This window comes from Macaca mulatta, chromosome 9 (genome assembly GCF_049350105.2).
Source record: "Macaca mulatta isolate MMU2019108-1 chromosome 9, T2T-MMU8v2.0, whole genome shotgun sequence".
Taxonomy (NCBI): domain Eukaryota; kingdom Metazoa; phylum Chordata; class Mammalia; order Primates; family Cercopithecidae; genus Macaca; species Macaca mulatta.
The window spans coordinates 12,977,371-13,265,728 of record NC_133414.1 but is presented as its reverse complement, the minus strand read 5'-3'; the positions used below and the strand labels follow the sequence as shown (position 1 = coordinate 13,265,728).

The window sequence follows — 288,358 nt, the reverse complement described above, 5'->3', positions numbered from 1 at the left end:
ATTCGTGTCTAAGCTGTTTTGAAGATGATGGGGCTTCTTTGAATTCTGTCTCACAGGAAAGAAATGTAAAGGATGATTGAATGGGCCACATAAGAGAGTAAGTACATCAAATGCAGAGACAGCCTCCCTTCAGAGAGAAAAGGCGACACGTGCTTTCTCTGAGCCAGGGCCCTGCGACCACAGATGTGGATGTAATACTGCAATCCTGGACCTTCCAGGGAGGAAGGGCTGGAGGCGGAAGGGCTGGGGGCCGCAGGGGGTGCCTTTCCAGCTCTCCCCACCGACCCTATTTGCGGAGAAATTGCCATTTAGATGAGAAAATGCTGAAATGTATGTTTGGAACAGGCAATAGGATTTCAATTCCCCCATCAGATACTCTGATTTTTTTTTTTTCTTAAAGTACATGTGGTATTTTGAAGATGTGTCTTACATATAATAAAAACTCTTATCGGCCGGGTGCAGTGGCTCACGCCTGTAATCCCAGCACTTTGGGAGGCCCAGGCAGATGGATCACCAGGTCAGGAGATGGAGACCATCCTGGCTAACATGGTGAAACCCTGTCTCTACTAAAAACACAAACATTAGCCAGGCGTGGTGGCGGGCGCCTGTAGTCCCAGCTACTCGGGAGGCTGAGGCAGGAAAATGGCGTGAACCCGGGAGGCGGGGCTTTAGTGAACCGAGATCACACCACTGCACTCCAGCCTGGGCAACAGAGCGAGACTCCATCTCAAAAACATAAACAAAAACAAACAAACAAACAAAAATCTCTTACCATTCTCTTTTAATTGCAGGTGGGTTGGTGGCAAATCTCTTTCATTAGTCTGCTTGAATTAGAGTTTTATTTCTATTTTTGAATGTAATCTTTCTTTCTTTCTTTTTTTGTTCGTTTGTTTTCGGAGACAGGGTCTCATTCCGTCGCCCAGGTTGGAGAGCAGTGGCATGATCATGGCTCACTGCAGCCTTGACCTCCTGGACTCAGGTGATCCTCCCACCTCAGCCTCCTGAGTAACTGGGACTATAGGCATTGCCCACCATGCCTCGCTAATTTTAAAATTATTTTTGCAGAAAGGAGATTCTCACTATGTTGCCCAGGCAAGTCTCGAACTCCTGGGCTTAAGCAATCTTGTCATCTCAGCCTCCCAAAGTGCTGGGATTATAAGCATGAGCCACTGAGCCCGGTCATCTTTCTCTTTGTAATGATGGGACATTATGTGGGAAATGGGCTGTGACAGCTTCATCAGCTGGGCTAAATGGAATTTTAAAAATTCTCAGTCTAAATGCGCAAAGCAGTAAATATAATTAACACAAGGCTGTCTATACAACAGTAGCCACATTTGCTGCTACCTGGGGCACTCTGACAGGCTGAATTTACATGTGTCAAGCCACGACTTTCCTGACACCTGTTTGCTTTCTGCGCTCCTGTAAGACATTTCCATTTTAGAATTTCCATGTTTATTTATTTGAACAAACTGAACTTCATGTTGAATAAACTGAAGAAGTTGGCGAAATTCAAAGGCATGTAGTGAACAAGTGTAAGGTGAAATTTCAAGTGGCTGACAAGGTTGAAATATAAACTCCTTCTTTCTTTTCTCCACCTGTCCACCCACCCAGACGCTTCGTGCTTGAGTGTGTGTGTCTGTACGTAATCGTATATTTGTATAAGTTAAAGACGGGGCTGAGTTTTATGTCTCGGTCAACACAGCACAGCCATAATAACGTGTCTTCTCTCCAATCCCCACACGTGCAAATCATGGGCATCCCCAGAAAGTCTTTGAACTTGCACAACCCAGGGAATTGGTCAGGAGGGATGGACCAAGTATAACTAGATTTGGAAAACAGAGGCGCTCCAGTTTCGACATAAATTCCACATATGTTCTAAACATATATATTTTATAACATATAATATAAACGTGGAATAAATTCCACATATGTTCTAAAAGTACATATTTTATAACATATAGTATAAATGTGGAATAAGATAGCGTAGTGCTTTGTAACCTGCTTTTCCCCCAGTGCATTATTAATCCTTCCATGACACTAAATGGTACAACTGTGTGATAAAATAGTGTGATGCCTTTCAGGTCATTTGTAGGAAATATTTCCTACCTCAGTGGACAAACTTTTACATAAATCTCTCTGCACGTCTCTGATCTTTCTCTTGGATGAATTCCTGGAAGTGCTGTTGCTGGGTGAAAGGATAGGAACACAGTTGATAGCTTCTAAGTGTTTTTAAGAGAAAGGGTGTGACTGGCTTAGAAATTACCTATTGGCCGGGTGTGGTGGCTCACACTTGTAATCCTAGCACTTTGGGAGGCTGAGGTAGGAGGATCACTTGAACCCAGAAGTTCGAGACCAGCCTTGGCAACATGGCGAAACCTTGACTCCATAAAAAAATACAAAAATTAGCCGGGGTATGGTGCACGCACCTGTGGTCCCAGCTACCCAGGAGGCTGAGGCGGGAGAATCACCTGAAACCAGGGAGGTCGAGGCTGCAGTGAGCTGTGATCGCGCCACTGCACTCCAGTTTGGGTGACAGAGTGAGATCTTGTCTCAAAAAATAAAATAACCTATTGATGTGGTTGAATTTGCTCCACAAAGATGTCAGTACCCACCGGATGCCTTACACTGTACACGCATGCACAGCCTTTACAATGAACAGCTTTTCAGGCAATTTCAAGACCTCCTCTGCATTTGCAATTATAACTAAGGGAAATGTGGCTGCATTAGTCAGGGTTCTCCAGAGAAACAACCAATAGGAAATGTTTGTATAAAAATATTAAAATATGTTACAAATGTAGAGAAGGAAATTTATTATGGGGAATGTGTTCATGTGATTATGGAAGCTGAGAAATCCCCCGGCTGGCCATCTGGGAGCTGGAGACCTGGAGAGGCTGGTACCGGCGTTCAGCCCGGGTCCAAAGGCCTTAGGGAGCCAGTGGCCTAAGTCCCAGTGGGGGGAATTCCAGGCCGAGGGCAGGAGGAGAGGAAAGAAGACAACCCAGTTCAAGGAGTGAGGCAGGAAAGAAGGGGTGCGTTTTTTCTTCCTCTGTTCTATTTAGGTCCTCAACAGATTGGACGAGGCCCGCCCACGTCGGGGAGACTAATCTAGTTTCCTGAGCCCACTGACTCCAATGCTGGTTTCTTCCAGAAATATCCTCGCAGACACACCCAGAAATAGTGTCAAATCTGGGCACCCAGGCCCAGTCAAACTTACATGTAAAATTAACCATCACGTGGCAGAGATGAGGATGGGCAGAGGGAACAGAACAGGAAAATCTCAGAATCACTGCAGCCGTGCTGGGCTGGTTAACCTTTCCCGGCATTCCACAGATTGGTTAGCATTAACTCCGGCGAAAGACCCATGCATTGCAACACTAAGGTCAGATCACCAATGAGTTGAGAAATAGCACCTTACAGAATGCCTCTTTCAGTATTATCCAATCTCAGTTCATTTAAGTCCTTTCATAACATAAGAAATGCGGTCTATAATCCCAACATTTTGGGAGGTCAAGGCAGGAGGATCTTTTAGCCCAGGAGTTAAAGACCAGCCTGGACAATATAGTAAGACCTCATCTCTATAAAATATAAAAAAGATAGCTTGGTGTAGTGGTGCATACCTGTGACCCCAGCTACCTGGGAGGCTGAGGTGGGAGGATCACTTGAGCCCAGGAGGTAGAGGCTGCAGTGAGCTATGATCATGCCACCGTACTCCAGCCTGGGGGACAGAGTGAGACCCTGTATCTCTCTCTCTCTCACACACACACACACAGACACACACACACACACTCAGAAATATGCTCCTCTTGTCCAAGGGACTGAAGCAGAACGTGGTGTCATCTCCCCTCTCCCAGCTCACAAGAAAGAGGTCTCCTTGCTTGGTCTGCACTATCCTTTGTCTATGAGGAAACTACCTCTGACCTCCATCAGTTAGAAACACGTGCCCTTTTTTCTTTCAGAGGTGTTGCTCATATCCCTCTTTTGCATGGCAACTCTCTTCCTGCCTGCCCACCTTGATTCCCTCATCACCACCACCATCACTGGACCATATAGTGAGATCTCGTCTCTACCAATGACTCTGCCATTCTTGGCATGGAGGAAGGGGAAATGAACTGAGCCTGGAATCCAGACATCTAGATCTGTCTAGATTTGTCTAGAATTGTCTCTAGATTTGTCTACTCACCTGTCAAATGGGAGAGTTAAGCTCCTTGAGATGTTTTCACACAGTTTGTTGGGAAGTCCTAGGGCTTCTAAGGAGAAAGCTTAGAACAATGAATTGGAAGGAGGTGGTGCTGAGAGGCCCGAGGGGACAGGTGCCAACCTCAGAGCTGGCCTCAACAGTCCCCCCTTACCTTTCTGATATATTGAGTTCTGTCCTTTTTTTTTTTTTTTTTTTTTGAGATGGGGGTCTTGCTATGTTGCTCAACCTGGTTTCAAACTCCTGGCCTCAGGCAATCCTCCTGACTCAGCCTCCCAAGTAGCTGGAATCACAGGCACACACCACCACACTGTCCAAAATTTGTTTGAAGCCTGAGTTCTACCGATTAAATACAAACCAATTTTGAAGGTCATTAAACAAGAAGTGCGGCAGAGGTGGAGGAAGGGCTTTTAGATACGACATTTTAAGATTTTGCATCAGCCTAAAGAAAGGGAAGAGCTTAATTTTTCTCCCAGGGAGCTTCGCATGAGGAGGAAGGAGAGATTTTATGAATGACAGAAACTTACTACGCTGAGTCACTTCTTTCTTTTGTCGGAGATGCATCCTTCAAGGAGAGCTTTCAGCGCTTGTGCACAGCCAAGACTGCGGCTTGGTGTCTGAACGCGTCTCCCCCACTTCCCAGTGATCAGTATTCACTGCCACTCCTGACTTCGCATTTTGGGGCATTTGTCCTCTGTGGGAGGCCCTGATTATTCATCCATTTCCACGACACATGGTGTAGTATGATTAGTGCCTGTTCCGCAGAAGCAGAAACTGGGGCGCAGAAAGGATGAGCCACTGACTTCAAATGGCCCACATTGTCTCTCCGAGCCAGTGCATCAGGATCTGAGCTTCCTAAAAACAGTTCCCTTCTGCCAAGTGCTCCCCTGCCACAGAGAGACTTAGTTCTCTTTTCTGATCTCTTGGTGGCCCCCGGACTGCTGCTTTCTCTTTCTGTTTTCTTTTTCTGGGAAACCAGTGCGTTATCGTTTGTCAGGCTGTGGGCTGGGAAAGGCGGGGCCTCCGAGTCCAAAGCCCACCTCGTGGGTGCAGGTGAGAGGGTGAGGACACCACTCCTGTGCGGCTGGAGAAAATGAGGAGGTGGTTGTTAAGGTTCACCCTTGTTGCCTGACCCCCATCTCATCGAGCCTAGAGCCCTTTGTTGCCCTGGGGCATCCATATGTTGAAGTAAACGGCATAAACAATGTTACAGAATAATCCAGAAAGAACAAAGCAGGCAGTTGAGTTTCAAGATACTATTTAAACGTATAGGACAGTTCATGACGTGATAGCCCAGGTCTATTTCATTCGCAAGACTTGAGCTTTTAGGAAAAGGATTTTCAAGTTCCAGAGTCTTTTTTTTTTTTTTTTTTTTTTTTGAGACGGAGTCTCGCTCTGTCGCCCAGGCTGGAGTGCAGTGGCGCGATCGTTCACGCCATTCTCCTGCCTCAGCCTCCTGAGTACCTGGGACTACAGGCACCCGCCACTGCACCCAGCTAATTTTTTTTTTTTTTTGTATTTTTAGTAGAGACGGAGTTTCACTGTGGTCTCGATCACCTGACCTTGTGATCCTCCCGCCTCGGCCTCCCAAAGTGCTGGGATTACAGGCGTGAGCCACCGCGCCCGGCAAGTTCCAGAGTCTTAACTCTGAATGCTAATAGGGAAAGGCCAAGGAACTCGCCACCCAAAGCTTATACCATAAGGCCAAGCTTCCCAGAGGAGGGGCGATGACAACACCGTGTTTGTCAAGCATACCGAGTCATGCTCTGCCTCCACCCAGGGTGAGTGTCCACTGTGCCCTACCTGGCCATCTGAGGCTGAAGGGGTCAACATCCTCGTTGCTACTCAACACGGTGTAGTTCTGCCAGGTAAACCACAAAATGCAAAGAATCCACGATGTAAGAGCTGTGTTTCCCATAAATAAGAGATAAAAATAACATCTAGGCTGGGCCCGGTGGCTCATACTTGTAATCCCAGCACTTTGGGAGGCCGAGGGCGCGGATTGCTTGAGGTCAGGAGTTTGAGAGCAGTCTGGCCAACATGGTGAAACTCTATCTCTACTAAAAATACAAAAATTAGCTAGGTGTGGTGGCACATGCCTATAATCCCAGTTACTCGGGAGGCTGAGGCAGAAGAATAGCTTGAACCCGGAAGGTGGAGGTTTCAGTGAGCTAAGACTGTGCCACTGCACTTAAGCCTGGGTGACAGAGTGAGACTCCATCTCAAAAAATAAAAACTGAAAATCTTTTAGACTGCAGAGAACAGAGCGAGACTCTGATGTGGATACCCTACAAAGGGCTTTTCCTCTGGTAGAGTCTGGAAGGGACTAGAAATAAATTTTTTAAAAATTCAAGATTGTGATGAGAAGCCGCTGCACACTCATGAGGATGGTTACTACCAAAAAGACAGAAAATAACAAGTGTTGGTGAGGAACAGAGAAACTGGAACTCTCACGCAGCGGTGCTGGGAAGGTAAAATAGTGCAGCCCCTGTGGAAAACAGCACAGCTCTTCCTCAGAAAACTGCACATGGAATTACCACGTGATCCAGCAATTCCGCTTCTGGGTATGGACCCAAAAGAACTGAAAGCAGAGACTCAAAGAGATATTTGTGCCCTGATGTTCATAGCAGCATTATCTGCAATAGCGAAAAGGTAAAGGCAACCCAAATGTTCATTGACAGATGAATGGATAAACAAGCTGTAGTCTAGCCATACAATGGAATATGATTCAACTTTAGAACAGGAAGAAATTCTGCCTCGTGTTACAGCATGGATGAACCCTGAGGACATTATGCTAAGTGAAATAAGCCAACACAAAAAGACAAATGCTATACCATTCCACTTACTGGTTCCCATTCTTGTGGCTGTACCTAAAGTGGTCAAATTCATAGAAACAGAAAGTAGAATGGTGTTGGCCAGGGGCTGTGGGCGGGGGAAATGGAGAGTTGTAGTTTGTTTTTGATGGAGGAGTTTCCCTCTTGTTGCCCAAGCTGGAGTGTGATGGCGCAACCTTGGCCCACTGCAACCAGGTGGCCCACTGCAACTTTGGCCCGCTGCAACTCCACCTCCCAGGTTCAAGCGATCCTTCTGCCTCAGCCTCCTGAGTAGCTGGAATTACAGACGCCTGCCACCATGCCCAGCTAATTTTTGTATTTGTAGTAGAGATGGGGTTTCACCATATTGGCCAAGCTGGTCTCAAACTCCTGACCTCAGGTGATCTGCCTGCCTCATCCTCTCAAGTGCTGGGATTACAGGCGTGAGCCACTGCGTCCAGTCAAGAGTTGTAGTTTAATGGGTACAGAGTTTCGGTTTTGCAAGATGAAAAGATTTCTGGAGATGGATGATGGTGAAGGCGGCACCACGGTGTGAATGTGCTTCGTGCCACTGAACTGTAGACCTCAAAATGGCTGAGATGGTAAATTTTATGCACTATGTGTATTTTACCGCAATTTAAAAACAATTCAACACATACGATTTTTAAAAAGTTCAAGATAGATTTGGGAGGATCTGGGAAAAGCTCAAGTCTTGGAGAAGTCACCTCTGCCAGAGCCAGTGGCATCTGTGCAGATGCCTGGAGGACAGAAGGTGGCCCCTCCTCACCCCACCCCTGCAGCAATGGCTTGCCCTTCTGGGAGAGAAGTGGGGACAGGAAAACCCTGATCTGACTGATTCAAAATGACTGGGAAGTCAGTAATATGACTTGGGTTTTCCTGGAAGTGACAAGATTAATTTCCGCTGTCAAGACAGAAATGACATTATCATAGAAAAATACAGAAAGCCTACATCTGCATGCTTGAGGTTTGTGACCATAAAACTCACACTCCAGGAGAAAACAGACGAGCACAGAACTGTGGAAACAATATGGCTTTTCCTCAAACAATTAAACAGAATTACTATATGATCCAGCAACTCCACTTCTGGGTACAGATGGAAAAGAATTGAAAGTAGAGGGTCAAGGAGATATTTGTACCCTGATGTTCACAGCAGCATTATTCACAGTAGCCAAAAGGCGGAAGCAACCCAGATGTTCATTGACAGATGAACGGATAAACAAAATGTGGTCTATCCATACAATGCACTATTATTCAACCTTGAAAAAGAAGGAAATTCTGCCACATGCTACACCATGGACGATCATAAAACCCACACTTCAGGAGAAACAGAACACACACAAGAAGACAGAGCCACGGCTGGATTTGCCCCCAGCACTCAGGCTTCCTCATAAGATGGCAGCAGCTCAGCCATCTGGCCACTACTTTGAGAGTCACTTCCTTTCTTCAGCTGGTCTCACCCAGGCTGACTTCCTCAGGAAAGCTAACTGGGAAACAGCGTTCTGAGTCACCTGCCAGTACAGACCCTTCCGCATTTTACAGGGTTCAAGTGTTGTAGATTTATCTATGATGGATCCTGACATAAAGTTTGAGATTTTTTGAAATTTGGTCAGAATGTAAGTTTTAAAAAATATATTGTATTTGACTGTATTGCTCGTCCCCTCGTCCCCTCTCCTATTCCTTCTGAAACAAATTATCCTGTTTGTTACCGCAACTGTATCCCACTTATCACTGAGCAGGGCCGCACATATGTTCATACTGACACTGCTGCCTGGCTATGTTTTTATCTTGCTTTACTATAAAAGTAAGCAAGCCCCTTTCCTGGGGTCACTTCCTGAGTGTTTCTGGGACTATTCAAGGATGCCAGTGTGTCTCACACCCCTATCCTGGCTGTTGCTCACCCTGCTGTTTGCTCCAGCACTCTGAGGTGTGCCTCGGCCACCACCAGCCACGGCTCCCTCCCCTTCCCATGGGAATGCCTCCCACAGTTTCTGGAACAAGGAATTCCAGGGCTCTCGCCCAAGTGTGGGCACGGTTCAAGTCAGTGGTAACTTTCAGTGAGACTTTATTTTTAAGAGACTGTTCCACAGAGAATGACAGCACAGAGACTGGCCCGGAGCAGTGCTGGGTAAATATTTGCTGAATAAATGAACTACGCTGTCAGCCCACAGGCCTAGAGTGAATGACTCTTTGTCTATCAGGCTTCTGTGAGGCAAGAACCAACTCACCCTTGAACCATCCTAACTTTGACCTAGCAGTCCAGCTCCACTTTCTCACCCGGCGGGGACCAGAAGAAGGAAGTCGTTTTGCTGTTTCTCTTTCTCCCACCTCCCTCTCTGCCTTTGCTTCCTAGCCCCAGCTTGGGTCTCTTCTAGAATGATAGATGGGGAAGGGCCACCCCTTACTCATGCCCAGTGGGCTGCCAAGTAGACACTAAGAGGATTCAGTGGCCCAAACTTGGCCCATTCCAAGTAATTCAGTTGTGTGCACACTGTGGCACCTGCCAGACAGGCACGGCCAGCCCAAGAGCTTCCACAGCCTCCGGGGTAGCAGGAGGTGAGGCTCCTTCCCCCAGGGAGAATCAACAACTCACATAACAAAACACAACAACAACAACAAACAGAAATGACCTCCTCCCCCATTCGTCACCAAAACATTGTGCTTTGGTTCCTGCCAAGTGTCCTCCAAACCCAGGCAAAGAAAAGAGGCAGTCTTGAGACTCAGAGCCTCAGAGAACCCTCTGAAGTTTTAAACCACCAAAGTCAGCTTCTCAGCGAACAGCATCTCCCAAACAAGGGGGCATGTTTTAGCTTTACACAGTTTTCTTTTGTACAGAGATTAGGGGGCAGAAGGGGTGGGGGTTCTTGCCTTGTTGCCCAGGCTGGTCTCGAACTCCTGACCTCAAGTGATCTGATCCTCCCGCCACAGCCTCCCAAAGTGCTGATTGCAGGCGTGAGCCACCATGTTGACTGAGCTTCCCACTTTGCACACCAGGCACCACAAGGTGATTTTCCCAAAGCAGAGGCAGTTCTGCCTGGAAGGGAGGATTCCAGTGTCTCTCCAGGATGTTCAGTGACAGTTTAGGCCTCACTGGGCCCCTTCTTTCTCCCTCTTTCCCTCCTGTGGGCACTTTGCTGCTGTCTTTGTGAGGTGGGGTGCAGGCACACTGCAGAGAAGCTGCAGCTCCCTGTCTGGTCCTGTGAAGTGGGGCCTGCTGTGTCTTTGATCTTGACTGGCTCCTCCTACCCCAGTTCCCCAGATCAGTTCAGCTCAGGGTCCAGATTTAGCTATGACCTGCCCCTCTCACTGGCTCCCCGCAACTCCTGCCTGCCTTCCCTCTATTCTGATGGGACCTCCATGTCCTCTGCACCTGACACGCTCTCTTGCATCCAGCCTGTTCTTTCTGGGCACGGGTGTCAACAACATCCCCCTGCTTTTTTTTGAAACAGAGTCTTACTCTTTCGCCCAGGCTGGAGTGCAGTGGTATGATCTCGGCTCACTGCAACCTCCACCTCCTGGATTCAAGTGATTCTCTTGCCTCAGCCTCCTGGTAGCTGGGATTACAGGCATGCACCATCACGCCCAGCTAATTTTTGTATTTTTAGTAGAGACAGGATTTCGCCATGCTGGCCCAGCTGGTCTAGAACTCCTGACTCCTTGGTCTCCCAAAGTGAACAGCCCCTTTCTTAATCCGGGCTCCATCCACTGTCTGGAGTTTTCTCTGCAGGCATCCTGTGTGGTTCCAACCACTCTCCTGAACCAGCTGGAGAGAGAAAACAAGTTATTCGCCATATATTTTCCCTTTCCTGTCCATCTTTCCCAGTCCCTTTCTCTCTCTCTCTCTCTCTCTGAGATGGGACAAGTAGCTTCCAGCAGGCACAATGCATCTTTTGCATTGAAACAGAGAGTGTGCATTGCTGCTGTGAGTTTGGATGGCCGAGGTCCCAAGCAGCCTCCCCTTTCGCTCCTCGTAGGCTCTGACCCTTGGTCAGCCTGTCCCACAAGGGAGGGAAGCAGGGTCCCCGGGGGAGGTGGCTGATACAAAGATGGCCCTTCTGTCCAGCCAGACATTCTGGGCCTGCTGGCGGCAGGGATTGGAGCATAGAGGTCCCTCCCTGTCCCCAGCGCCAGCGGGGCCTTTGCCTCCCTCGCCCCCCTCGCTCCCTGCCATGCCAGCTCCGTTTATGAAAGGACAGTTCTTTATTCAGGTCTAAATGTAGCTTCCACTTCACCCATCCTCAGAGGCGCTTCTTAGTCTCGAGCATGTCTGTGGTGCAAAGGCATCACCCCCGTAGTTGTGGGTGAATTTTCAAGCACATTTGCGGGGGGACTGGGACCAGAGCCCGGGGTTCCGCATGGCTTCTGTCCTTGGACTGAGGTTTCCTCCTGGGGACGGGCGCTCAGTGCTGGGCTGAGGCTGGCCTTACCAGCCCCTCTGTTAGGGATTCCAGAGAAGGCTTTCCAGACTTTTCAGGCCATCACGTCAGAGGAGAAGATCTGCCCCGTGTCATTCAGAGGCTGGGACATAAGGCTTCTGATGAATCAACATCTTTATTCTCTAAAACTCCCCCCTCCTGAACTGGCCCCTGCAAAACCCAGCAGGGATTTTTCCCAATCAAGACCTTCAAGTCTTTCAAAACGTCCATACTTTCTTTCTCCACCACACCCAATAGTAGATGCCTGCTGTCTCCTGTGACTTTTGCAACAGTTCCTCATGAGGATAAGGGAATTCCAGAGGGCTAAGAACAGGCTTGGGGTGCCCACGCCGTATCCCAGGCAAACACCCTTGGCTCTCTGGGCTCCCTTCTCCCCAGGCGTGGCTGGAGTCTGGCAGATTCTTCGAAGCATGCGTGTGGTCCTGGTGCACGGGAGTGCGTGGGAATGCGTGGGCGTCCTTTTATCTAGATTGCCATGGCTACCCAGGTTTCCTTTCACTCGTGCATGTACACTCAGCGGGAGAGAGTTCAAACACATCCCCTCCCAGCTGAGGCTTCACGCCAATTCCAATTCTGTTTCTTGTGATTTCATACAAGCAGGGCGCATACTGGCTCTTTGTGCCTGGAGTTCTGGAAACACCCACACCTTCACCATAGTAGACTTCTCATGGGAGTTCAGCAGAGAGAAAGAACCGGAGCTGCAGGGTGCCTGGGGATGCCCCAAATAAGAGATGTTTCTCAACGGCAACAAAAGCAGCAAGGATTCTGTGAGTTTAAGGTGTCTTTCTGGGATGAGAGGAAACATATGTTGATGTTTATAGTGATTCAGTGGCAGAGATGCCTCCATGCAAATGGAAAAAAAATGCATGGACACAGCCTTGTCCCACGTGTTCTTGGAGTTACACCGAAGTGGGTGAGAAAGTGACCAGCCTCCTGGGAGAGCCCCGAGGTCCTGATTGGAGCAGACCCTCCCTTGTAAGGGACAAACCCCATGGTCCTGGCCTCTCTGCTGGAGCAGCTCTGGGTGTGGGATGCAGAGAAGCTGTTCATGTTCAGAGATCTCCTAAGACGTTCCTAAGGGTCTCCCCAGACATAGGTGGATCCACGAGCTGCCCTGCCACCGCTCTACACCTGCCTTTCTTTCTCGGGGTGTCAGAATCCACTCTTACCTCCCACCCCTCACCCCTGCAGAAAATGTGGGGGCAGGGAGATAGTGACTGTGGAACACCAAGGGGCCTCTGTATAGGAATCACGGGACTCCATCATGCTTCCAAGATGTGATGACACAGTGGGCAACTTTTCTTCCAGCTGGCGCAGGTTTGGGGGATCAGGAGTTCTCCCTGGGGGTCCCAGCAGTCCTGAGACTTTTCCTCTGATCCTCGGGTGTCTTAGTCCACTTCGTGTTGCTGTAAAGGCATGCCCGAGACTGGGCACTTTAGAAGGAAGAGAGGTGTATTTTTGGCTCACAGTTCTGCAGGCTGTACGAGAAGCATGGTGCCAGCATGTGCTTCTGGGGAGGCCTCAGGAGGCTTTTAGGGGTGGAAGGCGAAGGGGAAGCCGTAACTTCGTGGTGAGACAGGGAGCGCGCGAGAGAGAGAGAGAGAGAGAGAGAGAGCGCGAGGTAGCGGGGAGGTCCCAGACTCATTCGATCTCATGGCAACTCATTACCAATGGGGGATAAAAGGGTGGGGACACCAAGCCATTCATGAGGAATCGGGCCCCATCAGACCCCACCTTCAACACTGGGGATTACACTTCAACATGAGACTTGGAGAAGACAGATATCCAAACCATATCACCAGGGCAGGCTTCTGCTGTGGAGTTCCCCTCTCTCGTGTCCTCTTTTCTCCCACCATAAATAATAACGATAGCAGAGATTTTTCTCTCACTGGGTGAATACTGAGTGATGACTTGCTAGGCACCAGGGATGGCCTACGTCTGGGACGTGTCAGTCACCTTGTATGTGTAGCGTGCCTTCCAGTTTACAAAGCACTTGCTGTTCAATCGCCTCATCTTTTTTTGTTGTGGTTTAAAAAAAAAAAAACACGTGAAATTTGCCAGCTTAGGCAGGCATGATGGCTCACACCTGTAATCTCAGCACTTTCGGAGGTGGAGGCAGGAGGATCACTCGAGCTCAGGAGTTCTAGACCAGCCTCGGCAACATGGCGAAACCCCATCTCTACTAAAAATACAAAAAATTAGTTGGGTGTGGTGGTGGGCGTCTATAGTCCCAGTTACTTGGGAGGCTGAGGTAGTAGGATCGCTGGAACCCAGGAGGTGCAGACTGCACCACCATACTTGAGCCTGGGTAGACAGAGAAAGATTGTGTCTTTAAAAAAAAAAAAATGCCAGCTTAACTTTTTTTTTTTTTTTTGAGACGGAGTCTGGCTCTGTCGCCCAGGCTGGAGTGCAGTGGCCCCATCTCAGCTCACTGCAAGCTCCGCCTCCCGGGTCTACGCCATTCTCCTGCCTCAGCCTCCCGAGTAGCTGGGACTACAGGCACCCGCCACCTCACCCGGCTAGTTTTTTGTATTTTTTAGTAGAGACGGGGTTTCACCGTATTAGCCAGGCTGGTTTTTTTTTTTTTTTTGAGACAGAGTCTTACTCTGTTGCCAGGCTGGAGTGCAGTGGCATGATCTCAACTCACTGTAGCCTCCACCTCCCAGGTTCCAGTGATTCTCCTGCCTCAGCCTCCTGGGTAGCTGGGATTACAGGCACGTGCCATCATGCCCAGCTAATTTTTGTATTTTTAGTAGAAACAGGGTTTCACCATGTTGTTCAGGCTGGTCTTGAACTCCTGACCTCAGGTAATCCACCCGCCTCAGCCTCCCAAAGTGCTGGGATTACAGGCATGAGCCACCACGCCCTGCCGGGCTTAACCATTTTTAAGTGTACAGTTCAGTAGTGTTAAGCACATTCACATTGCAAACAATCTCTACAAGTTTTTCAAAAAAACTGAAAAACTTGCAAAACTGAAACTTTATACCCACTAAGTGGTAACTCCCCATTCTAGAGGTTACCCTAGCCCCTGGTAACCACCATTCTCCTTTCTGTTTCTATGAATTTGACTACTCTGGGAACCTTAGATAAGGGAAATCATACAGTTCTTGTTTTTTTGTGGCTAGCTTCTTTCACAGCATGATGTCTAAGGTTCATCCCCATAGTACCATGTGATCCTAATGTTTTTAAACCTCCACAGCAACACTTTCAAGTTAGATTTCACATTTTACAGGTGAGAAAATGGAGACTCAAAAAGAAAAAGCAATTGTCCATAGGTAGTGTCATGGGTTGACACTAGCTTTGAAGGTTGGTCCCCACCTCCAAAGACATGCCCAAGTCCCAAGTCCCAGTACCGTGAATGTGGTGTTATGTGGAAATAGGTCTTTGCAGATGTAATTAAGTTATGGATCTCGATATGAAATCTTCCTGAGTTTGGGGTGGACTCTAAATTTTACGACTGATGTCCTCATAAGAGAAGGGAGGGGGAGGTCAGGCGCAGTGGCTCACACCTGTAATCCCAGCACTTTGGGAGGCTGAGGCGGGCAGATCACCTGAGGTCGGGAGTTTGAGACCAGCCTGACCAACATGGAGAAACCCTGTCTCTACTAAAAATTCAAAATTAGCCGGGTGTGGTGGTGCATGCCCGTAGTCCCAGCTACTTGGGACACTGAGGCAGGAGAATTGCTTGAACCCTGGAGGCGGAGGTTTTGGTGAGCCAAGATCGTACCATTGAACTCCAGCCTGGGCAACTAGAGTGAAACTCCATCTCAAAAAAAAAAAAAAAAAAAAAAAACAAAAAAGAAGGGAGGGGGAGATTTGAGATACCTTGACAAAGTTTTTCAGGGAAGGAGAGCATGTGGTTATAGAGGTAAGTTATGCTACCATAAGCCAAGGACTAGCACGGTCCACCAGAAGCTGGAAGGGCCAGAAAACGTCCTCCCCTGGAGCCCTGGGAGGGAGCCTGGCCCTGCTCATGGCTTGATTTCAGACTTCTGCCCTCTAGAACCATGAGACCATACATTTCGGTTGTTTTAAGCCTCCCAGTGTGTGAGAATTTGTGACAGCAGCCCAAGCAAAAGAACACAGCGAGCAGGTCGGGCACGGAGGCTCGCACCTGTAATCTCAGCATTTGGGGAAGCCAAGGTGGGAGGATCGCTTGAGCCCAGGAGTTTGAGACCAGCCTGGGCAATATAGGAAGACCCTGATTCAATCAATCAATAAATAAAAGTAAAGAGTGCAGCTAGTGAGCTGAAAACAAAAAATGACTAAAATCCAGATGCTGCGACTTCTAGTCTAGAGTTCTTTCTATGAACGTGGGTCAGGAGAGAACTCTGGCTGGGGTACGAGGGTTCCTGCAAGATCATGTTTGTAGGAGAGAAAACAACTAGTTTGTGAGACTGTTCCTCCTAGCTCCCATCTCCCTTCCATACCCAGCCATCCTCCTCTCTCTTCCCCATGCTTCCTAAACTTGCAGAGGCTCCAGAATTTAAGCTGTGTGGAGGATGGATTGAAAGTGCCATCCACGTGCCAGACAGCTTTTGTCTGCGCCTGCAGATCCTCTCTCCCTTGTCCACCAGGATCTCTGACATAAGCAACAGGCTCTCTGGCCTGCTGGCTTCCAGGTGAGGCCAAGGAGTGTGAGGTCAGGGGGCTTATTACTCCAGCTGGCTCCCCTCCTAGCAGGGGATGTCTTTGGGTAGGCTGGGTCCCTTAGCTGGAGGCCACCACTCCTCTGAGCCTCTTCCCGGGGTCCCTAAGCAGTCCCTGCTTTCTCCCTTGCACCTTGGCAGAGAATCCTTTCATCATTCCTACTGGGCACGTACAGCTATTTCTTGCTGGAATCCACTGGAATGTAAACTCCACGGGAGCACCGATGTTGGTCTATTTTTGTTTACTGCTATATCCCTGGTGCTTAGAATAGTTCCTAGAAAATATTTCAACAGGAAATATTTGTTGAATGAATGGGGCTGGGTGTGGTGGCTCACACCTGTAATCCCAGCACTTTGAGAGGCCAAGGCAGGTGGATCACTTGAGATTGGGAATTCAAAACCAGCCTGGCCAACATAGTGCAACCCCATCTCTACTAAAAAAATAAAATAAAATTGGCCGGGCGCGGTGGCTCAAGCCTGTAATCCCAGCACTTTGGGAGGCCGAGGCGGGTGGATCACGAGGTCAGGAGATCGAGACCATCCTGGCTAACATGGTGAAACCCCGTCTCTACTAAAAATACAAAAAACTAGCCGGGCGTGGTGGCGGGCGCCTGTAGTCCCAGCTACTTGGAGGCTGAGGCAGGAGAATTGGCATGAACCTGGGAGGCGGAGCTTGCAGTGAGCCGATCGCGCCACTGCACTCCAGCCTGGGTGACACAGCGCGAGACTCCGTCACAAAAAAAAAAAAAATAAATAAAATAAAATAAAATAAAATAAAATAAAATAAAATACAAAAATTAGCCAGGCATGGTGGCAGGTACCTGTAATCCCAGCTATTTGGGAGGCTGAAGCACGAGAATTGCTTGAACCTGGGAGGCAGAGGTTGCAGTGAGCAGAGATTGCACCACTGCACTCCAGCCTGGGTGACAGAGCGAGACTCTGTCTAAAAAAAAAAAAAAAGAAAAAAGAAACAGAGAAATATGTGTTGAATGAATGGAATGAAATACCCAGGTAGGCTCTAGGTCTGTCTGTGTTATCAATTCCTAGCATTAATTTTTCTCTTCACCGAGATAACATTTTTAGGCAACCACCAATTTAAAATATTACTTAAGGATTGTTTTTCTATTATTATGAATGATTACTCATCAACTGTAAGGTCATTTTGTGAGGCTCCTCCACCTCACCCCACATTTGGGTCAGACAGCAGGACCCGCAGGAAACCTGGTGGGTCCATATCATTTGTCTGGAGAAGATTGGGCAGGCATCTCCCTAATATGAAAACAATCTGAACTTGAACCCACTGCCCCTCTGCCTTCTGCCCTTTTCTCTTCTTCCTTTGCAGCCGGAGCGGATGGCATCGGCTATGCTTGTCACCTCTCTGCCCTTTCCTCAATGTCCTTCCTGTTTCCACGCTCGGCAGCAGCAAGTCTTCTGCTTCCAAAGGTCACAGATGGCGCCTTTATTGACAGAGCCAGCCAGCCGTCTTCCTCCGCCCCCTCCCCCTGAGCCGGGTGTTCACCCTTGATCCACTTTCCACTTCTTGGACAGCTTTCTTCCATGAGCTGCCTTCAGGCTCTGCTCCTGGTCCAGGTGCTGCAGCTGCAGCCAGCAAAGATATCAGACAGACACAAACCACCTGCTGGCCAAGAAGCAGCTGGCGCTTCCTGGGCACCCCCGCCCCTCCAGCGGGGTCTGATTTCCTAGGCAGTGCCAGAGATGGGTATTCCTTCTGGCTCTCCTCCCCGCTCTGCCTTGTTCCTCCCGGTTTCACGTTGCTGCAGGCTGGTCCCACCCCGAACCCGACTCCTTGGCTTTGTTTCGTCTCCCATGCATAAGCGAATCATCCAGGCATTGTCTGGCACCCCGATACTGTCCCTTTGTGGGCCCTTGGCTTCCTCAAACTCTCATGATCACTTCCAATATCTGCCTTCCTCCTCCGTGCTGATTGAGAGCCTGACCCTGCCCTGGCCTTAAGGAATTCATGATCAATGCTAATTTCACTGTCTGCCCTCTTTGAAAGAGCTGCAGGAACTCAGGGAGGCTGAGGCAGGAGGATTGCTTGAGCCCAGGAATTTGAGGCTGCAGTGAGCTATGATCACACCACTGCACTTCAGCCTGGGTGACAGAGTGAGGTGAAACCCTGTCTGTAAAAAAATAAAAAATAAAAATAAATGAATAAATAAAATGAGATGTGACCATATGCACACACCAAGAGGAGCACCTCCTGCTGGCCACACAGTGTCGGACCTGCCTGGGTATGTCTGTGTCTGGTAGCTGCCTCTGAAACTGGAGATTCTGCACACTTGTTTCTGTGACCACCTTATTGTTGAGTCCTAAATTCTGCAGATCTATGAGATCTGAGAGTGCAGATCAGGGAAGGAAGGCCCTGCACTTTCTTTTCTCGGGCAGCCATGGGAACTGTGGTTCGAATTTGTTTCCATCCCTGATGCAGAAGCCACGTGCAGTGCTCTCTGGGATGAGGGACATGGAGCGCCAGCAGTGTTTTGTGTTTTGCTTTTGTTTATTTTTTGGCAGTCTGCAACTAGTCCAGCACAGCATTTTCCAAAGCGTGTCCTTGTTCTATGAATAGATCTAGCTCCTCAGACTGTCACTGTTTCTCAGGAAAAGTGATATGGTTTGGCTGTGTCCCCACCCAAATCTCAAATCGTAGCTCCCATAATTCCCATGTGCTGTGGGAGGGACCTGGTGGGAGGTAACTGAATCATGGGGGTGGATCTTTCCCATGCTGTTCTCTGATAGTAAGTCTCATGAGATCTGAAGGTTTTTTCTTTTCTTTTCTGTTTTTGAGACGGAGTCTTGCTCTGTTGCCAGGCTGGAGTGCAGTCTTACAATCTCAGTGCACTGCAACCTCCAACTCCCGGGTTCAAGTGATTCTCCTGCCTCAGCCTCCCGAGTAGCTGGGACTACAGGCGTGCACCACCACACCCAGCTAATTTTTCTATTTTTAGTAAAGGCAGGGTTTCCCCATGTTGGCCAGGATGGTCTCGATCTCTTGACCTCATGGTCTGCCCTCCTTGAGCTCCCAAAAGTGCTGGGATTACAGGTGTGAGCCACCATGCCTGGCACCCAGTTTTATACAGGGGAGTACCCCTGCACAGGCTCTCTTGCTTGCCACCATGTAAGATGTGCCTTTGCTTCTTTGCCTTCCACCATGATTGTGAGGCCTCCCCAGCCACGTGGAACTGTGAGCCCATGAAACCTCTTTCCTTTATGAATTACCCAGTCTCAGGTATGTCTTTATTAGCAGCGTGAGAACAGACTAATACAAAAAAGTATATTAGTAAGTCTGGGAAATGTGAAATTAAAGCAAAGTTACGTAGGCTTTACTTTTTTTTTTTTTTTTTTTGAGACAGGGTCTTGCAGTGGTGCAATCATAGTTTACTGCGGTGTTGAATTCCTGGCCTCAAGCCATCCTCCTGTCTCAGCTTCCCAAAGCACCAGGATCATGGGCATAAGCCACCAGCACTGCCCTCTTGCAGAACTTCTTTCAGTCCTTAATATGCAGGTTCAGCCATCAAATCAGCACGCATTGATGAACTGCCTGCTGTATGCATAGTACTCTTGGGGTGCTGGGAACAGAGGCATGGGAAAGACGTGGCTTGCCTGGAGTTTTTAAGTTAGCAGCAGATGGACATTAACGACTAAGTACTCATTAATGATGCAATTATATGTGCTCCAAAAGAGAAAGCGGGTGTTGAGGGAACATTCATCACTAGGTCCTGCTCAAGTCTGGGGAATCACAAATGACTTTTCTGGGGAAATGATGTTCAAGTTCAGATCTGAAGAAGAGAACGATGTTTCCTAAGTGAAAGGGGCATGGATTTGAAGGATTTCAGGCAGGGGGACAGTGCCTGCAAAGGCCCTGAAAAGGAAAGTTCTTGGAGTCTCTGCTCTGTTTCTAACCAGGAAACCCTTTCCTCATACCCCTTCCAAGTCTCCAGCCTGTTGGGGAACTATAATTTGGCTTTGGTATCATAGAAAAACCTGTGCAGGGACTTGAGACTGTCACTGATTGTCTGGATGACAATGGAGCTGCATTTTTTGAGCCTTGTTTTTCTTATCAGTAAAACTAGGGGTAGACAACGGTAAGATGGCTAAGGTTCCCTCCAGCTGCGGCAGGCTAGGATTTCATGCGAATCCTCTTCCATTTCTTAGGGTAGGGAGAGAGGGAAGTAGATCTAATTGTAAACAGGGGAATTTTTAGTCTGGAAGGGAAATAATTCAGCTCGCGGAGGGTGGGGTAGAAAAATGCAGTGTGGCTGCCATCCTAAAGCCTTAGGTGACCCAGTTAGAAGCCATGTATTCACGGCGTCCGCACATCAATACACACTTATTCACCAGCTGCTATTGACTAAGAGCTATGTGCTAAGGGCAGGGGACTCGGGGCTCTTGCCCCGAGCCCGGCAAGAAACCTGGAGACAGCACCCCACACCGAAGTTGCTCTCTCCTTTCAAAGGCAGGACTTCCAGGGCCTGGAGCCTCAAGGCCTCTGCGGAGGGGACAAAGGGCTCTTGAGGTCACTGGAGAGGCCAGAAGGTGGCTCTTTAAGTGGCTGGCATCACTTCCTGCAACCCCTGCCCCGTTCTAGGGAGACAGAGCAGGGACAGCAGCCTGGAGTCTTGGAGAACCCAGAGGACACTCGCTGGAATACAGGACCCCTTCAGAGGCGCATTGATTTTATAAAGGAACACGCTCGCTCAGAATACCAACAAAGGGTCCTGTTTTTGAAACTCCTGCAAGTAGAGAAAAGAAGACCTCTGCCCCGCATAGCCAGACAGTAAGTTAGGAACAAATAATGAATGAAAACTATTATCTCCTGAGATCCCGGGTTCCCCCTGCTTTTTTTTTGCCTTTTAATCTTTTCTTCTTTTTTTCTGACTTTTAATCTTTCTCTCTCTCCCCCACTTTTTTCCAGCTCCTCAGGCCAGACCCTTTTGTTCCATTTGTTCCTCTCTGCCCCAGAAAACAGACCTGTGTCACCCCGGCTGGTTTTTCTGCTGTTCTCAGATTACTTCACTCGAAGAACTTCGTGTGAGCTGCTTCCTCCCGTGCTCGCTGGAGAGTGGATCCTAATTCCTATCTAGGCTTTGCAGCTCAGAAGATTCTGGGTGTCCAGGCCCTGCAGCCCTGTGGTAGTGAGACAGACCGCCGAGATCCTTCCCTCTGCAGAGCCAGTATTTTAGCTCAGGCTGCTGTAGCAAAATATCACAAGCCAAGCGGCTTCAACAATGGAAACTGATTGTCTCTCAGTTCTGGAGGCCAGAAGTCCAAGGTCGAGGGGTCAGCAGCGCAGGGAGGGGAGGACGCGTTCCAGGCCTCTCTGCTTGGCTTGTAAATGGCCATCTTCTCCCTTTGTCTCTTCTCATGGTCTTCCTTCTGTGCATGTCTTTGTGTCTAAATGTTCCTTTTTATAAGGACACCAGTCATGTTGGATTCAGGCCACTCCAACGACCTCACTTTAACTTGATTATGTCTTTAGAGACCCTATCCCCAAATAACCGCACGTTCTGAGGGACTGGAGGTTAGGACTTCATCATATGAATCTAGGGGGAGAAGACACGATTCGATCCGTAACAGCCAGTAAGACTACAACTTTGGCCGGGTGCGGTGGCTCACGCCTGTAATCACAGCACTTTGGGAGGCTGAGGCAGGTGGATGATGAGGTCAGGAGTTTGAACCCAGCTTGGCCAAGATGGTGAAACCCCGTCTCTATCAAAAACACAAAAATTAGCCAGGTGTGGTGGCGTGTGCATGTAATCCCAGCTACTCGGAGGCTGAGGCAGAGAATTGCTTGAACCCAGGAGGTGGAGGTTGCAGTGAGCCGAGATCGCAGCACTGCACTCCAGCCTGGGCGCCAGGGTGAGACTACGTCTTAACAACAACAACAGCAAAAAACCTAAAACTTCAGTGTGCCAATGGCTTACATGGGGGCTTGTCAAAAATAGAGGTACAAGGCTGGGCGCAGTGGCTCATGCCTTTAATCCCGGCACTTTGGAGACCAAGGTGGGGAAATCACTTGAGCCCAGGAGTTTGAGTTCAGCCAGGGCAATACAGCGAGACCCCATCTCTACAAAAAATACAAAAATCAGCCAGGTGTCATGGTGTGCAGCCGTGGTCCCAGCTACTCGAGAGGCTGAGGGATGGGAGGATCACTTGAGCCCAGGAGGTTGAGGATGCAGTGAGCCGAGATGGCACCACTGCACTCCAGCCTGGGCAACAGAGAGCAATCCTGTCTCAAAAACAAAACAAGGCCCAGTGTGGTGGCTCACGTGTGAAATCCCAGCACTTTGGGAGGCTGAGACGGGCGGATCACTTGAGGCCAGGAGTTCGAAACCAGCCTGGGCAATATGGTGAAATCCTGTCTCTACAGAAAATACAGAAATTAGCCTGGTGTGGTGGCACGTGCCTGTAGTCCCAGCTACTCGGGAGACTGAGGCATGAGAATCACTTGAAGCCGGGAGGTGGAGGCTGAGGCTGCAGTGAGCTGAGATGGTGCCACTACACTCCAGCCTGGGCAACAGAGCAGATCCCTGTCTCAGAAAAACAAAACAAAACAAAAACTAGAGGTATCAGTGGCCATCCCACAGATTCTGATTTAATAGGTCTGGGGCGGAGGCCAGGACTCTGATTTTTTAAAGCACCCTGGGATAAGTGTGATGGAATAGCCCACCCTAACTGCCCATTTGATGCTGCGAACCAGCGCGTGGCCTGTGGAAGGGCCTATAACATGAACGTTGTGCTAACACTCTCGTGCTGCAAAGAAAAGACGTCCTCTTGTGTCTAGCTTTGCCTTAGTCCCTGTGCAGGTTTCCCTGCAGGGATCCTGGTGGCATCTGCAGGCCTCCAGAGGACCTTCCTGGCCAGGCAGCTTGTCAGTCACCGGCTCGGTAGGTGGCAGGCAGGCAGCAGGACAGGTCAGGTTTTGGAGTCCGAGGCCTGGCTCTGGCATTTCATGGCTGACTAACTTTGGACGGATCACTTGGCCTCTCCAGGGCTGAGCTTTTTTGCCTTTGCAATAGGGGACTTCCTCGTCTGTCTCAGAGGGCTTCCATAAGGACTGAATGAAATGATGTTTGTCAAAGGTGTGTGACATAGTGCCAGGTACTAAGAGGGGATAGGGTGAGTGGATAGGGTGAGTGGTGGCTCACGCCTGTAATCCCAGTACTTTGGGAGGCCAAGGTGGGCAGATCACTTGAGGTCAGGAGTTGGAGACTAGCCTGGCCAACATGGTGAAAATACAATCTCTACTAAAAATACAAAAATTAGCCAGGTGTGGTGGTGAGCCCATGTAATCCCAACTACTCGGGAGGCTGAGGCAGGAGAATCACTAGAACCCAGGAGGTGGAGGTTGCAGTGAGCCAAGATCGTGCCACTGCACTCCAGCCTGGGTGACGAGCGAAACTCTATCTCAAAAACAAGGAAAGGGTGGGGGATAGATATTAGTTAGTATTATTATCCTTCACTTCCATCAGATGGCAAACCTAGGCTTAATGCACTTCTGCAACATAAATGCACCAAGGAGAAACAAGGAGAGACTCGATCCTAAAGGGATCAGAGGCTGTCTGACTGTTCTGAGGATGAAGAGACAGGCTTGCCTTTGAATTCTACAGTCACTGTGTGGGCAAGTGAGATCTGTCAGGCATGCTGTGTAAACCTAGATTCGAGTTGCGTTACCCCGATGTCTGCCTTCTTGCTGTAAAGAAACCTGCCCACTCCTTCCCCAGATGTAGAAAATGGGTGTGTTGCTGTATCAAGGTTTGTTTTTGTTTTGTTTTGTTTTGTTTTTTTTGTTTGTTTGTTTTCCCCCAGGATGGTGTAATGGTTCCCAGGGCAGGATCTGGAGCCAGACTGACTGGCTCTGAGAGTTCAGCACCCTCAACTCCTAGCTGTGCTGCCTTTTGTAAGTCACTCAACTCCTCTGTGCCTTAGTTCTCTTCTTTGTAAAACAGGGAAATAATATACCTACCTCACAGTGAAAATGACATGACTTTTGATGAATGCAACCCAGAGAAGTGCCCAGCACAGAGTTAACTGTGTTAGCCTTTATCATTAGCTATAATTTTATTATATTTCATTTCCCCTTTATGCCTCATCCCCAATTCCATTCCCTTTCTTCCCAAAATCTCCCATTGTGCTTTGAATCCATGTCCATACTTGTCCTCTAACGTATGTAAATATATAGCATTTGTTATTTTGTGAATGCTTTCAAAATATTTTTTAAAAGATATTGTGCTAGCTGGGCGTGATAGCATGCACCTGTGGTCCCACCTACTCGAGAGACTGAGGTGGGAGGATCACTTGAGCCCAGGAGGTTGAGGCTGCAGTGAGCCGTGATTGTGCCACTGTACTCCAACTTGGGCAAGAGAGCAAGACCTTGTCTCAAAAAAAAAAAAAAAAAAAAAAAAAAAGCATTACGCTATAACAAATCTTATTTTAGTTTTACATTCATTGCTATTAGGTGTTTGTTTGAGACGGAGTCTCGCTTTGTCGCCCAGGCTGGAGTGCAGTGACACTATCTCAATTCACTGCAACCTCCACCTCCCGGATTAAAGTGATTCTCCTGCCTCAGCCTCCCGAGTAGCTGGGATTATAGGCATGTGCCACCACGCCCAGCTGATTTTTGTGTTTTTAGTGAAGACGGGGTTTCCCCATACTGGCCAGGCTGGTCTTGAACTCCTGACCTCATGTCATCCGCCCACATTGGCCTCCCAAAGGGCTGGAATTATAGGCATGAGCCACCACGCCTGGCTGCTATTAGGTTTTTGCCCTCAAACATGTTGCTATAGCCCATTCTAGTTCATTTCTTTTGTCACCTACATAGTATTCTGTCGCATGCCCATGCTACATTTTACTTACCCATTCCCCTACTGATGGACACACAGGTTACCCAAACTCTTTGCTACCATGAATGGCACTGCAAGGATCATCCTTAGACAGGCCACCTGTGCCTGTGTGCAAAGCTTCTCTGGGGACAGATAACCTTTGCACCATCCTCACAGTCATCAGCCATTGCCTCTCCCTATATCTCTTCCAAAATATTTAGTGACCCAGTCAGTGTTGTCCCAGAAAATACATGTGGGAGTAAGATCTGAAGCCAATACTCCCTGTTTTCTTCATAACATGTTATTTCATCTTGTGGCCTGTGAGTTTAATAAGTGGAAGAAGATAGTCACTTTCTCACTTCGTCCTCACATGATCTTTCCTGTGTGTGTGCCCCTGGTGTCTCTGTGTCCAAATCTTCTCTTCTTATAAGGACACCAGTCAGACTGGATTAGGGCCCACCCTAACTGCCCCATTTTAACTTTATCCCCTCTGTAAAGGCCCTGGCTCCAAATATAGTCACACCCCAATGTACTGGGGTTTAGGACTCTAACATATGAATTTTGGGGAGACATAGTTCAATCCATAACAGCCTTTTGCTTTTTTTTTTTGAGACAGAGTCTCACTCTGTTGCCCAGGGTGGAGTTCAGTGGCGCAATCTCGGCTCACTGCAACCTCCGTCTCCTGGGTTCAAGTGAATCTCCTGCCTCAGCCTCCTGAGTAGCTGGGGTTATGGGCACCACCATCAGGCCTGGCTAATATTTGTATTGTTGGTAGACATAGGGTCTGATCATGTTGCCCAGGCTAGTCTTGAACTCCTGACTTCAGGTGATCAGTCCGCCTCAGCCTCCCAATGTGCTGCGATGACAGGTGTGAGCCACTGCACCCAGGCACGCCTCTTGCTTTTGATCCTCTTCCCGTCTGATATCTCTGGGTTAGAGCTTGAACTTGTCTGCAAACAGAAGACTTCTAGAAGGTGAGTGATTAGGCCATGTGGTCCCTCCAGTTTCAGTGTGGGCTCCCGGGAGCCCAACCCTGTATCATCTGCTGTCTCGTGCCCCAGAGGCCAAGGGCATGGTGGTTAAAATATAACAAGCTCTAGAGTCCAACAGTCTGAGTTAGCGTCTCCGATCCTGACGTTTATTCACGTATGACCCTGGCAAGTTTATCTCGCTGAGCCTTTTTTTCCCATCAGCAAATTGAGATGGTCGGCTACCTTGTAGAGTTGTTTTAAAAATTAAGGAACTAGAAGAACAAGACTACTTCCCTGCTCAATGCCACTTCTGGACAGAGGACTGGAGGGAAGATGACCCTCCAGGAACTCTTAAGTTACTCTGACCCTTACAAAGAAGTACTTCTACATTTTAGCAGAATATCCTAGTCTGGCTGCATCTAATTCAGTAGTCACTAGGCCTGTTCTTGATTTGTAGCAGGTACAGGAGCTTGATTGACATGGAGTGGGGAGGAAATAGAATGTGTGGCCTGCTCCACTGTGAAAGGCAATACTGCAAATTATGGATGCCATTAGGAAAATGTCACTTCCTCATTGTGGGTTTACACATATTACTTCTGAGAATTAATATTTGTCATTAGGGATGTGTTTGGGTAAAACCCTGATTGTCAATGCAAGCTGCACATTAAAATAACCTAGGAAGTGTAAAGAAAAAGATACTGATGTTCAGACCTCACCACCAGATATTCTATTTGTTACTGTCCTTGAGGTTGGGGTTTTGTTTTGTTTTGTTTTGTTTCGAGACAGGGTCACGCTCTGTCACAGGCTGGAGTGCAATGGTATGATCACAGCTCACTGCAGTCTTGACCTCCCTGGCTCAAGCAATCCTCCTGCCTTGGCCTTCCAAAATGTTGAGATTACAGGCATGAGCCACCATGCCTGGCCTGAAGTTAGTTAAAAAAAAATTCCTTTGACTGGGCATAATGGCTCATGCCTGTAATCCCAGCATTTTGGGAGGCTGAGATGGGAGGATCAATTGAGCCCAGGAGTTGGAGACCAACCTGGGTAACATATCCAGACTCCATCTCTACATAAAAATAATTTTCCTAGGTGATGGCGCTGTGTAGCTAGGGCTAGAGAACCGTTCATCCTAGGTTCATACCAACAGCTTCCCATACATTCAGTAACTCAGCCAACAAATAATTATTGTGTGCCTACTGTGTGCCAGGCACAGTTCTGGGCTCTGGGATACAGTAGTGAATATGTCAGGCAAAATCCTTATCTTTATGGACGACTTACTAGAATTTAAGAGGAGATCCTCAATAAACAAAACAAGTACATGACGTAGCCTGTTATATACTTTCCAACTGATGAGTGCTTAGAAAAAAATTAAGTGGGAAAAGGAGATAGGGAGTCGGGTGGGGGCACCCAGGTGCCAACTGAGCAGAGGCTAGCAGGTGAGATGAAGTCATATAGCCATCTAGAGGAAGACAGGGAGTCCCAGGCAGAGGGCACTGCCCGTGCAAAGGTCGCGAGGTGAGCATGCATCCTGTGTGTTTGAGTGACGCAAGGAGGCCACTGTGGATAAAAAGAGGGAGCCGGGGCAGCAGAGCAGATGAGTTCGTGATACTGTGACTGCATTTTACTCTAAGGGAGCTGAGAAGCCACTGGCAGATGTGAGCAGAGCAGTGAGAAGCTCTGACCTGCATTTTCAAAGGATTGTTCTGGCAGTTTTGTTGAAAATGAACTTAGGAGGGAAAAGCTGGAAGGAAGCAGACCAGTAAAGAGGCTGTTGCACATTTCGCTAAGGGAAATTAGCCAGACGCAAAAGGTCAACTATTGCACGATTCCGTGTACATGAGGTATGTACCCAGAACAGGCCAATCCATGGAGATAGAAAGCAGAAGCGATGTTACCAGGGCCTGGGGAGGGGAGAATGGGAGGTTAATGTTTAATGGGTACAGAGTTTCTGTTTGAAAAGATGAGAAAGTTCTGGAAACAGGAATGATGTTTGCCCAATACTGTGAATGCACTTAATGCTACTGAACTGTATACTTCAAAATGGCTAAAATGATAAATTTTATGTTATTTTACTGCAATAAAAAATTAAATTAAAAAAAGAGCACTGGCTGCGGTGACTCACGCCTGTAATCACAACACTTTGGGAGGCCAAGGTGAGCGGATCACTTGAGGTTAGGAGTTCGAGACCAGCCTTGCCAACATGGCAAAACCCCGACTCTACTAAAAATACAAAAAAATGAGCTGGGCATGGGACAGGCACCTGTAATCCCAGCTACTTAAGAGGCTGAGGCAGGAGAATTGCTTGAACCCGGGAGGCAGAGGTTGCAGATCGAGCCACTGCACTCCAGCCTAGGAGACAGAGTGAGACTCAAAAAAAAAAAAAAAAAAAAAAAAAAAAGAGAGAGACTATTGTAACTATCCAAGTGAGAGATTATGAAGGCTTGGAACAGGATGTTGGCAAGAAGCCGGAGGTGGTGGGGGTGATAGACGTGGTAAGGGTACAGCTGTGTTTTGTAGGCAGCACACACAGAATTTGCTGATGCATTGGAGGCAGGGTGTGGGGGAGAGGAGTCAAGTTCAAGGCCAAGGTTTTGGAGCTGAACAACCAGAAGGATGAAGGGTACATTCACTGAGAAAAGTAAGGCTGGGAGCACAGGAAGTGTCATTGGTGGGGAGATGAGGAGTCTGGTCTTGGCCATGGTCAGCTTGTGATGTCAAGTTCACCATCCGCATGGACCGGCTGGAGTGGCAACTGAGCCATGGGTAGAGGCTGGCTAGAGGCGTTCTTTGGGGAGTGACCTGTGTGTGGATGGTGTTCTAGGCATAAAAGGACTCTCAAGCATTAGGCTCTGGGGATAGTCCTAAGATACAGGGAGGAGAGAAATTAGCAAGGACAGAAGGATGGGGTAGAGAGAGAATGGTGAAGGCAGAGAGCGAAGCGTAGTGGCCTGGGAGTCAACTGTAGAAAGTATTTCAGGCTGAGCGCGGTGGCTCATGCCTGTAATCCCAGCACTTTGGGAGGCCGAGGAGGGCAGATCACTTGAGGTCAGGAGTTGGAGACCAGCCTGGCCAATATGGTGAAACCTCGTCTCTACTAAGAATACAAAAATTACCTGGGCATGCTGGCATGCGCCTGTAATCCCAGCTACTTGGGAGGCTGAGGCAAGAAAATTGCTTGAACCCAAGAGGCGGAGGTTGCAGTGAGCCGAGATTGTGCCATTGCACTCCAGCCTGGGTGACAGAGTGAGACTCTGTTTCAAAAAAAAAAAAAAAAGAAAGTGTTTCAAGGATCTATTGGGTGAAACGCTGCGGACAGGCCAAGTAAGATGAAGACTGAGAACTGACCATTGGTTCTGCAACCAGGAGGTTGCAGTTTAAATGACGTGCAGGTGAGCAAGTGAGGGCAGAGCCTGGCTGGAGTGGGCATAGGAGACAATTGTAAGAATAATGAAGTGTGTTGGGGGTCCACACTCATGGAAAGATCCCAAAGGGTACAGGACCAAGTGGCCCATGGCCACTCTGGACTGTTCTGGCTTGGAATGTCTTGCTGGAGCCTGGGGTATTATTAAAAATAGAGTAACTCTTATTTGAGGAAATTATACTAGATTGGGGGATGCTGAACCCAGAAGACCATTGTGCATTGGCGGAGTGGGGAGGGTTTTACCAAGCAGGGCAGAAAGGTCATACGCTGGAATCTGTGAGAAGAGGGTCCTCTTGTAGAAAGGGCCCCTGCCAGTAGGCGACAAGCCAGAACTGCAGCCCAGGGAGGCATGTTCATTTCCTCTGGCTCTGTAACGAATTACCACAGGTTTAGTGGCTTCAAACAACACTCATTTATAACTCTGTAGGTCAGAAGTCCACACAGCTGGGCTGGATGGGTGGCTGAGGGTCTCCCAGGCTGAAATCAAGGTGTTGACTGTGCTGGGCTTTAATCTGAAGGCTATGGGGAAAAGCTACTTCCAGGCTCATTGCAATTCTTGGCAGAATTCAATTCTGTGCAACTGTGGAAGTGAAGCCCCCATCTTGGTTTGCTGTCAGCCTAAGTAGGGCCAGTCTCCGCACCGAGAGGCCACCTGTGTTCCTTCTCGTGTGGACTCTTCCATTCTAAAGCTAGCAGAGGCACATCCAGGCCTTCTTGTGCTTTGAATTTCTCTGATTTCCTCTTCTGCCTCTGCCTTATCTGGGTGGGCCAGTATAACACAACAACATAACATTAACATAACATACCGGGCCCGCCCGGATAATCCAGCATAATCTCCCTATTTGAAGTTCAACTGGTGACATCTGCAAAGTCCCTTTTGCCCCATTAAAGTAACATGTTCAGGGGCACCATAGCATATGGACAGTCCCAGAAATTAGGGCGTGGAATTTCCTTGGCGGGGGCCATAATTCTGGCTACAACAAGGGTATTCCTTAAAGAATCTTCCCCTGGATCACTGGACAAGGCATATTTTACATACATACAATTTTCCTTTCATGTTGTCATTAGACTTTGTTTGCTCCACCCCCCCAGCGAAATCTAGTAACTCCTGTCGTGAATGACAAAGCTGAGCTCCCGACATCTGTGTCAAGCTGCCTTCGTGGCCCAAGTCTTTAAGCAGTCACGTGGTTCTGGGTGGGGCGGAGGTTCTGCCGCCACTCTCCCACTCCGGAAACGGGTCCTTGTTTTTCTGAGCCATTGGGGTGGTCCCACCTTATCCACAGCCACACTGATTGGTTCAGAAATGAACATGTGACCAAAGATGGTCCAATCAGAGGCATGCTGAGAACTGCTGACCCAGATGGGAGAAGGCTATTATTCTTCTGGCTTAATCAAGAAGACGCCAGCGGCCATCTTGTAACCAAAGACGGGAGAGAGCATTTGAAGGAAACCAATACCAGGAAAACAGAGACAAGAGATGGAAAGAAAGGTGAGTTCCTATCCCACTATCCATGATGTGATTATTACGCATTGCATCCCTGTATCAAAAGCAACTCATGTCGGCCTGGCGCAGCGGCTCACCGCTGTAGTCCCAGCACTCTGGGAGGCCGACACAGGCTGATCGCCTGAGGTCAGGAGTTCAAGACCAGCCTGGCCAATATGGCCAAACCCCGTCTCTACAAAAATACAAAAATTAGCCGGGCATGATAGTGGGTGCCTGTAATCTCAGCTACTCGGGAGGCTGAGGTGGGAGAATGGCTTCAATCCGGGAGGTGGAGGTTGCAGTGAGCAGAGATCTGCCACTGCACTCCAGCCGGGTGACACAGCGAGACTGTCTCAAACAAACAAACAAAACCTCATGTGCCCCAGAAATATATATACCTACAATGTACCCACAAAAATTAATTAATTTTTTTTTTTTTTAAAATGGAGCCTCACTCTGTTGCCCAGGCTGGAGTGCAGTGGCGCGATCTCGGCTCACTGCAACCTCCGCCCCTCCAGGTTTAAGCAATTCTCTGCCTCAGCCTCCGGAGTAGCTGGGATTACAGGCACGTGCCACCACACCCGGCTAATTTTTTTGTATTTTTAGTAGAGACGGGGTTTCACCATCTTGGCCAGGCTGGTCTTGAACTCCTGACCTCAGGTGATCCACCTGCCTCGGCCTCCCAAAGTGCTGGGATTACAGGCGTGAGCCACCGTGCCCGGCCAAAAAAAAATTAATTTTTTTTTAAAAAAGCAAATGGAGCGAAGATTTATAGTTGATGAAAAAAATAGTTTTTCATCAGTAAATAATACTTTTTTAAATGTGAAGATTAAAGACATTTTCACATTAGAAAAGAAAAGTGAGGCCGGGCGCGGTGGCTCAAGCCTGTAATCCCAGCACTTTGGGAGGCCGAGATGGGCGGATCACGAGGTCAGGAGATCGAGACCATCCTGGTTAATATGGTGAAACCCCGTCTCTACTAAAAAGTACAAAAAACTAGCCGGGCAAGGTGGCGGGCGCCTGTAGTCCCAGCTACTCGCGAGGCTGAGGCAGGAGAATGGCGTGAACCCGGGAGGTGGAGCTTGCAGTGAGCTGAGATCTGGCCACTGCACTCCAGCCTGGGCAACAGAGCGAGACTCCGTCTCAAAAAAAAAAAAAAGAAAAGTGAGTTCCAAGTGGCATTGTTGAACAGCTGGATCAACCCTTGCCTAAAGCCCACTCCATCTGCAGGCTTTTCATTTATGTCAGCCAATACATTCCTCTTATTATTGAAGCCACTTTGACTTCGATTTGCTCTTACTTGCCACCAAAATTACCCCAACAGACAGAACTTGTTTAACAAGGTGATGATTTTACAGAGCGGAGTCATGGATGGGGCCACAAAGACAGGTGTGGTCTGCCCTATATCCACCTCCCCCTCTGCAAAGCCTTGTAAAAAAGCAGGCATGTGGTACTAAGGGGACTTCAGTCCAGGGTTTCTCTGGATCATGGTCAATAGCAAAGCAAAGAGTGGCCCTGGCAGAGCAGGAGGAACAGCTAGTGTGAGGAGGAGTCGTAAGATAGGGACCTTGGGAACAGTTGTGGGAAAACCTGTCGCCCTGTCTCAAACACACTGAAGAGAGGTGACATGTAAGAGGGGAGGAAAGACTGATGTTGGTGAATATATGCAAAGTGCTGAACAGTGACTGGTGCCTGGTAGCCCTTGGTACAGAGTGCCACTTCGCACCCAGGCCCTTCAAGGTGGGAAGGAACGCCAGGATGGGAGATGAATCACTAGAGGATAAATGTGTGTTTCTTCTCTTCTTTAGCAAAGGCTGTGCTTGAAAATAACCTTCATTCATTGTTATGGCCTGAACTGGCTCCCACCTAAATTCATAGGTTGAGGTCCTAACCCCCTAGCACCTCAGAATGTGACTTTATTTGGAGGTAGGGTCTTTACAGAGGTAATCAAGTTATACTGAGATCGTTAGGCTGGACCCTTGTTCAATATGACTGGTGTCCTTATAAGAAGAGGAAATGTTTGCTGGGTACAGTGGCTCACATGGGTAGTCCCAGCACTTTGGGAGGCTGAGGCAGGAGAATCACTTGCTAATTTCTCTCCTCCCTGTATCTTAGGACTATCCCCAGAGCCTAATGCTTGAGAGTCCTTTTATGCCTAGAACACCATCCACACACAGGTCACTCCCCAAAAAACGCCTCCAGCCAGCCTCTACCCAGGGCTCAGTTGCCACTCCAGCTGGTCCATGCGGATGGTCAACTTGACATCGGGAGCTGACCACGGCCAAGACCAGACTCCTCATCTCCCCACCAATGACACCTCCTGTGCTCCCAGCCTTCCTTTTCTCAGTGAATGTACCCTTAATCCTTCTGGTTGTTCAGCTCCAAAACCTTGGCCTTGAACTTGACTCCTCTCCCTCACACCGTGCCTCCAATGCATCAGCAAATTCTGTGTGTGCTGCCTACCAGCCTGGGCAACATCGCAAGACTCCATCTCTACAAATAATTAAAAAATCAGCAGGAGCATGGTGGCGTGCACCTATAGTCCCAGCTACTCAGGAGGCTGAGGTGGGAGGATCACTTGTGCCCAGGAGAGAGTGAACCTGCAGTGAGCCATGACCATGTCACTGCACTTCTGTCTGGGTGACAGAGCGAGACCCCGTCTCTTAAAAGAGAGAGAGAGAGAGAGAGAGATAATTCGAGCAGACAAGAGACAGCAGGGGCACACACCCACAGAGCCCACAGAGGAAAGGCCACACGAGGACACAGGGAGAGGGTGACAACCCACAAGACAAAGAAGAAACCAAGTCTGCCAGCACCTTGATGGTGGACTTTTCGCTTCCAGAACTGTGAAAAGATAAATGTCTGTCACTTAAGCCCCCTAGTCTGTGGCATTTTGTGACAGCAGCCTGAACAGACTGGGACACCTGGGTTCAGTGGCGCCCCTTCCTGAAAGATCTGTCCACCAGCACCTGTGAATGGTCCCGGATTGGGAACAAGTGTCTTTGCAGATGTAATCACTTTTAGGATCTCGAGATGAGAACATTCTGGGTGAACTGAGTGGGCCCTAAACTAAATGACAACTGTCCATATAAGACACAGAAGAGAAGAGGAGACACAGAGAAGGCCAGGTGAAGAGGGAGGCTGAAACTGGAATGAGGAAGATCGCCAGTGGCCGCCAGAAGCCAGGATAGAGGCACGGGATGGAGCCTCCTCAGAGCCCCCAGAAGGGGCCGGCCCTGCCCACATCTTAATTCCACGCCTCTGGCCTTGAGAACTGCAAGAAAATTAATTTCTGTTGTTTTGGCTGGGCACAGTGGCTCACGCCTGTAATCCCAGCACTTTGCGAGGCCGAGGCAGGTGGATCACCTGAGATCAGGAGCTCGAGACCAGCCTGGCCAACATCTCTACTAAAAATACAAAAGTTACCCAGGCCTGGTGGCAGGTGCTTGTGATCCCAGCTACTCGGGCGGCTGAGGCAGGAGAATCGCTTGAACCAGGGAGGCAGAAGTTGTAGTGAGCCGAGATCGCGCCACTGCACTCCAGCCTGGGTGACAGAGCAAGACCCTGTCTCTAAAAAATACAAAATAAAAATAAAGTGAGATGTGACCATATGCGCATGCCGGAAGGAGCGTCTCCTAGTGGCCGCACAGGGCTGGACTTGCCGGGATATGTCTGTGTCTGGCAGGGCTGGAACTGCCGGGGTATGTCTGTGTCAGGCAGCTGCCTCTGAAAGTGGAGATTCTGCACGTTTCCGTTTCTGCGACCACCTCTCAGACAAAGCCTTATTCCAATGCAGGAATTCTGTTGTTTAAAATAAAACAGGTATAATTTAAGCCGGAGATGGAGGGGTGGAATACAGTGGTATCCCCTCCCCCAGCCCCCACGGCACGTGCCCTCCCTGAAAGCCCTGAGCCCCGAGCCCCGAGCCGCACACATACCACATGCGCAGAGCCAGGTGGCTCCCAGGGCAGCAGGTGGAGGAGCCATGGCTTGTTACAGGAGCACCTGCGGTGGCGAGTCAGGTGAGGAATTCCTTCCATCTCTGGCAGACAGGAGTGGGGTTGCCAAATAGCGGCTCTCTTTCCCCCTAGCCTTTCTTCTGGCTTCCAGAGCGTGACAGCCCCAGGTCCGTTCAGCAGATTCTTCCTTGGCTGTCTCTGCTCCCATTTCCAATTTGGGAATCCGCGATAAGCCTCCAGAAGCGGAGGCCTGGTGCCCAGAAAGGCTGGCGCCGACCCAGCCACACACAGGAGTAGGCCGAGAGCCTTCCTTGGAAAGTGGAGAGTCCAAATCAGGACAGGGAGGCTGTGTTTTGCCGCAGTACGCCACAATGTAGAGGGGGCTGAGTTTTGAAATAACGCTTTTCAAAGATTGTGCATAGTTGTCGGTTGACTCCCAAAGAAATACCCTACCATGCTTCTCCCCATCCCGTCCCCACCCTGAGGGGAGCTCTCTGGTAGGGGTGGCAAGGGAACCCCTGTCCCCGAGTCAGCCACTTTAGATGTCAGGGTGCTTGAAAAGCGTTGTGCCCGTGCAGGGGCCACTCACACCTCCCCGTGCTCTTCCATGGACTCAAGGGACTCTTTAACTCTTTGTTTTGTTTGTTTGCTTGTTTTTGATTTTTGAGATGGAGTCTTGCTCTGTCGCCCAGGCTGGAGTGCAGTGGCGCAATCTCAGTTCACTGCAACCTCTGCCTCCTGGGTTCAAATGCTTCTTCTGCCTCAGCCTTCCAAGTAGCTTGGATTACAGGCACCCACCACCCTGCCCGGCTAATTTTTGTATTTTTAGTAGAGATAGGGTTTTACCACGTTGGCCAGGTTGGTCTCGAAGTCCTGACCTCAAGTGATCTGCCCACCTCGTCCTCCCAAAGTGCTGGAATTACAGGCATGAGCCACCGTGCCCAGCCACTCTTTGTTTATTTATGTTCAGACACAGGGTCTTGCTCTGTCTCCCAGGCTGGAGTGCAGTGGAGTGGAGTGAAATGCAGTGGCGCAGTCATGACTCACTGCAGCCTCAAACTCTCAGACTACCTTCCCACCTCAGCTTTCTGAGTAGCTGGGACTACAGGTGTGCACCACCACACTCAGCTAACTTTCTAAATTTTTCGTAGAGATAAGGGTCTTGCTCTTTTGCTCAGGCTGGTTTTGAATTCCTGACCCCAAGCAATCATCCCACCTCGGTCTCCCAAAGCACTAAGATTACAGATGTGAGCCACTGCACCTGGCCCCCAAAGGTACTCTTCATATTCCTACCCCTAGACACTGAAGTCGGGAGTTACTGTCTTGGGAAAGGATTCTAAGAGGAGATAGACTCTTGAGTGCCTGGAGAAGGGAATGGCAGAGGAATCAGGGAATGTGGGTTCCTTACAAGGTCACACTGAGGGGACGGCCAGTGAAGTCATTCCTGTGGGTAGAGTGTGCGCAGAGAGATTAGTGGTCAGGGCAGAGGCTTCTGAAAGAAATGGAGGGACTTCTTGTTCTCCAATGTAAATTCCATCGAAAGCTGGGCCTGTATCTTCTGGCTCTGGCTGGGGGTGAAGTCCAAGGCTATCTCCAGGTTGGGGAGGAAAGGCTCGTGAAGGAGTTATGTGGATGGCTGAGCCGCTCGCTCCTCCAGAACCACGAGGCAACCCCACAGCCTGCTGCTGCCCACACCCTACCAGGCAACGCTGGCTGCTGTATCCGTGGGCCTGTATTTTCTCAAGAGTAAATAACGCCAGAGCACAGCTCTCTCTCTCCCCAAAGCCTAATAAATTCAGCAAAACATGGTCACGTCCAGCAAAGAAGATCACTCTCAACGGCCGAATGTGGAAACAAGCATAAGCCCACATTTAAAATGTTGAAAATCGGTCGATTGCGGTGGCTCACACCTGTAATCCCAGCACTTTGGGAAGCCAAGGTGGGAGGATCACCTGAGCCCAGGAGTTTGAGACCAGACTGGGCAACATGGTGAAACCCTGTCTACAAAAATTACAAAATATTAGCTGGGCATGGTGGTACACGCCTGTAGTTCCAGCTACTCATGGGGCTGAGGCAAGAGCATTGCTTGAGTCCAGGAGGTCGAGGCTGCAGTGGGCTATGTTTGTGCCACTGCCCTCCAGCCTGGGTGACAAAACGAGATCCTGTCTCAAAAAAAAAAAAAAAACAAAAGTGCTGAAAAGTGTTGTCGAAGAAAGAAACACGATTCTGGCATAACCCAAAGTAGCTCTGGACTCCACTTTCATTAGCCCCCTCCAATAAAGCAGGACTATATATAGGAAGGTTAAACCTCCACTCTAATAAAGAAAGGTTAATCCATAAAATCCCGAGATTTCTTACGAACTCTCTGGAACAAATGAAGCAGCCTAATGAGATAGGAAATGTCATAGGATAAAAGCTCTGACATACTCCCAGGCTCTCAGGATCCTGGCCCCTTTTCAGAGTTCCACAAAATGTAAAGCAATGACTGGAAGACTTGAGGCCTCCATATGGCAGTAAGAATGCCCTAATTAAGTAAAGTGAAATCTGGAACAAGACATTTCACAAAGTCTCAGCCGGAAAGGCAGGACGCAGCTTCTCCAGCAAAGGCAACGCCAGCCTCCAGTCGAATCTCTCTGAGATTTCTTCCTGCCAAGTTACTAGGTAGAGGAAAGTGGCTCTAACTTCAAAATCCCTGTCCCCCAACTGTCGTTCAGAAGGGTAGGCACAAGAGCAACAAGATAAGGAGTGAAGTATGTCAAGGAGAATCCAACCTCCCTCTAAGACAGAAACAGAAGGTTGGGACCCCACTGCAGACCTGCAGGCATAATAATGAGGAAAAGGGCCGGTGCGGTGACATGACTCATGCCTGTAATCCCAGCACTTTGAGCGGCCGAGGCCGGTGGATCACTTGAGCCCAGGGGTTTGAGATCAGCCTGGCCAACATGACGAAACTCTGTCTCTACTAAAAATACAAAAATTAGCCAGATGTGGCGGTGGGCATCTGTAATCTTGGATACTCAGAAAGCTGATGCAGGAGAATCTCTTGCGACCAGGAGGCGGAGGGTGCAGTGAGCCGAGATTGTGCCACTGTACTTCAGCCTGGGCAACAGAGTGAGATTCTGTTGAAAGGAAGGAAGGAGGGAGGGAAGGAGGGAAAAAAGGAAGGAAGGAAGAAACACCCATGCCAGTGACAGATGCAGAACCCTGCCTGAAGGAAAACCTGACGCTGAAGTCACTTGCAGTGCAGTGCCCTATGGCATGTCATGCTGCCGCAGATACTGCTGACCCCCAGATCTCCTTGGACAGGCAGCATCGCTGCTGACAACTCAGCTGCCCACCTGCCTGGGAGGCGTCCCTGCCACAGGGACATTCTGCAGCCAAGGATGGCTGAGGGCAGACGGATGGCCGCTGGCCCTAAGGTGGGACCGAGCCTCCAGCATGGCTCAGGCCCTAAGTGCTAACTTGTGGGGTCTGCAACTTGGGGAACCACTTTGTGAGCAAGCTAGAGGAGGAAATGGAAAAGATTGTCCCTACAGCTCATCTATTTCACATTCTTTCCCCACCCAAGATAAAATATTTCAGAGGCCCTGGTGTGGCTGTCCGGGGAGGCATTTCTGCCCAGGAATTGGGTCTCACTGAGGCTTTTCCTGGGCCTGCCCTCCAAGCAGCTGCAGGCAGTGGGCAGGTGGAACTGGTTCTCCAGGCAGAGCTGGTGATGAGACATCTTCCTGTGTATTTACATGGCACAAGCCCAGAACACCTGCAGACGGGGCCACGTTGGATGCCTTCTGATGCCATTTTCTATCCCCAAATACTCCCCTTGACCCTATGTCTGGATTGTTTTTGGAGGGAAGACTTCTCTTCTGTGAGTCAGAGCCCTCCCCCTTCCAACCTGGAGCACTACTGAGGCCACATCGGAAGAGCTGGCAGCGGTCGGGGTCACTCTTGTCCACTAGATAAGTAGTCGATCAAAGGGGTTTAAGGAGACAGAGCCATGGTCTTGAACAGCAGTTTCTCCTGAGCAACTGGTCTACCCCCTGCACTGGCCTGGTCTCACATTAGGCCTCACTGTGACTTCATTCTGTATCTTTCTTCCCCATCAAAAAGTGAGGTTTTGCCCAGTGCCTCCCTTTCTTCTGACATCTGAAATTCGAGTTAGAGCGCATTCCATGTCCTGAAGTAGCAAGACGCAGCTGCTACTCAGAGAGGCATGGCCACATTCCTCCTCAGTGTCTGGTTTCTAGGAGGACACAGGACTGGGAGGACCTGTGGGAAGAAGGAAAGAGTGAGACAGTGACCAGGCAGGGAAGGCTGAGGAAGCTAAGAGTCGCTTCATCTGCTTTACAGTTTGGCCCTGGGCTTTCATCCTGCTTTGGGCCAGATGTGGGAAAGAGGGTGACTAGAAACAGGGGTCCACAAGGACCCTCTGCTCCTCTTCCTCTGCCTATGCCAAGTCTAAACCTCACTTTAAATATTAGATCAAAATAGACGTCACTTCTCTGTGGAGTCTAGTCAGATGCATAGAAGTAGGGTGTCAAATGGTGGTCACCAGGGGTGGGGCAGTGGTTAAATGATACAGAGCTTCAGTTATGCCACAGAAACAAGTTCTAGGGATTTACTATACAGTATAGTTCCTAGAGCTAACCCTCCTGTATTGCATGCGTAAATGTGCAGAGGGTAGATCTTAAGTTGCGTTCTTTTTTTTTTTTTTTTTTTTTTTTTGAGATGGAGTCTCGCTCTGTCACCAGACTGGAGTGCAGTGGCTCAATCTCGCCTCACTGCAACCTCTGCCTCCCAGGTTTAAGCGATTCCCCTGCCTCAGCCTCCTGAGTAGCTGGGACTACAGGCACCCACCGCCATGTCCAGCTAATTTTTGTATTTTTAGTAGAGTTGGGGTTTCACCATGTTGGCCAGGGTGGTCTTGATCTCTTGACCTTGTGATCCATCCGCCTCAGCCTCCCAAAGTGCTGGGATTACAGGCCTGAGCCACCGCACCTGGCCCTGTGTTCTTTCCTTTTTGGAGACAGGGTCTTGCTTGGTTGCCCAGGCTGGAGGACAGTGGTGCAGTCATAGCTCACTGCAGTCTCGAACTCTTGGGCTCAAGCGATCCTCCCATCTCAGCCTCCCGAGTAGCTGGGACTACATGTGTGCATCACCATGCCCAGCTAATTTTTATATATTTTTTCATAGAAATAGGATGTTGTCCAGGCAGGTCTCGAACCCCTGAGCTCAAGTGATCCTCGCACCTCAGGCTCCCAAAGCACTGAGATTACAGGCATGTAATCACTGCGCCCAGCGTTGCACTGTGCTTTTAACACAAACAGAGATGTGTGCACACAAAATAATAAATAAACAGGGCAGGAGGCGTCTTTGAGAGGTGATGGATGTGTTCATAGATTTGAGGTGGTATTGGTTTCACCATTGTATAATTTATCCCCAAACTTGTTGAAATGTAGACATGAAATATATACACCTTTTTTTTTTTTTTTTTTTTTTTTTTTTTAACATGCCAACCAGACTTCAATAAAGTGGTTTTAAAAAGTAAGATCAACCCAGTGGTAAACATGGTGAACCCAACCCCCGTCTCTCTAGCTTGCTGAGCTGTGAAAGAGGAAGAAGCCAGGAGCACAGCCGCTGTTGGCTCCGTGCCTAATGACTGAAGCCTTCTATGAGTTGGGTTTGTTATCATGTTTGGCTCCTGGACTGGATTGTTTTCTTTCCTTTCTAAGACATTTGAAGTCCTTTGATGAGCTGGTGTTTATAGTTCATGTTCTTTCATGCCAAACGAGCACTTATTATTATCTAGAATTACAAAAGCATTTGGTGTTTTCCAAGCTTAGGTGGCCAGCTTCAGAATTCAAGAAGGGATGACTTTATACCGTACAGGGGGGTTGGAAAAAGTCAGAAGTAAATCAGATTTCTGACAGTTTAGTAATATTTAAAATTTATTAGAGAGGAGACCAAAAGGAAACTTCTGATGAATTTTCTTTCTTTTTTTTCTGGGTAAAATGAAATCATTCACATTCTGCCATGAGTATAATTGCCTCTATTCTAGGCAATTTCTGTATTGTAAATTGAGCTTTTGTGTTGGTGATTTTAGAATAAGGCATGCCTGTAACATAAATGCATACTTGCTTTGGATCCTCTGCATAGTTTTCCTGTTTTTTCCTTCGATTCTTTTTCCTTGGCCACTTTTATTTTAATTGGACGGTGACTCATAAAGCAAGTGCATTCGAAGCTAGACCAAGATATTCAGGGACTGTCCCAAGAAACCCGGGGCTGGCAGCCTCCCCAGCTGTAGGGGAAGCCATCGGTTTCCTCAACCAGTCCAACTGGCAAAAGGTAATGATAGTCTGCAGTGCTTTTTAACGCACTGGCGTGGTGAGAACGGGTTGTACGTCCCTTTGTTGCCAGCCCCGAGCAAATGAAACAATCTCTGTTCACAGCCTCATCCTACAGAGCATTCAGAAACCACTTCCCCTAGAGATCTTTAAAAATAGACCTGAAAACAGGCCTCTACCGCCTTGAGGGCTTTGGGGTGGGTCCTGCCTGGAAGCTGAGGAGGCCCTGACCCAGCCGGGAGCTTCTCTATCCTGGACAGCAGTCTCGGAACTCTGCCTTCAAGATTCCATCAGATCCTGAGGGCAGCTGGAGCCGCTGAATCCTGAATGACTTGGCAGGGAAGAAGCAATGACTCGATGACTCCATCGTAAGATTAGGCAGGACTTAAAGGTGTGAGGCTGTTGGCTCATTGAGATGAAAGGTAGCCTCCTTCTCTCTCCCCCGCGAGGTTTCACGTGGGCCTCCCTTGCCCAGAAGAACTAGGTGCACCAGCTGTAGATCTGGCTTTCATGCTGCTTGCGCAAATGGCCAGGCAGGGCCACTTCCGGGTCTTGGGGCCCAGCCCTCCCCGCATGCTTGTCCCAATGGTCACTAAGGATGTGAATCTCCAACTATAAGGCAGGCCTGGAATATCAAAGGCAGATTATTATTATTATTATTTTTCTTATTGGGTTTTTCTTTAAAGTAATATGTACAGGATGTGCAGGTTTGTTACGTAGGTACACAAACATGTGTCATGGTGGTTTGCTGCACCTAACGACCCATCACCTAGGTATGAAGCCCAGCATGCATTAGCTCTTTTCCCTGATGCTCTCCCCTTGCCTGCCCTCCCCCAACGGGCCCCAGTGTGTGATGTTCCCCTCCCTGTGTCCATGTGTTCTCATTGTTCAGCTTCCACTTGTAAGAGAACATGCGGTGTTTGGCTACCTATTCCTGGGTTGGTTGGCTGAGGATTATGGCTTCCAGCTCCATCCATGTCCCTGCAAAGGACATGATCTCCTTCCTTTTTATGGCTGTGTAGTATGCCATGGTGTCTATGTGCGATAGTTTCTTCATCTAGTCTATCATTGACGGGCATTTGGGTTGATTCCATGTCTTTGGTATTGTGAATAGTGCTGCAGTGAACCTACGTGTGCATGTCTCTGTGGTGATTCCTCGAAGACTGAGAATCGGAAATACCATTTGACCCAGCAATCCCATTACTGGGTATATACCCCAAGGCAGATTCTTTTTCTTATGTGATTCTGGGAGGCGCCAAGCAGAGGGCCTCTGATCGGAGGGTTCTAGAAGTGAGGGGGCTTCTGGATTTCCACGCAGGAGATGAACATGAAGGAAGGCTTACCAGGGACCCCATTCTGGAGACGGGACATTTTGGGTCCTGGGATCCAACCTTCCCCACCTTCCTAGCCCACCACTCCTCAGTGTTTATCTTCTACCATTCAGGTTCTTGTCTCCACGTTTCCAGGGCCCCACTGAGAAAGGCAGGGGCCACTCCAACAGCAAATTCACAATTGAAGGGGAACCGAAGCTCACATTCCTGTTCAGAGGTGGATGTCTTTTCTGCTTCTCTGTGCATTGTCATCCATGGATGCATTTACTCAACAAACAGCTATTAAACACCTACTGTGTGTATAGCCCAGACTCTGGGAGGGCGGCTGGGAGTCCACACCCCTGCCACTGGATGTGTGCGTGTGTGTGTCCATCTGTCTGTCTGTATAAGAGAGAGAGAGAGGAGAGAGGAGGGGTGTGCAGTAAATGCACCATTTGAATCTGGTTTTAGAGGCAGTGGGTGCTGCCTACAAATAGTGTGGGTTCAAGTAAGTCCCCCTGGGCACATCCCTTCCTTGGCTGACCATTGAAGTTGAAGGTCACCATAGATACCGCTGCCTCTAGAAAGGAAGAAGCCCCTGAAGGACGCAGCATATTTAAAAGTCGCATGTGGAACACAGTGGGGCGGCGAGAGTTCTTTAAGGATTTATTGTACAAATTTACCACCTAGGTCCGTGTACGTGTTTCTGTATGTACACCGTGCTCTAAAGGAGTCTTTCTCAGTAGCAATAAATAGCAACACCTCCCTGTTTAGTCCCAGGGCCTCCAGGATCCCCTGGAAGGGAGGCCGGAGCGGGGCTAAGTGAACAGAGCTCTGTCCTGGGAACAGAGCTTGTTCCATCTGGCTGTGACGTACGTTTTAATAACTCTGTTTCCTGCTGTCCTCAATCCGGTAGGTTAGGCTTCCCCTGTGGGCTGCCTGTCCTACATGGAAGCGCCTTGTACCTCGTTCTAGGCAGTATTTCAGGCTTAAATATCACCCTTCTCAAAGAATGTAAATGCTAGCGTGAGAGGACGCAGAGTTAGACAGATTGTGGATTTAAGTAGTGATTATACCACTTCTCAGAAATGCCTGCACAATGATTAGTACCACATATATATTGTATGGGGGTGGCTTAAATCTCTTGGGAAGAGAGACTTCAAATGCGGCGGCACTGGTTTTCAAACAAGATTAATGTAATGTCTGAGGGCCCATTCTAGCACTGGGAAGTCAAAGCTATCGTGACATGGATTGGACCATTTAACCCTGAAGTCATGGGCAGACACTTTTTCTATTTCTAGAATGATTGAAAAGGAGAAGGAGGAGGAGGTAGAGGAGAAGAGGAGGAGGGGGAGGGGGAGGAGGAAGAAGAAAGAGAGAAGAAAAATCACACAAGTCCCTGCGACTGTTTTGCCAGGAGGAAAGGACTTCCCTTGGCCTCTTTACACCCTCTGGTTGAGCCCAGAAGAGACAGAGCTCTCCGGAACTGGGGTTTCTCGGGGCTGGGCCAGCCCTGCTAGGGTCCTCTGTGCTGGCTCACATTTTGTTTAAAGTTCCACCCTAGCTGGGATTTGATTTGCAACGTGTGTCGCCCCTAATGTGGTAATAAACACCCCAAAGTCATTAACAACTGTTCCCACGATAATTTGTTTTCTCTGTTCTTTTTTTTTTTTTCTTTTCCTGTGACAGAGTCTTGCTCTGTCACTCAGGCTGGTGTGCAATGATGTGTTCACAGCTCACTGCAACCTCTGCATGCCAGGCTCAAGCCATCCTCCCACCCTGGGCCTCACGAGTAGCTGGGACCACAGGCGCACATCACCACATCTGGCTATATTTTTTGGTATTTTTGCTAGAGACAGGGTCTTGCTATATTGCCCAGGCTGGTCTCGAACTCCTGAGCTCAAGCAATCCACCCGCCTTGGCCTCCCGAAGTGCTGGGATTATAGGCATGAACCACCGTACCTGGCCTTTCCCTGCATTCTTTATTCTGCCTGGTGTCTGCCTTAGGAAGTTCACTGACTAATGGAACAAACATGCACAATCATACAAGGAAGCTGGGGGTGCCAGGAGGGCTGCACTAAGGCCTCGAGGCCCCCCACATCCAGGGTCTGCCCAGACCCTGCATGGCCTCCGACTGGGTGGGTAAATCCAATCTGGGGTTGGTATTAGGAAACCACTTGTTTGCAAGTATTATATGCCACATTCTCCAATATCAATTTTGTAAAGAATAGAGCTGATGCATTTGTTCTCAATCTGTCTAGATTCTTTGTCTCATCTCTCAATGGGCTCAGAACTTAGAATGGCAGGGTGCTTTTTTGGGGGCCACACTGAACTCCAGTAGTGACAGTTAGGTCAGCCCTGAAGTCTGACAGTTGAAAGAAAAGGAATGTCAGGCCAATGCAATGTATCCAAAATGACGGCCTCCGAAGTTGGGAAATGGTGGGTGAACTTTCCTGGCACAGGGAACCGAAAACACAGAGGCTTAAAAGTGGGAAGGCACAAGAGTGTTTGAAGACTATGAAACCCCGAAGCTGCTGGAATGCGGGGTGAGGAAAGAGGGGTTGAGATGAAGCTGGAGAAATAGCCTGACCAATTCACGCAGGGGTTGCAAGGCCACAGAAAAGTTTGCATTGTATTCTAAGTGCTATGGGAAGTCGCTGAAGGATCTTAAGCAGGGCAGTGATGCAGGTTTATTCACTCCTTCAGAAGTCATTCTTTTAACTCTGTAGAGAATGGTCTGGCTGTGGGCCTTGAGAATAGATGAAGAGAGAACACTCAGGAGACTTTTGTACTAGTCCAGGGCAAGTCTAGATGATGCTAATACAGACTATGATAGCCGGAATGAACCACTAGAGGGAAATCCTCAGACGGGAGAGATCACTGGGAGAGCGAAGCCCCAGAATCTGCTGATGAATTGGATGTCAGGGGAGAGGGAAGAACTGGGGAGGAATCCTAAGTTCTGGCTTGATGAGTGGATGGGTGTTGATGCCATTGATAGGGATGTGAAGACAGGGAGGAGCCTGGGGAAGACCTTTATATTTCAGGCGTTCTAAGACTTCTTAGAGGCAAGGTCAGGTAAGCAGTTGGATATAGGAGCCGACACTCGGGGGTCTTGAGGAACCTTGGCATTGAGAGGCATGTGTGGGAGGACACCCATGCAGATGGGACAAGTGACCACATCCATGTTATCCTGCCTGGACAGTCATTTGGCTAGAGGACACTAATGACGCAGCTATTGTGTATTTTTCAGCAGGGCTTGGGGCTGGGTGATATAGACAGCTTCCTTTGGAAAATTCTGTCTAGCAAGCCTAGCATTATAAAGGATTATTGCATAATTTCATTTTGGGGAAATTTTTATAACTTCTAGGATATTTTTCCTTCTCTGTACCATAAGTAGTTGTCAGTCATTTTCTCATTGAGGGCAAAAGTCGTGGAAGGCTTTTTATTCGTTATAATTAATGTCCTTTGAGAAAAGACCCTTTAATTAATATTCCCATCGGGCACAGAGCTTTTTAAAGACCCATTCCCTGCCTAACACACACACAGCTGTGTTTTATAGTCTAATTGTCACCTAGCCAAGGGACCCCACTGGGATCTGCAATTTGTCCCACCTCTGCCCTGCCACACTTCCCTGCAGCGCTCCTGACTGCTGAATCCCGTTCAGCCCCATGAAAGGGATGGCCGATACTTAAAGTTCATTTCAGGAAGGTTTCATAATAAGAACTGGGGAAAATAACATAATCTCGTTTTAAAACATTTCCTTCCTCTGTTCTGCTGATAGAATCAAACAATCCAGAGTTCCATCTGTCCTGTCACAGGTCCAGATTTTAGGATGTGGTTTTGAAGTTATTTGTTTTCTTTGTTTCTGGGCCCCTCTGGTGGGATTCCCTCCCCTTCTGGATGGGCGCAGGCTGTACCACTTGACCCTTGGATTTGCAATTCCAGGAGGAAAATAATGAGCCAGCACTGTCGGAAAATGTCACTCTGTCCCAATGATCAGTCTCTAAGACTGGAGAGGGAAGTCAAGCTTGAAACAGCAGAGTGGATTTTTTCTTCAAGGAGCACTTTTAAAGGTAATAGAGGCCGGGCACTGTGGCTCATGCCTGTAATCCCAGCACTTTGGGAGGCCGAGGCAGGTGGATTGCTTGAGGTCAGGAGTTTGAGACCAGCCTGACCAATATGGTGAAACCCCATCTCTACTAAAAATATAAAAATTAGCCAGGCATAGTGACACGCGTCTGTGATCCTAGCAACTCAGGAGGCTGAGGCAGGAGAATCGCTTGAACCTGGGAGGCAGAGGTTGCAGTGAGCCAAGATCACACTACTTCACTCCACTCCAGCCTGGGTGACAGAGCAAGACTCCATCTCAAAATAAATAAATAAATAAATAAATAAATAAATAAATGAATGTAACAAGGAAACACACAAACATACAATGAAGCAACAACCATAATAAAAATCCAGATGTGCCAAATCTGTAAGTAACGTGCCAACATGCACTGCGGTTAGTTGGTCTTACCATACAAAAGCCTTACCAGGGCTTTTGTATGACGTGATCTCAGTGCTGGATGAAGGTGGGAAGGGATTGCCCCCTGCAGCTCTGTCAATTGCTCCTTTCCTGGTTTCCAACAAGCCCATCTCTTTCCCTTCTACTTTCAGTGCAAGGGTAGGCACACTTTTTCTGAAAGGAGCCAGATAGAAAATATTTTATTTTATTTTATTTTGAGACAGGGTCTCACTGTGTCACCCCGGCTGGAGTGCAGGGGCACAATCACAGCTCACTGCAGCCTCAACCTTGGGGTGTGAGCCATCCTCTCACCTCAGTCCTTTGTGTAGCTGGGATTACAGGAATGCACCACCATGCCCAGCTAATTAAAAATTTTTTTTTGTCCAGCCTGGCCAACATGGCAAAACCCCATCTCTACTAAAAATACAAGAATTAGCTGGTCGTGGTGGCGTGCACCTGTAGTCCCTGCTACTTGGGAGGCTGAGGCAGGAGAATCGCTTGAACCCAGGAGACGGAGGCTGCAGTGAGCTGAGATTGCACCACTGCACTCCAGCCTGGGTGACAGAGCAAGACTCTGTCTCAAAAAAAAAAAAAAAAAGGCTGGGTGTGGTGGTTCATGCCTGTAATCCCAGCACTTTGGGAGGCCCAGGTGGGTGGATCACGAGGTCAAGAGATTGAGACTATCCTGGCCAACATGGTGAAACGCTGCCTCCTATTTTTTGTATGCTCCTAATTTTGTACTAAAAGTATAAAAATTAGCTGGGCATGGTGGCGGGTGCCTGTAGTCCCAGCTACTTAAGAGGCTGAGGCAGGAGAATCACTTGAACCCTGGAGGCAGAGGTTGCAGTGAGTTGAGATCGCGCCATTGCACTCTGGCCTGGTGACAGAACAAGACTTAATCTCAAAAAAAAAATTTTTTTTTTGTAGAGACAAAGTCTTGCTGTGTTGCCCAGGCTGGTCTCAAACTCCTGGGCTCAAACGATCCTCCCTCCTCAGTCTCCCAAAGTGCTTAGATTACAGGTGTGAGCTATGGCGCCCGGCCAGGAAATATTTTAGACTCTGTGGACCACACAGTCTCTTTCACGCTGACTCAACTCCATCCTGCAGCCTGAAAGCAGGCACAGACAATATGTGAACAGCTGAGGGTGACTGCGCTCCAGTGAAACTATTTCTGGGTGTTGAAATTTGAATTTCAAATAATTTTCACATGTCATGAAGTAGCGTTCTTCTTTTGGTTTTTTTTTTAACCATTTCAAAATGTAAAAACATTCTTAGCCCATGTGTTGCACAAAAACCGGGCAGCAGGCAGGATAGATCTGGCTCACGGGCTGCGGTTTCCCGACTCTTCCTTTTTTTTTTTTTTTGAGACAGAGTCTCACTCTGTCACCCAGGCTGGAATGCAGTGGCGCAATCCCAGCTCCCTGCAATCCTGCCTCCCGGGTTCAAGCAATTCTCCTGTCTCAGCCTCCTGAGTAGCTGGGATTATAGGTGTGCGCCACCACACCTGGTTAATTTTTGTATTTTTAGTAGAAACAGGGTTTCACCATGTTGGCCAGGCTGGTGTCAAACTCCTGGCCTCAAGTGATCCTCCTGTCTTGGCCTCCCAAAGTGTTGTGATTACAGGCGTGAGCTGTCTGCCTGCCCTGACACTTCTTAGTTTGTGGCTTTTGTGCAGATTTCCCCCTGGCAGTTGGGGTCTTGTGGCTTCATGTTTGCCACCCTGATCAAAATCCCCTCTCTACCAGAGTCTCACTCTTTCGCCCAGGCTGGAGTGCAGTGGCACAATCTCTGCTCACCGCAGCCTCTGCCTCCCGGGTTCAAACAGGGATAGAAGTGTCAGTTTCTAGCAGAGTGTGATAGAAAGTGGGGAGGACCCTTCTCATTCCTATTTGTTTATTCTTCACTGATTTTTCCCCACTGCTTCTGCCTCTGTGCGCATCTCCTCTGCTGGATGTTGACTTCCTAAGGTTCCACTTTCTTTCATACGCTCTGTCATCCCTGTGAGCTCTAAATGCCCTTACAAGTGTCTCGTCAGACCTCTTGGTTGGCCGGACTTTGTGGCTCAGGCCTGTTATCCCAGCACTTGGGAGGCCAACGCAGGAGGATTGCTTGAGGCAGGAGTTTGAGACCAGCCTGGGCAACATAGTGAGACCTCATCGCTAGAAAAATTTTAAAAAATAGCCAGGTGTGGTGGTGCACACCTCTGGCCCCAGCTGCTTGGGAGGCTGAGGCAGGCAGATCCCTTGAGCCCAGGGGTTTGAGGCTGCAGTGAGCCATGATTGCGCCACCGCACTCCAGCCTGGGCAACAGAGTGAGATTCTGTCTGTAAAAAACAAACAAAAGAACTCACAGTTTTGTTCCCCCCATGTCTCAAACCCATGGTGGCCAAATGCAACCCAAACTGTCTGTGGGACACAGGTTTGCAGCAAAATGAGAAAAATGGGGATGACGGAGGAAGTTTTCCATAAGGCTAAATTTATTCTCTTTAAAGGAGTACCTTTTATTCTAAGATGATGCCTTTTATACCTTTTGGGAATTACAGTGTCTGGTTCTTCATGAAAGTGGGTGGTGGTAATTCACAAACAAAAAAGTCACTCGTGCAAACTGCCTTTTTTCTTTTGAGAATTTTATTAAATTTTGAAATCCAAAAGACTGAGAACATCATTCTGATTATGACTTCCAAGCCTGCATTTCCAACCTCAACTTCTCTCCTGGGTTCCAGACCCATAGATCTTAACTACCCAGTGGATGTCTTACCTGGATACGCGGTAAGCACCTCCAATGTAGCATAGCTAACTGGAAATGTTTTATCTTCCTGGTCCTCCTTCCTCTCATCTCTCCTTCCCACCCCTCCTTGAAGTAAGCCCAGGTTTCTGCCTTCTACCTGGATCCCCTAGCAAGGTTCAGAATATTCCTCTGCCCATAATCACTCAGGCTAGAACCGTGGAGTTCTATTTCACTCTTGCTGCTTTCTCTCCACGTCTGATCGGTTGTGGAGTTGTGTTGATTTGACCTCAGATGAGTCTATTGTGTGTGTTCTCTCCCCTGTATCTCCACCACCTCTTCTTCTTTCAGTGTTTAATGGTTTCTTCCCAAGTGCTCTCTGCTCTATCAGCATTCTCTCCGGTGCCCAATCCACTATCATCAGTAGTCATTGTTCTTGCGCTCCTATAAAGAAATACCTGAGACTGGGTAATTTATAAGAAGAGAAGTTTGATTGGCTCACGGTTCTGCAGGCTGTACAGGAAGCATGGCAGCATCTGCTTCTGGTGAGGCCTCAGGAAGCTTCCAATCACGGTGGAAGGAAAATGGGGAGCCAGCACTTCACATGGCCGGAACAGGAGGAAGAGAGCGAGGCAGGAGGTTTTTAAACAGCCAGATCTCATGAAAACTCATTGACTATCACCAAGACAATCCCCAAGAGGGTAGCACTAGAACATTCATGAGAAATCTGCCCCCACGATCCAATTACCTCCCACCAGGCCCCACCTCCAGCATTGGGGATTACATTTCAACATGAGATTTGAGGGGGGACACAGATCCAAACCATATCAGTCATCTTCCTAAAAGAGACCTGATATGTCAATCACCTGCTCAAAGAAACCATCAAGTTCAATAGAATGGAGCTATGGGTTCCTCATCCTAGTACTCAAGGCCCTCTGTGATTCTCCCCCAGCCACTTTGCTATGCTCATTTTAGATTCCTCTTCCCCTGACGTTCCCTATTCCTATCATTCAAGATGCTTTCATTGTTGAATATCCTTGGCTGCCATCTTTCTTCCTTAGCTAATGTATGTCTCTTATTTAGAATTCCCCTACTCTCTCCAAGTAACTGAATCCTTCTCCATCTTCAAGACCTAACCTAAGTGTCAGTGTTCCTTGAATTTGTCCAGACCTGTCTCTTCCCCGAACAACAATCAAAGCAATCTTTTCCCAATACTAAGTGGAGTATTTCTTGCCTTGTCTTGAAGCCCTATACTGGCTACCCATTGCTCTTATAATAAAGATAAACACTCTTAGCATTGCCTGCAAGGCCATGGTACATCTGCCCACATTACACCTTCCAACCTCATTCCTCACCACCCCTGTGATGGTTAATTTTTTGTGTCAACTTGACTGGGCCTGGATATTGGATCAAACATGATTTCTGGTGTGCCTGCAAGGGTGTTTTTGCATGAGATTAAATTTTTTTTTTTTTTTTTTTTTTTGAGACAGAATCTTGCTCTGTCTCCCAGGCTGGAGTGCAGTGGTGGGATCTCAGCTCATTGCAACCTCTGCCTCCCGGGTTCAAGTGATTCTCCTGCCTCAGCCTCCCAAGTAGCTAGGATTACAGGCACCAGCCACCATGCCTGGTTAACCTTTGTATTTTTAGTAGAGATGGGGTTTCACCGTGTTAGCCAGGCTGGTCTTTAACTCCTGGCCTCAGGTGATCCACCCACCTCAGCCTCCCAAAGTGCTGGGATTACAGGCGTGAGTTACTGTGCCTGGCCTGAAATTACGTTTTTAATGCCTGTGTCCCTTTTCAGACTCTAAACTTCTTGAGGGCAGGGTCCTTGACTATCTTGTTCCTCCCTGTAGCCTCAGCACATAGCACAGGGCCATGAATGTGATTCAAGGATTTTTGCTCCTTAGTTCAGCTTAATCTGAGTTCTTGTCTCACAGCCTGCGGACACATTGAAGGGTGAGGAAGGGCAGAATTGATTAAGCAAAAGGAAAGCTCTCAGTCAAAGGAGGGGTCCTGCCTGCAGGCTTCTGCCTCACAAATTAAATACCGGGCTGCCACCCAGGACTCCTAAAGGCCAGGCTCCTCCCCTGCTTAAGGGGAATTCCTGATGGGTCCACCCCATTCTTCCAGTGGGCAGGTGGGCCCTTAGTCTGAGCCACTCCCCATTGGTTTATTTCCCTTACTGCACAGGTGTGAAGGGATGGAATTTTTCACCGTGGTCGTGTTTAGATAAGCCCCCTGTGCACAATGACCTGTGCAGGTCGGGGGTTCTCTGGAGACCCTTCCCTATTGGCCTGGCCATTTGACTGTCTCCTGCCTCTATCAGATGGCGGAATGAATGAGTGACTAGATCCTGTGCTTGTGGCTGGAATGACACGGAAGTGATTACTTTCTGCAGAAGATAACAAAATCGTCAGGGTCAGAGAAGAAGTCTACTGCCTGCCTGCTGTAATCTGTGTTAAGAAATGTCAATCCTGAAGAAAAAGATGTTTTTCATCTTTTCCTTCCAGTTAAAAAAAAAAAAATCACTATTACTGTATCACAGCTAAGATAAAAACCAATCTAATTACGGCGACAAGGTGTTTCCGGTTGGGTAATCCTGCTTGTCGTGGTTCTTAAAGTGTGTGCCCAGCTGCATGGTAATAAATGACTAAGAATCAGGGCAGATGAAATCCTAATTTTCGTTTCTTCGTGTCTATTTGTCTCCCACTTTCCATAATGACTTCCGTATGGTGATAAACATGATTTATAGCTGTGTTTTTTAGTTAAATGTGCGAATTGTGGCTCTCTGACACGCCTCCTTGTTTTTACTTTGCAATTTTCATAGGAAGCAGGTTGTTCTCCGGCACTGAGCGCCCCCTGAACGCTGGGCAAAATGAAGCTGAATTCACAGCCGCTGAGTTTCCCACAAGCCAACCACACCATTGCTCTGAAAGACCTTGAAGTTCCCTCCTTCCACCTCCTCCACTTCTTACCTTCCTTCTTCCTCCCACACACTGACTTGGCCAGTCTCCATCAGAGGTTTGGAATGGGATATTTCTCTCATTCACCTACAGCATAAGAAGTTCTGTTTGCAGTATTACAAAGGACACCAGAGGAACTTAACTGCAGCAGTGGGTCCCCATATAGGAGGCTTTGTTCCTCCCTGTAGCCTCAGCACACAGCACAGGGCCAAATAGGAGGCCATCGATTTGTTGACAAATGTATCTTGTGGGTCTTGTTGAGATCTGTGCTATGGTAGATGCTAGAGAGCTACAGAGGCACAGCATCGTCTGTCTGTTTCTAATGAATGAATATTTAGTGGATACTTGTCATGTGCAATGCAGAAGACAGCCGAGGGAGCTGGAAAACTTATCCATTGAAGTGGTGCATATTGGGAAGAAAGGGAGGAAGAAAGGGAGGAAGGAAGGAAGAAAGGGAGGAAGGAAGGAAGGGAGGGAGGGAGGGAGGAAGGGAGGGAGGGAGGGAGGGAGGGAGGGAAGGAAGGAGGGAGGCAGAGAAGCCAAGTAGGAAACTTGCTGTTTTCTGGTGTGAGTATGCAGTGTCCACATTGATAAATTGTAAAGAAAACACAAAACCCTCACAGGACCCTTTTCTGCTTGGGGTCCCTGTGCCTGGCTGCCCAGATGTCTGGGGTAGCACTGTTCCGCCAATATCTTCAGTGCCTACTCCCTTACCTTCTTCCAGTCTTTCCTCACATATTACCTCCTCCATGAAGCCTCTCTGATTATGCTATTTAAAATTGCAATTCACCTGGGCATGGTGGCTTACGCCTGTGATCCCAGCACTTTGGGAGGCCGAGGCGGGCATATCGCTTGAGGCCAGAAGATCAAGACCAGTCTGACCAACATGGTGGAACACTGTCCCTTCTAAAAGTACAAAAATCAGCCAGGCATGGTGGTGTGCACCTGTAGTCCCAGCTACTCAGGAGACTGAGGCAGGAGAATCTCTTGATCCCGGGAGGCGGAGGCTGCAGTGAGCCGAGATTGTGCCACTGCACTCCACCCTGGGTGACAGAGCGAGACTCCATGTAAAAAAAAAAAAGAAAAAAATTGCAATCCCCACCCCAAAACGTGTCCTGCTTTGCATTTGCAAATCCTCTTTGACCTTCCCAACTGTTTCTTCTTTTATAGACTTACCATCTTCCCACATACTACAGGCACACCTAGTTTTTTTTTTCGTTTTTTTTTTTTTTTTTTTTTTTGAGACAGAGTCTCGCTCTGTCACCCAGGCTGGAGTGCAGTGGCACAATCTCGACTCACTGCAACCTCTGCCTCCTGGGTTCAAGCAATTCTCCTGCCTCAGCCTCCCTCGTACCTGGGACTATAGGCACATGCCACCATGCCCTGCTAATTTTTTGTATTTTAGTAGAGACGGGGTTTCACTGCATTGCCCAGGCTGGTCTCGAACTCCTGAGCTTAGGCAATCCGCCCACCTCAGCCTCCCAAAGTGCTGGGATTACAAGCGTGAGCCACTGTGCCTGGCCAGGCCCACCTCGTTTTACTGTGCGTCCCTTTATTGTGCTTTTCAGATATTGTACTTTTTACAAATGGAAGGTTTGTGGCAATCCTGCATGGAGCAAGCCTATTGGTGCCGTTTTTCCAAGACCCTTGTGCTCACTTCGTGTCCCTGTGTCCCATTTTGGTAATTGTCACGATATTTTAAGCTTTTCCATCATCGTTATATCTGTAATGGTGATGTGTGATCTCTGCTGTGACTATTGTAATTGTTTCGGGGCACCAAGAATCGTGCTCATAAAATGGGGAACTTAATCGATAAATGGTGTGTGTGTTCTGACTATCCCACTGATGGCCGCTCCCTGTCTGTCTCCCTCTCCTTACACCTGCCTATTCCTGAGATACAAAAAAATTGAATCAGGCCAGTTAGTACCCTACGATGGCCTCTAAGTGTTCAAGTGAAAGGAAGAGCGTTGCACATCTGTCACTTTAAATCGCAAGCTGGACATGATGAAGCGTAGTGAGGAAGGCATGTCCAAAGCCAAGACAGGCTGAAAGCTAGGCCTCTTAAACCAGTTAACTGAGTTATGAATGAAAAAAAGTTCATGGGGCTGGGTGCGATGGCTCACGCCTGTAACCCCAGCACTTTGGGAGGCCGAGGTGGTCTTGAGGCCAGGAGTTTGAGACCAGCCTGGCCAACATAGTGAAACCCCCATCTCTACTAAAAATACAAAAATTAGCTGGGCATGGTGGCACATGCCTATAGTCCCAGCTACTCAGCAGGCTGAGGCAGGAAGATTGCTTGAATCTGGAAGGCAGAGGCTGCAGTGAACCAAGATCGCGCCACTGCACTCCAGCCTGGGTGACAGAGTAAGACTCTGTCTCAAAAAAAAAAAAAAAAAAAAAGTTCTTGAAGGAAATTAAAAGTGCTACTCCAGTGAACCCATGAGTGATCAGAAAGCAAAACAACCTTACTGCCGATTATGGAGAAATCAGTGATCAGTCAGTAGCCGTCAACATCGAGGCACAGCCCTCCACCAGCTGAAAGACTTGCTGAAGGCTTAGATGATGGTTAGCATTTTTTTTTTTTTTTTTTTAGCAGTAAGTTATTTTAAAAATTAAGATAGGGCCAGGCGTGGTGGTTCACGCCTGCAGTCCCTTTGGGATTTGGGAGGCCTTTGGGAGGCCGAGGTGGGCGGATCACGAGGTCAGGAGATCAAGACCATCCTGGCTAACACGGTGGAACCACGTCTCTACTAAAAAATACAAAAAATTAGCCTGGCGTGGGTGGCGGGCACCTGCAGTCCCAGCTACTCGGGAGGCTGAGGCAGGAGAATGGCGTTAACCCAGGAGGCAGAGCTTGCAGTGAGCGAGATTGCGCCACTACACTACAGCCTGGGTAACAGAGCGAGACTCCGTCTCAAAAAAAAAAAAAAAGTTAAGATAGTATGTACATTGTTTTTTAGACATAATACTATTGCACACTTAATAGATGCTAGTAAAGCATCAACATGATTCTTACATGCACTGGGAAACCAAAAAAATTGAGTGACTTGCTTTATCGTGATACTTTAATACAGTGACCTAGAACTGCAATATCTCCGAGGTCTGCTTATATATAATACACTTATTTATTGTGGATATGAGTTATGTTTGCTTCCATCCCCACTAGAGTATAAGCTCTGCAAAGGTTTATCTGTCTTATTCACTGGTGTATCTTAAGTGCCTAGAACAGTGCCTGGCATGTGATAGATGCCATTGGCATCCAAGTGGCAGGAGTTTGGATGATTGCGGTCTGGACTTCCGATGCTGAAATCAGGGAATGAATGGAGGAAGTGAGACTCTGGATGAAACAGGAGCAGGTCAAATTTAGACAATGGAAGGCCATAGGGATGCATACCCGCAGTGGGGTGCCCTACAGGCAGAGGTGCAAATAAAATGTAGGTGAGAAGCCCAGCCCATGGGTCCTGGAGAACTAGGTTGAAGTGGGAGGGAAGGGGCAGGAGGCTGAGAACCAGGAAAGCTGGGCAGAGGCGTGCGGACTCTTTGTGGTGAGCTGCGAAGAGACTTGGGAATGACAAGATAAAAGCTTTGTTTTAGAAGAGCTATGCAGTTGCTAAATATAGGCTGGACTGCAAAGTGGAGTCAGAGAAAGCCAGAGATGTCTGCTGGGAAGTTGTTATCCAGAGGCCAGAGAAGGTCTGAACAAGGTGATCATAAAAGATCATCTGAAATAGATTTTGGAAGAAGCAACAGATTTTTTTTTCTAATTTTTTATTATGAAAAGTTTCAAGCATACAAGAATATGTAATAGTTATCACCATTCATATACATATGTGTGTATATACATACGTGTGTGTGATTCAGTGGCTCCAACAACTGAATTTTAATTGGGTTTTATTTCATTTACCAAGAACCTACAAATGGTGGGTCACAGTAGGTACATTCTATATACAGGAAACATTTTTCCAATTGTTACAAGACCTAGGATTCAACATCGGATCATATTTTCTTATTATAATTTCAATAGAGTCAAGACTATAACAGCATTTTAAGCATTCTAGGTCCTTGAATACAAAACTTTGTGCAAAGGCACCATTCATTAAATTACTGATTAAGGGAATGGGATGCTGTTTGGCTTAGTGTGCCTGTGATTGTAATTTTTGGCAGCAAAACAGGTTTTGTCGGTTGTGTTTTGAGATAGGGTCTCTGCTTGTCACCCAAGCTGGAGTGCAATGGCACAATCTCAGCTCAGTTTAGCCTCCACCTCCCGCGCTCGAGGGATCCTCCTACTGCAGCCTCCTGAATAGCTGGGAACATAGGCACGCACCATCATGCCGGCTGATTTTGTTTGTTTTTTGCAGAGACGAGGTCTCACTATATTGCCTAGGCAGGTCTTGAGTGCCTGAGCTCAAGCGATCCTCCCACCTCAGCCTCCCAAAGCGCTGGGATTACAGGCAGGAGCCGCTGCACCTGGCCACAGCTACTGTGCTCGGCCGAGCAAAATAGTTTTTAAACATTCATGTTTGCTGCAGAGAGATGAAAAAATATTGTTTTGTTCCCCTTTACAGAAAACAAAAGCTTCTGTGATTAATATTTTATGCCACACATCCTCTGAGGATGAAGAGCCCTTCTATGCTTCCCCATTCTAACCTCTCATTTGGAAAAGAAAAAAGGTGAAAGAGTGAAATTGAAGGCAAACTACTGAGGAAAATGATACTTAGCCTGACATGTTGTTACTTCGTATTTCCAGCTTTCTTCCTTTCTCTAGTTTTCTGGGTTTTTTGTTTGTTTGTTTGGTTTCTCAGCCTGACCCAGTGTTTTTTCTATGTCAATTCTAGGCCCGGGAGAAGCTGCGTTTCTCCTGGATGACTTATTCAGAAGCCAGTTCAGTAAATTCAAACTGTTCCAGAGTCCCTGTTTTAAAACCACAGATGCCGTGGACCCACTAAGGTTGAGCTGTGCTGTGGTAAAGTGCTTTGTGTTCTTTGCGTAATGAAACTCCCCAGATAAAGGACTTGGCATTGAGCTTTTGAACTATAGATGGTCGTGTTCCAGTGAGGATCCTGGCCATTTAGTTCCCAGAATCTGTGACCCTGGGCTTGTGAATTCCTCATTCTGAGAGGGTCTGGATGGTGTTAGTGAGTACTATGCTGTTTCCAAGTAGATGGCTGGAGCCTCCAGCTAATAGACCCAAAGGGTCAAACGGTCTGAAAGTGGAGTGCCTGAGGGAGAGGACTGGCCCATTCTTTGGGAAGATGTTCCATCCTTCCTCACTTATGATCCCTCATTCTATTTATTTGTCTGGCTCATGAGAGGACAGATGTTCTTGTTCCTTTTTCCCATTCTTTTAAAATTCATTTTTAATTGAACGTTTAACACATGAATACACTCTTGTTGTAAAAAGAATTCAATCAGATAAAGACAAAAATCTCCCTTGATTCTTGCTGTAGTCTGAAACTGTCCCCCAAGGTTCTTCTTCTTTTTTTTGATAGGATCTCAGAATTGAAAGGGCCTTGAGAATTATTTAGTCTTTCTTGTTTTTTTTTGCATTTTTTTTTATTATTATACTTTAAGTTGTAGGGTACATGTGCACAATGTGCAGGTTTGTTACATATGTATACATGTGCTGTGTTGGTGTGCTGCACCCATTAACTCGTCATTTACATTAGGTATATCCCCTAATGCTATCCCTCCTCCCTCCCCCCTCCCCACAATAGGACCCGTTGTGTGATGTTCCCCTTCCTGTGTCTAAGTGATCTCATTGTTCAGTTCCCACCTATGAGTGAGAACATGTGGTATTTGGTTTTCTGTTCTTGCGATAGTTTGCTGAGAATGATGGTTTCCAGCTGCATCCATGTCCCTACAAAGGACACGAACTCATCCTTTTTTATGGCTGCATAGTATTCCATGGTGTATATGTGCCACATTTTCTTAATCCAGTCTGTCACTGATGGACATTTGGGTTGATTCCAAGTCTTTGCTATTGTGAAGAGTGCCGCAATAAACATACATGTGCATGTGTCTTTATAGCAGCATGACTTATAATCCTTTGGGTATATCCCCAGTAATAGGATGGCTGGGTCAAATGGTATTTCTCTTCTAGATCCTTGAGGAATCACCACACTGTTTTCCACAATGGTTGAACTAGTTTACAGTCCCACCAACAGGGTAAAAGTGTTCCTATTTCTCCACATCCTCTCCAGCACCTGTTGCTTCCTGATTTTTTAATGATTGCCATTCTAACTGGTGTGAGATGGTATCTCACTGTGGTTTTGATTTGCATTTCTCTGATGGCCAGTGATGATGAGCATTTTTTCATGTGTCTGTTGACTGTATGAATGTCTTCTTTTGAGAAGTGTCTGTTCATATCCTTTGCCCACTTTTTGATGGGGCTGTTTGTTTTTTCTTGTAACAAGGTTCTTATGTAGAATCTTTTTTTTTTTTTCTGAGACAAGGTCTCGCTCTGTAGCCCAGGCTGGAATGCAGTGGCTCAATCACAGCTCAGTATAGCCTTGAACTCCTGGGCTCAAGCAATCTTCCCACCTTAGCCTCCCAAGTAGCTGGGACCACAGGCATGCACCACATGGTGCCTGGGTAATTTAAAAATTTTTTTTTTTTTTTTTTTTTTTTTTTTTGAGACGGAGTCTCGCTCTGCCACCCAGGCTGGAGTGCAGTGGCCGGATCTCAGCTCACTGCAAGCTCCGCCTCCCGGGTTCACGCCATTCTCCTGCCTCAGCCTCCCAAGTAGCTGGGACTACAGGCGCCCGCCACCACGCCCGGCTAGTTTTTTTGTATTTTTTAGTAGAGACGGGGTTTCACCGTGTCAGCCAGGATGGTCTCGATCTCCTGACCTCGTGATCCGCCCGTCTCGGCCTCCCAAAGTGCTGGGATTACAGGCTTGAGCCACCGCGCCCGGCCTTAAAATTTTTTTGTAGAGACAGGGTCTCCCTATATTACCCAGGCTGGTCTCAGCAGTCCTTCTGCCTCAGCCTCCCAAAGTGCTGGGATTACAGGTGTGAGCCACTGTGCTCATGTCTTATGTAGAAACTTACTAGCCAATGTGATAGTATTAAAAGATGGTGCCTTTAGGAGGTGATTTGATCATTTAGGGCCCTTAGAAAAGGGTGTGAAGGAGTGGATTCATTCCCTTTTCCATCCCTTCCTCCAGGTGAGGATGCAGTGTTTGTCCCTTCCAGGAGACACAGTGTTCAGGGTGCCATCTTGGAAGCAGAGACCAAGCCCTCGCCATACTAAACTGGCTAGCACTGTGATCTTGGACTTGCCAGCCTCCACAACAGTGAGAAATAAATTTCTATTGTTTATAATTTATCCATTCTGTGGTATTTTGCTGTAGCAGCTCAAATGGACTTAGACACTTCCCCAGCTACCAGCCCACTTCCTCCTAATTCTATTTTCAGTTTGGTATAATCTGTCCAGATTTTCTTGTCTGCATTTACATGACCATATTTATATACAGATGTATATAGTTTTGTGCAGACATTTGCATAAATAATGTCATGCTTTCTGTGGTGTTCTACAACTTACAGTTTTCAGTTAACAATATGTCTTTCCCTAAAACCATTTATGTGGTCTTTTCCATATAAATCTTCATTCTTTTTTTTTTTTACACAGTCTCCCTCTGTCATCAGGCTGGAGCACAGTGGCACAATCTCGGATCCCTGCAACCTCCACCTCCCAAGTTCAAGCGATTCTCCTGCCTCAGCCTCCCAAGTAGCTGGGACTATAGGTGCGCACCACCACACCCGGCTAATTTTTGTAATTTTAGTAGGGACGGGGTTTCACCAAGTTGGCCAGGATGGTCTTGATCTCTTGATCTCGTGATCTGCCTGCCTCAGCCTCCCAAAGTGCAGGGATTACAGGCGTGAGCCAGCATGCCTGGCCTAAATTTTCATTCTTTCTTTTACTGCTGGAATTTAACCAGTCTCCCTAATGATGGCTATGTAAATTGTTTCTATTTTTGTTTGTATTTTAAACATTGTTGTAATAAACATTTTTTGCTGGTTTGTGCACACACCTGAGTAGTTCTCTAGGACAGATGGAAACCAGGACAGATACCTGGCAGTGAATTGCTGGTTAAAGGCATAGACTTATAATAAAGATGGATAGTGCCCAGTCGCCATCCAAAACAAGTGATAGAAGTATAGACCAACAGTGCATAGGAGAGAGCATATTTCTCTACCTTGGATATGGACAATGTTGAAATCTTTACCACTCTGTTTTGCACAAGCATCATATCCCATTATTTACTATAATTGGAATTTCCGTAGGAATTAGTGGGATTGAACAACTTCATTCACCATTAGTATTTTGTCGTGTGAATTGCCATGATGTTCTTAAATCTGTGTTGACTTTCAAAACACATCCCCTCTATCTTTTATTTTTCACTAAGATTGCCTGTTTTTTTATTTCAGCAAATATATGCGTGCATAATTGCAGAAATATGTGTGTTGTTTGAGGGAGTTGGAATGGAAATGCTTCTAGGACCAGCCCCCTCCTAAAAGGTGCTTTTTCCCTGGGTGTCTCACCGAGGGAATTCTGACGGGGCCAGCCCGCAGGCTGAGGGCATGTTTCATTTAGACCTGATGCCTCTTTTTTGGGGTCTAGACTACAGTGGAACTGGGGGGCCTGTCCCTGGTCTAAAATGGTTTGGAAAGCTTGTAGTCATTAACCAAGAAATAGGATGACTTTTGCTGTCCTTTTTCTCTTTGTTTTTCAGTTTGGGAGGTTTCTATCACCATGTCCTCAAGTTCAGAGATTCTTTCCTTGGCCGTGCCTATTCTACTCATGAACCCATCCAAGCAGTCTTCATGTCTGTTTTGGTGTCTTTGATCTCTAGCATTTCTTTTTGGTGGTTTTCCAGATTTTTCCATCTCTCTGCTTGCATTACCATCTGTTCTTCCACGTTGTCTACTTTTTTCCATTAGAGCCCTTTGCATATTAATCCTGGTGGTTTTAAATTCCTGATCTGATAATTTCAACATCACTGCCATATCTGACTCTGGTTCTCTTGCTTGTTCAGTCTCTTCAGGCTGTGTTTGTTTGTTGTTTGTTTGTTGGATCTTTTGGGATGCCTCATAATTCTTGGTTGAGAGGTGGACGTGATGTAAAGGAACGTGGATAAACGGGCATTTAGTAATGCAGTGGTGTTAAAGAGGGAAAGTGGTCATATGGTCTTGTGTGGGGTCTTGGTCTTTTGGTGAGCCTGCCCCTGGACTTTACAAGTGTTTTTCAGTTTGGGTTGTTCCCCCAACCTTAGAGGGGACAGGATGACTAGAAGGGGCTGGAGTTGGGTATTTCCCTTCCTCTAGGTAGGTTAGGCTCTGGCTATCTAGTTTCTTCTAAGGGAAGATGTTGTTAAGAACAGAACGCAGCTGGGTATGGTGGCTCATACCTATAATCCTTGCATTTTGGGTGGCCGAGGCAGAAGGGTCGCTTGAGGACTGGAGTTTGAGACCAGCTGGGGCAACATAATCAGACCCCATTTCTTTAAAAAAGTTAAAAAATTAGCTAGGCTTGGAGGTGCATGCCTGTGGTCCCAGCTACCTGGGAGGCTAAGGTGAGAGGATTCCTTGAGCCCAGGATGTTGAGGCTGCAGTGAGCTATGATGAAGAGCCAGACCTCATCTGAAGGAAGAAGAAGAAGGAGAAGGAGAAGGAGAGGAAGAAAAAGAAGAAAGAAGAGGGAGAAGGAGAAGAAGGAGAAAGAAGCAGGAAGAAGAAGGAAGAAGGAGGAAGAAGAAAGAAGCAGCAGGAGGAGAAGGAGGAGAAGAAGTAGGAGGAGGAGGAGGAGGCCGGGCGCCTTGCCTCACACCTGTAATCCCAGCACTTTGGGAGGCTGAGGTGGGTGGATCACGAGGTCAGGAGTTGAGAGACCAGCCTGGCCAACATGGTTAAACGCCATCTTTACTAAAAATACAAAATTAGCCAGGTGTGTTGGTACGTGCCTGTAATCCCAGCTACTCAGGAGGCTGAGGCAGGAGAATTGCTTGAACCTGGGAGGCAGAGATTGCAGTGAGCCAAGATCATGCCATTGCACTCAAGCCTGGGCGACAGAGTGAGACTCCGTCTCAAAAAAAAAAAAGCAAAAAAAAAAAAAAAAAAAAAAAAAAAGGCAGAGGAGGAGGAAGAAGAAGGGCAAGAAGGGGAAGAAGAAGAAGTAGCAGCTCTGTTGTGTTTCAGAATGACTCCTTTTTCCCTCTCCCTTCTAGAAGCATGTGGAAATTTTCTCCAGTATTCACCGTGAGAACCTGGCCACGCTCCAGGAAGTAAACTCAAAAAAGTGTGGGGATTCCCCTGGGACTGGGTCCCCAGAGCTTGAACCCTTAGGCTTGTCCATGCCGAGCCTCCAGCAATTCATCAATCGCAGTTTCGGTTTTCCTGCTTCTGCTCCTGGGCTTCTGCAATGGTCAGTTGCAATTCTCTGTATTCTCCTGTCTCGCCAATTGTGGGGCAGTGGTTTGCCCTGCGACCTTACGTTTCTTCCAGATCTAAGAAGAGCTGCTGCTTTTTTGATGGCTTTTTAATGACAGAATTCCCTTTTGCTTTTGAGGCAGGATGATGGTAAGTCAGGTTTCACCACTCACCCCAATCGCTTTTACAAGGCCTGATTCTAAAGCAAAGTCAGTGCGCTGCTCAGCAGCAGTTTAGAGCATTCGGGTTCCCTTTTGTGTGGTTTTCATTCATCTGCAGAAATGCCAAGGGCTTCCCTGAGGTCTTCTCCTCCAGAGCAGATCTAAGGATGTGTTCTCCCCTGTGCCTCTGATACTGTCATTGGCTGGCCCTCCCTCTGAGCAGGACAGGCCGTCATGCCCTGCCCTCTTGCCTTCCAGTCGGAATGTTTTCACCCTTAACTAGACCCTCTGCTTCCCCACTCACACCAAGCACCAGTCTTCTAGAACCCACTTATATCTCCGAGCACCATGGGACGGCTTGAGAAAGCCCTTGGGTTGGAGGCTAGGGCGGGGCCGCCCACAACAGCTGCTCTCCACGCTGTCTCCTTTCTGTCTCCTGGGCAAGGGCCATCTCTGCTTGCTGTTCTCTCCTGGCCACACCCTTGCCACCTGCCCTCTGCCTCCTCCCACTGCAGTCCAGCTGTTTACCCCTAAACTTCCTCCCTCCTTTCTGCAACCTAACCCCCCACCGCAGCCTTCTCTGCCTGGGGATCTTCCCAGAGGTGTGGGGAGTACTGTGCTTGAGCCCAGGCGGCCCTGGGAAACCCAGCAGCTCCTCCTGCCTGCCGTGTTCTTCCCTGGCTCCCCACCCCTGAAATGTTCTGACATTGATCAGGTAGACGCTTCAGTGTCTAGTCACTGGGATGCTTTAAGTCCCCATATGTTCTCGTTATGTCCTGAACCTGTTTGTCCAGGTGACTGTTGTCTACCTTACAAGGGAGGGTCTTGAAAGCCAGAGAGAGAGAGAGAGACTGAGACCAGTTCTACACAGTTCTATTTATACAGTGATTAGCACAGAACCATGAGCAATTAGGTACCTAATAAATGCTTCCTGGTGGTGTAATACTACAGGAAATCATTCCTTCATGTGTTTCTGGTACTTACGCCTTGAACTTGGTGAAAGATGGATGGAGTGGGGGTGAGATTAAATTGAAAGTGTTTTTTAAAACCTTTTCAGAAGTTGAATGTTTACTTTTTCATGGGCATGGTTCCTTAGTGGATCTGAGTTGATGGAGAGTGCTGGAAATGCAGATCCTGTTTACCTCATAGAGGTCACTGTGAGCCCTCTATGAGTTGCCATGGCACATATCTGAATGAATAGGAGTGAAGTCAGCCCTTTAGTGGTGTCGAGTTATCACAGTTCTGTTTGGGAGACTTGTCATCCAAAACCAAATAAAACATTAAGAATGAAGAGTCTTTTCCCATCCCTGGGCCCTCCTGGACTCTCAGAAGCCTTTCTATGGCCAGTGCACCTTGCTTCATGTCAGAGTTTTCTTTTAAAAGAGTGAATTTACACCGTTTAGAGTTCCTTTGTAAGAAAAAAGTCTGGGCCGGGCGCGGTGGCTCATGCCTAAAATCCCAGCACTTTGGGAGGCTGATGCGGGAGGATCACTTGAGGTCAGGAGTTTGAGACCAGCCCGGCCAACATGAGGAAACCCCTGTCTCTACTAAAAATTAAAAAAAAAAAAAAATTAGCCAGGCATGGTGTCGCTGGCGTGCACCTGTGATCCCAGCTACTGGGGAGGCTGAGGCAGGAGAATTACTTGAACCCAGGAGGCAGAGGTTGCAGTGAGCCAAGATCGTGCCACAGCACTCCAGCCTGGGCAACAGAGCCAGACTCCATCTCAAAAAAAAAAAAAAAAAAAAAAAAGCAAAGCTGAGTAGACAATTATGTTACCTTTTGTAGCCTGATGTTCTTCCTCCAAGCCCTTCACAAGGCACTATCAAAGTGTCACCCTGACAATTCCCCTGTGTCTATTTGATAAGGCCTGGGTCAGGGGGCTGGCTGAGACGTAGGCTCTCCACTCAACCTGACCCAGGCACTCACTTTGTGACTGGGAGATTCTAGAGACAAGGACACGTGGGGTTCCCCGTTCAAGTTTAAGCATCATAAGATGGGAATCCACACCAGTGAGCATGAGGTCTACCGGGCTGAGCAACCCAGAAGAAAAAATTGCTGCATGAATACAGATGGGAAGTGGGCCCTGGGTTTAGAGGATCTGCCCCAGACCACATGTCAGAGCTGAAAAATAGAGCTCAGACTTCCTGCCTCAGGGTCTCGGGCCCCAGCCAGCTGTGTTGGGGGCAGGAGGGAGGAAGTGGAAGGAGCCGGCTTCAAGACACTGTCTGTCCTTGCAAGTCACCGAGTGGCCTATGCCAAGGAGTTTTCCCAGTAGCACTGTGAAGGTTTCTCTCTCTCTCTCTCTCTTTTTTTCTTAGAAGGAATCTCTCTCTATCACCCAGGCTGGAGTGTAGTGCTCAATCTCTTGGTTTTTTTTTTGTTTTTTTTTTTTTTTTTTAGTAGACATGGGGTTTCACCATGTTGACCAGGCTGGTCTTAAACTCCTGACCTCAGGTGATCCACCGGCATCAGCCTTCCAAAGTGTTGGGATTACAGGCGTGAGCCACCTTGCCCAGCAATTTTTTTTTTTTTTTTGATACCTAGTCTCGCTCTGTCAGCCAGAGTGCAGTGGGGCAATCTCAGCTCACTGCAACCTCTGCCTCCCAGGTTCAAGCGATTCTCCTGCTTCAGCCTCTCGAGTAGCTGGGACCACAAGTGCACAGCACCATACCCGGCGGTTTCTTTTTATTTTTTTATTTTTAGTAGAGACGGGGTTTTGCCATGGAAGGTGCTTTCTTGCTGACTGCATCCATGAGTCACCCTGTCTTTGGACTGCTGGCCCTTCTGTCGGGGTGCTGGGACAGGTACTGAGTGCTGGTGGTGGTGGAAGCTTGTGCCAGTCCCTATGGGTTCCCGGGGCTGTGATGTCCTGAGTCTGTCAGTCAGAACGAGGGAGGTGGGCTTTCTGGGAAGATCGCTTGGGTGGTCCCTGGTGGACAGGAAGGGTCAGGGCCAGAATAGGGGTAATGAGGGGCAGAGAGAGAATGGAGGAGAGGAGAGGGGTGAAGAGGCTTGTGTGTGTTGGGAAGGAAAAAAAGAGGAGGCCAGGAGAAAGAGAGTGGGCTCCCTTGTCCTGTTTCATTTTTATTTCAAAATGATTTTCCTGCCACTCTGTCCCTGGCTGCTGCTTCTGCTCTGCTTCCTGGTGCCTGACGGCTCACTCTGGTGTGTTTGATTTCATTGTTGGCTCTGCCCTTTGTCCATGTTCTACTTTTCCAGCACTGAGTATTGAGCTAGGCTTTCCTATTTCCCCCCTGCTCCTGCTGGTTCCTGCCATTTCCGGAACACACTTTAGACACAGCTCTCTTCTTAGGAGTTGGGTGAGAAGCCTTATTTTTACAAGAACATTTTTTCCCTTTTTCTTAAAAAAGTCCTTTTCTCTGCTTTCTCTAGGTCTCACGGTTTATTTCCTCTTCCCACCGACTTCTTTCTTTCCCTCTTTCCCCTCAGCCAGAGGTATTTTTGTGTGTAACAGCTTTTTTGAGATAAAAGTCACATACCTTATATTCACCCATTTTAAAGTGCACTATTTGACTGGTGCGGTGGCTCACACCTGTGATACCAGCACTTTGGGTGGCCGAAGCGGGCAGATCGCTTGAGGTCAGGAGTTTGAGACTAGCCTGGCCAACATGATGGAACCCCATCTCTACTAAAAATACAAAAAAATTAGCTGGGCATGGTGGTGGGCACCTGTAATTCCAGCTACTCGGGAGACTGACGGCAGGAGAATCACTTGAACCCGCAAGGTGGAGGCTGTGGTGAGTTGAGATCACGCCACTGCACTCCAGCCTGGGCATCAGAGTGAGACTCCATCTCAAAAAAAAAAAAAAAGATAAAGTCTATAATTAATGGTTTTACTGTATTCACAAGATTGTGCAACCATCATCACAATCAATTTTAGAACATTTTTATCACCCCAAAAAGGCATCCTGTCCCCATTAGCAGTCACCTTCCCATTCCTCCGCTCCCCAAGCCCCTGGCAACTACCAATCTGTTTTCTGTCTCTATGGATTTGCCCATTCTGGACATTTCATATCAATGGAATCATATAATATTTAGTCTTTTGTGTCTGCCTTCTTTCACATAGCCTGATGTTTGCAAGAGTCATGGTGTTGCAGCGTATGCCAGTATGCCAGTCCTTTTTATTAAGAAAACCTGGAGATTTTGTGTGTTCAGAAGCACAGATCCGGGTTGGGGCAAGAGTCAGATGTGATGAACAGGAGCATGTGGCACATAGAGAATGATGCAAAGTGATATGTTATTGAAATACAATGTGGTGTTTTTGCCACAATAGCACTGCAATCATATTGAAGAGCATTAGCTACACCTTGGAGGAGACATTGCAAATCTGGAATTCAGGAGGATCCCCGTCCCGAAAGTTCCTTCCATGCAAAACTCAATGGCCCCATACACTGTCCGCTTGTCTCAGTCTCCTTCCTTCCTCTAGTCTCCCTGTGGAAGGAGCAGCTCCATCCTGTGCGAAGTGGTGTGCTTGGGTACCATGCCCATTAGGTTGAGCCCAGGCGTGAGTATTTCAGTATTTGAGTCTTGGTCAACAAGGAGGGAAATAATTTCATTATTGGAAATTTACAACAGTCCAAGTGAGAAAGTTAAGAAGCAAGAGGTAAATGGAGTTGGCTTTTTAAAACTAAAAAAAAAAAAAAAAAAAAGATATTGTCAAGTCAACAGGAGATGAAAAGAGCTCCAAGTCATTGATAAGAGAGAGCTTTGAGACTAATTGACATTGAAGCCTGATGCTGTAACAAAATCAGAGGAGAGCCAGCAAGCACAGACATCAGGAGTGCATTTGGGTACGGTGTGTGTGGTGAGGGAATCATAATTAGGGTCTCTAAGTTTGCCTTCATTACCCTGACAGAGATCAGAAACCTTCCTGAGTGCCTACTGAATACCACTCATTTTGCAGACCAGGTAATGACATTACAACAGAAACAGCTGACCATGTTTGAAGTCAAGAATTATAAACCACTGGCATCAACATGAACCATGAGCTAAGAAAGGAATACCTGAATGGAATGCAGAGTTCTTCTCTTGCAAAGATATCTCAAGAATTAGATTAATAGTTACAAAATCCATTAAAGTTAAATATGGTGAATTTGATGAACGCAGCTCCAAAATATGAATATAGGAAAATGGAGAAAAGCCATTGCAGAGATTCAAAATGGCTGACATTAGGATAGACTGAGGTGGTCGGAAGGACAAGAAAAGCCAGGGAATGCTTTGCCATGACCCACAACCAAGGGGATTTGCTGCTGTGAATTCTGAAGTTCTGAGACTCAGAAGCGAAACCTGAATAGCCGTCATCTCCCTGGTATGTTCTCTAAAGGTTGTAAGGCGGTGTTGCCTACGCCCTAGAGTCTTACAGAATTCACAGCAGCAGTTATTTTATTTACAATCTTCTGTAACCCTGAGATCCAGACACGCTTCCACGGGGCTGGCTAGAAACATACTATGCTGAACTCAGACTCTATCCATTCATTCAAATACTGGACAAGCAGGTATGACTGCCCGGGTGATGAAGCTGGGTACTGGTGACAAAGCCATGCATCCAATAGTCACGATCCTGCTCATGGAGTTTTCAGTCTGTGGGCAAACAGGTATCACATGGATTTATTTGTGATAGCAGAAGTGCTGTGAAGATTTTAAAAGTGTTTGAGGGTGTATCACAGGAGACCCTGTGTGAACTGGAAAATCGCTCTTATCCTCTGAGCACGACTTTGTTCCTTGATCAGGCTCCTGGTACCTGCATCTTTCTTCCTTTAAAAATGAGTTCTCAGCCCTTTTGCAAATAAACCTCTTTCAGGCCACCACACCATTTTTCCAGACCTGCCCAAATATGCCCTGTCACAGGACATGGTCATAGTCTGAACTCAAGCTGAGATCCCTTCGTTGTGTGACAGAAATTTCAACACCTTTTTCTTTTTCGTTTCTCTTTATCTTGAGACAGGGTCCTGCTCTGTCACCCAGGCTGGAGTGCAGTGGCAGGATCTCAGCTCACTGCAACCTCCCCCTCTCAGGCTCAAGTGATCCCCCACCCCAGCCTCCCGAGTAGCTGGGCTCACAGGCATGCACCACCATGCCCAGATAATTTTCGTGTTTTTTGTAGAGCCGGGGTTTCGCCGTATTGCCTGGGCTGGTCTTGAACTCTGGGCTCAATCTACCTTCCTTAGCTCCCCAAAGTGCTGGGATTACAGACGTGAGGCACCAAGCCTGGCCTTTTTTTCTTTTTCTTTTTCTTTTTTTTTTTTTTTTTTTTTGAGACGGAGTCTCGCTCTGTCGCCCAGGTTGGAGTGCAGTGGCCGGATCTCAGCTCACTGCAAGCTCCACCTCCCAGGTTTACGCCATTCTCCTGCCTCAGCCTCCTGAGTAGCTGGGACTACAGGCGCCCGCCACCTCGCCCGGCTAGTTTTTTGTATTTTTAGTAGAGACGGGGTTTCACCGTGTTAGCCAGGATGGTCTCGATCTCCTGACCTCGTGATCCGCCCGTCTCGGCCTCCCAAAGTGCTGGGATTACAGGCTTGAGCCACCGCGCCCGGCCCTTTTTTTCTTTTTTATTGTGATAAATATATTAGTAAAGTATAAATGTACTAAAATTCACCATCTTAGTCGTTTTTTTTTTTTTTTTTGAGACAAGTGATTCTCCTGCCTCAGCTTCCTGAGTAGCTGGGACTATAGTCGTGCACCACTATGCCCGGATAATTTTTTGTATTTTTAGTAGAGATAGGGCATTGCCATTTTGGCTAGGCTGATCTTGAACTCCTGACCTCAGGTGATCCACCTGCCCTGACCTCCCAATGTGCTGGGATTACAGGTGTGAGCCACCATGCCCAGCCTCCACCAGACAAAGGTTCTGCTGTTCTTTGTGGCTGGCCTCTTTTTTGCTGGCGTGGATTCTCATTGAGTCTTATTGGACACACATACACAGCAAACTCATGGTGGGAAGGATTAAAAGACCAGCCTTCTGGCAATAGACAATACCCACAGACACAGACCCTCTAATCTCAGGCACTTGTAACAGGTGTTTCTCTGTGTGAATGTTTTCACAGCTGAAAGAACACCGTCAGGCATTTCTGACAAGAGCGCAAAATGGTGCAGCTTCTGTGGAGGAGAATTTGGCAATATTTAACAAAACAAATGCCAATGAGTCTCACTGGACTAAAAGCAAGGGGTCAGTAGGGTTGTATTCCTTTGGATTCTGCAATCCAACTTCAATTATTATTATTATTATCTTTTGAGATGGAGTTTTGTTCTTGTCAGCCAGGCTGCAGTGCAGCAGCACCATCTTGACTCACTGCAACCTCTGCCTCCTGGATTCAAGCAATTCTCCTTCCTCAGCTTCCCGAGTAGCTGGGATTACAGGTGCCCGCCACCATGCCCAGCTAATTTTTGTGTTTTTAGTAGAGATGGGGTTTCAGCATGTTGGCCAGGCTGGTCTTGAAATCCCTACCTCAGGGGATCCGCCTGCCTTGGCCTCCCAAAGTGCTGGGATTACAGGCGTGAGCCACCGTGCCTCGCCTCAGTGAATTTATTATAAAGAAATGCCCTCGGCCGGGCGCGGTGGCTCACGCCTGTAATCCCAGCACTTTGGGAGGCTGAGGCGGGCGGATCATGAGGTCAGGAGATCGAGACCATCCTGGCTAACGGTGAAACCCCATCTCTCTTAAAAATACAAAAAATTAGCCGGGCGAGGTGGTGGGCTCCTGTACTCCCAGCTACTCTGGAGGCTGAGCCAGGAGAATGGTGTGAACCCGGGAGGCGGAGCTTGCAGTGAGCCGAGATTGCGCCGCAGCACTCCAGCCTGGGTGACAGAGCGAGACTCTGTCTCAAAAAAAAAAAAAGAGAGATGCCCGCTAAAATGCAAAACAACATCTCAAAAAGGTGACTGATACGGCGTTAAAAAAATTTTTTTTTTTTTGAGACAGAAGAGCATGAAGCCACGCGGAAAGTTTTCCTAAGTGCAGGATGTTGTGCCTTTGCACGGGGTCACAAGCCCATGAAGCTAGTCCTGATGACAGGAGATGTGTTAAAAGTTCAGAGGAGCCAGGCTGGGCACAGTGGCTCACGCCTGTAAACCCAGCACTTTGGGAGGCCGAGGCAGGCAGATCACTTGAGGCCATGAGTTCAAGACCAACTTGGCCAACACAGAGAAACCCTGTCTCTACTAAAAATACAAAAAATTATTTTGGTGTGGTGTTGCACACCTATAATCCCAGCTACTCGGGAGTCTGAGGCACGAGAATCACTTGAACCCAGGAGGCAGAGATTGCAGTGAGCCAAGATCATGCCTCTGCACTCCAGCCTGGGCGACAGAGTGAGACTTTGTCTCAATGACAACGATGACAAAAGTTCAGAGGAGCCTGCTTGTGGGACTCTGCTGGCTAATTGTGGGACAGTTTGATCACCAAAAAAGAATAAATGACAGTGGTTTATAACACACTGAATAAAACAGGGATCCCTGAGTTTGTAGGGATACTGTATATAGCGATACTACACCACTGTAGATACTATGTAGTAATACTTTAAAAAGTTAATAATAAAAACAACTTTTTTTTTTTTTTTTTTTTTTTTTTTTTGAGACAATCTAGCAGGTGGCATGATCTCAGCTCATTGCAACCTCTGCTTCCCAGGTTCAAGCGATTCTCCTGCCTCAGCCTCCTGTTTATATATATACACTTTTAAAAATTACTTTTTCCCCCTTTTCCCACAGAAAGAACTTAATAATAATACTTTATAAAGGTAGGTATGCAGGGGGGGGAAAACTTCTTTATGAAGAGTGCTAGCTAATGAATGTAGACAGAATGGTAGAATTAGAAAAATTACATTTGCAGCCATTTAGTAATAACGACAAAACCACTGGCAATATTTAACAAAACAAGTGCAAATGAGTCTCATTGGACTAAAGTCAAGGTGTCAATAGGGAAGATTGCTGGGAAATAGGACAGTCACATGATTTATAGTCTTTCTTTATCACTCAAGTGATCTTGGCATGACCGAGAGTGAGGCAGTCTGTTATTGTGTGCTCCCTGTGGTGACGGAGTGGGAAGTACACTGTGTCGTATTTTGCCAAAAATGTTTAACTCAAATCTAGACATGAGGAAACAATCAGACAAATATGGATTCCGGGGGGCGTTCTACAAGGCAGCTGGTCTAAACTCTTCAAAAATGTCATTTAAAAAACGAAAAAGAAAAAGGGAGAATGTTCTAGATAAAAGAAAGCTAAAGAAACCTGAGAACCAAGTGAGTTGTAAGACCCTTGATTGGTCTCAGATTGAAAAAGACCATGAGAAACATTTAGCGGACAACGAAGGAAGCTGGAATTTGGACTTCTTGTTAGGTAGTGTTACTGTACCGTGTTCAGTGTCTTGGATGTGACGGGTGTTGGTGATGGTTTTGGCCAGGGTTTTGTAGGAGAACCTCTTTGTTTTCAGAAGATACAGGGTGAAATACCCTGGTGTCTTGCAACTTAGTTTCAAATGTGGGGATGGAGAGAGGGTCAGGGGGAAAGGGAAGGAACAAATGATACACAATGGTAACAATTATTTGAACCTGGATGAGGGGTATACAGCTATCCTATGATTTTTCTTTCTTTTTTTTTTTGAGATGGAATTTCCCTATCCCAGTCTGGAGTGCAATGGCGCGATCTCCCTTGCTCACTGCAACCTCTGCCTCCCGGGTTTAAGCGATTCTCGTTTCTCAGCCTCCCAAGTAGCTGGGATTATGGGCACACACCATCACACCCGGCTAATTTCTGTAGTTTAGTGGAGATAGGGTTTCACCATGTTGGCCAGGCTGGTCTCAAAACTCCTGTCCTCAGGTGATCTGCCCACCTCAGCATCCTAAAGTGCTGAGATGATAGGCATGAGCCACCATGCCTGGCCCCTTGTACTATTCTTTAGCTTCTCTCTAGGAAAGCCATTTTTAAAAAACAAAAAGTTAGCGGGGAGAAAAGTTTTCCTAGCTAAAATCACGTGTCGAGGAGGCATGCAGTGGCACATGAAAGCAGACAAGCCTTTCGGGCTGATTGGCAGTTCCCCTGGAGCAGCAGAGATGCCACCTGGCACTTCAACATCGTTAGCTCCATGTCCCTGTCTGTGTGTACCGCACAATCCATCATGGTGAGCACAGCAGCGAACAGGCACCGCAGCGTGAGATTGGCGCCTGTCCTGGTGCGGCATAAAGAGAAGAGCTGAGACCAGGATTCATGGAGCAGCTAGCCGGGCGCTGAGGTTTCCTCTGTACTGAGAGAAGGCAGGGAGTTTGGTGTCAGTTCAGGCCTGGACAACTTCTGTGGGTCTTATTTGAAAACGGGGGAAAATATACCTGGCTTTATTTATGCAATAGAGGTCAAATATTATATGAGACAATATCATTATTTTGTAGATATGTCTTCATAGATTATCTCATTATATTTTACGTAGTAATATTCTGAAAATAGAGATAGGTTTTTTCACATATGAGCTGTTACAGATGTAGTTGCTGTTGGTAGTTCTACTAGTGTCCTCTAAACCCAGAATTTAGAATGATTCTGTTTCTTCCCATCAAAAGAGAGAGAGAGAAAAAGCAGTGCGTCTGAAATGGTCTCTGCTGTGTTACTGAGTACTTCTGACACGAGAGGACTTCTTTTCTTATTGGGCTTCAGTGAAAACCAATTGCACATCTCCCTCCCTCCCTCCCTCCTTCCCTCCCTCCCTCCCTCCTTCCTTCCCTCCTTCCCTCCTTCCTTCCCTCCTTCCTTCCTTCCCTCCTTCCCTCCCTCCCTCCCTCCTTCCCTCCCTCCCTCCCTCCTTCCCTCCCTCCTTCCCTCCTTCCTCCCCTCCTTCCCTCCTTCCTTCCCTCCTTCCCTCCCTCCCTCCCTCCCTCCTTCCCTCCTTCCCTCCTTCCCTCCTTCCTTCCCTCCTTCCATCCTTCCTTCGCTCCCTCCCTCCTCCCCTCCCTCCCTCTTCTCCTCCCTCCTTCCTTCCCTCCTTCCCTCCTTCCTTCCCTCCTTCCCTCCCTCCTTCCTTCCTTCCCTCCTTCCTTCCCTCCTTCCTTCCCTCCTTCCCTCCCTGCTTCCATCCTTCCTTCCCTCCTTCCTTCCCTCCTTCCCTCCCTCCTTCCATCCTTCCTTCCCTCCCTCCCTCCTTCCCTCCTTCCATCCTTCCTTCGCTCCCTCCCTCCTCCCCTCCCTCCCTCTTCTCCTCCCTCCTTCCTCCCCTCCCTCTCTCCCTCCCTCCTTCCCTCTCTCCCTCCCTCCTTCCCTCCTTCCCTCTCTCCCTCCCTCCCTCCTTCCTTCTTTCCCTCCTTCCCTCCCTTTCTCCCTCCTCCCTCCCTCTTCCTTCCTTCCTTCCTTCCTTCCTTCCTTCCTTCCTTCCTTCCTTCCTCCCTTTCTTCCTTCCTCTCCTCCTCTTTTTTCTTCTTCTTCTGTTAGAGATGGGATTTTACTATGTTACCCAGGCTGGTCTCCAACTCCTGGCTTCAAGCAGTCCTCCCCACCCAGCCTCCCAAAGTGCTGGGATTACCACCACTTTGGGAGCCACTGCACCTGGCCTCATTGCACATTTCACACTTGCTTTTCTTCCACTCCCTGAATCTCTTTGGTCCTGGGTGCAATAGGTCACGTCATGGCATGGCACGCCTTCTGGTCCTGCACCCTTGTGTCACAAAGCAGGGTGCATCACCCTCATGCACAGTAGGGACATTTCTGGAAGACATTCCTACACCAGGATGGCTGGTGGTAACCATAGACAGAGGGATTGCAAACCATGTGGATACATGTGGCCAAACACAGTAAGATGCATCCCTAACTTAACTTACCCTTGTCTGGAATCCAAAATGACACAGCCATTCCAATGGTACCTGTTCCAGGGGAAGTATGATGGAGAGAAAATCCGAGAGGAAAGAGACAGCAGACTGTAATTAAAATATCCACTTTTGCAAAACGAGGGAAAAAAAAGAAGGGACAGAGGGAGGGAGGGAAAGAGGGAAAGGATTCTAGGGCTTTTTAGGAGCCAGTTCAAGGGCGGAGGGGTGGGGGCTGAAGCTTAGGTAGGCTCTGTTAGCATCATGAGAAATCTGCCAGGAGGTAGAGATGACCATTGGGCAATCAGAATTGTGGGTTTGAAGAAGTGGTGGGTGCTGTTGTAGAGATTAGGGAGTCATTCCACAATAATTACAGCTGTGTGAGCAGATGAGTTCCCGTAAAGGAAAGTGCAAAAGGAGGAAGAAAAGAGGGCGGGGCGTGGCGGCTCCCTCCTGCAATTCCAGCCCTTGGGGAGGTAGAGTGGGCGGATCACTTGAGCCCAGGAGTTTGAGACCAGCCTGAGCAACATGGCGAAACCCCACCTCTACAAAAAATTTAGCTGGGCATGGTGGTGTGCACCTGTAGGCCTAGCTACTTGGGAGACTTGGGAGGCTTAGGTGGGAGGATTGCCCGAGCCTAAGGAGATCGAGGCTTCAGTGAGCCATGATTGCACCACTGCGCTCCAGCTTGAATCTCAAAAAAAAAAAGAAAAGAAAAAGAAAAAAAAAGAAAAGAGGACTGAGAACAGAATCTTGGGTAATATTTAGCTATGGCGTTTAGGTAAGGAGATGGCTACAAAGTTTTGGGTCAAGAAACTGATTAGAGCCAGGATATAAAGGTGGAATGTGAGGGATGACCACAACCAGGTTGGTTTAAGATTTTTGTCACTTAAAACTGAAAGAATTCTGATAATACCTGTATTTAAATATTTAAAACCAGATATAAGCTTAGACTTGTAGCTCTTGTACAACTGTAAAATCAAAACATATTAAGTACCAGCAAAATTGTAAAACTCATAAAATAGAAATTAGCATTTAGTATAACAGATTAGGTATTGTTTTGCTGAAATAAAATCACTTCTATTGGCATTTATAGTAGAAAAAATTATTTCTATGGTGAAGTCTCACTTCACTTGCTGGTTTGGTGATTTTGATTTTGAGTATTGTGTCCATCATAATGCTTGTCATTATCTCTGTTGATAAGTTTCCTTTTTAGCAAAGATGATTTTATATCATCTATCCATTATTTAGAAGAGACTGTCTAATAGTACACTCCAAATATGATGGCAAAAAACTTTAAAAAATATCATTTGACAGGGTACAGTGGCTCATGCCTGTAATCCCAGAACTTTGGGAGGCCGAGGTAGGTGGATCACTTGAGGTCGGGAGTTCGAGACCATCCTAGCCAACATGGTGAAACTCTGTCTCTGCTAAAAATACAAAAATTAGCCAGGCGTGGTGGTGGGCGCCTGTAGTCCCAGCTACTCAGGAGCCTGAGGCAGGAGAATCACTTGAACCGGGGAGGCAGAGGTTGCAGTGAGCTGAGATCACGCCACTGCACTCCAGCCTGGGTGACAGAGTGAGACTCTGTCTCAAAAAAAAAAAAAAAAAAAAAAAATCATTTAACAAAGTTTATTAGTTGATTGTTGGCTCTGTCCATTCATGATCTGCTGTAAGCTGCTGTGTGTTCCCACCCTGGGATTCTTACACTACACTCACTCACCATGTGAGTATGGATTTGAAGGGTGGAACACACTCTTTTGAGTTTTGTATGCTTATACCACCCTGTGTATTTTGATAACTCAGTTTCCCACCTTTTTTCTCCAATCAGACTCCTGCAAGGGCTTTATTTCTATGCTGCAATTTCAAATGACCTACAAATTCTTAGAAGTATAAAGAATTAAAAATATATAACCAACTAAAATTGGGTTGTGGGAGGCTGGAGAAAGGAGAGAGAGGCTTGATTCACCACTGCTCAAAATAAGGTGTCAATACTGTCTAAAAAACGTACTCTCCAGACTTTTCACATCAAACTTTTTTGGGATGCAGTGCGGTGTGGTACAGAGAGTAACGGGTTTTGGATTCCAATGGCTCTGAATTGGTTGATACTCTTCCTAGCTTGGACATTGCAAAGTTATTTAATCACTTATTTTCCTCATCTGTAGAGAAAGGTTATGGTGGTGAAATGAGATCATGAAGCTAAAATGCCCAAAGGTAGGCCTGGGGCACAGTTGGTTATCAGTAATAATAGTTACTATCAGTTGTAGAAACTTAGGAGAACTAAAATAAATAGGGAACTCAATATCCTAGTAGATGAGTAAGAGAGGGTTTGCAGACCTTGTGGGTGTGAACGTAGGGAGGGTTATGTGGAATCAGACCAACCAAACAAAGGGAGTTGGCATTTGGGGTCAGTCAGATTTTGTGCAGCCAGGTTACTGCTGGCTCTGGATGGTTGACACACAGTGTGATGTTCCACTGCATTTGTATCAAGATAGTGCCCCAACTGTCCCCCCAAAATCCAGCATTATCCATAATCGCATCTTTCATTATCAATTTGGGGAAGGTCTTAGGTACACAGTCAGTTCCTGGGGATGAAAATGATGATTTCTTCCTTTTTTTTTTTTTGAGACGGAGTCTCGCTCTGTCGCCCAGGCTGGAGTGCAGTGGCCAGATCTCAGCTCACTGCAAGCTCCGCCTCCCGGGTTCACGCCATTCTCCTGCCTCAGCCTCCCCAGTAGCTGGGACTACAGGCGCCCGCCACCTCGCCCGGCTAGTTTTTTGTGTTTTTTTAGTAGAGACGGGGTTTCACCGTGTTAGTCAGGATGGTCTCAATCTCCTGACCTCGTGATCCGCCCGTCTCGGCCTCCCAAAGTGCTGGGATTACAGACTTGAGCCACCGCGCCCGGCTTTTTTTTTTTTTTTTGAGATGGAGTTTTGCTCTTGTTGCCCAGGCTGAAGAGCAGTGGCACGGTATCAACTCCACACAACCTCCGCCTCCCGAGTTCAAGCAATTCTCCTGCCTTAGCCTCTCGAGTCGCTGGGATTACAGGCATGCGCCACCGTGCCCAGCTAATTTTGTGTTTTTTTTTAGTAGAGAGAGGTTTCTCCATGTTGGTCAGACTGGTCTCAAACTCCCGACCTCAGGTGATCCGCCCACCTAAGCCTCCCAAAGTGCTGGGATTACAGGTGTGAGCCACTGCACCTGGCCGATTTCTTCCATTTTCAAGTATTCAAATCTGTTTTTTTTTTTTTTCTTTTTGTGATGGTGTCTCACTCTATTGCCCAGGCTGGAGTGTGATGGTGAGATCTTGGCTCACTGCAACCTCTGCCACCCAGTTCTAGTTATTCTCCTGCCTCAGCCTCCTGAGTAGCTGGAATTACAGGCATGAGCCACCACACTTCGTACTTTTCTGTTTGAAGTTTTCAAGCTGGGCGCAGTGGCTCACGCCTGTAATCCCAACACTTTGGAAGGCCAAGGCAGCTGGATCACCTGAAGTCAGGAGTTCAAGACCAGCCTGGCCGATGTGGTGAAACCCTGTCTCTACTAAAAATACAAAAAATTAGCCAGGTGTGGTGGTGGACACCTGTAATCCCAGCTACTCGGGAGGCTGAGGCAGGAGAATCACGTGAACCTGAGAGGTCTGGAGGTTGTGGTGAGCCGAGATTGCACCACTGCACTCCAGCCTGAGCGACAGAGCGAGACTGCGTCTCAAAAAAAGAAATAACAATAGAATGATTTACCTCAAACTCTTCACAGTAAATTCCTATGGGAGAAGGGAACTGTGTTCTTTCAGCTTGGAACTAAAGTGGGGCCTTAACGTTTCATTCTCCATACCACTGTATTGTTTGACAGTAAGCATATTCTAAATTATTACATCTGGTGATGTTGGTAACATCCTGTGTCCTTTTGGTGCAACTGTTGCTGTGTCTTACTTAACACTCAAGGTGGGGATAAATATCCCATGGCTCATGTCTCTGGTTTGATAAGATGGAGTTAGGACGTGAAACCAGGGCATGCTGGTGGCAGAGGACAGCGGGCGGAAGTGAGGAAATGAGTGAGAAGCGTTTCTCATCTGGGCCCCAGGCCCAGCAGCCCTGTGAGCTCACACTTCAAAAAAGCGCCCACCACCCGCTGACCAGAGAACTAGAGAAGTAACTGTTAGTCCAGAGATGGAGTTGGGGACACTTGGACCTAGGAGGTCCTGGAGACCCTCAGCTTCCTCTTCCCTTTCCCTTTAAGATAGAAGCTGTTCTTCTGCACCCCACCCTGCCATCATTTCCAAATGAAAGTGGAGTCAAAGGCTTCAAGTACGAAATACAACTTTTTTTTGAGACGGAGTTTTGCTCTTGTTGCCCAGGCTGGAGTGCAATGGCGTGATCTTGGTTCACTGCAACCTCTGCCTCCTCAATTCAAGGGATCCTCCTGCTTCAGCCTCCCAAGTAACTGGGATTACAGGCGTGCGCCACCATGCCCGGTTTTAGTATTTTTGGTAGAGATGGGGTTTCACCGTGTTAGCCAGGCTATTCTCGAACTCCTCACCTCAAGTGATCCACCCGCCTCAGCCTCCCAAAGTGCTGGGATTACAGGCATGAGCCACTGTGCCCGGACAGATATAAAACTTTAAATTGGTTCAACTGGAATGTGTCCATCCCCTTATTCAAAGCCCACCTCCCCTCATTCATTGACTGGCTGCGCTTTTACCTTTGTAGGCTTCTGTCAGATAAAACATGTAACAGAATAGGCTTCATTCACCATCAACCAGCAAAGGCTTAGAGTTCTGCATCCACATCTCAACAATGTACAAACAATGGAGATGAATATGAGAGTAACACATATGATGAAGGAAATGGAAAGTTTGATGTGTGCATAAAACAATAAACTGTACAGATATATAATGAACTGTACAGAAATAATAAACAAGATCCAAAGACTACAAACAGAAAAACAGGCTGGGCATGGTGGCTCATGCCTGTAATCCCAGCACTTTGGGAGGCCGAGGCAGGCAGACCACGAGTTAAGAGATCGAGACTATCCTGGCCAACATGGTGAAACCCCATCTCTGCTAAAATTACAGAAATTAGCTGGGCGTGGTGGCACGCACATGTAGTCCCACCTACTCGGGGGGCTGAGGCAGGAGAATCACTTGAACCCGGGAGGCAGAGGTTGCAGTTAGCCAAGATCACGCCACTGCACTCCAGCCTGGCGACAGAGAGAGACTGTCTCAAAAAAAAAAAAAAAAAAAAAACCCCCCCAAAAAAACAAGAAAAACAAAGGGAACTAAAGCAAAAAGAAAAAAAGAGAAAGAGAGGGAGAGGAAAGAAGCAGATTTTTAAAGACTTGGTTGATCACGGCCAGGCGTAGTGGCTCACACCTGTAATCCCAGCACTTTGGGAGGCCAAGGCAGGTGGATCACGAGGCCAGGAGTTCAAGACCAACCTGGCTAAATGGTGAAACCCCATCTCTACTAAAAATACAAAAAAATTAGCCAGGCGCGGTGGCAGGTGCCTGTAGTCCCAGCTACTCGGGAGGCTGAGGCAGGAGAATGGCTTGAACCTGGGCGGAAGAGGTTACAGTGAGCCGAGATCGTGCCACTGCACTCCAGCCTGGATGACAGAGACTCTGTCTCGAAAAAAAAAGACTTGGTTGATCACTTGCCTGTCATATTTGTAAAATACCACATTTTATATTTATGTTGTATGGAAACTCAAACCACTACCAAGATGCCCTTTTGTTTTGGGGTTTGTTGCGAACAACATTTGTTCAAGATTTAGCCTGAGAGATTGTTTTTTCCTCTCAATCTACAAACATGTTGCTTAGGGCAGGAAATGTACATTCAACGAATAACTATGTTGAAAATACAATGCAAAAAGAATAGGCACGCTTTACTGTTTTTTTCTTTTGTGTAGAATTAAATCGCTGGAAGGAAGCCAAGGAAGTTACACATCTAACCTCCTGTTTCTGGCAGAACAGCCCTTAATTTGTTGATATTTGGTAATCAAGTTCTTTTGGACCTTAGCTGTTATGGATTGATTTCTTTATTTTCCAGCCAACCAATTTTAATTGTTTTCATATTTCCATAAGGAAAGGAGATAAAGTGCTTTTATATAGATTATAAATGTATTCTACTTTTTATTAAAACCTGTGAATAAATATTCTCTTTTATTATCTACCTGAACATCAGTGTACCTCCTGCTATACATAGACATATGTTGATTTTTATTTAAGTCATTTCTGTCCAACCAAGTCACGGCACGGAATGAATCATTTGTTTCTTTCTTGTTTTGTGGAATGTAGTAGAATTTTCATTTTACTGAGTCTTAGTTTCTTCATCTGTAACATACAAGCATTTGCTGTACGAGTCACATGTATACATTATATACATTATCCTATAAACACACATGTACAGAGATGAAAACACTTTGGCTATAAAGTGCCAGAAAAATGTTAGCTACTTTGTTCCCAATTCAATATAAGGGGTTGAATTTTTTTTTTCAAAATATAGGTTAGGATAAGTGTGTACGTGTAAGAAACATGCAGCCAGGCGCGGTGACTCATGCCTGTAATCCCAGCACTTCGGGAGGCCGAGGTGGGTGGATCACCTGAAGCCAGGAGCTTGAGAACAGCCTGGCCAACATGGTGAAACCCCATCTCTACTAAACATACAAAAGTTAGCCAGGCGTGGTGGCACACACCTGTAATCCCAGTTACTGAGGCCGCAGAATCGATTGAACCTGGGAGGCAGACATTGCAGTGAGCTAAGATCATGCCACTGCACTCCAGCCTGGGAGACAGAGCAAGACTCTGTCTCAAAAAAAAAAAAAAAAAAAAGAGGAAAGAAAGCAAGCATGTCCATTCTAACTCAGAAAAGTGGAAAGTGAAGCTGTTGAATGGCCAATTGCATGTGTGGCTGTTAGACTCAGGATAGAGGTCTGAGCTGTAGAAAAGAGATTTGGGAGTTAGCAGCCTGTCTATGGAATTGAAGCCGAATGTATGGATCAAGTCACATAAGGACAGTGTGGAGAAGTAGAAGTGATGAAGAGGACCTGGAGCCGAATCTGAACACATACTAGCTGTTTAAGGCAGAGGCCTTGAAACTGGGGTCAAGTGCTGTAGGCATGTCCGAAGACTGCAAAGCATATGTGAGCATGCAGGTTTTAAGAATCCATTTTGAGATTCTCACTTCCGTTTGTAACTTCCCTCCACTTGCTCTGCCTGAGAGCACGCCTGTGCTGGGGAGGTGGGGAGTGGGCTGGTGTCTCCATTCTTATCTGTTCACTGTTGTCTTTCTTCCACTTTCCAAGAGAAAGGCAATACTCTTCGTAGCACCATATTGCATTTTGCTGGACTGTGGAAAACCACTGGGGCCCCAAACAAAGCGGCAATTAGGAACATTGATATTGGTTCTGAGACAGCAAATGAATCCAGTGCCAGGTGACAGACCCTCTGTCAGCCAAGTGGCCTCCAGCTCTGCATTCAACAAAGCTGAAGTAGGACCTTACTGAACCTTGTCAGCTGTTAAATCCCTATAGATTGCTTGTGCTCATAGATCACTCTGTGATTTTTGGCTTAAACTCAAAAGGAGTTCAAACAATCGAAAGAAATTGCTATAAAAAAAATCTTCCTTTTCCTTCCACCATTTATGTGAATAAAGTATCTCAGAGCTTCCATCTATAAAAATGAAAAAATAGGAATAAAATGGATGCCGAATCCTGCTTCACTCTAGCAAAAGGTCATATTTACCAACAGATAACTAAACTATACGAGAAAAGACATATATCTCCAGCCTCATCTATTAAATGATACATTTCCCATAAAAATTTTTTATGGCAAGACGATAGTGACAGAAACCAGATCAGTGATTGCTCGGAACTAGGTATTAGGGGATTGCTTGCAAAGAGGCAAGAGGAAAATTTGGGGTTGAGGAAATGTTTTATATCTTGTTTTTTTTTTTCTATGAGACAGAGTCTCACTCTGTATCCCAGGCTGGAGTGCAGTGGCCTGATCTCAGCCCACTGCAAACTCCGTCTCCAGAGTTCAAGTGATTCTCCTGCCTCAGCCTCCCAAGTGGCAGGGATTACAAGCGTGTGCCAACATGCCTGGCTAATTTTTGTACTTTTTGTAGAGAAGGGTTTTGCTGTGTTGGCCAGGCTGGTCTGAAACTCCTGACCTCAAGTCATCTGCCTGCCTTGGCTTCTCAAAGGGCTGGGATTACAGGCACGAGCTACTGTGCCCAGCAAATATCTTGATCTTGATTGTGGTTTTGGTTACATAACTGAACACAGTTGCCCATATTCATCAAAATGTGCACTTAAAATGGGTGAATTTGGGGGTGATGTAAATTACACCTCAGTAAAGCTGAGGGGAAGGCTTTTTTAATAATTATGTATCAAATTTATATTTAATCAATTGTGTACCAGTAATCATTGTAATAATACAATCCAGAGGAAATCTTTAATACTTAGAGGCCTGTAGCTATGGGAAGTGCAGACAATTTTAATTTATACCTATTTTCAGAGAAGTAAAGATAGTGAACGATAAAAGACTATAAAGTACAAAACATATTTCACAAGGGTTCAATTCTGTGGAAAAATAAATAGGATATCAAAGAGAAAAATAAACTATATATTAATAAAATGCCAACTGTTAAAAACGTTTTTAAAATATGCAGTAGGCTATAACAAACCACCGTGTATTTGAGATTTCATTAGATCTATTTTGAAGAATGGTATGATAGTTTTATTTTAAATATTGGTACTGGCCAGGCGCAGTGGCTCATGCTTGTCATTCCAATGCTTGGGGAGGCCGAGGCAGGAGGATCGCTGGAACCCAGGAGTTTGAGACCAGCCTAGGCAACATGCTCAACAACAAAAAGCTGGGCATGGTGGTGCATGTCTGTAGTCCTATCTCTTTGGGAGGCTGAGGAGCACTTGAGCTCAAGAGTCTGAGGCTGTAGTGAGCTATGATCACACTACTGCACACCAGCCTGGGCAACACAGCAAGACCCTGTTTTTAAAATGAAATAAAATAAAACAGAATATTGATACTTATACTATACAATTTATTCTTTGTAGCTATTTAGACTTAGGTTACTTTTTTATGTCAACTTAAAAAATGTATAAGGAGAATACGTATTTGTTCAAAATATTTTGGGGAATAAAAAAAAAAAGTGGTCTAAGAAAGAATAACCAGAAAGAGGCCGGGTGCAGTGGCTCTCACCTGTAATCCTAGCACTTTGGGAGGCCAAGGTGGGTGGGTCACAAGGTCAGGAGTTCGAGACCAGCCTGGCCAACATGGTGAAACCCCGTCTCTAATAAAAATACAAAAATTAGCCGGGCATGGTGGCAGGCACCTGTAATCCCAGCTGCTCGGAAGGCTGAGGCAGGAGAATCACTTGAACCCGGGAGGCGGAGGTTGCAGTGAGCCAAGATAGCACCATTGTACTCCAGTCTGGGCAACAGAGTGAGACTCTGTCTCAAAAAAATAAAATAATTAAAAAAACCAGAAAGAAAGAAAGAAAATGATCTCAGAGAGAATGTTCATATAATTCTAAGAAGAGGAGCCGCGCAGTGAAGGTACATTGTTTCAAGCCTCAGAGAGATCAAGGTAGAGCCCCCACGTAACCTACTGAGGCTTTAATTTATGAGTGATGTGTTGGGAGAGATATTCTCACCTTTCCCCAGACCAAGAAGAGATTTTGAGTTTGGAGATGAAAGATTCCCTTGGCTTCTGGGACCTCAAAAAAAAAAAAAAAAAAAAAAAGGCTGAATTGCTTGAAGGCAAAAGAGGTGTCCAACGAGATTGCAAAACTGGGAGTGAGATAGTGAGAGAAGTGTTTTAAAGAATGGGGAACTGGACGGGTGCGGTGGCTCGCACCTGTAATCCCAGCACTTTGGGAGGCCGAAGTGGGCGGATCACTTGAGGTCAGGAGTTGGAGAACAGCCTGGCCAACATGGTGAAACCCTGCCTCTACCAAAAATACAAAAATTAGCTGGGCATAGTGGTGGATGCCTGTAATCCCAGCTACTGGGGAGGTTGAGGCAGGAGAATTGCTTGAACCCAGGAGGCAGAGGTTGCAGTGAGCTGAGATTGCACCACTGCGCTCCAGCCTGGGTCACAGAGCATGACTCTGTCTCAAAAAAAAAGAATGTGGAAATGAATGGAGGCCTGTGGATTCTCCTGATAACCCCCTGGGTAAGTGGCAGTGCTGTGTCTATCCAGGGAGGCGCCAGGTTTTCCAGCCTATGTAGAGACTGGCTTAGAAAAGATGAAGGAGAGCCACTCACTTCCAAGGGAAGCAAATGGCTGGACAAGAAGCATATCACTCCAGCCTTCATGCACCAAAGACCCAGCAGCCTACGATGTTCCATGCCGTCTAAAGCCTTCCTGAAACTTGCATGGCCCTGGGCCTGGGACAAAAGCCCCAGTAATGGCTGAGGTGGGATTTCCTCCTTACCCAGAGGGACAGGAAGCTCGGAAGCAGATGAATGTTTTAAGAAACATAGAAATGTAATATTTTTTGAAGTCTGTTGTTGCATATTAAAAGCCACTCCATAAGGAACGAAAAGTGTTAGGTTGGATTTGATAGCCGGGAGGTCATAGGCGCAGTTTCAGTAGGGTGTGGGGCATGATCTGGATTCTATGAAGCGAGGAATGAGTGGGAGAAGAGGAAGTGGAGAAATATGCAGACTGCTATTTCAAGAAGCTTGGCTATGAATAGAAGGTGAGATGAAGGGCAGATACAGAGTGGAAGATTCAGCCGGGGCTGCTGAGAGCAATGTTGTGACGTGCAAGGCTGGACCGGAGACCAACCTGTTTGGGCATCTTTTGGTTGTTTTCTTGGTATTTATAAAGGTAATTGTAAAGTAAGGCAAGCCATTGCAATCGCTGAACTCCAGATCTCAGCGGCTGTGTGCCACACGAGAGAGTGTGATTTCTCATGAAGATAAAGTCCGAGTGGTTGATCCTACTCAGTGAGCATGCTCAGCAGCAGAGATACAGAGACCCAGGCTCATCCCATCCGTGCCGTCTTCCACATGTGGCTCCCAAAGTTGCTCTGGAAAGGGGAAAGAGCATAGGAAATGGCCTTTGGGAGGTTTACCTGGGTGTGGACTGGAAGTGGTGCTCATCACTTCTGCCCACTTTGAGTAGAACTCGGTCCCATGACCACACCTGCCTGCAAAGGAGCTGGAAATGAAAGGTAGCTGTGCACCCGGTCAGGACAGGAGGTGTATCTGATGGATGCATAGCTAGTCTCCGCCACATCATTCTACCCACTCGTTACTATGACCCGATTAGCTTGTATCTTAGCCTGGAGACCCCACCCTCAGTTTAGATGGTATCTTCACTGTGTTACTGCTCAAATACCTGTTCTAAGCTGTTTCCTGCCTGATCTATTCAAGTCTGGACTTCTTCTAGAGACTGTAAGGGAACCATCCCTGTTTATGACACAAGTCACAAAACCCCTAAATTCTTAGCTTGGGAAGGATCAGTGGGGAGGGTTTAGGGGGTTGGGGTTATGGCAAGCAATAGGACCAGTCTCCCTGAAACACTCCTTTCTTGGGGTTTTCCTTTGGGAGTTCTCCACTGTGATGACCATTGGCCCCAGGGACTTTCTCCAGTAACAATGTACCCCCAGTGTAAACAAAGTGTCCCTCCCACATCTGCACAGGATAGCATTTTCAAAAAGACTTACTGAGTTCTAAGGAAGGACGAATGAAAAATTAAGAGGTATTATATGTAAGCCAGAGGACCCTAGTCACACATAGCCATAGAATTGCTCACTGTTAGCCAGGCGCGGTGGCTCACACCTGTAATCCCAGCACTTTGGGAGGTCGAGGCAGGTGGATCACCTGAGGTCAGGAGTTCCAGACCAGCCTGGTCAATGTGGTGAAACCCCGTTTCTACTAAAAATACAAAAAAACTGGCAGGGTGCGATGGCTCACGCCTGTAATCCCGGCACTTTGGGAGGCCAAGGCGGGCAGATCCGGAATTCAAGAGTTCGAAACCATCCTGGCCAAGCCAACATGGTGAAACCTTGTCTCTACTAAAAATACAAAAATTAGCTGGGTATGGTGGCGCATGCCTGCAGTCCCAGCCACTTGGGAGGCTGAGGCAGGAAAATCACTTGAACCTGGGAGGTGGAGGTTGCAGTGAGCTGAGATTGCACCACTGCACTCTAGCCTGGGCAACAAAGCAAGACTCTGTCTCATTAAAAAAAAAAAAAAAAAATTACTCCCTGTCTACTGTCTCTCTTTTTTTTTGAGACAGAGTCTCAGTCTGTCACCCAGGCTGGAGTGCAGTGACATGATCTTGTCTCACTGCAGCCTTCGCCTGCTGGGTTCAAGTGATTCTCCTGCCCCAGCCTCCCGAGCAAGTGGCATTACAGGCACACACACCACCACACCCAGCTAATTTTTTTTGTATTTTTAGTAGAGACAGGTTTCACCATGTTGGCCAGGCTGCTCTTGAACTCCTGACCTTAGGTGATCCACCCGCCTTGGCCTCCTAAACTGTTGGGATTACAGGCGTGAGCCACTGCTCCCAGCTTGTCTCCTTTTTAAGTGCTGCAGGACTTCTTAATGTGGACAGTTGGATTTATCCCTGACCTGAGACACTTTTCTAGACTTGGGTGTCTGACTCTGTCTCAGTGTTGTATCAGCTTGGCTTACTGATGTGCCATCTTGCTTAGTCAGTTTGGACTGCCTCTGATGCCCTGGGTTTTGGAATGTGTTTCTTGGCCCTGGGCCTTGGTGTGTGTTTGTATGTGGATGTGTATTTGTGATAGTTCCAATCTGGACTATGTTTTCTGCTTTGGCCACTGAGCCTGTACCATGGTTAGACTTACCCAGTGCTTCAAGCCTCATTGTGTTCCTCCGAGTTACTCTTTTGACAGCCTGTCTACAGACACCACAGCAGGACCCAACCCCCTGTTCCCTCTCCTGTACTTTTAGTTCCTGAGTGACCCAGTTCTATCTTGGGTAATTAGCAGACCAGGGACTGACCTCAACCTTCAAATGAGCTTAATCTCTCTATAACGAGGGTGTAGAATTATGCAACGTTTGAACAACACACACAAATTGTGTTTACCCTGGTATTTAGCAAGCCCACAAGAGAGCCAGAAATCCACAAGGAAAGTTATCTTAATGGAAGGGGGAGTCAAAGGGCTCATGGTGGTCAAAGACAATGGGTGCTAGGAATTGAATGTTTGTGTCCCTCACAAATTCATATGTTGAAGTCCTTACCCTTAATTGATGGTCTCAGGAGATGGGGCCTTTGGGAGACAATTAGGTCATGAAGACGGAGCTCTCATGAATAGGAGTAGTGTCCTTATAAAAGGGACTCCAGAGAGCTCTCTCTGCACTTTTTGGCACATGAGGACAGAACAAGAAGGCGGCCATATGCAGCCCGGAAGAGAGTCCTCACTAGAACCCAATGATGCTGCTGCCCTGATCTTGGATTTCTGGCCTCCAGACTGTGAGGAAGAAGTTTCTGCTGTTTATAAGCCACACAGTCTATGATACTCTGTTAGAGCAGCCCACCCTAACACAATGGGCAAGTGGGGGTGACTCCCGTGCTCATCACCTTGCCTCTGGCTTGGCTCTCAGAGATTCCTTTTTTTTTTTTTTTAAGACAGAGTTTTGCTCTTGTTGCCTAGGCTAGAGTGCAATGGCACAATCTTGGCTCACCACAACCTCTGCCTCTGGGGTTCAAGGGGTTCTCCTGCCTCAGTCTCCTGAGTAGCTGGGATTACAGACATGAACCACCATGCCCGGCTAATTTTTTTGCACTTTTAATAGAGATGGGGTTTCTCTATTTTGGTCAGGCTGATCTCAAACTCCCGACCTCAGGTGATCCGCCCGCCTTGGCCTCCCAAAGTGCTGGGATTACAGGCGTGAGTCACCATGCCCAGCCGGCTCTCAAGAGATTCTTGCTTGGGCCCTAAGGAGAAGGGACTCTAATAAAAAAGCAACAATAAAAGGAGTGTTTTACAAAATTTCCTTGGGTCATTAGGGGGCCCAGGTGACATTTCAGGGGAGAGATATTCCAGGGGAGCTAGACCCTAGGAGGAATATGGTGGGTACCAGGCTATAGATGAAAGAGGATAAGACATGAGGGACTGGGCCGGGTGCGGTGGCTCAAGCCTGTAATCCCAGCACTTTGGGAGGCCGAGATGGGCGGATCACAAGGTCAGGAGATCGAGACCATCCTGGCTAAAATGGTGAAACCCCGTCTCTACTAAAAAATACAAAAAACCAGCCAGGTGAGGCGGCGGGCACCTGTAGTCCCAGCTATTTGGGAGGCTGAGGCAGGAGAATGGCCTGAACCCGGGAGGCGGAGCTTGCAGTGAGCTGAGATCCGGCCACTGCACTCCAGCCTGGGCAACAGAGCAAGACTCCATCTCAAAAAAAAAAAAAAAAAACATGAGGGACTGGTGCCATTTGGGGAGGGCTGGAGTTTCTGTAATTCTGAGTGACGTGGCTTGTGGAGATATGGGTTGCACATATCCTAGTAGGCACATCTGCACACACACATTGATACATACAGGACTTTAAAAGGTGAGGCGGCAGAATGCTATTCTGGAAGTTTTTTTCCCTCTGTATTACCCAAGCCAGAACAGAATTCTGGAATGTCATCAAGAAGATTTCATCCAGATTAAGGAAGATAACAATATTAAGAGTAAACAGATAAATAGAAACTTGAATTAGAATATGATCAAGGTATGAGGTTTTCTTACAGGAAATACTTTTCTGTTTTATGAAAAATATATTAATAAGTGATCTAAATGTATAAGGTCTTGACCTATGAATATGAGAGGGAGAGACAGAATCTTTCCATTGAAGAATCTCCCAAGCTACATGAAAAAAGCAAGATAATGCCTGTATGAGCTTTAAAAAAGTCAACTTGTACACAAGAACTTGAAATGAAAAGCAAGTGCTGGAATCCATTTCTCCATACCTTACTGGCCCATCTTCTACTATTTCTAGTATTTTTTTTTTCCCATAGCTCTAAATAATATGCATATACAGTGATTTCTTGATTTATAAATGTTAGGCACTGTATTTTAACTTCCTTATATCATAGGGGAGTATGTAACTTAAGATTAGCATCCTCTCCTATTTTCTCTCCAGTACAGTTAGAAAAAAATCTTCCATTTGTCTCTTAATTTCTATTTCCAAACTAAAAAATGATACCCAACCCTCCATTTTTATTTTATAGATGGTGTCTTTCAATTCCTCACTTAGGCAGATGAAAATCTTGCCTCTTGTTCTCTTTTCTTTACTACTCATCAGCATCACCATCCTTTTCTTCGCATCTCTATCAGCTGCATCTTTATTTTTTTATTGTGAATGCTAATATTTAAAGTCTGATCAAGTTAACTGTAGTTAACTTTCCTATGATTTGTTGATAGATTGATTATAAAAGTTGATAATCAATGTGCAGTCAATATTTCTTTTCTGCTATCTAGAACTTGAAATTTTTCATATATTTGAGGCATTTTCCACCTAATCAGTCCTGGGGGAAGCAGAGCTCTTCTACTATTACAGGAAATAGAAAATGCAAATACTTTTAACCTCCCAGATTCCCTTGCTGGTATTGGGTAGGCATTTAACCCAGGCAGAGCCAATCTTATGCATCAGTATGTTTTAAATTGGGAGCAGCTCATGAAAAGAGTCATGGATATTGAGAATTTCTGGGCAGTGGTGGTGGTGGCAATGACATCCAGATTCAGGGGCGGGAGAATGGTGGGGAAGGGACTCAGTGGTGCAGTACAACACCCACTGTCCAATGTGATTGGTTGGACAGCATCAACTATGTCATCTGTTGCTTAGCAATGGTGGTAATAGTGGGGTTCTCCCTGGACAGCCTCATTGTGGTTGTGGGCCCCACTGGGTAACTAATGAGCCTCCAGCAGTTCCCAGAGTCACTGATACCTTTCAAGAAATTCATTTTCTGTTCAAATCAGTTAGGGTTGATTTTCATAGGTTCTGATTAAGAGTCTTGATTAATGAACAATTGAAGAACTATCTTCTTATGTTTGTGAAAGTGTTATTCACTGTCAATTCATGTTCTTTTTTTGTTTATGAATTTAATATTACATATCTATGTCATTCTATAGATAAATTTCCAGTTACGAAGTTCAAATGTATTTTCTGGCTGGCCACATTGGCTCATGCCTACAGTCCCAGCACTTTGGGAGGGTAAGGCGGGACAATCACTTGAGCCTAAGAATTCGAGACCAGTCTGAGCAACATAGTGAGATTGCATCTTTACTAAAAATAAAAAATTAGGTGTGCTGGTTTGCACCTGTGATGCCAGCTATTTGGGGAGCTGAGGTTGGAAGATCGCTTGAGCCTGGGAGGTCAAGGCTGCAGTGAGCTGTGATCATGGCACTGCACTCCAGCCTGAGTGATAGATCATGACCCTGTCTCAAGCAACAACAACAACAACACAAATGCATATCCTCAAGTATATCCAAACTTGAAGTCTCCCGTCTATTCCATCCTCTCCCTTCTACTCTCAAGGACTTGCCCTGTGGGAACTTGGCTTGTTCGTCCTCAGGCTGCTTGCTCCCCAGGTCTGCGGAACAGCTCTGAGCCTGCACCTCTCGTTCACTGTCCCCTGATTTGGATTCACCATTTCTAGATCCTGCATTTCTTTCTTGGTTTCCTTCTTCACTTGATTGAATTTCATCTTCAATTAGTTTCCTAAGAGAGAGTACGTGGAAATAAAAATTCTTTCTTGAATTTTTATTTGATTGAATGTCCATTTGATTGATGGTTTGACTGTAGATAGAATTCTAGAATGTGGCAGTTATTCATGAAACCCATTTTCTTCTCTTCCTAGGCTCACAGTTAGACTACATTCCTAGCCTCCTGAAGAGTTAAGTACGGTTGTGTGACTGAATTCCTGCCAATGAAATGTGGTGAGAACCACTTCCAAGCCTGGCCCACAAAAACCTCCCATAGACAATTCTTCATTCTCTTCCTTTTGCATCAGGCCTGATACAGAAGAGCATGGTAACTTTGGAACCCCTGTGTGGAAAGTGGAGAAGCCACAAGCTGAGGAGCCTCTAGATTCTTCTAGCAGTCCTTCCAATTTTAGCTCTAGATTTTGTTCAAATGAGAAACAAATCTCAACATTTACAAAGCAAGTAATATTGTACAATCATAGATCATTCCAAAATCACAGAGAAAAGCAGCATCTTCCCAAAAATTAAGAAAGTCTGCTAGGCCACAAAACAAGTGCTCATAAATTTGAAAAGATTGAAATTATAGATCATATGTTTTCTAATCTCAGTGGACTGGAACTAGAAATTGATAACAGAAGGAAAGCTGGAAAATCCACAAATATGGGGAAATTAAACAACACACTCTCAAACAACCAAAAGGTTAAAGAAGAAATTATAAAAGAAATTAGAAAATATCTTGAGATAAATGAAAAAGAGAACACAACATAACAAAACTTATGGGATGCAGTAAAGGCAGTGCTAAGAGGGCAATTTAGGCTGTAAATGCTTACCTCAAAAAGGGAGAAAGACCTCAGATCAACAAGTTCACTTTACACCTTATGGATCTAGAAAAAGAAGAACAAACTAACCTCAAAGCTAGGAGAAGGAAGGAAATAATGAGACTAGGACAGAGATAAACAAAGTAGAGACTAGAAAAACAATAGAGAAAATGAATGAAACCAAGAGTCGTTTTTCTGAAAAAAATCAACAAAATTGACCAACCTTTATCTACATTAACTTAGAAAAAAAAAAAAAAAAGAAGACTCACATGACTAAATCAGAAATGAAAGACGGACATTACAACCAATCTTACAGAAATAGACAGTCTTTTAAGAGCATACTGTGATCAACTGTGTGCCAAAAATTTCAATAACCTGAATGAAATGGATAAATTCTAGAAACACACAACCTATTAAGACTGAATAATGAATACATAGAAAATGTGAACAGACCTTAATAAAGAGATTGCATCAGTATCAAAAAACCTCCCCAAAAAGAAAACTCCCGGACCAAATGCCTTCACTGGTGAATTCAACCAAACAGTTAAAGAAGAATTAACACCAATTCTCCTCAAACTCTGCAAAAAAAAAACTGAACAGGAAGGAAACCTTCCAAACTTATTCCATGAGAGTATCATTACCCTGATACCAAGGGCAAACAAAGACACTACAAAAAAAAAAACTACAAACTAAGATTATGGCTAAATATTGATGCAAACATCTTAAACAAAATACTAGCGAACAGAACTTAACAGCACACTAAAAGAATTATACCCCATGGCCAAGCAAAATTTATTCCTGGAATTTAAGGAGGTTTCAACATACGAAAATCCATCAATGTAATAAACCACATTAATGGATTAAAAGAAAAGACACATAATCATCTCAATTGATGCAGAAAAATTATTAATATTTGGAAAAATTTCACGATGAAAACACTCAACAAACTAGGGATAGAAGAAAATGTCCTCAATGTAATAAAGGCCCTATCTGAAAAGCCCACAGCTAACATCATTCTCAATGGTGAAAGCCTGAAATCTTTTCTTCTAAAATCAGAAACAAGAATAGGATGACCACAGTTATGAACTAAATTGTGTCATCTTAAATTCATATGTTGAAGCTCTAGCCCTTAATATGACTGTTTCTGGAGATAGGGCCTTTAAGGAGGTAAGTGAGGTTAAATGAGATCAGAAGAGTGAGGTCCTAATCTGATAAGACTGATGTCCCCCCCCCCCTTTATTTTTTTTTTTTGGAGACGGGTCTTGTTCTGTTGCCCAGGCTGGTGTGCAGTGGCATGATCTCGGCTCACTGCAATCTCCATCTCCTGGGCTCAAGCGATCCTCCCACCTCAGCTTCCCAAGTAACTGGGACTAAAGGTATATGCACCACCATACCCAACAAATATTTGTATCTTTAGTAGTGGTGGGGTTTCACCATGTTGCTCAGCTGGTCTCAAACTCTTGGCCTCAAGCAATTCACCCACCTCGGCCTCCCAAAGTGCTGGGATTATAGGCATGAGCCACTGTGTCCGGCTTAGGACTGATGTCCTTATAAGAAGAGGAAGAGGCCAGGTGCGGTAGCTCACACCTGTAATCCCAGCACTTTGGGAGGCTGAGGCGGGTGGATCATTTGAAGTCAGGAGTTTGAGACCAGCCTGGCCAACATGGTGAAAACCCATCTCTACTAAAAATACAAAAATTAGCTGGGCATGGTGGCGGGCGCCTATAGTCCCAGCTACTCAGGAGGGTGAGGCAGGAGAATCACTTGAACCCGGGATTCAGAGTTTGCAGTGAGCTGAGATCGCGCCACCACACTCCAGCCTGGCAACAGAGCGACACTCCATCAAAACAAACCAACAACAACAACAAAAAAAACCCAAACTGCTAGAACTTATAAACAAATTTTAAAAAGTAGCAAGATACAACATCAACACACACAATAACATTGTTTTTCTATGCAGGAACAATGAACAATCTGAAAAGAAAATTAAGAAAATGGTTCTAGAAATAGTCATATCAAAAATAATAAAATATGCAGGAATAAGCTTCTCCAAAGAGGCAAATGACTTGCACACTGAAAACTACAAAATGTTGCTGAAAGAAATTTAAAAACACACAAAAAAGGAAAGATGTCTCATGTTCTGGACTGGAAGACTTAATAGCATTTAGATGTCAATACTACTCAAAAAGATCTACAGATTTAATGTAATCCCTATCAAAATCCCAAATATATATTTTTTTCAGAAATAGAAAAGTCGTTCTACAATTAATATGGAATGTCAGGGGACCCCAATAGCCAAAACAGTCTTGAAAAAAGAACAGTTGTAGGTCTCACAATTCCTGAATTCAGATTTTATTACAAAACAACAGTAATTAAAACAATGTGGTACTGGCATAAAGACAGACACATGGACCAATAGAATAGATAGACCAGAAATAAATCCTTGCATATATAGCCAAATGACTTTTGAGAAGAGTGCCAAGACCATTCAACAGGGAAAGGACAACTTTTTCAACAAATAGTGCATGGAAACTGGGTATCTGTTTGCAAAATAATGAAGTTGGACCCTTACCTTACACCACACACAAAAATTAACTCAAAATGGATCAAAGACCTTAATATAAGGGCTAAAATTATAAAACTCTCAGGAGAAAGCATAGGGAAAAACATCCATGACATCAGATTTGACAATGATTTCTTGGCTGTGACATCAACATCACAGGCAACAAAAGAAAAAATAGATGAATTAGATCCATCAAAATAAAAAACCTGTGTATCAAAGGACACAATCAACAGATTGAAAAGGCAACCTACAGAATGGGAGAAAATATTTGCAAATTATCTGTCTGAGAAGGGTTTAATATCCAGAATATGTAAAGAATTCCTACCACTCAACAATGAAAAACCCAGTAACATGATTAAAAACCAGGCAAAGTATTTGAATAGATATTTCTCCAAAGAAGATATACAAGTGGTCACCAAGTAAATGAAAAGAGACTCAACACCACTGATCATTAGGGAAATACAAATGAAAATCACAGTGAGATGCCACCTCATACCCGTGAGGAAGGACACTATCAAAAAAACAGAAATAAGTGTTGGCAAAGGATGTGGGGAAACTGGAAGACTGCATTGTTGATGGAAATGTAAATTGGTGCCGCTACTATGGAAAACACTATGGTGGGTCCTCACAAAATTAAAAATAAAATTACCATACCATCCAGCAATATCGCGTCTCCATATATATTCAAAAGAATTGAAAGTAGGGTGTCGAACAGATACTTGTAGAGCCAACTTCATAGCGTTATTATTATTATTACTATTATTATTGAGATGGACTCTTGCTCTATCACCGAGGCTGGAGTGCAGTGGCACGATCTGGGCTCACTGCAACCTCTGCCTCCCGAGTTCAAGTGATCCCCCTGCCTCAGCCTCCCAAGTAGCTGGGACTACAGGCATGCATGACCACACCCGGCTAATTTTTGTATTTTTAGTAGGGACAGGGTTTCACCATGTTGGCCAGCCTGGCCTCGAACTCCTGACTTCAAGTGATCTGCCTGCCTTGGCCAAAGTGTTGAGATTACAAGCATCAGCCACTGCACCCGGCCCGTAGCAACATTATTCACAATAGCCAAAAGGTGGATAAAATCCAAATGGCCATTGACAGATGAACAGATAAAACAAAATGTGGTCTATCCATACCATGAAATATTATTCAGTTTCAAAAAGGAAGAAAATTTGGATACATACTACCACGTGGGAGAACTTCATTAAGTGTCAGCTGCAAATCGCACACTGTGATTTTACTTATATGAGGCTGTTAAGAGTAGTCAAACTCATAGAAACAGAAAGTAGAATGGTGGTTGCCAGGAGCTGGATGAGAGGAAACGGGAGTTGCTGTTTAATGGGTACAAAGTTTCATTTTTACTTTATGAAAAAGCCAGGGCAATTGGTGGCACAATGACTTAACACTATTGAATTGTACACTTAAAAATAGTTATGATGGTAAATTTCATGTTAAGTATCTTATCAGAATCAGGAATTTTATTTATCATTATTTTGAATTTTTAATTTTTTAGAGACAGGGTCTTGTTTTGTCTCCCAGGCTGCAGGGCAGTGTGGCAGTCATAGCTCACTGCAGCCTCAGATTCCTGGGCTCAGCTGATCCTCCTGCCTGTCTTCCAAGTAGGTGGGGCTACAGGTGCACCACCACACCTAGCTAATTTTTAGAAGAATTTTTTTGTAGAGATGGGGTGCCACTTCATTGCCCAGGCTAGTAGGAATTTTAAAAAAGAAAACGGACACATGGACACATGATTCTGTTAAAATATATGGTTAATCTACTTTACTATCTAAATTCAAGCCTCCATCACTTAAAAAGCAGAAATCTTACAGCTTTAAAATGGTTGTTTTCCAGTTTTGGAAAGTCAAAGAGCCCATCCTCAGCTAACATATGCTGCCACAAAGGCATTTTACAAAGTTACTAAATAATTTGTATATCTTGAACCTTTACTAATAGATCTTACATGTTATTAAAATGCTAACAAATATGTTGCAGTTTAAAAGTATATGTCAAAACACTAAACCCAAGTTTAAATAATCATATCTGAACGGAGGAAATGAGCTCTGGAAATATTTTTAGGCAAAAAGGCGGCATAGACCTAGTAATGGAATTGTAAGCAACTTAATCACGAGTAGCAGCCGTCTACCCCCGGCCTTGTTATCTAAGGAAAAGCTGCTGTTTTTATTTGTCACTATTAATGGGAGAGTCAAAAGCTTTCGTAACTGATACAGAGCCGCCTCACCTAATCAAACTCCCTTCGGGTACTGGGATTTGCCCTCATATACTCAATTTTTTCAGTTCACCCAGGAGTGACTGAGGGCTTATGAGTAGAAAAATGAATAACTGACACCATTGTATCCATGAGCAGGTATTTTTATTAACTTAAAATGCAAATAGAAGGTCTTTAATGATTTAAAATTTTTTGTCTTCCATTCAAAGTACTTCTTTTGGTGAGAATTTCTCTCAGAAGCCTAATTAATAGCAATCCAGGAAATTGGAGACTGTGAAGTCAGAGTAAAGGGAGTTTAAGAATTTTTTTTTCTTTTTTCGAGACAGAGTCACACTCTGTCGCCCAGGCTGGAGTGCAGTGGTGCAATCTCAGCTCACTGAAAACTCTGCCTCCTGGGTTCAAGTGATTCTCCTGCCTCAGCCTCCCGAGTAGCTGGGATTACAGGTGTCCGCCACTATGCCCAGCTAAGTTTTTGTATTTTTAGTTGATATGGGGTTTCACCATATTATCCAGGCTGGTCTCAAATTCCTGACCTCGTGATTCACCGGCCTTGGCCTCCCAAAGTGCTGGGATTACAGGCATGAGCCACTGCACCTGGCCGAGTTTAAGAATTTCTAGTGATGGTTCATCCAGGCCATGATAGAATTTGGAGAATCATCTCTGTAGAACAATGAAGCATACTTTTTGCTTGTAGAAATACTCATGTCTACTAGGTGCAGTGTTTCCTTTTGATGAAAAAGGTTGGACAATGACAAATTCTTGTCATTTGACTCTTCTTCAAGACTTGATGGCGACTACTTCCGTTATATTTTGAGGACTCTTTGTCTATTAAAAGGTAACTTATTTGGATTGGTTACATTTAGTCAACTTGAGATTTAGCACGCACTCTAACTTCCACGGTATTGCTTTGGGTAAGTTCATATTTCTGGGAAGCTATTTCCTTTTATATTTTTCCTTCTAATGTTTTTGAGATATGAATCACAAAATTTAAAATCCACTTTTTTGAGGTGGCTTATAGTATATTCACAAGTTGGTGCAACCATCACCACTGTGTCATTCTAGAACACTTTAATCATTTTTAAAGGAAACCCCTATGGATTTGCCTATTCTGGATATATCACATAAATGGGACCACACAATACGTGGTCTTTAGCATTTGGTGTTTTTCAATTAGCATCATATTCAGTCCTCTTTATGGCTGAATAATATTCCATTGTATGAATAGATCACATTTTGTTTATTGATTCATCAGCCGATGGACATTTATGTTGTTTCCACCATCTGGCTGTTATGAACAATGCTGCTACGAACATTCACATACAAGTTGTCGTGTGGACATTTGTTTTTATTTCTTTTGGGCATATACTTAAGGGGTGAAATTGCTGGGTCACGTGGTAACTCTATGCTTAACTTTTTTAGAAACCACCAGCCTGTCTTCCAAAGTGGCTGCACCATTTTATGTTTCTACCAGCAATGCACAAAGATTCCACTTTTTCCATGTCCTGGATAACACTATTTTCTGTTTTTTGTTTTTTTAAAAAAAATTTTGTTTTGGTTGTGGTTTTTATTTGCATTTTCATTCTAAATCTTGTGGCTCTAGGGAAGCTTCAAATCACAGAACCCAAATTCTGACCACTGATGTGAGAATGTTAACTAAGTAGAGCCCATCAAAGTCTTTTCTGATTTTTTTTTTCAAAATTGGAACTGTAGAGAAAGGAGGTCTTCTTAGATTGTGAATCTGGGAAGAGAAGAGTCTGGACTTAAGGATATAGTTTACTGGAGAAAGCCAGCATAAAAAAGTGAAGTCAACATATCAGGAAAAACAAAGAGAAGAAGAAAAAGGAGAAAGAGATGGAGGAGGAGGAAAGGAAGAACAATGAGGAGAAGGAGGAAAAGAACAATAATGAGGCCGGGCACTATGGCTTACACCAGCACTTTAGAGGCTGAGGCAGGCAGATCACCTGAGGTCAGGAGTTCGAGACCAGCCTGGCCAACATGGTGAAACCCTGTCTCTACTGAAAATACAAAAAAAAAAAAAAAAAAAAAAATGGCTGGGTATGGTGACGCATGCTTGTAGTCCCAGCTACTCAGGAAGCTGAGATGGGAGGATCACTTGAACCTGGGAGGCAGAGGCTGCAGTGAGCTGAGATCACTCCACTGCACTCCAGCCTGGGTGACAGAGGGAGACTCTGTCTCAGAAAAAAAAAAAAAAAAAAACCAGGCGTAGTGGCTCAGGCCTGTAATCCCAGTACTTTGGGAGGCTGAGGCAGGTGGATCACTGAGGTCAGGAGTTCAAGACTAGCCTGACCAACATGGAGAAACCCCATCTCTACTAAAAATACAAAATTAGCTGTGTGTGGTGGTGCATGCCTGTAATCCCAGCTACTTGGGAGGCTGAGGCAGGAGAACTGCTTGAAACTGGGAGGCGGAGGTTGCAGTGAGCCGAGATCACACCATTGTACTCCAGCCTGGGTAACAAGAACGAAACTCCTTCTCAGTAGTAATAATAATAATAATAATGAGGTAAGTGGAGGGGGCAGGGGAGAGGAGTTGGAAGACAGTGAGGAATTGCTTTCTTACCATAGTGTGAAGTTGGACGAGCAGGAGCTCCTGGGGGCTGGGGAGTGGTAAATGTGGTCCTTCATCAGAGCTAGATCAGGAGTTGGGAAGGAAAGACCCTGGGTGCTGCCAGGCATACGTCAATCACTTGAGGTTAGAGTTTAGGTGTGGCAAGAGACAGGGGGGACTAGGGTCCTGAGAGTGGCTACTTATGTCAAGGGTCTGAGCTTTGTACTTAGATAACAACCATGTTTGATAATAACAATCTGTTGATATATGCTTTACCAGCTGAATCTAACCGTGACAGAACCTCAAACGAATCTAAATTAAGGGAACTTTCTACAAAATAACAAGCCTGTACTCTTCAATAATGTCATTGTCGTAAAAGATAAAGAAAGGCTCAGCAACAATTCCAGATGAAAAAGACCAAAGGGACAGAACCACTAAATACATTGTTTGATTATGGATTGAGTCATGAGTTAGGGAAAATTTTGCCATAAAAGGCATTATTGGGACAATTGACAAAATTTGAATTTGTTTCTTGATTTTTATAATCATCTCATGGTTATGTTCAAGCATGTGCTTACGTTCATGTATTTGAGAGAAGAGGAACGTGATATTTACAGATTACTGTCAACTGGTTCAGAGAGAGAGAGGGAGAATGATAAAGGTAACATGCTAAAACATGAACGATGGTGAATCTGGGTAAAATGTATGTAGGAGTTCTTTGTGCTTTTTTCTGCAGATTTTCTGTAAGTTTGAAATTATATCAAAATAAATAGTTAAAAAAATAGTATTGGCAGGGCACAGTGGCCCATGCCTGTTATCCCAGCACTTTGAGAGACTGAGGCAGGTGGATCGCTTGAGGCCAGGAGTTCAAGACCAGTCTGGCCAACATGGCGAAACTCCATCTCTATTAAAAATACAAAAATTAGCCGGGCGTGGTGGAACATGCTTGTAAACCCAGCTACTTGGGAGGCTGAGGCCGAAGAATCACTTGAACCTGGGAGGTGGAGGTTGTAGTGAGCCATGATTACACCACTGCACTCCAGCCTGGGCGACATAGCAAGACACTGTCTCAAAAATAAAAAATGGTAATAATAAGATTTAGGGAGGACCTACTATGTGCCAGACATTGCTCTAAGCACTTGAGCACTGAATATCTGCTTATTTTAAAATTTGTAGTCCAAGTGTTTTGCTGAAAATGCCTTTTCAGACTTTTAATTTTTTTTTTTTTTTTTTTTTTGAGACAGGGTCTTACTCCATTGCTCTGTGTAACAAACACACTTTGATGTTACAATTTTTTGCCTTCAAGGGGTTTACATTCTAGTAGGGTAGGGGAAGACAGAATACATGAAATAAGGAAAATATATTGTAGATTGGGTGAGGCAGGAAAATAAGCAGGGTAGGAGGATGACAAATTCCACAGTGAGGTGTTCACTCGCTCTTTCTTTCTTTCTCTCTCTCTCTCCTCCTCCCTCCCTCTCTCTCTCTCTCTTTCTCTCTTTCACACAGTCTTGTTCTCTCACCCAGGCTGGAATGCAACGGCGTGATCTCAGCTCCCTGCAGCCTCTGCCTCCCAGGTTCAAGCAATTCTCCTGCCTCAGCCTCTCAAGTAGCTGGGATTTTGCCACATTGGCCAGGCTGGTCTTGAACTCCTAACCTCAGGTAATCTGCCTGCCTCGGCCTCCCAAAGTGCTGGGATTACAGGCGTGAGCCACCGCGCCTGACCAATGCTTGCAATTTTAAACAGGTGGTGGGCTGGACACCTCTTTTGTATGCTTCAGTCCTCAGCCTCACCTGTCACTTATTGCAGACATCAATAAGGCAAAAAGTTGACTCTGACCAGCTTGATGTAGGTGCAACCTGAGTGCACCCCATGCCTTTCGGCTCCCATCTAGGGGTTCTTCTGGAGATGACAAGGTGTGGGCCACACCTCTCAGTGCCATTGCCTGTGCAACCCAGAAGCACAGGTCACCTCACACCTCCCTGAGGCTAACCCGTGGCCAGTGTGGGACAGGAGCTGACATGCCTCCTCCTTCCTCCTCCCATCTCCCTTTACATGGAGGGTATTTTGAAAGGTTTCTCCATGGGTCCTGTGGGACCAGTCACCCCCTTCCTAATGCCACCTCACCTACTTGGTAGGCTCTTCCATCTCCCCTGTACTGCTCTCCTTCTCCCTCCCTTCTGGTCCCTCTCATGAACTCACACATAAGCATTTGAGTCGGATTCTGTTTTCTGGGGAACCTAAGCTAAGACAGTGGGCAGTTAAGAGCTCATCAAGAAGAATATACCTTTGAAATGGAGATTTATTGGGCATTTAAAACAATGCAGTGGGATGGGTTCCATTATTATCATCTCTCTTTTCCTTGTTAAGGAAGTGAGTTTTGGGGAGATGATGTAACTTGCCCAAGATCACACGGCGTAGAAGGGGCAGAACCCAGTTAGTCTGATTCCTGTTTATTCTCCAAGCCCGTGCTCTCTTAGCCACCGGTCTCTCCTCGTATTTATTAACGCCATTTTGAAAGTTCCAGTGTCTATCAGCCATGGCAACGGAAACTTAAGAAAGGGTTTTTATTGTCAATGTTGGGGTCTCCATGTTAAGAGAAGGTTAATAACTAGGGTCATGGTGCTGGTGATACTGTTCTTACTGTATCAGTCAGAACAGGCTAGGTTTTGCTGCACTAACAAACAGCCACAATGTTTCAGTGGCAAAAAATAAGACATAGTTCTTGCCATTACTACATTTCCACTGCCAGACAATGGGGGGTTTCTGCTTCACAGTAATCCAGGCTGATGGAGCAGGCACTGCCAGGAACATGGCTGGTTGTTGTGGCAGAGGAATGAAAAGGTGCTTTACATGTGCTGACACCAGCAACTTAGTGCTCTACTCTGCACAGAAGTTACCAATGCCACATTTGGTCATGACTTGTTAGCCTGGATTACCCCACCCAACCCAAGGGGGTGAGGAAGCAATCCCACCATACGTCTGGAAGGCAGAAAGCCAGAAATAATCTGTTGAGCAGCACAGATGACTGTCACACCCCCTGGGAAAACCCCAAGGGGAAATGAAACTCAGGTGACAGAGGCAAATTCTCCATGCTCAACATCTTGTCCTTGTACAGAAAATCTCTTAGATTTGAGGGAGACAGAGTATCTCTTAAATTAGTGTGTGTTTATACATATATATATACGTCTTTTTTTTTTGGTGGGGGGGGGACAGGGTCTCACTCTGTCCCCCAGACTGGAGTGCAGTGGCACCATCTCAGCTCACCACAACCTCCACCTCCCAGGCTCAAGCTATTCTCCTGCCTCAGCATTTCAAGTAGCTGGCCACCCACACCTGGCTAATCTTTGTATTTTTAGCAGAGATGGAGTTTCACCATGTTGGCTAGGCTGGTCTTGAGCTCCTGACCTCAAATGATCCATTTGCCTCAGCCTCCCAAAGTGCTGAGATTACAGGTATGAGCCACCATGTCTGGCCATAAAAGTACTTTTTAACTGAATATTTGCTTATTTTTAAAATTGTCATCCAAGTGTTTTGCTTAAAATGCCTTTTCAGACTTTTATTTTATTTTATTTTTTGAGACAGGGTCTTACTCTGTCGCCCAGGCTGGAAAGCAGTGGCACAATCTTGGTTTACCACAACCTCCACCTCCTGAGTTCAAGGGATTCTCATGCCTCAGCTTCCCTAGTAGCTGGGATTACAGGCTTGCACCACCACACCTGGCTAATATTTGTATTTTTGGTAGAGACTGGGGTTCCCCATGTTGGTCAGGCTGGTCTCAAACTCCTGGCCCCAAGTAATCCACCCGCCTTGGTCTCCCAAAGTGCTGGGATTACAGGTGTGAGCCACCAAGCCCAGTCTAGACTTTTAATTATTTTTTTAGGAAGGGTGGCAATAACTCCAAGATTGAAAACACAGGCTTGAACACTGCCTAAATAAATGTTGACATTCTTTTTAATGTCAACATACTTTTATTCGTGTTTCCCCTGTTTACTATAAGACACAGTTTACACATTACCTAAATAAGAACACAATGTGAAAGGGTCCCCACTAGCCATTATCTATACTATCAAATGCTGGCTTAAGTCTGTCCACCAGCACAAATTGTGTTATATTTTAGTCCACTGATACCATGAAAATGAAAAGAGGGTTCTTGTATTGACTTACTTCTTTGCTCTAGATTTTGCAACTTCAGAAAAGGTGAACCCTAAAATTTTATTTGTCAAAAACGTATATTTCCTATTCTCTGAGAAATGCCTTGATACTGGTATGACACATATGTCTGAAATTGGCCATTCTTCAACTGGACTGCATCCTCCCAGGTTATTGATGATAACGTCACATTGGAATCTTTATTGAAGAGAACAGAGGATAGCTTTTGCCTTCTTCTTATCAGCATTGTCTGATATTTTGTTATAGAAGGAAATTCACTTGCTCCTGCAGAGTTTGCTCCTTTCAAAGCTCTGCTAGTTGCCCTTCAGTACTTTAAATTTTGTTCCTCTGGTTACTTGGAAGGGAATTATTTCATAGTTTATCTTAGTATCTCCGGGGTAGCAAAGTTAAATGGATGATATGTAATCACCACAGCTGTCTTTTATTTTTCCACTTTAAAAGTGCCCCCTTCCCAGTCTTAGGCACTATGGGTCCTCCAGAAATGCCACAAAATTCCACAGTGACCTTATAATATGTACCAGTCCCCCCCTTTACCTGCTTGTTGCCAGATGGTGAAAATATGAACAAAGTCATATGTAACAAAACCTAAGAAAAGCACTAACGGCCAAGAGACACATGCATTGAGTCTTTGCCTGAAGACCAGCAGGGGTTAGGGGATTATAAAAAATGATGATTAACCCACAGTTATCCTGGATTGGGAAGGGACCAGCAATCTCACTCTAAATTCAATCATTCATTTGTTATCTGTCAATCCTTTGTTGAGTACTTACCATGGACTGTATTTTGAAGTTCTGAATGGACAGGTAAATGACACAGTCGGATTTAAGTTTTAGGAAAATCATGCTGTTAATAGTGGGAGCACAGCTATGTATGACCCAGAGGAGCAAATTGGAGGTAAGAAAAAAATCTGTAGCAATCCAAACGTGAAACGATAAGAGATTAAATTAAAACAGTGGTAGTGGGGCTGATGGGGAGGAATCACATTCAAGAGCTATCTGGGGATAGAATTTACACGTGCTGATTTGTTGGATGTGGGCAGAGAGGGTGTCCAAGTAGTTATTCCTCGGTGCCTTTCATTGAGAGGAATACCTTCTTGAGGAAGGGCGGTGTGTGTGGTGTTAAGCTAGTAGTGAAGGTATTGCTGAGAGGGATATGATGAATTAATTATGTGGGCCTGGAGGTCAGAGAAAATTTTATTTATTTATTTATTTATTTTTGAGACAGAGTTTCACTCTGTCACCCGGGCTGGAGTGCAGTGGCACAATCTCGGTTCACTGCAGCCTTTACCTCCTGCCAGGTTCAAGCGATTCTCCTGCCTCAGCCTCCCGCGTAGCTGGGACTTCAGGCATGCATCACCATGCCCGGCTAATTTTTATGTTTTTAGTAGAGACAGAGTTTCACCATGTTGGCCAGGCTGCTCTTGAACTCATGACCTTGAGTGACCTGCCCATCTCAGCCTCCTAAAGTCCTGGGAATACAGGTGTGAGCCACTGTGCCTGGTCAAACATAATTTTTAAGGGCCAATTTTTTTTTTTTGAGACAGTGTTTTGCTCTGTTGCCCAGGCTGTAGTGTGGTGGTATGACCGTGGCTCACTGCAGCCTCCACCTCCTGGGTTCGAGTGATCTTCTCACTTCAGCCTCCTGAGTAGCTGGGACTATGGGTATGTACCACCATGCCTGGCTCATCTTTTATTTTTATTTTTGCAGAGACCAGGTTTCACCATGTTTCCCAGGCTGGTCTCGAACTCCTGGACTCAAGTGATCCTCCAGCCTTGGCCTCCCAAAGTGCTGGGACTACAGGAATCAGCCACTGCACCTGGCCTTGAATTCCATTAAATGGGCTACTCTAATTTAACTAGTACTTTATTGACAGGTAGGTTGCTTCCAATTTTTTTATATTGTAAACAAGGATGTGGCAAACAGAGTTATCATAGATCTTTTTGGTATTATTTGCTTAGAAAACACGCCCAGAAATTAAATTACCAAATCTAAGTACTTACATTATAAAGTCTAGTTCATATTACCAAAATGCTCTTTAGTTAAATTCTACCAATGTATACTCCTGCTGTTACTGGGGGTCCTTGCTCCCAGAGCTCCCAAGATGGTGGCAGACTGCTTCCAAAACGGCGGCGGGCCACTTCCAAGATGGTAGCAAGCCTCATGTTCTCTGACTTGGGGTTCTTGGCCTCAGGGATTCCAAGGAATGGAATCTTGGGCCATGGGGTGAGTGTTACAGCTCTGCTAGAAGCCGTGGGTCATGGAAGAGAACCGTGGAGCCCAGTGACTAGTGTTCAGCTGGATTAGGAAGAACCTAGGCACTTAGCCATGTAGGAACAATGGCAAACCTTTAGTCCAATTGGGAGCAGCAACGGGCACCTCGCTGGATCAGGAGCACAGCGGACACCCTGCTGGATCTGGAGGGATGGAAGTCAGCAGTGGGTTTGCGACAGCGGCAAACAGCAGCGGTGGACAGCCAGCGAAAGCTCAGCTCCAGCCGTAACATTCACGGACCAGAAAGAGTGCAGTTGCAAGATTTAATAGAGTGAAATAGAGTGAAGACAGAGCTCCCATAGAAGGGGAGGGGACCCAAAGCGGGTTGCCCTAGCCAGCTCAAATGCCTGGATTTATATCCTGATCCTTGTCCCTCCCGCTGTGCTCTCAGTCAATAGATGATTGGCTATTTCTTTACCTCCTGTTTTTGCCTAATTATCATTTTAGTGAGCTCTCTGATTGGTCAGGTGTGAGCTAAGTTGCAAGCCCCATGTTTAAAGGTGGAAGCGGTTATCTTCCCAGCTAGGATTAGGGACTCTTAGCCTAGGAAATCCAGCTAGACAGGAAATCCTGTCTCTCACTGTTAGTAATGTATGGTAGTGCCTGTTTCACCACATTTTGGGTGTTAATTGATCTTTCCAAAAATAACTAATGTACTTTATTAACTTTCTTTTTAAAATGTTACTGTGGTAAGAACTGTTAACATGCTACCTACCCTCTTGGCAGATTTTCATATGTACGATACAGGGACATGACTAATTTTTTAAATCTTTGACAATGACAGGTGAATATTATATTCCACTGGCCTTCACTGAGATTCATTTGATTATTTATGAAGCTGAACAGATGTTTATCACTTGTATTTCTATTTTTCGTAAACTTCCTTGTCATGAACTTTGGTGGTTGTCTGGTTTTCTTTTGGAGTTTTTAAAGCAAAACAATATATTAAGACAGGACAACAACAACTATTACTGTTATTAATATTATTATTTTGAGACAAAGTCTCCCTCCATTGCCCAGGCTGGAGTGCAGGGGCGCGATCTCGGCTCACTGCAACGTCTGCCTCCCGGGTTCAAGCAGTTTTCCTGCATCAGCCTCCTGAGTAGCTGGGATTACAGGCGCCCACCACCATGCCCGGGTAATTGTTATATTTTTAGTAGAGACAGGGTTTCACTATATTGGCCAGGTCTTGAACTCCTGACCTCGTGATCCACCCACCTTGGTCTCCCAAAGTGATGGGATTACAGGCGTGAGCCATCGCGCCTGGCCAACATTTTTTTCATAGAACTTACTATAGAATTCCCCTTGGTATATAGGAATAATATACGAATAAACATACAAATGTATTTATATGTTGCTGTAGAGTGTAGTACAGTGGTTTTTTCCACAGTCTGGCTAAACAAACTCATTTATTAAAGAAAATGAGTCTTTTGAGGGTAGGTCGATTTCAGTGATTATAGAGTTAACCTGGGTCAATAAATCTAGCTTATTTCTATGGAAATTTTATAGTATGGTTTAAGAATCTTATATACATATGAGAGCTAAAATCATAAAACTCTTAGAAGAAAACATAGGGGTAAATATTAATGACCTTGGATTTTACAATAGATCTTTAGATACGACACTAGAAGCACACAAAATTAAAAAAATAAAGATAAATTGGACTTCATCAAAATGGAAACTTTTGTACACCAAAGGACATGATCATAAAGTGAAAAGACAACCTAGAGAATGGGAGAAAATATTTGCAGATCATGTATGTGATAAGGATCGGAATATGTAAAGAACTTTTACAACTCAACAAAGGAGACAAACAACCCACTTCAAAAATGGGTGAAGGACTTGAATAGACATTTCTCCAAAGAAGATATTCAAATGGCCAATAAACACATGAAAAGATGCACTTGGTGGGTGCCATGGCTCACACATTTAATCCCAGCACTTTGGGAGGCTGAGGCGGGCGGATCACAAGGTCAGGAGATCAAGACCATCCTGGCTAACACAGTGAAACCCCACCTCTACTAAAAATACAAAAAAATTAGCCAGGAGTGGTGGTGGGCACCTGTAGTCCCAGCTATTCAGGAGGCTGAGGCAGAAGAATGGCATCAACCCAGGAGGTGGAGCTTGCAGTGAGCCAAGATCGTGCCACTGCACTCCAGCCTGGGCGATACAGCGAGACTCCGTCTCAAAAGAAAAGAAAAGATGCCCAACATTACTAGTCATTAGGGAGATGCAAATCAAAACCACAAGGTACCACTTAACACTCACAAGGATGGCTCTAGTCACAAAAACAGAAAATAACAAGTGGTGGTGGGGAGGTGGAGAAATTGGAATGCTTGTGCACTGTTGGTGGGAATGTAAAATGGCACAGCACTGTGGAAACAGTTTGGCGCTTCCTCAACAAGTTGAACATAGAATTACCATATGATCCTGCAATTCCACTCTTCAACATATACCCAAAATGACTGGAAAACAGGTCCTCAAAAAAAAAAAAAAAATGTACACTCATGTTCCTAGCAGCGCTATTCACAGTAACCAAAGGGTGCACCCTCACCTGCCTGTCAACAGAAAAACAACTGTGCTGTATACAAACAATGGAATATTATTCAGCCATGTAAAGAAATGAAGTATGCATACAAGTTGTCATATGCATGAGCCGCGGAAATGTTATGCTCAGTGAAAGAAGACGGACACAAAAGGTCACATATTGTATGATTGCATTTATATGAAATATTCGAGGTAAATCCCCAAAGAGACAGAAAACAATGAGGGCTGCCAGGAACTGAAAGATGGAAAATGGAGAATAACTCCTTAATGACTACGTGGTTTCCTTTTGGGGTGACGAAAATATTTTGGAACTAGATAGAGGTGGTGGTTATACAACATTATGAATGTACTAAATGCTACCGTATGGTTCACTTGAAAAACGGTTGATTTTATTTTATGTGAATTTCACCTTAATAACAGCAACAAAATCTTATGTGAATGAGTCATCAGGGGCAAGACATACTGACATACATTTAATGCTCTGCTATCAAATAATTTCAACAGCAAAATGAATAAATACTGATTCTCAGCTAAATTGCCAAAATTAAGATGGCAGAAAGCAGTGTTACCCAAAGGGTAAGACGTATTCTACTGATGGTAGATAAGATGGCAAAGGCTTTAAATAACCTTGCCTTACATAGTGAGGAATTTAATTTTTCAGAGATTTTATTCACCCTTTAGTTCTGGTGAATATATCAATGAGTCTCAGTTTGCAGTTAGGGTGTTTGCTGTTAGTACGAGTAGCATCTCTAACACATGCTAATCGCACCTTTGAAGAAAGAGGAGCAGGCTTCAGGCTCAGAGCCCTTTACTAAACTGGTTTTAATATCAGTGTTTGGCTTTCAGTGTGTTCATTTTTTCTTTTATCTTCCATTTATGCAGCAAAACAGTTTTGTGATTTGCATTATACTTTATGATGCAAAATTTCCTCTTCATTTACACAGAAATGTGAGTCAACTTAAAGAAAAACAATAAACAATAATATAAATGGTTATGAAGATTTGGAGGGGGAAAGTGGAACTCGAATGAGTAAATAGGACACACTGACATAAAAAAAAGTACACCCTAGATTTGAGGTATGAGGATCTAAGTCTCTTGCCAGTCTTGCAACTTTGAGCTACAGTTCCTGCCTACCTCACAGAGCTTTTATGGAAAGTGCTATACAAGTGTAAATTACTATTATTATGAAATGACTATTTGTTTAGGGTGTTACGTGTATCACAGGGGCTGGGAGCCCTGGAGCTGCATTTCCCAGAGTCTCCTCCCAGCACAGTTCTGATAAGGTTTAGTTGTGCTGGTGAGGTGCACTCAAGGATTTGAGAGCAGTTGTGACATGGAAAGTGATTGATTACCTGTCATTTATTGCAATCTCTGATCTCTGGGTACAGCAGCTTCCTGACATTGGGTCCACAGCTGATGTGGAATAACCTGAAATTAGTAGTGCTACCTTCTCAACTTTTGCCTATTCACTCCTTCCAAATACTCTGTATACATCTGATTCACTATATCGAATATCTTCCTGTTGGTGATGCCTTGAGTAGTTTTTCTTTTTTCCTGGCTGAACTCTCATTTAAATATTATTTGTTTCATTGAATTTACAAAATACTGACATTTCTTCTGGGTCCATTGGCTCATTCTTGTAATCCTAGCACTTTGGGCGGCCAAAGTGGGAGGATTGCTTGAGGCCAGGAGTTTGAGACTAGCCTGAGCAATAAAGCAAGACCCAATTTCTACCAAAAAAAAAAAAAAAAAAAAAAAATCCAGGCATGGTGGCACACACCTGTACTCCTAGCTGCTTGGCAGGCTGAGGCAGGAGGATTGTTTGAGCCCAGGAGTTTGAGGTGGCAGTGAGCTTCAGTGTACTCCAGTCAGGGCAAAAGAGTAAGACCATGTCTCTAAAAGCAAAAACAAAAACAAAAACGAACAACTGACATTTTAATAATAATACAATAATAATGTTTGTTGAATGTTTACTAACTATTAGTTATTGCGCTAAGCATTTTATATGCATAATCTCATTTGGTTCTCATAAGAACCCTATGAAGTCATTTCTTTTACTCTCTGTATTTTGCAGAATAAACTGAGGTAGAGGGTTTTGCAACCAATCCAAGTGTCAGAGCTGGTAAGCCACAGATCCAGGATTTCAACTCAGGTGGTCTAACTCCAGAGACTGCTTGATTACTCTACACTCTACTGTCCTCCCTGTACAATAAAGTTCACTTCAGGTCTATGATAGAGTCTTCATTAGGTCTAAACCAGAAGTGTCTCAGATATCAGAAGTTTTGATTTTTAGAAGGGTGACACAGCACATGTACTGTGTACTGTTTACAGGTGTCATAAGTGGGATCTGTGCCAGCACCTTGTCATGAAACAAAGACTTCTGCAACAAAATGAGTGTTCATATTAAATACGATAAAGACCCTAAATAGCCAAAGGAAAGTTCTGTTGCTACCAAAAGAGTTTAGGTGCCCAATTTATGAAAAACACTTTTGGTTTTCAGAGTTTTGTGGATGAAGAATTGCGGACCTGTAATTTTCACGAGGTATAAACAAACAGAAAAGAAAAGCTGAGCATATACATACGCATGTATATATTCTCATCTATTGTCTCATTTTCATTGATTCTTTAGCCTGGCTACTTGTGACCACCACTTCTTTCCCCTTTTTAGCCAAAGTATGTGGGCAAGGACTTATTTCATATCGAAGTCAAATGCAGTTTCAAGTATATTTACTTTACAGACTCCAAGAGATGGAAGTCATTATGTTGTTTCACAAAGTGTTGACCCCACCTCAAAGAAAAGACTTAGACAAAAGTAGCAATTTAGTGGAAAAAAAATGCCCTTGAATACCCTAGGATCTGCTACAGTTCACTCCATTCTTCTATAACTTGACATTTTTATACATCACTTCTGTTAATTTTGATTAAATTATTTACTAAAGTTTTAGCTAAACCATGCTAAAGGCCTTAGCATTATATTTTTAATCAATGCATTCCAGTTGTCTGCAGGTGTGTGACAAACCACCCTGAGCTCAAAAGCCTCACACAGCAATTTATTATGACATTCATGGTTCCACGGGGTTGACTGGGCTCACCTGAGACATCCTCACTTGGGATTTCTCATGGGGTCACACAGCTGGGGCTTGAGGTATCTGAAGACTTAATTGTGCTGGACATTCAGGATGCCCAACAGCATTGAATGCTGGTTGTTGGCTGAGGACTCAGCTGAGGTTGTCATCCAGACCAGCTACATGTGGCTTCTCCATGTGACCTGGGCTTCTTTCAGTATGGCACCTGAGTTGCTGGAGCGAGTGCGCTAAGTATTTCAGAGGCCCAGGTGGAAGCCGCAAAACTTAGGATCTAGCCTTAGAAATCACTCAGCATCGCTTCCCCCACAATCTTGTGAAAAGTGAGTCACAGAGCTGGCCCAGACTCAGGAGGGTGATGTAAAAGGGGGTGAATATTGGAAGGCACAGTTCACTGGGACGCCATCCGTGAAAACTGTTGCCACACCATTTATAAAGACTTATGAGCACAAGGGTTTAAAGGTTAATTCAAAGGTCATATATACAGAGGCAAGAGTTTTATCCCTCTAAAACAGAGACAAAAATGCCATGAACTGCTACTTCATTTTTAAAGTATCTTATAATACTTTTTAGTACAACTCTGCTTGATTAGACTTAACAAAAAATAAATAAATGGCATGACGTCTAAGAGATGGCCAAATGGATGGTTGTAGAATGGTAACTGTAAGTTGAGCAGGCAGAAGAAATCCTCTAAAGCTGTAAAAACATATTGAGACACTTTTCAAACGATACAACATCATTACAGATTTCTGGCAAACCATGATGACTATTTTGGTATGTAATCAGGAACAGGGTGTCTTGTGAGCAAAAGAGCAGAGGAGATCACGAGAGGCAGCTCTTGTAGTTGAAAAGCAGTCAGTCCTTTTTTTTTTGAGTCACGGACCCCTTTGAGCATATGAAAAAAGTTAGGAACTTTCTGCTTAGAAAACATACATGCTTGCATATTTTTGTTCTTTCCTTCTTTCAGTCATTCTTTCCTCCCTCCTTCCTTCCTTCCTTCTTTTCCTCCCTTTCACCTTCCTTCCTTTCATTTTTTATTTTTTTATTTTTATTTTTTTTTTTTGAGACGGAGTCTCGCTCTGTCGCCCAGGCTGGAGTGCAGTGGCGCGATCTCGGCTCACTGCAAGCTCCGCCTCCCGGGTTCACGCCATTCTCCTGCCTCAGCCTCCCGAGTAGCTGGGACTACAGGCGCCCACAACCGCGCCTGGCTAATTTTTTGTATTTTTAGTAGAGACGGGGTTTCACCGTGGTCTCGATCTCCTGACCTTGTGATCCGCCCGCCTCGGCCTCCCAAAGTGCTGGGATTACAGGCGTGAGCCACCGCGCCCGGCCTTTCATTTTTTCTAGAAATGTTTATAGGGAGCTAATTCTGTATTAGATACTGATCTGGACCAAGGAATAGAGAAGGGCAGAAGACAGATAAGTTTCCTAGTCTCTTGGAATGTACATTCTAAAGACAGGCGTCAGAAAGAAACTCAGCACACCAATAAATAATACAACCTCAGAGTTACAGGTAACAAACTGTGTTATTTACAATGTTACGGGGTTCACAGTTCTTCACAGGTTCCTCTTTTTCACACTGCAATCAATAACGTCTCTTTTAAACTAAAGGCTTAAAGGCTTTGGGCCAGGTGCGGTGGCTCATGCCTGTAATCCCAGCACTTTGGGAGGCCGAGGTGGATGAATCACCTGAGGTCAGGAGTTCAAGACCAGCCTAACCAACATAGTGAAACCCTGTCTCTACTAAAAATACAAAAAATTAGCCAGGCAGGATGGCGCACGCCTGTAGTCTCAACTACTTGGGAGGCTGAAACAGGAGAATCGCTTGAACTCAGAAAGGCGGAGGTTGCAATGAGCCCAGATGGTGCCACTGCACTCCAGCCTGGGTGACAGAGCGAGACTCTATTAAAAAAAAACAAAAACCCCCCAAAACCCCAAAAAGCTTTGTGTATGAGCAGTGTGGATGTGGCTATTGGTTACCCATTGCTTTTTCACTTATACACAGATGTTGACTGATCTTTTTTTTTAATCCATAAAGAATAGTTCTATGCAGTGTCATTGGAGCTGACTTTTCTAGTCAATAGAAGAGCATTGGCTTCTCATGAGATTTCAGAAATTACCATGGCTGGTGAGCATGAATATGAGCATTGCAATGCTTTCCACAGCCTTATTTAAAATAAAAAAAATCCCTCCCTTAGGGAACTGCCTCTCTTTAAAAAATTAAATGGATCAAATGGCCATGGATTCACATTTCAAAGTCTCAATTTACAGGAGACTCAAAGAACTGACCCTTTCATCCATATTTTGAAGATGACAGTGAAGGATATGGATAATTTGCTTTGGAGAATTTTTTCCTCCATGTTCTATGTTCGTATGTCCTCACCACAAATTGTACTTCTGGCCTTAGTTATTATGGGAGCCTGTGGGGGATTTAAACCTGTACTTTTACCACTGGCAACATTTAAAATATTGTCATTAGCAAAACACATAACTTTTGCAAAAATGAAATGCAAATATCCATCTCTCTTATTCCATAATGATGGACGAGAGGTGGTCCTAACCTTTGGTATTGTGAAATATTTTAAATGGTAACACAAATCATTAGACCACATTTCTTTTTACTTTTTGGTACATTCCTGCTATACAGCTTTCACCCTCCCTTCAGTTGAAGGGTATTTTAATATCTGGCATGTCATGTTAGAGTAAATATAATCATGGAGTGAATATAATCTAGCTATAATTGTTTAGAGCAGGGATTGATGAAGTACAGGTAAGGTGACACTGTTGACACTTTGACTTGGGGAAAAAAATGGGGGTATTTCTGAACTGTAATAATACCATAGAGTCAGAGTGCTATTATGAAAGTATAAAATTGAGACAGGGGTGCTCATAATGAAGTCCAAAACAGTGTTTTTAAAATTAGCCATATAATTTATGGAAAAAATGTATCCGAAATTTCCAGTTTATTTTGCCAAGTAAGCCTGGGGCCAGGGTTGTCCATCCAAAAATCCCATTAACTCATTAACTAGTGACTTGGGGTTCTCATCCATGATGTTTGCAATCATGTCCCTTGACTGATCTTTTTTTTTTTTTTTTTTTTGAGACAGGGTATCTTTCTGTCACTCAGGCTGGCGTGCAGGGGTACGATCTCAGCTCACTGTAGCCTCTGCCTCCCAGGTTCAAGTGATTCTCCCATCACAGCCCCCTGAGTAGCTGGGACTACAGGGACACATCACCACACCCAGCTAATTTTTGTATTTTTTGGTAGAGACGGGGTTTCACCATGTTGTCCAGGCTGGTCTTGAACTTCTGACCTCAAGTGATCTGCCCACCTTGGCCTCCCAAGATTGATGTCTCTTGAGCATCTCTGTGGTTCCAAGGTCTCCTTTAGTGATGGGAGACCACAATCATAGCAATTTCATTCCGTAGCATTCGCTAAGGACTTTTTATGTGCAAAGAAATCTGCTGGGTCCAGCAGGGGCTACAGAGAGATATGAGTGAGGGCTCTTTCCTATCAGGAATTGAGAATAGTCCAATCTAGGTGACTGCTAACCTGGGAGTCCTATAACTTTTGGAAAGTATTTGGTTGTTGAAAATAACTCTAGTCTGCTTTTAGCCCCTCAATTCATATATTAAATGAGTTACGCCATTTTTGTATCAGGATCATAAAAATAAATACTAGTCTTTACAAACACGCTTTAAATGAATGAAAGAAGCCCCAAAGGGAAGTATACCTTTGTATTTTCTTAAACAGAGTATACACAGTTACGTGGTAACAACGTTTTGATCAACGATGGACTGCACATACAATGGTGGTCCCACAAGGTTATAATGGAGCTGAACAATTCCTATGACCAGTGATGTCATAGCCATCGTAACATTATAGCCCAATGTGTTACCTTGTCTATGTTGAAATACACAAATTCTTCCCATTGTGTTGCACTTGCCTACAGTACTCAGTATAGTCACATGCTGAACAGGTTTGTAGCCCAGGAGCGATAAGTCACACCTTATAGCCTAGGTGTGTAGGAGGCTTTACTATCTTGGTTTGTGTAAATGTACTCTATGATGTTCACACAATGACGAAATTGCCTAAGGATGAATTTCTCAGACTGTATTGCTGGGTATCCCTGTCGTTAAGATTACCACACTTGAGAGCTAGAAGGAGCCTTAGAGACCAACTAAAACCTAATCTAAGTCACAGTTTTTAAAGTTTGGGTGCTAGCAAAGGGCCTGTGACCCTGTCTCCTTCTTCCACCCCTCCTGTGAGATAACTGGGCACAGCATTCAGTTTCTTCGTGTCAGTTTTCACCAGCTGGAAAAGAGAGAGAAAAGGCACAGTGCAGGGTTGCCAGGTTCGGTAATTCTAGTTCCTGGAATCAAGGACAGGAAGCCTTTTAGTTACTTGCACACCCTAACTTTTCTAGCTTCGATTGAATCAATCATTTAACTGTCAGCTAATTACAGCTTTGGGAAGTTTACATCATGCATCTTTTTATGGCACCCCTTAATGGGAGGCTTTGGAGATTAAAACTCTTGACAATTTCCACGATGTAAAAAAGGAAAGTTGACCTACAGAAAGATGGGACAGTGATGAACATTTGAGAAGCTTGAAGCAGCAATGGGATCTACACAGTAGCCTACTTAAAGTAGTGCTGATGTGAACGCTTAGCCTAAGTTCCTGAAAAATGACAGCAGTGTGACCTGTGTCAGTAGCAATGGCACTTTATTGAGCAGATGATTGCTTTGCACTTACTACCAAGCACTCGCTTGTTCCAGGACAGCCCCATGAAGCAGGTCCTATTATCATTCCACTTTACAGATGAAGAAACTGAGGCACAGAGAAACGTCTCCAAGGGCTGACACCTGGTAAGCAGTTGAGTCAGAAATGAAAAAAAAAAAAAAAGCCAGGCTGGCTCCGCAGACCATCCTGTCGCCCCCTACTCAGCTGACCTCCCTACGTCTGTGCTATCCTCTGACCTGCCGGCTGGGCACGCCAATGTCGCTCGTTTGCGTGCCTCGAAGTCCCGCTTTGGCTCCCGAGCTTCCAGCGCCCGCCTCCCGCCGAGGGGCTCCCGGCACCTGCAGTCCTGGGCGCGCGTCCCCGAGGCGGGCGGGAGCGCGCACGGCGGGAGCGCGGGAGCGGCGCGCACGTGCCGCCGGGAAGGGGCCGCGCCAAGATGGCGGCGGCCGCGGCCGCTGTGGTGACGGTTGGCGGCGGCCGGTGAGGCGGGCGGGGCCGGCGACGCGGAGGCGGGGTCCCGGGCGAGCCGCCCTGGGAGGCGGGGGCCGTTTCCATAGCGGCGGCAGGAGGTGTCGCGCCGGGGAACTTCCTGGTTCCCGGGCTCGGCTTCGCCGGGATCCTCTTGGAAGGGAAACAATGGGGCGGAGGGCACTGCGGTAGCCGCCGCCGCGCTGGACCTGCTCGGCCGCCCGGGACCTCCCGCTCTGCCCGCTGCCTACAGCCTCGCAGTCGGGACCGTACTGAGGTAACTTCCATTCCTCAGCTCCCGCCGCGAGGGGCTGGCGGCGGCGGCGGGCTCCGCGGGCGTCCTCCCGGGGCCGGGACTCGGAGTTGGCCCCGGAGAGCCGGACGCCGCCATTCCCGGCCCCGGGAGGAGGGGACGCGGCTGCGGTTCGCGGCTCGGCCCTGGGGGGCGGCTCGGGCACAGTGCGGGGGCTGCCCGTGTGTCCTTGCGCCCGGAGCGTGGGGTCCGCGGGGCGATGGGCGGGCTGGGGGCGCCGCGCGGGGTGTGGGGCGGCCCGGGGGTGGAACCCGGCGACGGCCTCCCAGAGCGAGCCGCGGTCCCGGCCAGGCGCGTCTCCCTCGCAAGTTTCGGTCGCGTCTCCCGAGCCCCAGTGGGCAGGACCCGAGCAAACTTCGTGCCTTTAAATGACTGCCTTGATGCCGCGGAACTTTGTTTGGACCAGGCGAGGGGAGGATGGGGCGAATGAGGGATTTGTAAGTCTTGAAAATCCGTGCGCCTTTGCAAAGTTTGCAAAATAGTTTGGCGCTCACAACCCTAGGCTGGTGCGGCATTTGTAATGAGTGAGAACGGTTCTTCGCAGGTGTTTTACTGCCAGAAAATGCGGGAAGCGTATGAATCCATGGGTGCACGTTTCTGTAATTTGAAAATGTTGTTTTTCCCCACCCCCCACCCTTATCCCTTTCTTTCCCGACATTTAATCCGCAGATAGATGCTTTTTAGACAGTAGACTTCAGCTTGCTTCCTTTGGACTGGGAAGGCTTGTTGAACTGCGGCCATACCCAGTCATTGGAAATAATGCGAGACGAATGGAAAAAAAAAGTGAGGACGCCGTCTTAAGTATGTTGCTTGTTGGAAGAAAATGGTTTCAATCCTATATTAATCCTTTTATAAAAATAATTACATCTTTGGGATATTTAATATTTCATAGCTTAGGAAAGTTACACAGAACTTTAGAGATCACCCCGGCCAACTCCCTCCCATATTGAGTCTCTGGGAAGTTCCTTCAGGGGGAAGTCAGTGTTCTTTTTTCTTTCCTGAAGTCATCTTAATAGGAATAAATTAGCCAACAGCAAGTGAACAGTGGTTTATTTGCTTTTATTTCTGGTTCAGTCAGACCCTAAAATTAACAAAAATATTTCCTGGCTTGCCATTCTTTTATAACAACATTTGTAAACATAGTGTAGTTCATTACTTAAAATGGATGTTGATGCCATGTTGTATTCTACATAGGCAATTAAAATATGTCCAAATAGAAAAAAAAAACTAGTAAAAGTATAAGTTAACTTTTAAAGGAAGAAATCCTAATTGCAAGTACAAGTATCCTTAGTTAACAGAAATTCCTTTGCTGATTATATATATATAAAAATAATTAATGAGTTGTTGCAAAGGCACTCAAAGAAACATCGTTTGCCAAATATTAAGAATTTGAGTCCTGAGCCTCAGTTTTGGTGCCTACTTAGTTTTTAGCTATGCAACCAGTCTTTCTGTTGTACTTGTTTCTGGTAAGACTAGTCCATTACCGGTTTTAATAGTGTTTTGACATGCAAATAGCTCGTACTGGGGACCGACTTTGGTTAAACAAGCCAGTAAGTAGAAGTCTCAGATTTGGCACTGTCTGTTAGTTTTGTTTAATCATCTTCTAGCATTATAGGGAACCAAGAGAACTACCCACCCCAGCAGATCCAACCTGAGTCTCCAATGCCAAGCAAGGGTTGCCTTGGTCCATCTTTGCCACGGTGTGCACATCTGTTTCAAGTTCTTGTTACATTTTGTAGCTAGCTAAGATGGGTGAAAAAGAGGCCAATGAGTTCAAGCTAGTAGCAAATTGAAAACAAACAAAATTACTCTGATTGGAAAGTGTGAGGAATGTTAATGTAGTAGAATAGGATAGCTTTGGGAATTGCTACTTCAGGTAGAGAGAAGGAGACAAATGATTACAATTCTGGTTTATATTCACAGTTTCACTGTAACGATTTTTTTTTTTTTAACCATTCTTACTTTGTAACTAGTGCAATGCAGACCTCTAATTACCAGAAAGTTATGGTTTGTTCCTTCAGTGTGATTTTCGGAAAGCATAGACTGGCGGGTTGCAGTGGCTCATGCCTGTAATCTCAGCACTTTGGGAGGCCGAGGCGGGTGGATCATTTGAGGTCAGGAGTTCAAGACCAACCTGGCCAACATGCTGAAACCCCCGTTTCTACTAAAAATACAAAAATTAGCTGGGCGGTAGTGGTGGATGACTGTATTTCCAGCTACCTGGGGGCTGAGACAGGAGAATCCTTTGAGCCTGGGAGGCAGATATTGCAGTGATTGGAGATCGCTTCACTGCACTCCAGCTTGGGTGACAGAGTGAGACTCTGTCTCAAAAAAAAGAAAAAAAAAAAAAAGCATTGTTCATTGTCAGATATGATTCATTATATTGAGAGACTCATTTTTCCCCTAAAAGATGACACCTGTATTTACAGTGGAAGTCACTATAAGAATAATAATTGGAAAGAAATCCAACTTGTAGCCCACGTCCATATAGCACATGAGCTTTAAGCACGGAAATTGGAGCCACAGAGACTTGGATTCTCAGCTGGTCTATGCCAGTTTCAGGTTGTATCACCTCATGCAAATGACTGAATTTTTAAAAGCTCGTTTCTTTGTAAAATTGGGAAGGATCGTAAATTCAAACGTGTTTATTCAACCATTATTTTTTGAGTGCCTTCTGTGTACCCCAGGACTTTGTGTTAGGTACTTCGTTTTCAACACGTGGGATGAGTCCTTTGGTGTGAAGTACAGGGAGCTATAAAACCCATATCTAGGGAACCTGACTTGGTTTTGAGGGAGTCAGGGCAAGTTCCCTGAGGAAGTGACTTGTAAGACCTGAAGATGAGGAGGAGATAGCTGGCTGAAAAAAAGAGGTGGGTGTGTGGGAGGCTTTGAGGGTGAGAGAAGAACTTGCTCACAGTCTCTGAAGAGATTGGGAAGGTTAAATAAGATGCTTCTGTATGAGTTCCCTCCATAGCCCATGAGCAGTCACTGTTGGTTATGTAGAGAAGGCTCTTGGCACTGTTCTTGGATCATCTGAATGAAGCAGCTCAGCTTTGTTCCATAGCCATTAGAGAAGGGGAGTCCTACTTGTCTGTGTCCATACCAGACCTGCAAGTGACTCTTGACACACTTTGATGTCCACTTTGTAACTCTGCATTGGATTACTTGTTAGTTTCGATAGCTGTAAGACTGAGATTAAATGTTAAATGAAATATTCTTTGATTTACTTACAGATATGCTTTGTAATATCAGGATAGTCTTGGTTTCCTTTTGATTCCATTTTCTCTTTGAAGAGCTTGGACCACCTCTCACAAAACTGTGTAGCAATCTACCCTAAAATACAAATCTTCAGTAAGTGGCAGGTAGTTTTCATTTGCCTACAGAAAGATCAAGAGTTACTCTGGAGTTTCATATGCTGGTTTTAAGTGTTCTTAGCTCTAAAGAGATTATTTAGTTATTCTGTGATAGAGGTACACATTGCACCTGGGTCTTGCTGACATGAGTGTAGAAAAACTTACAGTTTTATCCTGGAATTTTCCTTTCATTGAGTCAGCCAGTGAATTAAAAATTTAAAGTAACATTTTAGATGAACTAAATGAAAATATTATTTTTGATCTTCTTAATGTATTAGTTTTGCTGTTAGTAATGTTATGTAGATCAGTGATGGCAAATTATTATTATTATTATTATTATTATTTTTTTTTTTCCTTTTCCTGAGACAGGTCTCGCCCTGTCACCCAGGTTGGCCTGCAGTAGAGCAGTGTCAGCTCACTGCAGCCTTCGCTTTCCAGGCTCAAGCAATTCTCCCACCTCAGCCTCCCAAGTAACTGGGACTACAGGCATGTGCCACCATGCCCAGCTAATTTCTGTATTTTTTTGGTAGAGATGAGGTTTCTCCATGTTGCCCAGGCTGGTCTTGAATTCCTAGGCTCAAGCGGTCCTCCTGCCTCAGCCTCCCAAAATGCTGGGATTGCAGTTGTGAGCTGCTTTGCCTGGCTAATATTTTATTACAGAATTAATGCAATATTTGTAAGTCAGTTGGCTCTAGGTTTTTTGTTCTTGTTTCTTTTTGTTTGGTTTTTGGACATTTAATGTCCGTCCACTGGCATATCTGTGGTAAGATAAGGTAAGGTGAAATAAGATTTTGAAGTCAGTCACAATGGAAAAAAAATTGAATAGATGTACAGGCTAAAATTTATAAAAGTTAGGTATCTATGTATGAGCTAGATGTTTTTTGTGTATTTCCCTGTTGCCCATATTAAAAATTAATGAATTGGCCTATAATAACCCTTTATTGACAAGAGTACTTAAAAATTAATTTTGGCCAGGTTTGATAGCTCACTCCTATAATCCCAGCACTTTGGAGGCCCAGGTGGGTGGATCACATGAGGCCAGGAGTTTGAGGCCAGCCTGGCCAACTTGGTGAAACCCCATATCTACCAGAAATACAAAAATTAGCGGGGCATGGTGGTATACGCCTGTGGTCCCAGCTACTTGGGAGGCTGAGACACAAGAATCACTTGAACTCGGGAAGCGGAGGTTGCACTGAGCTAAGATCGCACCACTGCACTCCAGCCTGGCAACGGAGCAAACTCCGTGTCAAAAAAAAAAAAAAAAATTAATTTCAAAATCTATTTGTCTTCACCTCTTGTTCATTTTTAATTTTTTAGCTTTATTTTGAATTGATTTCTTAAAAATAAGTTTTCTGTTTTTTCATTTTTTAGCTTGGGATTACAAATTCTTGTACTATTCCTTTAGTGTTTACTTAAATTTCAGTATATATTCTTGATTTATCGAAGTGTAATGTTGAGACTTTCACCCTTTTTCTAGATAATGCAATAAATAATGCCAGACCTTTAAAAACATTTACATTCAATTTCCTTTCTTATTTCATTATTGCCTTGTTTTAAGATGCATGCGTATTTTAAACCCCACAGATGTATTTCTGTTGTTTTATGCTGTTATTATTTAATTAGACTTACTGCATTTCATTTTCCTCATTTTTTCTTACATTACCTGACCTTCCATCTGGAATAATTATCTTTCTGCCTAAATATACCATTTAGTATTTCTTCAGAGTGGATCTAGTATTGACAAGTTTTCTAACTTGTTTGTTTGAGAGTATCTTTATCTCACCTACATTCTTGAAAGATATATTTTGCTGGATATAGAATTCTAGATAAGTTTTGTGGAGAGATTCTTTAATATTTTGGCTTGTTTCTATTCAGAAGTCAGCTGCAGTTTATTCCTTCTTTGTTGGTCATTTGTTTCTCAGGCTGTTTTTATGGTTTTCATTTTGTCTTTGGCTTTTAGATGATTGTCTGTCTCTTTCTGTTTCTATTTTCCTCCTCCTCTCCCTCTTCACCATTTCTTGTTTGGGGTATATAGGGCATTTTCATACTGTGACTTGATGTCTTTCGTCAGTTTTGGCAAGTTCTCAGCCACTCTCTCTTCAGATACTGCTTTTCCCTATTCTCTTGCTTAATCTTTCTGGGAGCTCAGTTACACAACGTTAGATTTTCTCCCTGAATCCTCTGTGTATTTTGCCTCTCTGGTGTTTTTTTCATCTTTTTGTATCTTTTTTGTCCTGAATATTTTCTTCAGGCTACCTTCCAGAACTAAGTTAGTCTTCATTTCTAATCTGTTCTTCCATGGGTTTTAATCTGTATTCCCTGGGTTTTAAATTTTCGTTATTAGATTTTTCATTTTTATTTAGACTTTCAATTTAGTTATTTTTCAGATATGCTTTGCCACCTTTCTAGTTTCTAGTTCCCTATCAGAAGTTTTAGATTTTGCATATATTTCTTTGGATGCAGTAAGCATAGTGACTATACCCCAGAGTGCTATAACATTTTTATGGTCTCTTTTATTTCTCAAGGAGTTTCATCTCCTTGTATGCCTGCATATCTTTGATTGTGTGCTGGTCATTGTGTTTGAAAAAGTGTTTATAGCAGTCATTATAGGTTAGGCAAGGATTTTTTTCATTGCTTTTGCCAGACACTTGGGATCACTTTTATTTAAATAAAAAGTCGAGAGTCTATGCAAGAATTGGTTTAGTTGTAATCCCAGCACTTTGGGAGGCTGAGACAGGCAGATCACGAGGTCAGGAGATCGAGACCATCCTGGCTAACACAGTGAAACCCCGTCTCTACTAAAAAATACAAAAAAATAGCCGGGCGTGGTGGCGGGCACCTGTAGTCCCAGCTACTCGGGAGGCTGAGGCAGGAGAATGGCACAAACCCGGGAGGCGGAGCTTGCAGTGAGCTGAGATCTGGCCACTGCACTCCAGCCTGGCGGACAGCGCGAGACTCTGTCTCAAAAAAAAAAAAAAGAATTGGTTTTCTTTCTCATGGGATTCAGTTTTTTGCTTATTCTGAAGCAGAGATGGCTCCCTTGGTGGATCTTGTACTCTGACATTTTGTCTTCCTAGCCTTCAAGGCTGCCAAAGTGCGGTTTAGACTCTTAGGCACCTCTTTGATTAGGCAAACATTTACCTAAAGAAGCCCGAAGGTGCCTTGCTTTCTATTTCAGATTTCTGTCTTTTCTTTGGATGGTGGCTGGTAATTTCTCACTGTCTTGTTATCTTCCTCCTTTTATTAAATAAGGAATACAAATATAATGTACACTAATTTTAAATGTATACTCTGAAGAATTTTTATAAATGTAATTGACTGTGTAATCACTCACATAATATGCAATAGTCCTCCTTATCTGCAGTTTCACTTTCCTTGGTTTCAGTTACTGCAGTATAGTATGAGAAGATATTTTGAGAGACAGAGAGACTACCTTTTATTACAGCATATTATTATTTATTTTATTTATTTATTTTTTTTGAGATGGAGTTTCACTCTTGTTGCCCAGGCTGGAGTGCAATGGCACAATCTCGGCTCACCACAAGCTCCGCCTCCCAGGTTCAAGCAATTCTCCTGCCTCAGCCGCCCTAGTAGCTGGGATTATAGGCATGTGCCACCACGCCCAGGTAGTTTTGTATTTTTTTAGTAGAGACGGGGTTTCTCCATGTTGGTCAGGCTGGTCTCAAACTCCCGACCTCAGGTGATCCACCTGCCTCGGCCTCCCAAAGGGCTGGGATTACAGGCGTGAGCCACCGCACCTGGCTACAACATATTATTATAATTGTTTTATTTTATAAGTTATTATTTATCTCTTAGGTAGAAGGGTCTGATTATGAAGCAGTACATGAATTTTTAAAGCAGAATTTTAGAATATGTTTTCAAAGTAGTGCTGAGATTCTGTTGCTCTAATTGCTGAAGATAAATTTCTGGAATTTTTTTAGACATGGTTTTTTGGAGATACTGAGTTATATGCCTTATCAATTTATATCATGTTTTGATCCAGTGTTTTATTATCAGTTTGAATTCTGAGCTCATTCACCAGACTTGCTTGGGAAACATTTTGTCTGACTACTACAAAAAAGTTTTTTCCTCCAAGAGTTGATGGTTTGCCCTCAGTGAGGCTTGCCAAAAGAAAGCCATCCAGATTCTCCCCTGAAACTGAGGGTTACCTCTGACTACTTCACTGTCAGTAGTCACTTTGACATTCTTTTAAGTGATAGTTGGATCTGCTCCATTAAAAAATACATATAACCAACATTTTATACCAGCTTGTTTTAGCTGGTTTACTGTAATGATTTAGGTTGATCTTACTTATACCGCTAAGGAAATTAGAATCTGAGTTACCCATTGAATTAAAATTAGTTTTAAGATAATAAATCATACAGTGCTAGAAAGAGAACTTAAAAATTGTGTTTCAGTTTTCTTATTTTATGAGACCAAAAATGGATCAGTACGAACATGTGTGAACCAATTAAGATATTTAGTTTACCAGCACACTCTTTATGCATAATTCCACAGCAACTCTGAGTGGTAGGTAGGCTGAAAATTTTAACTCATTTTACACACAAAGAAACTGAGGGTCAGGGAAGTGAAGTGACTTGGTCTGAATTCCTAGAGCTGGTTAATGGCAGAGTTGTAACACATTTACATTGAGGACTTCCTACGCGTTGAGTGATTTCCCTGCAAGGCTTATAGTCCACCATTGTATTGCTGAATTCCAGTTTTATTGACATCCTACAGGAATTTTCCTCTCTTCACCTGTGTGTATTTACACCTCTTGGTCCATGAGTTTTCCCATTTTCACTCAGCACAGGGCCTTTGAATGAGCTATAGCCTTGGCCGTCACTCTGGTTGCGCTTAGAACTTTTATTCTGAATATGTTCTGTTAGCTGCAGATGGCTGGAACCAAGCTTGTCTTGATTGTTTTATCCCAAGGCCCTTGAGCAGTTTTTGCATGTTGCGGAGCTGAATTAATATCTATTAAATGAATAGATGAATATATTCTTGTATTTAGAATCCAATTATATACAGATTTTTGAGGATAGGGCCTGGAATTATTTACTCTTTATAATTCTTCATGGTGTCTGCTATAGTGCTTATTGTTATGGTTGGCAGTCTGGAATTTTTAACTGACTTTTAAAATGATGTCGGACTCCTGAAAACCAGATATATTGTATCCTTCATTTTAACTTTTATCTGTAGAGCACAGGCATTATGCGCAGTTCTGATATGATGTGTCAAGTACATTAGGCACATATACCATGTAAACAAATTATAGGTCATTTTCGAAAGGCCCTGACTCGGATAGAAGTAGGGAAGACTTTGAATGGACATTTGTTTTCCTAAATACCTGGAAGTTGTCATGTTGACCAGTATAAACCTAATAGAATTTGATAAGTCTGTCTGGAAACCTACCTGTGGAAGGGGAAATTTGACCTCATTCTTATCTCATGACTCATTAACATACAAGTGTAAAGAAACTGATGAAACCAAATGATTGCTCATTTTGCTCTTAGGCCCATCTCATTCTTTGATCTTATTAGCAGGAAGTACTTTGTTGATTTAGTGAGTAGGATAAACAAACCTCCTTTCTCTCCAGCAATGACAGAAGATTTGCTTTACTTCTGTGCAGAGAAAATACTTAAAGCTGTAGAAATGTGAGGTTGTGTTTAACGGGGTTGCAGCAAGAGCATTCTTCAGGGAAAGCATAAAAACTGTGAAAGTACAGTGTTGAGACTTTCTCTCTTAGTGAATAATGACTTTAATATTAACTGAAGTCCTTTCTAATGAGAAGATATGACAGGTTGAGTATCCCTTACCTGAAATGCTTGGCACCAGAAGCAATGTGTAATGGGACACACATTACATATGTGTATATCTCTTAACAACATATTGTTAATTTTACATATTTTGGACAGTTATATAAGTGGTATCTTTACATGTGTATATATATGTGTGTACAGTATATATAAGTATATGTCAATACTTGTGATATTTGTTGATGTGCATACCCATGGTTCATTCATTTCACCGCTTCATAATACTTGATTGTATAAACATGGTATCATTACCTACCCTTTTGTTGATGGAAATTTCGTTTTTCTTGCTATTATGAATAGCATTGCTATAAACATTTTCCAGTATATATCTTAGCACACATGAAAGACTTTCTGTAGCCACATATCTCTCCTTTGGTTAGTGTTTGCCTGATAAGCCTTTTTTTTTTTTGAGATGGAATCTTGCTCTGTCGCCCAGGCTGGAGTGCAGTGGCGTGATCTTGGCTCACTGCAGCCTCCACCTCCCAGGCTCAAGCGATTCTCTTGCCTCAGCCCCGCTAGTAGTTGTCATTATAGGTGCCTGCCACCACACCCAGCTAATTTTTATATTTTTAGTAGAGACAGGGTTTCACCATGTTGGCCAGGCTGGTCTTGAACTCCTGACCTCGTGATCCACCTGCCTCGGCCTCCCAAAGTGCTGGGATTACAGGTGTGAGCCTCTGCGCCCTGCCTGATAAACATTTTTAATGCTTATTTCCCGCCTTTATGTGTTCTGCTGATTTAGGTGTATTTCTTATGAAATATGGCTAGACTTTTAAAATACAGTCTTTTTAACTTGAAAATTTTTAAATTTGGATTTAAAATTACTATCTTTACTGTCTGTATTAGTCATCTTTGGCTGTAATAATGCTGTGTAACGACTGCAAACTTTCAGTGCACAACAGATGTTTCTTTCTAGCTCATGGGTCTGCGCTCTCTGTTGAGTTTGGCTGGGTTTGACTGTAAGCTGCAGGTTGGCTTCAGTTACATGTCAAGTATTTATTCATCGTGGACCACCGCTACCTGGGGCATATATTTCTTGTGCTGCACGTAGGCGCGCAAGGGAAGGCAGGTTGCCTCAGTGCTCCTCCAGCCTCCAGTTGGAACCATTCCAGCAAGTCATAGGCTGCGCTCTTAGAGTACCTGGAAAATGAGGTGAAAGGCCAGTTTTTGCAGAAATATCCTAGTATAATTTGATGTGAAATTGTGGGTTTAAGACATTACTTTTTCCCTGTTGGATGGTGTGAGAAACAGAAAGTAAGATTTTTCTTCTTTCACCTCTGTATGTTTAGTGCAAAGGTAGCATTTAGGGGAGGAGAAAGGGAGTCTGAACATCTTCTCCTGTGTGCTGCTCAACTACCTTGTTGCATATAGAATTGGTAGACTCCTTACTTTGAAAGTAGGTCGGAGGGGTGGGGTGTGGTGGCTCATACCTGTAATCCCAGCACTTTGGGAGGCTGAGGCAGGCGGATCACGAGGTCAGGAGATTGAGACCATTCTGGCTAACATGGTGAAACACTGTCTCTACGAAAAATACAGAAAATTAGCCGGGCTTGGTGGCAGGTGCCTGTAGTCCCAGCTACTTGGGAGGCAGAGGCAGGGGAATGGCGTGAACCCGGGAGGTGGAGCTTGCAGTGAGCGGAGATGGTGCCACTGCACTCCAGCCTGGGGGACAGAGCGAGACTCCATCTCAAAAAAAAAAAAAAAAAAGTAAATAAATAAATAAAAAAGAAGGTCAGAGGATCTACATTTTAAAGCTATGATTAGTGTAAATAAAGAATCCTGAACGTGTGACTTCAGTTATGTCATTTATAAATGTTTCTAAGAACTACTCCATGACATTAATTCCAAAACATTCATTTAACTGTATAGTTTTGTAAACTATAAAATTTGCGTACATTTATTACCTCAGATGGTAAGATTATAAGTCTAGTGTTTGTAGGTTTTATTATACTGGTGTTTTTGAGGTTGCTATTTTTGGTGCTGAGAAAACTCTTGATGTCTTAAGAGCTGAAATCTTTGAATAAGTATTTCTTTGGCTCCTTTTGGTTATAGGCAGGAGGTAGGGTGCTACATAGCACAAGGTGCTTTAATGTTACCATTTAGGAGTTTTAAATTTAAGATTAAAAATTTTTGTTTAAACATAAGGAGAAAAGTCCCTGGTCAAAGAGACTAGACTCTACAAGTATAAATTTAAGTGGACTCTAGGGTCATCTGTGAACATTTAATCCTGCTTTATTTGTAACACGGGACTGTCTTTCCTTGTCAGCGGTCAGCATGCTCCGGGTCCACATGTCCTACCTCAGAGTTTCCTAGGCAGGAAAACAGATCTAAAGAGAGTCAGTTAAGCATCATTAAGAAAGTATACTTCTTGTGAGAAACTTTCATCATGTATTCTAAAACTAGCATGTGGGTTATATGTTTTAGGTTTTCCATACAACTTCTCATTTCCTTTGGGATAATTGCATTTTCTGGAAATGGAAATCACTTAAGTGGACAGATAAAGAGGAAAGCATGTAGAATGGGGGTCAGGGTATTACATGGCAGCACTGTGATTCTATGTCATGCTAATTACAGTGTGTGGGCCATGCTGCGCGCATAAGTGCTGATACAATCTGTTTTCATTCTGCAGATGAAATACTTCTCATGTAAATTACATGACACAAGTACGGTATATAGACGTGGCAAGCAGTATTTCTTCAAAAAGTATTTCCCTAACTTTGATTCTAAAGCAGAGGTCTCTAGTAGTAGTATACTGTTTTCTTAATTGATTTAGAAAATAGCCATTACCTATTGTGATTGGAAGAAGTAGCTTGTTTATGAAGGAAGCTACATATGAGGTAGCACAGGTGTACATTTTGTATTGAGTCTGATCTTATCTGTGGAATTTTTGTTAGATTTAGGTAGGCATTTGTGCATCCATGGTTGTTTAAATATAACATTAATATTTATGCGTATATTAATATTTTAGAAATACAGTAATAAAGAGAGGAAGATTTATAATGTAAATCTTAGCAAAGGGTTAAGTTTTTATTAATACTAACACAAGTTGATGTTTTATGTTTTACTCTTAAGTGGAAAGGAACAAGTACAAAATTTTGTATGTAGTATCAAGTATATTTTTAAAATACTTAGAAAAAAATGGCTTGAAAGGAAATGTGTCCCAAATGATTGTGTAGATGTAGAGGTAAGGGTAATGTAATATGAGAGAAGTTTACCTTATTGTTGTTCTTTTTTTTTTAAAACCATGAACCCATATTACTTTTATAATGAAGAAAATATTCATTACTAGAGAAAGTCTATAGCAATAACTTTGCTGATCCTTATTTGATGTCTTGCATTAATCATTTATGTGCAATCAAAATATACTCAGCAGGTATGATGTGGGCTGTATTTACCCTAGATGGAGTGCTTTCTACCTATGATTTAGTTGGGAATGGGGAAGAAATGTTTTTAGTGTTGAAGACAAAGGATACCTGTTAAGTTTCTCTGTGATGATTACTTAATACATATCGTTTATATTTGAAGTAACTTATTTCAGAAAAGGAAAACATGAATTCAACAGGATGTTCTAGAGGTTGATTAATGATCTTTTATATTTAATAGGTGATCACAAGAGTTCTTTTGGAAATAGTAGAACATTTTTGAAACAAAATGATTTTCTTTATTTTCTTTAAGAAAACTTTATTTTAAATATTGACCTATAGAAAATACTATTTCTTTCTCTTTGTTTCCTGACTAGGACATGTATTCCTCTGAGAAACCTTGGACAGCAGATTTTGGTTTACTATCTGATTGGGACAACATTCAGAGCCATTTCCAGTCATGAGTAAGTGCGTTGCTTCTTTTCCTTCCAGCCATCTCAGGAACATTTGCAGTATTGTGCTTAGAAAAAGAAAAACGGTTACTGAATAAATTGGAATTATGTCACTTATTCAGAGATTGAATAATCTGATTCCACTCAGCACTCTGCACTTGTCTGTATTAAGGCAAGGAGATATTTTCTGATGTTTGATTTAGTCACAAGTTTCATGTGACGAGGAAATCTGGTCATTAGCTCCTTGGCTGATTTAGTTCTGTTATCTCAAATTTTATATTGACTTGCCATTGGAAAATGGTTCTTCAGAAATATGAATAGGGAACATTGCAGTTGACCATAATTAGTAGAGGTTTTATAGTGAACATTGCAGCTGACCATAATTAGTAGAGGTTTTATTGTGTGAAATTTAATCATTGAGTAACATGGGTTACATTGTATTTAAGGGGAAAAAAACCCTCTAACAATCTATCAATGTCTCTGATAGAACAAAGAACCAAGGCTATCCTGGGCTTAACCACATTTGATGATTTTATCTTCTTAGTTGTAAGGGGATAGTATATATAATTTTTCTCTGTATTCCTATATACTTCTGCTTGTGAATAAGAGAACTGGATTTTACTTTTTTGTGTTAACTGTTTCCTTTTAGAGGGTGGGAAAAGAATTGAGATTTTACCCTAACTGGGATTATATGGAGGTTTGAAGTACAGATTTCCTGACTATGGAATCTTTGGGATGAAATGAGCATTTTCTTATTGGAGGACAATATTAAAGTTTAAATGTTTTCACATATTATTTGTATTGATTATATTTACCTTAATATGAAATAGGACAGCTTTTCTTATCAACAGTTCAAATAATTAGGCAGTTGATAAGTGAAAATGAAGCTGCTATTGTAAATCTTGGAGTGCTTTCTACTGAGAATAATATCGTAAGGAATGGTGTTTGATTTTCGACTTTTCAGTGGTATACTTTTTGGTAGTGTACTTTGAAGAAACAAGGATAGTGGCTAGATGTGTTCAATATAGATTAAGAAAGTTTTTTTTTGTTGTTGTTTTTGAGAGGGAGTTGCGCTGTGTCGCCCAGGCTGGAGTGCAGTGGTGCCATCTCCGCTCACTGCAAGCTCTGCCTCCCAGATTCACGCCATTCTCCTGCCTCAGCCTTGTGAGTAGCTGGGACTACAGGCGCCCGCCACCACGCCCAACTAATTTTTTTTTGTATTTTTAGTAGATACAGGGTTTCACCGTGTTAATCAGGATGGTCTCGATCTCCTGACCTGGTGATCCGCCCACCTCGGCCTCCCAAAGTGCTGGGATTACAGGTGTGAGCCACTGCGCCCGGCCAAGAAAGAGCTTTTGTTGTTTCAGCTTCAATCATGACATTTTGTGAGAATGTTTATCTAATGTAAAGTGCTAACTCTATTGAAAATGATAATTAGTTCACAAAAATTAAAATAAATGGCAAGCATTTTAACTTAAAAACGCTTACATTTTTGGAAAGTAAAATGAATTTCCTTCTACTCTGCAATTTTTGGGTTCTGTTAGGATCAGTGTTGCAGATGCAAGTTTTTTTGAAGACAAGTAGCCTGCACCTTTCATGTTTGAATCTTGGTGTTGGACGGTGTCTTGTACACTGCTTACCCTACAAAACAGAGATCACAGTCCTGCGAGGATGAAGGCAGAGGGGAGGAGTGGCTTGTCAAGCAACTAATAGTATTTGAACCACATAATATTTTTCATCTTTAAATTTCAATGTTTATATTTCATTTGCAAGATTTTTAACTGGTTCTTCTTTATATCCACTAATTCTTTTCCATTTCTACTTAAAACAATTGGTTCTGTCATTCTTTTATCTCTTTGTGGATCTTTTACATGCTTATTTTAAAGTCTTTTTCGGATCATTTGATAATTTAAAAATTTTGTCTTCAGTGAATTTATGTTGTGATTGTTGATGTTTTCATCATGTTTTGTAATTTGCAGGCACATTCCGATGGAAGTATTTTTGCTCCTATGTCTCTCTCTCTTTTTGTGATTTTTGGTTTTTTCCTGCTGGTCTAGCAGATTCACAGTTGTCTCTGCCTGGTTTTGGAGTTCCCAGATCAGAATCAGGTCTGTGTTAGTGGGTCAGAGCACTGGTCTCATGGTGATGTTGGGGACATCACAGATTCAGTCACTCAGTCAGCTGGCATTAGGTCAGCAACTTCCTGTAAGCCGTAGCCTCAGCACAGTTAGCAGAAGCGTTTTCAATCTAGTTTCATAATTAAGGAAGAGTGCCACCCCAGCTTCTGGCTTTAGGCACAGAGCCTGACTCTTGACCCTGATTCCTAGGGAAAACTTTTCTTTACAGTTACCCCACAGGACAAAACTTCCTGCTGCTTTGTCCTACTCTGGGCCCAGAGTCCAGCTGACCTTGTGCCTTCAGTGTGCCTCACACTTTATGTTCCTGTTAGATTTCTGAACTGTGGAGATGTTTGGGGCATAGCTATGCCATTTTAGTGACTTGTGCTTCTCTTTCATCTGTTATTTCTGTGTGTTTGTGTGAAGAAGGGGAAGCTACAGAGAAAGAACAATGCCATTGGGGACTTAACACCTTACTTCACACTTCAGATTCTTTTTTAAAAAAATCAGCTTCTGAGTAGTCTGCTAGTTCCCAGAGCCACTGCCTGTCACCCACACAGCACTCCAGCTGGGAGGTGAGCCCTGTATGCTGCTTCTCCATAGCACTCTGCCTGCCTGGTTCTGGGACCCAGCAAGCTGTATTCAAATCATCTGCTTATTTGCTTGTATCTTTCTCTAATCTGTGTGCTCCTGGAGGGGCAAAGATGATTTCATTCCTAGAGCCAAACACTGTTCCTGGCACTTAATAGGTGTTCAATAAATATTGCACTACCTTGGGTGTTTGTAAGTAATGTCGTTAGTATGCAGGAGCTATTCTGTGTTTTATTATTATTATTTTTAGGTGAAATTAGAGCTGTTGCCATGAGAAGAGTGTAAGTGTAGAGCTTCACCTGAGACAAAGCATTCCAGGCTGGTGGAGCAGTGTGAGAAAGGTGTGATGTTCTGACTCCTCATAGGTGTTACTAGCGAATTGAACATTCTGGTGTCTAGAGATAGGAAAGGGGGATTGTAAAGGTGGAGGAGACGAAATTGGGGTCCAGGTCATTTACGTTCTAGGAAGTTTGGACTTGATCCTGTAGGGCTTAAGGAGCTATTAAAGGATTTCAGTTAGAGGAGCAACTTAATGAGATTTCATTCTGGAAAAAATTACCCTGACAAACAGATATTTTGTTAGATGTCAGTTAAAAAGATTGGTTACACAGACAGTATTCACCCTTTCTTGCCTTGTTTTTAGTTTTCAGTTCTTTCCAAGTTCCCTTTGAATCAGACTGAGTTACGTTTCTTTTTCTTGTCAATTTGATGATTTTCTTTAGCAAAAAAAATTGTTCTTGAGTAGACCACTGTACCAAAGGGTAGGGAGTATTAGAGCGATCTGCCTTGTGCTGCAGTTTCTAGGGGGTTGTAAGTCTTCCAAATGGTCGTGATCAAGTGTGTCAGAGTTCTTGTTTTTGAAAAAAAAAAAATTATGGATGCATGGTACAGGCTAAAAAATAGCAATATATGTCATTGAAGTTTAGATGGAATTTCCAAACTTAGATTTGGGTGGGAATGATGGGTTAACTTTTTTTCCCCCAATATTTTTCTGGAGATTAAAATAAAGATTGGATATTTGTGTGTCTGGGTAGATTTATCTATGCAGTATTTCCCAACCCTTTCCATGTTATCAAGCGCTAGAACATGGTCATAGCTATACATCACGTGGGATAAACTGAAGAAGCTGTTTAGGGCTTAGAGGCACCTGGCTCTAACGTCTCAGCCCAGGCAGCCAGGCTTGGCTTGCTGCCATGGCACCCTCTTGGCACAGTAGTTGGAATACCCCATCTAGAATTTTCATGATGTTTTTCAGCTTTTATTCTGGTGGATATATAGCCTATCACGTTCTGAGGCTGAATATCTGTTTTGTGGAAAATGTACTATATGATGCTATTATGATGTGTATTTCATTGTGGATTGTACTTAGTGACAATCCACAAAAAGCCTTTTGATTTTTAGTACATAAATTTTTGTTGTTTTTCTGTATTTGCGTATTTAGCATTTATCACACTTGCCTATTTTGTTTTTCTCAGATGGTACCAAATATTAAATTAAGTTGTTATACTCAGACTGTGACTATGATTTGAAAATGAGCTCTCAGATCCATAATATAAATGGTCACAAGAGAAGCTTGTACGCAAGGCACAATGTAGTGATTATTTTGGTAGAATATGTTAAAAAAAAAAACAACTAAGTGAAAACACCAAAACACAAAAGTAATTAGAGTATTACTTAATTTCCTTTTCCAAAGCTTTAAGTAAAACCAAAAACCAAAAACAAAACAAAAACAACACTTAACTAGCTTATTTGCTCTGTTTTAAAATTTTAATGTTCTGTATTTTATTTCAGTTTCTTCAGGCAAGTTTTGCTCTGCAACTAATTACGTGATAGGTTTCCTAAGAGTTTTTCTTTTCTGGCTGGGTAATACAGGAGTGAATCTATGACATTGGAGTGTTTGATTCTGCCCTTTGTTCTAAATAATGAAATGAGTTTTTTGAGGTCATTTTTCAATATGAAATGTTTCTCTTTCACCTGAGGAAGAGTAATGGCAGTGAGTAATTTGTGGGGTAGTGTATTTGTGTTTTTCTAGTAGTGTAGGAGTAAAGATCTTCATTCACTGGAGCAGGGAACTAAGTGTTCATGCTGAAGTGAAGAACAATTTGTTTGAACATTTGTTAGAGCAGGTAATATTATAAATAATTGAATAGATTACTAAATCTCTTGGTGGTAGTAGAAGGATCCTTTTGAGTCTTACTAAGTAAAAAAATTGTGCTCCAAGTAGCAGAAAACTTCCCATAAGTACTGGCTAAAACTCTCTAGGACAGTAGCCTATCTAGGTAGATAAACTGTGGAATAGCTGCGTGCTTCCAAAGTTGGGTAGAAGTTAAAAGAAAATTTAAGTTGAATTGTATTTGAAATGCCAGCATGTCTGTTATTTAATGGAATCTTAAATCCCCTTACAAAGTTTAACAGGTATCCTTTTGTTATATTAAGACTCATTTATGTTTGATAAATTTAGATTTGGGAATATAAAGTTCTAAATATTAGTTATTCTTAAAATGAATATATAAACAGTGTTTCTTAATGGAGGAGAGGGATTTGGAAATGTATGGAGACTTTGTGGCTGACAGTTACTGGGGAACCTGATGGCATTTAGTGGGCCGGGGTCACTGTCAGATCTGTGACAGCCTTCAACTGTAGTCAGTTGGTGAAGAATGCCAGCAGAAATTGCTTCTCAGAAAATGTGTGTGATCAATTTCTTAGTTTAGTGTATTTCATTGTTGTTAATACTGACTATTTAAAGTGGAATATACTGTGCTTTTAGCTAATTTATCTTCTTTTGACCACTTGCTGTAGAAAAGTGAGTAATTCTGAGGCCGAGTGTGGTGGCTCATGGCTGTAATCCCGGCACTTTGGGAGGCTGAGGTGGGCGGATCACCTGAGGTCAGGAGTTCAAGACCAGCCTGGCCAACATGGTGAAACCCCGTCTCTACTAAAAACACTAAAAAATTAGCTGGGCATGGTGGCAGGTGCCTGTAATTTCAGCAACTCGGGAGGCTGAGGCAGGAGAATCGCTTGAACCAGGGAGGTGGAGGTTGCAGTGAGCTGAGATTGAGCCACTGCACTCCAGCCCAGGTGACAGAGTGAGACTGTCTCAAAAAAATAAAAAGAGTAATTCTTGGTTTGATACTATGGGAAATTAAATATGAATTTAATATAGGCTTTTCTTATTTATAGAGTATATTTGATATTTTAAGTTAAAACTTTTTGGGAGGTGGTTTACATTTTTTCTTATATATTTTCTTTTGATATTTTTTCAAACTTACAACAAGAAAAGTTGTAAAAATAGTACTCCAAATTTCCACATTCCTTTTAGTCAGATTTATCAAATATTTACATTTTGTCTATTTGATTTTCCCTCTCCCTTTCCCCCTCTCATACACACCTCTATCAAGAAATTAAAATGTTTAAACAAAACATTTTCTGTAAAAGCCTGTTTTCCTTTTATTAAGTGATTTAATTTTTTGCATAAATGTAAATTACTGTAGTAGTATAAGCTCAGTAAAGCTTCTAAATTATTTTTACTAGTTAAATCTTAAAATTTCAAATTATATACCTACTATTATATTTTTATTCTTCAAAAGCTATATCTATCTAGTTTTTATAGACCTGTTATTAAACATTTTCTTTTAGATCTACAACGTATTGCATAATATAGATAAATTTTATATGTAAATCAACTTTAATGAAATTTTTTTAGTACAACACAAACCAGTGTGCTCCACATGACTTCTTTATAATAGTTTCAAGATACTCCATTTTTAAGAGAACTATTTAGAGTTCCATTCTGAAAGCAGTAAGTTTTCCAATGGCAGGCCTCTTTATGTTCCCAGAGTCCCAGAGACTTGAGTTGGAACCCTGGCTTTGCTGCTGGTGGCCATGTTATTATGTATGGCAAGTGGCTTGACTGCTTTAACCGCCTCCCCACACATCCTTTACTCATTTGTAAATGTAGATACCAGATAGATCATCTGGAAGCCTTCTTCTAACTCTTAAAATTTACTGTTAAGTCAGTGAGAAAATTTTCATTTCTTATTTTGCCTTATAGGCGTACATCTATTGGGTAAAACAAGAAATTCCTGTATTAGTTACAGAATATCCTAAATTACAAGAAACACACTTTTCAGGGTTTGGGGGCCTGCTATGTTGCTCTGAGTCGGATTTTCCGAAGTACCATCATTCGAAATGCAGGCGCGTGTTCTCTGCTTCCTTCTGCTTGTTCTCCTGGCAGCCAGAGTTCAGAGGGGAATTATGTTTCAAATTAATGCTCTTAAATATTCGTCTTGTTATCTCTTTCATTAATTTTAGAAAATAGAGTTTGATTTTTACAGTTTTCTTTTTGAATCTGTGTTATTAGAATTGATGTACTGGTTGGAAAAAAAATCTATATCTCTTTTACATTAACTTCTCCAAAACTGGATTTCTATATGAAAATATTATATGTATGATTTTTAATGTTTTTTATTTGTGAAAAGACGTAGCGGAAAGCACAGCTTAGTGAGATTTGTTACATGGTCTGAATAAAATTCCACATAATTAACATCCAGTTTTTACAGTGGTATCTGGACAGCTATATATTATCATGTTTTGCATTAAACACAAATAGACGTCTTCTACTAAGGGAATTTGAGGCTATCAGTATATGTGATGGGTGCCATTGTACAGAAATCTCATTTCCTGGAGTGAGAAATTGATACTAGAAATTTTCAAGCCTCTGTCTCTCTTCCTCAAAATTGATCTAAAATAGTATTTTGGTGTGACTTTTTTGGAGATAGACAAGGTGACTGTGAAAGTAATTCTTTTCAGCTTCTCTTTAAAGCTATGGGTTAGAAAGGTCAGACCTAGAGTGAAAATATCTTCCCAGTTCCTCCCCTTATCCCAGTCTCTCACTCCTACTTTTAAGCACTGAGCCATAAATTAATTCTTTTTTAAAACTGAAATGCATTGTATGTTTGTATCATGAATGTGGCCCAGAAGTTAGGACGTCAGGTGAAAATGAAAACTTCTCCTATGGGTTATTCTTATTCATGTTCAGAGATAGTGGTCGTTGTACAGGCAGTGGGTAGTAGAGTGCTATCTTTTCCCTCTGACTTTAGAAACTGACTTCCCCTGGCATTGCCTTGGTACCTGGAGCAGCACTGGTTTGATTTTGTTCTCACACATTGGTAGCATTCAGGTGTTAAACTTTAAACAATAAAATATAAAAAGATTATAGTCAGCGACTAATAGATATTCATTAACATTTATATTAAGTTGTGGGGCATTTGGAGTCACAATGTCTTTTTAAAAATACAGTTGCCTGTTTTAGATGTTAAACGAATGGAATAGAAATGGAATTTATAGAATGGACACTGTACAGTAAAGCACCGTGATCTCTTCACTGGTAAACCTTATTATATTCTAGTACTTGCAAGGTAAGGGAGAATATATTTGCTTGATTTTAACTTGAGAGAAATTTGTAAAAGCTAACATGTATATATGTATTAAGTTTTTATGTAAATTATAATTGTTGGTCTTGTGTGTTTTCCTTTGGTAACAATTATACATTATTGTCTTTCTATGATATGTGATGTAGGTGATGTGTGAAGTGTTCAGGATTAGAAGAGGAGGAACCAGCTATTACCAGTGTTGGAAGAGCATTGCAAACTATTTACTTTTGACAATTATGGTACAGCAGAGATTGAATTTAATTTTCAAACCTGCTTAACTTTGTTGTTTTAACTAACATAACAGCAATTTACATGCTAAGTGGTTAATTCAGGCCATTATAATATGACTACTAGAATGTATTTTGTTGGCATGCTTTATTATAAAAAATATTTCTGCTGATAGATGTGACCTAGAAGCTATGTAAAGCAGGTTGCCTTACTGCTAATGGGAAACCTTTACTGCTGTTACAGTGTCTCCTCTGGATAAGAAAAGGCGCTTCTCCATTGCCATTATCTTATCCGGGTTTCCATACATGGGGGCAATGGGGCCATTGTGGTTTTTTAAAAAATCAGTCTTAATGAGACCTTGTATAGAAACTTTGTACCTATAGGTATGTTATATACATCTATACATGGGGGTCTTTGCACAGAACAGAAGAAAAACTCTACTTCTACTATCTGGGTATCCAAACTGACTTTGTTAAAAGGAATTTGATTCTCACATGATTCCTTAGCAGTATCTCTGTGCTTAAAAACAAAAGCTACCTAAAAATGTTTGATCTGTATTATAAAAATGGAGTTATTGCTCTTTTCCCCACAGTGTGATGTAAAAATTGTTAGACACCAGACATTTTATTCTAACTGAAAAGATACGCTTTTCTAGCTCAGTGCTGGCTGCATTCTGATGAAATATAACAATGTCTAGATCTACAGTTTTCCTTCATTATTTTTTTCTTTCGTTAGTGTGTATCTCTTCTCAGCAGATGAAATTCTTACATCTACTCCTTACCAACCAGTCCAACTTTATTTTTTCAGTAGTATCAATTCTTTATTTTTAAATATTATTTCTGAAAATGTATTTAAAAATATCACTGATTTATTTTTGAACAATTTGAGAGTAGGTTGCATGTATCAAACTTCTTTTCCCGTATGTACTTCAGAGTGTGGTTCCGAAAAACAACGCCATTCTCTTGCATAACCACGGTAAAATAATCACATAAATGAATTAGACTTGTCTAATATATGATCTTTATTCCAGTGCCGACAGTTTCCCCAATGATGTGCTTTACAGCATTTTGCTCCTCCAATACAGGATTCAGCTAGTGTTATTCACACATTGCCTTTAGTCATCCAGTCTCTTTAATCTCCTCTAATCTGGAATAGTTCCTCAGATCTTATTTACCTTTTGTGATATGGATGTTTTTGAAGACAACAGACCAGTTGTTTTATAGACTGTTCCTCAGATGATGGATGATGGAGGGTTCCTGTAATGGGATCTGACCTAACAGGTGTGACTGGTTAGGGGACATTCTGTTAGGAAGCCTGCCTTGAAGAGAAAGGAAGACTGCTTGGTGATCTCTAGATTTCCTTCATGTTTAGCTGTTTAGTAGAAAATTCCCCATTTCTACTTGAATTGAAATAGGATTCAAATCTCTTGCATAAGTACAGAATTTATTGTTCTGCTTTACTAGTTTCTATTTTACTTTTATTTCAAAGGCTTGAGAAAAAAATGACCATGAAATATTTTCTAGAATATGAGATGGCCGTGAAATGAGACAGCCTTTGCCTTTTATGGAGAGATCCCTTTTTAGCAGAATTCCTGTTCTGAATTATCTGATAAAATCTCAAGATGCTACTGAACAAATGCAATGAGGGTATAAAGTATAGCAGTATTGAATTTAATTGTTTTATAATAATAAAACAGCTATAGCTATTCATATATAAATCGAGATTGCTTCACTAAAGATTAGCTGTTCTCATAACCTGGTGCCTCTTTTGTCCTGATAAATTTTCTTTAGCCAAAAATAGAATAAATGAACATTTCAGGACTCTGATTCTCATTAGGCTGTAGAGATTTATGGGTCATATTAGATTTTAATATGAAATGTCAGAATACTTATCATCTTATAGTTATGACTGTTAAAAGTTTAATAATTGCAAGGTATAGTGAAAGCTAGAAGATTAACTTGGAATATTGCAAAGGATAGGAAATTCAAAGTTAGACAACTTTGAGACACATGATACTATAAATTAATTTCTTAAAATATTTTAGGGGTCATGGTGTTTGAATCTTTGATTTTAAAACACGTTTTAAGGAAGAGAATTGTAATTTTGAATAAATAATAATTGTTTTAATTTTAGTATAAACAGATACTTAATGAGCCCCTACGTATGTACTGCTTCTGTGGTGGTCTTTGATGATACAGCCAAGAACAAGACAGACAGGGCCCTTGGCCTTGTATAGCATAGAACTGGTGGGGAAGCCAGACATTCAGCAAGTAGTACATTCTTAGTAATACCAAAAGGGACATCCAAGGAGTCTTTGCTCCTACAGGAGCAAGGGAATCTGTCCTCACAGGGAGATTGGGAGGAACACTTTAAGGAAATGTTCCAGCTGAGACCTAGTGAAGAGGAAGAGGAGAGTGTTCTGAACAGAAAGAACAACGTATGTGAAGACCCAGCATTGAGAGATTGAGACTGACATTAAGAAATTAGGGAAAGCTTGGTATTGGGAGAACAGGTGGGTTAGAGGGGATTTTAAGTTTAGTTTAGGTAAGCACTCCCCTCTTGCCTCTATTTATACTTTTGTCTAATTTCATTTAAACTAATCAGTTTTCTTCATTTTCCACAACCCCCTTTTCTTCTTGTTAACCACAACATTAAAATAAATATATTTTGAAAATGGGGAAAAAGATTACTGGTAACCTCACTATGTTAAAGAAGCCATTTGCATTTCTGCTTATGATCTAGTATTGTTTAGTTTTTTTTATATAATCACATTCATAGTGTATATGCAATTTTATGTTTGGATTTCTAACATTGAATTGTATTTAAAACAGATTTCTGTAATTGTTTTCATGGTTAGAATTCACAATTATATTCCTTAAGGGTAATGATGCATCATAACTTATTTAACCATTTCCTTTTTTTTTGTTTTTTGGTCGTTTAAGATGGCTCAGTTTTTAAAAATGTTTATAGAATGAGTGTCACTGATGAATTTGCCGTTTTTTCATTAAACTGGAATTAATTCTATAGGCTAGATTTATAATGTAGAACTTTTTATGCCTAATTATTTTGCCTTTCTAGAAAAGATTGCACCCATTTACAATTACTCTGGTAATTGTATACAAGGATATCAGTTTCACCATAACTAGCCTAGTAGGCTCAAAATGACATCACATAGTTGCTATCTGTTGTATTATTTGCTTTCTAGACAGGATAACTTAAAAAATTATGGTAAAATATACATACCATTTACCATCTTAGCCATTTTTAAGTGTGTAGTTCAGTAGTGTTAAGTACATTCATATTGTTGTGCAACCTTGAATCTCTTCACCTCCTTTCATTTTGAAAAACTGGAGGCTGTGTACCCATTAAACTAAATGCTCTTATTTCTTCCTCTTCCCGGCCTCTTACTACTCTAGGTACCTCATATAAGTGGAATAATTCAGTGTTTGTATTTTTGTAACTGGTTTATTTAACTCAGCACAATGTCTTCAAGGTTCATCCATGTTGTAGCATGTGTCAGAATCGCCTTTTTAAGGCTGAGTAATATTCCCTTGTATGTCTAGACCACGTTTTGTTTATCCATTCTTCTGTCAGGGGACATTTGGGTTGCTTCCACCTTTTGGCTGTTGTGAAATATGCTGCTGTGAACAGAGGTGTACAAATACGTCTTCGGAACCCTGCTTTCAATTCTTCTGGGTCTATACCAAGAAGTGGAATTGCTGGATCATATGGTAACTCTTTTTGTAATTTTGCAAGAAACTGCCATACTGTTTTCCATAGCGGTTGCACCAGCTTACATTGTGCAAGGATTCCATTTTCTCCACATCCTCCTAGCCCTTATTATTTTCTGTTTCATTGATAGTAGCCATCCTAGTGAGGTGGTATTTCCTCGTTAGACAGGGTAACGTTTTCATAGACTCACTGTTTACATTTTCTCCTTCATCATATCATTCTAAAACAGTCTTTTCTTCCAAAATGATTATTGAAAAATCACAGATTTTAACTTTGAATGCTTCTTTTGCACCTTCCAAAAATTTTGTTATGAAGCAGTGTAGCTTTTATATATTTATTGGAGTTTCATATGGTTTTCTGTTTGTTTGTTTCTTTGTTTTTTTGAGACGGGGTCTTGCTGTGTCATCCAGGCTGGAGTGCAGTGGCACAGTCTTGGCTCACTACAGCCTCTGCCTCCCAGGCTCAAACGATTCTTCCACCTCAGCCTCTCGTGTAGCTGGGACTACAGGTGTGTTCCACCACGCTCGGCCAATTTTTGTCTTTTTTTGTAGAGGCGGGGTTTCACCGTGTTGGCCAGGCTGGTCTTGAACTCCTGGACTCAAGTGATCTGCCCACCTCGGCCTCCCAGAGTGCTGGGATTACAGTTTGTGAGCTGCTGTGCCCGGCCTCATATGGTTTTATTTTGAGACATGGACCATTTTGTAATGGTCAAAGGAGAGATAATGTATAGTATACCAAAAAAGCAGAAGTAGTAAAAGATTTCAGAAAGGGAGGAAGAATGGAGAATAATAAGTACCAAAGATGAGTTTTGCCTAAGGTACTATTCTGTCAAGGACACTGTTGGCAGCCTTCCATCGCTGTTGTAATTAATGTGTCATGTTGATTACAGATTTCATACTGGGGGAAGTCTCTACAAAAATCTCTTTGAATGTTAGAGGGACGTCTGTGTTTAAATACTCAAGTGCTTCTGTGAATTCTTTGACAATACGTTTGTCTTTATATTTACGTGTTTTATGTGTATGTGCACATATGAACCTTTTATCTTAAATGTGATGTTATGTTGAATTAACGTTTATTCCAAGGCTATACACATAGAGCTAAATGTGTTTTTTTGGAGACAGGGTCTTGCTCTGTCACCCAGGCAGGAGTGCAGGGGCGTGGTCTTGGCTCACTGAAATTCCTCCTGGGCTCAAGCGGTGATCCTCCCACCTCAGCCTCCTGAGTAGCTGGGACTGCAGGCACCCGCCACCACACTTGGCTGATTTTTGTATTTTTAGTAGTTTTTGGGGTTTTGCCATGTTGGCCAGGCTGGTCTTAAACTCCTGACCTCAGGGGATCTGCCCGCTTCAGCCTCCCAAAGTACTGGGATTACAGGCGTGAGTCACTGTGCCTGGCCAATAATGAATTTTTTAAAACTAATAATGTTATTTGATAGCTTTGTTGGAATCTAGAGTAGGTCCAAATTAGTTGAATGCTCTGTTTTCTTGAATTTTTGATTTTGAAAATGAAGTCATATTTAAATTTCCATATTATGACTAAACCTCTTTTCCATATTTCTGTGTCCATTTGCACGTGGCTTTGCAAAGTTAAAAGAAAAGTCAGTTCTACACAACGGGAGACTTCCTTAAAAATTGAAAATGTAACGTGTAAATTAGAATATGTTCAGTTATAGTATATTACGTATGGCTTTTAATTAACACTGTTTTTCCATGTAAGGGCACAACTCTCCTGTCATCCTTTACTTGCAAGAGTCACCTCAGTTGTAATTTAATCATTAATTTTGTAATTATTTATTTAATGCCAGTTTCTCTTTGTAGAATGGAAGGAGGTTGATTACCCCTGTAGAACAGCAATTGGCATGGTACCTCTTACATACTAGATACATAAGAAATCTTGTATGAATGAACAGGATTTTATTGCCTTTAGAATACACTTTGTATAGTCAGTAGATTAAGAGTTTCCCAATGTTGTGAAGATGAATTGGAATAATATATTTTTATTTCTCATGTTTGTGAAGGCTTTGTACATGTTTATGATAGTGTCCACTGAGCTAGAGAGTTGACAAGTTTCTTGTCTGCTGTTTATAAGCAAAATGAATTATCATTTGATAAAGTATTTTTAAAGACTGATTTTCAATGAATTGCTAAGTTAATTCTATTAATACAAATACTTCTGTTCATAAACAATTACTATCATATAATCTGCTTTGAAATTATATGAGAGGAGGATAATGTTGTCATCCACAAACACATATTCTGTGGCTCTTTCCACATCTGCCAATTTCAAGTTGTCAATGAGTTTTTATTTTTTGTAATAATGTGCTGTGTTTTATATTGTAGAAGTTTGTAGAGGTTGATTTTCTACATTCTAGAATGAAGTGACTATATTTTTCCTCCTTTAAAACTTAAGTAGAGGCTGGGCGCGGTGGCTCACACCTGTAATTCCAGCACTTTGGGAGACTGAGGCGGGCGGATCACCTGAGGTCCGGAGTTCGAGACTAACCTGGCCAACGTGGCAAAACCCTGTCTCTATTAAAAATACAAAAATTGGGCGTGGTGGCTCCTGCCTGTAATCCCACCACTTTGGGAGGTCGAGGCAGGCGGATCACTTGAGGTCAGGAGTTGGAGAACAACCTGGTCAACATGGTGAAACCGTGTCTCTACCAAAAATACAAAAATTAACTGGGCATGGTGGCGGGCACCTGTAATTCCAGCTACTCAGGAGGCAGGACAGTTGCTTGAACCCAGGAGGTGGAGGTTGCAGTGAGCCGAGATCGCACCACTGCACTCCAGCTTGGGAGACAGGAGCGAAACTCCATCTCAAAAACAACAACAACAACAGCAACTACCACCAAAAATTAGCCGGGCATGGTGGCGGGCTAATCCCATCTACTGGGGAAGCTGAGGCAGGGAAAGTTGCTTGAACCTGGGAAGCGGAAGTTGCATGAGCTGAGATCGAGCCACCCCACGAAGCCTGGGCGACAGAGTGAGACTCTGTCTCAAAAAAACACAAAACAAAACAAAACAAAAAAACCCAAAAACAAACCAAACTTAAGTAGAATGACAAATAAATGAAGGAAGTTGATTTCTTAACCCAAAAAAGAGAGAAGAGTTAGAAATGGTTTATAGTTTAATATTCTACAGTCTTTTTATATTTTCAGGCCAGTGGACATCTTGAATATTTACAGATTATGTTTGTCACAATAAAATTCTCTCTCACTTTTTTTTCATCTCATTTATCTACATGTTCTGAAAAGGATGACAGTAGTTCAATTCTGAAATGTATTTCCAGGAAAGCCAAAAAAGTTTTCTGAAAAGTGGGTTAAAAAAAGTCTGAATCATTGCCAAGAATGAAAAGATGCTGGGTTGTTATTCGTATGATCAAAAGAATTTGTAGGCTTAGAGCACAGTCCAAATATTCTTCTCTGTGTTTTTTGCATAAAAATGATGTTGATGACACATATGAAAGTGTGAAAACATGTTAGTTCCAAAAAATATGCATAATAGTACCTCATTTTTGTAAAATCAGTAACAAAAAAGTACAAAGTAAGTCTAAAAGATTGTCAGTAGTGCTTATCTCTGTATGTGGGACCTAAGACAGATTTTTATTTTCTTTTGGCTTAGTTTTAGATTCTTGTTTTTCTATACTGAACATGCATTATTATTATAATAATAAGAAAAACTATTAAAGATGTGTTTGACAAAAAGAAGAAAATAGAGACCTATTAGTTTGTAATTCTTTAAGAGTCTAGGGTGTTGGTGTGAATTACTTATAACATTATTTGCTCTGAATAGCAGTATAATTTTGCTTTATAATTATACCAGTTCTCTTGTACTTTTTCTATTTAGGGCCAAACAAGATTTTGATATTTTTCCTTTGTGTGCCTCCCCCATCCATCCATCCATCCATCCATCATCTATCCGTTTGTCATTCATCCATTCATCCCTCCATCGATCCATCCATCCGACAAGAGTGAAATCATGATATTTTATACCTTTCATGTTTACGTAGTCATTTATAGTTAGCTTTTCCTATGTCATTCTTCTAGAACGGTGGTTCTGAACCATGGCTGAAGGATCATTTAGGGGAGCTTTTAAACTTTGTGGTGCCCAGGCTGCACCCTAGGACAATGCAGTCACAGTGCCTGTGGATGGGTTCAGGCATCAGTCCTCTTTGAAACTCCCCAGGTGATTTCACTGCAGATTGACAATCACTTGTCTAGAGTCCAGTTTTTTTAATGCCATCTGGTATTCCATGGTGTACACTCACTGAAACTTTATTAAGTTCTTATTGTCGGACTTTTCGATTATTTCCCCCCCTTTTTTTTTTTGCAATTACAAACAATACACATTGCAAACATCCTTGTAACTAAATTTGTGTGCATGACTATATTTGTTAATATAAAATTCCTGTCATAATATTACTGTTCAGATAGTATGCAAAAGGTTAAGGCTTTTGATTCTTCTGCCACAATGGATATCATGATTTTGATTTGTCTAATTTGGAAATTTTTAGAAATTCTATTGTTTAACTATTGATATACCCAAATATTTATTAAATAACAACTAATGAGTCTAAAGCTATAATAGGAAAGCTTCAGATGTTACTCAAGACAAGGTCACTATCCATGAGGAACATGTCTGGGGCAGGGTTTGTCAACTCATCACTACTGACTTTTGGGACTAGATAATTCTTGTGGAGGTTGTTCTATAAATTGTAGGATGTTAACCAGCGTCTTTGGCTTCTATGCACTAGATGCCATAGTACTCCACCTTCTGTTGTGACAATCAAAAATGTCTTTAGACATTGCCGCCTCCCCAACCCCCACTGGTGGTTTGTAGTCGGCAAACTACAGCCTATGGGTCATATTTGGACACACATTCACATGTGTATTGTCTGTGTGTATTGTACAATAGCAGAGTTGAGTAGTTACAACAGTGACCACATGATGGCTTACAAAATAGAAAACATTTACTATCTAGCTTTTATAGAAAATGTTTGCAGACCATAGATCCACTCTATCTCCCCCATGAGGGACATGGTCTGGGGCAGGAAAGTAACTTGTAAATAGCTAAAATTAATTGGGATAAGGGTTCTGATAGATTTAGGTATGTATAGGGTGTTGTAGGTATGGGAAGAGAGGGAACAGCTAATTAATGCCCTGAGAAGATTGGGAAGACCTCTCTAAGGAGATAACAAAAATTAGGTCTTGAAAATCTGAGTAGAGAAAATGGGGAAGTTCCTGTAGGCAGGGGGCATGGAATATACAAAGGCAATGGTGTTGTATTCAGGGAATGGAGGAAAGTGTCATGCGCCCACTGCGTGTAATTGAAGTAGTACTGGCAAGAAACTTCAGGAATCGTATCTGCAGTGGTAGATGGGGACTAAATTATAAATGAGGCCACACTCTGTGCTAAGGAATTTAGACTTATCTGTGTGCAAATGGAAAGCCATTAATGTTTTTAGACAGGGGAGTGATTATCAATTTGTGAGTTGAAAGATTTTTTCATATGGTATTCTGATGTTACATTCCCTGATTCCTGATGCTCTGTTGAAACCTGCCCTGCCAACTCAAAATTGGTTTTAGTGCTACTTTGCCACTTAGCACATTCTTCTTGGTTGTGAGCGTCTTAAGTCTCTAATTCTCAGTGCCTACCTAGCACATAGTAAATATTCAATGAATGCTTGTCGAATGAATGTAAATATTACTTACAGGATCTTCAAACTCTTTTTCCCCCTGCACCCAGCGTTGTGCCGGTAAATGTTTAACAACCAGCTGCTGGGGAATGTGGGAGGGAGAAAACCGTGATTGTAGTGTTTGCTAATTTCTGTGGTATAAAAACACCCACCACAGCCAATTTTAAAACTTCAAGCTACCAGTGAGATGGTACAAACGAGATGTAGCTCATCACTGCATGTATCTAGCAAGTACCTAGTAAAATGAGATGAAGTGATCCCTTGCATTTTAAAGTTGAAATAGAAAGGTTTTTATTGTAAGTTTTAAATTCTGTAGTTACAAAGGATGATATTTTCATATATTGTAAGTATTGACATTTAAAAATAATATTCTCAAATCACTCTTCTAAATCAGGAATGGAAGGGGGTTTCCCTAACCTGATGAAGGGTATCTATATCTGCATTCTTTAAAAATGCTAAAAATTTTTTTTTTTTTTTTTAGAGATAAGTCTCACTCTGTTGCCCAGGCTAGAGCTGGAGTGCAGTGGTGCAATCATAGCTCATTGCAGACTCAAACTCCTGGGCTCAAGGCATCCTTCCGCCTTAGCCTCTTGAGTGGCCTGATAGAGTATCTATAAAAGGCTTAAAGCAAGCATCATCTTAAATTGGAAAATGTTGAAAGCATCCCTTTAAAGTTAAAAAAGTAGAAAAGTATGCTGGTTAGAACCACTTCTATTAAATATTGTATTGATGGTCTTAGCCAGTGCAGTAAAACAAGAAAAATGAATTAGAAGTATAAGGATTGGAAGGAGGAAATGAAGTGTTCATTTCAGATGAGGTTGGGTATGGTGGCTCATGCTTATAATCCCAGCACTTTGGGAGGCTAAGGTGGGTGGATTGCTTGAGCTCAGGAGTTTGAGACCAGCCTCAGCAACACAGTGAAACCCTGTGTCTATAAAGAATATAAAAAATTAGCTGTGCGTGGTGGCACACCCTGAGTAGCTGGTGGTCCCAGCTACTTGGGAGGCTGAGGTGGGAGGATCACTTGAGCCTGGGAGGCAGAGATTGCAGTGAGGATTGTGCCACAGCACTCCAGCCTGGGCGACAGAAAAGAAAAAAGAAAAAAAAAATACAAGTGATACTATTATTAGGTAGAGAAAACCAGAAGAATTTACAGATATATTGTTAGAAATAAGGAAGATGTTAACAGTGTAGCTACAGGTACTAAGGTACAAGGCCAGGCACGGTGGCTCACGCCTGTAACCTCAGCACTTTGACTTGGTGGCTCACACCTGTAATCCCAGTAATTTGGGGGGCCGAGGCTGGTGGATCACCTGAGGTCAGGAGTTTGAGACCAGCCTGGCCAACCAACATGGTGAAACCCTGTCTTACTAAAAATACAAAGATTAGGTGTGGTGGCAAGGCACCTGTAATCCCAGCTACTCGAGAGGCTGAGGCAGGAGAATTGCTTGAACCCAGGAGGCAGAGGTTGCAGTGAGCTGAGATCGTGCCATTGCACTCCAGCTTGACTGACAGAGGGAGACTCTGTCCCCCCACAAAACAAACAAACAAAAAAACAACTAATGTACAGAAGTTAGTTGCATGCTTATGTATCAGCAGTGAAAAGTAATTAAGAGACTCCGTTTTCAGTAGTATCAGAAAAAATAGAAATAAATCTAATGAAAGATATGTAAGAATTCTAAGTTGGGCGTGGTGGTTTACGCCTGTAATCCCAGCACTTTGGGAGGCCGAGGTGGGTGGATCACGAGGTCAGGAGATCGAGACCATCCTGACTAACATGGTGAAACCCCGTCTCTACTAAAAATACAAAAAAATCAGCCTGGCATGGTGGCAGGCGCCGGTAGTCCCAGCTATTTGGGAGGCTGAGGCAGGAGAAGGGTGTGAACCCGGGAGGCGGAGCTTGCAGTGAGCTGAGATCGCGCCACTGTACTCCAGCCTGGGCGACAGAGCGAGACTTCATCTCAAAAAGAAAACAAACAAAAAAGAATGCTAAGGGAAAATCATATAGTTTTAAAAAAGGATATTAGGAGGACCTAGAAATAGAGAAATATACCATGTTTTTGTACAGGAAAACTTTGTATCAGAAAAATATCATTTCTCCCTAGTTAACATATAGACCAATGAAATTCAAATTGTATCACAGTCAGGCTTACCAGGGAACTTATTAGATGATTTTAAATTTTATATGGAAAGAATTTTATATGGAAAGGTAAAGAGCCAAAAGTAGTTAGGACATTTCCAAATAATATCAGAGAGGGAGGATTTTTTTTCTGTCAGATATCAGGACTTATTATGAAGTTACAGTCGAATTAACCAATGGGATGTAGCACTTGTGTTACTCTATTTGGGCTGCTCTAACGAAATATCATAAGCTGGATAGCTTACAAACAATAGAAATTTATTTTTTACAGTTCTGGAGGCTGGGAAGTCCAAGATCAAGGCACTGGCAGATTTAATGTCTGTTGGGGGCCTGCTTTCTAGTTCATAGATGGCGCCTTCTGGCTTCTCCTCACGTGGTGGAAAGGCAGGGCAGCTCTCTGGGATTATGTCTTGTAAGGGCACTAAGCTCATTAATGAAAGCTGTGCCCCTATGATTTAATCAATTCTCAAAGGCCCTGCTTCGTGATACCATTACCTTGGGGGTTAGGATTTTGGGGGAACTTAGACATTCAGATCATGGCATGGAGGAAATTGACCAATGGGATATGTTGAAGTGAGAAGAGCCACCTATGTTGTCCCACAGCTCCACGGTGCCTCTTTTGGATTGATACATTCCATAGAGTGAGTGAGTCAGGATCTAATTTTTTATTTTGAAATAATTTCCGACTTAGGAAAATGTTGCAAGAATAGCATAGACAATTCTCATATTCTTTTACCTGGATTTCCCCAGTGTTAACATTTTATGACATTTGTTTTCTCATCCTGTGTTAATAATATTGCCTTTTTTTTTTTTTCTGAAGTGTTAGTGAGTTGAAGTATTTACCCTTAACTATTTTAGAGTATATATCCTAAAATCCAAAATGTTCTGTTACATAACTACAGTGCAGTGGTCATAGTCAGGAAATTAACTGATAAATCTATAGACTATGTTCATATTTCACCACTTCTCCCAAAATGTCCCATATTTCCCCTCAACCCTTTTTGGCCACTATGTAATCTGGGATCCTGTGTTGCATTTTGTTATCCTGACTCGACTGTCCTCTAACCTGTAACATTTCCTCAGTCTGTCTTTGTCTTCTATGACTTTGGCATTTTAAAGAGTTCAGCTCAGTTATATATATCAGAGTATGTGATCAAATATTTTTACTAATGTAATGTGTGATGAAAAATGAGGAAAGAAACAAGAAAAAGCTATTGATTGCTTAGCAGAAGCTAAGCATTGACGGTAGTGAACCAGTGTGTTCAAAGAGATTGCTATGTGATTTTCATTTTCAAAACCAGTGATAATACCAGTGAGATAAGGAAGATGATGATTGAAATTTATGAGACATGAATTTAGATATGCCTCTCTTCCCTGACCAGGTATGGAGGAAATAGTTGTCCTGCACACCTCCTTCCTTGCAGAACGAGAGAGACTGGGAGAGAGGAAAGCTAGTGGAAAGTTACCTGTCAAACAGTACCTTCCGAAGGTCTTCTCCAGAAGAGAGGAAGTAATTTCTCAAGAGCTGGAAACGTGATTGGAAAACAAAGGCAGCAGATACTTAACACTTACTCCGTGTCCCAAACTGCCCTAGGAAATGGGATGAGGCACAGAAGAATTGGGGAAACTTGAATTGAGGAGTTAGATTTTCACCTTTATTTGTTTAAATTTACATCTTCAGAGGGATTCATTCAGGATCACAGTTTTGGCTTGAGGTTTAAAACTTGGTCTTTGACCCATCTGAACTCTTACTTCGATTTAGGTTGTGAGTACAAACATGTTCTTTAAAGATGATAGGGAATTAGGAGAGTGGTCCTTTTTTGTCCTCCCTTTCCAAGTATTTCACTGTCGTGGCTTGGAGCACTGATTTCTGAACCTAACACCCATATGGAGCATACATTATGGGTGATATATATGTATATGTTGTAGCACGTTGTGTCTGAAGAGCTGAAAACTTCACCTTGAATTTTAAAACTAGACATTTGTACAGAGGGCACTTGCTGGAGAGAAAGCAGAAGGCTGAGTTTTGGATCAGTTTTCTTGTAACCTTGGTTGATTCACTGTGCTCAGTTGTCCAGCTGAAAAATGGGAAAATAACAAATAAGCCTTTAACTGTCTGAAGGCAAAGGAACTGCCTCTGACTTACTCTGGGATCTAATATTTTATGGTATGTTACAAATGTAAAAATAATTCATGGGAAGGAAAGAAAAATAGGAGAGGAAAATTGGCAGTACAGTAAGAGGAACAAATTGCTGGTGGAGAATCAGTTTAATAAACATAGCATTTAGCCACGTTCACCTGAATATCATTTTTCTCATTTAGTTAACTCTGTAGGTTTACTTTGAGAAGGGCTGCTATGGGATAAATAGAACATATAATGAAGGTATTAAATATTAATTCATCATTTGTTAAAACTTGGCTGTTAAAAATCATATGGAAGGATTAGTGATTATACTTGTTTTGAAATTATCTGGTCCATGCCGCTTGATGTTGAGACCATTGAATTTACAGACTCTTATGGGAATTTCTAGTATGCATGTGAATTTAGACTTCTATTCATGGACTGGGATGTCAGAGGTGTATATGTGAGGAGGAGGATAAGGAATTTATAGGATATTTTTGAGGCACCATATCTTTTATGCAAATCTGGGAGCTTAGAGTTAGCAAGATAGATTTTATTTTTATCCACATTTTATTTTCTGTTTCAAATATAAGGTTTTTGAGAAATTGGAAAAAAGTATTAAGGCTTTCGACAGTGCAGGGTATTTTGGTTGACTACTTAAAAACTTGCACATAGCATCTGTGATGCACTGTGTGAGAATTTTTAGCAGAGCACTTTATTTTTTCTGTCATGGCTTTTGTGAGAAAATGTTTTCACTTTGCTTAGTGATTTACGGAAGATTACCCACATTTTGTTTTGTTTTGTTTATAACTAGTTAAGACTGTGCATAGTAATACATTTTGGACTTTGAGGATGGGGCTTTCACATGTGCTGAAATCACTTTGAATCCATCATTTCAAGAAGATACAGCCTATCCTTTCGTTGTTTCTTATTAACTGCTTCAGAGCCTTCGTGGATAGCTAGGCAAAGCATTCATTTCTCTGAAGTTCAACTGTGTTCGTGCTTGAGCTTTCTGAAAGCAGAAATGAGCTTCTGGTGATGAAACCTGTTGGATTTCTAGAGGAAGCAGCTGGAGTCTTTGGCTTGTTAACTAGCAATGATTCAAGTCTTGCAGATTGTAAAGGAGCTGGTGACACCATCAAGGCAAAAAGCAGCCACAGTGAAGGAAGGTAGGATCATTAGCAGAATGAACAATCAAGCACTTTCAAGGCACTCAGATTTTGCTAAGTATCGACCTAAGGATGTGCTATAAAAAGGGGTTTTGAGTTTCTGTGTATGCTTTTGCATTTCTGATATATTATGGTATCTGAAAAGGATCAGGTAATGGCATAATTGTTAACATGCCTCATTATTACTGTTTTTGAACAAAAATTAGGGACATATTATTACAGGGAGTAAGGAGAGGTTATTGCATTGCTGCTGTAATAGTACTTTTCACGTTGTAAAGATCCTCTTGCATTATGTATTTTGGAGGTTGAAGAATAATTTTTGTAATCCTCATTTCTTTTAATTTTAAAATATAAATATTCATAGCAGATATCAGAAGAGAACAAGCTAGGATTCTGCCTATGGCAGAACATAAGAACTACATGATTTTTATTTGTGTGAATAGCTGATAATATAATAGTTATAAATATGAATTTAGCCAGTGAATAGTAGATTTTATTGCCTTTTTTAGTAAATAATTCTGCTTGTGATTATATGCTTAATCAATGTTATTTATATTAAAAACAGTCTTATGTTCATAGCATGTGTCTAGAATGTGCTGAAATACATTTTTGAAAACATTTTAAAATTGCATGTCTAACATATATCTTAAATGAGCTAATGTAAATACATCTTTAAAGATAGACTTGTATATTTTACTTTTTAAGCATTTAAAATAGTACATTTCTAAAATGATAATTAGGAATTGATTTTCAAAAATCACAGGCCATCAACTCAGTTGATTATATTGGCAGTTTCACTAAATTATGGTTTAAAATCAGTTGGTAAATTGATATATCAGCCTTTTCACATGTAAGCATTCACATGTATTAAGCATTCTATCTTTATATGATTTGAAGAGTGTACATATAACTCAGATGATATAAAATGTAGATTATTTTATATTTTTTCTTTAATGTGATATAATCTGTTTTAAAGTAAAGCTTATGAGATTCCATAAGTCTTATGTAAAATGATTTAGCATGATAGTATGAATTGTGATACATAAAATAGTCAACCATATAAAGAATATTAGAGCTGAAAGAAATCTTAGCATCTCGTCTTTTTTTTTTTTTTCATTTTGTGGAAGAATGTGGTATTTAATGATTGAACAGATATGCATCTCAAAAAGAGAGACTGCTGTCATTTACCTTTAAAAATGTGGCAGTATTATTTAGGATACTTTACAGTTATTTACCTCTTGCTTTCTACTTTATTTCTGCTCCCTTTCTGAAATAGAAAACTACATTCCCATCTCTCAGTAGCAGGTTAGGTATCTAAAGACAATACTGCTTTTACTATTTCAGGAGAATATCAATTAGTTAATTTAATCCCATCTGTTTGAAAATGTCAGATTTATGTAGTTTGACCTTTACAGTCAGAATTTTTTATTGGAAATTTTTCTTAGTTTTTGTTTTCATTTACAATCACAGTTACTTGGAATATACCTAGGGAAAAGAATAATAATTTTTGTGCCTTTTCAAATGCACATATATAGATATATCTCATATATTACAGGAAACATGAGATATAAAAAATACTACCAAAAGATACTTATATATTAAATAAGATACTTATATCTTATATTAAAGTAGTAGTAGCAGTATATTAAAATAGTAGAATGGCTTTTGTTCTCAGACTTTTGTTTAAAATTTTTCAGACATAATTTTTTTTTGTGACAAGCAGGAAGTATATACATACATTTTTTTCTTAGAAGCTTTTTCAAACCTCTTCTTATAGTGTTAATCATTAACCAATTTACTATTTTATCCTTTTGCAGAATATTGTTACATTTAACCAATTTTTCATATTGACAGACTCCTTGAAAAAAACAAAGCCGTTCAGACAAATATAAAACACTGACTCCTAAGAAGAGCGTTTTTTTTTTAATCAGTTCTTTAAAATATAGTATGAATTTGGATGGATGTAGAGAGAATGTGGCATTTCTAAGTATTGTATTCATATTAATATTATAAATAGTATGAAATTTATTTGTGAAGAGAAAATTATCTTAGAAGTATCAAAATTTGGGATAAAATTACGATAAATGGTTTGAGAGAAGTTTTTATCAAATAGTTTTCCTTGGTATGAGATAGAAACAAACTTATGCTAAGTAAGAGTCAAGGATATGGTTAAAAATTATTTTGGGGCCAGGTGCGGTGGCTCATACCTGTAATCCCAGCACTTTGGGAGGCTAAGGTGGGCAGATCACCTGAGGTCGGGAGTTCGAGACCAGCCTGACCAACATGAAGAAACCATGTCTCTACTAAAAAAAATACAAAATTAGCCAGGTGTGGTGGTGCATGCCTGTAATCCCAGCTACTTGGGAGGCTGAGGCAGGAGAATCGCTTGAACCCGGGAGGCAGAGGTTGCCATGAGCTGAGATTGCACCATTGTATTTCAGCCTGGGCAACAAGAGTGAAACTTTGTCTCAAAAAAAAAAAAAAAAAAAAAAAAATATATATATATATATATTTTGGGGAGGGAGGGAAATTATAAAAATGAATGGAAGAATAGATGAATGGTGTAACATGCGTTTGTTAAGACAGTCTTGTCTAATAAGTGTTTGTGTAGTTAGGCAACATAGTCTAGTGGGTTAGTGTGTTTTGACATGAGGCTGTCATGGGCAGAGTTAAGAGAATGTAACCTGGTGGACCAGGGAAAAGGATGGGATGAGTGATAACTATGCAAATTGGAAAAACAAACTTTCACAGTTTTCCCTTCAAATGTCCTCATTGGCCTGCATCTCTAGGGCCAAGCTTCACTAGATTGGCAAGGTGAGACACCATTGAGCCAACTGAAAAGTAAAGCCACACCATCTCCTCAGATGTGTATAAGGTGTAAGTGTAAGCCTAAGAGCTGTGTGTTACTGAAGATCCTGGTTTTCTCCTTTAAAAGCCTCATGTTTATTTGAATTAAAAAACTTTTGAAAAACAGTGCATGTTTCTCTATCTTGTTAAACAGAAGTGTGCTAAATATGATTGAATTTTTCTTAATAATTCAAATTCTTAATTTTGTACTTTTTGTAGATTAGAGAACCTGATGACCAAGGTTATTAAAATTAATTCTAAAGTAAGAGTAGATTTTGAATAAGGGCCTTGAAGGGTCTCTCTTGTTATTAAGACGTACGAGCTTTGGTATCTGTCCTGACCTTTTCATTCCCATGTTCATTCCTTCATACTTTTCCTTTAGATTATGACAGCCTCCCCATTCATTTTATTCAATAAACACATATTGAATACTTGCCACATCTTAGATGCAAGGGTGTAGAGATGTATCCTCACGGAGCTCAGATGCAAGTGGTCAGAGACGAAAGTCAGTGATTACAGTGTTATGACAGGCGTTGTAATAGACAAGGTTATGGAACCTCGAGCGGGGAGGTCCTTAACTGACCCTCTTAACTTTCCCTCATTTGGTGATGAGAGGACTGAAGGAATTAAATTGTTCGATGAGGTGACTGATGCTGTCAGTTGAGCCAAGTCTGAAGGCATGCATAAAGGCTAGCTAATGTAGGGAAAAAGAGAGTTTGTGTGAGCATCCTGAAGGAAGAGTCACGAAGGTAAGAGAGGGCACAAAGTGTTGGGAAACTGCAAATTGTTATGTACGGCAAGAAAATAGGTGAAGGAGGTGCGCAAACGTGAAGAATCCTCTTACGGTGATGGGGGAGGATGCATGAAGAAGCCTGATCATTTAACTCTGTGTGCCACCCTTCTACTGCTGTGTGAAATGGCTTTCTGAAACAATTTGCCATAAAACTTAGAATTTGGGCTTAACCTATGCGATATTTCTGGCTGTATCACTAAATCTCTCCACGCACCCTCTGTGCCAGCTACATCAGAATACTTGCTGCTTCCCAAATGTGCTGCTCCATCTGGATGGCGAGTTTTTCCCTCCTTCTCCAGCAGTCACACTCCTTATCAGATCAGCCTTCAGGTTCCAGTACCACACCTGCCAAAAAGCATGTTCCCTGACTTGTTCTCCCCTCACTTCTCTAGGTTAGATTGAATCATTTTTCTTTATATTCTCTTAGCATTTTGCTTTTGCTTCTATTACTACACTTTAAAAATTCTATACATGAAGATTATATTTATTAAATTGACCAATAAATATTAATTGCAATACATTTGTTGGTTTGACTTACTGAACATTTCTACTTCCATTCTGTTTTTTTAGTTGTGTTTTAGATGGTTAAGATTGTTATAATATGGTCTTAGATAAGCGAAATATTATAACTAGTAACTTAAGCAATGGACAGATAAATACATAAATGAACCCTTTCAGATTATTTTGTAGATATTGCAGATATATCAGATATTTTGTAGATGGATAATCGTTTTCAGTTGTATTTAAAATGTACTCATTTTGCTATATATGTTGACAATTTAAGCTTATGAAACTAAAGTTATAACATCTAATTTATTTAGTTGTAGGTTTGTAGTTCTTTGTGATTTACAAAGTTTTCATGCCCTTGACCAAAAAAGAAGATACCATGACAAGAATTATTGAATGAGAACTTGAGAAGTGGCTGCTTGAGACAGTGTTCATTGTCCACCCAATCTCCATTCTCTCGTTTAGAGTGCTAGTGCCCTCAGTTAAAAAACAAACCAGCAAATGAACTCTCTTTCTTAAGATGTAAGCAAAAGCCTGCTGAGGTTTCTGGAAAGGTTTTACCTTCTGAGACAGTTGTCACCTCTGCTTTTCTGTTACATCCTTCTTTCTACCTGGAATGTGAGTGCAGTTCGTGGAGTTATAGCAGCCATGATGTGACCATAAGGACAAAAGCAATATGGGGTAGAAGAAATAGAGAAGGCTAGTCTTTTGTGACACCAGTGACACTAAGGAACATTTGTACCAACCCTTAGTTACCTTTAGACTTTTTTGGCCTGTTACTTGTAGTCAAACTGATCCTCTCTAGTATGGCATCTAATGTGGTAAAGAATAAGACTAGAAGTAAAAGCGTGTCATTTAAATATATAACTTAAACACTGTTACAAAGTACTTTGTTCTGTGCTGGGATTCGGCAGTCTTATTTAGAAGTAGTATATATCCTAAGGTGAAACATGGATGTGGCTATTAGAATGTGGTGAGAGGGATATTGATTTGGGAGCTGGAAGACCTGCAATCTAGTTTTACTACCATATGACTTTAGGTAGGTCAGTGAATGTCTTTGTGTCATGGTGTTTACTATCTGTTATGTGATTAGATGTTCTCTAAGATCTTACAGAGCATTGACATTCATATTCTAATTAGTTTCTTGAAGCCATTTTTGTTTTTTATGGTAACCTCTTGAATTACAATGTCAATTCAAAATGCCTACCTATGTTTACTCTTTGCATACAAGTGCGCACACACACACACAACTACCCCCCCGACACACACATTGATACATCAGGTAACAGTAGTCTTAGAAAGTTGTGCATTCGGCTTAGTTATGACTGGCTTTTAGAGATTTTCACATGTTACCACTAGGCTGATCCACAGTTACGTGAGTGATTTAATGAAGAGGAAAGGCAGCAAGAGGTGGTCAGCTAATAGTGTGGGTGTTAATCAGAGGTCTCGATCCTGGATTTGCTCACTCATTTGCTGTGTAACCTTGAGCAAGTTATGAAACTTCCCTGTGCACTAGATTCTTTATCTCAAAAGTAGAGATAATAATAGTGTGTATTTCCCCAGGTGTTATAAGGGCTGTGTGAGATCATGTGTATGAGGGACTCACACAATGCCTGCCACACTGTAAGGAATAGAGGTAAGCTGCTGTTGATGTTTTTGTTATTTTTATTGTTGTTATTCTGTTGCTGATGTTGCTCTTCTGACCTCTTAGATGGCTAATAATTTGTTTGTAGGTGTTTATGTCTGGAACAGAATACAGGGCTCTGTGGATAGCAGTCTGCTTCAATATAGTGATGTTTGTTAATTTTTATAACAGTGTTCCCTCATTTGTACTTGGAAAACTATAAGCAGTGTATTTATTCCTTAAATTTAGATATGTCATATTTGAAGTCAAAATTGTGTGTGTGTTGTGGGTAGGGTTAATAAAAGTTTTGTCAGGACTTTGTTTTAGTGAGGAGATATATTTAGTACAGATTGTAATTAGTTTAATAATGTTTTAAAGAAAACTGAGTCCATTTTATTTAGCTCGTTGGCCCAGTGTACCATTGTCTTAACTATGGAAAGGAGTTTTTGAAGTAAGTTGGTAAATTTTACAGTCAGTTGTTACTTGAAACTTGAAATGACCTTGAAAGGTTTTCTCTGAATTGTTTAAACCATTAAATTTGTAAACATATACAATTATTTGTCAATTAAAAATAAAATGAAATTTAAAGAAAAAAATTGACTGCAATGGACTATTTAAGCACCATTCATTCCCCTTCTCCATTTTTAAATTTTTGAGACAAGGTCAGGCTCTGTCAGCCAGGCTGGAGTACAGTGGTGAGATCATAGCTCACTGCAGCCTTGAACTCCTGGGCTCAAGTGATTCTCCTGCCTTGGCCTCCCAAGTAGCTGGGACTACAGGCATGCGCCACCGTGCCTGGCTAACTTTTTTTTATATTTGGTAGAGATGAAGTCTTACTGTGTTGCCCAGGCTGGTCTCAAATGCCTGAGTTCAAGCAGTCCTCCTGCCTTGGCCTCCCAAAGTTTTGGGATTACAGGCGTGAGCCACTGTGCCCTGCACCATTCCTCTCTTGCTTGTCACTGAGCCTCTTAGTAAAGCAGGACCGTATATTAAGTAAGAATATGGTCTGAACTCTCCAGCATGGTGGCCAGTAGCCACATGTGGTTGAATAATTAAAATTAAGTAAAATAAAAAATTTAGTTCCTCATTCTAGCCACATATTAAGTGCTCCATAGCCACATTGCAGCAAGCTCTATCGGACAGTATTGGATAGATTGTGTAACCAGATTGCCTGAGTTCAGCTCTCGAATCCACTACTTACTAGTCTTATGACCTTGAGCAACTTAGTTTCTCTGTGCCTCAGTTTCCTCATATGTAAAATTGGATTAATAACCTCAGACAAAAGTTCTCATAAGTTTGTGAATGTGGATTAAAGGAGGCAGCGTTTGTAAAGTGCTTAGAATGGCCCCCATTTAAGCACATGGTAAATATGTGGTGTTTGGTAAATAAACAAATGTGCGTGGTGTTCAGATTTATTATGCTCTGTAGGAGTACTGATTTTTTTTGTCCTTTCTGTATCTTTTATTGCCCTTTGAGAAACTATTTATATATGCCAACCTGCTGAATGCATTTTTCATGTTTCTCTTTTACCACAATTTAGACTCATGTTTCTGCCACACACTCTAGCTTAAAAATGTATTATGAGTGCTCACTGCTTTCAGGGTGAAGCACAGCCTACTTCATCAGGCATCTCGAAGAGTACAGCCTGCCCTTCCCAGCTCATTTTCACAGCCATCCGGCTCTAGCCCTGTGTTTTGTTCTTTCATTAATCACTGCTTTTGTTGTTAAAAATATTTAATGGTGATGACCATCTCTTCCAATGGCATGTAAACTCTCCTGGCATGTGGAGCGCTATTATCTGTGCATATGATAAATGCTCGACATATGCTGGTTGAAGAAAAGAATCTTCAATATTTGAATTGCAATCAGTATTGCTATTAATATCAAAACTACATTTGTTCAAGTAATCTCTGAAGTAAAGGGAATCCAAAACCCATTCTGCCATCTGTGATGTCAGCATCAGAAATGTGCTACTCCTTACCAGCCTCTCCACTTCTGTGCATATTGGCCTCAATGGTGAGGGGCTGGATAGTAGCTCTGATCACTGCAGTTTGCTACCCTACACCATGGTGACATGTAAATCACCATTGCAGATGCTTTCTGGATGATACATTCTCTTTTTTTTTTTTTTTTTTTTGAGATGAAGTCTTGCTCTGTCGTCCAGGCTGGAGTACAGTGGCATGATCTCGGCTCACTGCAAGTTCTGCCTCCTGGGTTGATGCCATTCTCCTGTCTCAGGCTCCCAAGTAACTGGGACTACAGGCACTGGCCACCAAGCCCGGCTAATTTTTCTGTATATTTAATAGAGATGGGGTTTCACCATGTTAGCCAGGATGATGTCGATCTCCTGACCTCGTGATCTACCCGCCTCGGCCTCCCAAAGTACTGAGATTACAGGCGTGAGCCACCGCACCTGTCCTGGATGATACATTCTTAAAGAATGCTGATTTTATCTTGGTTTCTTGCTTCTTTAAATTATCTCCCATGTTCTTTGATTTGCTCCATGTTGCTTTTTTCTGCGGTCTTCCTGGGTATACTCAAGTGCATATCGCATATGTTTAACAAAGGAAAAATAGTGTTAAAAGAAAAAATACCACCTAATATAAGAAGCAAAACATAGTTTTTATGTTTCTGTGATAATGACATCCAGGTATGATTTAGGTTATTTTTCACTTTAAATGGGCTATTAACTTCACGTGAGAAAAAAAAACCGTAGAAACGTTAACTCCTGTAGAATGATGTCTATTTGTGGTGTAGTAAGATCATACTGCTTCTCTACTTGTTACTGTGAGTTGCTTGATAAACAGCAGTACAAGTGGCAAATCTGTAATTAGTCAGTATCAAGAGCTGCATTTTGGATTGCATGTACTATCCCAAATATATGTTGTGCAAGTTACCTTGTATCATGGTAATGGAGAAAAGAGTGGATACTATAAAATCAGCAATATGAATCAAATTTACATGTGGTCCTGCAGTGTAATTGAAGGTACTCAGTCTTCTCAGACACTGATGCAATATCTTGTGTTGCTTTCTCATATTTTTTAGAAGTATCGTAGGGGATAGCTGGGAACTGGTAGAGCAGAGGTACTAAGTTCCACTTGGAAATGATTTAGAGTAGCTCTTTGAATATATCTTTACTTGCTATCATACAGCATATGTGTATATGATTATTTTCTAGAGGGTTGTACCCTTTATTAAGCTGCCAGCTTCTTGAGGGCAGGGACTGCAATTCATTCATCATTTTGGAGAAAAGTGAATAATTCTGAAGAATTTGGTGGTTCATGAGCTTGCCTGGTATTTGTTTCTGTATGGCTTATCATCTAAGTGAGATAACAGATAGTATATAATTGATAAATTTAATCAGTTACCTAATTACTGAGAGGATTCAATTCTTGCTTTGTATTATTACTGAAACAGACTGCCCAGTAAACATTATGAATGTTCTCTAGAGAACAATTAGGTTTGCAATGAGTTATTTTATTGAGAATGCTACTTGGAATTAAATGTTTATACCACTATCTTGATATAATTTAAATGTAATTTAAATGTGCTGAAGTATCTTCATTCAGATAACTTGTTACTCCTTAACAAAAGGCTGCTCGAGTATTGATTCTCTCCCATTTGGCAGATACCATATGCAGTGATTAATAAAAGGTCGTTATGCTACTTAGTCATGGAGAGCTTTTAATGACTGTTACCTGAACATCTGCTAGATTCATGACGGCAGTTAACAGAAACATCTAACAAAATATACATGCTGTGCTTTGAAAATCTGGCTTGGACTAATCTAAATGACTACCTAAGAACATTTGAATATTCCCTTAAGTTTTATATAATTGTGAGAAAGCCCTTATCTTTCTGTAATGTGAACAATCCAAAATGTCAACAAAATGCTGTTTTGGAATGGCTGTCCTTGGTAATCCCAGCTTCCTGAGGGCTGCATGCTCAGGGACTGGGAGTCGTCTGTGCAGAATCGATGGAGGCAGTGGCTCTCTTGCACTTCTGATTATTATGGGAAGCCTCGCCTTGGAAATGTAGGACTGGAGTTGAGCTGAAAAGAAGGAAAAACTTCACCTAAACTCTGCAGGGAGCAAGTTGAAAAGCAGAGAATGGGTATATAAATTATGGGTTTTTTGAAAACAGCACCAAGTACTTTTTAGAAAAATGTATTTTGAAATAATTATGGATTCATAGGAAGTTGCAAAACAGTACAGAGAGATCCCGTGTACTTTATACTCAGTTTCCTCCATTTTTACATAACTTTTAGTTAAATATCAAACCAGGATATTGACATTGGTATAATCCACAGACTTTATTCAGATTTCATTAGTTTTACATGCATGTGTGTGTGACATGCATGTGTGCGTGTGTGTGTGTGCGTGTGGTGGGTCCTCAGCAATTTTATGTGTAGATTTGTGTAATGTGTAACCATCATCAGAGCCAAGGTTACAGAACAGTTTCATCACTCCAGGTTTCCCTAACGCTACGCACTTTCTATCATACCTTTCCATCATACCTTTCCCCACACCTCCCTGTCCTTCCCTAACCCCTTGCAACCAATTCATTCTCCGTCTCTTTAACTTTATCATCTTGGGAATGCTATATAAATGGAATCATAGATTATATTATCTTTGGGGATTTTTAAAAACTTAATATCCATGAAATTGTTTCACATATCAATGGTTTGTCTCTTTTTTATTGATTAGTAGTATTCCACAGTATAGATGTACCAGAGTTGGTTTAACCACTTACACACTGAAGGATATTTGGATTGTTTCAGGTTTTTTATTTGTTTTATTTTATTTTTTATTTTTTTTGCTATTACAAATAAAGCTACTATGAACATTGAGATTTTTGTGTAGACATAAATAGAAATTTTTATTTCTCTGGGATAGATACCCAGGAATGTGATTCATAGATTGCATGATAAATGGATGTCTACTTTTTCAAGAAACTACCAAAAGACCCTTACTGTTATTCTTCCAAAACTTATTTACTAATGCCTAATAAAACTAGAATACTGAGAAATTAGTCAATTCACATATGATTGTACTGTGTGGAATTCCATGCTTTTAGATCAAGAAACAAGTGAAAATTTGGCAGATAAAATAGACAAGTCACAGAAATACAAATGGCTAATAACATATGAATGTTGAGTGTCGTAAATAATCAGAGGACTGTTCAGTGTTAGAATTACATTTAGATGCAAGTAATTTAAAACCTGGCTGAGTGGCTGAAACAGTCCAGGCTAGCTAGACTCAGAGTAGTCACGGTGGCCAAGCAATGGCTTGAGTGATCCAGCTCTTTTCACTTTTCTCCTCAGCCACACTTAGTCTTTGTCCTCAGAGATATGTGATGACGGCTGCATCTTCATCCTTAGGTCCAAGAGCCAAGCCAGAAGAAAAAGGAAAAGGGGAAATCTGAAGTGGGTGTCACCTGTGTAAGAAAATCAAAAGCTTTTCCTTAAGCCATCAGCTGGAACTGTGTCACATGGCTGCTGCTAGCTGCAAGCGGTCCTGGGAATGCATTTTTTTTTTTTTTTTTTTTTTTTTTTGTACTCAGAGCATTTTTGCTAAAAAGATCTGGCATTCTCTTAGGAAGATGGGCGAATACTGGATAGGAACTTGCATTGTTTGAGAATGCATATATAAATAATAACGGAATACTGTTTCAAAACTGGCTAAAATTAATAAATGGGACCAATGTTCAGTGTGATGAAAAAGGTGCTCACACATCGTTGGTAAGAGAACAAATTGGTATTCTTTATCAAAATTAAAAGTTGTGTTTCATCTGGCCTACTAATTCTGGTCTGCAAGTCAGTGTTCTATAGGAATACCATTTCTGCACCTGGGCAAAAGATAACATGCACAAAGATCTTCACTGTAGCATTGTTTACAATACCCAAACCAGTAGAACTTACCTGTCAGTAGAAGAAAGGTTAGTACATTATGGCAAATCCATTTGGTGAAGTACAATAGTATTAAAAAGAATAAGCTTGATTTATCTGAAAAGACCTGGAAAAATGTCTATGAAATATATTTGAGTAGAAAAATAATTGGAAAGCAATGTGCATAGTATGGTTCTGTTGCGTGCCTTCTTATAAATACGTGTGTGTTCATGTATGTTTTTGTGCATGTATGCACATGTGTATGTGTATGGCATGATTAAATCTGTTTTGGAATGTGCAGAGGAGAAAGACTTTATGGAAACACACCAAAAAAGTTAACATTAGAGAGTTCATTTGGGAAGGGGTGTAGAAGAAGAGAGTTCACTTTTCTTAATGCGTTTCTGTATTGCTTGAATATTTTATAAGCATGTAATAAGTGTTCAGTTAGGAAATGAGGTATTCTACAATGTGAAGTTTTTTGGATGTATAAAGCACAAACATATTTTAGCTATTCTGCATGAAACTACTTAAAATGTAATTTTACCGTCTTATGATTTAGAGTATACTAAATGTTTTTTCTTTGCGACTCAGGGCCTAATGAGATATTCGGGGCTGCTTGAGTGTGCTCAAAATAGATGTAGATTAACTGTTTTAATTGTTCCTATATACATTTCTTTAAACTTTCTTACTCCTTAGGTTGGCAGTTACTTCTTGTACATTATTAGTGTATCTACTTTTAATAGCTCTTTTCCTATTTCTAATTTTCTGCTTCTAGTCTTCTTTGACTTGGGAATGAAGCAACCATCAACCTGGTTTTAATTGTATCTAAAAATTGTTCTTAATAAAAACAGGATAAATTAGTTCTGAGTAAAGATTTTGAGAGACTTGATTATGGATAAAATAATGAACTTTATTGTTGTTTGAATATATATATATATATTTATTTTACTGTTTAGAGGCCTTTTTTCCTTCTTTGTTTACTTTTGAGTCTCATCTGTGTTTTAGTTACTTGAGTCAGTGATGTATTGCCAAATCTAGGAATCTTTTAAAAACAGATAACCCAAAAGTGTTGCTTCCTCTTTTAGAGAAATTTTTTATGGTACTAAGGAAAGGAGGGGTAGCGTGTTTTAGGCCAGAGTTATATAAGAAAAAAGCCTTAAAATATTCTGCTCCTTAGTAGTAAGATGATTCTTGACTTTGCTGACAAGTTGGTCATTAACCCTGAGTAATGTGGTGTCTAAAGCATGCAAGTTAGACTGGGATTTGAATCCTGGTGTCGTCTTGTAACTGCGGAGTGACGTTTCTGATCCTTGGTTTTCTTATGTTTAAAAGCTTATTTTGCTTAATATTAGTACATGTTTTATAATTGCCTAGATGGCACTTTCAGAAATTGCTATGAACGTTAAGTGGAGATAGTTTATGTAATATATCCGGCATAGAGCAAGTACTCAGTGACTATTATTGTAGAAGATAATGGGAAATTAGGAATTTGCAGTGTATTTGCTTTTTTGAATGAAATGAGACTTTATTATTTTATTTTTATGGAATTATTATTCTCAGTGTAGAAAACTTGGACAACATAGAACAAGTAAGGTTAAGATTTTTTTTTTTTTTTTTTTTTTTGAGACAGAGTCTCGCTCTGTCGCCCAGGCTGAAGTGCAGTGGCCGGATCTCAGCTCACTGCAAGCTCCGCCTCCCGGGTTCACGCCATTCTCCTGCCTCAGCCTCCCGAGTAGCTGGGACTACAGGCGCCCGCCACCTCGCCCGGCTAGTTTTTTTTCGTATTTTTAGTAGAGACGGGGTTTCACCGTGTTAGCCAGGATGGTCTCGATCTCCTGACCTCGTGATCCACCCATCTCGGCCTCCCAAAGTGCTGGGATTACAGGCTTGAGCCACCGCGCCCGGCCAAGATTTTTTTTTTAAATCCTTTATAATCTCCTTATTCAGAGAAGACCTCTGTTAATATTTTATTGCCTGATCCATCTTTTTTTTATGTACAAATACTACTTGCTGTATAGCCTCAAACCTAAATCCTTAAAACAAGACTTGTATGGTGTGATGGTATCCCAGTTTTGCAAATAGGGAAAATGAAGCTTAGAGAAGTTAAGGTCAAAGAGCTAACAAGTTGTAGGGCTAGTAGTCATCATCAGGGTGCACCATTGGAACAAAACGGGACTCTCCTTCCCAAGGAGTTGAAAGCAGCCATCTGTCTCCATGATCAGTTAACAACAATTTATGTTTGGAAGATGTTAGATCCAGGCTTAGGTTGTACTTTGTCATTGTTTAAGAAAGTGAAGTAGGTTTGGGCTTAGTGCATTGCTTTTCCATTTATTACTGTAGTGTAATGTTACTTAGATTTTGTATATGTATATGATTGGAGCTCCATAAATGTTAAATTTCAATAATAAAGGTCAAATAAGACTGTATACTATCCTAAAGTGATTATAACTCTCCAAGCTCTACAGTCTTACTAGTGTGCATGGGTACCCTGCATGTAAATTTTAGGTGTTAAATCACTGAATAGTTTGGAAAGTGACCTTAAAGTTGCTGTTTTGATTGTACTAAAAAATGACGAAGTAGACTGCATCCTTATTTTTATGATATTTTTGAAATTCTAATTTTTCTGTTTATGTGACTTCAAGGTGAGAAGTAGAAATTGTTATTTGGGTCAATAAATATTACCTTTAAACATCCTAAAGCATTTACATATTTATTTGTAATCTTCAGAACCTCCCCGAGAAACTAGTTTGTATATCATATATACTGCATATGTAGTACTTGGGTACACACACACCCCTACCTGGTTTTAGAAAAGACTTACCTTTGTTGCTCTATTACACAACCTGGACCTATAGCTTAGAGAATTTTGCAGGGTCTCATTTCTGATATTTTGAAAATTGTACTGTCATGTTTATAGAAATCTGTAACCAAACTGGACTTAATGGCTTATACTGCTTTTCAATGTTTTGTTTTTCAAAAGTAGGTTAAAAATTGTTAGCAGTTAATCTAAATATATCATCTAGGCAGTTACCAAATATATACTAATATTAAGCAAAGTAAACTATGGTTAGTTGTAGTTATTATACTTCCATATTAGCATTGTCAAAAACTCCAGGAAAAAAAAGTCCCTGTATTTGCTCTTTGTAGCAAAGGAGGGATGGATCTGTTTGAGTTCTTTAGATATTTATATGTAATTTCAGTATGAGTTTACTTTAAATTTGATTAGGATTAAATGGATATCGTTTATATTGAGGTGAATAGATGTGATAATCTTTAGAGGCATGGAGGTTTTAAGGAGCCTAGTGTGTTTGAGGAAAAAGTACAGCGTGGTTTGATTATGGGTTCAATGGATGGGGAGTGGTAGGAGATATGTTTGGAATTCTGCAACCACGAATGAGGGCCAGACCATCAAGGGTTGTTTTGACTCATTTGGATTTATCCTGTAGGTATTCAGGTGTAGACATCCAGATTAGCATTCAGGGAATATAAGGGTAGAGGGACATATTAAATAGATAAAGGATTCACCATTTTGGGAATGGATGTAATGACTCATGGGAGAACTTGTTGACAAGGAGAGAAAACCGGAGGAACTCTTTTTAGTAAGGGCCAGAACTTCGGAATACTGCTGTGGAATGATGGTCCTGAGATGATGGTGTCATGGGCATTTTGGAGGTTAGTGTGTATACTTGTTGCACATACTTGTAGGAGTGGCATTTAGTTGGGGGGCAAAGAAGCAGGGAAGAAGAGGCTAGGGCTCTAAAGTTGTTTTGGAGCCACCTGTCACTGTTTTGGTACCACCTGTCACTTCTCAAATAGGGTCTTGTCAACTTTACAGCCGCTTTGTACCTGTGCATGTGAATGTGACTGGAGAATTCTCCACAACCTTCCTTAAAATTAGAGATTGTGAACCTCAGGTAGGCTTTTGATGCTGCCTGACAGTCATACTATATACTTCATTCATTTAGACGACTGTTTCAGTTTTCCCTTTTTTCTCATACCTTCAGCGTTTCTTCTTCATACCTATTCTCAGCTGGTTATCTTGCTTCTGTATGGAGAAACTTGAAGCCAATGGCCTCATGGACTAGCAGACTAATACTGTTGGAGCTCCCTGCGTTTCATCAACTGAACCCATATATTCTACCCGTTCCAGCTACAGTTGAGCCCGCCCGTGTAGTATCCCGTGTGTGCACTGCCCTGTGTGGCGCCAGCCTCTTTCCTCGTGCACTAGAGTCTCTGTGCTCTCATGCCCTCATGAACATTGCTTACTCAGCTGTCTCGTTCTTTCTTTTGTGTCATCAGTGTTCTCCCCTAATGGGTCATTCCTATTATTATACTAAATGCTGTTACTTCTCCCATAAAATATAAAAATACTTTATTGGATCCTACTTCCTTTTGTGTCATCAGTGTTCTCCACTAATGGGTCATTCCTATCATTATACAAAATGCTGTTATTTCTCCCATAAAATATAAAAATACTTCATTGGACCCTACTTCCCTTGTCAGCCACTATTTGATTTGTCTTCTCCCCTTTGCAATATTGTTTCTTCAAGGAGTTGTCTACACTCACGCCAATTCTTTCTCTTCCATTGTCCTGTAAATCCACTCTAGTCAGGTTTCAGCCCCATGACTCTGATTTAATGTTGGAGATAATCCAATTTAAAATTTGCACTTAAAATCATGTCATCTTTGAACTAGAATATGTTATTCACACTGCTTTCTGTGGTAAGTATATTTGGAAAAATACATAGATTCTACCATCCATAGTTGTGGTTTTATCATAAAAAAGCACTAAAAATGGTAACAAATCTTAATTACTATTAAGTGTTGGGTATTGTACTTGCTTCCTTTGCTGTATTGGGCTCTATTTGTCTCTTTTTGTGACTATCCCTTAATCCTTTCTATTACTAAGAGGTTATCTAGTTTTAATTAAGCAGACAGTTTCAAGTTCTCTAATATGTTGAATAAAATTGTGATTGAATGAGCTGATTGAGCATGAAAACAGCATGTAGAAATTTAGAGGTTTAGACAACAAAATGTCCAGCAAAGTTAATCTGATGTATAATTAATGACATTTATAATTAATAATAAATTGTATGCTTTAGCTTTTAGTGATCTATTAAAAATGCTTTTGAGGATATGGAGTTGTTCTAGACTTCTTCTGAAATTCTCTGTGATCCAAAGCGAAGTAGTCAGTGGGCTTTTCGTCTGTGCATCAAGGAATACAAAAAAACCAGGTCCTCAGTTGGCTGGTACCCTTGAAATTGGGAGCCAGATTGATAGACTCAAAAGATTGGATGTGATTGATTTGTTGTTAGAGGTCTAAGTGTCTCTCTGACTTCTCTATATATTACAATCTCCCATTATGGTGTGAACTTGTCTACTTTTTCTTTTAATTTTGCCAATTTTTGCTTTATGTGTGTTGAAACTATGTTACTAGGTCCATACTTAGGTCTTCCTCGTGGGTTGTTTTGTTGCAATAAAATGTTACTTTATATCTCTTGTAATGATTATTGCCTAAGTCTGCTTTTTCTGAGATAAGTACAGTGTTATCACATCTCTTTAGTTTCATGCTTACTTGGTATATATCTTTCCCATTCTTTTACTTTCAAATTTGCTGAGTGCTTGTATTTATGATCTCTTTTCTAAATAGCATAAGTGTATTTTTTTTACATTTAATCTGATTGCCTTTGTCTTTTACTTGGTGTGTTTAGTCTGTTTACATATGTTATTGTCATGTTTGGGTCTAAATCTGACTTTCTGTTTTTATCTTTCTACATGTTTTAAATTCTTTTTCTCCTGTAATTTCTTGTCATCTTTTGGATTATTAGAATAGTTTTTATTATGTATTCTCATACCTGTTATAAATCATTTTGTTATTATTTAGTGTTACCCTAGATTACATTATTAATCCCTTTATAACAAATTAGTACTGATATCTGTTTTCCAGAAAAATGTAAGAACCTCAAGGTAGTTAACTCCATTTGTGCCCTGTCTGCCTTTAGGGTTATTGTTGCTTTATGTTTTAATTGTATATAGATAGTAAACCCCATGTATTTAGTATCCATACATTTACCCTTTCCATTTCTCTGTATTTCTTCCTTCATGACTGTTTGTCCATCAGGGCTCATGTTTTTCTGCTCATAGAACCCTTTTTATTATTTTATTGTATATGTACTCACCATTAAATATCTCAGGCATTATCTGGAAATATCTTTATTTTTGCCTTCAGTTTTGAAGGAAACTTTCAGAATGTCTTGAAATCCTAAGTTGCTGGTTATTTTAGCATTTTAAGAGTATAATTTCATTATCTTTTGACTCTCAAAGTTTCTGTTTAGAAATTTGCAGTTGATCTTACTGCTGCCCATTTGAAGGTTGTCTTTTTCTCAGACTGCTATTTTAAGATTTCTTCTTTGTTTTTAATTTTTGGAAGTTTTACTCTGACGTGTCCAGGTACGTTTTTCTTATGTTCTGCTTGGGGTTTGTTGTGCCTCTTGAGCTGGTGAGTTCCCCTTCTTGCTTATTAGCTGTTCAGAACCTGCTTCTGTACCAGTCTGTCTGTCCTCTCTTTCTAGGACTCTTAACTGCATGTACATTAGACCATTTCCTTGTGTTTCATATGTCTCCTAAGCTCTTTCATGTATTTTCTATCTTTTATTCCTCTTCTATGTGTGTGTGTGTATGTGTGTGTGTGTGTGTGTGTGTGTGTGTGTATATATATATATATATATATATATTTTTTTTTTTTTTTCCCCCAAGACTGAATTTCGCTCTTGTTGCCCTAGGCTGGAGTGCAGTGGCACAATCTCGGCTTACTGCAACCTCCACTTCCTATGTTCAATCTATTCTCCTGCCTCAGCCTCCTGAGTAGCTGGGATTACAGGTGCCCGCCACCAGGCCCGGCTAATCTTTTGTAGTTTTAGTACAGACGGGATTTCGCCATTTTGGCCACGCTGGTTTCAAACTGGTGATCCACCCGCCTTGGCCTCCCAAAGTGCTGGGATTACAGCCGTGGGCCACAGCACCTGGCCTCATGTGATTCTTAAAAACAAAACAAAACAAAAAAAAAAATCAGGCCCGGTGCAGTGGCTTATGACTGTAATCACAGCACTTTGGGAGGCTAAGGCAGGCGGATCACAAGGTCAGGAGATCGAGACCATCCTGGCTAACATGGCGAAACCCTGGTCTCTACTAAAAATATAAAAAAAAATTAGCCGGGCGTGGTGGTGGGTACCTGTAGTCCCAGCTACTGGGGAGGCTGAGGCAGGAGAATGGCGTGAACCGGGGAAGTGGAGCTTGCAGTGAGTGGAGACCGCACCACTACACTCCAACCTGGGCGACAGAGCGAGATTCTGCCTCAAAAAAAAAAAAAAAAAAGCTCTCTTACCTTGTGGGTCTATCTCTGTATCCTTTTTTCTTTTTCTTTTTTTTCTTGGTATTATGTCTTCATATGCCCAGTAATTTTTTATTGAACATCAGCTAGTACATATGAAAAACTTGTAGAGGTTTTGGATAAGCTGTTAACTTCTTGCAGGCAGCAAAATAAAAGGCAAAACAACTTAGTCCAATCATGTTTGAGCTGTCTGAATTTCAGTATTTATAAGGCTTTGCTTATTTCTGGTTCTCTGTTGATCCTAGGGCATAGTCATTCAGGGGCTTGAACTGGAGTCTGGGTGCTCACCAGGTTCCTGCCCCTTTAGTGGATCCTGAACTCTGATTTTTATTTTCTAAGGACTGCCAGAAGTTCTGTTTAGCTTTTACAGTTTTTGTTGCTACTTTCTGCCTGGTTTCTCTCAGTCTGTGATGCTTGTGAATGGGCAGATGCTTTGAGGAGTTAAGGGGCTCAGATTTTGGGTTGATTTCTCACTGCTTTCTTTCTCTGTGGGATCTTGGTTCCTCATGCTTTGTGCCCTGAGCTCTAGTTTTGTCTCCCAGCCATGTGAAACTGAAAACTCTTGAATTTACTTCCTCTGAGCAGTTTCTTTTTGGGGCAGCATCATTGCTCTTTCTTCTGTGTGTACTCTGCTCTCTTGCACCCGCCTTCCTTCACTCCTGCTGTCTGCAGTACAAATGTGATGGCTGGAGAACCAGCAACTGTCTTTACCTAATGAGGTGGCTTTAAGAATGGAGGCCTTCAAGAGGATAGAGGAGAAGAAAGATGGAAGAAGCCTAGATCTTGGTAGACTCTAGAGTCCCCATATCAGACCTGGATGAATTGCATCTAGATTTCTTAGACATCAGGAGAGGCATAAACATCTTGTCTTGTTTTAATCTTGCTTTTTTTTTTTTTTTTTTTTTTTTGAGATGGAGTCTCACTCTGTCGCCCAGGCTGGAGTACAATGGCACGATCTCGGCTCACTGCAACCTCTGCCTCCCGGGTTCAAGTGATTCTCTTGCCTCAGCCTTCCGAGTAGTTGGGATTGCAGGCACCCACCACCGCGCCTGGCTAATTTCTGTATTTTTAGTAGAGATGGGGTTTCATCATGTTGGTCAGGCTGCTCTCAAACTCCTGACCTCAGATGATCCACCCACCTCGGCCTCCTCAAGTACTGGGATTACAGGCGTGAGCCACCGTGCCCAACCTAGTCTTTCTGTTTTTTGTTATACTGAGACAAATCTAATACTGATTAATGGAGTGGGGGTTCAATGAATGGATGTAAGTATATATTCCCATAATATATGAAGGAACATTGATTTTCAGCCATTTATTTGGTTGTGGCATACATAACAGGTCACCTGAGTGAATAGTCTCATGAGTGAATTATATATTATTTCTGGTGTACTTGCTGAAATGTCATCTGTACAAGGAAACATGGAAGCTGAAGTTAGTGAGAGGAGTATTATTTTAGAGAAAGATTTGAATTTCAGTGTTGTTAATTGTCATTATTGGCAAGTTACTTGTGACATGGCTACCAAATGATCCCAATAGACCACACTTGGGATTATTGTACACTGTCTTAAAACAGCTTTTTCTTTGCATTCAACAATGCAGTAGCCAAAATATGGTTGTGGATTAATATGGTAGTGGAGCAAATGAAAAAGGAAGGGATGATTGAAAAGAATATTAAAAACTTAGTGAGAAATTACAGGTAGAGGGGTGAAGGAAAAATAAAGTGTTAAAAATGATGCCAATGTTCTCACTTATAAGTAGGAGTGAAATAATAGGTACACATGGACATACTGAGTGGAACAGACATTGGAGACTCCAAAAGGTGGGAGGTGGGAAGGGAGTGAGGTTTGAAAATTGCCTGTTGGATACAGTGTCCTTTAGTGGGGTAAAGCATACACCAAAGGCCCAGACTTCACTACTACACAATATATCCATGTAACAAAAGTGTGCTTCAACTGCTCCCCCCTACCCCGCCAAATCTATAAAAAAAAATTATAAAGCAGCAAAGCTTTTTTTTTTTTTTTTGAGATGGAGTCTCGCTCTGTCCCCGTGGCTGGAGGGCAGTGGCGTGATCACGGCTCACTGCAAGCTCCTCCTCCTGGGTTCCCGCCATTCTCCTGCCTCAGCCTCCCGAGTAGCTGGGACTACAGGCGCCCGCAACCGCTCCTGGCTAATTTTTTGTGTTTTTAGTAGAGACAGGGTTTCACCGTGTTAGCCAGGATGGTCTCGATCTCCTGACCTTGTGATCCGCCCGCCTCGGCCTCCCAAAGTGCTGGGATTACAGGCGTGAGCCACCGCGCCCGGCCGCAGCAAAGCTTTTGAAGTTAAGGCCTGAGATAGTGTGATGGTGTTGGTAGAAACAGGCAAATTAGAAAGGGGTTCCTTGTAAGGAAATAAGTGTTTCATTACTTAAAGCTAAGAATATGTTTAGTGGACATGTTTCCCATTGGTGCATATGAATCTTCTGCAAAATGTGAATTGTGTTACACCAATATAGAAGAGTTTCCTTGATCTTATTCGCACCCTAAAGCATGTTATAGAGCTTCACGAAACCTGTGGTTGCAGTTAGTTATGCTCTTACACATTCCACAGCCACCCATATCCATGGGCAGGATTTCAAGGACTAATCTTAAAACCACTTATCAATTATTATGCATGTGGCAAAACTATGACCGCATTGAAAACAGGAATTCAACATAAAGCAGCTTTATTTCCTGATTTTGAAAAGGATTATCATTAACATTGTAGGACTTAGGGTAGTATCTGTTCACATTTTTGAGGCATGCACTGAAGGATGACTCACTATCCTGACTCACTTGTTTAAGTTCACTGTCATTCAGAAGCTCTTTCATTCTGCTTTTCTTTTTCTGGTTTTCATTTTTTCCCCCAATGAATAGAATTATTGTAGTAAGTCTCACATGCTGAATATAACCTTTGTTTTTTCTTAATTGGTGTGTGTATGCCACGCCTCTAAGCACATTCAAATCTTTTACTAAAGATGGCTGTCACTTCAATGTTTAGTCTTGGCAGGAAGTATAGCATAGTGAGAGTTAGTAATGTTTAAGAGTAGTGAAACAGACTTTCTTGTTAATAAGATGAATATGTAAATACTATATTATTTACTTTAGTGGAAATATGCACCTGTTATTTAGGTATGTGCTATAAATTTAGTTGTAACCAACCAACTAAAGCCCATTTCAGGAAGTACCATCAGGCCTAGTAACTATCTCTGCTTAACAAAACAATTGAGCTGACCCAACTATTTCAAAGAATTATTTGATACAAAATGACAGTGAAATAATTGGAATAGTCCTTAAAACTTATGATGGAATCTGACCACTAACTTAAGATCCTAGGTGAATCAACTTAAGTTGTAGAATGTCAGTGAGCTTTGCTTCACTATATAGACATTAAACATAGTTAAGTGAACAGGACTTGGAGTCAGAGAGGCCTGAGTTTGATCTGTGGCACCCCCACTCAGTAGCCATGTAATCTTGGGCCAACATTGATCTCTCTAAGTCTCAGTTCTCTCATGCTATGATGGTATCTATATCACTACGGTTGTGATTAGGATTAAACTAGATAATTCTTGTTCGTTCAGTCTTTTAGTAAGTTTATCGAGCCACCAATTAGGTGTCAGGCACTATCCTGAGCACCGGTTACAGTGGTAAATAAAATGACATGGACTGATCTGTGGGTCCAGTGGACCAAAATAAGCAAGTAAGCAAACATATATTTTCTAGAATTTCATATAAATGAAGTTCTACAGTATGAAGTCTTTTATGTTTGACTCCTTTTATTTACATTGTTCCGTGTTATCAGCAGTTTTTTTTGTTTTTGTTATTGAATAGTATTCCAAAGTATGAATTAACCAAAATTTGCTTACCTTTTCACCAATTGCTGGATATTTAGGTTGTTTCTAGTTTTGAGCCGTATGAACTTTCACATAAAAAATTTTATAAATAAATGTTTTTGTTTCTTTTGGGTAAATACCTAGGAGTGAGATTGCTGGTCAGTATGATACAGTTTTATATCTAGCTTTATAAGATACATGCTCTCTTTTCTAACATGGCTGTACCATTTTGTATTTTCGTGCATGCTGCAGGAGAGTTCTAGATGCTCCATATCCTTAGCAGCACTTGATATTTTCAGTATTTTTAACTTTGACCATAGTGATACCTCAGTCTTGGTATCTCAGTGTGATTTTAATTTACATTTCTCTAATTATTAGTGGTTTTGGGCATCTTTTAGTGTATTTTCTGGCCATTCATATATCCGTGTGTCTTTTGTGAAGTGTCTGTTCAAATCTCTTGCCTGTGTTTTTTTTTTTTTTTTTTTTTTGAGACAGAGTCTCACTCTGTTGCCCAGGCTGGAGTGCATTCTCTAATTATTAGTGGTTTTGGGCATCTTTTAGTGTATTTTTTGGCCGTTCATATATCCGTGTGTCTTTTGTGAAGTGTCTGTTCAAATCTCTTGCCTGTTTTTTTTTTTTTTTTTTTGAGAAGAGTCTCGCTCTGTTGCCCAGGCTGGAGTGCAGTGGCGCAATCACAGCTCACTGCATCTCTGCCTCCCAGGTTCAGGGGATTCTCCTGCCTCAGCCTCCCTGAGTAGCTGGGACTACAGGTGTGTGCCACCACGCCTGGCTACTTTTTGTATTTTTAGTAGAGATGGGGTTTCACTATGTTGGCCGGGCTGGTCTTGAACTCCTGACCTCAGGTGAGCTGCCCACCTTGGCCTCCCAAAGTGCTGGGATTACAGGCGTGAGCCACAGCACCCGGCCTCTTTTGCTCTTTTTTTTAAAAAATAAAAAACAAAAAACGGGCTGTTTGTTTTCTTCTTACTGGGTTGTAAGAATTGTTTAATCTGGATGTAAACTTTCTATCCGATACATATTTTACAGATTTTTCTCCCAGTCTTGCCTTTTCATTTTCTTATTTATATCCCTTGAAGAGCAAGAGTTTTTAATTTTGATGAGCTCATTTTTATCAGCTTTTCTAGTTTGTGCTTATTTTTGGTTAAAACAAATATTTGGCTAACACAGTATCATTGAGATTATCTCCTATGTTTTCTTCTAAATAGTTTTTACACTTTCATATGTGTTTGTGGTTTATTTCAAGTTAATTTTTGAATACTGTTGAGGTAAAGGCCAAGGTTTAATATAGATATAGATACCATATAGATACCTAGTTATTTCAGCACCATTTGTTTAAAAGACTATCTTTTTCCCCTTCAGTTATGTTGACAACTTTGAGCCTATGAAATCTTGCTATCATTTGTAACCATCATTTTTTTCAGCAAGAATCTAAGGGCAACAACAGAGCTTATTCAAATATAAATAAATCCATTTTATAATCTCACTGTTGAGTACTATATATTTTAGGAGGTTGTGGCAATAATAAAGGGAACTGCTTTTGGGGGCTAATTCTAACTAATAAAGAAGTACGTGTTGGTAAAGTAGAAGAGATGGTATTTACAAGTAGAAATTCTAGGTATCTTCCTAGTATTTCTACTTGTAAAGGAAGAAAATTTCATACCCAGTTAGTGATATGTGATTTACTTTAGGAAAGTGAATTAGAAGCATATTAAATGTGGGCTTGATTACCACAGACTGAAAGGAAAATTGGATCAATAGAAGAAAAATCTGCAGCGACTACTTATACTCATGAGAAAGAAAAGGTAAAGAACTGTACATAAAATAAAGTAGCTGCTTAGGGTGCTCTTTGAGTTCACATTTAAAAAGAGTTCGGGTGAAAAGTGGGAGAAAATGCTTATCATGAATAGGGAGTGAAAAAAGTATTAGATACTTGAACATAGCATCAGGAAAAGTCAAGACTGAATGAGTTGACATCTGTGAACAGTGTGGAGTCTGATAAAACACCTTCAAAAGCTTATTTTGGATTCTACAGATCAGTAATAACTAGATAGGCCTGCTGTTTGGAACATATCATATAATGTAAACATAAAGAAAACATATATATCCTGGACTGTTTTGCTTCCATCTGTTTTTGTTGTTGCTGTTGTTCTTTTTATAGTAGAATTATAAACAGAAAAGAGAATGGACAGAAATGAGAGGTCATTGAAGCTCAAGGTCGGTTAGGAGATTATAAACCATTTAAATTTAGGTCTTTAGGATTAGATGAGCTGTTGTCTTAGACTGTCTATTTTGGAGTAATTTAATAGTCTTTTAAGGGTAGTAAAACATGGAAAAGGTACCAGAAGACAAGACTCCGAAGAGAAGCATGGAGATAAGTTTTATTTGGGTATTAGAAAGGTATTTATGTCTTCTATGATCCTGCCATAGACTAGAAGAAGAAATGATGGTTGGAGGATATAGGTCATATTTAGATTTTATAATTGATTGATAGACCATAGTTAAACTAATTTGTTGATGTTTATCAGAATGAAAGTTTTTGCCAGTGGGTCCTAGGATCTTAGCTTATTCAGCAATTTTTCAGTGGCTAGGGTGAAAATTTAGTTACAGTTTTTGGATTTATGAAGGTTAGGAGAAAGGTACAAAGTTGATAGAGATAGCTAAAGTAAGGTTATGAAATTAAGATTTACAAATATCTTTATAGGATAGTCATGGACCAAAATGAAAAATGAGTTAATTAAAAATAATAAAATATCAAGTTCTGTATTGAGATTGAGAAAGCTTCTAAGAGAGGTGTGAGAGATTTTAATTAAGTGTATGCTGGCCGGGCGCGGTGGCTCAAGCCTGTAATCCCAGCACTTTGGGAGGCCGAGACGGGCGGATCACGAGGTCAGGAGATGGAGGCCATCCTGGCTGACACGGTGAAACCCCGTCTCTACTAAAAAATACAAAAAACTAGTCGGCGAGGTGGCGGGCGCCTTTAGTCCCAGTTACTCGGGAGGCTGAGGCAGGAGAATGGCGTGAACCCGGGAGGCGGAGCTTGCAGTGAGCTGAGATCCAGCCACTGCACTCCAGCCTGGGGGACAGAGCGAGACTCCGTCTCAAAAAAAAAAAAAAGAAAAAAAAAAAGAAAAAAAAAAGTGTATGCTAATATGAACCCATTAAGTTGACTTAACAGCCAGAAAATAAAAGTGGATATTGGGGCATCAAATTTCAAAGGGGACTTTAGTAAATGTCATGTGTTGGACAGTGTGAATATGTCAAGAGATTTGTATTTACAGGCCTCTCATGTGGAAAAGCCTGATTTTGTTTAGAACTAAAAGAAAGACATTTCTAATAATAATTAGAACACTTCAAGCTGGAATGAGTTGACTTGCAAGATTTTCATTTCTGGAAGCCTTAAGGAGAAATTGAATGACGACTTATTAAGAGATGTTATCGAGGGGACATCATCATTTATGAGAGGTTGAGCTTTAAGTGTCCTTCCAATTTTTTAACTTTTTAAAAATGGATTTTTAAAATTATTTTTTAACTTTAACTTTTTAAAAATCCAGTCAGTCTTGTCCTTAAGACTTTACTCCTAACAAATACCTTATATTTATATAGCACTTAAAAGTTTTAAAATGATTTATGAGCTTGATTAAATGTGATCTTCACAAGAATTTTATGAGCTGGGCAGGAACTATTTTATAATTATCAGGCAGCTGTCGCATAATGATTTTGAGAATGGGTTCTGGATCCCAACTGCGTTCACATACCACTCTGCCGCCTGCTGTGAGACATTGGGAAACTTCAGAGCGCCTCCCTGTCCTCATCTGTAATTTGGCAACAATAATAGTGATTACACCATAGGGTTGTTTGAGTTTACATATGATAATATGCTTGAGAAAATATGCTTAGAACACTCCAACCTGCTCCAAACAGTGCCTGATTCAGTGGACATTGAGCCCCTGTGAGTTCATGCTCTTATTGTGTTGTCATCATTAGTTTTCTTTTTTAGATGATGAGACTGAAACTTGTGCAGGTTGTGACGTGCCCAAGTTTACATCAATAATAAGTGGTAGAGAAGTTATTAGGAATTCTGTTGAATCAGACAAAAACAAAATGGAGTAAAGTTAATGGTATATGGAATAATTTTGTGAAACAGTATTGATTTGTTAAATGAATCAGTCAGATTGTGAAATTATTGACTGTCGATTTGGGGAAAGCTAAAGTTTGCATGTGTTTACAGATAGCCACACATTCCAGACATAATTTGTTAGAAAAGTTGTTTCTAAAGCATATATCAATAAAGAAACCACATTTTCCAAAAGATTTTTGGTGCTTTATAGTGTTTAAAAGGAAGTAGGCAATTAACTTTGGCTTCTGTTTGCATTCCATCATACTTGCCAGGCAGTTTAAGCTTCTGATTTCTAGATATGCTTAGATTTCTAGAAGAACAGAAAGCCAACTGAAGGCAAGTCCTTTAAGAAAAATCCAAGGCCGGGCGCGGTGGCTCAAGCCTGTAATCCCAGCACTTTGGGAGGCCGAGATGGGCGGATCACAAGGTCAGGAGATCGAGACCATCCTGTCTAACCTGGTGAAACCCCGTCTCTACTAAAAAATACAAAAAACTAGCCGGGCGAGGTGGCAGGCGCCTGTAGTCCCAGCTACTCGGGAGGCTGAGGCAGGAGAATGGCGTGAACCCAAAAGGCGGAGCTTGCAGTGAGCTGAGATCCGGCCACTGCACTCCAGCCTGGGTGACAGAGTGAGACTCCGTCTCAAAAAAAAAAAGAAAAATCCAAATTGCTTTGGGAGGCCTAACTGGACGGATCATGAGGTTAGGTGTTTGAGACCAGCCTGGGCAATATGATGAAACCCCATCTCTACTAAACAAACAAACAAACAATAAATAGTCCGGTGTGGTGGCACTCGCCTGTAGTCCCAGCTACTTGGGAGGCTGAGGCAGAAGAATCGCTTGAACCTGGAAAGCGGAGGTTGCAGTGAGCCTAGATTGTCCCACTTCACTTCAGCCTAGGCGACACAGTAAGACTCTGTCTCAAAAAAAAAAAAATAAAATAAAATAAAATAAAATAAAGAAAAATACAGATTGGCTCTTATTTATAATATTACAATAAACAAAGAATGATCTTGCTGAAATTCTGTCCTTCAGATAATCACCTTTTCTAATTAAGTCATTAATTGCTCTTTAGTTTTCTATTCATGTTAGAAACAGTTTGCAGTTTACCTTTCTCTCACTGCTGGTATGGTCCTGTGGTGAACACATCTCTTATAGTAAGGATTGAAAAATTCATTTGCAAGGTTATAAGCATCTTGAAGGCATATCTTGTCTTGATAAACTGTTTCTCAGTACTTAAAAAGAGCCTTGCACATAGAGAGTTTGTGAAATTGTAAAGCGTTGATGGTTTTACTGGAAAAGCAAAGGATCTACCCGATCGACAGTATTAAAAATGGTCAATTAAAAGTAATTTACTGTTCACAAGGATAGTAATGTAAGCAGTTTGTCAGTAAGTTTATTAAAGTCTTTCGTGTATGTTAATCCCTCACCAATCTTGGAAGTTATGTTCTTGAAAAGGACTATTGGGCAAAGTGTCGCTGGCAAAAGTATAGTCAGCAAGATCAGTGTCATATGCAAATACAAGTTCACAGGAGAAGATACCCTCTAAGAGGCTTTACAAGCATTTTTAAAAACACAATAAATGAAAGTCCTACAAGACGTTCATTTCAAAACAGTCCAGATTTGTTAGCAATAAAAAATCTCATCTGGTAGGTACATTGATCAGGAAAGTTGTAGTATGGTCTACTGAGGCAGATTCTTCTGTAAATTGTTACTTGTATTTATATTATTAAAGATATTTGAGCCAGTTCTGAAAAGCATAAAATGTAATGCCTTTAGCGTTTGTATTATCCTTTATTTAAGTTTTGCAGCTCTCAGCAAAATGCTGACCCTTTTACAGATGACTGCAGTGGTAAAGAATATGTTTCTCTGGGCTGGTCTGCTATTCACGTGTGGAGAAGGTGGAACACAGCAGCTTCACCTCTTTTCACTCAGCACCCCTACTTGCATGGCCTGCTGGGGGAGAAAGTGTTAATTAGTTTTTTTTGGCCACAGGAGAGAAGTATTAGCTCTTTGGATAACTTTTCTTTTAGAGCAGTGAAGAACCTAGAGGACCTTCTCCCCAGAAAGGCTGAGGGGATCTTGCCCCAAAACCTCCCGACTGTCAGATCGCTGGAGGCTGAGGGAGGGTGGGGCAGAGAAGGGAGGATTTGCCTGTATGGGAGAAGCTGTGTTGCAGTGGTCTTTTCCTTAGGAGGGATTTTTTTTGCTAATGTTAATTATATTTACAATTGTTTAAAAATTTATGTTTATATTCTGACAAGGTGGTATGTGTACATAACAAAAAGTTCAAGGTGTACTAAATATGATAGAGTGAAAAATAAGTGTCCTTGCTGTTCAGCCACCTTGATTTAATCTCCCCAGGACAACCACTGTTAACTGTAACTGTGCTGAGCCTCGCCCTGTATTTTTTGTTTAGTTTTGTTTTGTTTTTGCTTACAGTATATCTTGGAGACTAATCGAAATCAGTACATATAATTTTGCTTCATGATTTTTAATAACTGAATTGATGGACTTTTATGCTGCATTGTGAAGTTGGTCCTGCTTACCTACTTAGAAAATTTAGATTACTGGCCAGGTGCAGTGGCTCACACCTGTAATCCCAGCACTTTGGGAGGCCGAGGTGGGTGGATCACCTGAGGTCAGGAGTTCGAGACCAACCTGGTCAACATGGTGAAACCCCATCTCTACTAAAAATACAAAAGATTAGCCAGGTGTGGTGGCAGGTGCCTGTAATCCCAGCTACTCGGAAGGCTGAGGCAGGAGAATGGCTTGAACCTGGGAGGCCGAGGTTGCAGTGAGCCGAGATCGTGCAGCTGCAAGTCAGCCTGGGTGACAGGAGTGAAATTCTGTCTCACACACACACACACACACACACACACACACACACACACAAAGAGAAAATTTAGATTACTGTTATAAATGCATTCTATAATTTCAGGTAGTTTACTGAATGACTTCAAGATAATGCTTTCTAAGAAATATTTTCCGCAGTGAGAAGGAGGGCAGATCTTTCATGTAAAATGTTTTTATAGTCAATCTCCTTAGAGTGTGTTGGTATTTTATGTGGAAATTGTCATAAATCATAAAGGGCAGCATTGGGGAAGAGGCTCCCCTCCCCTTGTGACTTCTTAATAGAGTTTAACTCTTTGACTGCTATGTAAAAAATCCATTTATGATCTGATTGAACATTGTGTTTAAGGTTTTGGCCAGGTGAATTGAGGGTGGGACATTGGGTTGGGTTACAGTAAAGAAACCTAAGTATTTTTCAGGATCCCCCAGACAATATGTTACCTGGAGCCCAGTAGCAGCCCCTGTCCCTTTTTCTCACGAATCAGTTGTATTTAAGAGTATTGTTTCTTTTAATATCTGGAACGTGATTGTGCAAGTTTCTCTGGAAATTTACATTCTACTGCTGTTATTTTTCTCATATATGTTCACTATTAGGAGGGTAATATATATTTGGTAGATTACATAGATGTTTCTTTTTTTAAATTTTTAAATTTTTATTTTTTTATTTTTTGAGATGGAGTCTGACTCTATCGGCCAGGCACGATCTCAGCTCACTGCAAGATCCACCTCCCGGGTTCATGCCATTCTCCTGCCTCAGCCTCCCGAGTATCTGGGACTACAGGTGCCCGCCATCACGCCCGGCTAATTTTTTGTATTTTTTAGTAGAGACGGGGTTTCACCGTGTTAGCCAGGATGGTCTAGATCTCCTGACCGCATGCTCCACCCGCCTTGGCCTCCCAAAGTGCTGGGATTACAGGCGTGAGCCACTGTGCCTGGCCAATTATATAGATGTTTCTTAATATTGAAGAAATAAGTATTTGGATGTGATTAGATTTGGTTTTAAAATTTGCTTTTTGAGTAAAATTTGCATAATTAAAAAAGCTTACAGTTACCCTTATTTTGGTCATTGAAATATGAATGACCTAGGTAATAATGATTGAATACCCAGGTAATAATGATACGTTAGTAGTATCAAAATATTAATTAAACCTTTACTAAGTTATTTAGCTTTCTTGACGACCTCAAACTAATTTCTAATCCCTAAATATTTTTCTTGTTTTCCTATATGTACTTCTGCTTCTTGGGGTGGATTATCCAGTTGTTGGGGGTGAGTATTGTGAAAAAGGAGGTAAAGGAGACATGTTAGAAGTTTGGGGCCCTGTCTTTGCTAAGCCATGTTACTGTTGATGTAGCTGCTGTTGAAATAGCCGTTCCTGTTGCTGGGGGCCTCTGGCTATTTATTGTGACGTTGTAGCTTTCTCTTCTTGTCCACATGGTGAGTTTCTACCATGCTTTTGTTTTATTATTACTATTTTTTGAGACAGAGTCTCATTCTGTTGTCCAGGCTGGAGTGCAGTGGCCTGATGTCGGCTCCGTGCAACCTCAGTCTCCCAGGTTCGAGCATTTCTCCTGCCTCTGCCTCCTGACTAGCTGGGACTACAGGCATCCGTCACCATGCCTGGCTAACTTTTGTATTTTTAGTAGACACAGAGTTTCGCCGTGTTGGCTATGCTGATCTCAAACTCCTGGCCTTAAGTGATCCACCTGCCTTGGCCTCCCAAAGTGCTGGGATTACAGGCATGAGCCACTGTGCCCAGCCTCTACCATGCTTTTAGGACCTGGATCAAATGTCATTTTGTACCTAAAACTTTTTTCTGACTTTGCTTTTTTTCTATCAGCATTTTGTAGCATTTAAAAAGCACATCTATTAAAGAGCATTTATCACATTATTTACAGTTGGTCTTTATGTATCTGATTCCCTCCAGAATGTGATCTTTTTGAGAAACTGTTTTATCTGTATTTGTATTAATGATAGCTAGGTACAGTGGCAGTAAATGGTGTTCAGTACTTTCTGAATTAATGAATATTAGAACGTTTAATTTATCTCATTTCTCCAAGGAAAAACTGGTTTTTATATTATTCATCTGATTGTCATTCACTTAATGATTGGCTACTCGGTATTCCAAGTGGAACTTTTAGGTATCCATAGAGATGGGGCAGAATTATTTTGATTATATAATTTTCTTTAAAAATTATCCTACAGCCTTCCATCTGAAACCTTATAAGACCACCGAGGAGCAAGTTTTCCTTTCTAGTCACAATACTGTGTTATAGAAAAGGTAAAATGTATTTGGAAAATTAAAAAAAAAATTTTTTTCTAACTTACAGTGTCAATGTCATCTGTCTTTAGTGCATTTCATTCCAGTGTTTCTTCTGTGGCTTTTGTTGTTTAATTTTGTTTTGTTTTCCACAGTAGATAGATGATTTATTGTTTGGTTTTGGAGTAACTTTAGGCTTCACATGGCGCAGTTCTGGTGAAATCCATTATTTAAGATCTGTGCACATCTAGGGAGGTTGCTCTGTCTTACAGTGGTAAAACACTTATGGCTTTCTGTTGACTTGAAGGCATTTCCTTGCCTCTTGCCCTTTTTTAATGCTAGAGGATCCTTGTTGACAGATTCTCTTGATAAGCTTTTGTTCATTTGCTTGCCATTTTATTTATTCAAAGCCTTCTTGCATTGTTCCAGGTGCCACTTCTCTAACTTAACTGTGTGATATTTGCAGTTAACCTACCAATGTTCTCATTTGTTTAATGAGCAGTAATGATACCTACCTCATAGTTTTGATGTGGGGAGAATAAATGAGATAATATACATAAAGCATTTAGATTGTACAGAATAAATGCTAGTTACTACTTATGAGTTGGGTTCTTAGTTGCTACTTAATTCATCTGATCTCCTGAAGAGTGACTACCGTATATATATAGCATTATTGATGTTTGTTATATAAAATGAATCTTATTATATGTTACCCTAACACAACATTATTAGCACAATAACAGTAACAGAATGTAAGGAATATATATTAAACACATATGCATACATGAGATATTTACATATAATGCCGTTTAGGATTTGTTAGGTGAAATGTGTGGAATGCAACTGTGTCTTGTGAGAATTCTGTGATTCTGTGCTTGGAGCTTAGGGTACTTTAAAAAAATGATTGAATGAGTGACAGTTTTAGTGTGATATGAGCACTTTTACTTATTAAATCCCATTCAGTGTTACCAAATTGCTGGCTTTTGATGGCCTTGTGGTCAAATTTGAACCCAAGGGCCATTCAGGGACCCAGTATTACTTATATAACTCAAAGGATGATAATAGAGTTCTTCCTGTGTGCTTCTCAGTTGTTCTAGGCAATACCTCGTTCTTGCTTTTGAGTGTCATTTTAGGCACAGTTTGGCTTTTGCACATCATTTTTTATTTAAAGGGTAGCAATGTTACCATTGGGTTGATCATTACCACTGTCTGGGGCATTAGTTATTAATCATCAGAGTGGGCAGCCTATGAATTATCTTCTTGTATCTGGTCTGCAAGAATTTGCTGTAATTAGAACATTTCTTGTTAATGCGTATTGGGCCAAATTCAACACAAACTTTTATTGTAGTGCATATAACCGCACATACTTGCAATTCTGAATGAGCTGGGAAAAAAGCTGTTAAAACTAAGTGAATAAAGTAGATTCAGTAGAGCCCTTTCCATAATCATGGGAATTAATCGTGAAGGCAGCTGCCTTATTAACACTAAAGCATAATAAAGTGTTTTAGTAAAGTTCATTTACATGTCTCTTGATCATTTCTTGTTATTATCCTAAAACACACAACTTAAAACATAATATAGCAGGTCCAGTTGCTTATGAAAACAAAGAATATTTCATATAAATTGTTCTTGGATTCTTCAAAACACCATTCATCTCCATTTTGCACAAATAATTGACAATTTCATGTAATGAGATTGGAAGACTACTAGAATCCAGAAAATATAGCTGTTAAGAATTCACAGGAATCACATAGATTTGTTTCTATGGGAAGAAATGTAAGGACTAGCAGAAGTGAGCAGAAATGTAGTAAGATCATCTATTAATACTTACAACAAAAGCGCTTGGTGGTTAGAAACATGGCTTTGAAGTTGAAATTGGACAGCCTGGCTTTTAAGTCCTGCCCTGTCACTTACTTCCCATGTGGCCTGAATTACTTAACCTTTCCACACCTCAGTCTCCACGTATGTAAAGTGGGGATAGTCATAAAACTAACATAGGCTTTTGTGAGGTTTATTATGCATGTTAAATGCTCAGCACAGTGTCTGGCACATAGTAACCTCTCAATAAAGAGTTTATAAAATATCCACAAGCAAGGAGTTGTTACAAACCAGTCTTGTGTCATCTGTTGAAACAATTATACTGCTGCAAAAGCAGCTAAAATATAATCTTGACTTTGTCAGCAACTGTAGGCGGGTTGAAGTGAGTAAAATGACTCATATGTTTGTCTTGGTTCTAAATATCTGTTGTTGGCAATTTTGTCTTTCAACCTTGTCCCCAAATGTGGGATTGCACTCATATGCAACAGCTAGTAATTATGTTTCTCTTCAGTAGTAATGGTATTTTAAATATTGTTACATCACTTCATATCCTTTTAAGCTGTGACTCATCTTACACATAAATGTAGGAGTTACTAGTCTGATTTGGGGGATTCCAGGGAGTCACTGATACTGTTTCTTTTCCTTGAGAAGTAAGGCACAGGAGACTGCCACATGGAGATCAAATTGTCTCCTCTGTCGGCTGATTGGAGCACATGGCATCAGATCTGGAGTGAAAAGGGCTTATTAGTCTGCTTGACTTAGACCTGCCCACTGGGTGACTGACACAGCCAACAAGCCTGGGTGTCAAAGGGCAGGCACCTTCCTCCATGGAGATCCCTTTAGAGAGACCAGACCAGGGGACACCCAGGGACAGAAGGCTGCACCCAGGGACAGGGGTTGAGAGAGAGCAGGAGATGAGCCTGTCTTGCCCAGGTGCTTCTTTCAGAGCATTGACCCCACATGTCCTTCTGCACCTAGGAGAGGAGAGTTGGAGAGTTCAGGAGCACTGCCCTCGCTGCGTTTCCTCCATGTGACTTGAAGCGTGATGGAAGCACACCCAGCCACATGAGCAGAGCCTTTCCACAATGAAAGGGAGCCTGTGCAACTCTGCTAGTAGAAGGAGAGATGAAGAGCAGAGTGAAGAGAGGGTTGGAGCACAAACACAGCAGACGAGTCTCTTGAGCCTTTCATCTTCCCAGAGCCCTCTATATTATTTAAAACGCTGGTGAAGGACTTTTAGATAACTAGAAGTACAAATTTAGATAGATTGTGACTCCTCATGTCTGAATTTTAATCTTCATAAAAATTTAAATGCTATCTTGAAATGGAATAAATGGAATAAATATGTAAGAGAAAGCTAAGAATTTTTAGCAAAAGTATACTTTTTTGTAGTGAAGGTGTATATGAAAATTAGCTTGTGAGTCTGATTTTCAGCATACATTGATACATTTTTAATTGGTTGGATAATTCACTTTAGTAATTAGTTTTTAGTAATTTCTTTATGCTTTTCAAGAAATATTTAATGAGCATCTACCGTGGGCTAGGCACTGATAGATACCAGAGATACCAGGATGGATGAGAAACTGTCCTCTCTCATGGAGATCATAGTTTAGTAGAAGAGACATGTAATACATATATTCAGCAAAGAATTACAGGTAACAGATGTGGAAATACAGTAGGTCAGAAGCAGCAGTGGCTAGTTCTGCCTTACTGGCAATGGGCAGTGGTAAGGTGGGGCATATACAAGCAGCCTACAATTCTAGTTTTGATTAAATTTGAGAAAAAAAAATCTTCTCTGTTATAATGAAATCTTGTCAGCATTTGTTTCTAGGACTTTAAAAATTGTTTTGTTTCCTATCTTTCTAGAAATTAGGAAGCAAGTAATAGAAGCCTACCCAGGATTTGGTGTGAGAAAAGATTTTAACTTAATTAAAACCATAATTTAAATATTTTATTAGTTATAGAAATATTAAGTATCTACCTGATGCAAGGTGCTCTATGTATAAAATACTGGCAATTTGTCCTGTTCCCAATGATTTTGAAAATATGTACTTACGAAACAAAACAACCTACCAATTATATAGACACTGTTGATCCTTTTATTTGCAGAATCAGGGGCAAGCCATGGAGAATCATGAGGACTCCTTGAAGGGAGGCTGAGTGGCAACTGGGAAGGGAAGTCATTTGGGCAATAGCATTACAAGTGGGCACACCCAGAGGCTGACAGGTGCAGTGTGTGTGCCTGGTCCTCCGCCCCGGCAATGCTCACCATAGGGAAAGGGGAGGCCAAGCTAGCAGAGCTTTGCTGCATCCTCCGCAGCCCCATTCACCCTACTTGCTTGGCAATTGGGCATTTATGGAATTTGTTTGAAGAATGTGTTCTGGAAATTTAATGAAAAAAAAAAGTATTACTTTGAAGCATGATACAGTGGAAATAATAGTAATAATGCTATTGGCGATATAAGAAATATTTTGAATGGGAAGGTATAAATCATATTTGTGCTGATAATGAAAAGTTAAAATTGAAGAACATTTAGGTTTATTTCTTTTGAACACTTTTATTGTATCAGATAATGCATACTTAAACTAGAGGAGTAGGCCGGGCTTTGTGACTCTTGCCTATAATCCTAGCACTTTGGGAGGCCAAGGCGGGTGGATTGCCCCAGCCCAGGAGTTCAAGACCAGCCAGGGCAACATGGCAAAATCCTGTCTCAACAAAAAGTACAAATATTAGCTAGACATGGTGGCATGCACCTGTAGTCCCACCTACTTAGGACTCAGGAGGCTGTGGTGGGAGGATCACCTGAGCCCTGGGAGATTGACGCTGCAGTGAACTGTGATCGTGCTACTGCACTCCAGTCGGGGCGGCAGAGTGAGACAGTCTCAAAACAAAACCCCCCAAAAACAAAACCTGGAGGAATATGAAGATATATATGGAACTTGTGTGGCTCTTTTGAAGAGAAAATCTGGGCATTTTTGAGGACTTTGTGGGTTGATGGCACTGTGTCTTTCCTGTATATTGCTTTCACTGGCTGTCCCTTTTCTTGTTCCTTGATGGTGATTATTTATACTGTTCTATAATTGTGGCTATGTTCTGTCTCTTTTCTTGTTGTTCCCAAGTAAACATAAGAAAGAGGAAAGGAAGCCAAATGATTTTTCTAAGATTATATGCTAATAGGGGGAGCAAGAGGGAGATAAATGGGTTTTTGAGGTTGTGCAGTCTTTGAAAAGACATTTGTTTAATGTGGAATTAATATAGTTATGAGAGATGCAAGTGGGATTGGATTGGACCACAGGGAAGTATAGGATTGGACTGCCAACCTTAAATAACGGAAATATGATTAAGTAGAGTTAATTTGAGTCCAGAGCTTGAGGATGGCCACCCGGGTGCATAGATTCAAGTTGCCCTGAATATACACTCCAATTAGCAACAGTTACAAGCGGGTTTTTAAGGAAAAAAGAAGGAACCATTTCTAAGATTTTACCAAGAATTTGCATCAAAATAACATAAGCTATTGATTGTCTAAACCTTGTTCTTTGTATCACAAATTTCAAGAACATGAAGATAATGGAAGGCAGCTAGCCAGGCACAAAATGCCCTTAAATGGTTTTCCCCAGGCATGGCAGGATCCATAACTGAAGTCCCATATGCACATCTCTCTGGGCCTGATAGATTTTGTGGACCTCACAGAGCTCAGACTGCTTCGAGCTATTTTTGTTAGGATTCCAGATGATTTCCCAATAAAGGGAAATAAAGGGGTCAGGAGGAGGTACTGGAGCACTTCTTCCCATGGGACCACCAGTGATAGGGTGGCTTAGGCTATCTGAGGGTACTATTTTAGAACAAGCTGTTTTAGGAGGAGAGCTGGTATTTCAGAACAAGCTGTTTTAGGGGGAGAGCTGGTATATGTAGACTTTAGGTTCCCATATTTCATCTTGACCAGAGTGACCAGTCAGAGTAAGTGGTATTTCAGACTCTTGTTGCAGATGTACCTTCCTTTATTTTTTGTGTTTTTAGTTGTGCTTTGATGTTAATTTGCTTCAGTGCTCATTCCTCCTCTGAGCATTCTTTCCAGCCTTGGATTTAGAGCATGGCAAAATTATAATGACATTTTAATCAATGGTGTTTATTAAGATTTCCAAATGTAAAATAATCTTTATTCTTAATATATCTTAGTCTATGGTACAGTGAAGAAGTGATCACAAATATGCTTATTAAGATTTCAACATTTAAAAATAATCTTTTTTCTTGATGTATCTTAGTCCATGGTTCAGTGAGAAAGTGATCACAACTAAAACCATAACTAAGAGGCACCAGTGAATTTGGTTGAAAGACACAAATAACTTACTCAGATTATTTTAAGGAAAAAAGAACATTTGCTCTCTGAATCCATTGTACTAGAAATGAAAGCCATCAGGAACAGAAGCATGAAGCAGCTTCGGGGTGGGCTATTCAGTCTCTTTTGGGCTAAAAGGTCTCTGGTGGTGACTGCTTTGTTCTGCATCTCAGGTGCTGTTTCCTTCTCTGTACCAGCTGCTTTTCTCTGCTTACTGGTAGTTTTTGCTTCCTCGTTTTTTCAGCTTTACCTTTGGTCATCATTGCCTCTTAAGCCCTTTATTGCATGGTGCTTCGTCTTTAACTTCCATTGCAGATTGATCCATTCTCTAAGTTTCTCTTAGTTCATTCCCACAGAGAAGGGCTCGTTGAATAAATTATACTAATACTTTAGGATGCTGTAAAGCTGTGGAAAAGGTTGGGGTAGATCCACTGGGGTACTGGAGAAACTGCGTTCAGTGACATCACTTTGGCAGCTTGGAAACTGGCCACCATAGCATGAGTATTTGCCGCATGGAAATCTGCAGATGCCACAAACGGGGCCCATTGCCTCTCCCTCTTCCTGCAGAAATGGTTGTTAACCTCTAGGGGCACTGCCGGGTAGATGTATAGGTGTTAACAGCACAAGATGTACTGTTAAGTGAAAAAGAGGTATATATTTTAGAGTGATTCTAGTTTTTGAATAAAATGGAAGATTTAATATTTGTGGGTGTTCATGAATACATGCAAATTCTTGAATAGTGTGGAGAATATTTTTGGCAGCTAACAGTGATGGCTTCTAGAAAGTGGGGGCTTAGGTTTGGAGTGGGGAGTGTGTGTGCAGATCAGGGTTCAGTTTTAGACATTGTCTATATTTTATTGTGAACATTAATAGCCAATACAATTCTTACATAATCATAATAATTTCAATATCATTTACTTCAATTTCAAGTATTATGATGAGGTATGTAGGGAAGGAAACATAATCCTAATGTTGAAGATGTCAAGGTCAAATGAATTCACTTTTCTCATATACCATCAAGGTCACAGCCATGTCCCTTTGTATATTTTATGTCATGTCACATTGACTTTTCTCACTCCGTTAATTGCTTGTCTTCAGATTTCTGATAGCCCCCTTACACTCTGTTTGATGTCTTTATATGTAAGCTTTTACTGTATCACTACTATACCCATGATCTATGTGTTGCCTGGAATCCACTTTCTTCTAAGACACCTTATGTTTCCTGTTCTAATGTAGACAGGTTGCTCTCTATGCAGCTACACAGTTGGCATTTGGAAATGTCTAATTTGGGTCTGCGGCAATGTTACAGATCCTGTTTTTGCCTCTCTTTCTTATTTTGTTTAAAAGAATTATTCTGACTCTTGCTGAAAAGAGAAAGTGGACTTTATTCAGGACCATTGCAGTCAGTATCAGGACTGTTAAAATAGTGGAGAGATCAGGCTCAACTCTGCACGCACCAAAGACAAGTGGAGATGGATAGCCAATGGGCAGAGCAAGAAGGTAAGTGATGGAAAATCACTAAGAGGAGAGACGTCAAGTGTAGGGGGATTCTGGCTAAACTGACATAACGGGATTCTTGCTGAAGACCGGCCAGAGTGACCAGATATCAAGGGTGAGGGATGAGGAATCTGTTCAGATATCTAGGCTAATCAGATATGAAGGGTGGGGGGATTCTTGCTAAACTGACTTAGCAGGATTCTTGCTACAACTGGGCTAGGCAGGCTGAAGACAGGACAAGGCTGAGGTAGAGGCTTAGTCAAGAAGAGGGCTCAAAGGAGCCTGCCCAAAGTTTGGTCAAGGCGCGTCTTTATTAGTTCTTCCTGTTGCTGTTTTGTTTTTCTATAGAAACTCTCAAATTCTTTTTCAAAGAGACATTTCATGGGCAATAAACTTTGAATCCTTGTGTTTTCCTGCTGCTGTAACAGCTTACCACAAACTTGGTGGCTTAAACAACACAGATGTATCGTTTAATGGGTTATGGAGGTCAGAAGTCTGAAATCAAGTTTCTCTGGGCCAAAGTCAGCAGGGCTGGTTCCTTCTGGAGCCGCTAGGGGAAAATCCATTTCCTTGCCTTTTCTTGCTTCTGAAGGCTGCCTGCTTTCCTTAGCTGGTGACGTCTTGCTTCCACCATCACTCGGCCTGCTCCCTCCTTTAACCTTCTTGCTTCCTGTTCAGAAGGATTCTTGTGACCACACTGGGCCCACTTGCATGATCCAGGGCAATCTCCTGAACTCAAGATCCTTAGCTGAATTACATCTGTAATCACTTTTGCAATCTGAGGCAACATTTACAGGATTCCAGGGGTTAGGATGTGGACATCCTTGGCGGGGCAGAAGGTCAGTCTTCAGCTACCATACCTTGTAATATCTAAAAATCTTTTTATTTTTCCTCATGATTGGCATAGAATTCCCAGTACATAATTTTTTGCTCATAACTTTGGAAATAGTGTTTCATTATCTTCTAACTGATTAGAAGTTTGACACCAGTCTAATTCTTATTCCTTGGTATATGGCTTGAGAAATTTTCCCCCTCTAAACTTCTGAGATCTTTTGCTTTAGTTGAATGTTACATCTGGCTTAAGCTGAGCATAAACTTAATTTATTAGTGTCCAGTTAAGTGTAATTAATGTTCATAGGCATGCCTCTAACGGGGATGTTACTTTTGCAAAATGGTTTCCAAATTGTAGGTTCCCACCCATTTAAGAGAAAGGGAGAAACAATGAAAGGAAGAAGGAAGGAATAAATAAAACAGAATGGAAAAATTCATAGTGCCGTCTTCCAGTACTTGTAGTATGTATTGTTTCATGAGACATTTGTTTTACTTGTATGTGTGTATGGTTTGTTAAAAATGTCCAAAACCACTACTTTAGCATGTATTTTGCTTCCTGTCTGAAATAGGAGCTGAAAGAGAGGCTACAATTTTCATATTAAGAATTATTATTAAAAATTACATTAAGATATAAAATGTATTTGAGGAGAGGAGCATTTCTGGTTAGCTTTAGTTTAATGTTTTAAGTAAATTTTTTTTTGTTGCTCTATGACAGGTTTTATTTTTAATAAGAAATAAGAAAGTGGCTAATATTGAGACACAAGATGAAGGCACGTTATGAAGCTGCTTGTTTGAAGCCACTGTTTGTTATCGGATGGAATGCTGGTGTAGGCTGGTGTGCCTCATAGTTGGGATGTAGCCTGAAAGGCGTGTTTTCACCCTCAACAATGATCAGCTTTGTTTGAAAATATATAGTCTGTGTAACCACAGCAGGTTTTTTTTCTCCCTTAGAAGAAGACAGAATGCATCTCAGACTTTTCCTTCTTGTTCTTGTTTCACAGATAGTTTAAAGTAGAGCTGCCTCTGCCTTTCTTTGTTTTAGTTAGTTGCAGAATGTGTGAGGTACCACCTAGCAGCACTCTTGGTGTGTTCGAGAACTATAAAATAATAATGCAATCTTGGAATAGATAAGTTACTCTATGAGGACTGAAGCTGTTGTTAACTCCCAGGGCCAGACTGATTATCTCACAAAGGGTAAAGTACTTTAAAAATTGATGTTGTTTATATTTTTAACATTCATCTGTCAGAATGTACTCTAGGAAAAATGGTCTGCTGTAAATTTTGTTTTATTGGAAATGAACTTTAGTAACTTTGTATGCATTTTTTCATTGCAACTTGGTGTTAATTTAGTGACATTAAGATACAATGCCTGCTTTTAAAGCATATAATTCAGGAGGATACTGGATTCTTAAAAGTTGTTGGCAGATTAAATGGAAAAAGAGGTCATCTTAGAATTGTATAGTTGTGAATTTTTTAAATGCTTCTTAAAAAATGTGGTTATTTTCTCCCATAAATTGTGCTGAGATATTTTCCTGTATACTTGAGTATTTCCTGCACATTTGAGGATCCAAGTATCTTCTGATCCTTATTGCCTAAAATATGCCTCTTTTACTTTGAAACTTTGTTACGTTAGATATAAAAATCATAAAAATAATTTGATTTAATTTGGCTTGGATAATGTAGTTTTTTTTTTTTTTAAACAAACATCCTGGTGAAATGAGAGGAGTGATATTTAAAGCCATTAATCTAAGCCGGGTGCGGTGGCTCACTCCAGTAATCTCAGCACTTTGGGAGGCTGAGGTGGGTGGATCACCTGAGGTCAAGAGCTTGAGACCAGCCTGGCCAACATGGTGAAACCCCATCTCTACTAAAAATACAAAAATTAGCTAGGTGGGTGGCTGACGCCTGTAGTTCCAGCTACTTGAGAGGCTGAGGCAGGAGAATCGCTTGAACCCGGGAGGTGGAGGTTGCATTGAGCTGAGATCATACAATTGTATTCCAGCCTGGGCAACAGAGTGAGACCCCGTCTCAAAAAGAAAAAAATAAAGTAGTTGATCTACGTATTTCTGCACATGGTTTTATTTTTAATAATAGGAACTTTTTCTTCAGCTACAATTATTTTAACACTCGTTACTCTTTAATTACTGTAATATTTTGGTAACAAGTGGTATTGTATTTCAAACCACATTTTTCCAAGTAAACTTTTATTTATGGATTTATCATGCAAGGAGAGCGTAAACATGGGGTGTGAATTGTTGGGATAATGTCCTGATTAAATTTTTATTTGATAATGTGACGTAAGTACCAACCAACATAGCTGCCGTTGTTTATAGGTGCCCGGAACTTTGTTCACATTTGCACACAGACACAAGACAGCTGTTGATAATCGTTTGCAGTCACTGTTTTGGGGCACACTGTTGGCTCTTTCAACAGAATTTCTAAATAAGTAATCAGAATGAAACCAAAGGAAGTATTCTAGTGTAATTCTTAATAAACTTCAGACCAGATAGTATGAGCCATAATTATAGCAAACCCTACCTAAGAATACTGCTTATTACTGTGTGCTTTGCAATGCAGATTTTAAAATAATGTCTCTAAACTGAATATTGGCTAAGATTAACATTTTCATTTAGTTTCCTCAAAGAAACAGATTTGGCTATATTTTCTAAACTGTGTTTGGCTTTAAATTCACTCTCCTTTTAGAATACATACATTAATATTATAAAATTTTCTCCCCGTGGGGAAACTCAGGGATAAGAAATTTCTAAGGGAGTTTAAAGATTGAGAATTTATTTATTTGATTTAGAGTTAACTGTTCTGATCCCTTTAAAGCACATCATACTTCTCCCAAAAAATCAGGATACAATTTCATCCAATTCCAATAAGCAGTCCAGTATTTCCGGAAGTCTCTATAGACTGACAGTGATCTATGTAAAGCCTTATATTTTATAGTTTGCCACAATGACATTTTCTTGGGATACGTTGCGTCTTTACTTCCCAACCCCAGCCCTTGCCTTTACACTTTTAAACTTTTCATTGTTATGTTGGAAATATACTTGTGACGCCTAGGACTGGTAGCAGGAATAAAAGACTGGTATAAAAGACATTTCAGTAAAGCATTCATCTATTGAATTTGGCCTAATTACCAAAGAAATTAATGCTTTGCAGTTCTGATAATAGAAATGGAGTTTCATAAGTAGTCAGATTCTCTTAATTTGAATTTAATTTTTTTTTTTTTTTTGAGACAGGGTCTCATTCTGTCGCCCAGGCTGGAGTGCAGTGGCACAATTCCAGCTCACTGCAACCTCTGCCTCCTGGGTTCAGGCGATTCTCCTGCTTCAGCCTCCCAACTAGCTGAGACCACAGGCAGGCACCACTATGCCCAGCTAATTTTTGTATTTTTAGTAGAGACGACGTTTCGCCATGTAGGCCAGGCTGGTCTCAAACTCCGGGCCTCAAGTGTTCTCCCTGCCATGGGATTACAGGTGTGAGCCACCACACCCAGCTTGATTTTAATTTCTGTTAATTTGCTTTCCCTATGCTTTGGTAGATGTGTGAGTATCATGTTTTAAAACTGGGCAACAGAAGAGGGAAAAAGGAATTGACAAAGGCTTGTAAGTCTAAAATAGGATAGTGAATGTGTATGTAATTGAGTTGATTATCTCAGACTTCTGTTTGCATTAATTCACGATGAAAATCTGAATAACTCATCTGTATTTTTATTTTACTGAATCACTCTGTTTAGTTATTCACATATCCCCCAAAGGAAAGCATATTCACATTTTGTAGTTTAACTGGGAAAAGCAGTGACATAAACATTTTTTTTTTCAAATAAGCTTTTACAAATTTACAACTTCCCACTCTGCTATTTTTGCTATTATAAACAACCCTGTGCTTGTTTGATGATCTCATTGGCATAAATCTATAGAGGCGGTAGTGCTGGCTAAGGATATGTCTGTTTTCAGATTTTTTTATACTTATCAAATTACTTTCCAGAAAGATTTTATATATTTATATGTTTATCTTCATTGTAAGGAACTGCAATGTCCTCACATTGTTGTCAACATTGAGTATTATCAGTGCATTTTTTGGTTAGTCTGAATAGGTGCAAAGTGATATTTTGAAACTTGTATTTCTTTAGTTATTAATGAGGTTGATTTTTTTTCTATGTCTTGATTCCATTTTAAATTTTATTTTTATCAGATCTATATTTGGCTTAAAGATTCAGCAATCTGTAAGACTTATTTTGACAATAGCAGACTCCTGTATTTTTCACTGCCTGCTCCATAGAAGTAAGCACTCTCCACTGCCCTGGCTGATTCTTTTCCTGTGTGCCTCCATTGCACTAGGTAACATGCCAGTATTGCTGCTTTGTGCATCTTCTGTTTTTGGCATTTCTGTTGGTTTCCTGCTTTGGAGAATGAGGATTTGGTTTTCCACCCTGCACCTGGCTCTGCTAAACACATACATGTCCCTTCAACTTTCAGGGATTTGACTTCCTTTACTCAGCTCCCTTGGTTTTAACCCCACCTCTCCTTAGGAACCACCATTTGCTTTGAGGAGGGGATTTCAAGAATCCCTATAGTTGCCATTTTAGTGGGGTTTTAGGAGAAATGGAGGTAAAAGCATGCGTTCCATCTGCCATCTGTAACTGGAAGTCCTTTTTCATGTCTTTAGTAATCATATTTATAAAGTAGTAATTAAAATTGTGGGCTGTGGAGTCAAGACTGTCTGGATTTGAAAACTGTCTTTGCTGTTTACTAGCTTTATGCCTGCAGACAAGTTGCACTGGTGTAGGATTCATAATGATGCCTACCTTAGAGTGTCATGTCATAAGGCAGGGTAAAGTGCTTAGCACAGTATTTGCCGCCTGGCAGCATCTGACTGTCTACCAGGCACTTAATAAGAATGCAATATAGTTGCTACAGTTGTTACTGCTGTTGCTACTTTTGGGAATTTCTTGCTCATAACCTTTGCCTAATTTTCTCTTAGAATGCTTTGTTTTTTTTTGGTAAGAGATGCCTTTTATATAGTCTGTTATTGATCTTTTTAAAAAGCTTATGGTATATATTCATACTATTTCATGTTATGATCTAGACTTTTGTTGTCAGATTTATGTTTTTGAAAGTCTCCTAGTGTTAATAAGGATGAAGGGTGTGTGTGTGTGTCTGTGTGTGTGTACACACACATATGTATGATAAAACCAGAGTCCTAGAGACCGGTTAGGAGATTGTTATAGCAGTTGAGGCTGTTGATAAAGAGAACTAAAAGGCCAAACAAAGACATATTTGTATCATGTAAAATAAATATTGTATCTTGTGCTAGTTTATTTTGTGGAGATCCAAGTTTCTTTACTTTTTAAAAGCCTTTTTGAATGTTCGTCTCTTCTACCCAAGTGGGCTTCATCTGAAAACTTAGAACTTTCAGTTTCAGTTTCTACTTAACATCAGTTTCTATGAAATTATAGATCCAGTATTGATTCATGAAGGATAAGATTTATCGTGTCCTAAGTTTATGCCTTAATAAACTTGCTTTTTTATTGAATATTACATGTATTGCTATTACAAAGTTGTAGTTACAAATACTTAACTCATCCTTTTATTTGATTTTGTTGATTTGTCATTTTAGGCAGTATTCATTTTTTATTTTTATTATGTCTTAATTTCATAATTAATTAGCTTTATGATTCTTTCAATAATAGTTCATCTAAATTTGATATCTTCTTCGCAGATTCAGACCAGGATGTAGCACTCAAACTTGCCCAGGAGCGAGCTGAAATAGTTGCTAAATATGACAGAGTAAGTATCCATATTTACACTTTGAGTGAGTTTTATTAGAAAAACCATATAAATAGAAATGGATTTGCTTTTTGGAGAGCTTAAATTACAGAAGCAGTTTGTTTACTTCATGGGGACATAGAAGTCATCTTTCTTCTCTGACTTCATCTCCTTTCTTCCACCTTTTCTCCACTTCAGTCTGTTGCTGTTCCTCCAGCACACCAGCCTTGCTCCTCCTGCCTCAGGGCCTTTGCACTGGCTGTTGCCTCTGCCTCTGACACTTGTGTCCCAGATATCCTCATGCCTCATTGCCTCGCATCTTTCAGATCTTCACCCACGTGCTACTGTCTTACTGAGATCTCTGACCTCCCACCTCCCGTTTAATGCCCCTGAACCCCAACACTTTGTACACCTGCCGAGACTCTACATTCTAGGCAGGAATTTCTTTTGTTTGATTTACTTTTGTATCCTAAATGCCTAGGACATTACCTGATTTACACTAGGCACTCAATAAATACTTGACTAAGTTAAGTATATGGAATTACATATCCATTGCGTTCATAATTTACATCTATTACAAATTTACCATGGATCTTAGATTTTGAATTTATACAAGTATGTATAATTTCCTTTAGCATTTTATCCTTATGTTGGTATGGAATCTGTTTTTTGGTATTATAGAAAATCACAGTTATTGACAATTGACATACCTCCTTGTACCTTACCTCCTGAGGTTTATAATGAGTCCTAGCAGTGATTTATAAATGTCATGTTTTGTATTTGTATCACTTGCTTGTAATTATATATCTGTTCCTTTTGATTATTTGTGAGGATAACAGGAGATTAAATCATAGCAAGCCACCTGCACTGTGCCCTGCTTCCATGAGGCATACAGGTGGTGCTCAGCAGTTATGTTCCCAGAGTTCATTTTTGGAACATGAAACAGTTTCCTTCGTTGTGATGAGGTTTTATTGTAGTCCATGAAAAATTTAGTTAACTTATTTAACTGCTTCACTCATTTAGAACCAGTGTCACTCTCATTCAAATGCTTGTGTGCATTTTTTCCCCACACAGTTAACCCAGGCAGCATCGTGCTGGGCCTTGGAGATTCATAGAAGTGAGTGGCAGCACTCCTTGCCTTGCCTACAGGATGCTCACAGTGTACTGAGAGGAGAACACACAAGCAGACAGATGGAGGTGTCCACAAGACAGTTGGGAGTTTGAGTCTGAAATTTGAGGGAGTGGTATAGATAGTTATATTTGGGGTTTCTTCACTGATCAGTGTTAGTTAATAGTCTAAGAGTAAATGATACCTAGATTAAGAAGAGCAGCGGGCTGTGGACCGAACTCTGAGCACACCATCAGTGACGAGTTACCCATGAAAAAGCCATTAGAAGAGTTGGCGGGGCACGAGGAGACTGTGAGAGTACGACGTCACAGGAGTTGGGAAGAGGGAGTGAGCGACCCTGACAAGGATGCTTCAGAGATCCATTAGATGAGGCTTGAAGAGCGTCCAGCAGATCTGACAGCTGGAAGGTCATTTTTGACCTTGGCAAGAGTAGTTTCAGGCTGGCATAGCTGTGAAGTAAAGAAATAGACGAGGAGCTTCTCTGCCTGCTTCTCTGAGGAGTTTGCATAAAAAGGCCCCCCCCAAAAAATCTCTTTTTCTGAGACATGTTTGGTCTAGAACCGTAAGGTTCGGCAGTTTCTTGAGTAGCTTCTCATCCCCATCGCTCTTCTTTCCTCATCAGCTTCCCCAAGGAACCCTGGCCTGATCCTGGCTCAGCTCCGCGTCAGCTGCTGGTGACACACAGCACCTTCCAGAGTCATAACTAGGAAATAGTGTTTATCTTGTCAAAAATAGTTGGGTTTAAAGGGGGGAAAAAGTTAAGGCTCGTAATGCCTCACTTCCAGCTCTTATTTTTAATAATACGTTAAAAATAGCTCTTATTTCTTCGTCCTTATTTTAAAAAATTATACAGTTTTGTAAACTGATTAACACTTATTTTTGTGCCTTGTTTTAGGGACGAGAAGGTGCAGAGATTGAACCTTGGGAAGATGCTGATTACCTTGTTTACAAAGTCACAGATAGATTTGGCTTTTTACAGTAAGTCGCATAGATTGAAAGCTTGCTTTTTTGATTATAATGTTTCTGTGGTCACCTATTATACTGATTTTCTTTATTTTTAATATAATTGTTGTGAATAAGGAATAGTCTTACAATATGCTTTTTGGTACTAAATTCCTGGGTTTTTTAACAACTCTGTGATTAAAATTTAACTATGTTTAAGAATATAATTTTTAATATTTTTTGCAATTTAGTAAGAACATTAAGTGCAGTAGATGATATTAATAATTCAACAGAGTTAAATGCAAATGGAAAATTTGTATTTAAAAATAATTATAAAACATTTCATTCTGTACCAGTGCATTTTAAAAATAAATAGCAATTCGAACTTTAGTGTTATGCAGCCTAAAAATTAGCCTTGTAAAGAAATGCCATTCATCTTCCTTATAGTTATAAATGTATTCATAATATTGCTTCTCAAAATTAATTCCATTCATCCTGAATATGTTGTATAAAGAATTGAGAGAGGCCTAGATCACATAAAGGAAAGCAGTTAAAACAATTTGGAACCTTAAAAACATCCTGCACATGATATGAATCTGTCTGTTCTGGTTCTGGTATTGTTTAATCAGATTCCTACAGGCTAGAGACTTCTAGTCATCTTTATACTTTGGTTCCATACAATTTAAGGATTAACTAAATATTCATTCAACTGTGCTCTTTTCCAATTTCATTTATTATCAATAGGAAAAAAAAGCCAGGGCTGCTTATTTTATACTGCATGATTAAATTTTGAAGGAAAAACATTCATTTTTTGTATAGTTCACAGTAATGTACAGTCCTCTGATCTTATTTTCTCCTTTTTTTTTTCTTTGAGTCTAGAATTTATTTTGTTGTATTATGTTTTTCTGACAGTAAAACCAACCAGCCAACAAACAGAAACAGTTCCCGGAGCTGGAGAATGTGTGCTCTTCTTGTGGCTTTGCTGTTTTCTGGTCATGTAGACATTTTGTGCTTCATTTTTAAAGCAGGAATTAGTTTACATACCTTTTTTTATGTACCTTCAGGTGTATTTGAGGCTTTGAAAAAGTAAAATATAAGGATACTTTATAAAGTTCTGGACAAATGTTAAGTGTTATTATACCTAATGACATTAGCTATCTGAAATGTTCTTCTGAGTAGTTATAATCAGAAAACTTTGTTTTGTTTTTGTAGAGACAGGTCTTGCCCTGTTTCTCAAACTCCTGGCCTCAAGCAGTCCTCCCACCTCTATAATCAGAAGGCTTTGAACTTCACTAGACTAACAGCAATATTTAACTATGATGGAAATACTGTTCTTAAATTAAACCTCCACCCCTACTTCTTTAAAAAATCAAACTTGGCTACAAATGTGACAAGAAATGATTGCATATTTGTGTGTAGTGTGCAGATCTGGGATATGAAGACAATTTAAGCGTTAAGACTGGTAACACCAGTGGGTCCCAGACTTGCCTGCACATTAGAATCAGCTGAGAAATTGTTTAAATAGATTTCCAGGGTTTCCTAGATTTTGATTCTAAAGATAGGAGACACCTCAGCTGATTTTGACCTTCCCAAGTGATTTTGGTGGGAATGAACAACTGTACTAGATTTTTTATTTTTATTTTTTAAATCATAAGATGGTCTAGTATGGTTTAAAATACATATGGAAACCTGTGCATTCCAAAAAGGATCTATTAATTACCTAAATTTTCTTTTCTTAATTGCTTAAAACAACATGAGCTGGGCCCTAGAAACAAGAGGTAGTTTTTTTTTTTTTTTTAACTGGCAAATGCTGTATTTGGCTTTTTAGCATTCTGGATTCCAATGTAAAATTCTAAGTGCACAAGTACATTATTAACGTTTAAATACACCCATGTGATCACACATACACAGTCCATTAATTTGGGGGAATTGAAAACATACCATCAAGTTAAAATGAATTTTAAGAAAAAACTGCATTCACAAATCTGAAAGGCATACAAAAATGAAATTGTAAAATAATGAATATAGGTGCCAGCTAAATTTCATGAAATGTGCCTGCAAATGTGGATCCAGTGATTTGTCCACACTTGTGATTGAAAGCATCTGGTCTCTCTGACTCTTGTCTATTGAGAAGCATTTCTGGGTATAAAACCATATTTGAACTATTACAACTGTGAAATAAGTGGTTCTGACCCAGGAGCCTAGTCTGTATTTGGCAATCTGAATATTGCAGTCAGTTCTTTTGTATTTGTTTTTTCACTGTCTGTGCTAAGGTCCATTTGGGTCTAGTGGGGAAAAAGTGCTAATATTTATTGTACACTTACCGTGTGCTGAGCACTGTTCTATGCTCTTTACATGGAATAATTCAGTTATTCCCCTGAAAAGCTCTTTGGGGTAGGTACTGTTTTTGTCTTCCTCTTTTTAGGTGATGAAACTGAAGCACAGAGTTCAAGTAACTTGCCCACGTTGTATTGACAGTGAGCGTCAGCTCTAGGGTGTGGACTTTGGCAGTCTTCCTGCAGAGCCTGCATTCTGAACTGCTACAGTATGCTGCCTGTTGCTGCTTTCTTGTATTTTAAATAAGAGAAATACAGAACAAGTGCTTTGAAATGCCTAGAAAGAAAGTTAAAGGAGGAAAACGAGGACCCAAAGAGAAGGATACTGTTTGAAATGAACACTGCTATTGAGATATGTACTAAGATAGCTAAGCTCACTGCTTTTTTAAAAATAAAGTAGATTGGTACTCGTTCTCATACTATCACACTAATTTTATTTACTCCATGATGCGGTCCTCAAACAGGCAACACAAATGAACATAATGAAGCATAGAAATGGATATTAGGGTAATATCAAACCTTAATACATTTCACCAAAATCAGTGATTTTTAGTACAATGAGTAGTTTAAGTAAAACATTTTCTCCAGACATTGTTACTAGTGGTTTTTATTGCTTGTCACCACAGACTGGAGTTTTATGCACTATTGAATAAAATCACTTGGTGTAAGCATTTAGATCTTATTCCCTGTCACACCTTGATCAAAAGAGCATTTTTTTTCTACTGTCTTAGTTCTTTGGACTTTTTGATTCATTCTGCAATGAAATTGGGTTTTAAGTGTCGATGTTAATACAATAAAATGGCAAAAATAACTTTGTAACCTTTGTTGCCTGAGTTTATATCTAATTACAGTTTTAGAAGCTTAAATTACGTGTTATTATATATGGAGTGACAGTAATTAACAAATATAGAACAACTTGGTTTTGGAATAGATTACACAATAAATATAAAAGCTGTTGCCAAACCAACTGAGCTCTGCTAGATGAGCAACCTGTTTGTTTAGTACTCAGCAGTGAAGTGTTCTCCCCAGTGTGTGCCATGATGGAGGTAAAGCTGGAGAATGGAGAAACAGAGCTTGTTTAAGGAAGAAGTTGGAGAACTTTAACATTTTAATCAAAAATAGTCACTGCTAGTCTACTTAACAAAGAATGTTTGGTATTTGGATAATGAAAGATAATGTATTTAGATCACAAATTATTAATAGAAGAATTAGAAGGAAGTCATACCAGAAATAAAGAAGATAAAATTAATACCAAACTTCAGATTTTCAGCTACTTATCAAAATGTGTATATTTATAAAATATAAATGTAGTTTACTATGACTGTATAAAATGACTGTATATGATATGCAGAATAAAGGTGTGTTTGTTTTTAAAGAATATCATTGGCCAGGCACGCTGGCTCACGCCTGTAATCCCAGCACTTTGGGAGGCTAAGGCAGGCAGATCACGAGATCAGGAGTTCGAGACCAGCCTGGCCAACATGGTGAAAATTTTATATATGTGTGTGTGTGTGTGTATATATATATATATATATATATATATATATATATATATATATAATTTTGATTACAAAGACTTGAGAACTCTTTCTACCAATCCTGTAAATTTTGACTGGGTTAAATTTAAACTTAGATAAAATTTACTTTAAAAACAAAAATAAAATTTAGTCAATATAGTCAACTTATTAATTTTAACAAGTTAACTTTTATGTTTCCCAATGAAAGTTCATCTTATAGTTAACATGAATACTCCACCTAGCTGTTGAGAGGTTATAGGCACATAAACTCTAATTAGTAATACTTTCAAAGTTTAGGAGTAGATAAACAATGTATCTAGTTAAGGTCTCTCTCTTTCCAGAGATGACTGTCTTATGGTTTTCCCTTCTTGTATTTCTGTGAGATACAGGTACTTGCTATCAGCTTGGTGTTTTCTTAAAGCACCCTTTAGGTGCCCTTAAGCTCTTGTTCTCTAAGGCAGGGTTTGTCAAACATTTTTTGTAAAGAGCCAGATATGAAGAATCTTTGGCTTTGTAGGTCATATGGTCTTTGTCACAACTGCTCAACTCTGCTGTTGCAGCATGAAAACAACCAGAGACAATACATTCATGGCAGAGTGTAACAGTGTTCCATTAAAACTTTACAAAAACACACAGTGGGCCAGATTTGGCCTATGCACCATAGTTTGCTGACCTAAAGGAATTCTCTGCATTCGTCCAGATTGTGGTCCTTCTTTTTTCTCTTCCACTTGAAGGATATTTAGGAGGCATGGTAAGGATGCATCCATGCCTGCAGGTATATGTTCATCCTCCTGTTCATACCTTCATTCAGCACCATTTACTGAGCTCCTCCCGCATGCCAACGTGCGTGTTCTGGACATTACAGGGAGCTCTTGGTAAGCAGCAGCAGCGTCATCCTCAGAAGGGTGTGAAATTTAAGCCTATGCTGGCACAGAGACTTGAGGGGGAAGAGCTCTGTGGAGATTGGTATGCACACAGCAGATTCTCCACGAAAAGTTTTAGACATGGAGAAACCATGCCAGAACATCTGTATAGGAAAGCTGGACCACATACTTGCTCTGTCATCCATCTATGAGGTCTGAAGACTCTTTTATTTTTAATCAGAGAATTGTTTTCTCAGCCTCCATCCCTTTTCTTCATATACTGCTGCATGGTTTAAGATCTTGTCTGTCTGAAGTTGAACCCACTGAATTAGTGCTAAACATCTTTCTGTTAGGCTGAGTGACTAAGTGAAAATACTAGTTTTATTATCTGTGAAATGAAAGATTTGGACTCTCTAAGATCTCTTTTGGCTGTTACTCTTTTTTGTTAGTTTTGTGGCAGTTGTAATCGTTCACCTAAGGACTCCTCATAGTAGAAAAAGAATGCCTTTGAAAATACCGAACTGGTGAATACTGCTCTATTATGCTCTTCAAGGTAGTATATTATTTGATCTCACGAGAAACTAAGGCAAGAATATAAACATAGTGTTGCCAAAACAGTACTACTGAGAAGGCTACTCAAAGTGCATAACTTTGTTTATGAATAGCATGTGGTTTTTATATTACTGACAGTTAATACAAGAATCTCAGAATATTCTATATTAGAGATAATACCACAAATATATCAGAAATGAATTTGATCTTTTAGTGTATATTTAAAAAATAATCTCTTGAAATTTTGACAGTGAAGCATTTTTCTTCCTTTTTTTTTTTGGAGATGGAATTTTGCTCTTCTTGCCCAGGCTGGAGTGCAGTGTGTGCGGTCTCAGCTCACTGCAACTTCCACTTTCTGGGTTCAAGCGATTCTCCTGTCTCAGCCTCTCAGGTAGCTGGGATTACAGGTACCTGCCACCATGCCTGTTTAATTTTTGTATTTTTAGCAGGGATGGGGTTTCACCATGTTGGGCAGGTTGGTCTTGAACTTCTGACTTCAGGTGATCTGCCTGCCTCAGCCTCCCAAAGTGTTGGGATTACAGGTGTGAGCCACCACACCCAGCCAAGCATTCTTTATTGTACTGAATAAAGTTTTTTCTTTAAATTCACAAGTCTGTTGGAGGCAGTTTGTTCCTTATGCTATTTTTTTAAACAATCATTGATTATAGACCGTAGTTTGAACCAAGAGTGGAGGTGGTGGTCTAAAGCAGAGGGTGGCAAGCTGTGGCCTGTGGACCAGATCCAGCTCACCACCTATTTTTGTAAAAGTTTTGTGGGAACAGAGCCACACTTGATTTACGTAGTGTCTGTGGTTGCTTTTGTACTATGACATCAGAGCTGAATAGTTGTGAAAAAGATGGTATGGCCCAGAAAGCCTCAAATACTTACTGTTTAAATATTTATCCTGCTAGAATAAGTTTGCTCACTCCTAGTCTGGAGCATTGCTGTCCAGTGGACCTTTCTGCAGTGATGGAAATGGTCTATATTTGTACCATTCAATATGGTAGCTTTTAGCTACGTGACATTCATGCACTTGAACTGTGCCTAGTGAGACTAACTCAGTGTTACAGTGAATTAAATTTTAATGTTAAATAGTTTTTTTAATTAATAAATGTGTCTTGTGGCTACTGTATTTGACAGTTCAGGGCTGGATTTTGAAGATGGGGGTGCCTTGTGGTTCTAGAGTAGCTATCGTTTCATATTGAATTCAGCGAATGGAAACTTATGTACCTCTTGTGATGACAAATAAGTATTGTATATCATATGTACCTATAAGTGTATGAGCTTTTAAAAGTTTGTTTTGATTTCAACAATTTCATATAATACTGTTTTTCCTCTGCAGTGAGGAGGAACTCCCAGATCATAATGCAGCTGTGGAACGGGTAAGTCCCGCTCTTGATTTATTTACAGTTACTGGTGAATTGCCTTTGTTAGAAGAATAGAATTGACCACCTTTGTGATTTTAAGTGCCATATTATATGGAAATGATACAGTCATTGTTAGATTTTGGACCTCATTATGTCACTGTAAGATAGTAATAATGGTGAAATAATTTTAGGAGATTTTAGGAGATTCTGATAGGTGCTTGAAAGACTTCATTCTAGACTGGCAGGTCCCAATCTAGGTTTTGAGAGGCTTTGAGAGCACAGCTGCCCAGGTCCCCCCTCAGTCTATGAAATCAGCCTCTCTGGGGAGGAGCCTCTTGGTAGGTAATTTTTAAAGGCTTCACAAGTGATTCTCATGTACCCTGTGGCAAATAAAGCACCATTCTAGACCAGCAGCTCTTTGAAACATGACTGTTCCATGAGATTTTAGTAAATTTCTTACAAGAACCAAAATCATTTTCTGTGGGTATTTTAGTATTTTAAGTACTTAGAGAAGTGTTACATAGTAAACTTGTCAACATTTTAAAATCTTTCCTTGTTATGCATAGCAAGGAACTGGTTCCACACCCAGGCATGCCTTTGAAGTAGTGATGGAATGTTTTAAGGTTGCTTGAAATCTCCCTTCTCGTCCCCACTTTTTCTGTACCAAAAAATGAACTGTAGAATGAAAGTGGGGGTATTGACTGGGATTTTTATCAGTTCATATATGTTTGATGAGGACAAGGGGCTGAATTTCAGATAATGAAGGTGAAATTGGAATTGGAATATGAAAAATATTTTAGAAAATCTTCCTGATATCAAACTTTTCTGAAAATCAAAACTGTAGCAAAACCTTAAGATGTAGATGAAACTGCCATTTTACGTATATAGAGAACCCTACAGGCAGACCTGCAGTTGAATTCTTTTGTGACTGCTTGGTTCTCTCTCAGTATCATAACCTAGAGGTTTCAGCAAATGAATATCTTTCTTTTAATATCTACATTATTGAATAGCAACTGTGTATCAAGCACTGGCCTAGTTCTGCATAGAATGCTAGGATTAAATAAGACATAGTTTCTGCCTTAGAGAAGCTCACATGCAGTGACTACAGGAAGATCCAGTATGACAACAGGTAGGAGATGACTGGTGGCTTGGTGGGGCCACAGTATATGTGAAATGTAGTGGTAGTGCAGGTGGAGGGGAAAGGCAGATTCTTTGTTGCTGAGGAATGACTGAGAAGGAAGTAATGACTAATGGTGAGAACTTAGTAATGCTGCCCCTGTGAACTTTGTGGCAGTCTGCCTTGAATAGGAACATAAGGATTTGTTCCCACCCTCTGACTATGATCTCTCTTTTGGGCTGAATTAATGTAATGAGTTCTTTATAAAATTAAATATATTGACATAAAGACTGGCAGAGTTTGTCCCTTCAAGTGTTACAGTGTCTTTTATTTGAGAAATCAGGAAGAGTTGGAAGATATCTTTAACAAAAGATATCCACATTTGACAAGATAAAAATCTGGCAATCCAGTCTCTCTAACACTCCCCTCCCCCCTTTGTAATTTCATGGTCCAGAAAGTTTGAAAGTCTTCAGATCAGTGATTTAAATGATTCAATAAATGGGGCAGTAAAGAAAAGAAGAAATACCAGACAGGAGGATGCAAGCTTGAGGAATATTGTTTTTCAAAAATTTTTATTAGTTTTTTAAGAGACGTGCCTATACAGTAAATGACCTCTTAATGCAATTAGGCTTATAATTAATTGATTGTTTTCTCCAAAAAGTTTAGTTTAATGAGGAATCACTAAAAAATGACCTATGCATACCTTAGTAATTTATTTTAAAATAAGATATAACTTTATATTCACTTATCGATCTTTTATTTGGGGGTGGGGACAGGATTCAGAGTCTGTTGATTGGGTTTCCCTAAGGCCTTTTGTACAGAAACTGCACTAATATGACATACTGCCTTTTACAATTTCGGTTTCTTTAAAGTGGAATGAGAACTTAGCCACATTCAAAACAGTCTAAGACTGGAAACCTCTTAGTTTATCAGGATTTCCCCCAAGTTCTTCAGGTTTGAGTTAAGTTCTTGTGTTCTATGGTGACTGCCTAGTCCTAGTAGCCAAGTTCTACTATTTCCAGGAAATGAATAAAGAAAAAGTTTACATTTTTAAAATGGAATAAAATCTAGAAATGATAGTCTTGCTGGTCTGTAGTCTTTACAGAGCATACACTTGAAGCATGCTCTTATTTCCATTGGGGAAGACTTATACACTAGTACATAGTCGGGTAATCACAGCTTTCCTTCCAGTTTTGCCAATGTATTATTTTACATAAGGCAGTTCTCTGTTTAAAACAGGAAGAGTAGTATACAGTCCTTCCTAAGAGCATTAGTATTGGTGTTTACTAAGTGCTTTGGTTTCCCCCAAACAGGCACTTAAGCACATAAACAAACATTATATTTACTCTGTAGAGAACAGTATTAATAATGGATTATATTGTTTCATTGAGCTTATTGATGATTTTAATAAGGAGGAACAGATATGTAAAACTATGTATTTTCATAGATTCAGCTATCCCTTCATGTAGTGCAATCTTTTGCATTGTGTATAGAATATTGGAACCTATTTATATCTTAAAAAAGTCTTAATATAATGTAGTGTGAAATCTTACTCAAGATACATGACTGACAGACTTTCCAATGTCAGGGTGTTCTGTAAAAACAGACACATTTCTTTTTGTACTTCCTGTCTTCTTCTGACCTCTGCTGGTGAGGTCTAGGCATGCCTGACTCCCATCAACTTTGTCCCCACTCACGAGTCCTAACTGAAACGAAAAACAAACTGTAAGATAGGGAAAAACCAAACTGTTTTTCCTACTCTCATACTTGACACAGCACAGAATACTTCTGGTTACCAAGATATGTGTTGGTTTTTCGCCAAGTGGACATAAATGTATTTTCTACAATTTAACTCAGTTCTGCCACTAACCAGAGTAGGTGCAGACCTCACAGGTTAAGAGCTCACTTCCATAAGATTGCCTGTCACATCCGAAGTCAGTTGAAAGCCTCAGGTTATCACCTGTGAGGGGCTATAAATTAGAAGTTCCCACGACCTCCAAGAGGGAACTGGGGGTAGAGATCATATAGTTCTTATTATATCACAATACACACTAATGTTCAAATAGAGCCATTAAAGCATCTGAAGACTTGAATCTGAGCAAATCCCAAGATTTCTTATTCTACGGAGAAGGCTATGTAATATCCATCCATGAATTGTGTATGTGTCTAGCCTTTATTATCTGAATTATTAGCCATGTTAATAGTGGGAAGGGCCTGGGACCAGATAGAACACAAAGCTATGTAGATGATTCAACAAATGATTATTGAGTACTTACTGTTCAGCTGGTCCTGTACAGGGTTGAAAATGTAGTCTCAGATCACTGGAGGTTGAGAGGTAACAAAGAAGATATTGGTCCCAGTTTTAATCCTTCCACCCTCCTTGCCCCAGTAGGAGAGGCCAGTTCTGACTTAGAGGCAACATCAACTTAAGACAATAGGGTATTATATCATAAACTTTAAACAGAAGTTTAGCTCTTCCCTGAAAACAGCTCATGGGAAGAAAAGTATACGGCAGTGTAGCATGTTCTTAGCCAAGAGAGGTAATGGAGAGATAGCAGAGGGAGTAGAGGTGGAGATGATGGCCTTTGCATTATGTTCTTTGGCTGCATGTTAGCTCTGACATTCTGAGAGAAGTAGAATTTTCTTATGTCAGGATCTTCTATACAATTTTAAAAATTTCATTGGTGAGAAGCACATCCAGTGCCCAAAATTTAGTTTTGAACATCCTCTCCACTAAAGGGAATCACAGATTCTTGAACTGATGGCTGATTCCAGGTTGGGATAGGGAGAGTATAAGGTGGGCCAAAATCATTTTGTACCAGAACACTAAGAAATGGTAAAAGACAAATAGGGCATATCAAAAGGACAAATTTGAAGGGGAGCAATTACCACTCAGACGGGAAGTAGTCTAACCCACCTCCCAGGGGACAGTTTGAGATTCAAAAAGAATAATGATGATAATGGATTATAATACATGAAATCAAATAATTCTTTAGACTATAGTGATATTGAAAGGGGAGGAGCTAGAAAAGAAACTTTTTAATGTCCAAAGTTAATAATGTCATTTAATAATATAGAAGGAGTGATAGAAAAAAAAACCCAAACACCATTTTACCACCATCACAGCCATAATTGATTCAGGTAGGGATCATCAATGGATGATGAGACCATTGGGTAGAGTTATTAAGGAACGCGACATGCACCCTGTCTCAAAGTATAGCACATGGATTATTTATTAGTTACAAAAGGGAATTTCTCTATTAATGGAAAAATTGGGCAAATACTTTTACTGAATGATGAAACTGTAGCATCATCATTGAAAGTGGTACAGCTTGGCATCATGTGCATCTGATATGATGTGGTGGGAAAGACAACATAATTGGGTGATAATCCTGCTAAAATCCAGAGGAGCCAATCACACAAAGCCAGATAGTGTGGCCTGGACTCTTCAAAACGTCAGTGTCATCGAAGACAGAGGCCAGGGCACTTTGGGGACATGCCAGCAAAGGCAATGCAGAATGCATGATTGGATTCCGAGTTGCCCACACCACAGAAAAAACAGCTGTAAAGGACAGTCTTGGGACAAGTGGGGAATTTGGTGTATGGGCGCTTTATGAGGTAATAATCAGTTTTAAATTTCTTGGGTATAATGGTACTGGAATCATGTAGGATAATGTGTTTTCGTTCTTAGGCAATACATACTTGAAATATTTAGGGATGAACTATTCATGTCATGATTTTCTAATGATCGGTTCCCCCTAAAAACCCAAACAGTATAAATGAAATCTAGCAAAAGGTTAATAATCTGTGAATCTCATGAAGCATTTATAAGTATGTGACATGCTATTCTCTTAACTTTTCTGTAGGTTTGAAATATTTCAAAATACAAATTGAGAGAAGTAAGATGTTTGTGTATGAAGCCAACAGAATTATTTGATATCAGTTTCACACAGGCTGTTAACATCAGCAGCTCTGCAGCTCTGCCTTTTGGCAACACTTTGAAAAGTGTTACCCACATGATGGAATAATTCCATTTCTACTATTCTGCCACATATGGGATATTATTAACTTCTGGTTACTTCTGTATTACAGCGATCACATTGCTATCAGAAATAACATTCTGGCTTCAGTCTGTCTGTTCATATTCATTCTATTTCCCACCCTTCCACCTTGAGACCACAGAATGTTATTAATTCCTTCATAGTGTTCAGTTTTTTTTTTCTTATATAAATTCTGTTTAATTTTTAAATGTTTAACTTTTCTTATATAACAACCACTGTTTTAGGTGATAAAAACATGAACATACCCAGTCTCTATAGTCAAGGAGTTCATACATTGATAATACAGTTTGGGCATTTAAGCCAACTAGAACACAGATGTTAGGTGCTGTAACAATGATCAAAATATTCTCATTTTATAGATGAGACAGTTAAGGTGCAGAAAGATTAAGTAGTTTGCCCCCAAATGAAACAGCATGGGACAGAACTCAGATTTGAACCCAGGTCATCTGGGTCTTGAATCCATGCCATGGAATGCTAAGGGAACAGTTGGTTTTGTTCCTTGGAACATGCTTGGAACATGGAGAGAACTGGGAAAGGTTCCAGGCGTTGGACATTTGACCTAGGTCTTGAGAGGATGCGTAGGATTTTACCAGATGATGGTGAGAAAATCACAGGGAGACAAATAGGAAACATTTGTCACAAAGGCTGAAAATGCATTGTGTATGGGAATGACAAATAGTTCAGGGTGGCCAGATCACAGAAGTAGCAGGAGATAGAACTAGAAGGTGAATTGGGGCCGCATTCTGAAAGGCTACTCATGTGTGCTATGCTAAGAAATTTAAACTTTACTTCTAGAAAATGGGTAGCCATTGAAGGGTTGTGGGACACGTGTGAAAGGTTGTGGTAGCAGTGTGGAGGCCGGAGTGAAGACAAGGATCCCAGCAGGGAGCTTCTGTTTTCATCCAGGAACTCCGATTACCTGAACTGGGGCAGAGGACAGGATGGAAGCAGGAGACACAACATGGACCCAGCAGAGTGTGCTTTGGGGGTGGGAAGTGAGAGAAAAGGAGGACTTAGTGGGTAGTGATGGTGTTAGTTCATGTCAGGGACAGAAGCATACTAGCAGCATGTTTGGGAAAATAGTTTCAGTTATTGTCGACTTTAAAGTCTCTGTTGAACTTGAAGTGGAGTTTCTAATACACTATTATATTCCAGTTTTGTCTGGTTGTGATTGAGTCTGTGGCAAGATGGCATTCCTTAGCTTATTTTTCTGGGGCACTTAAGTTCACATTTGTCATATGTGAGTATGTTTTCAGTTACTTCTTCAAAACAGTTGCTAGAATAGTTAGCTTCAGCATCTTTGGTGAGAAAGTATATTTCATCTATGAATTATAGATTCATGATTGGGGGAAAAAGACTGTCATGTGCATTCAAGTTTGGTATTATTAAATGGACAGCATTATGGAGTTAACACTTAAACTTGATTGAATACTGATACATAATTTTAGAATTCTGTAGCTTCCCAAGGGGTGTGTGTGTATATATATATAATATATATTATATATTATATCATATATACTTTATATATTTTATGTATTTATTTTATATAAGATATATAATTATATGTAATATATAAGATAATTATATATTATGTATAATTAGATATTATATGTAATATGTATTATATATTGTATAAAATATATATTATTTTATTTTATTCTATTTTTTTCCTGTAGAGGAAAGAAAGCATACTTAATGATCCTTAAATTTTTTTTTTTGTATGTGTGTGTTTTGTTCTTGCAGTGTGGGAATATATAGCATTTAAAATAATCTGTATATATGATAATCATCAGAATGCAAAAGTGTGCCTTTAAAAAAATGACTACTTCCTAAAGTTATTCATTGATAATTCATGGTCATAAAAATGAAAGATAGCAAGAGACCTGCAAGATCTCAGCAGGGTTGTTCCTGGCAAAGTGTATGTTATTATACTCTTGGGTTGGCTTGAACTATTTGGTGTTTTCCTGTTGGTGGAAAAAAGGATTATGCTTTAAAGAAGTCAGGGGAGAAAGTGCAGAAGAACAAAAAATACCAAATGGTGATTTAGATCAATCTTAATTTTTCACAGCTTGGCCTTCTCTAAAGTCACATTTAGCAGAAACATTAATTAGATTTCAGTGCCCCACTGAGTTTTAAAATTAAACATATTTCTGGAACCATCTGCAACATTTTATCACTAATAATATAATGAGGAATATGCTTAGCCTTTTGAAAAATGTGAATTATAAAATAATATCTTTTGCTCATGAGTGCTCATCTTTTGTGAGAAACCCATACAAAAATTGTAAAAAGAGGTAATTTAAGAGTTTTAAGAATATGCCTAAAATTGGGCCGGGCGCGGTGGCTCAAGCCTGTAATCCCAGCACTTTGGGAGGCCGAGACGGGCGGATCACAAGGTCAGGAGATCGAGACTATCCTGGCTAACACGGTGAAACCCCGTCTCTACTAAAAAAAAAAAATACAAAAACCTAGCCGGGCGAGGTGGCGGGCGTCTGTAGTCCCAGCTACTTGGGAGGCTGAGGCAGGAGAATGGCGTGAACCCGGGAGGCGGAGCTTGCAGTGAGCTGAGATCCGGCCACTGCGCTCCAGTCTGGGCGACAAAGCGAGACTCTGTCTCAACAAAAAAAAAAAAAAAAAAAAAAAAAAGAATATGCCTAAAATTGAAATTCTATAAAAATGTTCTCATTGGTGAGATACTTTTCCTAAATTCAGGATTTTCTTTGGAATTTTCTGCTGCTTTTAGGTCTAAAAATATTAGTGGTGAGGCATATATGCCATCTGCCAGCATAAAGCCTGCCTGTTTGAGGCTGGATTGCAGACAGTCAGTAAGGAGCTGCTGCTTCCATCCAGGAATGATGATTGCCTGAACTAGGGCAGAGGACAGGATGGGAGCCAGAGATGTGGTGGCTCGGAGTGTATGTCCTGGAGCCAGGCTGCCTGGCTTTGAATCCGTCTTCTACCACTTACTAGAGGGGTGACTTGGGACAAATCCCTTAAGCCCTTTATGCCTCTGTTTCCTCATTGTAAAATGATGACGATCATACCTACCTCGTGGGGTGGCAGTGAGCATGCATCCTTGAGCATAAAATGTGTCCTCAGAATGATTTCCTTTTCTGGGTAGACTTGTATTTCCATTGCTTTTTATTCATATACTTACTACACTCATGGGCCCAGGTACTTAGGAAAAAATATTCCTTCTACTGGAAGCCAAAGAAGTGAAGAGTGAGCATTTTCCATCTTACTTTCCCCATTCCCCAGCCTTGCCCCTGAATTTCACTTGAGTGCGCACGCAAGAGACCTCCCCCAACTTTGGCAGCCTGGTGTCCTGATGCTTTTGTAAACCCTTTGGAGCTGCTGTTGGCCCCTGCTGTCTCAAAAATACACGCATTCTCACGGCCGCCTAGAACATTCTTTCCCACATTGCATTCCCACATTCCCACCCTAATAATCTCACTGTTCCTCATTTTGGGATCATTTTCTCTGGCATGCTTAGGTGGACTGACTGCCCCTTCTGCGTGGCCATTCCTGCCAGTACCAGTGCCTGCTACAACGCAGTGTGTTCCTTGTCCATTGTCCTTAGCACCTGGTCAAATTTCCTTAGGGCAGCAACTAGTAGTTAGTATTTTTTAAAATAGTTTTCCTTAGCATAAGACTCATTACACATTAATCTTTCCATAAATAAATAAACAGCCACTTTTGCTTTTAAAAAACTAACTCTCACTAAAAACATCAATATACTAGAATTCAGTAAAATAAGATAATTAAATTTCAAAGTTGTGTTTTTGTTCCTTTGTAAAATATTTCAAAATATTAAAATTTTTTTTTGTTTAAATTTGTAGAATACACAATATTTTGGTTACTTTTAAAGTCTTGGAAAATTTAAATAATATCTTTATCTTTTTACCTAGATAGAGCATTTCCTATTAATCTTAACTTTAGCTATGGACTAGTATTGATACAGTTCTGAGATTATCCAACTTTTTAAAAGTTAGATAGGGTATCTGCTAATATAGCATAACTTTTTAGTTCTTTTTTTAGCAGCATTTTCTTTGAAGTTTTTTATAATTTATAAGAAACGAACAATAACAATGAATTTCAATTTCATTTTAGCAAAAGCACCTGGAGATTGAAAGAACTACCAAATGGCTGAAAATGCTGAAAGGATGGGAAAAATACAAGAACACTGAAAAGGTAATTTAAAATAATGTTATTTCCATACGAAACTATATAAACTCAATGTGGATTTTCCTAGTAGAAGTTCTTCTTTAATTATAAGAGTATTACATTCATATTTGGTTTTGAAATTTTGATTTAGCAATATGCCTCAAATTAGGAGTTTTTATATTGTAAGTAACATAATACCCGATTCAAATTGGTTTCAACATTTAAGAGTGTGTATTGGGTGGTTCAGAGGTGGGATGGGTTTCAGGAGTGATTTAATTCAGCTGCTTATTGAAGTTGCCTGTGCCGTAGTTTCTTCCATCTCTTCTCTGCCTTCTGCACTGTTTGCTCCATCTTGAGGTTGGCTTCCCTGTGAGGTCAGAATCACTGGAGCAGTTCCAGGCTTTATATCCACAGGTCATACTGCTCAGAAAGAGAGAGGGTTGGCCTCTGGAAGCATTCCCTCAAGTAGGAGCAATCTTCTTTTTCAAAAGCTTCTAGCAAACCTCCCTTTTAATCTTTCTGCCTTGCATTGAGTTTGTGCTAAGTTAATTAGAGAAAATTACTGACATATATTAATATCACCAGGCGTCTCATCAGAAAAGTCTTTAAACAGTGGGAAGATGTCAAGCTCCTGGGGGTGGAAGTTTTCCAAAGCTGTCAGTTTTATTTGAAAGGTCAGGTATCATCAGTGGCAGTAAATACTCTTATCAGTTCTCTTCCTTCAAGTGACAGGCTCATTTAAGATATTTTTGAGAAAATGCCTGCCAAATACCCAGTGCTGAGTGACAGTTGCTTAGTTATTCTTTCAAGTAATAACAGTGTTTTGTGAAAATGTTCATGATTCAAACAATTTCATCGTAAGCACTTTTTCTTGAGACAGTCATTGCACTTGGTTGTGCGGCACAGAGCTCCGTATGCACCTCCTGTGTCATCACTCCTCATTATGTTAATGAGACCTCCATCAAAGGTTGATATTTAATCAAGTTAACACTTTTTACTGCATCATCGAGGGCATTCTTAATTTAAACTGATTTTTTAAAACATGGAGTGAGGAATCACTGATTCTACAGTACAGCATTACTGCTGCCTTCATTTGTGCCAAGAGCTGGCAGTTTTTACCACCATAGCTTTTCTGTGATCAGTGCAAAAGTTTCACCATAGCTTTTTTATGATCATGCAAAAGCCAGCACGGTAAAAAGAAATAGTTTTATTATGAAAATCGTTTTTATTTCATGGGCCATATTTTAAGAACACTGACATCTAAGCCTCAGTTTCCTCATCTGCAGAATGGAGATAATAGTGTCCCATTTCAAAGCGACAAAGATTTCATGATTTAATGCATGTAAAGCACTTAGCATTGTATCTTACATAGAATAAGCATTCAGTAAATGTTAACTACCCCTATTAATTTATCGAAGGAAGGGCTGAACAATAAAAACATTTTAAAGGAAAAAAAGAAATCTTGGTCCTGCCAACAAAACACAACTGAGTTAACTGTTGGGATTTTTGTCCATTTCCTCACACTTTTTTCAGGGTAATCCTTTCTTTTCCTTTTTGTATAGGTACAAATTATCTTATGTCAACATTTGCCAATAAGAATTCCAGGGAGCATGAGTTTCTTGGGTTCTGCTAGTTCAACAGAAGCAGTAGTATAGCCTGATGGTGAAGAGGCAGATTCTAGAGGCAGACTATCACGGGTCAAACCCCAGCCCTCTACTTCCTAGCCACATGACATTGGGAAAGGCATTTAACTTTTTTCTGCTGTACTACCTACCCCATTAGGCTTGTTGTGAGGATTAAATAAGTTAGTTTATGTAGAGCATAGAATAGTGCCAGGCACTTAGTATGCAGTCAGTATGTGTTGCTTATTATTAAATGAGGAAAGGGCTCTCTGGTTAAATAAAGTTGGGAAAACCTGAGCTAAACAAAATTAAGCAAGATTTCTTTCTTTACTGTAGGATTATTTGGTCTTTAATATGAGGTATGAATTTTTAAGAGGGATCTTAAATCACATGAAACTTAACCGTGGGAATCTTTTTGACATGGGTATCTTACAGAGCTAATGAGCCTTTTCTTTTTGAGCATACTAAATATCCTTAGTCAGGCTCTTATATTACTTTATTTTCATCAGGAGTGAGTTCATTTGGGGTTGTTGATTTTATTAACTGGCTGTTATTAGCATAAGGTTTGAACTCAGGATGTTTCTAAGGACTGGGTTCAAAGTAGAATATTAGTTACAACATCTGTTCTCTTGTTTAATATTTTGCAGTCTCACATTGGCCTACATTTGACAACTACTTTACATCTTTGTGAAAAGATTGCTCAAGTGGTAATTACAGGGTAGATTTCAATGCATTGCACCTATCCTTTAATCTCACATTCATTCTAATAAAATATTTGTAGAATTATATGGCTTTATGTTCTTCTCTGGTATACATATGCCTATGAAAGTATGTAAGCCTCTCTAAAAATGAGCAGTTCTACTGGGCAGAATTCTGCTGTCAGCAATTCTGACAGCAACTCTGGCTAATGCAGTTCCCATTAAGAGAGATTTTAGCAGTGCCATTTCTTTGAAGTATAATTTTGAAGCACTCTCCCATAACTATAATGCTAGAATGATTTGGTGATATATATGGCCCAATTTGGTGTGAAACAGAATGAACCTTCTAAAAGAATTACTGCTTTCAATTCACACCTAGTTTTAAATTGCATTCAAGTAAAAAAACTAGCATTTTTTTTCTTGTCTTTCAAGGAGAAGTGTGTTTTCTCTCCACAGATTACTTACTTTTATAGTAGTAATACAGAGAAATTCTAAAAACATTTGAAATAAAAATATAGCTCTGGTAGGGAATATTTGGATTTTTAGAACCCAAGCTTTAATGGGAAAAAAAAAAATTCCATTAAGATTGTTTATGTTGCCTCTGTTCTCACAGTGACTGCCTCCCTATGTACAGTAGTATTGTCTTGTTAATTTTTTTTGTTTTTTTTTTTGTTTTTTTTGTTTTTTTTTTTTGAGAGACAGGGTCTCTGTTGCCCGGGCTGGCGTGCAGTTGCACAATTACAGTTCTCTGCAGCCTGCAGCTCCTGGGCTTAAGTGATTGTCCTACCTCAGCCTCCCAAGTAGCTGGGACCATAGGCAAGCACCACCATGCCTGCTAATTAAAAAAAAAAAATGTTGTTTGTTTGTTTGTTTGTTTGTTTTGTGGAGACAGGGTCTTGCTGTGTTGCTCAGGCTGATCTCAAATTCCTGGCGTCAAATGTTTATCCTGCCTCAGCCTCCAAAAGCATTGGGATTACAGGCAGGAGCCACTGTGCCTAGCCTGTATTTTAAAAATACAGTCTATGAAGTGAAGTTATCTCTGTTAAGTGGAGACCATTATGATTTAACTGGTCATGATATACTTGAAATGGAGGCATAATGCTTAGAAATAAATTTCTTAAGGTTACACAGCTTGTTAGCAACAAGCAAAAGAATGTCCAGACTTAGAACTTATTTAACTAACATCTTTTATGCCAGCTTTCCCTTTTGGTGTCTGTCAGGGAAGTAGAATGTAGTTAACACAGTAGGGCCTTGTGGATGGTTTAAAACTTTTTTAGATGCAGATTTGGGAGACTTGTTGCTGTTTGAAGGCAGAAACAAAGGAGCCAGTGGAGCGGGGATGATTAGAGAAAATGGAGAGGCAGTAAAAGGCATAAGCAGCTCGAGTGAGCCTCTGTTTCATGGCGCACACTCGCACAAAACTCAGCTAGAATTGCTGGGCTGAAAAGTTTACTCACTGGCAGTCATAATGATGTGGATTGCACGCTTGTCACTGAATCACCAAGGTTTAGAAAAAGGTACTGAAAACATTAGTCATTTGTTGGAATTTTTTTTTAAGTTGATAGATTTTTAAACGTTTCTGGGGGACTACTGTAGACTTTTTAAAGATTTTATGTATCATATCTATGAAATAAATTTGTAGAAGAATCTTAAAGGTAATACTTTTCAAATTGGAATACTGAAATGTTGTTACAATTCAATATGTAGAAGTTCTTTATCATGGTTGTTAAGAGTATGGATTCTGAAGTCAGACTCAGACTGAATTTGAGTTCTTGTGACGCAGTTTCTTTTGAGCTAGTTACCTAACCTTTCTATGTCTTAATTTTTTCATTTGTGAAATGGATATGTTAATAATAGCACCTACCTCTTTAGGGATGCAGTAATATTACAATGAATAAATTAATTTAGAAACACATAGCATAGTGTCAGCTCATAATAAATAAAGTGTTCTTTAACTATTGTTATTATTACTGTTGGACTCATCATTATCCACATCCCTGCTCCCACCCCCACTTTTCCCTTCCTGGCACATTCTTATTCAGTAATGAGTTTATTGTCATTTTGTCTAAAGGAAATCCTTTCCACCTCTCACAGGATTAGTTCCTCCTTTCTTCTGTTATCTCTAAGATAGGCTCAGGATGGCAGTGCCTGTGTTGGACCCATAAGAAGTGATCATCACAGCAGATTCATGGCGCTCACCCCAGCAACTTTGTCCCTAACCTTTTTCTAGTTCTCTCTTAGAATTGTATGTATCCTTTTGTAGAAGGGCTAGCCACTCCCTGATAGCTTCTCTTGCGGATCCAGACAGTGTGATGCCCACCATTCTTCTTTGAACACTGGCTCACTGGGGAGTCTGTCTCTACCACCACCTCCCCCGTCAGCACTGTTAGCAGCTCATGCATGTGACTGTATTTTATGATAAAGGATTCTCTGTTTAAGTTAAAATTATCAGCTTATGTATTTCTCTTCCCACCACACTGTGAGCTCCACAGATCTTTTTCATGTTTGTAGCCACAGGACCTCATAAGCGTTGGCCACAAAGCAGGCATTCATTGTAAGTATCATTTTAGAATGAATGAATGATGTTCGTTTATGAGTTGAGGACAACCAGCTATCACTTTTTACTGATAAATTCTGCCACTTTAATAAAGCGGTAATTTTTAGAAGACAGTGTGATTTGGCAGAAAGTCCCCGAATTTGTAATAAGATGGAACTTTTTGATCTAGGGCAGATACTTTTCTTCTGTATCTTGTTTTACTTCCATTGTAAGTGGAACCCGTGCACTGAACCTACATTATGGGGCTGATGTGGAGAAGATGAAATGCTGCTCTGTAGTTGAAGGATTATCAACAACTGTAAACTGGACTACTGTTCTGGGGAATAAGCAGATTTCATCCAAACTGTTGTGTTTGGATGTAATTCCTACTTTGTTTTATAAAGTTTCTAAAACTTCTATGATAGTTGAAAATTTGTGAAGAAAGATGTGTAACTGTAATAAGTTAGTAATAGTACAAGTATTTGAAAAACAATCAGCATAATTAGAAAATTTTTATTTTAGGGTCTTATAATTTCTTTTTCTGCTATATGTGATTTTGTGTACATATTTTGTTTTGTCACCTCCTACTGCTTGGATTCCAAAGACATCGTTTTTATATTCCTTTTAAGTTTTTGGTGTAATTATATTATCATTATTTTAGTGCTTTCTGCTCTTGGGCTTTCTTAACACTTTCCTGTTCGCTATTCCATGTATTTCAGTAAGTCCAGTGGGGCAAAACCATGTACCATGTACACAGGGAGATGGTCTTTGTTCCATGTGCCGTGGACACAGGGAGATGGTCTTTGTTTTTTAATGAACTGTAAAATCAGTCATCTTTTATAACATCTTGTGCTTACTTTTGGGCAAGTTATTTAACCTCTTTGTGATTCACTTTCTCCATCGGTAAAATTGAGTTGTTGGTATAATTAAAGTTATAGAATTGTTGGTATAATTAAATGAGGTAAATATCCATAAATAGCTTAAAGGGAAGGGATAAAATAAAAGTTTAACTAGTTAAATAGTTTCTTATTTAAATGGTTGTTAAATAGTTTCTAATAGTTGTTAAATAGTTTCTTAAAATAGTTTCTTGTGCATGGTAAATGCCCAGTAAAAGTTTGGGTTAATTGTTGCCATGGGTGATGATAATGACACTGTATCAGTGTTTTTTCTTAACCTTTCCCATATGTGCCTGATTTTTAATTTTAGCTCTGTACTAGTATAGGGACCATTAATTTTTTATTTCTACCCCCAAATTTCCTACTTTTTAATGTAATCACATCTGTTTGATGGAGTTTTTTTCCTAAATCTAGATTTAACTTTAGGATAAATGGTGGACAGTAACTTAACGTACAATTATTGAGTACACAATTGAGCAATAGCAACAAAATAATGTCTGAAGGCTTTTCAAGTAATATAGCTTAAGAAGTGTCAGAGCTCTTATGTTACTCATTAAAAATGTCATTTTACTTGTTCGGTCATATTACGCTTTCCTATTAAAATTTTACTTTTAGCATTTGCAGTGATTTCTACACTTTCTGATACTCAAATCAGTTGCCTGTGGTATGACATCTTTACTCTAGAAATTTAGAAGATAATTTGAAGTGACTTTTTGTGGATGATATTACTTTAAAATCACAGTTTACTATAATTGTGAAGTGGTATAGATCATAAACTTCCTTTGGGAAAACAAGTCTTAAATTCACTTGTTTTTAACCACACTCAGTTTGCAATTAATGGTTGTAAATGTCGAGCATGAGGCAAATGTTGCAAGTCTAGTTTTATCATCAGCATGAAGCCTTCCTGTACATACTCCTCCAGTTAAAGTGATCGCCTGGGATTAAAATTTATATGACTGTAGTCACTATCTGCTGAAATTTCAAATTCGAAGCATACTATATTTATACCAAAAGAACAAAACAAATTTTATAAGTCATTATTTGAATCAACTTTACAGTATTCACTGTTTTTTAATAAAAGTTGTTCGACTTGGTCACTCACCTTCAACCACATGATTGAAGTTTCTTAAAGCTGCCTTATGACTTAGATTTAAAAAAATCTAAGTAGTGTAATAGAAGTTAAAGCCTTGTGTACGGTTATTGCAGCTCTTCAATATCTCAGTTATTAGAACTGGCATCTTATTTTCTGAACCATAACATTCAACTATATTATGGTGATAATAAGAGTACCAGTTTTTACCTGAAGGGCTTCTGCTATAATTTATTTAATTACTTCCCTGTTTGGACATCTATTTTTAAGTTTCAAAGTGTTATGCACAACATTGTGATGACCGTAATAGGTTTTATGTTATTCTGAGTAATTAGACTTGAGGAAAAAATTAATTACAAGAAGATGGAGAGGTATATTGAACTTAAGAATCTTAGGGCAGTAGCAGTAGACTTTCAAGGATGGAGGGAGTTGATGATACTGTTGTTTTATGCCTAATTTCATTCAAAAGTTGTGTCTTTATGGAGATTTATCATTTTTGTCTTATCAGATAGCATCAGTGTCATTTAAGAAAAAGAAAAAGGTTTTCCTGAAGAAATAGCAAGAACTGAAAAGAGGAGAGAAAAGAAGGAGAAAGGGCAGCCGGCGGGGGTGGAGGGGTGGGGGTGGGTGGGTGGGCGGGGAATGAGAGTGTCTGAGAGAGAGAGAACACTGAAGATTGCCGATAGGATTAACTGAGGTTTCAGATAGATGAGGAGAAGCTTGGTATCTTCTAGAGAGACCATTGAGAAGGTGGTAGGAAAGAGATTAGGAGTTAGACAGCACTCTACATTCCATGAGGACATTTTGGGGACAAGGCAACCCTTTTGCTGTTTGGAGCATCTTTTAGGTGTGTGGGATAAAAGGAAGAAAGTGTGTAAGAAGTTAATTATACCATCAGGGAATGTGTAAATCAGATGTTCACACCTTTAAAAAGAGCACTGACTGCTTTCGTGCCACTTAAGGGACACTTCCGTAATGGCCTGAACATGCTCATGCTTTGGGCATTCTTAACAATTTCTTGTTATACTCTCTCCTTCTTTGTCTGTGTCTCCCTGTTAGAATCTTAAAAACAGATGACAGTATCTCAGTGTGCCATGTTGAAATGTATTAATTAATTGCCATAGATGCTTTGGAAATACAATGCTAACAAATATCAGCAAGATTGACTATAGAGACTAGTCTAAGTTTTTGTCAGTTTGTAACCTTCAGTTTCTTTTTCTTTTAATAAGTTTCATAGGCGAATTTACAAAGGAATACCACTGCAGCTCAGAGGTGAAGTCTGGGCCCTCCTTCTTGAGATCCCTAAAATGAAAGAAGAAACGAGGGACCTGTATAGTGTGAGTAGCTAAAGCTAACTTGTTATTTTGAAATTAAAAAGTAAAATCCATTTCTTTTAGCATTCAAGGTGACAAGAGATATTCATATGATCACTTAAAATTATATTAAAACTATATTGCATTGGAGGTTTTGGAGGTCTATTTGTTTTCTGGATTGCAGAATACTTCTTAAATTTTAAATAGATACTTCAGTAAAAATGTTATTGTTTGTATCAGTAAGTATCAAGTGCTTTTCAAATACATAAGTCAATTAAAGTAATTAAATAATCAATGTTGGGATATGGTTGCATGGAAAGTGGACTAACACCTAATTATAGCTGCTTGTTTGCCACATGGTGTTAATGAAGTCATTTGCGGCATCACTTTGAGAGTTCGTGGGAAACAGCAACAGAGTTCAGTTTAACTAACACCTGCCGTGTACGATTCTTCTAGCATGAAAAAAAGATGACTTTGCCCCAAGATTATTAGGGTATCTCTAGGTTTTATTATTGATTAATAAAAAGTTAAACTTTTGAGTAATAACTTTTTTCTTAAATTAGGTAATGCATTAAATGTTATCTCCTTGTCATCTCGCAGCTATACCCTTTCTGAACCTAAATTTTCTGTTAACCCTTGAAAGGAGTAAGAGATTTACATCTAAGAATCTTAGACCCATAGATTTTGAAATACGTTCCTTAGAAAATATGTACAAAAAATTAATGTGGAATAAATGGGAAAAAATAAAAATTGCTATCTTTTTGGGAGGGTCAACACTTTTTTTTTCTTCAACTTTTATTTTAAGTTCAGGAGTACTCCTGTGTGGGACTTGCAGATTTGTTACATAGATAAATATGTGCCATGGTGGTTTGCTGCATAGATCATCCCATCACCTAGGTATTAAGCCTTAGCACCCACTGGCTATTCTTCCTGTTGCTCTTCCCTCCCACCACCACCCCTCGCTGACAGGCCCCACTGTGTTTTGTTCCTCCTCATGTGCCTGTGTAGTCTCATCATTCAGCTCCCATTTATAAGCGAGAACATGCAGTATCTGGTTTTCTGTTCTTGTGTTGGTTTGCTGAGGATAATGGCTTCCAACCCCATTCATGTCCTGGCAAAGGACATGATCTTGTTCCTTTTTATGGCTGCGTAGTATTCCATGATGTCTATGTACCACATTTTCTTTATTCAGTCTATCTGTCTATCATTGATGGGCATTTAGATTGATTCCATGTCTTTGCTATTGTAAATAGTGAATGTATGCGTGCATGTATCTTTATTACAGAATGATTTATATTCCTCTGGGTATGTATCCAGTAATGAGATTGCTGAGTCAAATGATATTTCTGCCTCTAGGTCTTTGAGGAATCGTCACAATGTCTCCACAATGGGTGAACTAATTTATGCTCGCACCAACAGTGTTAAAGCATTCCTTTTTTTCTGCAACCTTGCCAGTATCTGTTGTTTTTTGACTTTTGAATAATCGCCATCAAAGATGGTATCTTGTGGTTTTGATTTGCATTTCTCTAATCAGTGTTGTTGAGTTTTGTTTCATATGTTTGTTGGCCTCATGTATGTCTTCCTTTGAGAAGCATCTGTTCATGTCCTTTGCCCTCTTTTTTAATGGTATTTTTTTCTTGTAAATTTGTTTAAGTTCCCTGTAGACTTTGGATATTAGACTTGTCAGATGGATAGACTGCAAAAATTGTCTTCCATTCTGTAGGCTGTCTGTTCACTCTGATGATAGTTTCTTTTGCTGTGCAGAAGTGCTTTAGTTTAATTAGATCCTATTTGACAATTTTTGCTTTTGTTGCAATTGCTTTTGGTGTTTTCGTCATGAAAACTTTGCCTGTGCCTATGTCCTGAAAGGTATTGCCTAGATTTTCTTCTAGAGTTTTTATAGTTTTGGGTTTTACATTTAAGTCTTTAATCCATCTTGAGTTAATTTTTGTATATAGTATAAGGAAGGGGATCCAGTTTCAGTTTTCTGCATATGGCTAGCCAATTAATCCCAGCACCATTTGTTAAATAGGGAGTCCTTTCCCCATTGCTCGTTTTTGTCAAGTTTGTCAAAGATGAGATGGTTGTAGGTGTGTGGTCTTATATTTGAGTTCTCTGTTCTGTTCCATTGGTCTGTGTGTCTGTTCTTATACCAGTACCATGCTGTTTTGGTTATTGTAGCCTTGTAGTAAAGTTTGAAGTCGGGTAGTGTGATGCCTCCAGCTTTGTTCTTTTTCCTTAGGATTGTCTTGACTTTTCGGGCTTTTTTGTTATTGTTCCATATGAATTAAAATATATATCTTTTAATTATATTAAGAATGTCAGTGGTAGTTTAATAGGAATAGCATTGAATCTATAAATTACTCTAGGCAGTATGGCCATTTTCACTATATTGATTCTTCTTATCCATGAGCATGGAATGTGTTTCTCCTTTTGTTTGTTCCTCTCTGATTTCTTTGAGCAGTGGTTTGTAGTTCTCCTTGAAAAGGTCCTTAACTTGCTTGTTAACTGTATTCCTAGGTATTTTACTCTTTTTGTAGCAATTGTGAATGGGAATTCATTCATGATTTGGCTCTCTGCTTGCCTGTTGTTGGGATATAGGAATGCTAGTGGTTTTTGCGCACTGATTTTTATATCCTGAGACTTTGCTGAAGTTGCTTATCATCTAAAGAAGCTTTTGGGGGATCTCAAGTTAACAACCTAACATCTCAACTAAAAGAATTAGAGAATCAAGAGCACACAAACCCCAAAGCTAGCAGAAGACAAGAAATAACCAAGATCAGAGCTGAATTGAACAAGACAGAGACATGAAAAACTCTTCAAAAAATCAATGAATCCAGGAGCTGGTTTGTTGAAAAAATTAATAAAATAGACCACTAGCTAGACTAATAAAGAAGAAAAGAGAGAATAATCAAATACAATCGAAATGATAAGGAAGATATCACCACTGACCCCACAGAAATACAAACAACCACCAGAGAATATTAGAAACACCTCTGTGCACATAAACTAGAAGATCTAGAAGAAATGGATATATCCTTGGATACATACATCCTCCCAAGACTGAACCAGAAAGAAATTGAATCTCTGAATAGGCAAATAATGAGTTCTGAAATTGAGATAGTAATAACTAGCCTACAAACCAGTAAAAGCCCAGGACCAGATGGATGCACAGCTGAATTCTACCAGAGGTACAAAGAAGAGCTGGTACCATTTCTACTAAAACTATTCTAAAAAATGAAAAAGGAGGAATTCCTCCTTGACTTATTCTATGAGGCCAGCATCATCCAATACCAAAACCTGGCATCGATACAACCGACAAAGAAAACTTCAGGCCAATATCCTTGATCAATGCAAATCCAGCAGCACATCAAAAAGCTTAGTTACCACAGTCCAATTGGCTTCATCCTCGGGATGCAAGATTGGTTCAACATACATACATGAATCAATAAATGTGATTCATCACATAAACAGAACTAAAGACAAAAATCACTTGATTATCTCAATAGATGCAGAAAAGGCCTTTGATAAAATTCAACATCCCTTCATGTTAAAAACTCTCAATAAACTCGACATTAAAGGAACATACCTCAAAATATATGACAGACCCACAGCCGATATCATACTGAATGGGCAAAAGCTGGAAGCATTCCCCTTGAAAACTGGCACAAGACAAGGATCTTCTGGAACATCCTCTGGAAGTTCTGACCAGGGCAATCAGGCAAGAGAAAGAAATCAAGGACATTCAAGTAGGAAGAGAGGAAGTTAAATTACCTTTGTTTGCAGATAACATGACCCTATATCCAGAAATAAAAATTATTTATGGTTTAAACCTAAAGCCTATTCTAAAAGGTGCTTTGGTGCTCTTGTGATTTTTTTTTCTTTTATATATATGTATGTGTGTGTGTGTATGCATTCAGGTAAAATTTCATCCAGATGACAAGGAAACCTACTGGATAATTTAAATAGTTAATTCATTTTAAATTTAGCCATTCAGACCCTACACAGAGTTTATATTTCAGGATTTTAGAGTTCCCAATTATTTTAGACTGTTGATTAGCTATTTGCTCTTAGTGTCATGGTTTTACAGTGTTCAAAATGATGTCTGAAGCCAGCTGCCTCTTCCTGAGACCACTCATACTTCTCCACTAGAACCTCAAAAAGGCCCCCAAGGTTTCAGCTTCGTGATATGTTTAAGGTCACCTTTTTTGGTGAAAAATTCCTTGGAATATTTTCCTGCCACAATGAGCTTGCGAGGCACCTTCCCCAGAAGTTCTATGGGTTCACAGATTTCTTACTGCCTATGTTGGAGCTGATCCCTGAGAAGAGAGCCACTGCCGCCGAGTGTCTTCAGCACCCTTGGCTTAACTCCTAAGCCCCTGCCCACCACCACAGCAGAGATCACACACTGACCCTCCGCCCTTCCCCTCCAAGCATTTTCCTCTTCCCTTTTCAGGGTGAAGCTCTTCCTTCAAGAGTTTCTAGATCTTGTTTTTTTTTAATCCAACATGTTCATTTGGGTTTGCTTACTTGACCCTGTGGAGATCCCCACAGCCATTGGGCATCCTAGGTGAATTTGGCCTTGGTTGGGCTCTGCCAAAGACTAATGGACTAAAATGTGAAACAGCCTCTTGCCCTGTACCTTTCCTTCCCATTAGGACATCCTTTAAATTATAAGCATCCTTTCTGAAAAGAACTATGAAGGTGTATGAGCCCATCCTTTTATTCATTGACTCTTAAGAGCCAAATTTTTTAGTGCATATCCTGTTGCCAGCATAAGGATGAGGAGGGGAAAGGGTGTTAATTCTATGTACAGCAGAGACATTAAACTTGCTGTGTCCAGGCTGAAAAAAAAAGATGTCTGAGAGAACATAATATGAAATATAACCCCAGCACCTACTACAGTGTACCTAGCATATGGTAGGTGCTCTGTTAGTATTTGTTTAAATAATGAAAGTAGAAAATGAAAGAAAAAGCAATTTACATGTTGTATTCATTTCCTAGGGCTGCTGTAACCAAGTACCACAAACTAAGTAGCTTAAAACAACAGAACTGTCTCTCTCGGCCGGGCGCGGTGGCTCAAGCCTGTAATCCCAGCACTTTGGGAGGCCGAGACGGGCGGATCACGAGGTCAGGAGATCGAGACCATACTGGTGAACACGGTGAAACCCCGTCTCTACTAAAAAAATACAAAAAACTAGCCGGGCGAGGTGGCGGGCGCCTGTAGTCCCAGCTACACAGGAGGCTGAGGCAGGAGAATGGCGTAAACCCGGGAGGCGGAGCTTGCAGTGGGCTGAGATCCGGCCACTGCGCTCCAGCCCCGGCGACAGAGCGAGACTCTGTCTCAAAAAAAAAAAAAAAAGAACTGTCTCTCTCACAGTTCTCAAGGACAGAAGTCCAAAATTAAGGTGTCAGCAGGACAACACTTTATCTCAGGGCTCTAGGGAGGCATCCTTCCTGGCCTCTTCCAGCCTCCAGTGGTAGCCTGCCATCCTTAGTGCATCTTGGCATCACTCCGTCCCTGTCTTCCTTATCACCTGGCCGTCCTCCCTTCTATGAATGTGTGTCTGTCTTTCCTGATAGGGACAATAGTTATTGCATGTAGGGTCCACCCTCATCCAGGATGACCTCATCTTAACTTGATTACCCCGGCAGAGGCCCTATTTCCAGATGAGGTCACATTCACAGGTTCTTGGTGGACATGAGTTTTGGAGGGACACTATTCAACCAGCTTGCCTGCTAATAGGACTCTAGTTTTCATGTTATATTTTAGACTTTTTCTATGTAGAGTAAAATTATCAGATGGCCAGTTAATATGAGAGAACCATTTAGTAAAAACTGACAGCAACTACAACAAAAGAATGACTTGCCTGTCAGTTCCTTCAAGCCTATAATTTTCAACATTCATCAATATTATTTTTACTATTTGAGTTTCCCCCAGCATCATTATTTAGCCAACTTTTTTTTCCTTTCTCATCCACTCTTTCTCTCTCTCTCCATACATCCTCCATGAACTGGAACTTCAGTAGGAATAAAACTACGACTTTCTCTTAATCTGCCGAGCCTTTTCTCAGTTGGGTGAAATTATTTGGACCCAGCATATTATAAACATTCAGTCCTTCAAGTTCCCCTGGTGGCCTGTTTGTCCTTTCTTGTGCCCATAAAGCTCTGTGGGTGGTATTGAAGAACGTTTGAAGATGAATAGGTACAGTGGCAAGAATCTTTTCTTCTAGGTTGGAGGAGACGTGGTTGCATAGAAATATTTAATAATAATCTGTGATAAATACTGTAAAAGTAGGAGTGGAAAAGAAAGTAAAAAAAGAAATCACCTTTATGATCCAGGAAGACTTCATGGAGTAGGAGGTGTCTTGGTGGGGCTTTGTTTCCCACAGGCAGGAAAATGGTTAGTGAGTTTCAAAGCACATTGCAAAGACCTTCCCTGATCTCCTACCTCCAACTTGGATCTGATTAGTTTTAACTTGAAGCTTCATGTTGCCGTATTTTAAATACTTTACCTTGAGGTAAAGTAGTATATCTCCTACTTTACCATGAGGGGAGCTGACATTGTTTGAGTACTTTTATGTCTAAGTGCTCTATGGGAATTACCTCATTTAATTCCTACAACAATGCCAAGATGCAGGTTTTGTCATTATTATTGTATTTATCTTACACATGAGGAAACTGAGCTTAGCGAGGCTAAGTGACTTTTCACCCCAGGGTTAGCAAGTGGCAGGGGTAGGATTATGATCCAAGTTGTCTTGGCTGCTCTCATCTAATATGTTTTTCTCTTCTTTTGTCTCATTTTTATTTTTCTCTCTTGCATTTAGCAGTGTAACTTACAGATGGTATAGGATCAGACCACAGTGGAAAACAGCCTCATCCACAGCCTTAGTGTGGCTCAGTAATCTCATAGACCAAACTCACAATGATAATGCTATTTTTTTTTTTTTTTTGAGACGGAGTGTCACTCTGTTGCCCAGGCTGGAGTGCAGTGGTGTGATCTCAGCTCACTGCAACCTCCACTTCCTGGGTTCAAGCAGTTCTCTGCTTCAACCTACTGAGTAGCTGGGATTACAGGTGCCCGCCACCATGCCCTGCTAATTTTTGTATTTTTAGTAGAAATGGGGTTTCACCATGCTGGCCAGGCTAGTCTTGAACTCCCTGACCTCGTGATCTACCCACTTTGGCCTCCCAAAGTACTGGGATTACAGGCGTGAGCCACTGTGCCTGGCCAATAATGCTAATTTTTTATCTAAATGCTTCCCACTGTACTTCTGCCCTCAGGTTTATGGGTTAATTTGATCTCAATTTTTAAAATAAAATTTTATTTTTATATTACTGTGACACTCGTGGATCTCAACCCACCTAATCTCAGAGGTAACTAGAAACTGTTTACCTCTTTTCATTCAGGAGTAAAAAAATATGTTTGATTCCTGCATTCCATGCATTAGCTTATAAACATTTTAGGACATAAATCGTATTTCTGACCTGTTATTTTTTATGTACTTACCCAGGCTTTTCTTCCATTACGAGGCCTTTTTTATGATAGATTTTCTTGTCCTCTGGAGGAACTGATATTATAGATGCGTTTGCATCTTTTCTGCCTTCCTATTAACTTTTAAGGCATTTTCTTTTATCATGTCTTGTCAAACATTTTCTTCTTGTGTTTTGACATCCCATCTTTTACAAGGAGGCCTGTAGAACAATAATTGAAACCTCTTTACTTGCCCATTATCTTTTTTTTTTTTTTTTGAGACGGAGTCTTGCTCTGTCGCCCAGGCTGTAGTGCTGTGGCTCTATCTTGGCTCACTGCAAGCTCCGCCTCCTGGGTTCATGCCATTCTCCTGCCTCAGCTTGCTGAGTAGCTGGGACTACAGGTGCCTGCCACCATGCCAAGCTATTTTTTTTTTTTTTTAATATTTTTAGTAGAGACAGGGTTTCACCGTGTTAGCCAGGATGGTGTTGGTCTCCTGACCTTGTGATTCCCCCGCCTCAGCCTCCCAAAGTGCTGGGATTACAGGTGTGAGCCACTGTGCCTGGCCTTGCCCATTATCTTTAAAAAAAAAAAAAAAAAAGATGGAAGAGAACAAATATGTACAGATTTATTTTTCAAGCTAAATTTTTATAATATCTTCTGGGCCGGGCGCGGTGGCTCAAGCCTGTAATCCTTGCACTTTGGGAGGCCGAGACGGGCGGATCACGAGGTCAGGAGATCGAGACCATCCTGGCTAACCTGGTGAAACCCCGTCTCTACTAAAAAATACAAAAAACTAGCCGGGCGAGGTGGCGGGCGCCTGTAGTCCCAGCTACTCCGGAGGCTGAGGCAGGAGAATGACGTAAACTCGGGAGGCGGAGCTTTCAGTGAGCTGAGATCCGGCCACTGCACTCCAGCCTGGGCGACAGAGCGAGACTCCGTCTCAAAAAAAAAAAAAAAAAAAATCTTCTGAACCACCTTTTTCAGAAATAATATACGATAATGTTTTAGTGGCCGTATGATTCTAATACAATACTCTAAATGTCTTCCTCTGTCTTTAGAATTCTGAAGCATACTGTGGCTGCTCTTCCTGTTTTAAAAAGCTGCAGAAGCTCCTTCTCTGAACTTCAATACATAAAAATACACAGACTTATAAAACACTTAACACACACATACTTATTCCAGACGTGCACAGATAGCCTTCTTTCCACTTCTAGCTGAAGTCAGGAACAGTTACGTTTTTATATATATTTATTGGAATTGATTCAAGCAGAAGTCCATATTACCAGTACATGGTAAATGGGTCAATATAACATAGTATATAAATTCTTATTTATATTAAACATGGTTAAATTTTAATCTCCCATCTGTTTAAACATGGGAGATTCAAGATACTCATTTAGCTCCCTTTCCCTTTAAATGCCACTAAATTGACAGAGTTTTTATTATAAAAAGGCAAACCCACAGAAATGAGAAAATGGGAGATGCTTAACAGCTACCAGTTTTGGAAAACGAGATTGCAGACAGACATTTAGTAAACTTAGCAAACCTGAGGAAGCTCAGTCCTAGGCTGGCAGTGGGAATTGGAGAAGCAACCTGATTAACAGCTCAAAATCTCCATAAGGCTTGGTAATTGCCAACTGCAGGAAACTCTGGAAGTGGAGGTGAAGCTAAACACAGAAGTGGTTGAAAGTCTGTTTCAGAAGCAGTTAGAGCTCCTTAGCCCCCTCAGTGCTGGCCCAAGACTGGAGGTTTGTTATTTGGCGAGGATGAAACAGAGGGCCTCTGGACTGGGGAAAACACAGACCTTGCTGCGGGTGAACTGCTGTCATGAAAGCAGAGGAGCTGAGTAGTTTAAATTTTGGACAGTCCAGCCTTTTTCCTCAACTCACCTCCCAGATCACTGGCAGCCAGGTGCTTGTCTTCCTGACAGGAGATTGGAAGAGCCTTCTCTGGGGAATGTGATCAACCTAAGAAAATAAGCTCAAAGGTACTGATTTCAGGGAACCCCAGTCCAGCTGCCTGGCCAGATCCCTCCACAAGCAGGATCACAGTCAGGAAGCCTTACCCAGGCATGCAGCTTTTTTGTGTCCCACTTTTAAATAAAAGCAGAAAACGAAGTGTCGCCATTCATTTGAAGAAGGGAGCTAATGTGAAGGATAAGCGGAAGCAAATGAAGAAAGCAGCTTGTAAGAAACAGAGTATAGTGTAAAGAAGAGAAACTAAAAAACTATTTTTTTTTTTGAGACAGAGTCTCGCTCTGTCGCCCAGGCTGGAGTGCAGTGGCACAATCTTGGCTCACTGCAAGCTCCGCCTCCCAGGCTCATGCCATTCTCCTGGCTCAGCCTCCCGAGTAGCTGGGACTACAGGCACACCGGCCACCACGCCTGGCTAATTTTTTGTATTTTTAGTAGAGACAGGGTTTCACCGTGTTAACCAGGATGGTCTCGATCTCCTGACCTTGTGATCCGCCTGCCTCAGCCTCCCAAAGTGCTGGGATTACAGGCGTGAGCCACCGCGCCCGGCCTAAAAAACTATTTTTAATATCTTCAGAGAAAAATAGATACTGCTTCCATAAAACAAGTATAGAATGCTATAAAAAGGAACACTCAAAAACAACAGAGCTTATGAATATAAAAATACTAGAAACGAAAAACTTAATTGAAAATGACAATTGAGGAAATTCCCAGAATATCAGTTATAAAAGCAAAGAGATGCAAAATAATACAGAAAAATACAAGAAAAGTAGATGATAGCCTAGGAGTTCCCAGACTGTAATAATAAGAGTTTCAGAAAAAGAAAATGGGAGTGGGGGGAGGGGAAGATGAAGAAATTGACAAATGAATTGTTGAAGATGTCTGAGAGCTGAAAGATGTGGGTAGGAGTTTTTAAGATTGGAAGGATTCACTAAGTGCCCAACCCTGTGGATAAAAATAGATCCAAACCCAGTACTGAAATGTGAAGTTTCAAAACATGAGAGAGAAACTCCTACAAGCTTCTAGAGAGAAAAAGCAGATTGCATGTAAAGAAACACAAATTAGAATAGCAACACTGGAAGCTAGAAGACAGTGAAGCCGTGCATTTTGAGCAAAAGTATTTTCCAGCTTAGAATTCTAAAACAGCCAAACAGTTAAATAAGAGGGTAGAATGATCAGATATTCAAAGTTTCAAAAACTTTATCTTCCATACAGCCTTTCACAGGAGCTACTAAAGAATGTGTTCCTGCAGAGCAAGGGAAGAACCTGAGAAAAAAAGATATGAGACCAGGAAACAGGGGGCCCAACATGGGAGAAAACCATCCCAGCAGTTGGAGAAGGGAGGCTCCAGGACCTAGGCTGTGCAGCAGGCCCAGAGGTCAGGCCGCACAGGCAGGAGCGGGCCCAGAGGTCAGGCCGCACAGGCAGGAGCGGGCCCAGAGGTCAGGCCGCACAGGCGGGAGCGGGCACAGAGGTCAGGCGGCACAGGCAGGAGCGGGCCCAGAGGGTCAGGCGGCACAGGCGGGAGCGGGCACAGAGGTCAGGCCGCACAGGCGGGAGCGGGCACAGAGGGTCAGGCGGCACAGGCGGGAAAGGGCCCAGAGGGTCAGGCGGCACAGGCGGGAGTGGGCCCAGAGGTCAGGCCGCACAGGCAGGAGCAGCAGACAGCAAGATGAAGCTGGTGGAACACCTACTCTACCTGAACATCACCTGAGGAGATTATACCATTTATAGTGAGCTTGGGATTGAATTAGGTGGGAAACGAAGCACATCGAGAAACAAGGCAATGATTAGCTTCAAGGGAAACAAAAGCATCATCCTGGAAAGAAACAAGAAATCATGACAGACTGCATGGCTCAGCCATGAAGAGCTTTCACATAGTTCAGTAGTGCAAACTCTGAAAAGTTCTCTATCCTAAATTAAAATCTAACTAGATAGGATGGAAGAGAAGGAAGGTAGGGGAAGAGGGAGAAGCAGGGAGTAGGAGAAATGGGGGAATGGAGGGGAGGGAAATTTTCTATTCTGTACTTTTTTATATATATAGTTTTGATTTTTTTAACCATTGAATGATTTTTTTAAACCAAAAACTTTTTAATGAGAATTATTTTATTATTTGTTATTGACTTTTCAACAACTAATTTCCATAAAAATCTGTTCTCCCCTCTCTTTTTCTCTTCAGAAATTAAAACACAGAGCACGGGGCTGTTCACCTGACATCAGACAAATAGACCTGGATGTCAACCGCACGTTTCGGGACCACATTATGTTTAGAGACAGATACGGTGTTAAGTAAGTAAAGTTTAATATTATGAAATGTTAATCGCATTTATAAATAGTCTTTATTAACTTAAAATTAGAGTGCCTTTATAGACTGTAATTTTGATTTAGGTCCTAAAGGTTTAAGCTTTTGCAGATCATTTGCGTCCATGTTGTGTGAAACTTAAGATCTAATTTAACTTAAAATTTTTAACCTTTGACATAGCATGTGCTATAAAATTGGTAAAGACTCATTTTATAATCTGGGAATTCTTAGAAATGTGGTACTTTCATTAGAAGTCATAGAAGAATGACAGTGTGTAAAAACTTTGTCAGTGATAAATATATCTCTATAACCTTGACCCCCACGCATAAATGAAACTTTTTTTTAAAAAAGGGAAATGAAATGAAATGAGGAATTAATGAATTGATGTATCATTGCTATGACAACTTATAAATGAAAAGTACAGTTTTTGCTGATCTCTATGTCAGTCAGAGAGTCTCACCAGGAAACAGAAACCAATAGGAGATATATGTTAGGACATTTCAAGGTATTGTCTTCTCCAGCTGTCGGGGGTGATTAGGCAAGGCCAAAATCCACAGGGCAGGCCATCAGAAAGGACAGCCTGGGCCTCGGGCATGAGCTGAAGCTGCTGGCCACAGGCAGAGATTCCTCTTCAGAAAAGCCTCAAATCTGCCCTTATGGCCTTTCAATGGATTGAATGAGGCCTGCCCAGATCTTCTAGGATAATCTCTCCTACTTAAAGTTAACAGATCATGGATTTTTATCAATCTACAAAATACGTTCCCAGTGACACCTAGATCAGTGTTTTGGATATCTGGGGATTGTTGTTTAGCCAAGTTGACACCCAGAGCCAACCACTGTAGTCCAGCCTTGGCAACTTGGCACTCACACACACCACCTTAAAAAATTTCCAGGTAAGATAGTAACCAAGTCTTCCTTCCACCTAACATGATGCCACTATTCTGCTCACAACTGAAATGTGCGAATTCTTTCCCCACATGAGGATGCCAAGTCCTTGGGAGATGATCACACTTCTGCTTTAGTATCCTGTAACTTACACACTGTGGTATAAAGTTGACTATTATTAAGATACCTTATGTTAGATGATAAGGGAAAAGAGAGGGAAGAAGAAAATATTTGTTGGTATATATACAAATATATTTACACCAAAATAAGGAAGAAATACTCATAACAATTGTAGTGATCATTTCTGTGACTGGTCGTGTGGTCACAGGTGGTATTTTTAATGTCCCATTTCACTGCCTATTCCATATTCCCTTTGCCCTCAGCAAGCACCTTAGATGGTTGTGGTTCTTTACCTAGAGGGATGACTCAAACCTTCCTGAAAATCTGGACTTAGCAGTTGTGCCTGAATTGGTAGTTTTCCATTGACTTTCATCACAGGGCTCAGTAATACTAGTAAGAGATGCCCCAAGTGTTCTGCATTCCAAATATACTCCTCCTTGTGTCTGTTGTGTCATAACAACCCATGTTCCCCTTAGTAATCAAGAGAATCCCACCAGCCCGCACAGGCACGTCCTTCTTTGCCTGTTGGTTCAGAGGCATAAGGAGCCCAAAGTGGTTGGGTGGCGGTTTCAGTTTCCAGGTCAGTGGAATCACTGTTATGTCTCATGGTGGAAGCATTCTTCCTTTTGGAACTAAGATCTCTAGACCAGCAGAACTCAAGCTTGCAGGGGCAAGAAGCAAACGCTTTGCTAGTGGATCTTTAGCGAGAATGATGAGCCACTCCTACTTCCAGCCTTTGAATCTTGGACCCCTGAATCCTGGCTTTGGGAGAAACAGCACCTTGTATTGGAGCCTGGTATGGAGCATATTCAGCATCCCAAGGACATCGCCCCAGCCCTGCAGGGTATTGTACCTTGCTGGCAGTGTCACTGAGCCCTCAAAAGGACGTTCCACCATTCTGTCAAGCCAGCTGCTTCTGTCAGAAGGGTCTCAAAGTGAGATAGATCAGCAAAAGAGGGCAGCACATTTAAGGAATTTTGAAGTCTTTTGTGTTTTCTTGGTATAAATCCTTTCAGAATGAATATTATCTAGTCTTGAATTTAGACTTTTTAGAGTCTTTGAATTTGAACTTGGGATAATTTATTACATTAGTAATTTTATCTGGATTATCTGTTTTCAGTCTTTATTAAGTTTGTAATGTTTAAAATATGTGAAATTACTAAATTGTATTTAATGTAAATTTTTTTTTCTCTAGGCAACAATCCTTATTCCATGTTCTTGCTGCCTATTCTATTTATAATACGGTAAGTTGGGGCCTGCCTGCCCAAGGTCTTTGATTTGTATTCTGAGGCACTCCCTACCTAACAGGGCCCTGTGGGCACATTTCTGCATCTCAGAGCTTAGGTGGTTCCACAGTCTCTTTAGCTCTGTGGATCTTTTTAAGCTGAAACCCTGCGATAACCCTAGGGCCTTAGAGCAGAGCTGATTCTGAAGTGGAAGAACCTAAATATGACCACAGTATGCCAGTGAGTCTCACCTTTTCTCTCCCTCCATGTTGTTTTGCTTGGTAATGTTTTGTGTTGTTTTGTTTTTATTTTTAAGCAGACATACAGGGTAGAAGGACAGGAAGTGGGTGGCTTGGTTAATTTTGTTTGACTTTTTATAACTCTCTTTGCTCTTGGGAGGTTACCTTTCACAATCACATTTATCTATTAGGTGAGGTCCAAACAAGATAACTGTGCCCTTACTGGCTATACCCCGGAGGAGGCTAAACTCTTTGGTAATAGACATGCTCTTCTTAAGGCATTCAGCATTGTTGGGGAAGAAGATAACCTGGGATAGATTAATTCGTGTTGGACTTAATGTGGGTGTTAAATGAATACTTGCGGAATAGGTCCCAGGGAGGACCTTTGAACCTTGGGATGTATAATTTCTATTGTCGTTAAAACCTTTAAATTGTAAGAACAGAAATTCACTCAAACTAGGAAAAGTTAAAAAGGGGTTATTAAAGGGACATCTCATAAGAAGGAAGCACTAGTTAGGCCTCATTGGAATTGGAGCTGGAAGGTGGGAAGCATCTGGTGAGAAGGAAAACTGCACCTTCCATCTCTCTCATTCTGGGGGCCACTCAGTATCTCAGATGATCTCTGTGAACTGTTCAGTTCACTGTTTCTCTCTCCAGGTTGCTTCCTTTGCCTACTGGCCACTTATTCCTTGGCTCAGATTGTACCCACAGACTCAGTGTGAGCATTCTGTTCCAGTACATACCCCCATCTGATTACAGTCTCTGGCTTTGTTCACATTTCCTAGAGAGAGTGTCTGATGAGTCAGTGCAACCAACTAACTCTTCCCCTGGGGTCAGCTCTCCTCTTCTGGTCCATTAGCTGTGGTTCCTGTGGCACAAGCATGAATCCCTGAGGCCACATCATAAGCAGGGACTGTGGGGAGAGTGGATATTTCTTAGAGAGGAGGCATAGACTGTGCATGGGCATCCTAAAATGTGTCTGCTTAAGGGTTCAGAAATCTAGAGGAGACAAAGACAGCATACTGGGTATTGTAGGAGGAGAGACTTTGCCAGCCACTGAGCAAAGAAGAGATATAGTGAGCTAAGAATCATACATAAAGTGAAATAAATATTAACACTCTTTAAAGAAAGTGTGACAGTGTTGAACAGAGTCCAATAAAAATATGTAGCAATTTACACTTTGTACCTGTACATTTATTTTTGAGCACAATTTTATTCTCTTATGTGGCATAATACTGTAAAGAGTATAGTATTTGTCTCTAGAATGGACTATTAAACGATGTGGGTAGGAATTTTCTGGTTTTTATAGAGTAGCTTTTTCTCTGTACATATGTATGTAATTCGGCTAAACTCCCCAGCTTCTGTGTTCCCCTTTGCTCCCCAGGAAGTCGGGTATTGTCAGGGGATGAGCCAGATCACAGCTTTACTCCTCATGTATATGAACGAGGAAGATGCCTTCTGGGCCCTGGTCAAACTCTTCTCAGGCCCTAAACATGCCATGCATGGTAAGAACACCCTGTGCTTTATCTAAACAATCAAGGTAGGGAAAAAGGTAGATTAAAGCAAAACCAAAGATGCTTGCAAGAGTTACATACAACAAATTTAATGTCTCAGGGCTCGTTGAGTTCATTAGTATTTGTTACTAGTTTCTTCTTTCATTTTTCATTATTGAACTTTTCTAAAATGTTTACATTTATTTTCCTTTGTCTTTATTCCAAAGTATATTGTTGGCATTTTGAAATTCTTTCTTACTTGCCCTTGGTCAAAAGAAACTAATTTAGGATTGGAGGAATTTAAGAACAGGTATATTATTGGGAGAAATAAAAGATGCCTTTTAATCAGAACTTTTAGATGGTCATGAAATTATCATTTAAGTGAAATGTTTACCATTGACCGGATATTGTGATGTATAACACCTTGTCAAAAAAACAGTCATTGAGAAATGGCACTTAGGTTTTTAAAGGAAAGGTAATAATTAAGTAGTTTTATATTTCAAGTGTAGTTTTTAGTTTTTTCGCATAAAATTGGTTCCACTTTAAATAAAAGGTTGATAACATGTTCTAGGCACTCGATTATTTAATATCTCAGAACCTGCTGATTTTTTTCGTTTTCAAGTTAACACTGTTTATAATAACTTTTTCCTTGTTTTTGCCAAATTAAGCAATAGACTTTATTTCGGAGAGTTTAGATTACAACTCTTGAGACAGGGTCTTGCTCTGTCACCCAAGCTGGAGTGCAGTAGCGTGATTGTGACTTATTGCAGTCTTGACCTCCTGGGATCAAGCCATCCTCCCGCCTCATTAGCCTCTCTAGATTCTGGAACCACGCAGGCATGTGCCTCCATGCCTGGCTAATTTTTTAAATTTTTTGTAGAGATGAGGTCTCCTTATGTTGACTAGGCTGGTCTCAGTCTCCTGGACTCAAGTGAACCTCCCACCTCAGCCTCCCAAAATACTGGGATTACAGGTGTGAGCCACAGCCCCCGCCCTTAGATCACAACTTGTCTTGGAAATAAAAGTGGCATTTGTTCATATAATGCAAAATTATTTTCCTAGTGCCATCAAATTTAAATAATTTTAACACTAGTTATTCTAAGTGTTAATATCAAATTTAAAATAATTTTAACACTAGCTATTCTAAGAATGAATCTTCCAAGTTCAGTTTGTGAATAAGCTTTGTGTGGTGGGGAACCTGCTATATATTTAAAATACTGTTTTAATATTTTCAAAATTATGACTTTCTATAGCTCATTGTTACTGAAATCTCACACTCTGACCATATGAGGATATTATGTGTGTGTGGAAGAGTGAGGGGGGTATGTATGTGTTTGCATTTGTCTTTCTCCCTTAGTGTTCCTTGCCAATTACTTAACAAATATCATCTGCATGGTAACTGGGTCTGGGCACTTTGCATCTAGTAAATAGACTCTAAAAGTAAGACATGTTATTATATTGAGTTACCTTCCAGTAGGGTAGTATCATTCCAAAAGGCATCTTGAAGAAAGCCGCTCTTCCCTGTCAGTCTTTATTTTGCTTTCCCATGGGGTTGTGTTGCTGATCTGTCTTGAAGTACAATGGAATGCAAATTTAAGTGGTATGTAATTATGTGCAAGACTGTCCAATTTTAGGAAATGGTCATTTAAACCTATTTGATAGCTTACCTTCAGCAATTATTGTCACTAGACTAATCTATAAAATAATATTAATTCTACTATCCTAACATTTACACTTAGAATGCAGTTTGGCTCATTATTAAGGGTAAGTTTATACTTAGAGATGTTTGTTTCTGTGTCTGCCTGTGAGATTTTATAACTAAAGGTTACCTCAGTACTTTGCATTTCCAGTGTGAACACGGTGGTTTCACTTATAAATGTATGGGATTGAAGCTAAGGCTGAAAATATAAAATATGAGATCTGGAACATCAGTGGAAAATGAAGAAATGTTAGGCTTCTTAGCACTCTTGAGCTAGTTATCACTGAACTGTATTGACTTTTTCAAAATCAGACTTCCTATCCTATCCTACCAAATTGGCCATGAAAGTAGCACTGAGAGAGAGAGATGGATTTTTTTTTTTTTTTTTTTTTTAATGAAACAATTTCACTGAAAACTACTACTAAAGTAGGAGTAGAACCTCTTTCTGTCTCTGGAAATTTTTACACACACCCTAGAAAACTGAGAACTAGTTAAGAAATAATTCTGCCCAGTAGATTGTAAAGCACCACTGCCCAATAGCGTGTGCCTCAGGTTCTTGGTGGAACAGAGTTTCATTTTGGGGCAACAGACTTTCTGGGAGGAATGTGGCCTCCAAAATCACTTAAGTGTGGGAGAGACTGAGTGAAAGAAAAACAAGTTTCATTAAGTCTAAAAGGCAAGAAGATTAATAAGCTAAAATGCCTCATGAATATCTAAGAAGGATATAAATGTGTCCTCTGGTTTCTTTTTCAAAAGCGTAGAACGTCTATTAACATCTTTCAAAGTTGCATGGAACCTCGGTTAGAAAATCCTAATGTAGAAGAATCATCAAGTCTGTTGAGTGGACTTTCTTTTTAATGGATTATATAGAATACCAGGAAGAAAAATACATGTAAAGTTCAGTGAGTTAAATATACAAAATTAATGCTAACCATTTGTAATTTGTTACTTCTTAGATATAGATTATATTGTGTAGTCACTCGGGATAAAATACCATTTTTGATATAACATTGATCATTTAGCACCTGTATTTTTAGCAGATGTTAAATACAGCTTTTTCGGAAAGGATTAAAAAGCGATTTAAAACTTTGGAAATGTTATACTAATGAAATTCTTAAGAGTAAGCCTGAAAAAAGTAATAAATTGTTTGTTAGCGTATTAAGAGTAAAACAAAATAACTAGTCAGCGTTGGAATAAAATATTAAAAATATATGCATTTAAGATATGGCCCAATATCTTAAAAGAACAGATAATCTTGATAAATGGCTTCAGTGTCCTTTTTTTTTTTTTTTTTTTTTTTTTTAAAGGTTTCCCTTTAAATTCAAAAATACAAAGTTATAGAAGATCTTTAGCAAACAAATCCTAGGCTCAAAGTTTCATTACTGAAAGCTTATATACAGTTACTTCCTGGGTGGGGAGAAAAAATATTTTGGTAACTACTGGATGTTTCTTTTTATTTTTGACAGTTACAAAGGAAAGAAATATGTTGCATTTTAAGATTGGAGGGTTTTGTTGGTATTGTTTATGAAGTGTTGTTTTTATGTTTGTATTCTAGGCTTTTTTGTCCAAGGTTTTCCTAAACTCTTGAGGTTTCAAGAACATCATGAAAAAATACTGAACAAATTTCTGTCCAAGCTTAAGCAACACTTGGTAGGTAGATGTGACACTGACTTACACCCACCTACCCCGCCCCAAAAAGCTGGGATAATTAAATTGTCTTTGGTCCCAATTACCTTATTAATTTATAGTGTCATCCATTTCATTTACTATGCAGTTATAATTCCCAGTTGTTTACAAAATATTACATTTGTAAAATTTAATATTGATAGGCTATCACAGTTCCTACTGAGGGATTTGAACTTCTTTGAAGCTAATAATGCAAACAATGTGATAATTTAAAGATACGGGATCTTCCTGTTGTTTTGGAGGTTTTTTTCATTGTACAGAAAGTATTTTTTCAGAGTCACAGAAACTCGTTGTTAGTGAACTATATGTATGCCTTACTATAAAACACAGTAGTTTAGGTAAACAAAGATAGCTCACTGTAAAATATATTAAAGAGAATCTAAGTGTTGTATTATAGTCCCGTCATAAGAGGAATTTATTTTTGGAGTGAATTTGGGAAGTAAATGTGTTTAGCTTTGATAGCTGCATCCAACAGCCTTCCTAACTTCGTATTATTTTGTTAAATTTAGTTTACTACAATCCGGAAATTGTGAGCTCTTTGTTTTTTCAGGATTCTCAAGAAATCTACACAAGTTTTTACACAATGAAATGGTTTTTTCAGTGTTTCCTTGATCGTGTAAGTATTTATTTACAAAACTCAGTCATAAAATTATAAATACAAGGTGAGGGGAAGCTGTTAACCTTATTTTTGTTTTGTTTTGCTTTTAATTATAGACTCCCTTTACACTAAACCTCAGAATATGGGATATCTACATCTTTGAAGGAGAACGAGTTCTTACTGCTATGTCTTACACAATCTTAAAATTACACAAAAGTAAGAAAATGCTTAAACTCTAAAATTTCATAAAAAATTGAGGCTTTGATTTCTCATTCTGCACCCTACTTCAAATTCATTGTTTTTTAATAGTGGTTTAAATTTTTTTTGAAAATCACTGGAGAAATTATCATCAATTGGTCACATATTTTTATAAGTTCTTTCTCATGACTAGAAGCTTACTTCACTGCAAAGGTCTTTGGTTCTTTTCTGTTTATACCAGTGTCATTTTCACTCTTTTTGTAGAGTGCAGTTAGTTGGTTTCACTAGTAATATTTTTCGTCAAGTATTTGTTTCCACTGGGACCCCTTGTTCTTTCCATCAGTCTGAATCTCAAGTTTGCAGTAAGAGAAGGAAGACCAAAGAAACCAGGTCCCTTAGTTCAAAGGGCTGGAGAAAACATTTTCTATTACTGTTTCCTTCATCCAGGGTGAATAGCACCCAGCTCTGAACTGTGGATGGGAGCACAAAGACCCACTTCTCTACCTGAGTGCATTATGGCCTCTGGGGCAAGTTCAGCCAGTGTCTATAGGCAGATAAATGCAGCAAGGTTTAAAAAAAAAAAATTGGAAAATTTTTAGTCTTCAGTTGCAATATTTTAAGGGCTCTATAAATTTGATATGTTATGCCTTACTTTAAAATAAAGACATGAGAACCTTATGAAGTTCCATGAAGAACCTTATTCATCTTTAAAGTCTCAATTCAGCCTTAAAAATTATGTGACTTCTCTTGTAGCTATGCAGAAAAGAAAATCATTGAAAGCTCTAGAGCTTCATATAGTACGTACTTCTAATCTAGGTCATACCACATAGTTTCATGTTCATTGTACACTCAACTCTCTTATGTTATTATTGAATGATCTGTCCCGCTTCCCAACTAAATTATAAACTAATTGAGTGCACAGGGTCTTGTTTGTAGTTTTTCTCTCTGCTGTGCTTGTCATTGTTCTAAGTACGTGTTACGGACTTTACTATAAGATTGTTTGGTTGCTTACTTGAAAAGCATGGACTGTAGGACTGCCAGATTATCCATACTTTAGATAGGAATGAAAATGCCCTTTAAAGCACTTTTGTTATGTTTAGTTTTTTCAAGAAAAGGACTCAGAATTGTTGTGGTTCACTTCCCTTATACTCAGTTCTTCTTTCCCCAACTAGTGGACCAAAACAAAACAATTGACTATGAATTATCTTCCAGGATTCAGGTCTGTCATTTGATCTTGTGAAATCTCTTTTCCTTCCTCCTTGCACCTGCCCCGCACACCGCCTTTCGCCTCCCTCCCCCTCCCCCTCCCCCTCCCTGCCCCTCTTCCCCTCTCCTTCTCTCCCCCTCTCTCCCTCTCTCTCTCCCCCGTCCTCCTCCCCCCCCCCCCCCGACTTTCTTTCTGGATTGTTAATGGATCAAAATAGAGAACAGAAGTACATTTTAATTAAGAGACATTAGCTTAATGTTCCCTCAAGAATGAGGAAGTCGAAACATAATGTATTTCTTTGTAGCTCTCATCTCCTTCTTAAGCTGTTACTTATATGACCCTTGATTAATTTTGACAAGTAAAAAGTTTCTTCACCCTTGTAAATAAACGTTAAGCATAGCAACTACTTTACATTCTACCGTATCATTGGACTAAATGAGCTGTGGACAAATCTGTCTGCTGCTGTGTATTTTTCTTGGTTAGAGAGAGAAAGCTCAAGTGAAATTCCATCCCCACCATATAAAGCTTCCGAAATGGAAGGGTAGCTGCGGGATGGGAGGAGATGCTGGTTCAAGTTTCAGTTAGACAGGAAGAATAAGTTTTGGAGAGCTATCATACAGCATGGTGACTATAATTTATAATAATGTACCGTATACTTGAAAATTGCTGAGAGCTTAAATGTTCTCACTACAAAAAGATAAGTATGGGAGGTAATGAGGTGTCAATTAGCTTGATTTAGTCATTCCACAGTGTATACATATATCAAAACATATTGTCTACCACAGATATATACAATTTGTTGTTAGCCAATTAAAAAAAAAGAAAAACTCTGGGCATATTAACCAATAGTTAGCTAAAGCTCATAATAAGTTTTTTCCTTCCTTTTTCTTTTTTTTTCTTACTGATTGTCTTAAAAATATGTTGTTACTGGAGGTTCATCGCAGTGGTTTTAAATAATAAGAAATCAAAAACCACCTAAATGGCCATTACTAGAAGACTAATTAAGTCAATTATAATGCATACATATAGTACACTCTTTTACAGCTGTTAATGATGATGTAAAATCATATTTGTTGAAATGAGGTATCAGCGATACATTATTAAATGGGAAAAAGAGCAAAAAGGGGAATAACTTGAAAAGTATAATTTGGATTCTTCAATTGATATACATAAACACTTGTAAATACCTGGATCTACCTGTAGGGTATTATGTAATGAGATCTTAGCAGATTTTTACTTTCTGCTTTGTGTTCATATTTAATTTGAATGTCTTTTTCCAAGAAAATGAATTTCAAAAGTAGAAATAAAACTCACAAGATTAAAATCCAGATGTTCTGGGAAATTCTGAAACAGAAATACAGACTTAAAATGGGGCTTGCGTATAGCAGTTGGAGCTCCATATCAATAAGAGAAAGGCCTCATGCAGGCTGAGATAGTCTTTCTGTCTCTGTCTCTGAGAAGCTCTTGCCCTGGGGTAATACTCATGCCTAGGTGTAGTTATTCCAGTGAGGAAGTATTAGGCGGTATTCTCCTCCTTTCCTTTCTCCCAGTAAACTTCCCTGCTTTTCTGTGTGGCTGCTTTAATATCAGGCAGTATTTTTGTCTTACTGAGTTTTAATGATGTCCTCAATGCCATATGTAAGTTGTATGCTGTTTGTACCCTTTTTAATGCCCTTTTATACTACACCTGAATATAACAGAATATCTTCCCACCTAAAGTATTCACTTGGCATTTTCATTTCTCTTATCCTTTCTTAGAACATCTAATGAAATTGTCCATGGAAGACCTTGTAGAATTTTTTCAGGAGACCCTGGCAAAGGATTTTTTCTTTGAAGATGATTTTGTGATAGAGCAACTTCAGATTTCTATGGCAGAACTAAAGCGGGCAAAGTTAGACCTTCCAGAACCTGGTAAGAATTACCCCAATACTTTATATCTACATTGTAATTAAGATTGGAAGACATGGCACAATTAACATGGGCTGTTTCTTGCCCACAGCGTAAGCATTATACTTGTGATGACATAACCTGGATGAACGCCTTACCAGCTCAGCTGCTTTGGCTTTTTTCTTATTTTAGGGAAAGGCAAGTAAACATATTAATTATATCTGCCTCTCCTAATTAAGTGACTGTACTATTCCTGCTTACATTTAGAAATTTGATTGGCAAATACTCTTGTTCAACAGAAGTAGCCATGGTGCTTTAAACTAGCATAACAATAAGCGTTTTTTGCTTTCTTCATCTCATTTTGTGAAACCATATGTAATAGTAAGTAGAGCAAGTAAAAGCCCTATCTTATAGTTGAGGAAATGGATACTTAAGTGCTTAAGTGGCTTAAATATGAAGCCACAGAACCACCAAATAGCATTACTGAGACTGGAGGCCAGTTACTGACTACTAGCCCAGGGCTCTTTGCAGTATGTTGCAGTATAGATAATATATTTTATTCACTTACTGTAAGACATTTTTCAGCACCTACTAATAGGTTTTCTGCTAGGTACTACTTTGCTGGGGATTTAAGAACTGAAGAGAAAGATGAGAGCAAGCTCTCAGGGTGTGCACTGGAGAGCTAGAATGTATGAGAATGATAACAGAGGGTAAATGGGGCATTACTAGAGCTAGCTGCAGGGTAAATGGGAGAGGGACAGAGGAAGGGAGGAAGGGGAGTGCAGGAAGGGAGGGAAGAAAATGAAAATGTCAGACAATCACAGTAGGAATAACTTTCAAAGTTTCGACCAGATAGTACTTGACCATGTATGTCTTGAGAAAAAGGTACTTTTGCTTTTCTTCTTTCTTATCTTTGTTGCAGTGGATGGGTATAGTAAGAGGCTAGGGAGGTGGAAGGTCATGGGCGAGAGATGAAAAGTAAAGAAAGTCAGTTACGTATGCCCTCAGGTAGAGGTGAATTTGGTGTTTCCCAATCAGTGTGTCAGGTTGGCTATGTCTGTACAGAAGGACAAGCAGTACTTTCATGGATAAAACCATGAAAGTACTTTTGATAAAAACCAAGATGCTTGCTTTTATTTACTTAATTGAGAAGGGTCTAATCAGCGCTGCTCCAAGGTTTGCTCAAGGTCATCCAGGTTCCTAGGAAGCATCCCTCACAGCAGTAATGGGGTGTGGGCCTAGTGTGGAGCCGTTGCCTTTGTTAAGTGAGGTCAGCCCTCTCCTATTCAGTGTAATGACGTCCGTTTTCTACTATCATTTATTTTTATTTATTTATTTTATTCTATCATTTATTTTTAAATATCTTGCCTCCTAAAAAGAGTTCAAGGCAAATTTTAGTAAAAGTCAAATGCAGAAGAAAAAATATAGAACTATTTAAACATGAGATAATTCAAAACCTGTGTCATGGATTGCGATGGTGGTGACTTAGCATCTAATTAGCAGCTAATATTTATTGGATGTTTACTGTGTGCCACATACCACAGGTGCTGTCTCATTTAATCTCTAAAAATAACTCATAAAAGTGCTCATCTACATTGTGCAGATAGGGAAACCTAGTAGTAGTAGTCTGTAAGATCGTTTTACCAGGAAATGATAGAATGGGGACAGAGAATGGGGCAGGGGAGAAAAGAGGAGGAATAAATAATAGCAGAATCATGCTCTAATCCTACTGGCAGTGAAGGTAGAATGGATAAGGCATCTCTACATTTTGTAGCACGACCATCTGCCTTTCATCGCCTGCCTGTCATTCTCTTTAAATTGTTGTGAACTGTATATGGAACACTAAGATAATTAAATGAACATCATACCAAGAAATTTCCGTGGCACATCTATCCTTTTAAAAACCTACATAAGGCCGGGCACAATGGCTCACGCCTGTAATCCCAACATTTTGGAAGGCCGAGGAGGGCGGATCACGAGGTCAGGAGATCGAGACCATCCTGGCTATCATGGTGAAACCGTCTTTACTAAAAATATAACAAATTAGCTGGGTGTGGTGGCGGCGCCTGTAGCCCCAGCTACTCGGGAGGCTGAGGCAGGAGAATGGCGTGAACCCGGGAGGCGGAGCTTGTAGTAAGCGAGATTGCGCCACTGCACTCCAGCCTGGGCGACAGAGCCAGACTCTGACTCAAAATAAATAAATAAATAAAAACTCTACATGAACATGCCACTTCCTTTTGACTCCTTATATAACTGGCAGTGTGACCTCCCCTGAGTCATGTGCGATGACGCCTGTTTTCCTAGGCCCACATGAAAACATGGCGCTGTTACGTTTTAAAATGTTTGCTGATTGGATAGAGTCTTCCATTGTTGTTCGATTGGTAGTTCTTTGAGTATCTTTCTTAGATATCTTTGGGGCATCCTTCTTTCTTTTGCTGTGAACTTCCCGGTTCATCTGTTGCCCATTTTTCTATTGGTCTGTTCATACAGGCTCTTGTTAAGGAGACTGGCCAGTTTCTTATGTGTTGCAGACATCTTCCATACAGCTTTCCCTATGGCTTCTTGCTTTTGTGTTTTTTGTAAAGAATTTTCCACATGCTGGATGAAGTGTTTTTTCTTAAGTACCCATATTTCTCTTCTAACATTTATGTTTTTTTAATGCTTATGGGTACAACTTCATTGAGATATAATTGAGTATGATTAAATCTTTAGCTCATCTAGAATTTACTTTTTGTTATGGAATAAGAACTCAGCTCTGCTTATTTTCCAAACCATTAGTCATGTGGATTAGTGGCATTTATTAAATGACATTTTGGCACTCTATTCTGTTCCACTGCTCTCTGCTTTTCCAGTTACACTTTTAAAATATGAGACAGGGTCTCACTCTGTTGCCCAGGCTGGAGTGTAATGGCACAGTCATGGCTCACTGCAGCCTTGACTTCACCGGCTCAAGTGATCCTCCCACCTGAGTCTCCCCAGGTAGCTGGGACTACAGGCGCATGCCACCACTCCTGGGTAATTTTTGTAGTTTTTGTAGAGACAAGGTTTTGCCGTGTTGCCCAGGCTGGTCTCAGACTCCTGGACTCAAGCAATATGCCCACCTCAACCTCCCAAAGTGCTAGGATTACAGGAGTATCCGGCCTCCAGTTACCCTTTGAATATCTGTTAGGGCAAACGTCCCCTCATTACTTTGTATTATTTTGTCAAGTTATAAAAGAGAATCCACTACTATTTTAGTGTTATTCAGATATATTATTTTATTAATATTGAGATTGCACTGAAATTAAGGATTTTTGAGAGAAAACTGGTATTTTAAAAATTGAGTTTTTCTAAGTAAAAGCTTTTATTTTACAGTCGAGGTTTGTTTTCTTCATGTGACTGTGAGACATTTCTGGTCTCACATTCCGCCCCCCACTCATGTACCATATAAAATGTGGCTGTCAGCAGGTGGTCACTGGACAACCCCAGGTGTGCTGCAGACCTGCCATTTCCCCACAGCATCAGGTGTGGACGTTACCGCTGCCACTGGCGTTGGAGCCTAAGCAGGGGCTCTGCAGAAGAGACCCAAACAGAGTGAAGGCAGGGGTGCCAAGTCCTACGGGGGATAGTTGTATCTTTTATTGCTATTGCAAGTTGAAGCTTTTCTGCCATTTCTTTCTAACTGGTTTGGAAAACTCTCGGTATCCTTTTAATATTATTTTTGTAGCCAATATATTTGATCAATTATCTTAGATTTTCTAAGATTTCAGATACACAATCTTATCTTCAACAAATAATCGTTCTTCCTCTTCCTTTTCAGTATTCATGCATCCTCTTTTTTAGAAAATAGCTAGAAAGTATTCAGCTATTATTGTTTTTAAGTTTTCTTGAAAAATCAAAGTGCATGTTCAGTTTTTTTGAATGCCTTTTGAACACAAATGAGTTAATCATTTTTTTCCTTTAAAACCTTTTTACAAGAATAATTTTGTTAATATACTTCCTAGTGGTGAACCATTCATTGCAATTCTTGGATAAACTTCACTTGGTTGTTACAAGTTTTTCCTTTATAGTACTGCTGATTTATACTCTCTGATATTTTACTTAACACTTAAAGTGGTTATTCCTGAGATTTCATTGCAGTTAACCAAAATGTCTGTGTGTTGTCAGGTTATACTGTCCTCATAATTTGGAAGCTTTCCTTCTTTCTCTGTGTTCTAGAATTTTAACATAGTATTAAAATTATTCCTTAACAACTCGAAAATATATTTGTGAAACTATTTCCATCTAATATAATTGTTTTGGGGGTTAATGTTTTGATTTGTTTTATCTTCTAAGGTCAATGTGGGTCATTTGGTGATTTATGTTTTCCTAGAAAGCTGTTCATTTCTGGTTTCTTAATATATTTATGTAAGGTTTTGCAAAGTATCTTATGGTTCTTTTATCATGTATCTGTAACAGTCCTACATTTTCATTTCTCACTTTCTTTGTACCTTCTCCCGCTCTTTGATAAAATTATCCAGAATTTAGTCTTTATTAATTGGCTTGTATCAAGAATCAGCTCTCGAATTAGTTAATTCTGATTTTCTTAGTTTATTTCTTCTTTTTTCCATAAAGTCGAATGCTTGGCTGGGTGCAGTGGCTCACACCTGTAATACCAGCACTTCGGGAGTCCGAGGCGGGCAGATCACTTGAGGTCAGGAGCTCGAGACCAGCCTGGCCAACATGATGAAACCCTGTCTCTACTAAAAATACAAAAATTAGTGGGGCGTGGTGGCAGGTGCCTGTAATCCCAGCTACTCGGGAGGCTGAGGCAGAAGGATTGCTTGAACCCAGGAGGCGGAGGTTGCAGTGAGTCAAGATTGCACCACTGTACTCCAGCCTGGGTGACAGAGCAAGATTCCATCTTGAAAAAATAATAATAATAATAAAAGTCAAATGCTTATTTATTTCATAGTATGGGGGTGGTTTGTGAAAGTGTTGAAAGGCATGACTTTTGCTGTATTCATGTCTATGTTTTTTTTTGACATGTAGTTTTTTTATCATTGTTATAGTCTACAGTGTCTACCATTTAAATTTTTGGTTTTTATTAACTAGATTTGTGTGAGAAGGAGTTTCGTGGGGGTTTTTGTGTGTGGGTTTGGCGTCTTTTCTTTTAACTTTACTTAGGAAAGCTATCAAAAATACAGAGAAATATGATAAAAAAATTACCAATGATTACCCACATGCCACCTCATAGATTTAACTGTTAGCATTTTTGTACCTTTATTTTATCTCTGTGTGTTTTGTAGTTGCTGTTGAAACATTTTTTAAAACTTTTTTATTGTGAAGCTTTTTGAACATATTCAAAAGTAAGGAAATGTATAATGACCTCCTTCCAGGTACGCATTGCCCAGCTTATTGAACAATTTTAAAGTGAAAATAAGGACATCGGGATACTTCACCTCAAATACTTGTCTCTGTAGCCGAGAAACAAGGACCTTCCCCCAGCCAACCACAATGCCATTGCTCCACTAACAAGTGTAACAGTGTGACTACAGTGTGACTCCTCAGCATGATCTCATGCCAGCTCCATGTGGGAATATTTCCAGTTGTCCCTTAGGCTGCCTTTTAAGCTGTTTTTCTCACCAGCACTTAGTCAGGGCTACATTTTGTATTTGTCTTACGGGCTTAAGTCACTTGTCAGGGAGCAGTACTCCTCCTTTCCTCTTCCTCCCTCTTCACCCCCCCACTTTTGTTTTCCTGTGAATGACACTGCCCTGCTGAAGAGCGTAGTCCCGCTCTTCTGTGGAATGTCCCACACTCAGGAGTTGTCTGGTTTTTCTTTCCTGGTGTTCTGTGTAGTTTCAGCAAACTAGAAGCTAGATGTAGCAGTTTAATAAGATTTAGATTAGACAGGAGTCCCACAGTGTTTTCTTAATATTGGAGATGCTGAGTTTGGTGATGATAATCATATCTTTTTGATTTAAAATAAAAGTTTTTTTAACTAAAAAAAAAATCTTTTCAGTTAGCAGGTAATCTGTGGATGATGTCTTGACACTGTATGGAGATGTCCAGTTTCCCTTTAACACTCTCCCTCATGCTTTTTAGCTTCCATTGATAATCCTTACCTATATCAAATTTCTTCAGAAGTTGCAAAATAGTGATTTTCAAATTCAGTGATTTCTTTCACTTTTTTTTTTTTTTTGTGACAGAGTTTTGCTCTCGTTGCCCAGGCTGGAGTGCGGTGGCGCGATCTCGGCTCACTGCACCCTCTGCCTCCCAGGTTCAAGCAATTCTTCTGCCTCAGCCTCCCAAATAGCTGGGATTACAGACATGTGCCACCAGGTCTAGCTAATTTTGTATTTTTTTTTAAGTAGAGATGGGGTTTCTCCGTGTTGGTCAGGCTGGTCTCAAACTCCTGACCTCAGGTGATCCCCAAGTGCTGGGACTACAGGCGTGAGCCATCACGCCCAGCCTCTTTTACTTTTTTTTTTTTTTTTTTTTGTGGCAGACTTTCTTCTGTAACAAAGAGCTTTTCCTCCCTTATCAAGAGAGTTACCTTAAATGTAACTCTTTGGTTACCTTAAAATGTAGTTACTACTGAAAAGGCAGAATAAATGCTTACTGTTTTTCTGTTTACTGGTTTTCCCCCATGCTGTCTTCTATTCAGATGAAGCCATTTGGCAGCACTTTCGTCGATTAACAGAAGTCATTCTGGTTAGAAAGCCTGTTTTAATCCATTATGTCTGCCAGTTTAGCCAGATTTATAGTTTATGACCTAGATAGAAGAATCAAAGAAGATTTTTCTCAGAATAGTTAACAGAGCCATTTTAGTCTTGGTAAATGGCCAGAGCCTTTGGGGTACTTCAGTGCTTACGGGAGAACATCCACACTCCTTAGTGTGACACACTTTCTCTCCTGTCTGCGGCTTCTACACTTCACATCCCGCCTCCCCGGCCACTTTTGGGTCACCTAATAGTAATGATAACAGCAAACTTTGAGTCTTCTATGATAGACTTTTTGCTAAATGCTTTGTATTCACATATTAACTTATTTTTTTCCAGCAGCCCTTTGCAGGAGGCATTTGTTGATGCAAGTTTTTTTTAAAAATCCTTAACTCAAGGACAAATTTTCTATGCACATGATTATTTAGGTTTTAAAAGTTAGTATTTATTAAAGTTACAAATTAAGAAACGCTTTTCTTCCTTATATTAATTCAGTTTACAGAAGTTAGTATAGTATTTTTAAATCTGGCAAATTTTAACATTCTCGTCTAATGGAACTTTAGTTAATGTTTGGTTCCACTTATAAACCCCTACAAACGTTTTTAATTCCCTTTATAAATGTAATATATCGAGTTTCTTTTAAATGTATCAAATTTCAATTTAAAAATAAAATGTTTCCTAGTTCTAAAAAACGTGCAAATCTAATAAATTCAACCTTAAGAATATGCTGAACCTTAAGTCTCTTGTTTCAATATACTGTTTATAAGTTTAAATAATCAAAAGTTCAAATCAGTGACTTATTTGCATATTTTAAAATTGGCATAAGAAGGCCAACTTGGCCAGATTCTCTGAAATAGAAATATGTGAAACACAGAAAATTCTAAATGCAAACAGATTCCTTAATGCAAAAAACTACAGTATTAATCACGTTTGATTCTGTTAAGCTTTGGCATTTATTTCTAGATTTTCAGGAATTAAGACTTTTTTCCCAGATAAATTTGGGGTGTGCTTTCTCAGTCAGCTGAATCATGAGCTGGAACTGCGAGTGAGTTCCATCCGGCGGCACCACCTTCATTATCTCGAGGGTGGTGCCCACGAGATGGCTTTGTCACATAGTCCGGATTCCTTAGACCTTGTTCCCCCACCACCTCATTCTTCCTTCTCCTCATGGTCTGCACCTTTCCACCCAGAAGATCTTGACTTTTTACTTTTAGAGATCTTTGAACCTGATGAAATCCTCTGTTCATTTGTTCCTACTTTAGTAGGTCAATAATTTGTAATTAAGTGGCATTTATTTTAATTTTGAATAGTTTTCATGGGGAGTTTGCCATCAGTATTATTATTAGTAGCTTACTGTTGAGGAAACTTGGGCTTCAAGGTTAAGTACCTGCCCGAGGTCAGACAGTTGGGAATGAGAGTTCTGTCAGCTGACTCCAGAGCTGTGCACTACACCCACCTGGCCCGCGCCTGGCGGCTCACCGCTCTAACAAGCCTGCGCTTTCACTTTGCATTGGAATACTTCGCATTTTTTGTAATACTTTGCATAATTTGCAATACTTTGCATTGGAATACTTTGCACTTTGCATTGGAATACGCTCCTCCTCCAAGAATGCCCCTGACCATTCCTCAAATGCCTCTGTCCTCATCCATTCTGCTGAGTGTCATGACTTGGTTTAAGCATCGCCTGAAGCCTTCTCAGCGGGTCCCCAGCCTCCCCAAATCCACAGAAGTTGATCACCTTCTCCTGTTTTGTGCCTGGCCCGTCTACTACACATGCTTTCTGGCCTATCCACTACACATGCTTTCGTCCTCACACTTTCAGTGCCTCTGTCAGATGTGTCTCTGTTAGACAGAAAGTTCCCTGGGACAGTGACCGGCTCCTGCCTCACCAGCACCTAATAACACTGTGTGGCTGTAGCTGCGGCTGTGGCTGTATTAGGTACTTCTATTGAATAAATGAAATCCTAATGTATTTTTTAGATAATAAACTGTCTACAAAAGGTTAGCATGAGGCAGTTTTTTGGGCGTAGGAAACCATTCTCTAGCTTGACTGCATGCACCTAGAAGCGAAGCAGTTTTATTGGATGCCAGTTTAGAAATTGCCCCACTTTTTGAGGATTGGAGTGGGTTTTCACTTTTATTTATTCATATAATGTAAAATGATATTACACTTAAACGTTTTTACATGTGTGTAAAAGTTGAAACTCTAGGAAACAAAGCGTAGGTTTTTAAAGTTACTTAACAGAAACCTCTTGCATTTGTGTGGCATTAAACAGGTTTATAGTAAGAGATGTGTGTTTACATAATAGGCTCTTTTTCCTTTACCTTTCAGGTTTAATCTGCTGGGAAAAAAAAGTCAAGCCTAGGAACCTAACTATAAAAATTTTTTGAACTTAAAAAAAATTACAGCCATAATTTAGAAAGCAAATTCTGTTTCTTTTCATCACGTTATTGAAAGCTACAAGTGTTTGAATTGTATATTTTGGATAATATTACATTAAACAGAAATAATGTCATTTGATTTTTCAGGTAATATATTTGAAGTCCAGAATATTTAAAAATACAATTGGACTTACTGTTTGATCTGGAAGGGGATAACTTTCCTAGAATAATAGAATTATTTTCCTGAGAGTGACCCCCCCCACCGATTCTTCCCGAAAACTGTTAGAACAGTCAGAGTATGTGTATTCTGCTGTTGAAAGCGTAGAAGTAGACCGCTGGTCACAAAGCGAGCACTTAAAGCGCTTCGCTGCAATGATGCGCCTCTTACTGAGTGCGAAAACCTGCTAACGCCTCGGAGGCTGTTGATGGGTGAGGCTTGTAGTTGAGTGTGGTGTCCACTGGGGGGTGACAGAGACCGGCGTAATAATCAAGCAGGGACAAGCCTGAAGGGCCTGAGAGGGACTCTCCCTTACTTTTTAGGGACTGTTAGAATATTCTTTTGTTGGCTTCTTTAAAAAAAAAAAAAAAAAAGTTACTTAAGAAAATAATAAACATTTTTGCCTTTTTCTAAAATGTGTCAAGTTACATTCCTTTTTGTTGGAGCAGATTATTCTAATTGTTAGCACTGCCATAAAAATACCACTTAGGCAAACACCAGTGAGAAATATCAATAACGCGGTATTTTCACAAAAGTATCCCCTACTGTATCTGTTAGGAGTTGTGGTGCCTCCTTACCCTTTAAGGAGTAGGGCAGTAAGTCTTTATTCCAATTCCTGTGTGTGTGTGTGTGTGTGTGTGTGTTTGTTTTTTTGAGACGGAGTCTCACTCTGTCGCCCAGGCTGGAGTGCAGTGGCCGGATCTCAGCTCACTGCAAGCTCCGCCTCCCGGGTTCACGCCATTCTCCTGCCTCAGCCTCCCGAGTAGCTGGGACTACAGGTGCCTGCCACCACGCCGGCTGATTTTTTGTATTTTTAGTAGAGACGGGGTTTCACCCTGTTAGCCAGGATGGTCTCGATCTCCTGACCTTGTAATCCACCCGCCTTGGCCTCCCAAAGTGCTGGGATTACAGGCTTGAGCCACCGCGCCTGGCCTCCAATTCCTGTGTTTTTAGGGAGAAGAAAGGGAAAATAAAATTTTAGGCACGAGGCTATAGTGGAGTGAGCAAAAACATGATTCTATCTATTGTAAAGAAGCCCAGAATGCAAGCACGGATAATAAATATGAATGTTTATTGCCTATATATAGCTTTCTGTTTTGACATCAATTATGCTTGAATCTTTTAGTTACAGTTAGTTGCTTAGGGGTGAAAGGAGATATTTAAACCAAACAACGACAAGTAAAGCAGTGTTTGTGTGGTGGGGCTAGGGGTGGTAGTTCAAGCAGGCTGAGATAGCTCTGAAAATAGATCACACCAAAATGTAGGATGCTTTATTTGGACGTACTTCTGTGAAGAAGAGTAGAGAATACTAATTGGCATATAAAAATGTTACTGGTGATGGCATTCGTCCTTCTTACAGGGTCTACATGATGTGTTTTCAGTTCAGTGGCGGTTGAATAATTAATCGCTAGAAAGGAACCACCTCTTTAATGAAGTCAAGGAGATTTTCCTCTTCATCATGGTAGAGGTCAGATCCTGGCATGGCGTCCTTGGGTTCCGTATTGCTGGTGGAGCTGACGCCTCTGTCCCTACAGAGGTTGTGAAAAGCCAGCGAGTCCCCGTGGGCCTGCCATGAAGTTCCCTGTGGCTGCCTCCATCCTCCACCTTCTCCATCCTCACACCCTCTGCGCTCCTGGCTGCTTCTCTGGTCCTTTCCATTACTCGCTTTCTGTGACCTCCCCGCCACCTCTTCCTTCTTCCCCACCTCTCCTTTGCTGTCTGTGCCCCTTCTCGCTTCTCCTTCTCATGAGAGGCACAGTGTTACCGCCTCCGCAGTGCTGCCTCAGGGGCCTGAGGGCCTCCCTGGAAATGTAAGCTGTATATACACTGCTCATTGTGGAATTTCTGAGACTATTACACTATTCAGAGGTTAGGCAGCTGTGGGAGAAATGCGTAGATGGCATAATTGCAGCGTTAGCATTAGCAAATGTTCATGGGAGATGGACATTGGTGCAGGTATCATGAGCGTGCACGGTCTACACTTGTTATTGAGCCTGCTCCCTGGCCATGGATCACTTTAGAAAGCAGGAGTGAGCTGGCACTGTTTAAAGTGAAGCAAACTCCAGCCCCGTAGTCTGGTCTGGGCACCTGGGAATACCCTTCACCCACTGTGCGGGGCCTCCAGCCTCACTTGCTTTATTGTCTTTAAAATGTGGAGGAATGGGGTTTTCAGCACCTGTATTTGAAAGGCTTTCTTATATCCCTGTCTACTGCCTTTGCATCCTTATTGAAAATCTCGGCAGAGCAAAGAGGCCATAACTTCTCAATGTTTTTATACAGTTGAGGTATTTGCCATATTACTCTTAAACAGTAGTTCCTAAAGAGAAGTTATCATTTAGGAATTGATTAGAGGCAGTGTTATTTTGTCTGTACTGGATTTTTTTCCCCCCAAACCCTGCTACATCTAGTTTCTTAGCCATGTGGATCTTGGATATTTATAACCCTCAGGTTTCTGCCTGTGTATATGGACAGTGTGTCATTACTCTAACTCATGAATATTTGAATGAACGAACATTTGTCAACACCTTCCTTGTGATTGTATTATGATTTTAGATACTATGGGAAGGAATACAAAAGAAGTAAGATTATAGTCTACTGGGGAAGGGAAAATATGTTAGGGACTACCATGAAAGAACTTTAAGATGCTACTTTTTGGACGTTTCAGAACAGTCACATATTTTTTTTCCCAGTGTGCATTTTGGCCTCTTGCCCATTCAGTAAATGGAACGTGTTAAACTTTTCCTTTAATTCTAGTATGATGCATAGATGTATGATATATAGACTATTAGGCACTCTTCCTTAGACAGGGACATTTCTGTGTTGACTGGAATATAAAGTAGAATTAATTATAAGGTAAATATTTTTCTTACTCCTTATATTAAACAATAAAATCTCCTATGTATGTAAGGCACATACCTTTGCATTTTGTTGTGCCTGAAGTTACCACCTCAGTCTTTCCATTGCTTCTCAGTTGGTTTCTTATTTCTCCTAGGAAACACATGCCTTATATTGGTAATTCTACATTTTACTATGTGTCCAGCTCAGTCTTTACTGATATGTGCCTCCTATGTGTCTAAAGGATTCCAGAATGAAAATCTGTGAATATCACAACATAGGAGTAGACCATGCCATGGCAACATTTTCCTCAAAGGTGTTCAGCTTTTTTGCCACATCTCCTCCCTTCCACTCCCACTCTACAGTTTGTTGTCTCCTGCACCACACTGGTATTTTATGAAACTGTCTTGCTGCTGTCCTTGACCTCTCTTCCCTACCCTGTCCTTGTAACACCAGCCAAGGGACTTCCTGTATTTAAATGAGAACTAGGGGAAAGATAGGACCACTCCTCTGAGCGAGGGATGTAGGCACTAGTCCAGTAATGTTTCACTTCCATGTTTTCAGTAAAAAAGAGGTTTTAGAATGAGAACATTTGAATAAATATTGATAGGAGGAACTTGAAGCCAAGTGTGGCCAAGCTGTGACTAAGAGACCCTGGAACATACCATTCGACTGAGCGAACTGTGATTGACAGTCATCTGGGAAAAGCTGTGGAGCCAAGCAAGTGTTGGAAGGACAGCGATAAGAAAGAAACATGTAGTTCCACTTTTTACAGAGGATAAAAGTTGAATAATGTAAATCACAGACAAGTAAACATGATGTCTGTCTGAGGCAAGAATCAATAAATGGATTAATTAAAAATGGAGTTTTGAGCACTCAGAAAGCAAAGAAGGTGATCACTAATCTGACTCCATCAAGCAATGCCATACTTGATTAATCTGACTTTGTTTTTGGTAAGATTGCTCATTTAATGAATTGGAAGAATACCTCAACCTAGTATATATAGGTAAAAGTAAAGTGTTTGGCAAAGTCTTAAAATACTTTTTTGGATAAGCTAAAAATATTTCTTACAGGTCATACAGCGAAACTGCAGATTAATGTCATCCTACCTGTAGAACAGTATTCTGTGCTTTTAAACTTTATACTTCTCTGTTACTCACATTAATACTCAGCAGAAAAAATATGTAGTACTTAAGGAAAAAATAATAATTCAGTCTATGAGCATTTAAAAACTGTATTAACCCCTACTAGTGTTTATTTTTTTAGTAATTTTTGTAGACATATATATTGATTTATGTCTGTATGTCATTCATAGTACATGAGATTATACTACACATATTGTTTATAACTTTCTTTTTAACTAGTTAATGTTAAAAATACATTAATATGGCAGTAGGCTGCTACAGGTTTATATTCTATACCTTATTTCACCATATTTTTGTTTCATAATTGTTACTGAATTTCACAAATCCTCTATGTTGAGGATGTAAGTTTTCTAAAAGAATGCAGTTTTGAACATCCTTATAGCAAACATTTTGCATATCCCTTAATTATCTTAGGATAAATTCTCAGAGGTGGAATTCCTAGATCAAAAATATTCAATATGTCAAATTGGAGAATTTGTTTCTCCAAGCCCACAGTAGTGAGATATACCAATTTAGAAGTATTTTAATTTGCATTTTTCTGATTACTTGTGATATATTTACCTGCTCTTTTCTTCTTTGAGTTTCCTGTTCATATTCTTTATTTAATTTTCTATGTAGGGCATTCTCCATTTCCTTTGAGAGTTCTTTACCTTTTAGAGAAGTTAGGGTGCTCCATTTTTGTTCTTACTCTGAGTGTTCAGTACTTGTTACCAGTCACTTGGATGAAAGCATTGGTAGCATGGTGTTCAGATTTGTGGATGGCATCACATGGGGAGGTCTAATTAATGTAAAATTCCAGGGAGATCCCAGATTGAAATGATGAGTCTAAATAAGATAAACTGAGATAGGAATCAATATAAAGCACTTTGAACCTGTCTAAAAACAGCTACCCTCAGGAGGTGCATAATGAACTTTCAGTCAACAGTGGACTACATACAGGATGCTGGCCCTATGAGACGAAAATACCATATTTTCACTGTCCTGTTTCTATCTTTAGATACATAAATACCTACCATTGTGTTCCAGTGACCCTGCAGTATCGAGTACAGTAACATGCTCTATGTGTTTGTAGCTGAGGAGGAGTACTAGGCTGTATCATAGAGCCTCGGTGTGCAGTAGGCTGTGCCATCTAGGTTTGTATAAATGCACTCTTGTTGCAGGAAGTCAGGGACCTTGAACGGAGGGACCGACTGGAGCCACGGTAGAGGAACATAAATTGTGAAGATTTCATGGACATTTATCAGTTCCCAAATAATACTTTTATAATTTCTTAGGCCTGTCTTACTTCAGTGTCTTAATCCTGTTATCTTTGTAAGCTGAGGATGTGTGTCACCTCAGGACCACTGTGATAATTGTGTTAACTGTACAAATTGATTGTAAAACACGTGTGTTTGAACAATATGAAATCAGTGCACCTTGAAAAAGAACAGAATAACAGCGATTTTTAGGGAACAAGGGAAGACAACCATAAGGTCTGACTGCCTGTGGGGTGGGCAAAAAGAACCATATTTTTCTTCTTGCAAAGAGCCTATAAACAGATGTGCAAGTAGGGAAGATACCGCTAAATTCTTTTCCTAGCAAGGAATGTTAGTATTAATACTCTCAGAAAGGAATTCATTCCTGGGGGGAGGTCTATAAATGGCCGCTCTGGGAATGTCTGTCCTATATGGTTGAGATAAGGACTGAGATACGCCCTGGTCTCCTGCAGTACCCTCAGGCTTACTAGGATTGGGAAACTCCATCCTGGTAAATTTTTGGTCAGACCAGTTCTCTGCTCTCGAACCCTGTTTTCTGTTAAGATGTTTATCAAGACAATATGTGCATCGCTGAACATAGACCCTTATCAGAAGTTCTGCCTTTTGCCCTTTGTCCTGTTTCCTCAGAAGCATGTGATCTTTGTTCTGCTTTTTGCCCTTTGAAGCATGTGATCTTTGTGACCTACTCCCTGTTTGTACATCCCCTCCTCTTTTGAAATCCTTAATAAAAACCTGCTGGTTTTGAGACTCAGGTGGGCATCACGTCCTACCGATATGTGATGTCACCCCCAGTGACCCAGCTGTAAAATTCCTCTCTTTGTACTCTTTCTCTTTATTTCTCAGCCAGCTGACACTTATGGAAAATAGAAAGAACCTACATCGAAATACTGGGGATGGGTTCCCCCGCTACACTCTAATGTTCACATGATGATGAAATTGCCTGACAACTTATTTCTCAGAACATATGCCTGTCATTAAGTGATGCATGACTGTATAGAATAATAGTAGCTACCAGTTCCTAAGCATCTTCTATATGTCAGGAAATATGCTAGAATTTTCTTTATATAGTAACTCTTATAGCAAATCTATAAAATAGATATTGCCGTTTTAATTTATAGATGAGAATTCTGAGACTCCCAAGTTCACACAGCTTATTGTGGCAGATTCAAATTCAGGTCACTTGTTCCTGTTGACCCTGCTGTTTCCACTGTGCCTTGGAGACATACAACTTAACAACATTTGGAAACATTGTTTCTAAAGGAAGGGCAGTACAGTGTGACTGCCAGACAGCTATACACTTTCCACTACAGTGTTCAGGATAAGGGAAGTAATCAGCCATCTTAGTTCAAACCTAGAATATGGCTTCAATTCTGGGTTACCACACTTAAAAGGGGTACTATTGTACTTTATTATCATCAATAAATAGCAATAGCTGAGTGTCTAGGGAAAAAACTTTGGAAGTCAAACCCACGTTAACCATTCTCAGGAATAAATTGGTTACCACAAGACATGGAAAACTACATACAGAAATCTGCAAAGTATTGGAACTCTAAATTCTCCTATAGGGTTGTTACTGCCTGTGTCTACCTTCCACATTTGCTTTGCCCAGTTGTTTTTTTTTTTTTTTGATGGGGTTGTATAAAAAGCGTTTTATTATAATCGCTGTAATTTGTTTCATTACATTATTGACATTGAAATGTGCTAGGACCATGAAAGCAAATGATCACAAATAATGAAGTAGGTGAGTTTTTGCTAACAGAAAAAGGCAGTCCCTAAAATTTATTTAAAACAATCTAGTTTTGAGATTGGGGTTATAGAGCTACGCGTAGCTGCCCTTCGAAATGCGTCATGTCAGGTGAATTGAGTTTTCACTAATTGAGAATTCATGCAGACTGAAACATGGAAATCAGAATCTGGGCACCTGCAGGCAGCGCTGAGAGCAGCTTGGGTGCTTCCACTGCCAGCGCGATGTAGGGGAGAGCGCATGCAGGCGCAGCAGCAGCAGCAGACCAGCCAGGAATCTATTCCTTTTTTGGTTTTGTTTGTTTTTTAAATACTGCTATGGAGAATCTTAAAAGACATTTTAAATTATTTCATGTGAGCTAAAAAGTTGGTGGCTCTCTGCAGGCTGCCAAAAGCCAGTGAGTGGTGGAGAAGCTTCCAGGGCTCAGTGTGACAGTCTCTGCAGTGAATCATTTTGCCCCCGTGACAGCGCATCTTCAGGCGTGCATTCACCACTCTGGGCGTCACCCTTTTCCTTTTTTTTAATGGTCATGTTTGTCATCAGATTTCTTCTTACTAACCTGAGAAGGATGTTTTGATGATTGGCTGATATTATCTGATGGAATATCAGCCAGCCACTGAATTAGCCAATCAGATTACTGTGTTCTGCCCGTAGGAAATTGTCAGACAGTGGGGACTAGAGGACAGTTTATAAATTCAGTTTTTCTATTATATATGTCTTGATATCTTATTGATAATTTGTGTTTGTTGGGATTATTTGCCTGCAGGGAAGAAGGCATTCATATATTTGGGAGTAAATGGATGACTATTTGTAGAGCTGATAGGAAAAAACTGTTGGAGGATTCTGGATAGATTTTAATTTAATTTTTATTGCTGCTTTTTAACCTGATGTGCTGAATAACTACTTGGAGTATTCTTGACTTGCTAGTATTTAAAGTCTGCTTTCTCCATTCCTGGCATTTCAAGTTTATTTCACATATACATTCATAAAGCAAAGAAAACTTTTCTGAATTACAAGCATTTTAAAGTTTGGGTTGTCAATGAAAATAATTGGTCCACATATTATAAAATATATTTCTTACCAAAAGGTTTAAGAACAACGTGGGTTCTGCCAGCTGTTCCAGAATAGGATCTGCCTGTGGCTGTCTCAGGCCAGGAGTTATGCTGTGCGCTGCTTGCTCTTTCACAGTTCACATCTAACCCATTGAGCAGGTGTGCAGACACTGCCTGAACAATTACCCAGGAAGCAACTTCTCACTGCCTCCATGGTGGTATAGTGTAGGAGGAGGAGCAAAGGTGCTGGAATCAGCTCAGGGTTTGAATTCTGGACCTGTGACTTGCTAGTGGTGAGCCTTTGAGCAAGTTAGTTTCTGCCTCCATTTTCCATTAAAATATGGGAAAATTGTAAAGCCCTGCACTCTCTGCCTATCACAGGCCTTACAGGTACAGCTTTCTGAGCAGAGGCCAGCACACAGTGAGTGCCTAGTGAGTATCAGTAGTGTGTCATCATCATTCAGTATTGCCACAATCGAAATCCCAGCCACCATTAAAGTGATCTAAGATAAACATGAGATCGTGTAATTCTTCTGCTGAAAAGCCTCTAGTATTTTATAGTTAACTTGGAATAAAATCCAAATTCCTCGCCGCATTCTTCAAGGCCCCATGTGTGCCTGCCTGTCCCCAACTCAAGGCCCATGCTCAGAGGGCCGCCTCCTTGCTGGCACTCTCCTGCTCTGCCCTGTCCAGCTCCCAATCATTTTAATTCCTTTTTCCTAGTTTACTTTTCTTCAGGGCACTTTGTATAACTAGAATATAGGCTCCAGAAGGACAGGGACATCACTTTTCTCATTCCATCCCTGTATTGCGGACAACCAGAACAGTGTCTGCTGCATAGTAGTTGCTTTATGTATTTGCTGAATGGATGAATGAGTTGAAACAAACTGTAATTGCCAATTCTAACACTTTTATTCTTTCATATGTATAAAATAAGGAGCTTGCATAAACATTGTCAAACCATTGAAACCATCAAAAATTTCTCTGGCACTTCATGAAAACGGCACAGGGGAAGAGAAGAGTGAACTGAGAATGAAAACACTGGGTTTTCACTGGGTTCCTGCCACTGTGAGATCACTTGGCTTCTCCTAGACTCTGTTTTCCCTGTAGAAAACACAGGGAGGACTCGATGTCTCTGGAACTCTCGGGCCCTTCAGAGCTGCCCAGGAGAGGGAAGAGGAAAAGGGAGGAAAAGAGGTTTCATTGGGAGGAGCCCTGGTCCTACCCAACCCCGACTTTAACTACAGCAGCTTTGTGTATATTTTCTTTTCTATATGGGGGTTTCATATGAAATTTGGCTTAAAAAAAAGGAGTCTGCTTTTTATTTAAAAACTACTGAATCAGAAGAGCACAAAAGTTGTTTTAGCTCAATTATTCTGATCCTGATAGCTTAATTATTTAAAGGATATTGTTTCTTCATAATTCTCTGTTCCCTCCTCTCACGCCAAAAAGATCACTGAATATTTTTTGGAAATATCCTAAAGAAAATTATAATGTGCATAAGTGACAAAATTATCATCATCAAGACTGTAAGCTACATGAAAAAAAAGACCACGTCTTATTCCTACCACTCAGCACAGTGCCTGACACTCCAACAGGCTTACTCAGTAAATATTTCTAGATGGGTGGATGGCTGGATATTTGAAAAGAGCAAAAATGCATTTTTAAATGACAGTACATTATTTTGTAAAAACAGGTGAAAAACATGGAATTTTAAGTGAAGTCTGTTGTTTCTTCAAGATGATGTTGATTAGATACACATATTATAAAAGATAATTTTTAAACACTGTTTGTTAAATGGCCAATCTATTACACCTTCCTTTAATTCCTCGTGAATTTTCTGCTAATTATTTAAAATACAAAACTGATAGTATCCAATACGACTTTTTTTAAAAATTCCTTTTCTTTTTTGCATTTAAAGTAGGATTCTTTTAGAATGTTAGTTTTCAGATAGAGAGTACTTTTTCTTTTGATCAGGAAATTGTACTGTGGGAGTATTTAATAATAATAATCTATTCGAGGACAACTTTGAGACCACAGTTAGCCATCAGTTGAGTTTTAAATTTTGCAGACCTGCTTGGCATTGATAGAAGTTGAACTGAGATTTCAAAACCATCATAGCTGAGGAAGGTTAAAGTGAAAGTAATATAGTATTGAGACACTGAACTACTCACCTTCCTGTTAGGAATAGAAATGAGAGTATCAGCTTTGCAGGCTTGAAAAAGCATTAACAACTTGTCAACAAAATGTAAGAATCGTGTTATACAATTGTATGAAACTTATGCATAAAATTACAAAATATTCCCACCCACAATACATTTGGCCTAATATGATTGTGAGTGTTGGTATGTTTTTGTATCAGTCTCTAAAATTAAACACCTCTCATCAGCTACCAGCCTTCTGTGGTATAAACAGTGTGTGTGTGTGGTAGAAAGTGTGTGGTATGTCAGCGTGTATCTGCGCACAGATGAAAAGCATGACATTATTACTAATGGATTGCTTCTATTGGGTACTGTTTCCTCGTGTATCCTCGTGTATTATCTTACTTAGCCTTTCTCTTTCTTTTTAGGTAAAGAGGATGAATATCCAAAGAAGCCCTTGGGACAGCTTCCGCCTGAACTTCAGTCTGGGGGTGTCCATCACCTGAGCAACGGACAGAGGAGCGTGGGCCGGCCGAGCCCGCAGGTCAGTGGCAGGAGGGAGAGCGCGGCGCCACACAGGAGGCACGAGCACTCGCTGCACCCCCAGAGCAGGACCGGGACGCCCGAGAGAGCACAGCCGCCAAGACGGAAATCGGTGGAGGAGGAGAACAAAAAGCTTAAAGATGAGGTAGATTTTCAAAGAAAACTCCCATCGGGTCCACAGGACAGTTCCAGGCAATATAATCACGCAGCTGCCAACCAAAATAGCAACGCCACTTCAAATATCAGGAAGGAATTTGTGCCCAAATGGAATAAACCATCAGACGTCTCAGCTACGGAGAGAACTGCCAAATACACCATGGAAAGCAAAGGTCGAGCAGCGCATCCCACGCTCGCAGTCACCGCCCCAGGCCCTGCCGAGGTGCGGGTGGCAAACGCGCGGCCAAAGATGAAGGCCCTGGATGCTGAGGACGGGAAGCGGGGCTCCACTGCATCGCAGTACGACAACGTGCCGGGCCCGGAGCTGGACAGCGGTGCTTCCGTGGAGGAGGCACTGGAAAGGGCTTACTCCCAGAGCCCACGGCATGCCCTTTACCCTCCCAGCCCGAGAAAGCACGCTGAGCCAAGTTCTAGTCCGTCAAAAGTATCCAGCAAGTTTACTTTTAAAGTACAGACTCCAAGTCATGCACGATATCCGTCCCAGCTAGATGGGGAAGCCCGAGGGCTAGCTCATCCCCCCTCCTACAGCAATCCCCCCATTTACCACGGAAACTCACCCAAACACTTCCCTACTGCCAACAGCAGCTTTGCTTCTTCACAGTTTAGCCCTGGGACTCAACTGAATCCTTCCAGGAGACCTCATGGTTCTACTCTTTCCATCAGTGCTTCTCCGGAGAAATCTTACAGCCGCCCAAGTCCCCTTGTACTGCCATCTAGTCGAATAGAAGTCCTCCCTGTTGACGTTGGTGCTGGGGGATATTCGGGCAATTCAGGGTCACCAAAGAATGGAAAATTGATCATTCCGCCAGTGGATTATTTGCCAGATAACAGAACATGGTCAGAAGTTACTTATACATACAGACCTGAGACTCAGGGACAATCATGGACCCGAGATGCTAGCCGTGACAATTTACCAAAATGTTCAGCCTTTCAGCACGCACCCTTTCAGGATCATGGCCTCCCTGCGGTTTCGGTAGATAGTCCCGTGCGGTATAAAACTTCACCTGCCGCAGAAGATGCCAGTCCATCTGGGTATCCATATTCAGGGCCCCCGCCTCCAGCCTACCACTACAGGAATCGGGACGGGCTTTCCATGCAAGAGTCAGTGTTGCTGTGAGATTTGATGTGTACTTGCTAAAGACGAGAGAAACCCCATGAAACCAACATTGCTATGTTCATAATTGCCAAAGCAGTATTTATACTATTGTAAACAGCTCGCACATCCCTCCTGTCTGTGAGTAGTAAGAATACAGGGAAATGTCTTCAGCCCCACGTAGATGCTGCTTAAGATGAGCATTTAAATTGCATCATCACTGACCTGTTAGAATTTAACCCGGAAACATAGCAATAGCATTTAGGGATGCACGCACAATGGTAATTTATTACTCAGTTCCGTTTATGTTTTTCTCCAAAACCTGAACATTTTTACTCTGTTGGCTCATTCTATTTTGACTAATGTTACAAAGTACTGAAAAAACTGTAGAATAGATATTTTTAACGCTATATGTAGTGTATGTGTCTTTTAATAGATACAGGCATCTATTCATACACGTTTGAACACGGAGCTAAAGAAACATTTTTAAAAAAACTACTTTTAATCCAGATCCATGGAATAATACGTAATTCTTGTTTTCCTTGTCTTTTGGTCCAGTTTTTCTTTTTCCCTCTCATATTTTTAACCTGGGTCCTAAACTGACTGAAGAGTTTGTCCTGACTTTATTAATTGCAATCTCACAGAATGCTCATCATTCTCCTTCAGCTGTTGCCATTTTCTTTCAATCTGAAAATTAAAGACATTGGAGAGAAAGGCTAACCACTTAATGGTGCTTAAAAATCGGGGCAGTTAAAATAAGTTTACGGCCAAAGGTGCAGCAGTGCTTATCATATCCATTTACTAAGAGATCAGTCTTAGTGCGTTTATGCCCTTTGTTCTGGTCTGACTCTTGGGAATCTCAGAGCAGGAGAAGTTGCAGCTGACTGATCCCTCAGTGCTCACAGTACTCATGTGGGGCAGCCAAACTAACTGGATTAGCAGTGTGGTTACTTCTCACTTCTGCCCCGACTCATGTAGCTTCTCCCCATGAAAGTCCCAGGGTGGCCATTTACACAATCCATTTCTGACCTCTTTAGGGAATATAGTTGACGGATATTGCTGCACCTCATCAGGCCATTACATTGTCCATGTTAAAATTATAAAAATGATCCTAGTTTTTCATAGGAGTCTAGGATTTTGATATTTTTAAAAAATATAGTGTGATTTCATGCTTTTGAAAAAATTTTTTTTTTCATTGAAACAAATTCAGGTTCCTGGCTTAAAAAGAAATTAGTGATGTCTTTAAAAAATATTCTGTTACACTACAATTACCAAAACACTGACAAAGATATCGGTACTCCAAGAGGGTACGACTTCGTGTTTAATTGGGGAACTTGTTTTCAACATTGCTTATATTTGAATAGTAGAAAACCGGACACTGATGTTTCTTCCTGTTGCAAGGTGGGGCTTTAAGCTTTCAAGGTACAAAAGTATGTCTTTTAAAATGAAAGTAACATTTGTTTAGCTAGTGAATGTGACAATATTTTTTATGTATATAATGAGTCTAATGTAATTTTAATCAACTCGGTAATGATGTTATTAAATAGCAAAACAAATGCAGTGTATTAAAGCTAAACACTACATTGAAACACAAACAAAACTCTGATGAAATAACTGGGCTCTTGATTCAGATTAGGTGGAAGCTGAGAAATAAATGTATATAAATATGTAGCTGAGGATATTCCCATTTTAAAACCATGATTCTGTGACTTGTAATAAACCAAGCTGTACAATTTAGTTTATAATAGCAGTATCTGAGCTGCTCAAAAATATATATATCAACAGTGGTAAATACTGTAGATTTATATATATATATATGCAAAAAATATATATATACACACAAGCACTATTTTCTTATGTCATTTATGACATTTTTTATCTGTATACTTTTTTTGATGTGATTGTTTTTTAACATGCTAAAAGTAATAAGTATATTTCGTTTTGTGTCTTTTATGTGCATTTTTTTCATACGGCAAAAATGGTGCACCCCCTGATGCTTTGAAGGCTAATTCTCTTCTAATTGAGTAGCTGTTGCCTAGTATTCACATGTGTTACCTTGTATGTGTCACAGTTCTATGTTTAATGCTTTACTAATTTCCAGTAAGACTGTATTTAAAACTACATAACCTTTCCTTATTTTATTTAGTATGACATTGTTAATAGCAATAAGGTAGCATTTCTAGACTTCCTCATCTCTGTTTTCTAAGTAGGAAAATGTAATTTGAAATTATCTTGCCACCATACAGTTTTACTTTTTCAAATTTATTTTTTAATAAGAGATAATGAAATAATGATAAAAGATAAAGAGATTGGTAAAGTATATTTATGAAAAACCCATTTAGTACAGATTTTCATAGTGCAAAGACTGATTTTACCCTGTAACTGCATGTACATTGTGTATTTTGCCATTAAGTCTTTCATTCATGGCAATTTTGCCTTAGAAAGTGCTTTGGCATAGTTTCTATTTTATACAATATTTAGTCTGAGAAGTTAAGCTAGACCTAAGATCTCAAAAGTTTTAAAACTTTCACGTTTTCATATGTTTGTTTATTAATAGGATTTTTTTAAAATGAACATCTTTTTAAAGCTGGGAGATGTGTATAAATTCAGGTATCATTATCAATAATAGACTGTTTCGCTGAAAGAATGAAAAGAGGCCAGGCACAGTGGTTCACGCCTGTAATCCCAGCACTCTGGGAGGCCGAGGCGGGTGGATCACCTGAGGTCAGGAAATCGAGACCATCCTGGCCAACATGGTGAAACCCCGTCTCTACTAAAAATACACAAATGAGTTGGGTGTAGTGGCACGTGCCTGTAATCCCAGCTACTCGGGAGGCTGAGGCGGGAGAATCGCTTGAACCAGGGAGTCAGAGGTTGTGGTGAGCCGACATCATGCCACTGCACTCCAGCCTGGCAACAGAGCAAGACTCCATCTCAAAAAAGTGAAAAGAGATTCAACCAAGAGGACATCTCTGGAGAAGCAAAAGAGATGTTTATAGGACGCGATTGTTTCAACTTTGTTTTTCCATTGTAAGAAGATTCCAGTACTAAATGTCACCATACTCCGTGGTACTTTTCAAGTAGACTTTCATAGTTGCAGTCACTTCAAGTCTCTGCCTCGGGTGCCCTTAGGATGCAAGCACAAGAACAGACACCTGGTCAGCAAAACCCCTTTGTCTTCACTGTCATGATGCAAGAAAAGCATGCCATGTCTACCAGCAGGGATCTCTTCACAGAGGACCTACAGCTTCATCTTCTGGGTTGAAGATTATTCTTGATTATGTTTTGGAATCAGTCCTTTATCTTAGTATGCACTTGATTGTGAGTTTTAAGATTATGTTTTTAGGATTTCTTTTATTTTTTGTCTTTTATTTTAAATTGTTCTTCAATGGATTTTAAATGTCTGTATCTAACGTGGGTATTAATGCTTATTGGCCAAGTGGATTTTAAGAAGTGAAACTTTTTTTTGAAATGGAATTTTGCTCTGTCGCCCACACTGGAGTACAGTGGCTACATCTCAGCTCGCTGCAACCTCTGCCTCCCAAGTTCAAGCGATTCTCCTGTCTCAGCCTCCCAGGTAGCTGGGATTAAAGGTGTCCACCATCACACCTGGCTTTTTTTTTTTTTTTTTTTTTTTTGTATTTTTAGTAGAGACAGGGTTTCACCGTGTTGACTAGGCTGGTCTCAAACTCCTGACCTCAAGTGATCCACCTGCCTTGGCCTCCCAAAGTGCTGGGATTACAGGTGTGAGCCACTGTGCCCAGCCCTAACATTACTTTTAAGATGACCCAAAGTCATGAGAATAGGAAAAAGCAATCTGATTGACATTTATGCATTTTATTTTCAGAAGGACTTTCAGTTATCCATAAATCTAAGCATAACTGCTACCATTTATGCATGAGAAAATGACAGGAACTAATATAAAGAGCAGATCTTGACCCTTGCTGGGTCTTCAGAATAACTATAATTCTTTAGAATTATTGAGTGAACTTTAAAAAAATTTGTCTGCATAGGTTACATCCCAGACCACTTAAATCAGAATATCTTGGATGGAATCCAGACATCAGATTATTGTATTTTCCCCCATAATTTAAAGTTCAGTCATTAAGCTTTTAAATCCTCCTAAAGTTGATTGTCTTATATTCCCACTATGAGATACCTAAAAGATTCTTAACAGACCAAGAGTTTCAGAGGTTAGAAACTCGAATGTTGGGCAAGTTAGGAAAAATTCCACCAGCAAAATTAACATTACCAGCCATCTCTGCAAATGCTCATGAACTGCTGACAGTTATGGCATCAAACGGAACATGGCAGGCCCTGTCCTTCCACTCAGGTGCTGCTTACAATGGTCCTCAACAGAGGGAGAGCCTCCCTAAGATTTCCGTGTTCCTAAACAAAGTCCTAAGCTGTTTGGAAGTCTGGGAGCATTTTCAGTATATGAGGAACTGAGAAAGTGCTGCCTGTCTGGTCCTTCATTTGGCCAGCCAATATTCTGTCGAGCACCTGCATTGTGCTAGGTTCATGCTTCCAGATGTGAGATGTGTGTTCTAATCTGACAATGTGTTTTGTAATCTGTCAGTGTTGGAGATATGCACAGGCTATTATAGGCATATTATAGACATATATAAAGGCCAAATAGTGATCCCAGCCCAAGAGGTTCGGTTCAGGGAAGTCTCATGAAGGATTTGCCTCAGCTGAGCGTGACAGGACAGGCATGTAGAAGGACAAGAGGGAGAGAGAGCAGGGCATTCTGCAGAGGGGAGCAAGAGCAGCTGCATGGGATATGTGAGGAGATCTGCCACTGGGATGTGTATGTGGGGTAGGTACGGGGGTGGAGAGGGGTGAGGGGGGTCCACAGAGACAGGATGGTGGAGGCAGTTTTGTGTGCAATTGAACTTGATCGTGTAGTTGGTTTTGGCCTGGTGTGGTCTCTCCATGCTGTGGAAGTGAAATGTGAGGGAACAACCTTGGGGGCAGTGAGGGAGATGGGACAAACCTTTCATCTAAAAGGTGGTACAGAGCTTAAGGCCAGGGGAAAAGGTAAGAAGAAAAGGTGATTGAGAACTAATTACCAAGGGAAACTAGCAAGACCTAACTGGGTGAGTGTAATCCGAATGATCCTAATGAGACAACAGCTAACACTGAATGCTTGCTGTGTGTTTGCAGTCTGCTAGACATTTTACTGGTATTAACCGATTTAATCCTCACAGTAACGATGAAGTATGTCTACTATAATTGCCAGTTTACAGATGAAAACTAAGGCACAAAGTTTAACTTGCCCCAAGCGACACAGTGGATACGTAAAAGGGCGAGGACTGTGCCTCCCTCTCTCCCCTAACAGTTTTAAGGAGATATAATTTACCTGCCACAAAATTTACCCATTTTAGGTTTATACTTAGATGATTTTTTAGTAAGTTTATAGAGTTGTGCAACTATCACAACCAATGTTAGAACAACTCAAAAGAAAGTCTTTTCCTTGTTTGCAATTAAGCCCCATTTCCATTTCCACACAGCAAGTTTCTGTCTTTCAGGTTTGCCGTTTCTGAACATTTCCTGTACATGGAATCAGACGTGGTCTTCTGTGTCTGGTTTCTTTCACTCAGTAATGTTTCTGTCGTGGCGTCTACAGTAATTGCTTTCATCTCTATTGCTGAATGCTATTCCATTGTGTGGCTGTGTCAGATTGTTCATTCATCAGTTGGTAGACAGGTAGATTGTTTTCATGCTGCTGTGACCATTTGTGTACAAGTCTTTGTGCAGACACGTTTAACTTTTTAGGAAATTGCCAAACTGTTATCCAAAGAAGCTGCACCATTTTACATTTGCACCAGCAATGTAGGAGGGTTCCGATATCTCCACATCCTCACCAACACTTGTGATTATGTGTCTTTTTAAATGATAGCCATCTTAGTCGATGTGAAATGGTAACTCATTGTGGCTTTGATTTACATTTCCTTGATAGCTAATGATGTTGAGCATTTTTCATGTGCTTATGGGCCATTTATATATCGTCTTTGGTGAAATGTCTATTTAAATCTTTTGCTCACTTTTCAGTTGAGTTTTTTTTTCTTATTAAATACTAAGAGTTCTTAATATATTCTGGATACAAGTCCTTTTAAGACATGATTTTCAAATATTTTTCTCCCAGTCTGTGACTTATCTTTTCCTAATGGTGTCTTTTGAAATGTCGTTGTTTTTAATTTTAATGAAGTCCAGTTTATTAGTTTCCTTATACGAGTCATGCTTTTAGTACTGTATCTCTCTGCCTAACTCAAAGTCACAAAGATTTTCTCCTGTGTTTTGTCCTGGAAGTTTTATAGTTTTAGGTCTTAAATTTGGGCTTATGAGCTGTTTTAAATGAATTATTATATATGGTGTGAGGTAAAGATCTAAATTGCTATGGATATTCAATGGTCTTAGCACCATGTGTTAAAAGGACCGCTTTTCCCCACTGTGCCCCTGTCAAAAATCAACTGAACATATATGTAAGAGTTAAATTTTGAAATTGGGACATATACATTCTCCATTCTTTTTCACATTATTTTGGCTAATCTGGGTCCTCTGCATTTCTGTATAACTTACCAGGTCTGCTTGTTAGTTTTTGCAAGAGGCCTGCTGGGATTTTGTTAGGGAATGTTTTGAATCTGCAGATCAGTCAAGGAAGAACTGCCATCTTAACAGTATTGGGTCTTCCAGTCTATAAACATGGAATGCCTCTCCATTTATTTTGATCTTTAATTTCTCTCAGCAGTGTTGTATAATATCAGACTATGTCTTATACTTCTATGGTTAAAATTATTACTACTTTCTCTTGTGAATGGAGCTGTTTTCTTCAGAGCCTGTGCTCTGAAATATCACGCTCCACTGTTACGGGGAGAGGAAGGGTCAAGATGGATTTCTGCAGTTCCTGGGTTGGGCGGTAGGGTGAAGAGTGGGGCCACCATCTCATAAAAGGAATTCAGAAGGTGCTGGTTTAGGTTTAGTGGGAAAAGGACTTCTGTTTTGACATGTAGAGTTTGAGGATTAGGAGATTGACAGATGATGTTGTCTGACAGGTGGTTGGCTGTCCCAGAGAGAGATGGGGACTCCCCAGCATGTAGGGGGCAGAGTCACGAGAGTGCTGGCCCAGGAGATATGCCAGCTGAGGCGGGGCACCTGGGACGACAGCACAGCTGAGCCACAAACATGAAGACATTTGTTAAGTTATCAGCCACGTCTGCATCACAGATACTACCATTTAGCGAAGTTACTTTGAAAAGACATCGACATCCCTGTGCATTTGTCAGTCTGGTAGAGTGGACTGGAGGTTGTCAAGTCTGCACTGTAGTCTGAGTGTGCCACACATTAGCAATGTGACCTTGGGCCACACACACTCCTCTTCTGGGCCTCACTTTGCTCTGCTGTAAGGTGTGGCCATTTAAGAGGTGCCAGAGGGAAAGGAGCCTCTGAAGGACTTGCAGGGGCAGTTGCAGCGGATGGCGCAGTGTTTGAGTGCCCGGGGATGGGAGTCAGACTGGCTGAGGTTTCAACTTTGCATCCATGGCCAGCCACTGTTCCAGGTCCTATTGAGATCATCATGTAACAGGACAACAAAGTCCCTGTCCTCATGGGGCTTATGTTCTGATCCATTTCCTCACCTATGAAATGAAGATTATAGTTTTTATTTCATAGAGTCATGAAGATTGAGTTAATCTCTGAAATGTCCACACAGCGTTGTCACTCAGGAATGATTTGGAATGTTAGGGATAGTCACACGTCACTGCAGTGCTAGGTTTCAGTGACCAGGAGCGATGTGGAGCCGAGTCTAGTGAGAGTCCAGAGGTAAAGACGCAGTAAGGTCACATGTGACCCATGAGAGAGGAGGCACAGGCAGGGCGATCTGAGGAGACCGTGCCATGGCTGGAGGAGCAGGGGCTCCAGGAAGGAGGCGGCATCCGCGCTGGACATGCAGCAGGAGGGCCCAGTGAGGGAGGCCTGGAAAGTCCACTTGGACTTGACAATGAGGAGCTCTCTGCTGTCACCTGCTGTCATTCCTAGAGTCAGAATCAGACTGCAGTGGCCGCAGGCACAAGTGGGAAGTGATGCAGCTCTCTAAGGTTTGGATGAGATGGGATATGCAGCGATTGCGTCATAGCTGGAGCAAAGGATGTATTACATTAGGGATTGGGAGGGTGCATGCATTTACATGGAAAAATAATGCGAATTAGCAATAGGTTGGACTTCAGAATTCTCAAGTACTTCCACAAAGCATCCCTTGGTTTTATTCCAGTTTGTTGCTTTATGTATTCATAAGTATTAAACACCAATTACTAAGTTTTCTGTAATTCAGATTTGTCATTTGGAGGAAAGCAGGCAGCACTGAGAAACTTCTACGTATGTGAACATCATTGACTTCGTTGAGCAGTGATTTAAATTCTGCTCTACATGTAGTAAACAAAGAAGAGATGTGATTTAGAAATAGCATATGTGGGCCAAGCACAGCGGCTCATGCCTGTAATCCCAGCAGTTTGGGAGGCCGAGGCTGGTGGATCACCTCAGGTCAGGAGTTTGAAACCAGCCTAACCAACATGGCAAAACCTGGCTCTACTAAATACAAAAAACTAACCTGGCATGGTGGCACACACTTGTAATCCAGCCTACACAGGAGGCTGAGGCAGGAGGATCACTTGAACCCGGGAGGTGGAGGTTGCAGCGAGCCGAGATCGCGCCATTGCACTCCAGCCTGGGCAACAGAGCTGGAAGGGACAGTGGAGATGAGGGAAGACAGTGGACCTCAACCCTGCTGCAAAGAAGAATCCCCTGAAGTGCTTCTAAAAATACTGATGCTCAGGCCCACCCAAGACCAACTACATCAAATCACTTGTTTTGTTTTTTGGGTTTTTTAGAGAGAAGCTCTTGCTTTGCTACCCAGGCTGGAGTGCAGTGGCACGATCATAGCTCACTGCAGCCCCAAACTCCTGGGCTAAAGCGATCCTCCTGCCCCAGCCTCCTGAGTAGCTGGAACTACAGACATGAGCCACCAAACCCAGCTAATTTTTTTTTTTTTAATTGTAGTGATAGGGTCTTGGTATGTGGCCCAGGCTGGTCTTGAACTCTGGGCTCAAGCACTTCTCCCGCCCCAGCCTCCCAAAGTGCTGGGATTATAGGCATGAGCCACCATGCCCAGTCATCTTTCTTTATTCTTCTGACTCCCATATCTTCTATTACTACCAGGAAATACCTTAACATGATATTAGGAGATTTTTTACTTAGAGGTTTTGAGTGGGACCGCGGAAAGAACACAGGCTTGAAAACAAATTTGGAGACAAGTCTCAGCTTCTCTACTAAACTGCATCAGACATCAGGCTCAGGAGTGAGATAGGGAGAACGAGTCCTTCCCTGCAGGCTGCTCTGAGGCTTCACCGAGATGATGGACGCGTCTTCGGTGCCTGGAACAGACGCTCAAGGAGGGCTAAATGATGAGTTTAAATGTTCGCATGGGGAAGGGCTAATGCTATTCATATTTAAAAGGCCTTTCTTCCCTTTAGACTTATAAAGTGCCCCCAAATGAAATATGGGCCAAGAACAGTAAAGGAAAATGTAGAAGTGCAAAGTTACTAAACATGTTCCACATCATCATTAAACTGAAATTGAAACAATGATTGGCAAAAATAAGGTTGTTCACGCCCCGCTAGGGAGAAGAAAACTGCATTCCAAAAATGCACCACTTTTTAGCCTCAGAATTTATGTGAATAATGTTTGGTCCAGCAATCCTACTCCTATGGACAGAAATGTGAGTGAGAAAAGATACATGTAAAAGGATGTTTTTTGCACCTTTTTTTTTTTTTTTTAAGACAGAGTCTTGCTCTGCTGTCCAGGCTGGAGTGCAGTGGCGCAGTCTCAGCTCACAGCAACCTCCGCCTCCTGGGTTCAAACGATTCTCGTGTTGCACTTTTTTTTTTTTTTTAATAGAGAAAAACTGGAAATAAGATGAATGTCAGTAGAGGTTAAATTATGGTACATCCACGTGGAAGAAAACCATTCACCCTGTAAAAACTTGTAGGTCGCTTTCTATGTACTGGCATGGAAAGAAATCTCTCATTTATCACCAAGTGAAGAAGAGCTACCGCGTTCACATCTGTCTCCCCTGCCTATCCATCCTTACAGCCTCCGCCTCCCCTGCCTGTCCGTCCTGACGGCCTCCACCTCCCCTGCCTGTCCGTCCTGACGGCCTCCACCTCCCCTGCCTGTCCGTCCTGACGGCCTCCGCCTCCCCTGCCTGTCCGTCCTGACGGCCTCCGCCTCCCCTGCCTGTCCGTCCTGACGGCCTCCGCCTCCCCTGCCTGTCCGTCCTGACGGCCTCCGCCTCCCCTGCCTGTCCGTCCTGACGGCCTCCGCCTCCCCTGCCTGTCCGTCCTGACGGCCTCTGACCAGGCTTGGAGCATTACAGTGCCAGCTGGACAGGAGAGGGGAGTCGTTGACATCAGCTTGAGGTTCTTCTGGGCCATCAGGAGGTGTGTGAGAGCTTTGTCTGCATGAAGACTGGAGGCCCTCCTGGGACATGAAGATCTCAGGACTGATGGTCAGGCACCTGGGATGTGAGAATCAGCCACAGTGAAGTATGGCAGGGAGCTGTGGGGGGGAGAAAGGGGGCAGGGCCCAGGTAGGTGGGAACAGACGGGAGTGGGACAGGATGCACAGTCCCACCTGGGCACCATTCATGTGACATAGCCATAACCAGCACTGAGAGCTGTGGGTGGAACTCAGCCAGCTTGGTCCCCAGGGAGGGTCTCGCAGGGCTATTCCCTCTTCCACAGTCTTGTTCTTTCCGTCTGGGGAGGAGGAAGGGGTGAGAGAAATCAGAGCGGTGACCGGAGTTGCCCTGAAACCAGCTGGTGGTCAGAGGCCCCGGAGTCCTGGAAGCCACAGGACACCACCAGAAGCACATGGAGTGCCCACGGCCAGTGCGGCCGGGAGAGGAGGGCGCTTCACTGTGTCCACCACTGAAGCTGAAGGTCAAAATGATGCTGTGAGTGTGAAAGCTCAACAAGCAATAATCCTCGTTTTCGAAAGGCAGATATCGCAGAGATGGGAAGACCTCAAAACGTGGAGGGAACCTCAGATCAGACACCTCCTGTTCCCTTCCTGCTGAATAAATCGATGCTGGACTTAAAGGTTTCTTTTTTAAAGTGTGGGAAGTGGCCAGCCCTGATCAGAAACAATGAGAAGCTGTTTATTGATGCCGGAAAGGAGGTGGAGGAGGTTTGAACCTCCAATTGACCCACCTTTTAAAAATCACTGGGTGATGGTACTAGTCCAGGATAGCCTGTTCTTTTGGATTCCATGAGTTGCTAAAATGCTGTCTGAGATGTGGGGTGTTGTCACAGTTGTCCACTCTTATTTTGTCAAGAGTATTTACTGTGAAACCCCGTCTCTACTAAAAATGCCAAAAAATTAGTCGAGCGTGGTGGCGGGCACTACTCTTGAGGCTGAGGCAGGAGAATTGCTTGAACCTGGGAGGCGGAGGTTGCAGTGAGCCAAGATCACACCACTACACTCCAGCCTGGGCGACAGAGCAAGACTCCATCTCAAAAAATAATAATAATTTTAAAAAATTTAAAAATACACAACAGAGAAGAAAGAAGAAGACCATAAACTCAAAAGCAGTCCTTACATTGAACATATTTACCCTTTAAAAAAAAATCCTCTTTACTGACCTATTTTTCTTCCCCTCGTTGCAAACTGGGAACAATTCAATGGACTGGTGCTGTCCACACACGAGCATCTGAGGGCCTCTGAACCTGTGTGTGTTTCAATACGAGATGATATGATTAGAGTGTGTGGTTTATAGAAAATTAAATTCTTTAGCCAAACCAGCTGCTAAAGCTTCTGCCCAGAATCAATTTACTATTAGAAGTCCTCATACTGTAACTATTAATTTATGAATAGATTTTTGGAAGTAACCTCAGAGAAGTAATCCAGGCTTGAAACAGGTTTTGCAGCACCAGATGGAGTGGGTGAGTTTAATCAGCCTCCTGAAAAGGGAACTGCACAATGTATTCTTAAAAATTCACTATCATCTCTGAGTTAGGCCTTAGAGAAGCCAAAGGAAGTATGGGAAGAATCAAGAACTTAGAAGAAGCCGAGATAAGAAATGACCAACGCAGGGAAGCCTAGAAGTTCTTTTATGATAAAATGTGGTGGCAGCAGTGGGGACAATGGACCCATCTAGAATCCAGTCACCTGGCCAGCTTTACCTGAGCCTTTGGCTTCACCTGACCAGTGTCCCACACACAGGGTGGCAGAGTGAAAGGCTGGCTGTCAGTGGACCCTCAAGACGTCCCCATCACACCCGGTGCCAGGAGGTTCCTGCATGTCTCAGTGCAATCCTGAGAACTTGTGATTGGCAGGTGACCGATGAAGACACAGTCCAGCATCATCTACTGATCTGTCTGTGGTCTCATGACTCAGCGGGACCAGACCTCACCTTTCCCAACTCCTGCTCCACCCCAAAGCCGACTAAAGGCCACAAATGAAGAAACGGCCGACACTATGCATGCACCCTGCCTGCAGCCAGACAGCCCACAACCTGAGTGAGAGAAGAGGACAGAGGCGAATTACTAGGTTGGTGCAAAAGTAATAGTTATAAAAATGCAGAACCAACCAACGAACCCAGTCAGGAATATTCAAAAAATGATATTTTGGCTCACTTAATATGGGTAAAAACAACCCAACAAAACTTAGGTCTCAATGCATTGCTGTATACAGCATATGTGTGATGACGTCCCCGTGTCACACATTTGTTCATTGACTGTGACGTCATGGACCATCTACCATGTACCAGCGAGTGTCCAGCAGAATAAAGTTAAATTTTGTTCACTATGCCTTAAACAAGACCCTAGGCTGGGCGCGGTGGCTCACGCCTGTAATCCCAGCACTTTGGGAGGCCGACAGGTGCATCACCTGAGGTCAGGAGTTCAAGACCTGGTCAACATGGTGAAACCTCATCTGTACTAAAAATACAAAAATTAGCCCGGGGTGGTGGCAGGTGCCTGTAATCCCAGCTACTCAGGAGGCTGAGGCAGAAGAATCACTTGAACCCGGGAAGTGGAGGTTACAGTGAGCCAAGATCATGCTGCTGCATTCCAGCCTGGGCAATAGAGTAAGACTCTATCTCAAAAAAAAAAACCAACCAAAAACAAAAACCAAGACCCTAGTGGAAGCCATCAGTTAACACTTGCTTAGATGATTTCAATAAATTTCTACTCAGCCTATCTCAGATGTTACCCTTAAAACCCAATTTGGGTTATGTCATTTTCCTGCTTAGAAACCTTCAGTGGTTGCCCTGGCCATCAAATTAAATACGCACCACTCATTCCACCTGGCTTCTGAGGCCGTTGTGATGTCAGTCGTGAACCTTCTTTGCAGTGGGGTTTTTCTATGTCTGCTGCCTGGGGCCCCCAGGCCTCCTTGGAAATGACTTGAAGGTGGCGAGTTTGGGGGTAGTGAAATTGGAAGTTTCTGTGCAAATAAGGAGCTTTACTGGCTTAAGAGACCAGCCAAGAGGAACAGCCGGACTCCTAGCTTGTGGGTTGCAGGTTTTCCTGGGTGTATTTTCAAAAGCTTGATCCATGTTCCAGACCCCGCCGTGCCTGCCCTGCAGTGGGAAGAGGACCTTGCCAGTGTGCACAAAGTACACCACCCACCTGCCTATGGGCAGAGGTACAAGGCATGGTTCGCCACACGTGTTTCTGCGTCCTGTCTCTCTCCTCTGTTGCTGTGTACTCCCGTCCCAAATCTACGACTCTCACCACCTTGTACCACTTATCTTGCAAACTCCAGCATCATATCTCCACTTAAATAAGGGTGTCAAATCTCACGTATGGATCTCTCTCCAGTGGCCAAGGTTTTTCATAAAACTCTTCTTACCCAGTTTCAGGTTACACAGAATATTTTAGGAAAGGGTTCATTTGAACTGGAAGTGAAACTATACTAACTATTACCCCGGTCACCGATTCTGAAACTTCAATGTGCTTACAAATCACCTGGGGACCTTGCTCCAATGTGAATTCTGATCCCGTAGGTGTGTGATTTGCTTGGAGACCCTGTATTTCTTATAAGCGCCCAGGTGCAGTTGATGCTGCAACTCTAGGGACCGCACTGTGAGCGAGAAGGAGCAATGCCAGGCTCCCCGGAAGAGCAGTCAGGAAGAAGTTCAAGTTCGCCAGCCCCACCCCGGGCCCTAGCGAGCAGGGCAGAGGCCCCCGATGAAGAGGCAGCTGCACACCACAGTTCCCAGAGCACAGAGTGGTGTCCTTTGCAGAGCTCGCGGAGATACATGAGACAGCTAGCTGTCTTCCTCCATGTCCCAGCAGACTTCATTTATTTCACAGGCCTAGAACCTTTGAAGGCTCTGGTCTGGCTGTTGGAGATGATGCTTCTCATCTTCAGAAGGCTATTTAGCAAGTCTTGGGGGGAAAAGGGTAAATCGCTGCCTTTGGGGGTTTCCTGGAGCAGCTTCCAGTGAGGGGAGGAAGCACCTGTTGACATTTGCGCCCTAACACCTCACTTTTCTTCCCTTCTTGCATGCAGATAGGCCAAAGCATGTGAGCGACTGTTCTTGGGCGGACGACACCCACTCCTCATTTACCGCACGATGTGCAGTTCCACAGCAAAGGGAGATAATGAAATTTAGCTTAAGCAAGCTGTAGGTTGGAAGTTATAACCTACCTAATTCCTTAATTAAGCTATCAATTAAGGCTGTGTCAGTGCCACCTGCTATGCCTGGGCTTGGTGCCACGTGGCAGTGCCAGCTCCGACAAGCCCCTCCCTGCAGAACCCAGCACTCCTGCCAGTCTTGACTCGCCACTCCCCTGCTTTCCCCACTGCATCTCCCCGGGACTTTGTAAAGGCCACGTGGAGCCAGGCTGCCCCCCTCATTTCTCATGCCTGTGGGGTGACAGAGTGTTTGGGGCAGCCAGCAGACCTCAGCTGGGCCTTTGGAGGGCCCTGACTTCCCCCAGGAGAACATCTGTGCTGACTGCCCAGGAAGGGACATCTGCCTTGCCTTGGAGGCCCTAAGCTTCAACCCAGGGAGCCGCCTACAGAAGAGGGTAGAGAGGTCCAAGAGAAAGAAAGAAGGGGTTCTGGGAAGAAAGGAGGGCCTGGGGGATAAGCTCCATGCACACTTATCTTTGGAGTCTAGATGGGATTTCAGTAGCCTGTGCTGAGTGAATCCATGAGTGAAAACAGAAGCGAAGAGGAAAGAGCTATTGAGCGGCTTAAGGCTCTTTCCCTAAACATGCATCGGGGGCGCAGCCAAAACACCTGTGACAGCGCCCCCCGAGAAGGTGATGGCAGCTCACTCTTTGGGGTCACAGTGGCCTCCTTCAGGTTGCAGAGTTTGAGGCTCTGGTTGATACCAGAGTCTGGACTAAAACTTTACCCTGGAACCTCCAGCTTCATGCGATTCTAATCTGCAGGCTGTTGGTACATCTGGACCATACATTTGCCCTGCTGTGAGCAAGTGGTGGTGGTGGTGAGTTAGGTAGGAGACCTGCCCCTGACGTGCCACGGAGCCTGCCAATGAACTGGCATTCTGGAAGGAAGACTTGACCTCCAACCGTGCTCACCTTGGGCAAATATCTTTATCCAAAGAGGTTATCTCTGTTCTCACTTGACCATGCAGACGATCGATGTCTAAGATCGGAGGAAGTATGAGCCATGTACTAATGGTGACCCTACTGCATCCCCACTAAATGGAAGCTGAAGGCAGGGCCACCTGGGAGCGAGTGTAGTTCCCTCCCCACCGGGGAAGCACCAAAGGTCTCTCCGTTTTAGCTTGGAAACCAAGCGAGGGTACATGATCAGCTTGGATTTTTTTCCAGTCATTTGAGGCAAAGTAGTGTGCCATCTCCCTCCCTCCCTCTCTTCCTTCCCTCCTTCCTTCGTTCCCTCCTTCCCTACCTCCCTCCCTGCCTCCCTTCCTCAACATTCACTCCACATTTGCTCTGTGTTTGGCACTGATTCTAGGCACTGTGGATACAGCGGTGCATGCCACACCCTTGCAGATCTTAGGGAAACAAGGCAAAGGGAGCCCAAAGCCAGTTAGACCATGGTGAGGGCTGAGGGAACCATCCCAGACAGAGGAAGCGTGGAGAATGCTGGGGATGGGTGGTGACTTTAATTAGGGTGGTCAGGGAAGACCTCTCTGAGAAGCTGACCTTTGAGAAGAGACTGGAAACCATCTAGATATTTGGAGAAGATTCAGGCAGTAGGAATAGCAAGTGCACCTGTTCTGAGGCAGGTGTGGGCCTGGCGAGCTCCAGAAAGAGCCCTCAGGCCAGCGAGCCCAGGCCACCATGGGAAGGAAATAGGGAATAGAGGAGCAAGGAGACTCTGACGCAGGGAACAGAACATTAGGTCGTGAGATCAGGAGAGGACTGGGCTTTAACCTGAGAAACACGGGAAGCCGCTGGGGGATTCCGAGCAAAACACTGATGTGACTTCCGTGCAAACGCAGCTCGTCTGGCTGCTGGTCGAGAGGACTAGGGTGGTGGGAGTGCATGGGCGTGCATGGACGTGCGAGGGGTGCGAAGTCTTGGCTGCAAACCAAGGGAGCGGATGACAGCTGGGTCAGGGCAATGGCAGTGAAGTGGGGAACGTGGTCAAAACTGGGTATAGGTTGAAGATAGAAGCAAAAACGTTGCCACTGGGCTGGATGTAGACTGTGGGGAGGAGGCTTTCTGGGTTTTGGGGTTTGTTTGGCTGAACAAGTAGAAGTGATAAGGTACCATTCACTGGCCTGGGAAGATGGGAGCAGCAGGGGGTGTCAGGAGTCCAGCACGGGACATGTTACACTCGAGATGACGCCTAATGAGAATAGGAATAGCCCACATATGCCGGGCGCGGTGCCTCACGCCTGTAATCTCAGCACTTTGGGAGGTGAGGCAGGTGGATTGCTGAGCCCAGGAGTTCAAGACCAGCCTGTGCAACATAGTGAAACTCCCTCTCTACAAAATGTTTTTAAAAAATTAGCTGGGCGTGGTGGTGTGCACTTGTCTCAGCTACTCAGGAGGCTGAGGTGGGAGGATCACCTGAGCCCTGGAAGTCAAAGCTGCAGTGAGCCATGATTGTGCCACTGCACTTCAGCCTGGGCTGTCAGTGAGACCCTGTCTCAAAAAAAAGACAAAAAACAAACAAAAAAACCGCCCACATTTATGAGGCTCCCGTATGCCAGGCACTATGCAAAGCATTCCACACAAATCATCCCATTTGACCCTTACAATAGCATTACTATCTTCTCTATTTGAGAAAGAAGAAAATTGGTCGTTTTGCCCATTCACAGACTTACCAGGCCTCATGCAACAAAAAAATAGATCTTGCCTGTTTACCTTTTCTGTTCTAACCATATGATTTCCCGGTCGGGGCTGGCTCCTCACTGTTAGTGAAGGTGTGAGTTATCGTCCTGCTGAGCAGCAGTGGACATCGGAGGTCTGCCCCTTTGTTCTGCTCTGCGAGCCCGCCCTGCGCCGTCAGCACTCCCGGGAGTCAGCCAGCAGTGAGCAGCCTGGAGGCACTCGCCCTGCCCGTGGGAGACGGGGTGACGCGGGTGACCGGGGTGCTCAGGGATGGGATGCAGCCACCCTCCAGATGCACAGCCGCGGGGAGAGCTGAGCCTGACACACCTGGAGAACAGAGATGTCCAAGGTGGGCACCAGGGAACCCCCTGGGCTTCCTAAGTAGAAGCTTCTAGACAGAAAGAGGGGAGAGGAGACAGCAACCCTGACGGGAGTGGTGGAACTGGGTGTGCGCA

At 41.7% G+C, this 288,358-nt stretch overlaps 2 protein-coding genes across 5 annotated transcripts; one reads left to right on the top strand and one right to left on the bottom strand.

Moving 5' to 3' along the window:
* Window positions 1–115,209: 115,209 nt before the first annotated feature.
* Window positions 115,210–126,202, bottom strand: USP6NL-AS1 (USP6NL antisense RNA 1). The gene is made up of 2 exons (XM_028825984.2): window positions 126,189–126,202; window positions 115,210–117,847 (listed from the first exon to the last, which is right to left on the bottom strand). The coding sequence occupies exons 1-2, from the start codon at window positions 126,200–126,202 to the stop codon at window positions 116,929–116,931; spliced, it is 933 nt and encodes a 310-aa protein (XP_028681817.2). The 3' UTR covers window positions 115,210–116,928.
* USP6NL (USP6 N-terminal like) lies at window positions 117,289–272,496 on the top strand. 4 transcript variants are annotated; one of them, XM_015146448.3, is made up of 15 exons: window positions 117,289–117,449; window positions 130,397–130,483; window positions 200,057–200,124; window positions 202,128–202,210; window positions 208,785–208,824; window positions 218,098–218,178; window positions 226,223–226,330; window positions 237,936–238,045; window positions 240,259–240,307; window positions 241,913–242,033; window positions 245,276–245,370; window positions 245,957–246,022; window positions 246,121–246,220; window positions 249,168–249,320; window positions 269,180–272,496. In XM_015146448.3, the coding sequence occupies exons 2-15, from the start codon at window positions 130,480–130,482 to the stop codon at window positions 270,586–270,588; spliced, it is 2,487 nt and encodes an 828-aa protein (XP_015001934.2). In that variant the 5' UTR covers window positions 117,289–117,449; window positions 130,397–130,479; the 3' UTR covers window positions 270,589–272,496.
* The last annotated feature ends 15,862 nt before the right edge of the window (window positions 272,497–288,358 follow it).

Excerpts from the sequence above, each read along its gene's own strand:
- USP6NL (XM_015146448.3), top strand. Across the intron at positions 200,125-202,127 it reads TAGTTGCTAAATATGACAGA|GGACGAGAAGGTGCAGAGAT; the intron begins GTAAGTATCCAT and ends GCCTTGTTTTAG. Across the intron at positions 218,179-226,222 it reads AATACAAGAACACTGAAAAG|TTTCATAGGCGAATTTACAA; the intron begins GTAATTTAAAAT and ends TCTTTTAATAAG.